This window comes from Podarcis bocagei (assembly GCF_964188305.1).
Source record: "Podarcis bocagei genome assembly, chromosome: 6".
NCBI classification, from domain to species: domain Eukaryota; kingdom Metazoa; phylum Chordata; class Lepidosauria; order Squamata; family Lacertidae; genus Podarcis; species Podarcis bocagei.
The window spans coordinates 81,629,574-81,856,224 of record NC_138130.1 but is presented as its reverse complement, the minus strand read 5'-3'; the positions used below and the strand labels follow the sequence as shown (position 1 = coordinate 81,856,224).

Below are 226,651 nucleotides of genomic sequence, written 5' to 3'. Positions count from 1 at the left end.
CTGAGAATGCTCAGTTCTCATTCCACTTGCCTTAAGGAAACATTTTTATTTTTCTGAAAATTTTCGGGTTTCCCCAAACCTGCTACTAACTCTCTCTTGTGTGTAGAGATGGTATCATTTCGGCTAGATGAGGACTATTGCTTGGAGAAGTGAGATAGTTATTAGTGCATATCAGGGATGTGATTGAACAGCACCTGAAAACAGTGGCAGTCTGGAAGTTCTCCCCTGCCAAGTACAGATTTGGATTGGATCCCCAATGCCTGATAGTCACCTAGCTGGTCCTAAGTCACAGCCTATCCTAGAGCACTTCAAGACTGTCACTAATTCTGAGTGGGATTCAACCACACCCTGGCAAATTCAGGCTCCATAATTAAAGCTGATCTGTAGCTCTTGCAGAACAAACATGATTTCCCAAAAGATCAGACTTCTGTGATAAGGAACGTGATGGGAAAAAGAACTTGAAACTGTGGGATAGCACTTGTGTGACATGACAGCTACAGCCACAGTGCAAGCCTTCCTGAGAAACCTGGGAACTACATTTGGTTAAGGGTGAGGGGAATCGTAGCTCTGTGAGAGGTAAACTATAGTTTGCAGGATTCTTGGGGGGGGGGAAGAAATGTGCTTTAAAGGCCTGGTGTGGATGTGATCTGATTCTAACCTATCTGCAAATTGGGATGAATGCTCATTACATAGCCACCATCTAATCTCTGCAAACAATTCAGGCTGAACACCCAAGAAACCCTAGTTGTTTACTCCAAAGCCATTTCCGACTATGGGAGGAGAGGGGGTTGCGGTCTAGCCCCTCCTCCCCAAGCGCGGGGGCTAACCTTTGCCCCCGCGAGAGTTGGGGGAATCCCTGGGCGTGCTCGCGACCCCGCCCGCCTATCGGCGGGCCGGGGGGGCGTGGCTTAAGGTATTTTAAGCCGGGCACGCCCAGGGGTCGCCCTCTTCACTCCTGGCCAGCTGAGAGGTTTTCCCATCCCACCCACCCTTAGACGTTTAGGTAGCCGTAGGTAGTCATGACCTTGCTATGGACTTCGGTTGGTCGCCGCAAGGGGCCTGGTAGGAATTTTTCCAAGTTGGCGATCTTCCGCCATTTGGTTTTTTCGCCTACCTCGTAGCAAACCGTCACAACTTTCTCTGTATTGGCGGTTAGGCATTGGCTGGGGTTCAATTGTTATGCAAATGGATGGGGGGGAAGGAACGCCATCACCTTCCCCCAGAGAATGGGGTAGTCCGGTACAGGACTCCGAGGGGCGTTGTCTTGTCCGAAACCTACCTAGGTAAGGGCCCCCGGCACGCCCCAAGCGGTGACACCCGTGGGACCCTAGTTGGCGTACTCCAACGGGGGCCTCCCACGGTTAGTGTTAACCCTTCCCGGACATCATGCCGGGTAGCGGATAGGAGCCAATGCCTAGGGCCAATACCTTCAATTCTCTAATCAATAAAGTTGTGGCCATTTCATGCCCATTAAACTTAAACATCGTGTCCTGTGTCTTTCTTTCTGGGGGAGGGGTTTTGACACGCAACTATCCTTATCAACATTTTTGCAGGCACCTTTTCCTTTTCTGTGTGTTTGTATTGCCAAATAACCCCAGGGGATGAAACTGTAAAGCTCAAAAGGGCCAAGCAACCAACAAGAAATCTCAATGGCAATTTAAGCAGGGATGTGAAGAGTATAATGGTTTCAACTCAGCTACAGAGCACGTGGGAATCCAGGATCCTCACCCCACTGAAAGGAAAGCAGGAGATGAAGCAATTTAGGGAGGCACAGCTGTTAAGAGCCATAACAAGGGCTTAATAAGCTCAACAAGCCATTAAACCAGGCCAGAGGACTATCAGGTGCACAAACTACAGTCTAGTTGAAAGGGTGGTGTGGTGACAAAAAAAAAAGAACCATTTGTGTGATGTCGTACCCAAGTTGCTAAAATGCCAAATAATATCCCCACCACTTAACAGATGCCAGAACCCGTGAAAAGATGAGAGGACAACAGATGGAGCGAAGTAACTTGGAATTACAATAGTTAGGAATAGTTTCATCAGCTATTTGTAATATTCTTATAATCAAGTAATTGATTTAGGCAACTGGCTTGATTGCTGCTTTGCTTATATTTTGATGAACTTATTGAATGGACAATTCATTCCCTTATTATTATGAATGTGTTTATTGTATTGAGATACTGTGGGTTGTTATATTTTTATCAGTTCTGCGGAAAAAGGCCCTGAGCATAATATATACATACCTTGTATTTTTAGGTGTGCACCCAGTATGTTTTAAAGCTTGTAGAATATATTACTGATATATTATACAGGTACACTATACAGGAAGCAGCTCCAGGTTTTAAATCCTGGCTATGCCCATGTGGGGATGGAAAGGCACTTAACCTTCTGTAAGTGGTTTTCTTACTCCAAATCAGCACATGCACCAAGTTTGCTAAGTGTATTTCTGTTTTTGCAAAAAGCAACAGTGAAGGTGCTTAATGAGAAATCCTATCTAGCAGCACATTTTACATTAGCAGCAAATAAACAGGTTAAACATTTTTGTTTTTACCTACAAAGCTGTAAACAACGGAGTCACTATATCTATAGGAAAGGTGTTGTGTTCATTTTGTATTGCTTTTGAACCTACCTACCTTGTTTTTGTACTGCTTTAAAAACCCATTTGTGTCTTTGTCTTGAGACATTTTATATGAAAGGCAACTCATAAATTAACAAAAATATGTCCGCTCACCAAGCTAATTGAATAAGGCCCTCCCCTCCAGTTACTTATGCTGTAACCTGCAGAGATTTATTTAGAACCTTTTCATCAACGGCACTTCCAAAATTCACTCTTCCATGAATTGTGCAATGCAATTCTCCAGCCAACAAATGTGCTAAAAACATGTATATTCTTGGGCTAAGTGCATGGGCGTAGTCAAGGGGGGAGCAAGGAGGCAGCTGCGGCCCCCCCCCATCAAGTAAAACAATAGAAATACAGTACTCTACTGACCAATTACGTTGTTTCTGCCCCACCCCACCTAACAAAAATCCTGACTACACCCATGATAAATTGTGCATCAAAACGCATTTATTACTAAAAATGAAATCTAAGCGCATTGCAATAGGGGAAAGTGCTTTGCAAAAGTGTTATGTGTTAGGGGAAATTACAATACAACTCCATTAGGATAAATTCGCATTAAAATGCCAATTAATTGTGATAACTTTTAACTGCATGTATACACACATACACCACAAACTGATGTGGAGAACAAAGACTGGAAAAATAAGAAAATGAGAGCAACCAAAGTCGACGCATTTGCCAAGCGCTAACAGTGGCTGCTGCAAAACTGGGGGCCCCACGTGCTCACAGATTAAAGCCGGGGTGAGGAACGTGGGGACTCCTAGCTCCCACCACCACCAGCCGCAGCCAGCACGCCCAACAGTTAGGGAGAAGGAGACCTGCAGCCCGACAACAGCTGGGAGGCCGCCACTTCCCTCCCCTCGGACTAAAGCCCAGCTCAACACGAAGAGCTTGTCCCGAGGCGGCCGAGTGTCTGGCTATCCTGGGCGAAAGAAACGGCAGAGGAGAGCTTCTGAGGACCCTAACGGGAGCACTGCCCGTGAGAAATCTTAAAAAGCGGGCTTCGAAGGCCGTGAAATGGGAGCAGCGCCGCTTGTGACGGTAGAAACCTCCTCTGCCTCTCTCTCTCCCCCGCCTCCTCCCTCGCAAGGGCTGGGCCTCCACACGCGCCTCCGCCTGCTCCAGGCCCGGATTACCCAGCGGGCCCTTGTGCGGCGCAGGCGCACCGAGGAGGCAGCTCAGGAAGAGGAAAATGGAATAAACAACCCCGCCGCCGCCGGACCATCAATCAGCCTGGCCGAGGGCCCAGCTTCCCGCGTCCGCCGCGGGCCCATCCCTCGCCTCGGACTCCTCGGCGGGCTCGCCCGACCCACTTGAGAGAAGCGCCCGCGGCCCTCTCTGCGCGCCCTTGCCCGCCTGCGACGCTCCCCCGCCGACGCCGGAACTCGGGGCTGTGACAGCGGCGACCGGACCCGGGCTGCCGCCGCCGCCCGCCCGCCCGCCTCTCCCCCGATGGTGCTGCGGCCGGCAGCGGCGGTGCCACCGGAGGCGGCCTCGGCCCTGCCCGCGCTGCTGTAGCGGCCGCCATGAACAGTGGCGGGATCCCTTGCTCCTCCCCGGTGGTGGCGGCTGCCGCGGCGGCGGTGGCGGCTGCGGCGGTGGGGCCGCCCCCCGGGCCGGCGGCGGCGGCGGCTCCCGTCGGGGTGAAGCTGAAGTTCTGCCGCTACTACGCGAAGGACAAGACCTGCTTCTACGGCGAGGAGTGCCAGTTCCTGCACGAGGAGCCCGGCGGAGCTTCGGCCGCCTGCCCTGGGCCTCCGCCCCCTGTGGCCCTCGGCGGGCTCCCGCTCGGGCTCCCTCCGGGCCCCGCTGCCCCGGCCGTGGCCGCCTCGCCCGGGCACGTCGGCGGCTACTCCGGGCATGGGGCAGCGGCGCCCGTGGCGGGGCCTAAGAAACCCCCCGAGCTCTTGGGAGGAGGCGCAGGATGCGGCCACGGCGGAGCGGGGCTGGACGGGCCCCGGCTGGCCAGTGAGTGCGGGGCGACGGGGAGCATCTAGGTGGGGAGTGAGGGAGGGACCGGGAAAGGCTCCAGGTGAGTCTCTGGCCCCAGGCCCAGGCCCCACGGCCTTCCCACCGAGGAGCCAGGGCTGTGTCAGTCGAGATGCTCGGGAAGAGGTGGGCGTTAGGAGGGTGGCTCACCGAGGCCGTTTCCCTGCTTCCCCTGAGGGATTGCAAACCTTCGACGTGTGAGGTAAAATGTGTTGAAAACGGGAGAGGGCGAAGCTCTTTAATGCTGCTCCTTCGCCCGCATGGCAGGTAGAGTAAGGGAGGGTCGTGTGAATCCTGATAACAAATAATGTGCACAAACATACACACACACAGATTCTTGGGAAAAAGTAGCAAAAAGAGGTGTGGTGAGATATATATAATGGTAAGGAGATTGGAACTAAGTATGTTGGTGGGGTGTATGATAGAGAGAACGACTTAAAAATAAAACCAATTGCTAAGGAGGATTGTGGGAGACACAATTTCTTGCCCGTTCACAAAATCCAGACAGGATTGATAGTTTAGTGCAGCATCCATATGCTCGGAATCCACCAAGTGTATCCTGGGTTTGGGTTAGTAATCCTGGTCTGTCAGTTTTCCCCGGCTTCTATAATGTGCTTTTCTTTGTGCTGCAATGGAGTGGAGTACTGATTGAGAATATAAGTTGTGAGAACTTGACCTGGCTCCCCCGCCACACTCAAAAGCACCGCTAGCTCCTTCTGCAAGTGTTCCAGATGTGATGCAACAAACATTGTCGTAACACCTCAAGTTATTTGATGGGAAGATGCTGCTAATCAGTCAGCACTATGTAAAAATGAATCAACAAAGCTTGTTGGGAGATATTTTGAAGTGTGGCTTGACGACTTGTCATGCTCTTCCTGTCAACAAAGCTGTAGGTTTCTGTGCTCGCTTCGTGTCAACTTGTGCTTACAGCTCTAGATTTGATCAAATGTTTTAATGTGAACTCTCAATCACCTGCAGACTGTTAGAAGAAATGAATAAAAGGTAAATAAAAATGTTCTGGTTCAAATTTTCAGAGGAATAAATAAAAACAAGAGTTCTTTAGTACCCATTTTCTCATGCACACATTAAACAAAAAGCAGCTGGTACAAATTTCCCTTTTTGGTAAAATGTTCAAGATGAAACATTCCTAAGGAAAGAATCTCTGCAAATATTTGACTGTCACTAGCAGTGTACCTGTCTAATTCAAGCAGGGTAGACTGCAGGTATGACCTGCAGTTACTTACAATTGCTAGAATGGTTGCTTATTTTTAAAATGGGTAGTTTTACATGGATGTTTTCCCCACCGAAAAGTGGCTTTGTGTATTCATCTTGCAGTGGAAGCCCACAGAGAACCTAGGTTTGTGAATCAGTCCAGTGCTTGTATGATCTAGAGCAGGCTTCCTCAACCTCAGCCCTCCAGATGTTTTTGGCCTACAACTCCCATGATCCCTAGCTAGCAGGACCAGTGGTCAGGGATGATTGGAATTGTAGTCTCAAAATATCTGGAGGGCCGAGGTTGAGGAAGCTTGATCTAGAGAGCTGGTGTAGAGACTGAGCTATGAAGTTCATGGTTTGAGTGTTGCCTTTGCCATTGAACTCACCAGGTGGCCTTAAGCAAGCCACTCTGCCTCAGTTGTCTCACCAGCAATATGTATGGTAATACTGATCTACCTTACAAAGTTGTAGTAAGGATAACAACTAAGATAATGCAAGTGACTAATTCTGAACATTTTAAAAATGATGATTTTTCTTGGGTTGCTGGAAATGGGATAGTAGTATGGCTGCTAAACTGACTTTGAACTCCTTTTTTAGGGTTTGAATACTGATTGATTGCTGCCTTGAGGGGATTGCAGAATGGGATTGTGTTGTGGAAAATGTAGTCATGTGAATTGCACCATTCATGCATTCTAGTCTGCTGCCCCATTTTATCCCATAGTTACATATTAGATTCTGCTGACTTGTTTGTGTTACTTCATCTAAATAATAAAGTTTTTAGTTTGCACTCATCAGGTGTCTTCATGGTGATATTCTGCAAATTGGATACAAAAGTGTTTATCTTAATTGGACATAAGCCACACAGTAAGAGAGTTACAATTTAAGAAAAATTAGTTGCATTTTATTGTATTGGTTTTTAGTAAGCTAAAGCCAGAGGTTTCCAATAATCTACAGATCTGCTGTCCTAGAGGAAGTTTGGATGGGGCAGAGGTATCTTTGGTGACCTCCTCCAGCAATTAGTACTCTGTTGCACCCACCCAAATGGAGGTAGTCAGTAGAAACCTGTGAAATCTGGTATTTGGGGGGATAGGCAGGGCTAAGCCACCACAGGATCTACTGGATCCTGTGCCAGGCCTGTTGCTGTCATCTGATGGCAATGGGCTTGATCCAAGCTGCTTCACTGTAGCAGCCTGGAAGCTGCACAACAAAGAGGCATTTCCATTTGCACCATTAAGCCATGCTAATGTCAGCCAGGGTTCTGGATTACAGCCTTAGGTAGGCCACAAGAGCCTAGAAACAAGAACGCTTGCCATCTTTTTGCCGGGCATAGATAACACACATGACAGCAATTGACCATGTGTTGTGCTGTTGCAAACAAGTCTCTGACCACTAAAGAGAAGCTATTGCTTTCTATATGTTATAGCCTATGCCATGTGATTCAAATGCTCTGTGCAGATTACATTTCACATCCGTAATTGTGTGCTGAATTCCTACAAAATTTGCAGCAGCAGTTGTTACTGCATTACACTGTCTTTTCAGAGATGCTGAGATGTCTTGTGCTCAAAAGAGGTCTTGTCATGATAGCTGCATCATAGCCTCTCAGCTATAAAGAGACATATTTTACAGGACTACTTTCAAGGTGTCAGCAACCCAAAAGAACATCTTTGAAATGTGCCAATCAGTTTTTTAGAACAAAAAAAAAGCAGTGCTTGAACTTTGGAGCTGAATTAAGAAAATATTAATATTAAACAGTGCTCTGATGCACCTAAAAATAATAGTACAATACCTGGATCTGGAATGAAATTAATTCTAGCTTTTTATGTTTATATTATTCAGTACAATTATTCAAATTAAATGGATGATTTCAGAAGACGCATCTGTGTATTTATAGACCACCTATTAAAATAGTTGCCAAGGGAGAGAAAACCTGATTATTATTTTTTGCACGCCACCTAAAAAGCAGCTGTTCTGTATCATACCAGTTTGTTTATGATTTAGTGTCTTTAAGGTTAGTTTTAATGTATATAACATTTTTTAAAAATCAACATGGTTAATGCTGAAAGAATAAAAGTTTCTGTTGCTCAAGTGCAGACTGGACATTAATATCTGTTTAATGAGGTTCACTGAGACCTAATCTTATGTACTGTAGATTCCAGTATATAAGACGACTTTTTAATCCCGGAAAAGAGGTTAAAAAGTCGGGGGTCATCTTATACGCTGGGTATGGGCGGCGGGCTCCACTCCGGGAGAAAGCTTTTTCCCAGAGCGGAGCCCACCGCCCGCTGCTGCTGCCCAGCGTATAAGACTGGGCTTATAAGACGAACCCCCAAATTGCAGCTGCCAATTTGGGGGGTCGTCTAATACGCCCAGTCACCTAATACGCCGGAATCTATGGTAGCATGTTTGAAGTAATTTTTTGGAAGGTGTAACATTTGATACTGATTGCTTTTAATTACTGAATCTAATATAATGCTTATATATTAGACTAGATTTGTACAAAGGAAAAACAAGGAAGCAGGACACATTCATTAAAAGTAATTTAAAAATAGACTAATTTTTGTTGCTTTATGAAAACATGTTTTATCACAGCTGCAAGGTATTCAATAATTTTGATTACTCTGGTGCAGTTTGAGAATGTATATTATATGTTCAAGATTGCAACCGTATGTGCAGTTACACTGGAGTAAGTCACATTGAAAGTTTGGGTCTTCTGTATAAACGCACATATGATTGTACAGTTTTTGTACTTCTGATAGAGGTACCATACCAAGTATGTGTGACTGTTCAAGTGTGATTACTTTAGTGATTGATGTATAGTTTCTGTATAAGTACAGTATGCTACATATTTGGTCACTTGGCCTAAATACAAGAAAATATTGAATAGTAAGTTGTGAACCGCTCTTGATCTTCAGATGAATGGCAGTATACAAATTTAATAAATAATAATAAATAATACAATGATGAATGAAAAATATGATAATTTAAATTACTCTAAATGCTGTATGATTTATTTAATGGATAGCAATGCTAGTGACTATAGATTGTAGGTACCCCTGAGTTTTCAGAGTGGGAGGTCTTATAATTTGAATGTATATGAAGATTTGCATTAAGAGAAAATCAGTATTAATGTAGGGAAATAAATAGAAACTGCCTGGTTTTGTTGGGGAAATGGGGAGGAGCAGAAGAAGGGATGATAGAATTAAAACTGGTAGGCAGATGGTAGTGTTTTCAGCTGTATTAACTACTAGAGTAGATGAGTAGACTTCCTCTGTGAAGACAATAATAATACTTTAGACAGGTTAGTTCAAATTTTTCATGGGGCTGACTAAGATATCTGATTGCAAAAGATAATTGAAGACTTAAGGTTTCTGGGAACAGGAGATAATTTAAACTGGCTAGAGAGGTAAATATTGTGTTTTTACTTCAGTACCAGTAAGAGAGAGAGAGCACACCTGTTAAAATACTAGGGCATTGACTGGATAAAGCACTGCAAGAAGTAGAGTACTTATTACTCATCCTGCATGGATGAGTATTTGGGTCAGTCCAGCTTATGTGTTTCACTTTCTACTAAAATTGGTAAGGAGTTAACAGCCACATCATTTGTACTCATTTATATGCAGTTAATTTAAAGCATCCTATACCTCTCTTTGTACAGATGTGAGAATAATACAGTAAATTGATCTAACTGCTTTTATGTTTCTGGCATTTTCCAGCTGGAATTCTTGAGAACTACTGTGACCTAGTTGCTGCTAAGTGGGTCTCTCCCCTACCCCCCAACGAACTGAACAGAAGCATATAGATATGGAACATATCTCCAGTGTATGGTGCAGAATGACTGCTGCAGCACCGTATCATTTAGTTTACCTATCCATAAAAAAATCAATTCGTAACATATTTATGTGTTATATAGAATCAAATTTATCTGTACAGTAGAACCTCGACTTACCACCGCCCCTACTCGCAAACAATTTGACTCGCGACCGTGGCAAACCCGGAAGTAAATACCGGGTTTGCTGTGATTCGTGCATGTGCAGAAGCGGCTTCTGCCATCTGCACATGCACAGAACGGCGCTGCCGCCAAATGCGCACACGCAGAACGGTGCTTCTACCAGCGACCCGAATCGACTCACAAACGGACCTCTGGAATGGATTCCGTACGTGAGTAGAGGTTCCACTGTATTATATTTGAATCCTCACTGTTAGCTCCCTACAGCAGTGGTTCACAAACCCCCAACGCCCCAACCACTTAAACATTGTCAAGGGTGGTCTTGTACTGCTTTTTCTGCTTGTTATTTAGCAATTGTAATGTGCTGTGCTAGACACTGAAGTTGCTGCCTTGGACCACCTGAATGAAGCTTACTGACTGTTCATCTGTGTGCCACAGTTTAGAAACCCCTACCCTACAGTTACTAAGTAATGCTGAAATAAAAAAATTCCTTCCAGTAGCACCTTAAAGACCAACTAAGTTAGTTCTTGGTATGAGCTTTCGTGTGCATGCACACTTCTTCAGATACACGAAAGCTCATACCAAGAACTAACTTAGTTGGTCTTTAAGGTGCTACTGGAAGGAATTTTTTTATTTTGACTATGGCAGACCAACACGGCTACCTACCTGTAAGTAATGCTGGTTTTGGGAGAGGCTCACGCTGCAGTTGTGTAATACTTCCGAGTACATGTGCATTGGACTGAACACTTTACACCTTTAGATGAATTCCTTGCACTGCCTTGTCTATGTTTTACTGGCAAGTAGGCCTTCCATGGGACTTTCAGATATAAGCGGGCCAATAATTGCTGTTACAGGTATTTAGCCCTGATGCATATATACAGGCAACACTCCCCCACTTAAGTGGGGGTTACGTTCCAGGCCCCAACGCGCAAAAGGGAAAATCACGTAAATGGGGAGCACCCTCTGAAAAGACTATAAGCACCAGTTTTTCCCTACTGTACAGCTCTCTCCAATCCAATCCTCTGGGGGAAGGCTGGAGGACGTGCAAAAAGGTGGCTGTGGATGTTGTTGCGCTACCCATGCATCAGCTGTTAGGCAGGGAGGCTAAGCAGCCAAAATAAAGCCCCACTGTGCCTCTGATCTCTTCGGGGCTGCCTCCAACCTCACTGACGCCCTCTTTGGACGTCCTCATGAGCCAAGAGGGCTCTCCAGCTCTTTCCTGGTACTACTCTATTTATTTCCCAATGCCGTGCGTATAAGCAGTTGCATGCGAGTGATCCTGCATACGTGTGGGGATGCCTGGATTTCAACTCATGACACTTTTTGAGAAAGTGGCTTATTTGTATCCCTTAGTGTTCTTTGCCTTCAGTATAATTTTATTTAGTGTGAAACCTTCCCAGTAGCCAGGAATGATTTAATTTTGACTTTCAAAGCACTTCTTAGAGTGTTAAAGGAGAAAAATGAAAGATTTCTTCTGTACAGTTGGTGGGTTACTGTGACACAGAACCTGGTTATGGAGTGAGTAAAAATTGGTGATGTAATGGAAGAGCATGCAGCTCTGGTACTCTTCTCAGAACAGGAATAATGATGTCATCTGCTGGAGTGCCAGGGTCATTAAGGGGCGTTTCTTACTTTGGCAAGTGAAGGAGATTGTAATGGGTCTAGGAATTTTGTGACATTTGTCTGGAGGTAGTTCGAGAATGAGGGAAATAATCATAGGCTGCTTACTACTTTCTTTTTCTTTGATAGGATTCATGCTTCACACCAGTAATTTAAATGACAATGCTTCTTTGCAAAATAGTCTTCATTTCTAATTAAAAATTAAAGGTTGCATTTCAGCTAGTGGAATATTTTATGTTAAAGTTAAATGGTTTAACATGTTGACTCTATGCAGTTAGAAAGAAGCATTGCTGAGTTACCTAGTTTACTTTGGTTCCCAGGAAATTAGGTGCGTAATATAATAATGTAGTGGTCAGTGAGCTTTATTCAGATTATCTGGGGTGTGTAACATTACAGTTAAAAATTCAAGCATCTAGCACGGTGAATTACAGTTGCTAAAATAGGCAGAAAACCTTTAAGTGGTCCTCCAAGACCACCACCAATTTTCAAGAAGCCTATGTGGGAGTGGAATTTGGGAACCAGTTTAATAACGGCACAACACAGCTTCCTGTGCTCTTTGGACTCTCCTTGGGAGTGCGACTGGGGGGCTAGCCATAATGAGGTCCTGAACTTCAAAATTTACCCCCACTCTGCTGTCTGAGATAGATGTTCTAGTGGTGAATGCATAGTTGTCTGAGAGACAGAGGAGGATATGAAAAGAAGCAGAAAAGAAGGTATGTGCATGTACATGTACATACATTATTGTAAAAAAAAAAAAATAGAAATGAATTCCAACTTACATTTGTCCCAAGACTGAAATAGCTCAAGACCGCTGGCTTAAGGCCAGTTGGTGTGGGCTTTTGACTACCAAAATATGAGAATTCTCAGCATTTGGAGGTTTACTAGCTTTCTTTTAGATAAATTCATTTTCCAGGTTACTGGTAGTATAGATTGATCTTGTTTCATATATAGCACTTACCACTCTTGCTCATTTAACATTCCCATATGTTACCCATGTTTGAATGGTAAGGACACATAGAGGACTTGCTCAGTGGCTGCCCACAATGATGGAACTGTTTCCCCAGCATTTCACCAAAGCCAATGTCTGCAGATTTTTTTAAAACTGCAGAATACCGTATTTTTCGCCCTATAGGACACACTTTTCCCCCTCCAAAAATGAAGGGGAAATGTGTGTGCGTCCTATGGGGCAAATACAGGCTTCAGGAAGCTCTGCGCTCCCGGGCTCGGCGCAGCTCCGCGCAACCCTCCAAAGGTTGCGCAGAGCTGCTTGCGCTCCCGGGCGCGCAGCCAGAGCGATGCCGAAGCTGCGCGCAGCTTCGGCATCGCTCTGGGACCTGTTCTGGGGGCTGGGGTTGGGGGAAGCTCGGGCTTCCCCCACCCCCAGCCCCGCAAGCTCCCAGAGCAATGCCGAAGCTGCACGCACCTTCGGCATTGCTCTGGCATCCGCGCCTGTGGGGGGGGGGAATAAATTTTTCCCGCTTTATTCCCCCCCCCCCCCAATCTAGGTGTGTCCTATGGGCCGGAGCGTCCAATAGGGCGAAAAATACGGTATATTTTCTAGGGGGCTGGAGCTAAGCCAATAGGAAGCTACTTAAAATTACTGCCTATTTTGTTTTATATATTCAGTTGCCTATCCGTATAAGCATATTAGTTGTCTTGTGCTTTTAGGATTGGGTGACATACACAATCGTTTAGCATTTAGGAGAAAATGCTTCCCCATTGTTTGTCTTTTTTCAAAAGGCTATAACTGATATATGCCTTATGCTGTTGAAGTGATTTTAATTTAAGGCATCTAAAAGCAATAATTGTCAACTGTCCTCTAACACAGGCTCTGGTTATTTGTAAAATAAGATATATTGAAGAGCTTTGTTTTCACAGTCATATTGGTGGGGCAAAGAACATAAGATGCAGCATTCTTGCTCAATGTAGTGAGTTAGTACAGTGCTGAGGAACACAAATAATGCTCTTGATACAAACATATGGTTGAGGTTTCTAGCAGAAATAGGTCAGCCGTAAGCTCCACATAACCAACACTGTCCCTGCTAAACTAAAAACAATTTCCTCTAGTTATATATGCTCTCCTATTTATTAATGCAGATTTTGAGCGCAGATTGCAAGTAACAAGATTTTGTTAATTTTTTTTCATGCTCTACTCAGCTTGAAAACTGATGTGCTGAAAATATTAAGTTGCTGTTAAAAAAAACCCTGAAAATTGTGTCTGGTGCACTTTCACTAGATTTCACAGCTCTACCGGTTCAGTTTTTTTTAAAAAAAGTGTGATGTAACCTTTCTACAGAACTGAACATTAATTTTTTTCAATCTAGACGGTTACAGACTTCACTTATACTAAAAGTGATGGAGCCAACAATTTCATTAACTAAAGATTCAAGTAGGGCTTCTTAATAAGAACATAACATCTGTTGTTTAATCCCTCTTTGGGCCTGTTAGGTTGTTCTGCCATCTTTGTCATGAGATTAAGAGAAGGTTATGGGTTCAAATGGTCCTCACCATAACTCCTCCCCCACATCCAGAAACTGGTATCTCAATTGGCAGAGCCTATGGGTATTTTAACACATGATCTCCTTACCCAGGATAATGAATCTTGGTGATGAGTGAGACTGGGATAACACCTGAACAGGCTCTTTGTTTCCTTCTCCTGCTGTTGCCTTTTGCTGTACTACTCCAAAACAAGCTCCATTGTCTCATCTGTCTCCCTTTCTTTCTTTAAAACCTACTTCTTCAACAGCACTTCAGCAGGTACCTTCAGTAGCAGGTATTTCCTGAACATTATCTCTTCTGTACATCCTGCCGTTAGCTCTTTCTCACTTTCATTTGCTGTGCTTAGTAGTTAAAATTAACATTTCTACTTTTTCAATACGTGGTAAAAAGTGCATTTCTACTTGAGCCCCTTAAACACATTTCTCACCCTTTACTTAAATTTATATGCACCACCAGTTACATGGTGCATGGTTTTCCAGCCCTTGTTTTGCTTATTCATTTCTACTTGTCCCTGCTGCCGTAGGGACAAGTAGCCCTGGACTACACATAGGGCTGAGATATGGAGGCGGCAGGTTTGCACATGTGTTCCCTTCCTTCACCTGGTTAAAGCAATATTGGTGCTGAGGTGTGTGTGTGTGTGTGTGTGTGTGTGTGTGTGTGTGTGTGTGAAAGAGGCATATGTTCAGGCTGAACATTTTGCTAAACAAAACCCAGCACAGTGTTACCTGTGCATATAACTATTGTTGTGGTAGGGCATTTTGTCATTCGTATCTTGCCCAGCACGGCTGCTTTTCACTCTCAAGTTGGTGAGAAATTGCAAAGTAGTCATCCTTATTTAGTGACCTACCACAGCAGCGTCTTCCTGTTTCACAGAAGTGTGTGTGTGTGTGTGTGTGTGTGTGTGTGTGTATTTAGGCAGGCAGAAGTAAAAACATTACATTACACATATAAAAGATCACATAGAGATCATTACAAAAAAAAAAAAAGCTTCACAGCACCATTAGGGTCACTTTTTAAAGGAAAGGGCTGATTCTGAGAAGCAAAACCTTTTTGCGTCTTACGTTCCTGGGGTCAGGGAAGCAAAGCTGATAGTTTTAAATGATTATTCTTTTTCTTAGTTGCAGGCATGGATGGAGGTGCCCTGGCTGAAGCTAGTCTTACAGACTCCTACTTCAGCACCAGCTTCATCGGAGTTAATGGGTTTGGAAGTCCTGCTGAAGCAAAGTATCCTATGATGCAGGTAATATTTCATTTGGTAAGCAGCTAGGTTAAAATGTACCAAGGATTAAAAATATTTCTGCAGCAAATAAGTTTACTTCTAGCAGTTTTCTGCTAATTTTAGATTTCTCTGGATTGCTGTATTTTATTACTTCACATGGAGCAGCAGTAAATCAACTCTTCCAACCAATCTAGGAATCAACACAGTGTTTCTAGGAGCCCAATGCAGATGTTGAGTTTGCAGAATATCTCCCCTCCTATCCCTAACTGCATGTAAGAGGAAGTGCATGTAAGAGGAAGTGGCTCCAGTAGGAGATCCTATGTGAGTTCCATCATGGAATCTCCTTCATTTAGGAGATGGGAGAAGTACAGTGCCCAATGAGGGAATTCTCAAGCCAGATATTGGTTTCTGATCACTCTGTATGCAGAGGGTTGGGAAAGGAGACATAGTAATTGAAAAAGGCCTTGTAGGTTGCTTAGTTTTGGGGCCGTTTTATTTGTTTCCCAGAGTGCAAATGATGATGCACCACTTGTATACACACACTTTCCATCTGGTTCAGTCTGGGCTTTTTTTTCCTGCCCTTGAGCAGATCTGCAAAAGTGCTAGTTCTCTAACTTAGGAGTACATCCCTCCCAAAAAGAAATTGTCTTGTTGTCTGGTGGTACATAGGGATAATAAGTGCTGGACGTTTGACAGTCTGCTGTTTAGTGGTTAGAGATAAGTTTCTGTAAGAATTTTTTGTGTAATCATGTAGGCACCATCTGGTTTGAGTCTTTACAGCTTTGGATAGTTTTGTTTTTTGAAGGGAGTTGGCACTTATCTTGGCTCACACTGCTTCTAGCTATACCCATCCATTCTAAGATATTGCAAACATTGGAGAGGCAGCAAGAGATGGAGTGCAAGGGTTTATCCAGATCAACAGTTTTAAATATCAATTTGCTACTTATTTGTGGTAGGGGAAGGCACAGTTCATGTTGCATCTCAGAATCTATCAGTATTCACATTACTTTTATATATGTGTGAGCATGTGCATAATCTTGTAAGGAATTAAACAGTGGGGGGCTTGGGTGTGTTTGGTCTGGACTAAAGCCTTTGTCGTCTCATTTTCTGTAAATTTTCCTTTTCCTGCATATAACACACACACCCCCACACACATTCCAACTAAGCATTTATGGCATTGCACCCATCCTTCAAGCAGCTTGTTAAACTTACCTATTTTTTAATAAAAACTATTAAACCTGGCTTTTAGTTCTCCCTGCTCCTATCATAGAATTGTGAAGGGACCCTGAGGGTCATCTAGTCCAACCCCCTGCAATGCAGGCATCTCAACTAAAGCATCCAGGACAGATGGCCATCCAACCTCTGCTTAAAAACCTCCAAGGAAGGAGAGTCTACAACCTCCCAAGGGGAGTCCCTTCCACTGTTGAACAGCTCTTACTGTTTGAAAGTTCTTCCTGGTGTTTAGTTGGAATCTCCTTTCTTGTAACTTGAATCCATTGGTTCAGACCCTACCCTCCAGTGCAGGAGAAAAGAAGCTTGCTCCATCAGGCGTATGACAACACTTTATATTTGAAGATAACTATCATATCTCTTCTCAGGCTAAACATACCCAGCTCCCTCAAACATTCTTCATAAGGCTTGGTTTCGAGACCCTTGATCATCTTGATTGCCCTCCTCTGCACCCGTTCCTGCTTGTCAATATTCTTCTTAAATTGAGGTGCCCAGAATTGGACACAGTATTCCAGGTGTGGTCTGATCAAGGCAGAATAGAGTGGTACTGTTACTTCCCTTGACATGGACAGTATACTTCTGTTGATGATGCAGCCTAGAATAGCATTAGTTTTCCATCCACGCAAATAAGATCATGTGGGTTTGAAGGTGCACTCGTGCAGTTGTGCATTTCCAGTGTTTATCCCTGAAAACTTGTAAAACACACACACACACACACACACACACACACACACACACGCAAAAGCCTTCATTTCCAGGGGCTGGGTGTACATGTGTACAGGAAATGCGGAAAGACTTGTGAAAGGACAGTGACAGATAAAAATGAAATGAGAAATGATGACTGCCAGTGCGGACATACCCTAAAGAAGAGGACATGAAATCCTCTGAAAGGAGAGGTAAATACAGTTGCATTGAGGATTTAGAATAGGGAGCCAGTTCATAAAAAGTACACAGAAGGATATACTGCATCAAGTAAAAACACAATTTTTGGAGTTTGATGTTACAAAACTGGTACCACACTACATCCTGAGGCTGGCTAAATCATCTTAGATCATCCATTTAACTAAAGCCATTTCTTCCTCCCATCACATCACTGCTTCCCTCTGCTAATATAAGGAGAAAAGTAGGTTGTTACGTTGCTGACACAAAGATTCCCAATATGACTTTGGTTTATTCAGATAGCTTTTTGCCTTGTTATTCAGACAGATTTGTCCTTTAGCAGCAGAGACTCGCAGCTTTTTAACAGACCTGTGATAAAGTCTCTAGGGTGTACTATGTCACTAGCTCTGACGTTGGTTCATAGATCTACCCAGTAACATCAGTGAGGTTGCAGATTCACCATTGGTCTGATTTCTGAGACAAATGTATGCTGATTGGCTAATTACTTCATGCTTTCTTGCTTGTTGCTACTTGGTGGATCTGCTTTGCATTAAGGTTGCATCAGGGCAAATGTATTGTGTTTTGTGTAATTTTGTTCTTAATTTCATGTTTCTGTGCAGACTGAATTTTCAGAATTTTGTTCTCTAAAATATTTGTTCACTCTCTACCTAGATTGTTTGCCCTGTATGGTTAAATACAGCGAGGGCTAGAAATCTGATATCACAGCTTACTGTGTTTGAATAGAAAGATAATATAAAGTAGGTGATTGTCAATTCAGTACTAATGTCAGTAATTTCGTTAGTTGAATTGGCATAAGCAGTCTGTAGTGTGTAGCAGTAATTTTAGATGATCTCAGTTGGAATGCAGGTTTTATATTGGATTTATGTGCCCATAACACTGACCATTTGGTGACTTATTTGGGAGTGTAAGGCCACTTAATTGATAGGTAATACTGTTTTGTAGCTGAAAAGGGACTGGTGTGAGTTTTCTGTCATAGATTACAGGATGGTGGGTAGGGGAAGAAAGACAGCAGCAGAGCCATGACCCATAGTGAGAGTGGGTTCTACTTATGTGGTAGTGGCAGGCAATGTTCCCAGGTGAGACCTTACTGTTTCTGAGAATGAGTGGCAAAGTAAGAATTCACCTCTCGGACTAAGGGATACAAGGCTAAGAACGCAGGGGAAAGAGAGGCCACTGTTTCCGGAGAAGCAAAATATTGGGTGTGCTATGAAAGAGTCTGCAGGTAGGATATGCTTGGGTGTGAAATTGAGGTGTGAAATTGAAAGATACTGGGAGGGTTGGTCTTGTGTGGGTTTTGCAAGTTTTTTTGGGCTTTGTAGAGTCTAAAATGAGACATACTGTACGCCACGTTGAGACTTCTGGATAATGCATCCCAAAGTCAGTTGACGTTTTTACAAGTGCCTACTGTACTCCCAAGATTTAAGCATTTTAGAAGTCTTAATTTTAAGTAGTCTTTGCAATAATTTTATTTAGATTTGACTGCTTAATAATACTGAATAGGAGAAATTATGACTTTTTCCTCTACCGAAGAGTGAACCCCAGAAAGATTTGCATCCTTGAAATAATTTGCTCTTTCATATGACATATCTCATTTTCACATGACATATCTCATGTCTCTAATATGGCTTGTTCCGTAACATGCCTTTTTCTATGGTCACCTAATGACTGCTGATAGTGTCTGCATTTCAAATAATAATCTGATGTTATGGAATAGCAGCCTGGCCCTATTGCATAAGAAGGCACTTTCAGACCCTGAGTCTGCATGCAAGGTGGGGTGAGCAGGATAAGGAAGTATCGTACAGTAGTACAGTGGTGCCCCGCAAGACGAATGCCTCGCAAGACGGAAAACTCGCTAGACGAAAGAGTTTTCCGTTTTGGAGGTGCTTCGCAAAACGAATCTCCTATGGGCTTGCTTCGCAAGACGAAAATATCTTGCGAGTTCCTGCGGGGTTTTTTTCCTCCTCCCCCCCTTTTTCTAAGACGCTTATCCGCTAAGCCGCTAATAGCGCTAATCCGCTAATCCGTCAATGGGCTTGCTTTGCAAGACGAAAAAACCGCTAGACGAAGAGACTCTCAGAACGGATTATTTTCGTCTTGCGAGGCACCACTGTAGTAGTTGAAACATCCTCATCATCATTACTCACCCTGTACCCTAAGGTACCAAGGCAGATGTCAAAAAAATGTTTGATATTTTGGAATGTGTGTGTAAACTTCTGCAAGAAAAGTAGTTGGTAAAACATATATTTGCTGAAACCACCCTTATTCTTTTTCACAAGGGTTGTTCTTCTCTATGAGAAATAATTCTACTTTAATGCTTTCTATCAATTTACCTAGAATCTAAGCTAACTGTCCTGAAATGTGTTGACTTCTCCTGTCTCAGTTTTTTTAGCTGCTTTATGATGGCCATTTCCCAGTTTTCCAGTAAGAAGGTTGATTTTCCTGCCTCATTGTGAACTTTTGTTAGGATATCAGCAATGTTCACATAGATGAGTCCTTGAGCTGTAGGGTGTATGAACATTAGAAAAGTGAGCTGGATCAGACCCAGCAGCCCATCTAGTCCAGCATCCTGTTATCACAGGGGCCAAGTGGATGCCTGTGGAAAGTCTGAAAGCTGGACCTGAGGAGAACAACTCTCTCCACACTTGTGATTCTCAGCAACTGACATTATGCCTCCAACAGTGGAGATCGAACCTACAGTAGTCATCGGCTAGTAACTGTTGATATCCTTATGCTTCATGAAAGCTGTCTGGTGATGCATTTAGTATTTGTCAGTTAGCTGTAGAACTTCACCTCTGTTTGATTCAATTCTTCAGATGTTAGCCCTGAAAAGATAGGTTCAGGCATGGGTATCAGTCAAGCATTTTCAGCAGTGAAGGCTGATGCAAAGATATAAGCTTCTCTGTAATCACCCTGTTCTCCCTTAGCTTCTGTTTTGTCATCTAACAATCCAACTAGCTCCCTGGCTGTCTTAAATGTTACAGCAAGCCTTCCAAAGTTGAGGAAGAATCGTTTGGGTCTTCCTTTATTTACATTGTCTGCAAGGATAATCTATATTGTAAACTATAAACTCTGTGAATTAACTAATTTTCACATACTGGTTATTTTGAATATTTTTAGATAATTGGGGAGTGGGAAACACATTATACCAGTCATTTTCTACATATTATCAAGCCTTTTTGAGCCAAAGAAACAATAACTTGCTTTTTCTTTAAAAAAAACTGCATTGCTTTATCAGCATAGAATTGCAGAATAAACATAGCTCTGTTCAAGGACCAATGATTTGAGAAATTGCTAATTAGTACTTTTCTGGCTCTGTGTTGATTGGATAAAACTGTTAAACTTAATGAGAGCTATATGTGTAGAAAGTTGTTTTAAAGAAAATAAGACCCCTTAAATGTTGGATCTTATATTTTGCCTGTAGCATCTGAATGATGGGCATTTTTTGAGGTTTTATTGTTTTTAGCCTGAAATCTAAATAGGCCATTATGACCTATTTGGATCCATAGCAACAGTGTGTTGCATCCTGAATCATACAAATTCAGAAGGATCAACATGGAAGTGAGCGGTGTCTGTATGGAAGTTAAGAAAAGGGTTTGTGGTTTAGTTTTTTGATGCAGATTTTTTTTTTACAGTATATGCTGACTAGTGGTGAACACTCTTGTCTTTTACTCTGATAGTCCCAAAGAGTTCTAACTCTCTTAAAGTCCAGATCTACTTTCATTAGGATTCTAGGCCCCATTTTTCAACTCTGTTTTGATAAGGGAGTGTCCTTGGCTCAATAGAAAGTAACACATACCCCCAACACAATTTCAGGAGTCTCACTTGGCCTTCTGTTGAACCTGTCTTCTTTTTATCTGGGTACAAGCAACCCCTGATTTGTGTGGGGGATGCGTTCCGATTCATCACGCACAACGGCATAGCCTGCATAAGCCTGCTTGGCCTCTTCCGCCCCCACCTCCACTTCACCCCCTTTTCCAGCCACTTCCAGGTTACTGTGATGCTTGCATGTGAGGTTGCGCACATATTGAACACCTGTACAGTGGTACCTCGAGTTAAGAACTTAATTCGTTCCGGAGGTCCGTTCTTAACCTGAAACTGTTCTTAACCTGAGGTACCACTTTAGCTAATGGGGCCTCCCACTGCTGCCGCGCCACCACCATGCGATTTCTGTTCTCATCCTGAGGTACAATGGTGCCCCGCAAGACGAATGCCTCGCAAGACGGAAAATCCGCTAGACGAAAGGGTTTTCCGTTTTTGAGCTGCTTCGCAAGACGAATTTCCCTATGGGCTTGCTTCGCAAGATGAAAACGTCTTGCGAGTGTTCCGATTTTTTTTCCGCTTTCCCCCCCCTTTTTCTAAGCCGCTAATAGCCTTTTAGCCGCTAAGCCTTTAATAGCCACTAAACCGCTAATAGCGCTAATCCGCTAGGGTTGCTTCGCAAGACGAAAAAACCGCTAGATGAAGAGACTCGCGGAACGGATTATTTTCGTCTTGCGAGGCACCACTGTAAAGTTCTTAACCTGAGGTACTATTTCTGGGTTAGCAGAGTCTGTAGCCTAAAGCGTCTGTAACCTGGGGTACCACTGTATATCGGTTGTTGCCTGTACTTGTAATGGATTCAGGGAAGTTTAGGATACATATCTGTCTACTGATACATGGGATTTGTTTAGGCAATTTTCACTTATTCCTCCTCCTCCCTGTGACCCCTGAAAAACCTCTTCAGTAAATTAGGGGATCCTCCAGAATTGGAAGCAAGAATTAGCAAAACTTTCCCCTCCTCCAGCACGAGCTTTTCTTAGTTTAGAGTCACATCTGTGGAACGGAAACTCTGGATCCAACTCGATGTTTACACAATGTTCTTGGCTAAATGAAAATCAGTGTTTACTTGGTATGACTTTATATTAAATGTTTTAATTAGTAACTAAATGCTTCCTATAGCTTTTTATTTGGACACACCAATTTGTGGAGTCACAGAAAGCTAACACTTTGATTAGCATTATATTTAACCATATATTTATTCATCAATTTTCAGTGTATGGGCTAAAACTGCACATGATCCCTATTGTTGTATTCACCATGCAATTTTTCTTTTTCTTTTTCTGCAGAGAATGACAAATAGCAGCAGTTCCCCTAGCCTTCTTAATGACAGTGCCAAGCCCTATGCAGGCCACGGTAAAAAGTTGACTTTCTTAACATTATTTTTTTTTAATATTTAACAATATGTTTATGTTAATATTTAGCAATATTTGTTAAGCTATTTTTATGGGGGCAAAGCTTTCGATCTTTAATGTGGTTGCAATATCTTTAGATTCTTATCTTGATTTTATTTAAAGTGTTTGTATCCTGCCTCTTTCAACAAGTGAGCTCAGTTTTAATTATCATTAATGCTTATAATCACCATTTTGTTTTGCTTGCTTTCCATATGTTACTGTGCAACATGTGATATTTAAAAAAAAGGCAGATAAAATATTTGAACAAAATTCTTGGGAGCAGTCTTTGGCCAGTATTCAAAGAGTTACTTGAGATAAACCTGAGGGCTTGGGCATGCACTGAGAAGTTGCTGTAGTTAAGAGCATAGGCCCTACCTTCATATATTACATTTTAGAGCCACATAGTAAATCTGCTTTCAAGCAAGACATATTTCCTAAACAGTCATCCATTTTGGTTGAAAATGGAAAGCTATTTTGGTTCTTGTGACCATCTTTTCTAGATTCATCTCCGTTGGGGTTTAGGCCCAGCTGTATATGATGTATGGAGGATGGCAGCACAAGAGAGAGCCTTTTCTGTGGTGTCTCCCCATTTGTGGAATGCTCTCCCTTGGGAGGCTTACCTGGTGCCTACATTTCATATATTACATATATTCTCTGCAACCAGTGCTTTGGCTGATTACCATTCTATGGCCTTTTAAATGTAATTGTGGGAGGGGGTTTATTAGTTTGTTTCTGTTTTATTATGTACTTTGTGTTATCATTTTGTATTTTTACGTTGTGAACCACCCTGTGATCTTTGGATGAATCAATCAGTCAGTCTATCTATCTATCTATCTATCAATCAATCAATCAATCAATCAATCCAATATTCCTTTCCCCCTGGGCATTTCATTAAAATAATTTAGGAGGCAGACTATTGTAGTCATGGGCATCCCTTATAATCTGTTTGTATTTTAATGAAATATAATAATCACCTATGCAAGTGTTTATGTTATAGGTGTAGCCAGTTCTGGCTGTAATCCTTTAAGCACCTGTCCATGGGAAACATGTGCCATCAAGTAGCTATATGAATTTACATGCTAACTTTTCTAACAATTCCTACCATCAGTGCTAGGAACCTTCAGCTGTGCTTTTCCATATGGGAGTCACTTATAAGTAAAGAAGGAAGATTTTAAGGGATATGTACATTAATTTTGAGAGCTTAAGATTGCAGAGGACATAATGCAGAATTATCTGGTAGTTGAGAAACTTCAACTTAAAGCACACACAATTGTGAATTAATTAACATATGCCAATGCTAAGTTAACTTCTGATTTCAATAGGACTTAAATGCTGATATTGATAAAACATAGCCTCTATACAAGTAATCTCCTAAACTAGCCCTTGTATTCCAAAATCCAAAGAAACTGATAAGCACCACAGTTTTACAGGGCATAGTGATTGTTAACAGAGGGGGAAAGTTAATTCTACTGAACAGGCACAGTTCCTTAGGCACATGCCAAATTATTTTCTGGCTCTACTTTGCAGATTTCAAACACTAACAATGTTATTATATTATATTTAAAATATATTATTATTTTATATCTGTATGTGTTTTGTAACCTTTTTTTCCAGATTCTCTTACTTCACCTGGTTCATCCTTGTTCAACGACTTTGCTGCCCTCAGCTTATCTCAAAGGAGAAAAGTAGGTACTGCCAGAGTTTCTAGATAACAAAAGAGCCACTTGCTTTATTACATACAGCAACTGAGAGCTTACAGAGTAGCATTAATTAGATATATGGCCATATGTAATGCACATTTCTGGGCATGCATTTCAGTTCATTTACACAATTTCTTGTAATTGTCCAGATCAGTGCACTCTAACTTGATCCTTCCCCTCACAATACAAGCAATGCCTTTCCACAATGTTCTATTCAGTGCAGTTTTTTTTAGAAAAAGAGGTGTCGGAACTCACCATGAATGCCTCCCTTGTTCTCTTATAATGGCAATGGCACTCACCTGAGAGGTGCCGGAACTGAGTTCCGGCTGAATAAAAGCCCTGGTTCTATTGCAATTTGTGGTAAAGACAACATCTTCAAATAGGTGTCTATCAACCTTTATTCCAAACAACTCTTGATAAATCCACTGTTTAAGGAGAAAACTTCCTGCAGTAGTCACATTACATAGAGCCATGAAAAATCTGTAAACCATAGACTGAGTAGCTTTTACTCTACCCCTGCAGAGAATTTAAAAATTGTGATCATTAAATGTCCCCCAACTTATCAAAGCAGTCACTTTCCCTTTATTGAACTTCTGGAGGTTTCTGTTGTAAAATTTTCAAGGTTAGTTAGCTTTTCTTTGCTTGTGAAAATTGCAATAAGAAACCAACATTTACAATTTAATATTATGCCATGTCCTTTTTATTGCTTTCCCAAGAAACAATCTTTTATGTGCCACTTCATTAAATGAATGCTGTTCTTTGTTGATATTGAAGACTTCTGATCTCAAGACTTCACATTACAAAAAAAAATATGAGTTAAGACTTTTTTGTCTTCCCTAGGCAAGGTTTGACAAAGTCTGGGACATTGGCCAAAACTGATTGGTCCCCAAGCACCTTTTCCCTTACTCTTTTCGGCTGTAATATATTAAAGTACAGTGTAAAAAAAATGGTTCATTCTCAAGGGAACCAACGTTTAACAGTACAATTAGCAGAAGATTTTTATTGGCTGAATAGAGAATAACAAATAATTTGACTGCTGTCACAAACCGAAGTGACTTTTGGGCTTCTTGTTCTTTGGGTTGATACAGGCAGTAGTTTGTTTTAATGCCCCACTGTCCTATCTGTGTATATATAATTTTGCAGGTTTTTGGAGCATTACAAAAACAAGTTTGATTTTTAGCAAAGACATATGGAGGGGAAAGGCAAGTGTGTCTGTGCAGATGGTGATTGCTTTATTATAACTTAAGGGAACACACAAGGCCACTAACAGGGTTTTCATCCCATCTAAAAGTATGTGAAGGCATAGTTTGCATAAATAAATCCTTCCAAGGGAGAAATACACATGTGCTCATATAAAAGTCACTGTGATGTGCAAGTCATGATGACTGTGTGTACATCCCTAGGTAGGGGTGCTGACTCATACAAATGAGGTTTTGACTCCTGGCCTTATTGCAAGCCCATCAACAGCCTCACACACTCAAGGAGGTGGTTGGATAATTGCCACTGAATGTACAAAGCCAGTTTGGGGACCCTGAACAATACACTCCAACACAAGCATTGCACCATTTACTTCATATGCAAAATAGCTTCTGGGTAATACATTTCAAGATTAGGGCGTTAGGTTGTCAGCGATTTAAATAACAGGGATTTATGAACAGTTAACTGTCAGAATGCTATACTAAGATCTGCTGCCACTGAAACAACGGGGATAATTAGCAGGGGTGGACTTTGGTAATATGGCACCATAAGTGAGGACATAATTTGGCGCCCTCCCCCATCTTGGTTTCCGTTCTGCACATCCTCTAAAGTGCAGTATGCCATAGTTTTGCGTCCTCCTGGCTCGGCTTTCCTGTGTAGGAGAGCTGCACGTACCATCCTAAATCTTGCGCTGTAATTAGCTGCCTGTTAATGTTGTGCACTTACATTTAAGCCAGTAGAATATAGGAAGTTTTGATTGTTAAGCCCCTCTGTGGTGCATATAGAAGACTCAAGTGTTAAGTGCATTGCAGTTTTTGTTCTGTTACACTTGTTTTAATTTTGTAGGAGAAATTTGCTGTTCCGAGCAATTAGGGTGCACTGTTGTGGTTCGGAAGGCCTGAATTTTTTTTAAGATCTGAGGAGCTTTTCTGTAAAAAGCGTCTTCTTTCCTTGTGGAAACATTTTGGATGGATTTTGCTTGAATCTCTTGTGTCCTAAAAGCTGGGCAAATAAAGCCTACAGTGATGGAATTAGCATTCTTTATAGTAGTAGTGGTGGGTCTTGGTGCTATAAAAGAGGCAAAAAGACATTTTCATTTTTATTTTAAAAGGGCTATTTGAGATTTAAAACATCACTGCAATAACATTCTGCTTTTCCGGTTATCTTTTAGTTTGAGACTAGCATGTATATTGAAGTTACTTTAAGTTGTCTTTCTGGTCTGCGGTTTCACAGCAGCCAAAGTTTTTGTGGAAGGATGGCATTCAAGTTTCTTAGTTAATGGCTTCAGCTGCCTGTGCGCCTTTACTCATGATTGAGGGATTGGGTCACAGGATTGTGCTACTTGTCTTCTAGTCCCTTCTGTCTCACTCATGTACAGCCAGATTAGTGGTAAGAATGCTCAGTTTTGGTACAAAAGTAGCTACAAATTGTGCTTAAGTGTGTGACATGCGGGATACACACACAAGAAAAAAGGACATTATATTGTAGCCATTCCCATCCTTTTAATTATTGCTAATGACTGGTATGCATTATAGCTTCATTGAGTTTTCTAGGTGCAGCATAACAAAAGCCAGGATTTTGGTTGTTCAACCTGTTACATCTTCAGTTACGTTGCAGATGGAGGAAATACTGGTCACTAAGGATGTGTTGTGAAATTGAATTTGCAATTTGTGTCTCAACATTTTAAAAATGTGGTCTTTTAAAGAATGTTGAGAGAGGCAACTTTAATCTATCGTTCCATCAGTTAAAATGAAATATGTGGCATAGCCTAAGAGTTAAAATTTAACTCTATACTTAAAAATCCACCAGAATTTAACTCTTTTCTCTGACTTCTAATATTTATCTTCACATTTTCAATTATTCTCAAACATTGGGGCCATAGCTGTATAAGATATAAGACAGTGATAGCTAAAACCGTTCCAGGTTTTGCAACTCTTGAGTGAATCGCCCCCACTCCAGTGTCTCATATTGCCAAATGCTGAGCAGCATAACACCATAGCATGGATTAGTAACTAATCAAGAGTTGATCAGGATGTTTCCCCTTTTTCACGTTGGTGTTTTACTGCTTCCTCTTTTCAATTGTATATATGCCGATTTTATGAGAAGGCTCTATCATGTACCCCAGAATATTGGTAATACAAGCATATTAGAGTTCTGTCTCCCCTTGACATACATGTAGGACTGTTTTTGGAAACAGTCATGTCAACCCCAAAACCAGGCACATTTTACCCCATCACCTATTTCTTGTGAGAACAAGGTCACAATATTAGCACTACTTATCCAGTGCTGTTGTTGGTTGTTTAGTTATTAACCATGAAGGTTGCTAAATTGGGCCATGTTAGCACTTTATCCAGTTTAAGCTGAGTATTGGTTTTTCTACAGTTTTTGGGCTTCCAGCTTAATCATAGCCAATGAGGTTAATCCAAGATAATTATTGCTAGTTGAAAATTTCCCCATCTTGCATTGATACATACTTGTTACTGAATAAATATGGACTACGCTGAAATTGCCAGACCCAAGGCAAATCCACTTTCTCATTTTATCTGTTTCTAAAACCATTAGTCACTGTTTGGACAAAACCAAGAAACAGGTGACCGTAATGTGAAAGGATCCATGCAACTGGACACTCAGTTCCCAGTCTCAATCTTGCCAAATCTACATTTAATCAGGTTAGGCTATTGTTCTTGGTTGAGTAATAAATGCATCCAGATATTGCAAGGGGGAGGTATGAGCTACCACATCCACTCATTTTCCTGTTTTTCAGATCAAAATTGCCCTCTCATGGTGTATTTCCCTTTTCAGATGGATATGCAGCTCTGGATGCAGTGATTTTGAGCTGAAAAATAAGTAGCAGGGAAAGAGTTAGGCAGTTCTTCTCCAGCTACTACTGACTAAAAATTGATTGAGCCTTGGAAGAGACATATATAATTGAGTCCTTGCTTTGAAGAGAGTTGGCTTTATGGAAAAAAATCTTCAGGAGATCTGAATTGCTGCTTAAGTGCTTGCATAGCTGGTAACCTAAACTCTTATCAAGATCTGCATAAAACTAGTTGGACACATACATTAGGTATTGTTAAAGGCATGGTTTCTTGTCCAATTTAGTCATGTTCTTTAAGTTTAGCTTGACATATGTAGATACGATTTCTTTTGGCGTTCACTTGTTTTATTTGCACGAAAGTGTGTATATATATTTAAAAATCTACTGTTTTTTGAAAATGAACTGTTGCAGTCAACATGCTTCATATGCACACGTTTGTCATATAAGCAATGGTGATTTCAATGTTTTGGGGAAAACCCCATTTAGAGCAGGTTGGATGAAATTTCATTATTAGTTTAATATTTCTGTGGATGTTGTCTTCTGACCTTATTTAAATATTCAGAAAACAATTTCATATCTTTTTGCTCTGGGTAATGTTCTTACCTCTTTATGGTTTTTTAATTATCTTTGTAGATATTGAACTTTGTGCAGCACACTTCTGAGATTTTACAATGGGTTGTTCATGCAGAGATTGGATGGCCATCTACCATGGATGCTTTAGTTGAGTTTGCTGCATTACAGGGCGTTGGACTAGATGACCCTTGGCGTCCTTTCCAACTCTACAATTCTATGATTCTCTGTGTGGGGAGAGGTGAACTAAACAAGTAGATATTGGATTCAAGCATCCATGAGATCTCTGTTTTGGAATTAATATGTCTTCAATGAGGAGCGTAAGCTAAGGTCTGCTTCCAATCGGTTCCTGTAAAAAAATAATGAGAAGTAATTTTATCATGGGTCCATCCTAGGATAACTACATTGCAAGTATTTTGTATGGGTAGTTGTACGCCAGCTTCATTGGAGCATGTGGGGAAGACACCCCTGGTTTAGAATAATTGTAAGACAAGAATTTTCCATGCGTATTTTGAATGGAATATATACTGGAGGAGCAAGCAGTACATCTGTATCCAGCTAATTTTCTTGATGAACCACTTAACTGAGCAATGGACAGTAAACCAGCTGTTCAGCTTCAATTTCTTAAAGGTTATCTGCTAGAAAACTTTATTGCTGCATTTAGTAGTAGGCACCTTAGGGCCAGCTTTAACCCAATGTCTGACTTCTGCTGTAGCTTACTGAATACTTATTTTGATGAGCAGGAAGCTTCTTTAGTGACATGAGTTTATGGGTCATTAAGTAAGTGCTTGCTTATTATATACAGCTCAGAGTTCATAATTTTATACTGTCTGAAAACTCCGCAGGGCTTTCTTAACTGTCAGCAAGGATACAGCTTGTAAATAAGGACAGTTGCATTTCATAGTAAACCTTTGAGAGCGTATTGTGTGTGTTTTTCTGAATTGTTGAGTAATTACTGTTCTTGGAATTACTTTTATTACTTCATATTTACTTTGATAGGCAAGATGATACCTTACTTTTATAAACACATCTGGGATTTGAATGTACACCTTCAAAGCTTAAATATACAAGTATTTCATTATCACCTGTGTGCACCAGTAAAAACAGTTGTAATAAGAGATTATATGCCTTTCTTTGTAAGCAACTCTTTGCGACTAAATATGTTAACTTGACCTGGACAACATTTCAAGGAAAAATTATCTATCTCCTTTTGAGACATTTATGCCAGAACTTCCAAGGTTTCTCTTTTGAACAGTTGGATTGTATTTAATGAAATCTTACTCAGAGTAGACCCACTGAACTTACTGGGCTTAAGTTAGTCAAGTCTACTGATTTCACTGGGCTTACTCTGCCTATATTTGTTCGTTTACAACCCATTATTTCCAAGCCCAGTCTTTTCTGTCCTCTGGAATCTGTTCATAAATTCAGGTGTCAGAATATAGTATCCTGGTTGGAGGTATGTAGCAGGCAAAGCTTTTAGTTTGACCTGGCACTACATATTTCAAACAAGTCTTAGTTTATTTGAAGTGATATAGATGTGACTTTTCTAATGAAATGTTAGAAATATTAGGACCAGCTTGTTCTGCAATCCTATTGGATTTTCCTGGGAGTGAGTCATATTAAATTCCGTGGGACTTACGGTATTTCTGAGTAAATATGCACAGGATTGCACTGCGAGTCAAGGTGGAATCTAATTGGTGTCCCCAATTGGGAAGTGGAGGGAGAGTGATACTGTCTTCCTACTGCTCCCCATGCCGCCCTGTTCTGGAGTGTCCCCCATCTCTCTGGCACTGATGTTTTATGGGTGCTGCGGGGGGGGGGAATGCTTCCCTTTCTTTTACATTAGTAGGGGTGTCTATCTGCAGGATCAAAAGTTCCTCAGTTAAGTGCAAGGGCACCAACTGGAACCCACTCCAAACTATTTTTGCTTGTTTGACTCCTCTCAACTTCCTTTTCCAAGCCACGGCAAGTCAAATGACCAGAGTCAGAAATTTTACTTGCAAATTGTTTCCTATTCCACCAATCAAACCAAATATATGTTGTCATCTAGTTCTAGTTTGAGTTTCAGACTAAGGGATGTTGGGAGTGCCCTGGTTTTTTTCCTTCTTTTCCATAGCCAAGGAAGTATCGACTGGGGATGCTGGAGGAGAGAATAGTTCCGGTGGGATCAAAGGCAAGAAAATCAAAGAACACTATTGGCTGCTTGGCTGACAGGTGTAAAACAGGAGTACCCATCAATATGGTTTGGTGGAACAGAGTCACAGAAAACAATTTACAGGTAAAATTACTTTTTTCTAGTCACTTTAAATAATTTTGGCTACTATTTTTATTTTTTCAAAAATGCTGAAGTTAGATACATATGATGGGCCGAAATTTGGCCGAAATCTTCACAGGCCAAATGTACAAATGACAACAAAAGTGACTATCTAATAAACTACACACTTCTCAACTAATGTTCTGCATCATCTAGTTTGGGTGGCAAGAGTAATATATTTAAGGAAAACACCTTAGAAGTTGAAACTTATTTTCTTTGAAATAGCTGAAATAATTTGAACAGTATTTAGACCCTCCAGATGTTGCTAGACTGCAGCTCCTGTTATCGCTAAACATAGGCTGTGCTGGCTGGGCTGTAAAAGTTGAGAGTCCATCAACATCTGGAGAACCGCAGATGTTTCAGAGAGCAATCGTAGTGCAAAACTATGTTATCTTATTTGTACTCCTTAGCCTAGCCCACAGAAGAAACTCACTCAGCATCTAGTGACTTTAATTGCCTTTGGTTATCTTTGACGTTACTATGAGTAGGAATAGATCTCTGGCACTTTCTGCCCTGTGATTAGCACCCTAGGGACTTTCAATGGGCATTATTGCTATATGTTGTGTTGAGGCTCTAGATGGGTAAGTGTTCCAGTGGAATAGAGAGGCACACTCAACCTCTAAGTTAAAAACAGACTGAGACAGGAGTAGTTCACAGAATTAGCATGAGACTGGGAAGAATGGTCACCCAGTGAATCCCCTCCCCCCCATGTCTTACTATTCTTGTTTGCTTCCGCTGTACATGGGAACAATAGCATTTTTACTGTTCTTTGTATAAATCATACTAATAGTTTTCTTGTGTAGTGCCAGGTAGTTAATGTGGCTTGTAGGCTATATTGTTGCACAAGTCAGAGGCTTTACAGAGGGTGTTTTCCCCTTTAGGACTTGACTTACTCAGTGTTTGCTTTGGCTGATCTTAGGGTTAGAATGACCTGATTTCAGTAAACTGTGATTTGAAGTTAAGTGTGTCTTTGGTTTCACATCGGAAAAGTCATACAAAGAGAGAAAGAGAAGGAACTCAAGCTGATTAATTTAGTGTTGCTGTTGTGGCGGTGGTGTTTGTCAGTAGTTGAATTTGGGTATCCAAGAAGGAAGAATGGTTTGCAGCATTCCATATTGTACATTATATAGAGAAGTCACAATGCATGTGCTAAGTAGGTTGCCGAACTGAAAGGTTTTGTAGAAAAATGTGGCCTGTTCAAGTTTGCATCCCCCCCCCGTCTAGCAACTTGTGTTTCTCACTGCGTATGCGCACACACACACACCTATATACACACACAGATTGCAACCTTGGTTATTTTAATATATGAACACCACATTCTCTGCTGCTTTTATGTAAACCATGGAAATTTTCCTTCTCTATTCCACTGAAGAGCTCAACGTTGTGTGCTCCCCGCGCCCCCCAAAAAGAGTAAGTTTGCCTGAGAGAATGTCACAACTGTTTTTAGTTGCTAGGTTTATGAATATTGAAAAGAGCCAGATTGATGTATGTAAACTAAGCACATTTGCCTTGTTTGTATGAATGTTGTACTTCAGTTCTTGCACATCATGTATGATTTAATGGAATCTACAGCATTAAATCGCTGCGTTGTGGTATAATACGCCACATGCAGCAACATCTGCAGTAATTGTTGATTTGGCCTGTACATTCTGCAAACCTCTGTTTATACAAGTTGGTCCCTTAACATGCTTCCATTGCAGCTTGTGAAACAAAGATGTAGGGTCTCATTGTTAGAACCCAGAGCCATTGCCAAAGGACCAGGCTTCAGCATAGCAGCAGTGCTGTTTCAGTATAGAAGTGGGGATAAAAGGCCCCCCAATGCAAGAATGATTTGACTTAGGAGAATCTCAAGCTGATATGGCTCTTACAGCCATTTAGACTACACTAGGTGGCCTAGCTTGCCCGTCCTCTTCCTCATGTTCACCTCCATGCTCCTTATCTGCAGCACAAATGAGCCAGGAAAGGGTGTGTGCACATTGTGTGGATTGCAAGATCTGCAGCCAGTGGATGAGAATCCAGCCCACTGTCTCATGCTACTGAGCTCTTTTAATTGTCATACTTCTAATTAATTTCACTATATTGTAGAGGTGGTTGATTTGTGGCCAGTCTGTAAACCTCCCGAGGATTCTGATACTGAAAGTAGCCTCATACTGGGATTCTGAGAATCTTAGTGATGTGGCAAAGCTGATGTTTATGATGTTTGTTATAATACATTTTGGCCTTATTCTGTAAATGAGACATAAAAGTCATGATCTGAGGCATAACGGGGTCACATTGTGACCATTGTGTTTTGAGTTTTTTATCTATCCATGGTGATCTCTTCTCAATATAAACTATTCTAGAAAGGACCATAATTTGGTGTTTCCTAAGGGCAGTTAAAAAGTTCATGCATGTGCCATTAACTAGGTTTTGATCAAGCAGAGTTTGTAATAAGACACATGGTTTCTTGCTGCTCTGTAAATTTAAATAATTTGTTAGCATAAACCTGACATGTACTAAAGTTAAAAAGGACCAAGCAAATTCCAGAAGTGTAGTTGTGTTAGTCTGTTATGACGCCACAATCTCTTGGCCTTCAAGGCACCGTAACATTCTTTGTTGAATCTTGAGAAATTCAGAAAAACACTTCCAGGATATTTCAGTTTTTTCCTGTATTTTAGAGTCTCATTTCAATTAAGCATTCAGATGTGTACATGATGACAGATTTGGCCCTTGTTTGGGAAATTGTTTACTCTTCCATCTAAAGAAGTATGTTGTGACCCTTAGTTGGAATTTGTGGATGTACTAGTTTGCTCCTGAACAGTTACAGCTTTGAGTTTTTCCCTTTTGTTGCTTCCTTAAACTATAATGCAATTCTAGAAAAGCAATTTGAATTTATCCTTCTAGACCATGAATGAAGAACCCAAGGTCTGTGGACAGTAAAAGACTCTTCCACATCGTTTCTGTGTAACCACTTGCAACCAGCTACAACATGTTATCTGTTAATTTGGTGTATCTCCCTCCTCCCTGGTCCAGCTGCAGCCCATCTTCAGTGAGGATGAGAATGTTGTACCTTAAGAAGATACGGAAGGTGCTTGCCTTAAGGCTATGTGTTGTGGGATGAGCATGTTAGTAATAGACCTGACAATAGAAGCAGAGCCTGAGGATCATAGTGCTTGTTTGAGGAAACCTACATTGTGCGAAAAGGTTTTGTACCTGAGTTCTGGCAGAAAGGGGAGAAACAATGTCTGTCTGCTTTGAAGAAAATGTGTACATGTCTGTTTTAAGGAAGAGGGAGAATGTTTATTGCTGTGATAGGTGCATACATTGATTTATGTAGAATATATTCAGGTATTTGTTGAGATTCCTTCAGGGTCCCTTCCAACTCTGCAATTTTATGATTCAATGTGGAAAAAGGAAATGGGAGTAGTGTAATTATTAACGTGTGTGAAGACAGTTGGCTAATCAGCATTTTTATACTATGTGAACAACTTAGCGTTATATTTTTCATTAAGTTGCATATGTTGTTGTTTAGTCGTGTCCGACTCTTCGTGACCCCATGGACCAGAGCACGCCAGGCACTCCTGTCTTCCACTGCATATATATTTTGCTAAATAAGTAAAAATAAAATTGGGAATTTGGACTTTAAATGCTTGTGTTATCTGTTCTATTTATATCCTGTACTTGAAGATTTTATTAATGGTATAAAGATGTAAAATGAGGACCTATGTATTCATTTGAATCAAAGAGATAGTGAACAAAATTTGTTCTTGATTGAATCAACAGCCAACTTGGCGATTTTTTAATTTATTAAAAAACAACAGAGAAGATATTCACTAATTAATTAACCAGATCAAACTAAAATGAAATCTTGTTTATGAACGAAACCCTTGTTTATGAATACTGGTTTTGTCTCAGAAGCAAAGTCTCCTACCTAGAACTCTTTTTTTCTCCTTTGGAAAATTGCCTTGGAAGTGAAGGCTGACCTTAACATTAGCTGTAATACAACCACCTTGAATTTCCTCCCACCACTTTCATGTGTATCTTTGGCAGACTATCTGGTATCCCAGCAGGGTTATCTCTCCCCCTTTATTTAAGAATTATCACACCAATCTAAAAACCATATATAAAAAAATCAAAAAGAAAAATTGTGATAGTGCTCATTTAACACGAATGGAAAGAGTAAATACTAAATGACATAAGTACATTGGGAAGGTAAGACAGATCTATGAGCACAATCACCAGATTTAAAATACACTCAAGCACAAGTAGGGGTGAAGTGAATTTTAAACTTTATTATTCTGCTGATGAATAAAAATGCTCAATTTAGCTATATCTTGGTCACTTTACTGTTTCCCCTCCCTAACTCTAATTATGATAAGCTTTTGTTAGCTAACTAATGGCTAACCATACTATGATTAATAGATCTATTATAATTTCTCGTGGCATCTGGTAGTATTGTATCTTTTACATAGCCCAGTAGAACAACCAGTGGCCCATCAAACTTTTTTGACAGTTTAATGTTGGAAGTGTGGTGCTTAGTTGGTTGATAGGGTCAAAGGATACCCTAGATTTCTCAAGCAGCAGGTTTTTTAAAGTAGTCGTTCTCAGTACATGAATGTACAAAAGCTGTGGTCTGCAGGTGCCATCTTCACTGGAAGCCATGAAGGTCTTCTCAGTAGTGGCGAGTCACTGGTGACCAGTGAAGGACCTGAATATTCCAAACAATCTTCAAAGACAGCCCCATGTATGTACAATGCATTGCACAGTTAATCCTAGATATTACCATCGCATACATAACTGTCCAGGCCATCTTAGGCGCTGACGGAAGGCACTCTTTACCACAGACAAAGCTGAACCCAGGAGTACACACAGACCAGGAACATAGTCCTTTAGGGGGAGTGCAGCCCATCCAGAACAGGTCTCTTGGCTCAGGTGAACCACCTAAACCTAGAACTTCTGTTTATTGGCCCGCATCTGTCATGTGATTCTTTCTTTTGCTTTACTAATTCCAGGCACTGGATAGAAGAGGCACTGCCGCTTTCTGCTTTCACAGGAGGAAGTGCCTGTTCTGAAATGATGCTTGCTATGAAATGTGTATGCATCATTTAAAAATTGTGTGATTTCTTCAGAATTACTTTATGACAATGAAAATATATGCAGATTTTATATCTACCTGCCTTAAGGGAACTGTTTCTCCCTGTGGCTTAAACAAGTTTGTCCTGTTGTGATGGATTTATTGTGGTTTTTCTCTTGTGTAAGCAGACCTGTTTGTCACATTTAACAGAAAGGCAGCATCTGCGTGTTCTGAATACTGAATTGATTTAATAGGTGTATGATCAACCAAGATGTCTTTAATTGGATGATAGCACTAATTAATATCAATGCAGAGTTTATCTCTCAACTCCCGAAAAAATGAGGGCAAAGTCAAAAATGTAAGTGAAGAATTTGCCACTTATTTGCTATATGCTAATATAGGAGAAGGGAATTGGTTCTGGCCAGTGGGCTGGATCCAGAATTCCCCCACTCTTTGTGGGCTACTTTGACAGATGGGTAGGGCTGCCTACCTGTCAGTCACCTGGTGTCTTCAGGTGATTCAACTTAAAAGGAAGAATCAGAGGTGTGTTCTAAATGCCTTTCTGATACTTCCTTTCTTCCTTTGAAGCCATTCCTTGAATTGAAGCTGCAGAAGCAAAGGAAGCATCAGGAGCACCATCTAAGTGTGCTCTGGATTCTTCCTTTCTGGTTGTAATTTGATGTTTTTTGAATATGATGTCAGGTGATGGACAGGTGAATGTGGGCCAAATTGAGAGGCCTGGCAGGTACACTTAGGGGGCTTAAGGTTCCCCACCGTTGTGATAATGCTCTACATTTAGTTTGCTTGTTATATTTGTATTCTGCCTTTGGTCCAAGTTGCCCAGAACAGTGTTTAACTTCTCAACAACCTTGCAAGGATTGTTCTACAGTGCTGCCCCGCAAGACGAATGCCTCGCAAGACAAAAAACTCGCTAGACGAAAGGGTTTTCCGTTTTTGCGTTGCTTTGCTAGACGAATTTCCCTATGGGCTTGCTTCGCAAGATGAAAACGTCTTGCGCTTTTTTTTTTAAGCCGCTTGAAGAGGCGCAGCTGCGACGGACCATGCTTCGCAAGACGAAAAACATCGCAAGACGAAAAGACTTGCGGAATGAATTCTTTTCGTCTTGCAAGGCACCACTGTACTGAGAAATTGTCATTTGTCCCAGTTACCTTTCTGACAGCACCAGGTTTTGAATTAAAATTTCCCAAACACAACTTCAGCTTGTTTAAAAATATGTAATGTAGAAAATCCTTAAAACTAAGGGGAAATGAACATCTTTAAAAACAAACACGTGGAACAGAGATTAAAATGACTTCACCAATAAAGTAGTTTTTGTAACTTAAAATAGGAAGCTTTCCTGAGAGCTGCTTACAATCTAGTTCTCTTAAGCATAATTGATTGCTCTAAGAGCTGGCCATTATTAGCATAATTGATACTTCTAATTCCACTTATAAACTCATAGTATTCCCAGTTTCCTTGCCTCAAAATATAGTTGAGCAGTGTGTAATGCAAACTTGTAGATTATGAAAGAAGTTGTATGGAAACAGAATTTCAAGTAGGTTTCCTATGACCAAGATTCAAGGAACTGCACATCTTCAGTCAAGGGAGCTGTACCTAGCTCATAGAATGTAAGACTCTTTTCTTTGGGCCACAGAAAGCCGTGTCTTATTACAAACTCTGTGTGGTTTTGAAAGGTTTGCCATTCAGTATGCTGAGAATTGTCGGGCGGGGTGGGGTGGGGCAACAGTTCTAAAAACCCTGTTCAACTTTTGGAATTACCGGTAGTTGTAGTTCTTTGGAGCCTGGCCTATGTCTGTTAGTTTTTAATAACCTACTAAAAATGTTTGCGTTCTTAACTTTAAACCCACTAATTTATTCAGTAAACAAATCTATTTTCACACTTAACACATACTCTGTTTTAATTTTTTTTTAAACAGACACCAAATCCCGCGGCAAGCGAGTTTATTCCTAAAGGAGGATCAACCTCCCGACTCAGTAATATGTCACAGTCAAATATATCTGCCTTCTCTCAAGCCTTGTTCTCTCATCCTTCCATGGGAGGTCCTGCAAACGCTGGGCTAGCTCCAGGTAAGCGTAGAGTAATTTATTTACACTAGCTTATGAATCACAGTAGCACTAGGGAAGCTTATTCCATCTAGGAACCGACTCTTCCTAAGCTCTATTTATTTAAAGTCTTGCATAGCAGCCGTATCATCTTCAGGTGTTTGTTCTCAGTTTTGTACCTGCACTTTGCACATTTCAGCACCTTAAGTGTAATTCTTGCAGCCGTCAAGGTTTCCTGCAGCATCTTAGCATTACCAAGTCTTAGAAAGAGCTTGTAAGCTTTGTTTGCAACCGTCATTTAAGGGGTCTCTCTTAACTAAATTCATTTTCAGAATATTTAGAACTATCATTAACATTTTATCTGAAAAACGGAAGTACAAGATTATCTTGGAGGTATGAAAACAACAACCTACCAGGCAAAGGACAACTCCCCACCTCACCTCCAAAGCCTATGAATAGTTCCCAGCAAAGATAATATATGAACATGTTTAAAGCCTATAAACCAGAAAGACTAGATCAGGGGTAGTCAACGTTTTTATACCAACCGCCCACTAATGCATCTTCCTTGATGGTAAAATTTCCTTACGGCCCACCAGTGCTCGATGGAAGGAGGATTCAGCTTGTGCCGTAGAACCCCCTACCGCCCACCTAGAATCCTGAAACACCCACTAGTGGGCATTAGGGACCAGATTGACAACCCCTGGACTAGATTATATGCATTCAGGGCTGTTGGAAGGAAGGAAGGAACTTCTAAGTAAAAACGATGGAGAAGAGCAGTGAACCGAGTGTGCGGGAAGCAGGACGCTGCCCTCTATAAAAGATTGACAAGTGAAACATTGCACATTGTTAAAGCAATAATGTGAAGAGACTAGTAAGTGAGCAAGAAGAATCTAAGGTTATAGGACCACCTGTTAACATGGAATAACCTGGCTTTGGGGGCAGAGTTGCTTTCAAAGTAGTACTAGGTACATTATTTTTCTAATTGTCAGTTTCATCTGCTATATCTTGTTGGATAATATCGTTGGGCAGGAGTCGCTTAACAAGCCCTGTAAGTGGAAGACCTCCACAATCACTTGCGCTTGCACAACAGGACTTTCCCAACTCGTTCCTTGCTCCCCCTCCCCCCCCCCACAAAATGGCGCGTGGGGGGGACGGTTGGAAAAACTCTGAGGGGAGGGGAGATTGTTTCCATCGGACAAGCTGAGATGCTTGCACAGGTGTTAATGCTGGCCATATCTCAACTTTGAATTCCACCCTTTGTTATCTTGTGAACCACCCTCAGAGCTTTTGACGAAGGGCGGTATGTAAATCTAATAAATAAAATAATTTGTTTCCATATTGTCATGGCTATAGGTCACATACATGATTGCAGAAACTTTAGCTGCCTCAGAGTTTTCAGTACCCAGGTTTGGGGAAGTGGGTGGAGGTGGCTAAACAGGTTTATATTTGCAATGTGCAGTATGCAAACAAGTTCTCTAGATAGCATAGCTCTTAACTCCATGTAGCATGGAAATAGCATCTCCGTTTTTCATGCTGCAAAGCAGCTGCCTTATTCTCTAGTGCAGACAAAAACTAGTTTCACTTTCAAGTTTGGGGCAACCAGCGACGTTTATTTTAAAGAGAGGTCTATTGTCAGACCCATCTTAGGGAAGCAACCTTAGCCTGTCTTGCATGATGGGAAATAATTGAGGGTTGAGGAGGAAAATTAAGCCTCATAGTTTTATTGTAAGTAATTACCTTGAAAATATGAATCTGCCTTAAATGAATGCCATTTATTTGCCTAGTCCAGTGCTGTCACCTCTGGCAGTTTCTCTCCAGGATGATGCCTAGGACTTTTCCAAAGCCTTTCTGCCCAGAAATGTCATGGATCTTAAACCTGGATCTTGTTCATACCAAGGTTTTTCTTTAGCAGTGAGCTATGGCTTTTCCTGTGTGCCCCCTCCTTTCTGGGGCAGCCCCTCATGCCTCATACTGCATTAAGGAGGGGGCTGAGAAGCTTCTATTAATAGCACACATGGTGCTTTGAATCCTGATCTTTATGATAAAACCACAACTACAGTTTGTTTTTATTTAAGTTTGGAAAAAACACTTAACATCCATAATCATAGTCACAGGAAACATTGTAGTTTTATAGTATGTATATATGTATGTATGTATATATAAATAAACAATAGGTTGCACATCATATTTTGTTTCAGTGCTGAGTAAGTAGTACCTAGTTAATAAATTTGTCTTGACACTGAGTATAGTTTGGTTAGTTTGTGTAATTGTTGCAACCTGGTGATGGTTGTTTTTTTTAAATCTTCTGTGTAGGTGTCTATAAAAATCGTTGCAAATTATATGGCACAGACCTCAGTATTTTCCTTTCATATAATTCTAGTTTGGTTTAAATAAGGCGTGGGGAATGTTTTTAGCTCCATGGGCCAGATTCTTATAAGGATCTGCCTTGCAGGGCAAATTTGACAGGTGTCAGTCAACTGATACCAGGGAGTTTGGTTCTTTGAAGTCCCAGGATTTCAAAGCTGGCAACAAGGCTGTGAAAGTGAAGGCTTCTTCCTTCCTTTTGCAGGAAAAGCCTTTCCTTTAGCAGCGCCTTGCTGTCTGCTACATGCACAGTCAAAATGAGTAGGTTAGGGTGCATGATAGTTGCTTGCAGGTAAACCTCATGCACCCAGACCAAGCAGCACCCCCCCTCAATACATCAGCCAATGCCCCATTGGGTGGAGGGGATCATGCTTAGCAAAGGGGGGCATTGAATAAGAGAGCTCCCTGCAGGTTGCTCTCTTGCATGCCTGGACCAAGCAGAATTGCCCTCCTTTCACATCAGGGTGGTTTAAGCAAGGGGGCAGGTGGTTGCAGTGGAGAAGTAGAGCAGACTCTTCTCCCTTACCCTTCTGCCGCTGGTTCTTCTTAAAGACAAAGTGCAAGTTACTCCAGATAGTGCTTTTACAAAGGGCTTTTATCACTGCTCATCAGTGATGAGCAGGGATTAAATCCTGCTGCTTTGGCTGCATGATCCTGTTCCCTGCTTGGGAATAGGCCATACAGCTAATGTAGGAAGAATAAACCATGTCCTCCCATCCATCAGCTGTCCAGTGGGTGGACGTGGTTTGGAGTAATTGGCCTGACAAGCCAATCTTGGCCCACCAATCTGAAGTTCCCCATCCTTGGTTTAAAGAGAACTGTGGCAGTACCTGACGCTTTTTGTCTGCCATAGCAAAGTGGCACAGATGGAGCCAATGGAGTTGTATTTGAATAGCTTGAAAATGTTGCAAATGTTTGCTGTTGCTTTTCTCACCCTTTGGGCAAAAGTTGGTATCTTTGTGGCTAACCATTTCATTTGAATCTTACATGTAAACTGGAAGTTTTAAAACACCTTGTCCAGCTGCCCCAAGTCTGTTTTTATCTGCAAGGAAATATACCCCACCCCACCCTACCCCAAGCCTTGGAGTCTGTTATGGCTGCAAATGCCTTTTCACTGCAAGTCTTTTTTCCTTTTATTTTCATAAGGAATGTCATTGTCAGCAGGATCTTCTCCCCTTCATTCCCCTAAAATTACTCCTCACACGTCTCCTGCTCCTAGACGAAGAAGTCATACACCAAACCCAGCAAATTACATGGTGCCTACTAGTGCCTCTACGCCAGTTACTAATGCCGTCTCCCAGCCGCCAGCTGCTGGCCAGGTGATTCAGAAAGAAACTGTGGGTGGCACAACCTATTTCTATACTGACACAACTCCAGCACCTGTAACTGGAATGGTGAGAATTCCGTTTTATTTATGAAGGTATTTGTTATAATCCATAAATTAATGCTGGTATTCCATATAGTAATTACCACATTTCCAAGCTTGATTTGCATCTTGGCTGTTACTGACTGCCACTGTAGCTTCCTTGTCTGTCTTGCAAAGCTTTCCTATTTGCACACAGTTGGAGAAATAATTTACGTATATACTGCCCTTTATCTCAGAATATTATATTATTTATTAACAAATAAATAATAAAACCACAGGGCAGTTTGCAGTATAAACACACAGAAACACATAACATACCAACAAACTAAACAACCTGCACCCAATAGTTCATGAGGCCATAGACCATTTAATTAGCCAAAGGCCTGTCAAGCAAAGGAATATTTTGGCCTGGCACCTAAATATTTGTAATGAAGGTTTTGGATTAGCCCCCCTGGAGAGAGCATGCCACAAAGAAGGGCTCGGAGGATGATCTCATGGTCCAGGGCGGTTCATATGGGGAGAGGTGGTCAGAATAAACCATGGTTTATCATGATGGGAATGAGCCTAGATGAGCCTTGGACTTAAGTCCTTTCCTTTCCTCCACAAGTATGGCTGCAAGTAAGAGTGGAAGCTTCCTATTTCAATTAACTTTCATTTAGCATTCTATCCAAACCCTAAACTTTATGGTTTGAAATAATTATGATTTGAAATTGGCTTTTTTCATACAAAGCTTAGTTTGAATGATATGAAAAACTCCAGAAACAGAAATGAAAGCTTCCAAACTCTTTCATCTGTGTAGTGGAGGAGTACATGAGCCTGAGGCTTGTTGAGTCTCCTTCCTTTCATGATAAACTGATTAAAGAGCAGCATGGGGAGAGCCATAGGTCTGCTGTTGATCACATGCTTTTGCATACGCAATGTTCTAGGTTCTGTTCCTTACATCTTCATTTAAACTCTTTCTGGTAGCCAGGGAAAGATCTCTGGCTGAGAAGGAGGGCCTGCCAGAGTAGGCACTACTAGACCAGAAAGACCAATGATCAGATTCTGAGGAAGGCAGTTCCATGCTCTCAGAAGAATTACACAGGCAGCTGATGTATGAGGAAGCCCTTTATTCATGGGATGATTGGCATAGAAATCTAGGAGCCTAGACTAGGTGGCATCAGAGATTCCCTCTGTGTGAGATTGTATGTGCAGCTTTGTTGGCTTTTTATTTTAAGGCCATTGCCGCCTAAGAAAACTAGACATGCTCTCTGACATGGCAGAATCTGTTGTATCTTGAGCCCTTAGGGCAGGTAACAGCAGCGTTTGGCAAACCTTGTGCATGACTTGGGTAGTTTGCCACCATGATGCTTTCATTGGAATGTTATATACTTTCTTAAGTATAAGATAAATACAACCTATTCTGCCACCCACTCTGTTAGTCTTTATGGTCTGTCTATCTATCTATGTTACCCCACTGTTCAGCTCTGAGAATCTAGGCTAGTGACACTTAAAAGAATTAATGAACAATAACAGCATCAGCTTAAAAAAATTAATTTCAAAAAATACAACACAAAAAGTTGAGTAAGTATCAGTTTAAACTAAAATTCAATGAAGGATTAAAGCCTGGGCTTGGTACCAATAAGTTTCAGCACCATACCTCCTCCATGAATGGGGTGGTGCTACCTCTGAAAAGACTCCCAAGCTGCCCCCTGCCTTGTCTCCCTAAGCCAGGGGAACTCTGAGAAAAAGGCTTTTGAGGATGGTTATAGGATATGTTCAGGCTTGGGGTGTGCATTTTATGCAGCCCTTATTACCTACCAGATTCATATTCCTTCTGCTGACCCTGCACACTTTCCATACAAACTTATTTTTCTCCCAGAATTTCAAGTTTGGATTTTGAAAGTAATTAATTCAAATGCTGATGACTTTGCAGCCGCAACCATACGTATGCACTCATTAGTATGCTCATCCTTTTTTTGATATGGCTTCTGTGGAACCACTTCAGAGGGCTTTTAAAAGATCTCATAACTTTTCAAATCCTAAAAACTGTCTGTTCCAAATTGTATCTTCAATAGGTGTTCCCAAATTACCACATTTATCCTCCAACTGCGCCTCATGTTGCTTACATGCAGCCAAAAGCAAATGCACCTTCTTTCTTCATGGCAGATGAACTCAGACAGGTAAGTTCTTTCTAGTAATATTCTAACAGATTTCCTCCCACCACAAAATTTCTCTGCCACCTTCCGCTTGCCCAAAGTTATCTACAATGCTGTATCATAAAAAAAGAACTTTGTTTCTGGGAAAATTAATGATATTTAAGTAAGCAGGTAAAATAGGTATATAAAAACAGTATTGATGGTGTTTGGGATATGTGTCCTCTTTGGCTGCAATCTTATGCACACTTGCTTGGGAGTAAAAATACCTTTTACATCTTACCTTTGCCAACCACACCATGGCAGAAGTCTGTGCGAAAGCTATTCTTGTTAGCCACAGGCCTAACTTCTTAAATATTTCCTACACACACAGTATTGGCAGAACAGATGGTGAATCAGTTTGAAACAGGGCTGGGTTACTGTTTCCTCTCAGATATTGTTGGAATATAACCCCTATCATCCCAGTCTGTTGATCATGCTGGCTGGGGCTGATGGTATCTTTGCTACAAGGTGACTTTTTCAAAGCCATCCATGCCATGGAAAATGCCTTATTAAAGAAACTTAACCCACTGCCTCTTCACCTTTTCTATATCTGCTTTTTGGAGTGGGCTGCCAAGTATGTCTGTTCTTGCTGTGATAGTTTGAAACCTTAGGGCTCTTCCTGCAGCATTGCAATTTGTCTTCCCTACCTCACTGCAAATGTAAAGCACTTTCTGTCATATCAGACTCCGTCTGGCGAAACTGAGTTAGAACTCAAAATCATCTCAGTAAATTGGAAACATTTTCAGCAAAAAGTAGAAACTTAATAAGGACAAATGCAAGTCCCTTCTTTACTAGAAACAGATTGCTGCCAAAGAAATGTGGGTCAGTCAAGTAACAATACGGAAAAGGGCCTTAACCTTAGTTTAAAACAAAGTTTGCCTAAGCATCACTACATGGCCTTGCAAAATAATCACGAGGGACATAAAAGGCGACTTCTGTACTCTGTGCTGTATTCTGATTTGTTGAGGCCTTTGGATGACCATGTTCAGTACATAGTTTACTCGCCTCATTAGAAGTCTGATGGAGGACAGGTCAGCCTGGGCTCCTTTGGGAGGAAGGTCAGAACAGAAATTTCATAAACGGAGTTCTGTCCTTCCCCCAGCAGCACACTCACTTTCCTGGATGCAATTCTTCATCATTTATCATGAATTCAAAGCCACTCCTAATTGCAGTTTGATAGAAGATAGGAGTTGTTAATGTCTGCCATTGAGCAAATAAGATTGAGAGTAGCTTCATTAATGGTGGTTGCCCTGAGAAGGATAGAGACTGGCAATGTATATATGGGGGACAAGAAATAAAACTTGAACTGCAGTCTTGGCTAGGCTTTAGAAATACCATTCTACAATGAAAGAATAGCAGAACCTTGGTTCAGATTCCCCAGGATGCAGAGGTCTGTGGTGGAGTTACCTGAAGATCAGGTTTGACAAACAGTTTGATGGGGCTGGTTCAGGGGGGTTCAGTAGATGAACTGACTGACTATAGGGTCTCTTAAAGGTTGCTTCCAGCCATGTCCTTAGACAAGGGTAGCTTTAGTTAGGGATTCTGCTTCTATAAGGGGGTTCTGATAGTCCAAGTCCTTTTTCAGGTCTGTTTCTATGGTTTTGTGATTAACCGAAGCAGCATATAAGAAACAGCAAACTAGAATTTCATGTCCTTATTGGTAAGACTGCCAAAATGTATTCCTATAGGAGCTGATCAACAGACACTTAATTACAATGGCTCAGATAGATCAAGCAGATATGCCTGGTAAGTAACTAAAGATCCTGAATTTAAATTGCATTTTTAAGCCGGTCTTTTGCTTGCTGTGTTTGCTACCACAGTTAAATATATGAATAATCAATTTGCATATTAAAGCAAAGCCATTCTGAATGCAGGATTGGCTATAATCCAGTGGAATCTCTGTATTAGGTTCTTTCAAGCTCCTTTTCAATGTATTTATTATATGTATTTATTAGTAGTGCACAATCCAAACTTTCTTTCTTTCTTTAAATAATTCGTATAATGCAACCCTCAGGAAATGTTTGTTTGGAGATTTCTGAATTTTCCAAAGCAAACTTGCGTGTTGTGGTAAAAGTTGTATAGGATTTGCATCAAAGTTTGTTGTCAGAGCTTTGTTACAGTCTTCTAAACCTGTGTGTGTGTGTGTGTGTGTGTGTGTGTGTGTGTGTGTGTGTGTGTGTGTTGTCTTGTCATTGAATTGCTTTGTCTGTAATAACTCTTTTCTTCATAATTTTAAGTAGTGTCTAATGTATTTCCGTAAACTGGTTTAGCTGTCCCAACAGAAGTTGACAGCTACCACAGCCTTTTCCCTCTGGAGCCACTGCCACCACCCAATCGGATACAGAAAACAAGCAACTTTGGGTATATAACATCATGCTACAAAGCTGTAAATAGCAAAGATGATCTGCCATATTGCCTTCGGAGGATACATGGTGAGGGAAATTACAAGTTCTCATATTTTAAAAATTCAGTTCTACCAGTACTTAAGCCTTAAAACATTTGTGTTTCTTTGTCAATAAACCTCAAATTGGATTTAAAATCAAATTGTTCCTTTTAAATAATGGAATGGAATTGGGTATGGCTAATAAGCCATAAAGCAGGCTATGATCAGATGTGTGTTTTTTGGGTTGTGTCTTTTGCTAGCACTCTAGTACTTTAGAATAAATGTGAAAGCAACATTAAAATAGCCAAAATTCTTTGTAATGTGAAAGATTTTCTTTCTCAGGTTTTCGTCTTGTTAACACAAAGTGCATGGTGCTGGTTGACATGTGGAAAAAAATCCAACACTCAAACATTGTCACATTGCGAGAAGTATTCACCACTAAAGCATTTGGAGAACATTGTAAGTTTCTTATTTTTAAGATGTTAGCCAATCGTATTGGAAGACTTGCATCAATTGCATAGCTAATTCTCACCTCGGACTTTTTTTGAAAAGCTCTTGTGTTTGCCTATGACTTCCACGCTGGAGGAGAGACTATGATGAGCAGACACTTCAATGATCCTAGTGCTGATGCCTATTTCACAAAAAGGAAGTGGGGTAAGGCCAGCAAATGAGATCTATGTTTTTGTTTTTCCAGTGGACAAAAATTAGGGAACTACAGTTGAAGTATTGTAACTTTGCATTGTACGTAGCTTTGCTGCAATTTAGGCTTCTTGAAGTGTTCAGAACATAATGTATACATGGCAATTGTGCTGGTTATTGCAAACTGGTTTTGATGCTGCATTCACATTGGGCTTTCACTGTAATACTCTATTACTATAGGTAATGTAGTTTGGTGGATCAAGCTGGAGGACATTACTCTCTTAGGGTAAGGCACCACCACCCCTCTAGTGATGACAAGCAGGGTTCTAGAAAGTCTTTTGCCTCCAAATGGGAGTCACCTCTTTTCCTTTACAGCAAAAAAACTAAAGGAAAGGGGAGAGAAAACAAAGAACCCAAAGGGGAAAGCCCGCACTAACAAAAAGGCAGGGGGAGGGGGGTATCTTGCACTAAAACCCCCACATTGCTAGGGGGCAAGAGGAACAAAGGGGAATGAGAGGCAGTTAAGACATGCTAAAAGAAGATTCTCAGATTTAAGGCAAAAAGAAGGCCAGCAAACAAGCCAGGAAGAGGAAGAGGAAGAAGAAGAAGAAGAAGAGGAGGAGGAGGAGGAGGAGGAGTTTGGACTTGATACCCCACTTTATCACTATCCTAAGGAGTCTCAAAGCGGACAACATTCTCCTTTCCCTTCCTCCCCCACAACAAACACTCTGTGAGGTGAGTGGGGCTGAGAGACTGCAAAGAAGTGTGACTAGCCCAAGGTCACCCAGTAGCTGCATGTGGAGGAGCAGAGACACGAACCCGGTTCACCAGATTACGAGTCCACTGCTCTTAACCACTACACCGCACTGGCAAGCCTCCGAGGAGAGCAAGCCAGACCCAGTCATTCCCAACCACAGACTGGGTTGGCCTGATGAGTGGGGTGACCCTCCCACCAGATAGGAAGCAGAAGACTTTCTAGGACCCCACCTGTCATCACCAGAGGGAGCTGTCATTCCCTATCAGAGGAACGTCCTCCATCCCAATCCACAAACTGGAATTCACAGTAAGAATTCCCATGAAGACTAAGGTATTCAATGCATTCGTTTTTTCACCCTGAGGACTTTTGACTGTACAGTGAAAGTTCTCTTCGCTCTTCTTTCTCCATTCACCCCATAAATCTGATCTGAGTTTCTCTCAACCCTTTGGAGCTTGGTGGGTTGAGTTCAGTTGCTTGCAGTGTGGCTTGGTGTGTTTTTTTTTTTTGGGGGGGGGGGTTCCTAGGTTGTTGGGTCAGGTTAGCCATTTGTAATGGTGGTGTGGTTTTTTAAAAAGAGGCATTTGTACAAAGGGCAAAACTTATGGAACGTAAGTGTGTGTGTGTGTGTGTGTGTGTGTGTGTGTAGAAACAGGGTTTTGTTGTAATTTTCTCATTTCCCTTAATTTGCATTTGGCAGCACAAGGCTTCATATTAAGATAGGGTCTCTTAGTACATTGTGCTTTAAACAGCTTCATCACTTGTTAGTAAAACTGGTATTTGACAGTTAAAGGAAGAGAATTGTGGTTACATGGTGGTTTTTCCACATTGTATTCTGCTGTCACCATGTGGTTAGCCTTTTTTTGCCTTGTCATTTGTTAACACCATCCAGAATTTTATTGTCTAGGATGTGGTATAATAAAGTTTTCTGACGAATGAAGGCATAACAGGTTCGGTTTATTTCTGCACTGAACACCTGTGAACCAGGGGCTAGTGGTGCCCCGGTTAACATCCCTTGAATGTGGCAGCTCCTGTTGGTTTGAGCAGGAAGTTGCTTATCTTCAAACCGGAACAAAAACCCAAACCGCTAGAGTGGAGGCAGGGGGGAGATGCAGAATTGAAAGCAAACATTTAATGTGATCAGGCTTACTGAAAGAAACAAAATCCATTTTTAAACCAGTCTCTAGATGTATTATTGATTTCACACAACGGACTAAACCAGTTTTCCACAAATCCACAGCAGATTGAAGGCAGCAGTGTGTGTTTCCTAAATTGCTGTGTTTTGTAGTTTCTAAAAGTATTTCCTCATTCAGTATTGCTTGTGTAAAGATCTTCACTTTTGTCAGGCTAAAAGTAGAAAGCTTATTCCAGAAATGCTGTATTTCTGAATGCACTTGAGAGGCATTTGTATGCACATCTGTGTGACCCATCAAGGTCGGTTAGATTATAATTGTTTGAAGACCCTCGCGCAAGTATGGCAAACTAAAGGGGGGGGGATACTCCCTGTAGTTAAAAATGCACTTCAAGGGGGTTGTTGCAGGAGAAAGGTCATGGCAAATAGTATGTTTGCACTGCAAAGTAGCTAAACTGCTCTGGTTCCAAACACCAAAGCTGCTCTTCAAACCTGGGGTACTAAAGAGCTATTTGTGGGAAGTCATCCTTGAGTGGAATTCCTCTTGAGGGCTGTGTTCATGATACATGCCTTTGAATCACAACTCAGATCTACATTGTATTTGGGCTTCATTATTCACAGTTCTAGGGACGTGGGTGGCGCTGTGGGTTAAACCACAGAGCCTAGGACTTGCTGACCAGAAGGTCGGCGGTTTGAATCCCCACAACGGGGTGAGCTCCCGTTGCTCGGTCCCTGCTCCTGCCAACCTACCAGTTCGAAAGCACGTCAAAGTGCAAGTAGATAAATAGGTACCGCTCCAGCGGGAAGGTAAATGGCGTTTCCATGTGCTGCTCTGGTTCGCCAGAAGTGGCTTAGTCATGCTGGCCACATGACCCGGAAGCTGTCTGCGGACAAACGCCGGCTCCCTCGGCCAAGAAAGCGAGATGAGCTCTGCAACCCCAGAGTCTGTCACGACTGGACCTAATGGTCAGGGGTCCCTTTACCTTATTCACAGTTCTGGCGTTAACAAACACACCCAAACACCATTCCTTTTCTTCAGAACTCAGGTGGTATTAACCTGCTTGGCTATCTTTGAAAAACATGGGGAGTTTTTGAAAGATAATAGCTGTAGTATATTGCCAGAAGTACATATTTCCTCAGCAAAGTGCTTGATTCATTGAAAGGCTCTTAAAGGGTTACTGTCAAACAACAGTCATGAAACAAAACCCTAGGACGAAAAACGTGAAGCGTTCCAAATCTAATGAGTCATAGTATTTGTTGCTTGTGTATTTGAGCATATGTTTTAAACATGCGATGGGATTTGGGTTCATTAACTTGGATACCTTTTTTGTTTTTATATGGAAATACAGAAACAACATTGCTTCTGATGTAGTATGAATAAGGGCTTTGGCAGTGTATGTTTGCTTCTTTTGCTGCTTGCTTGGTACATTTGAAGAGCCCTGCTTGCTGTCAGGCCAGTAGCCCATCTAATCCAGTCTGACATAATATATAACTAGAAATGCTTGTGATAAGGTCACAAGCAGGGCATGGTGCCAGTAATGCTGCCCCTTTGCTGCCATCCAGCAACTGGTGCTCAGTGGCACACGGCCTTAAACATTAATATTCTGCTAAGCCATCTTTGCTAATAGCAATTTATGGGTAAACAAATGTATAATCCACCTTTAAAGCTGCTTAAGCTGGTGGACGGTGCAACATCTTGTGGCAGCCAGTACCAAAAATTAATTATGATACACTAAGGGATTGTAGCTGCTCAATAAAATTCCAGCTTTATACATTGTGTCTTACTTTTAGTACAATTTAAAGTAAAACAAAACAGCAGCTGTAATTGGGTTGGGTGTTCTTACAATTGCCAGTTGCTTTGAAATAAAGCAGATCATGATTTTAATTAACTGGCATTTTGAAAGAACTTTTGTATTCATTATCCAAACACTTACACAGCTGAAAGTTGTAGATTTCATTCATTTTCTCCCATTCTTCTGATAGGTCAGCATGATGGACCTTTGCCCCGGCAACATGCAGGGTTGTTGCCAGAATCCCTGATTTGGGCCTACATTGTGCAGCTTAGCTCTGCATTGCGGACCATTCATACAGCAGGATTGGCCTGTCGGGTGATGGACCCCACCAAGATTCTGGTAACTGGAAAAACAAGGTAACATGAAACACGTTTTACCATTGCATTGTTGGTAATCCAAGGTGGTGAAGCCAGCTAAATTTCAGGAACATAGATGCAGAGCTTCTCCCCAAGGGCAAGCTTGTTTTGGAGCAAAAAATTAGAAATGGCGCTAGTCTCCTAGTTTGTGAAAACTGTAGTCATGAAACATGCCAAAGTTCAATTGAACAAAGCCAGAGGCTATCGTGCTAGGTGATTTTACATTCATTTTAAAATACTGGATAAGTCTTGTCTGGTTGTAGCTGGTTTTTTCTCGCTGTCCTTGCCCCTTCCTGAAAGTATGTTCTGTGAAATTAAAAAAAAAAAGGAGAGAGCTATGATTTTTGTTTGTTAGGAAAAAATTTTTTTGGAAAGAAGGCCACCCAGATAGTCCAACTCTGCCACTTGCACGTTTATTCTCACAGTCAAAACATCCCTCCCCCTTATCACTCTGATTGGAGGGCACCCAGAAAATAAATCACTGTGATTCAAAGTTACACCTGTTCATCAGAACGAAAGATCCCCCACAGACACACTCAGAAATTTAGGGAGTCTCTTATCCGACTCAAGACACCTTGAGAACCTTTCCTGCATCATCCCAACTTTCCACATAGTTTGGGTGTGCACAGAGTCAGTGCACCCTCCTTCTACCCTCGCAGATTGATAAACCGTTGGCATTAATACCAGTTTGTTAGCAAAACTTTGCTAATGTAACTAAAGAAGTCGCAGAGCAAGTCTAACAAGCAGACTAAGGAGTTTTATAATTCTCTTCTTTATATAACCCTTCTCCCATCAAGGTTGCGAGTGAACTGCGTTGGAGTCTTTGATGTGTTAACATTTGATAACAGCCAAAACAATCCCCTGGCCCTCATGGCCCAGTATCAGGTAAGATCACAATATTGTCCCCTTTACTTCATGTTATTTGGTTAGTGAATATTCATCAATGATTGCATTATTTTTATATTGCTTTTTCCCTTCCTTAAGAACATTTGGTGTTGACATGCTTTTCTTTACTCTGTACATTTGCTTTCTTTGAGAAGTGCAACTGGATGAACTTTATTAAAGCAGCCTCCTCTACTGGTAGCATTAAAACATAAAAGATTTGCCTTTGCATATAGGCAACGACTGCTGTTCATTAGTTGCCATTACAATTTATGCAGCACTAGCAGTGCTTTGCAAAGTTTTGGAAGCAAAATGCAGGCAAGTCCCTGCCTCTGTAACGAAATTACAGTTTAAGATAGAGAGTGCATGGAAAACAGATTAGAGCAAAGGATAGTGAGGGATACATTTGAATCAGTGATATCAAACTTGGGTATATTGTGCATAAATTAAAAGAAATGTCTCATCCTTTCTAAAACCCTCTTCAACAACAACCAATAATGGGAGATGGGAGGAAGACTAGCCGATTCTCAGAACTAAAGAAACACCTTAGCTTTGTCAACAACAATCATACTAACTTCTTCCTGATGGAATGGAGAGCATTCAAGTTTGCCATAAAACCAAGTTGTTTTTTCTTCTTTATTCTTAACTTTCCACTAAATGAAAAACACCTCAGTCCAGCCGGTAAAGCACAATATATATTGTTAAGTTTACAACTGTTTTACGTGTTCACTCTTTGTTTGGAAAGGATTCTCTTCACCTGTTGGCAGAAAAGTGAGAGGGCTGTGTAGGTAGGCATACGTACTTTTGACATCAACTTTAGGAAAATGGGGCCAATTGTTCCTGTGAAGTACTGCATTCAAGAAGCCAATTAATTGTTTTAAGACTTGAAACTTGAAGTGCCGCTATGTGCTTTTGCAATGCATAAATTTGTAAATTTAATTTTAAAAAAATCTGAAAAGAATATTTAGCTTTCCAAGATATGTATAGTTGCTTGAAGTGTAAGTTAAGGGAGAGGGTGGGAGAAAGGAAACTGGATGTTGAGATTGATGGAGAATAGTGAATTGACCTGTTCACAGCCCTAGTAGCTTATAGTAAGTGTTCTAAAAGGGGAATAACGTTTGTGGGAAGGGACGCATGTCCTGAGGTTAATGTGCTCCCCGCCTTGCACTGTACACTTTTGGGTGGAAAGAAAGAGAAAACGCCATGGTTCTCACTCTCCAAAGGCCTCCTGTCCTTAAACAACTATTTAAATGCGCAGATTCAGGGCTGGCTGTCGGCACCAAACAAAGCCCTCTAGCTTTGCATAGCACAGCAAAGCAAAGAAAAAAGTATCAGAACAGAAAAAATGAATTTTCTTCTTTTCTCCCCTCCCCCTCCATAGTGATGCAAATTGGGTAAAGGAGAGAGTTTTAAGTGGAACTGAACTTGACTATATGGCATCATATTTCTTAAAAGAAACATATGTGATGAAGTGGTTTGTGATAATTTTTTCAGTTTTGAGCATTATGTTAAATTGGTCCCATCTAAGGTATTCTTATCTTTTTTTTTCAATGCTAGGAAAGCTAATGATATTCTACTGACCCTAGTTAGTCTTATTTGTTCACTTTTCTTTAGCAAGCAGACTTGATCTCCCTTGGGAAGGTGGTGTTGTCTTTGGCTTGCAATTCTCTGGCAGGAATTCAGAGGGAGAATTTGCAGAAAGCAATGGAACTGGTGACAATCAACTATTCCTCTGATTTGAAGAATCTTATTTTGTAAGTTACTTTGAAATCAACTTCTTTTTAAACTAGGTTAAAACGTGCCAGTGACAATTTGCTTACGGTTTGTTCATGCACATTGTTAAATTGGGAGTGGCGGTTCATGGGATGTTTCTACATCGAATGTGTGTGCACAAGATCTTCTCTAGCATGATTAGTTTGACCTTAGTACAGCACCTATGTGGAAGGATTTCTGTATGACTGTTCAGATATAGAGGGATGGCGGTGAGTGGCGAAGGTGTAGGAACAAAATTAATTTACCCTCCTAATTAGGAATGTTGTGTAGCTGAATCTCTTGAGTTACTGTTGACTTGTGCTGAAATTAGCATGAACTTAAAAAAACCCTCTTGTCCTTAACCTCGAACTTAAGCATTTTTCAGATTCTAATATATTTGTTGTTAGCTCCTTATGCATTATACTAGTATAGTAAAAGTTGCATTATATTGGAGTTCAAATTCCCATTCGGCCATGAGGCAGTCACAGCCTAATCTGCCTTACAATATTGTTGTGAGGATAAAACATGGGAACCAGGTGTGCTGCCTGAAGTTCTTGGAAGAAGAGCAGGATAAATGGAAAAATGGAAAACAACTTTGCAGTACATCATCAGCCAGTCACATAAATATAGCCTCGAATGTCACCTCCTAATGGTGCTACTGTCTCTCACAAGGCTGCAGTGGTGTTAAATGTTCTGTATATGAAGTAAAGCTTTGTGCCATATTTTCACTTTTATAGATTAATAAAATTAGCTTCCACAGATGGAACCTCTTTTAAAAGAAACTTATTTCTTTAGCCCTGTTTTTAAAGTAACTTTTAAAAACTGCCTTGTTAGGTATTTGCTGACTGACCAAAACAGGCTTCGAAGTGTAAATGATATCATGCCTATGATTGGTGCAAGATTCTATACTCAGTTGGATGCTGCCCAAATGAGAAATGATGTAATAGAAGAAGACCTTGCAAAGGTAAATGCAAAGATAGTGCACATTCATCTCTATTTTCTTAGGGAAGGTGATATTGCCAACAGGTTCCCAAAGTCTGTAAATGTAGTACGATCGAGACCTGCCCATCTTGCCATAGGGTGATGTACCCATCTCCCCCCCCCCCCCATTGCTGTTTAAATGATAAGGCATTTGGGAAGATACTGTGTTACAGATCAGTGGTTTTCCAGCCTCAGAGTCTCCACAAATTTCACTTTGATCCATACATATTCACATACCTCATTGGCTAATAATCCTATTTAGTGGAATGGTAAAGCTATTAACTTCTGCCCATTTTAGAAAGGCAATGGTGAGATGCGAGGTATCTCAGCTAAGATGCTAACTGGCTGGCAGTGTTTTAAACTCCCATTTTTCTAGACAGATTTTGAGATGGAGAATTTCATTAGCATGAGCAGTTTCTGAGCTTTGGATACAGTACTGTGCCTTCCAGCTACTCGCTGAAGACTAGAGAAGAGACCCTCTTAAGAATATTAGGGGGGTGGGCAGGGGAAGGACTAGACCATGTGAAAAGTGAACATAATATTTTAGCTGCAGTTCATTCATTTTCAACTTCGTATTGTTGTTATGAAAAAGTGTGCCTAGACATTCCGTTGCTGTGCCCATAACCTAGGTTTAAGGTGCCATTTAGCTCCTAGCTTTCATATCTCAGTTTCTAACACTGCCTGCTAAAGGGCACCTTGCCCTGCAGCGGTCTTCAAATAACAGCACTGATTGGAGCTCAAAATGGATCTTGGAGGCATGATGGAAATCGCTGCCCAGTGCTGTGATACAGCCTTCTGAAAAATGAAGGCAAACCTACTACTTAGATCATAAAGATGTGGAAGTATATGAAAGTATACTAGTCCTCTTCTGTTCTCCTGTGATTATCAAGCAAGGTGTGATTTCCTGAATAGTCTTTTTTAAGATTAAAAATAGTTAAGGAGGTCTCTCTCCATTTTGTATGGAGTGTAAAAACTAGTTGAACTAAGTTCTCATTAAAATCAACACGACAGACATTATTTAAGTCCCATTGCTTTCAGTGAAATGTAAGTTTTATTCCTCCCCTCCCCCCGATCTAACTATATGGTTATTTGATTATAATTTATACTTTTAATAGAAGAGCAAAATATAAATAGTGGTTGTCAAGCTTTTATTTTTCTCTTGTCATTTAGGAAGTTCAGAATGGAAGATTATTTCGGCTTCTTGCAAAATTGGGAACAATCAATGAGAGGCCAGAGTAAGGAATTCAGCATTTTCTGCATCAGTGTGTTATAAAGAGGCACCACAAAGAGTCTTGAATGTTCACGCATGATGATGGACTTGCAAAGTATAGAAGCCTCTGAAAGATGGGCTAGGTTACTTTGGTCAATTTGGTAGCACACTGTCCAGAACTTCTTTGTATGTGAATATGTGTTTACCACTCACTTTTCAGTTGGATAATAGATCCTGGTTTGAGGCTTGTCTGAAGATAGAGAATTATTAGTGCAAGGTGATGTTTCATAAGTTGCAAGATTTCAAACGATTTTAAAACTCCAAACTATTGGTGCATTCTTGGGAAGGTATTTCAGTTTTTTCTCCCAACAGCAGCAAATACTCTCCAAGTGCATACAGTTGCTACAGTGCCAACTCTGGAGACTGGGAACAGTAATTGATAATTGTAGAGATTGCATTCTCCTGGACACTGTAAGTCTGACCTCAATGACTAATGATGCCAAATGTAACCTTAAGCAATAGATTGTTTCATCCAGAGCATTAGGAACTGGTAGGGATCCCCCCCTACTTAAAAACCTTATTAACCTGGTTTTCAAAATCAGCTAAATTATGATATCAGGAAAGAGATGTGCAGCATAGTTGCTTAAGATGCTTTTAGCCCCATGAAAAGTTTGTTTTTAATTTTAAACTCTGGACTGAAGGGTGTATCACACATTCCTCCTCCTTAAATTGTGGTGGGGAATAACTTGCTACAAAGCAGAAACTTCTTCAGAAAACACTTAGTCTGAGATGTTTATGAACTTGTACTAAGAAACACAAAACGCTCTGTTTTACAATAGATTTCAGAAGGACCCAACATGGTCAGAAACTGGAGACAGATACCTCCTGAAGCTGTTTAGGGATCATCTTTTTCATCAGGTGACAGAAACGGGCACTCCTTGGATAGACCTCAGTCACATTATCTCTTGTCTTAACAAGGTAAATGAGTGACTGTATTTTACATTTATTGCAGATAAACTATGTAACTAGTCTGTCTTTCCTCCTCCTGTTATTTTTAATTGGGCTGCAAGCAAGTTGTCTTAAAGCAGATATGGTTCTCAAATTGGTCTTCAGCTGTGTGTGCAGGTGAGTTCACACGGTGTGCATGGTGGCGCTGTTAAAATGCCCTAGGTGTCAGTGGTGCAGATGAGTGCTTCATTGGCTGCATCAGAAGCAATGTTTGCATGTGAGACACGCTGGCCTGGCTCAGATAGGACCCTAAACCCTAGCTTTGTGGTACAGTGATGCATTGCAGGGAGTCTTGGACTTGCCTGCTCCCCTCTTCATCTGTGTTTTAAAACTAACTGGCTCTACATCTGTCAAGGACAAATTGTTTGTAGTTTAAACTGTGGTTTATTGAAATATGCCAGGATCAAACCATAGTTTCTGACCATTAATTGTTTCCATAAAAACCGTAGTTTAAACCTACCAGTTTGTTTTTGTCAGATGTGACAAACTGCTCAGCTTAAAAAGCAAATTCTTCCAGTTTGGTGGCTTCACTGGAGGAGGAGAAAGGAGGAAGGGGAGCATCAGCTCAAAGGTAAACCAGGCTTTCCCCCGTTGTGCTGCTAAACCAGGCACCCCCAAACTCGGCCTTCCAGATGTTTTGGGACTACAACTCCCATCATCCCTGACTACTGGTCCTGTTAGCTAGGGATGATGGGAGTTGTAGTCCCCAAACATCTGGAGTTTGGCCAAGTTTTGGGGTGCCTGTGCTAAATTGTGGTTTAGCTTTACATCTGAACCCTGGCCTCTCTTGTACATATTCAGTGAAAATTCTATTGTTGTGTCTAGTTCAAAACGGTTGACCTCTTACCATTAAATTTAGAAGCTGATAGGGATCTCTTCGTTCAATTTAGACTTTAAGGAACAAAATGCCTAATGCACTTAGACTAGACCAATCCCTATCTTTTCCCAGTCCTCTTGCCCTAAAGCTATTTGTTGTGTTGTGCTGTGTGGTTTATGAATGATTGCCTGTTTGACTATTCCCACTTGTCGTGTAATCCTGCATATGGAAAGCTACTACATGCTGAACGATTTTGAGGGCCCTTTCAGCGAATCCTATAGTTTTAACTGTGCACTGTGTGACAAAGTACTTTCTTTTGTCCTGAATCTTTCATTGGATGGCCCTGGGATCTAGTATTATGACGGGGAGAAAAACATCTCCATCCATTCCCCCCTCACACACAGAATTCTATACAGCTCTATCATAACCCCTCCTTACTTACTCCCCCCCCCACCAATAAAAAGCTCCAAATAGTGCAACCTTACCTCATAGGGGAGTTGCTCCAGCCCCTTGATGGTTTTGGTTGCCCTTCTTCACCTTTCCCAGGTCCACAGTATACTTTCTGAGGTATGGTGACCATTATTACGCGTCATTGAAATTGCAGGTATGCCATAGATCTGGATAATGACATTATGACATGGGCAGCTTTATTTTCAATCCCTTCCCTAGCAAGCCCTAATTTACCCTTTTCGCAGCTGTCACATCCTGGGCCGATATTTTTATTGAGCTGCCCACCCCTCCCACCCCCCCACATTTCCTTCTCGTGCTGCCTCAGAGGGGTTCCCAGCCTCCTGGAGCAGATTTTTAGCGGGCACCCGAGGCTGCAAGGAGACGTTGATCAGGATGCTTCCACCACATGAGCACACCCAAGATCCCAGCCAAAACCATTAGCTTTGTGAATATGGTATCAAGTCCTACTAACTGAAGTTTTCTGCCCTTTGATTTCAGCTAGATGCTGGTGTGCCAGAAAAAATAAGCCTCATTTCCAGAGATGAGAAGAGTGTACTTGTGGTGACGTATAGTGACCTAAAACGCTGCTTTGAAAATACTTTTCAAGAACTGATTGCAGCCGCGAACGGCCAGTTGTAGTACTTGCTGAAAGCATGCAGGACGTTGCTGAAGAACATAACTAATAGCAAATTGCACTACAGCTGATTGTCGTCATCTCATTTCACATTTTGGGAAACAAAAGAGCAGGAGATGTTGCACTTCAGTCAGGTACACTGTTACTTGAAGGGAAGAATGTTTTTGCTTACCCTTGAGCTCTGGCTGCCATTGGAGGCTTTATCTGTGAAGAATTTATTTTAAAATAAGGAACGCATCAGGAGTATGATGTTCCTGCTTTTATTTTTTCCACTCGTATATGCACTAATTTTAATTTTTTAAAGACTTTTCTGATCTCTGATGTTTTGCCACATTGGATACTTACTAAGGGAATCTCTTTGCAAGGACATTTCTGGGATTTTTATTTTATTTTTTGCCACTGAATATACTGCGGAATTTATTTGTTTTGATATTATTTGCACCCCAGAATACTATAAAGGACCAGGTGAATAATTTCATAGAAATTGTGTTCTGTAAATTTACAGTGTAGCTTGTAACCTCTGTAAAACCGTGTCTTATGCCACCCACTGTTAGGTTCACCAATCAAAACCAGAAGATGCATATTTTTTTAAAAAGGAAGAAAAAAATCAAGTTGGGTATTATAGAAATCTCACATGTAAAATCCCCTTTTATTTGGCTGAAGCTTTGTCTAAGCAAAGCAGCACCATTTTGAGATCTGTAACTTTGAGAGCATATCCCAGTTGCTCAAAACACAACCAGCGCCTTTTAAATAAAATACCTGTTTGTATATTTTACTGCTAGTCAGATGCATTCACATTTATGCAATTTTTAATAGAATTTTTAAAAGGAATTGTGTTACAGACCTGAGGATTCAGGAGTTTATTCATTTAATTTACTTATGGTATCCTTTTTTTGTATAAAGTTTTGTTCTTTGAACCACAGCTTTATTATGGTACTTTACACTGGATACAGATACAAAGACACTGTTTGGAAGATTAACTACACACAGCAGTTGTCTGGCATCAAGAGCTTTTGAAGTTTTATAGCCTGATTCTGGAAGAATGGTGGTCTGCTGTGCCTTTGCAGTCACTGCTTAGCCCAAAGTAATATTACTTTTGATAATACTCAACACATGAATATTCAGTCTTCAAGCCTGGGATTTCTTTCCCCACAATTAACTTTCTGATATTGGACCTGCATTTGTCCGCAAGCTTGGGTATTCAAGGGAATTTGTAGTGGAACACCTACACTTTGATACTGAAGACTGCCAAATACGTATAATTTCCCCCCTTTCTTAAAGCAGTAGTGAAGACTGTATATCTGCGTCCTTTTCCCAGCACTGAATGTTTTAATAGCACTGGGTGCTCACCATGAAGACAATGTGGAAACTCTCTCCCAAAGGTGTCAGGACAGACTCAAAGCACTTGCAACTGATGTTACTGGCACCCATTTTATTAATTCTCAATATTTGTAATTTCAGGTGAATTTTTAATAATTCTGTCCAGTTTTATAAGCTTTAATGATGACACTCCTTTAGATTTGCCTCAAGGAAAGCAGTGCTCTTCAGAAGGAAGGCTGTGGAAGACTAGGGACACCTGTTGCGCCTCTAAATGAGAAATTGCAGAGCCTGCGGTTTGGTAGCATAAATAAAATCAGTTGTTTTATCTGGAAAAAAAATTAAACGGAGCATAATGTTTAATATTGAGAAGAGAACAGTTGCCACACTGTTGTTCTTTTTTTTAATGTCCAAAGGAACAGGGACTTTGAGATACGAACCTGGCAACCAGTCTTTTATCATTCGCTCATGTATATGAGGAAGAGCAGCTGTCTTTTTATATGTTTTTGAAAAATCATATTGTAATTCTTTTGTACAAAAAGTAGTACTTGTATTCTAGGAGAAATATTGAATGCTTAATTTATATGCGGGCTGAGGCTTTTTCTTTTCTTTTCCCCACTGTTGTTTTCTTTGAAAATGAAAGGGATCATCTCTTCAGTTGCGGGAACTGGGAACCTTTGACAGATTATTTTGTGGACCAATATTTTGGGAAAAGCAAAAGCAAGGGGGGGGGCGGTTTGTAATGCAAGGCCTTCAGTCTCATCCTTGCTGTACCAACAAGCCCACCTCTGAAACAGCACGTTGCATTTTGCTTATTTGTCTCATTCTGTAAGTGTACATTGCTTTAGCCCCAGTAATCTCAGGACTTGGTTTAAGGTTTAAAAAATAATAATTTTGAAAAAGAGAGCAGAGAGCCAATAAGTTTCCATAAGTAAACGCCATCCAAGAAATTTCTGCTGTTGGGTAATGCATAGAACAATGTGGAGTATTGTTTGTTTTTATTTGGTCTGTGTTTTGGAATTTTCTGCTTTGGTGTTTTTTTGGGGAGAGCCCTTCTACTCCAATATAATTCCATTTAGAAGGCTGTCCAGAAACTAGCATGTTCCATTCATTGGAAGAGTTATGTATGTAATCCCTAAAACAGCGCACCAATGTTTTTCTTAAACAAGGCATACTTTTTTCATGCGGGGAAATGATTCTGACCTTCCTATCTTTACAGCTGAAAGCACAGAAAGGACAACCTTTTGAAATCATGTGATGTTAGTCCATTTAAATTTTCTTACCTGTTCTTAGGTTGCTTGTTTGGGTTTTTGTTTTTGCTACACTGTAAATACTTTATTCGGGGTACATAATGTCTTTCTTTTCCTTCTAATTTTCCCTTGTTCCAGTAAAGTTTTAGACGTGAACAGCTTCCCCTAAAAAGCACCAGTGTTACATTCTGATGTCATGATCCCACTCTGTGTTACCTTTTAATCTTGTTTTTCATTCTTTTCATGTGTACAGCAGTATTTTTAATAAAGAATACCAGAAATAACACAGCCTTCTTTTGAGCATGCAAAGGTGTGGGTATTGTGTGCCACTTCTTGTGTAGTTGACTTAAACTATTTTATGGAGTTGTTTTCTTCATATTTTACTCCACCCCACTCTACTGCAGGGTTTGTGGAACAGTGTTTGGCTTGCAAGCATTGTTTATCTGTTGTTCAGATATAGTATACAGTCTGGAGAGAACAGTGATGTGCATTTCTTGCTGATAGGCATATGGTAGAACTGGCCTGTTCGTTATCAAACTGACTCCAGATGCTGAAGTAGTCCGAACCCTCTGAAAAATGCTTTTTAAATAACTTCCACTTTTGTTTGAGCTCCCATAACAGATTAAGATACATTTGGCAATTTACTTATTGGAAAATTGCTCACGGGTTTTATGTAGTTTTCCATTTTTTATTGATTTGAACTGTTAACTGAAAAAATATATGTTAAGGCATGGTCAAGGCCTTTGTACCCTCAAACCTCCCTGTGATATGTTTTATATAAAGTGTAAAAAGTCATAGAACTTTATACAATTTCATAAAATTGCCAGTATGTCTTTTTCTTTGCATGAATTAATCTGGACCACCTGTTGCTTGAAATGAATTTTGCTTAGAAAGTTCATTCTGCAAGTAGGCTAAAATGAAAGTTGCTGCAAGTTTTGCTTCGTACACTTATCTCTGGCAGTCAGAGGGCAGAAAAACTTTAGGATCCTGCCAGATATTTTTTTGAACCTGCAAAAAGTCTGCAAGACCAGTTTTCATCTTTACACCTTCTAAAAGTGCATGCATGGCCTTGCTGTTCATTGTCCCTGGGTTTTCTTTCTCAAGCTGGAGTATGCTTAACAGGAGAAGCTCCAAGGGCTCCACCTTGTGTAGTATTTTGTGAGCATGTGGGTTGCAAAAGCATGCTTGCACATCATATTGGCCCATGTGCCAGAGGATAAGGCTTGTCTTCCAACTCCTTTCTACAGCTACACACGATAGCAAGCACATCTTTCCTGCTGATAGCTTTGAATTCAAACGATGCCTTGGGCAAGTACAGAATTCTGTGCATGCAACTGCATATCGACCATGGAGAAAAAACTCACCTTTAGAAGGACCCAATGATCCACAGAATGAAGAAACATCTCTTTATCACACTACCAGTCACTTAGCTTGAATTCATCCCCTTGAAATAAGGTCAATCTTCTGACAGGCCTTGACAAATACTTTGGCTACTTGAAATTGCTGCTTCAAGCCAAAACCGACCAATTCAGTGAAACACTTCTGCAACATTATGGAATTATTATGAACACAAGCAAACCAATAATCTCTCAAATGGAGCTTGGAAATAAATTTTATTGTGAAACTTTAGGAAGCATATGTAAAAATAGACGGTAAAAGTTAAGGCACAAGTAGGAGATATTTACATCCAGTTAAAGAATGCTTTTTAAATTCCAGTTTTTTTTAAAAAAAGGTTCATTAAAAGCATTAGATTTGAATATAAAAAATATTTGTTTTTACAACTACTAATGCCCTACATGAAAATAAACCCAGGAGTTTCACTCCTCAGCTCTTTATAGATCCATTGGCTTTAATAATAGAGTCATGGCTAAATAGTTGGCTGATGTTCCATCTGATGAAAGAGCACAAAGGTTACAGACTTACGGCTTTAGAAACTGAGTGTTCTAAAATTCTCCAGCACCCAAACACTCTTCACTCTATTGGCCTTGATCTAGCTCAGGTTAATTGTGACAAATTGTCATTGAAACCAATGAATCAAGTTTAGGCATAACCAACTTGGAACAGCAGGACCGACATCAGCTGCTTTTATAGACCAGCCATGGTGGTAGCTTACTGGTCAGCCAAGGCAATGGTTCACTACCATAACTACCTGCCCCTTGGCAAACTGAACCTAGCAGCACACTCTTAGCACTAAATAAATTCAATAGTTGCAATAGCAGCAGCACAAGATTCAACAGGTATTTCAGACAGTGCAAAGCTGCAGCTGGATGCGGGTTTTATTGCTGATTAGCTACAGCAGGTTGGCCTGATGCTATGTGCCTCTGCTGTCACTTGCAGCTGGGAGTATAAAAGCAGGCTATAGTATAATAGATACATAGAGAACTGTGTGTTCTCTCATGGAAAATACTAAGATGCTGCGCCAGTGAGTCCCCAGTATTGCCTCAAGAAAACCTGAATTCTACCTGTGTTTATTGTGCATATTTACTTTGTGCAGTGTACATGTTGCTTCAGCAAGCTACAAGGTAAAGAGCTATGCAGGGAGCTGAGGCCCCAACACCCTCTGTATGGTTTTGAAATGTTTAATAAGATATTGCAGAGCTACCCTTGCCCCTGATGCATTTGTTGTGTCCCCATTACATCTGCTTGAACTGTTTCTACTGAACACACTCCTTCAAAAGCTGAAACAATTCCACAGCAGCACGACAGCAAAATGGGTATGTATCTACAAAACTCTGTGGGTAAAATAAAAGTGCAATCTCCCTTAAGCATATAAGTAAGTAGACCAGAAGCAGCTTCTAGCCTGGTCTGTTTCATCATCATCCCATAGCATTGCCTGAGACCAGTGTAGGGATCTGTATTTAGGAAGTGAGAGAAATACAGTGCACATGGTTCTCTTCCTGCTGTCCCCCTCACATTTGAATAGTTACTGGGTTCTTGTTGTTGGGTGGAAGCTAGTGCTACAGCCCAGAAATAGCCTGTACTCTACAGGGGTGCAGTTGGGTCATTGAGTAGCAGGAAGGAGCGTTCAATATTTTAATGGTGATAGTGAAGAGATGCAGCTCAGTGGAGGAGCAGCTGCTTTGAGTAGTTCAAAGTCCGTCCTTTCTACACTGGAGGAGTGGAATAGCGAACCACCGAGTTATAGCTGGGAGGAGAGAAGCCCTGCATCTGTTTCCCTTCCCAGCCTGTGCTGCCGCGGGTAAATGGCAGAGTCACATCGCTGATGTGGCCGCAGCTGGAACTGTAAACCTTTGGCTTGGCGGTGTCACAAAGGACAGACTCCTTGCTTCGGCTGCCAGAGAGGAGGCTACAAGCAAAAGCAGACGTGTGTTAGATTAAAATTATGTATCATTAATATGTTTCCACTATCCTCACCAATGCTATAGAGCATGAACTTGTTTGGGAACTGCATTTAGGATTTCTCATGCCCCAAACAAGACGCAGTCTTTTCTTTTTTTCCTTTTAAGCAAGTCTGACCAAATTCCTTATTGTCCATTCACTGCTTAGAATAATTCCTGTTAATACAGCCTTTTCATGGGCAAGCCCTTATTCCCTAGACAGGAGCTAGGCAGAGGAAGGCGGCTAACACAACATGGCAGAGGGCAGGAACAAAAATGACGCTCTTGCATCCCTCCATTGTCATGTTGCCATTTTAGTATCCTGATTATACCACGCTGAGTCATGAAAGGGAAGGGGCACTAAGAACAAAAGCCATACCCTTCCCCCAGCTCTATAATGTGGTCGTTTTTGTATATTGCTAACTCAAACACAAGGCAGGGACCAAATTGACCAGTGCTGTGGGAGGAGGTGTAAATCTTCCCCCTTTTGCAATCTTCCACCTGCCCATAAAAGCCACCCCATAGAACAAGATATAGCCATATGATACCTGAGACCGATTGGGCAAACAGCAGATGAATGGAGAGTGGTCTTTCTCAGGAAAATGGCTCACAGGAATAGGGTTAACACCCCCTTTAAGTGACAGATTCAATTAGATTCCTAGCAAATGTCCCCACTTTGTGTCTCGTTGCATCCTGAATAGTCATGGAAATCACATACCCAAAGAAAGTTTGCTTTTGTTTGCTGCCTGTCCATGTAAAACGCTTCCGTTCTTCTGAAGACAGCACCATCCCACTGTCGGCCTGGTAATCCTGAAAAAGAACACACCTTCGGTAATGCAACTTTGTTCCTTGTGTGTTCAAGTTTACTCCAGTTACACACTGACTCTGAATAACCCATCATCTACATGGCCCTAAATTGACTTTTTGGTAAAAGTGCAACCATGTAGGGTGTTCAACAACGGTGCAAAATGTGTACCTGTGTATGCAAAGAGTTTGTACACCAATATTCACGTGTAACATTCAATGACCATAAAGTCTGTACACAACAGCTTAGCTGTACAAATCAACAAGGGTACACCCACAAATACTCGTATATGTTTAGAGACAGCTTGTATTTGGGATAATATGTGAATAAGCCTTATGTTAGCTGCAAGAAAAGTGGTGTATGAGCAGTGGTAAAAAAAGTATTTCTGTTCCCCAAAAAGTGATAAATTATCAAATTGATAACTACTACTTAGTTGACACTCTTCGTCCACTGAGACTAAGTAGGACTGCATTTTTTGGTGTTATGGTTTAGCATATCTTTACATATCAGAGATATTCTTGGAGTTCTCTGAGCGTAGACTCAGTTACAAGCTTCAGGGACACAAAAAGGAGACCTGGCTCACAGAAGCAAGTTTTACATATTCCCAATTCTTCTCTGGCTCAGATTAAAATTCCTAGTTTACCTAACCAACCACCTTCTCCATCAGCGCTCTTCCTTCCATAAATTAGACTTGGAGCCCCTTCAAATCAGTGGTGTTTTTTGCAGGTGTATTCTGCAATGTGTTGGGCTCGTAGCTTCTTGCTGAAATGCTGTAACTTTTCATCCCACAAACGTTTATTTTTAAAAAATAAATGAATTTTATTTTCAGTTTTTCTTAAAAATATTTTACATCCATAGAATTCCAATATTACAATACACAAAAATATTCTGTTTCCCCTCACCCCTTTTGTGGTTTCTTATTTTAATTCATAACACTGCATTTTCTTCGTCATTCTAATTATTAATTACTCCTTCAAATTTTCTTTGAACTGTTTGGTTTAAATTAATCCTCCTAATGATTTTATGTGTGTACAATGACATTTCAAACAATCTACAAATCTTCCCCAGTCACTGATAAAGTTTTTCATCCCACAAACATTCTCTCTCTCTCTCTCTCTGTGTGTGTGTGTGTGTGTGTGTGTGTGTGTGTGTGTGTGTACATGTCCCCTTTTGGTGTTGCAGAATATACCTGCCAAAAAGCACCAGTTTGGAAGGGTCCTGCCATTGACACAATAATAGCGCATTAGTGGTGGATTTACACTACACTGCCCCCTCCGCTGCATTGGTTATTATGTGCTGCTTTTGCCACGTTGTTGCATTATTGCCATCTGGAGGGGGCACTCTTGCACAACTAAATTGGGCAATAGGGTGGGGAAACAACCCAGAACTTACGTGGGACAAAAAGTTATAGGATTTCAGCAGGAAGCTATGGGAAATGGCACTGGTTGGGAATGAAGTGGTATGTCCAAACCTAAACCTTTTGCAGGCACAGAGAGCACTGATTGTGTATATCGCTTTTGTAAAGAACTATGCAGAAATTATGGTTTTAGTATGTTGGCTGTTTGGCCGTAATAATAAACATTCATTTATTTAACACCACCAGGAGCACAAATCACTGTGTACACACAATAAAAATGACATCAGGAGGCGCTCATTCCATGTTGTGATGGGAGCAGATGGGGTAGTATGCCAGCTACAATAAAAAAATTTGTTCACTGCTAATACAGCAGTAGAGAAGGCCACCATAGCTCCTGGGAGTTATAGTTTTTCCAAGGGCTACTGCAAGCTCCATAGTCCTACCTCCTCTAATCTGCTGCTCCTATTGAAAGAGGTTTGGGGAGGTAGGTGAGTGAGTGATTTCAAAAAGTAAGAATAGCTAAGTAAATTTTTTTAAAGTGATATATTCCCAACTTTTTCCCAAGTCAGTTTGTGATTTGGGGAGCTTGCCCATCAACTGCCCTGAGGTTCAGGTGAAAGGATTGGATAGAAATGAATGAGTAATTAGACTAGTTCCACTGTCACACTCTACTGTGGTGAATGGAGAAAAGGCCAGCCATGGTGGGGAGTGTGCACTGCATCCCTCCTAGAGGTCCCTGCAACATACAAACACTCTCTCCACACAGGTATATCACACCCAGCACATTATTTATCATTTGGCTAATTAACAGTCTGGAAAAAAAAATGCTACTTTTAAACATGTTACTCTCGCCGTGTACATCAGCAGGACAATACCAACTTGCACAGCAAAATGAGTCACTCTTCCCACAACATCAGCCCATCCTGGAGGAAGATGACCACAAAGGATCTGTTGTATTCCTCTTTAGCTCAGCAACACAAGGCTGAATCTAAAATGGCACACACCACACATTTTAGTAGGTAGATCGTGACTTACATCACATCCAAGTTTGTTTTTGGGTGAAAGTTCCTCAAAGGTCTTGACTTTCATTCTGAAGGCATTAACATATCTCCTTGAAAAGCAAGCAGAAGAAAAAGATTGTTAGATGATCTCAAAACATACCCTATACAGCGGTACCTCGGGTTAAGTACTTAATTCGTTCCAGAGGTCCGTACTTAACCTGAAACTGTTCTTAACCTGAAGCACCACTTTAGCTAATGGGGCCTCCTGCTGCTGCTGCGCCGCTGGAACACGATTTCTGTTCTCATTCTGAGTTCTTAACCTGAAGCACTATTTCTGGGTTAGTGGAGTCTGTAACCTGAAGCATATGTAACCTGAAGCGTATGTAACCCGAGGTACCACTGTATGTATATTGAGCTGCTCTGTTTTATATTCTTTCTACCTGTGAACATCTGAACAAGGGTGAGACACTCTAACTTTATGGGCAGGATTTAACTAAGTTGCATGAGCAGAATGAGATCCAGTTGTGCAACAGGACTTTGCCCCGTCTTTCCCCTCACATTCCCTAAATCTGTTCTGGATGGCTGGGGAAACTTTAGCGGGCATGCACGAAATCCATGCTGCTAGTCATTCCTTTGCTATATAGGTAAAATATCTTGGTATTCCATCATACCCAGTGTTTTCAATGCTTGTGTAGTTCAAGGCTGGTACTGTATGATTTCCTCTCTCATGAGGATGAGGGGAAGTTGGAGAGGAATGGTCAAATTCAGGATCCACTGATAATATAGTATTCAGAGGGATATAGTCTTTGCCATCCTACATAAACAGAAGTATAAAAATTATCAAACAGATAGGAATAGTGTGAAAACAATGCCAAGCATTGGAGTCCACAAGCTCCCTAGGGAGTTCATTCCACTGTCAAACAACCATGACCTCCCTGAAACACCATAAAGATGATGTACACTGCATTTTGCTGCTTGCCTGCTTTACGTTTGCTTGAAGTAGATCTCCCAATCTCTCCACCAGCTCTGAGAATCTTGGCCTTTCCTTTGGATCCCCTTGCCAGCAATCCAGCATGATCTGATATCTGCCAAAAGCAAAAGACAGTGTATCATGAGCACTACTTCTATGACTCACACTTGAACAGCAGACTTCAGATCTGCGAGCCACCCTTAACACAAACTTGCAACATGGGATCCATTTTTAAATCATTTTCTATACACGTCCACCTCCCCCTCTCTCTTTTCTCTCCTACTTTCTAACTTAAACTCTCTCTAATTTTATGTGCTCCAAACAAAATACAGAAATGGTGAAAGTGCTACCAATACCCCCAGAGTTCAGAGCATTTGTGTGCCTTGAATAACCATCAGTGCCGTGCAGTAGAGAACACATCAAACCTCTTGTAGTATTTCAGGCATTTCTACAGAGTTAAGCTACAGAGTTAACTGTTGCAGTTTTAATTATTTTTCATAGGATTTAGGTTCTGAGGAAAGTGAGGAAGAAGTCAGTACAGTTATGATGAAACGCCTGCTTTTTCATTCTTCCTCTTTCCACATGTGAACAATGAACAAATACTTAAACTCCTCACAAGGCTCCATAGCTTGGTTGCTCGCTTGCCAGACTAATCTCAGGGCTAGAAAAATCTCTGTTGCATTGAAATCTTAAAGCTTCTCTACTGCAGTGTAAGCCCATTATCTCTTGCCCTCCAAGAGCCAGTTACGCCATTGCTCACATCAGCCTTTCATGTGTTTGAAAGGCTATCAAGCTGATGCATCGACCTTCTCTGGCATAAGCCAAACATCAGGAGCCTTCAGGAGCCTGCATCACAAATCTCTGCCTCCAATCTCTGATAACCTCTGCTGCTCTTCAGTGATTCCTCTCTCAGTTGTTATCCACACACCCACCCCAAAAAGCACACAGGCTTCACAATAGCCAAACCAGAAAGTTTCATTCTGTAGTTTTGCCACCATAGGACTATTAGTAAATGTGGTGGCTGAACAGAGTGACCGTGGAGCATCAAAGGGGAAACGGGATGTCACACATCTCATGTGGTATCTCTTGAGAATCCTTGCTTTTATTTACCAACCTCCCCATCCCACTTAAGATAGGATTAATAGTGTGTGGTCAATGTCTGGTAGATTCTCAGATGCAGGGCTTAGGGATTTGTATGTGTAACAAAGGAGGGTTCAGTTGGCTTCAGACAGGAATTTTAACCCTCACGCAACTTTTGGTTTCAGAGATGAGGGCTATTGTTGTTGCAGTTATGACATTTATGAAGTTACATCTGACCCGGGGTGTGTGTACAAAAATGCAGAAAAAGAAATAAGAGGGAGGGAGGGCCCATACTTTAAGAGGTAGCAGTCATGCATGTGCTACGCATTTGAGATGCTGGGGAAGTTCTTCAAGCTCAGACTAGAAACCTAACTTGGGAGGCCTGTAAAAATCCCTTGCAAAAGAAGAGGTGAGTTTTACAAGCCCCAAATGTCTTCTCCTACATAGATGAAAACCCCAGCAGGAGAAGACACCCCAGCTCCACCCAACTTCACACAGGTATGTTTCTGTCATTTGCCTCACCTGTCCCTGCTGCATTCCCCATACCCAAAGGTCGCTCCCATTTTTCCTACCACACACACGTATTCCCCTGTCCTACCAGTAGGGAGCAGCAACAGTAGGAAAACATGGTAGGTCTTTCCCCCCATCCTCTAACAGTATGGCAGGCAAGGAGGATTATTAGAGTTGTGGTTCTTCCAAGGGCTCCTGCAAATGCACCTGGATTTAATCTGGAGCCTTTATTCACTGGGATTCCTAATACCACTGATCCTAACAGGCTGAAGAGCCTCTTTTGGTGCCATCATATTGCATTGCCATCCATTTGGATTTTTCTGGGAATACCCTGCATACAGGAGTCTGGTTTCATCAGCAGTTGGGAACCTCTAGTCCATGGGCTTCAAGATCAGCCCAGCAAGTCGTTTTTGGGGCACCACACCCATCTTTCTTAGCCTGACATCATATATGACATCAAGCATGGGAAAGTTCAAGAGGCAGCTGCTGCAAGGGAAGGCAAAATGTGGCACTTCTCGAATTTGTCACTTTTTTCTTTTGCTCTGAACAGAGAAATGAAAAAAGCACAGAATTTTGCCTGCAAAAGAAGAAGGGGCAGTGCATTCTGAGTGCACTCCCAATTCTTCCTTTAAAGCCACTGCTTGAATTCAAGCTGATGATGCAAAGGAACAAACCATCCTTTGCAGCCATGGCTTGAATTCAATCCAGTTGCAAAGGAAGAATTGGGAATGCAACTGCAGATTGAAGCCACAATCAGGTGAATGGGAGGCTGTGTGGCCTCACCTGTCAAAGTAGTGGGGCTGGCCACTTCTGGACCTGGCCCTCTGGCTGAATCCAATTTCCCAGCCCCACTACTTTACAGGATCACCCCCCCCCAAATCGTTTTGATGTCCCTTTCTGATATTATGTTCTCCGTGAATGTGTCTCCATAGGAATTACACAAAATCATTCTGATTGTGAGATGTGCATAGGAACTAGTATACATCCTAAATTGTGTGTGTGTGGCCCTCCATCCTGTCTGGAGCTTGGGGGAGCTGAAGTCCAAAACATACGGAAGACCACAGCTTAGGCACCCCTGCCTTAAATCCCAAAACCCAGAGAGCAGATCTTAAGGATAAGTTCCTTTAAGGAAAAAGCTAGCTGAAGGCCTAACTAAAGCCAAAGCCAAATTATGTTTTTAAGGAAAGCAGAAAAAAAATGATTCAGGAAGGGGTGACTTAAGAGTAGAGAATGTGGTGCTTAACCTTTTCACCACCTATAATTTCTCTGTTCCAGTTTCTCCCCCTTAAAATTAGGTTAACTATCTGCCTACAGCAGGGGTGGTTAAGCAGTGGCTCTCTAGATATTGTTGGACTACAACTCCCATCATCCCTGACCATTGGCCATGCTGGCTGGGGATGACGGAGGTGGAATTCAACATCTGGATGGCCACAGATTAGCCACCCCAAATGAGTATTTGTGAGGGTATGAAGACATTTGAAACCCTATGGCACGAAAAGCAACGGGGGGAAGGGTGATATCAAGCATAGAAGTAACAGGCTGGGAAGGTTTATGCACCTCTTCCCCAAATCCTATTATATTGTTCTAAATTCCCAAAGCACTTTTATCCTAATGAAGGTTGGTGGCATTTTGTTACATGTGCACACTTTTTGGTTTGTCCCAAAGTAATGCATGCCAAAAATGATACTGTTCAAAGCACTCGTACATCTCTGGGGTTGCAAAATCTGGGGCTTTCATTCTTATGCCTTCTTTTAACTTGTTGAAAAAGTCTTCATCTATCTGAACACCTGGATAAGGAGATGCACCTAAAAGAGAAGAATTTAAAAAAAAAAAAACACTCTGAAATTGGAACGGAGAGAATAGCAAAGGAAACCACAAACACTTCTGACATGTGAACCTTTACAACATTTGCATCCTGTTAGAGACCGAGCGTTTTCTAAATTGAGTTGCTAACCTGTCCGGCCTTCCAGAAGTTTTGAATTTCAACTCGCATCAGCCCCAGTCAGCATGGGACCTGGTAGCCCATCAACATCAAGAGGCCACAGGCCAGCCACCTTCCTGCTCTAAAGTAAGCCTGAGATCTAGTTTGCTTCCCACCACTCTTCTGTTCTGTTTCGGTGATGGGCAATGAGTTCTGATGTAATGTAGGGGCATATTATTTTCTATATTCTTTTCTTTTAGCTTAGCTTTTCAATTGTTCATCCTTTCTCAGGGTAGTAAGAGTTAACTATGAGGCAAGAGCAATCCCAGCAACAAGTACTAAACAACCAAAAGACTGTTTGTCTAAGGAACTGCATGCATGGACCAATTTCCTCTGCTGTTGTGTCTGTCTCTTCTACCATTCTTCTTTGATGAATGAAATTGCTGCTTCCTTTGCAGGACAGATTTTGTATCCTGCATTTTTAAAAAAGATTATTATTATTATTATTATTATTGTCTTGCTCAGCATTTCCATCCTAGATGGCATGCTCACCCAAAGATGATAATTTCAGTGTTTGTTTGCCTGTGAGCCCCATGGATTCGTATGAGGAGGAAGCAGCTGTGAATGGCAATGGCCTGGCACTGTAAGATCCAAGAGCTGATTGTGGTTGTGCTGCTGAAAGTTGCTTGTTTGTTTATTATTAAATTTGTATCTCACCCTTCCTCCCAAAGGAGCCCTGGGTGGCAAACAACAAGTGATAAAACAATAAGAACATCTTAGAACGTTTTGAAAAAACAATTCCAGTACAGATGCAGACTGGGAAAGATCTCACAGACTTTATTGCTATTATGGCCCGCAGAGAAAAGTGCAGGAATGGGTAAGGTCTATCTAAAGAAATATTACCCAGATAGATAGATTATCTGACAACAATTTTTAAACCTCTCCTTTCATGTGTCCTACTCTGTTCCCGTCATTGTAGAGACACATGGTTCATAGTTTATTTGCTATTTACAAATAATTGCCATATTTTGTGTAGCATAATAAATACTGATTAACAGACTAATCCAGTACCACGGTTCTGATGTGAACAACAGGGAAGTCACTAGATCCTGAAAAGCACAAGGACCTCCTCCTGCCCACCCACGCATTGAACAAAGTGGTTTTTTTCTCCCCTTTTCCAGTCAACACCCCAGTACTGCATCATAGCCAGCCTTAGAATCTTCCATGCTGAAAGAGCAGTGTGGCAGGGGAGGAGGCAAGCTGCCTCTCAGAAGCCACACGGATAACAAGGGTTTACTGCATCATTGCCATTCTAAGGCCTCCTAGCCACTGCGTTTTTGCCTTTCTGGGTTCTGTAAAATGGGGTTAAGGATGTAGCAGGTGATTTTAGATTGCACAGTATAGAAAAGTAGGGACTGGGAGAGAAAGTAGGACAATTTTTGATGGGCCCCTTTACTGCCTGCTAGTTGCTGCCATTCAGGTAAAGAAAATATTCTGAGGTCTTGAGCTCTTGCTTTCTACAGTGGTACCTCTGGTTCTGAGCCCTCGGGTTATGAACGTTTTTAACCTGGAAGTGAGTGTTCCGAGTTCTCAGAGGCCTCGCCGCTGCCTGGAGCCAAGCCCAGACATCCGCGGGGCCTGCGGAGGCTCTGCAACTGGGCTCCAGCAGCGGGAGCACTTGGAGGCCTCCGCGAATGCCCAGAGCCAGGCCCCAACATCCGCGGGGCCTACGGAGGCTCCGTGATCGGCTTCTGAGGCCTTTACAACTGCCCAGAGCCAGGCCCCGGCATCCTCAGGATGCCCAGCAGGTCGCATCCCAGCCCCAAAGTTAGGTAAGGAACACTTACCTAACAAAGACCAAGAGCAGTGAAGCTGTTAAGAAAACAAAGATGAGCGTGGGCCGAAAAGCCCTTTACCAACCCTTGCCCCACCCCCAGCTGTAGCAAGATGGGTGGCACCTCACCAGGTAAGCCCACCTACCCTGTGGGGGGGGGAGTGGAAGATTTTGGGATTCTGCAAAGGATTTTGGGATTTGTTTATGTGAGTCTGCCCTGTGCCTTTGTCTCTGCTTTGCTCCTTCGTTTGGGGGACTTCTGGGGGACTCTGCCTTCTGTCATTGTTTTGGGGATCGTGTGGAGCCCAGTTCAGCTACTGGTTTATTGGGTGACTGCAGAAATGGATAAAAGCCCCCCATCCAAACAATGACTATCATCAGTGCATGTAAGAAAAAAATTAATGTTAGTTTTTTCATCTACAATACTGTCTTATTTATTTTATAGTACAGTACATTGATTATTGCCTTGATTTTATGGATCAATGGTCTCGTTAGACAGTAAAATTCATGTTAAATTGCTGTTTTAGGGGGTGTTTTTCATCGTCTGGAACAGATCAATCCACTTTTCCATTACTTTCAATGGGAATGTGCGCTTCAGGTTAGGAACGGACTTCTGGAACCAATTAAGTACTTAACCTGAGGTACCACTGTATATTCAAAACACATTGGTTTAACTTCTACTAAAATGTAAGCAGATCATAACAAGCCCATTTCTGATGTATAATATTTAAGCTGCAATCCTTAACACACTGAGGTAGGAGTAAGTCACACTGAACTTGTTGAAGATTACTTCTGAGTAGCATGTACAGGATTGCACTGTTAACGATGAATTGGGTACTGTATCCAATTGATTTTGTTTTCAGAGATCTTAGGATAGAATCAATTCACTTTTTCTTTAAAGAACAACTTACCTAGAGAAAATATTTCCCACAACAGTACTCCATATGACCAAACATCACTTTTGGTACTATAGATTTTATCAAATATAGATTCTGGTGCCATCCATTTGAGGGGGAGACGTGCCTGTAACAAAATCAAAGGGCATTACTTTTCAAGCAAAATGAAATTAGCTGTAGATAGCTAGGTAAGTGTTTTACAGAGCTAGAATTATTGTTTTAGGCTGCACGTGGAAGTTGTCTTCTGCTCACAGAAGGGCCAGAGTGTTGTTGTGCTAGAAAAATGAGATTAAATCCAGAGATGCAGTTTGTCTTGCACATACAGTACTCCACTTTGCCTTTAGAGATCTAGCCAGTTTCAAGCCAGCCATCACAAATATAAGACTAGAAACTTGGTTTTCAAAAGCTGAGAGTCTCAGGAAGCTCGGTTGGGTGCCTAGTACCATTTATATTCTTTTTTCCTGCACTTCTACAAAAGCTAAATACAGACAGCCCTGGATAAATAGGTATGCTGTGATTTCCCCGGTATTAATGAAATGTGCTTTGCATGTGCCTAAAGTTCCTTAATGCTGCTCACATACAGCATTAAGGTTCCCATCATCTCTGACCACTGGTCCTGTTAGCTAGGATGATGGGAGTTGTAGTCCCAAAACAGCTGGAGGGCCAAATTTGGCCATGCCTGGTTAAACAATTAGGAAAAAGAAGAGGAGGGAAGAGAGGAGTGGAGTGGGATGGTTATGCCTCTGTTATTCTACTTAGTGTGTGTGAGGGGTTGTGCCAGCGTTACTTGTATGGGTTCTCTTATTATTCAGTTGTTGTATTTCCTTGGTGGTAAGAGAGGTTGGAGGGTGGCTTAGGGTGTGGTTGGTTGTCTTTGGTTGGCTGCAGTGAGAATTGTTTTTGTGTGTGAGCAGGGTATGAGTGTGTATTTTTGAATCAAGTTAGCCAAATTGATTCGTATGATGTCGAGGGATTCTTGTCATTGTCTTGTTGGGCTGTGTATGTGATAAAGGGGAACCAAAGTGGGGTGAAGTCATCTTCTTCTATTTGTCCCCGTGTCAGTTTCAGTTTATTGGTTAGTTTTTCTAATAAGGATGTTTCCCATGCTATTTGGGAAGAAAAGTTATTTCACACATTCCAGGGCTGAGTCCTAACAGTGCCAACAAATTCTTGAGCAAAACCTAACGATTCTGGGGGTAAATTATGATGAGCCATAGCTCAAATTAAGCCCCGCTGCACCCCCAGTGAAGAAACGCAAACTTCTATTTCTTTTGCAAATAAAGTTTAAGCCTTTTTACTGGCGGGCCTAGCAAGGTTTGCCAAGAAACAAATATCAACATGTAAACTATTCAAAAAACAGAGCTGGCGGACATTTCCGAGCATTGTTGTGGAGGATGCAAACTGTCACAGTGCATACAACTCATCTGGACCGCTCATCTTCACATAAAAAATGTACAATCACTTTCAGGGGCCTTTTAGAGTGCAGAGAATGTAAACATTTAGAAAACTTCTCCGTGAGCTGCTCAAAATGATAAACAATGGGGCACATAAGAAGCATGCTGACTTACATCGCCTTTTCTCACATAATCAGGATTCTTATAAATATCTCTTGCAAGGCCAAAATCACAGATCTTCACAACATTGTTTTCAGACAAAAGGACATTTCTGGCTGCTAAGTCACGATGGATGCACTACAAGAAAACATTAAACAATCTCATTGCTGATCCAGATATGATTCCAAAACACAAAGCTGAATCTTTTCCACGTCCTTTTAAAAAGCATTAATATACATGCTCATGTTTTTAATAGCTCAGTTTACATTTTCTTCTGGAAGTTGCTTAAAGTTTACATAGAACTACCATAATGAAATGCAAAGGTGCTTTCCAAAGAAACACTTCAGAATCTAAACATGTGTACCTTTAATGTGTTGAGTTCTACCAAGGGATAAGTCAGACTGCTTTAGGCTTTGTAGGTAATGCATTTGGAAATACAAAATAAAATCCAAAATCAATTAGGACTTTGTATATATTTAGATAAGCAGCTATTTTTCCTACCATATGAGAATTTGTAGTGGAGACCACCTTAACCAGGCCTGTTTTCAGAGAGCCAAACTGAACTGAACAGAAATCTGGACCAAATCTTTAATTTTCCCCAAACCAGAAACTTGTATTTCTAGAAACACATTTATTTTCAAAAGGAGAGCTGAGATTTGAAGATGCTGTGAACATTAAATCATGTTTCTAGAGATGAAGTACTATGACTGCTGGGTTGGGGTATTGTTTAGGGGGTTTTGTTGGTGGTGGTGGGGTTGCTGTTAATTAAATGAATTGTTTGTATCTTTATTTTTAGAACTTTTTATGATTTATGTCAAAATGGTTCAGTTTGGTCGTGTACTTTTTGATGTGTTTTAGTTAGTTATGACTACTTTTATTATGTTTGTGATTATGCAAATATTTTTGTTGTAAGCCGCCTTGAGCACGGTTTTTACTATGGAAAGGCGGCATACATATAAAATGCTGCTGGTGACATGCAACAGTCACTGGAAAATGTCCCACGCAGTGACCCTAACCATGTGGAAAGGTGGTCGTCTGTAGCATTACACCATTACTTCTAGCAGTGACATCGATGGAAATCCAAAGGAGTGGCCGTGTGCCCTCCTTTACAGAAAACAGTTGTCTAGCTGAAGGGTTACCCAGTTCACATCCCATTTAAAGATGAAGAACTGTAAGCAGCCAGTGCCTGGACAGCAAACTAAGAAGGGGCATGCACACCTGTCTGGCAAGAGGAACTACACTTCTATTTAAATTATAGTAATTCTTTGCAACTGGACGCCTTTATCTGCCCCAGCTGCAACAAAACATGTCTCTCCCATATTGGCCTCTACAACCACAGCAAGCACTGCAACCTTCCAATAGTTTGACTTCACTCTCAAAGGCACACTCCTCCATTGTCTCCCGAGGCAGGCGGATGCCAACAACAGTTTCCATCTATACTGATAAACTGGCATTTGTGCATTTCTCACGAAGGCATATCCTCTTTTCTCTCCCTCTCTTTATTTGGTAATGTGGTAAGTGGCCACGCTAGCGGTGACAAGGCATACTTAAGCATGTTGTCAGAGGCTGCAGATGACCATATTCCTGCGTGTTTATTAGTGGTTATTTATGTGGTTCCTGATCACCTGGGTCTAACCCCAGGCAGAGGAATAACTGCAATGGAAGAACAAGCCTTTTGTTTCTAGTCTGCTGTGTACGCTATGAAGACATGAATAAACATGCATTTATTTATAGAGAGAGCCTCAAAAAGAAAACTGTCCTTCCTTCCTTCCTTTAGGAGTTCTGGGGAACAAAATTGCCACTGAATCACAGAAACCAGTTTGTCTTCACCATGATGCAATTTCCCTGATGCAGTTAGTTGCAAGGAAGATGAGGAGCCGCTGGTTACTTCAGCAGCCTTGCCCTATGCTTCCTTTGTGCAGCGAGTTTCCCAGGGTGCAGGGAAAACCCCTCTTTCTCAATAAAGTTTCAGGGAGTAACACAAACATTTTGTATTTAACAAAACAGAAACATGATTCTTAGAGGCGTTGTTACACCACAAACTTAAACTGGTATAAGAACTACCTTTGGTAGTGCTGTGAAAGGGGTTTGGAATCTATGTATTCATTTAGGCCAGGTGGCTAGGGTATGCTAGGTGGCTAACAACCAGCAGTTAAAATTGTGTAAAACACTTAATTTTAAAAATATATATATATAAGTGGTGAACATATGCTTCTAATGTATATATGCCTTTAGGGTCACTGGCTCTCCACACCCCCAATAAGGACTCTGTCTTAACAAACAGGCAACAATTTAAAAGACACATTTTACAAAGGTGACAGAAAAGCTGCACTTGTTGAATTTCTTTCTGTCATGCAGCTATTAAGGGCATAACTCCTCTGCCAGGAAAAAAGACTAGAGGGCAATATGGGGATAACATTCCCAGCCTATTATACAGTAGGCTGTTGGAAGCATAATGCATGCAAAACATTACCCCATTATTATTATTAATCTCCCGGAGGGGAAATGCACAGGAGGTAAACTAACCTTTTGAGATGATAAGAACTCCATGCCTCTGGCCACCTGAAAACTGTAAGAAATTAGATCTTCCATGGTGAGGGGCCACTTGTAAAATTCATCAGAATCTGAAATCAATTCAGCGCATACGAGGTTAACATGACTTTGTGCTGCCCGCAGTACAATGGAGTGCCTGAAACTTAGTTTACTAGTGAGAACAAAAAACAATTATTGGGAGGTGCTGAGCACTTCCCCAAGGTTAAGGAAGAGACCATAGAAACAGTCACACATCTTCCTGTCCGATTGAGTAACGTTGTAAATAAGCTTATTTTAAACCATCTTTTCTTGGATCCGAGTATCTCCCAAGGATGTTTATGAGGGTGATAAACGGGGAAAGAAAATGTCAAAGATGCAGATCACGCGGTAAAAATATCCACAGGCTGCAAAGAAAGAGGAAGGAATTAATACATACCCTCCTCTTCCTCTTCCACATCACTTAAACTTTTATCTTCCTGAAATCCAGAGCTTGCTAAGCTCTCTCGACTTGGGACGCTCTCCAGCCTTTTTTTCTTACCACCAATGGGCTCCACATCCTTCTCCTCTGTCACCAGCTCTCCTTGAATGGAGGCATCCTTTAGACAAAAAGAGGGGGGTGGGAGAGGGAAAAATTGGCACAAGATGGAACAGAAGATATTCCAGCCAAAGTTAAGCACTTTTGAGCCCAACTGATTTCATCAGGAAAGTTAAGCATGTGCTTTTAGCTCTCCTGTTAAAGAAATGTACGGTCATACCTCGGGTTGAATATGGTTCACGTTGAGCGCGTTCGAGTTGCGCTCCGTGGCAACCCGGAAGTAACAGAGCATGTTACTTCTGAGTTTTGCCACTCGCGCAGACGCTCAAAATGACATCACACGCATGCGCAGAAGCGGCGAAAAGCGACGCGCGTATGCACAGACATGCCGTCGCTAGTTACGTTTGCTTCTGGATGTGAACAGGGCTCCGGAACAGATCCCATTCGCATCCCGAGGTACCACTGTAATCTAAAAGTGCTTAACTTCAGCTAGATTGTACCCCATGGATTTTGAGGTCTTTTCATTCAATTACTTTTTAAATGTGCTGGTGAGGTCCTGGGACACCACCACTGAAAAACACTGTCCCTTAGAAAATGATTAAAGCAAGGGAGTGGAACCACACATCATGTAGCCAGTTTCTCCTGCTAGAAATATACTTTGCAATAGGCTATTTTTTGCACACACCTTGCTGTCCCTCATCTAGGCAAACCAAAGGCGCTATCAGAGTTCAAGGACACATTCCAGCCAGGCAGAAACAAGGGGAGTGTGAAGTGGGGGGGGGGCTTGGGGGAAAGGAGAGTCCTATCTATCTATCTCACATTTTTCACTTTGATTTAAATTTAGTGGAGCCAGGAGCAGATGGATAGAATTGCTTTGGCGGCCAGATCTGGCCCACGGGCAAAGGGCTGGTGTGCATCTGGAGTTGTATTCCTGCTCCACATTTTTGAGTTAATGGTCTTGTCCTATGGCTTCAGCACTGCGCCTGTGCAAAGATGGGAAGTCCCAGGGTCATGATGCATATAATTGCACTTAGGCTGACCCAGAGATTACATATCCTTCCTTACATATCCAAAATACATCACTGCTGAACCCTCCAATGAAGTCTTGCACTGGGGAAGGTACAACCTTGTAAAATTCTTGAGTTACTGCATTGCTGCAACAACCTGGTTACTTTTCTATATCTGTACATTAAAGCAACTCATATTTGCACTGGTCAAAGGGCATTTGCACACCTGTTTCTATTTGTACTGTGCAGCAAAATAAAATTAATGTGATTATTTCAGTGGACGGTGAACTGAAGAAATAAAATACGGCATTTGGGACATTACCTTGTTGGAAGAAAAGAAATTCCTTTTGCTCTTAAGGTAGCTTGATAAATTTCCGTATTTGCAATATTCAACTATAACCATTAGTGGCCCTGTGAACAAGATGATAAACGTTTTGGTGGGGGGAAATGACAATTTATAACCTCTGTGCCTTTTGTGTCATTGTTCAACTGCCTGTTTCAGCAATACAGCCTAATTACTTAAATCAGAATGCATTTGAAAGAAATCCATATTTCCCCTGAAGTCCCTACTCTCATCTTTGTTTCACACTGATTTCTAGGAAAGTTTTATCTGTGTGTGATTTAATTCAGGCCTGCATCTCAAAAGTGTATTTTCACACAGTTGTATCAACTGGTTTAACTCTTGAAGTTAAAACAAGGACAAAGCCCAGCAGATCTTAGCATTAAGAACCATCTTTCCAGCCTGTGATAAATACAAAAAGTAAAGCTATATTTTAAATAAAAATAGCAAACCAGAACACCATGTTTTTGTTATAGTTGTCCATACCTCCATTTTTTGTGCAAGCGCCCAGCAGATTCACAACATTCAGATGATGACCAATATGTGTCAAGATCTTCAGCTCAGTCATCAGTGCTTTATACTCGCTGGCGGTGGCTCCTTCTGCAAGGCCAAGCAAAATGGTTTACTTATTACTTAGGGCACTTCTTACCTGGAGATTTCTTGCCCTGGCTCCTGTCACTACTTGTTGATCACCAGCTGCATTCTGTTGGTTGTGAGGACACTTTCAGCAAACCTGAACCCTAGGCAGGAACAGCACTATAAGTCCAGAAGCCTGTAACTGCACTGTTTGGGCTGTGGGCTGCCTACATGAACCTTCTGCAAACTGGTATCCTGCAGGTGTTCTGAGCAACAACCCGTTTCCCCTGACCGCTGATTGTGCTAGCTGGAGCTGACGGGGGCTGTATTCCAAAATGTGGAGGGCACCAGTTTGAGGAAGGCCAGTCAAGACCAACTGGCAGCATCTTTCTTGGCTTTCAGGCAGCAGCCTTGCTCCACTCTGGCTGGAGGATCTAGGAACTGAACCTGTGAGCTTCCGCCTGCAAAGATGGCTCTCTACCATTGGACTATGGTCCCTAGCTCAAATGGCAACAGGATTTCAGCTTTACTGGAGATGCAGGACAGCTGAAAATGGGTGCCCACACAGTCTGGACACTACAAAGTGAAAGCGGAATTGTTCTACACCATACGTACCTTTCAGCATTTTTACAGCAACTACTTTGTACGTGGGTGATTTTTTAATTCCAAAAGCAGCTGCTTGTACTACTTTCCCATAAGCACCTCGCCCAAGGGTCTTTCCTGCATCAAAAACAAATCACAGTTGCTGCTTAGAGAGACATCATCAGATAAAATCATAGTATTAAACTTTTCATTATGTTTAAAGTTCTGACATGGAGAGCTCCTGAATTTATATGCAACAAATTATACCACTTTCACAGACCTATGCTCAAAGCAATTCACAATATAAATGAAACAATATAAATGAAACCCTAAGTAGTCAAACAAATGATGGAAGTGTGAGCACATCTGCAAAAGGGGGAGACTATCACACCTGGCTGCTTCTGATCCAGAGCCTTTCAATAGTAATTATTGTGTTTTGGGCTGTGTACATATCATATATTTAAAGTATATTTCCCCCTCCCAAAGAATCCTGGGAACTGTTGTCGTTTAGGATTCTGGGAAGTGTAGCTCTGTGAGATGTTACCCACAATTCCCAGGATTCTTTGGCATGGAGAACGTGCTTTAAATATATGGCGTGTCTACATTCTTAGGAATAACAGAAACTGAGCCATGTCAGCTAAGATATATTAACTTGTTAGAACTGGTCTGTAAAATCCAGGGGAGTAACTTGCAACAGTTGGGATACAAGACAACAAATATTTATCACATTTAGGCTTATGCTTCAAACTTAGCCCACTATCAAGCCCTAAGAATGACATTGTAGCAATGGCTATACTGCCTCAAGGCAGCGGCTGTATTAACAATCAAAATGTTGCAAAACTGCTGCAAAGTACTGGCATGCAGCACTCTGCTGCTGCTGAAAAATGCCACAAGGCACAACAGTAACCACCAGTGCCAGCTGTTGTTTCATTCATTCATTTTTTCTGCAAGGTTTGGAATGGCCTTCAGTACTTGTCTGGCACTCTGTTATGTCATCCGTCTCTTGGTCAGAGATGGCCTAAGATATTTTGCTGGATAGGACAAGAAATTAAATGGTTGTAAAAGTACATTGCTAAGCCAAATAATGGAATGTTTGCTGCCTTTTAAGCATGCCTCCTATAATCTACTATTCCCATTGATATTTGCAAGTATTGGGATGGGGGACAAATTCCAGCTGGGATCTCGGCAAGAGCAAAGGATTAAAGCTACGTCCCTCCATTCCATGATTCCAATTCCCCCCAGCTACTTATTTTTAAAAAGACATCAGCTACATAAGGGCAAACTAGATGGCAACATCATACTTAGTTTGGGCATTAGACCATTTCTTCCCACCTAAGGGTTGCGCCAATCAGATCCCAGCTGGTCCTTTCACTTTTCTGTTCTGCCACCTCCCTGCTTCATTAATTTCCCTTCTTTCCCCTGATTGGACAGGGTTGCTCGGGTTTTACCACATATCAGGTGAAGATGTGTGGTAAAATGTGCGTTCATCTGATCATCTGTCCACCTGGATTCACAGAATCACGAGGACATCAGTAAAGTGAAGGAGATAGAGGGCACTGAAACCTGTTGCTTGTGTTGCAGGAGCCTGATTCTGTCATGGAGCCCTTAGGACCCCATTGCAGACCAGGCATCCATCTGTTGTTAAACCTAACTCCTGGAAGCTCATTGTTTTCTGAGAATTTGGCATTTGTTTTGATCAATAATAGTCCATTTACTTAGGACATTGGAATAAGCAACTTGTAAACTCTCTCTGTACTCAGTAAAACACCACAGGGGTATTGTTGTATTCGGACACTGGCATGTTTTCCAGATATCTTTTCCATCTGAACAATCTCTGTTTCATGGAAAACTAATAAAACTCTCACCACCCCCCGCTTTAAAAATCCTCCGATATTCTGGTTTCAGTTACATTATGTTTTAGTGCCAAACAATGGCTCCTAAGAACTTGTAGAGAGTATTTGGATATTTGAATTCTTGGACCAAATTCTCCTCACTTTACAAGCCACAGAAAATCCAACCAGCAGCTTCAGAAGATACAGCATACAGAGAAGCGTTATTAGGAATGTAAGGTGCAATTTAGGTCCCACTGAAATCTATTTCCCCCATCGCCCCCTTTTCACCTGGCACAGCAGTATTGAAAGCGGGATCATCTGTATATCTGCCCCAGTACCAGCATGAATACAAATCGTCACAAATACACAATAAAGAGGGCATCTGGAAGGGCAATTGAAAAGCAGAGCAAGGGAAAATCAAAGGAATAAGGTCTCGCCTTAGCCTGTAATAGATAATCCTAATATTTAACTCAATCTCTTAGGGGTTATGTTACTACTACACAGGCTGGTTTTTCCCCACCCCACACCTCCAGGTTCACTTAGGGTAACTGAGATCATGAAAAGCCACTCTGAGTCAGGGGAAATTTTGTGTGAGCAGACTTTTGGACTCCAACAACTACACTCTTGGAGGGAGCCACACAAACAAACATAGAATTGCTCTTTTTTTCTTAAAACAAGCTGTCGTTCTTTCAATGCAGACAGTGCGTGTTATGCCACAATTAAAGATCCAATAAAAATAAAAATCCTAGGTGGGGTAGTACACTAAGTGATTCCACCCTGGCTACAGGGCTGTGCAAATTCAGGGAGTCTGTTTTCTGCATGACACAAAGCTGCTTCCTGATTGAATAACTGAATGGTTAGAGCACACTGACATTTTAAAAAAGGCCTAAGTGGGGGCGTGATCTGCCATACTGTTTGCAGCTTAATGGGTATCATATGGTATGCTTACAGCCACCATAAACAAAGGTAGCATAGAACCCTTTGCATGTGTTTCTTCATACAGAAACTGTAACAATAGTCATTTGTTTTCTAAACATTTGCAATTTGATATCTGTTGCAGAGAGCCAAATTCTGATACAGTATATACTCACACTAGGCTAATGGCCAGCTCACATCCTGAAGCTCCTCACACCTTGTGTAGAGACCAGCATATGTAAGCCTAGGCAAAGGTAAAGGGACCCCTGACCATTAGGTCCAGTCGTGACCGACTCTGGGGTTGCGTCGCTCATCTCGTTTTATTGGCCGAGGGAGCCGGCATCCAGCTTCCGGGTCATGTGGCCAGCATGACTAAGCCGCTTCTGGCGAACCAGAGCAGTGCACGGAAATGCTGTTTACCTTCCTGCCGGAGCGGTACCTATTTATCTATTTGCACTTTGACATGCTTTCAAACTGCTAGGTTGGCAGGAGCTGGGACCGAGCAACAGGAGCTCACTCCGTCACAGGGATTTGAACCGCTGACCTTCTGTTCGCCAAACCCTAGGCTCTGTGGTTTAACCCACAGCGCCACCCACGTCTAGCTACCATTAAAATCTACTTTACATCTGAATGGATGCCATCAAGATAATGAGGGGAAACTTTGAGACAGGCTGACAAGGATGGCCAGTTTTCGTCATTGCCCACTAGGATTGTATTCCTTCAACTTTTATTAAGCAAATAAGCAAAGTGGGAAATAGGCAGGAAACTCTGAAATAAATCCAACAGAACAATAAAACCATTGGAATTATAGGAATTGCTCATCTCAAAGCCCCCCTCCCTTCTCCATTAGATGACATTGGATTAAAAGCCTTAGATTCTCAATGTTTAGTCAGCTCTCCTAGCTCCAACAAAAATTTTACTCAGAACTCTCAAAGCTCCAATTAAAATTCTACTCAGTGCCCTCCAGGAATCCAAAAACCATTCTGCCTGAAGGACAGATATACCTTTCTTTCCCTTTCTCCATTTCTTAACTTGCTTTCACTGTGGTTTCTATGGCAAAATTGCCACACTTACTTTCCTGTAGGCTTATGGGGATAGTTAGATTTTTCACTCTTTAGATCAAGGTGTGTATGCATTGTAGGATTTGCTACCTGCTTTATTTTTGCTGTCTGAAGCAGCCTTTGTATATATTTTGTCACTTTTATTTCATATAATAAACCAAGCTTTATTTATTCCTTTTGTGTAATAACTTCTTGTGGGCATAAGGTTACTAGATACTTCACAAATGATAAAAAATGAAAAATAATAAAAAAATGAAAATGTATGAGATTTTACAGAGCTAATAGGCAAGTTGGAGAAAGAATGACTGGTTAAAATTTATCACTAATCACCTAGCAAAAGGAAGGTGGCCAGCCCTGTTAACACTTACTCCCAGGTAGAGACAAGCAGTATTGCCATCAATCAAGTCCTTATGACTTTCCTTGCAATCTGAGACAGTTTCCAGATGGGAGAACTTCTCCTATATAATAAAACTGCAGATGGCCAACATTATGCTAGTGCTAGTTATGTATATTTCTCATCCAATGAAAATGATTGGCTGATGATTCAGGACAGACAAAAAGAAGTTACTTCTTCACACAACACCTAATTAGTTTATGAAATTCACCACCACAGGATGTGGGGATGGGATGGCCAGTAGCTTTAAACAGGGATTCAACAAATTCACAGTCTGTAAGTAACAATGGACACTTAAAAAGCCAAGGCTGCTATGTTGATCCTATGTTGATCCTTAAGCAGGGGTGGTGGTGAAGAAGAGTCAACACTCACAATTGGCCAATACCGTTATCAGGACCAATTGAAATGTCACTAAACCATAAGCAAACTTTCAAATGCTCCAAAATGCTTCACTAGGCTAGGTGCTACTAAGAGATGGGAGTGGGGTGGGGTGACAGGGAAAATAGTAATGGGGGAGGGAGTACAAAAAATAGGTTAGATGTCCTAGCAATGAGGTCTGCATTTAGACTCGTTTCCAAGATGGAGACTGGAGGTTGAATTAGACTTTTCTAGGTGGTGGAGGTGGAGAAAGAAATTCAATTCAGTTCACATTTAAAGGTGACCCAACCAATTTGCATTTTCCAAAACAATATGCAAGCCAAACACAGCCATCCTTCAAAATTTGCATTTCTCCAAATTTAGCAGTTCAGTTCTCCAGCCAAGCAATGTGTACAAAAAAGCATACCTGAGGGTAAAGTGTGCACAAAAAGAATACATTCATGGCAACAATGCATTGCAAAATGCATTGCAAAAATATGTATACTTGGCAAACTTGCGTATTAGGAGAAATTTGTACTCAAATGTTGATGAATTTTCACAGAACCTTTTTTTTTAATTGTAAACTGGAAATGTGGAGAACTTAATTTAAGATTGGAAAGATGAGAAATGAGAGAAACTAAAATTGAAGAAGAAGAAGAAGAAGAGTTTGGATTTGATATCTTGCCTTTCACTCCCCTTCAGGAGTCTCAAAGCGGCTAACAATCTCCTTTCCCTTCCTCCCCCACAACAAACACTCTGTGAGGTGAGTGAGGCTGAGAGACTTCAAAGAAGTGTGACTGGCCCAAGGTCACCCAGCAGCTGCAGGTGGAGGAGCGGAGACGCGAACCCGGTTCCCCAGATTACGAGACTACCGCTCTTAACCACTACACCACACTGGCTCTCACACCACACTGGCTCTCATTGACATATTCACACCCATCCCTAGGAATTCCGACATGTTTTCCTGCAGGTATCAGGTTACATAACTAACTTTTTTAGGATAAAGGAACAATAGCTGATCCCAATTTTTGAAAACATATAGCCTGGCTGTTACCCAGATCCATCTCATGCCTTAAGCAAAACACACACACACTCCTCATTAGACAAAAGGCAGAAATAAGAAGAAACAAAGCAATCTTTAGATTAGCAAATATATACGAGGAAAATTCAGATTAAGATTTAGAGGCAGTATGCCATTAAATAGCAGTTGCTAGAGAGAGCTGTTGCCTTCAGTTCTGCTTCTTGGTTTCTGAGAAGCATCTGGTTGGCCCCTGTGAGAAACAGCATACTGGAATAGTTGAAACATTAATCCAATCCAGCAGGACTGTCCTTGTGTTCTTGTCCCCATCTCCACTTGATAGGAAGAGGCCAGGCCAGCCTTGCAACCAGCAAGTAGCTTTTCCAGCTATGGGAGATTGTTGAAGAGACATGAATTCAAGTTTGAGCTTTGGTATCTGAAGAACAAAGGAATGGTTAACAGTGTGTCAATGCCTATGCATCCCAAGTAGAACAAGTGGGAAGGGGATGTGATTAATTGAGAAGCTTTTGGTGAACTGAATGTATTAGAGAAGGCCCTTGCTTTGACTACTCTAGGCTCAAATCTTTAGGACTTTGAAGGTTAAAGCTGCCACCACTAGAGTGCTTGCTGGGGCCACATTGTCTGGCTGGTTCTGTTGTGGCACTGCAGAGCTTCCCTTGCCATAACCAGGAAGAAACTGCCAAGGAAGAAGATGGGAGCTGTAGCAAGGAGGAAACTGCATGGAAGACAGCTACTGACAGAAAAAAGAGTAGAATTTTGAAGCACTGGAACTAAGAAATCACTTTTATTATCTGTCCAATGAGAGTGATTCTCAGGATATACCAGACGGGAAAGGAAGACTCTCAAACCCTTCAAGGACAGAGATGATTCAGCCACTGACTGCAGGAAGGAGGAGGACAAGGGTGGTGGTGCTTGGGGACTTCCTACTGAGAGGTACAGAGGCAGCTGTGTGCCAACCGGACCTTTTTGTTCATGAAGCACGCTGTCTGCCTGGCACACAGATCCAGGATATGAAGGACAGGTCACTAAGACTTTTCAGGCAAACTCATTATTATCCCTTCTTACTAATCCACAAGGAGACAAATGGCGCCACAGGACACAACTATGAACATATCACATCTGACTCTGAAGCTCTGGGGAGGAAGGTGAAGTACCTTGGGGCTCAGGTGGTGTTCTTGCCAAGTATTGCTGTAAAAGACAGAGGACTAAAAAGAAAGAGACTAGTATTTCATCTGTGCAGATAGTGTCGACAGGAGAGGGTTGGTTTCTGAGAACACAGTACAAACTTCCTTAACAAAGTACTACAGGCAGGAAATGGGCTGCAGCTCATGAGGACTGGAGAAAAATGTGTTTGGCAGGGGCAGGACAAACTTGATCAAGAGGGCTTTAAACTAAATCCGTGGGGAATGGAGACAATAGCCCAAAGGTAAATTCAAAGATAAGCACTAAAGATAGAGACTTGGGAGGTACAGGAGAGGCTGGGGAAGTTGTGGCTGGTGCCAGGCAAACTCCACAGGAGAGACATTGAAATAAAATATCCATGGGTTTCAGTGTGCAGAGGATGGGAAATAAACAAAATGAACTTGAACTCCTAGTACAGGAAGGTGAATACAGCTTGATAGATAAAACTGAGCCTTGGTGGGGTAACTCCCAAAACTGGAATGAAGCAACTGAAGGCTCTGAAACAGAAAGGGAACATGAACAAAGTGCACCCCTGCACATAAAAACAGTGATCATGGTAGCACTGCGAATAGGACATGGATAAAAAGAAATGAAGAAATTAAAATAATGTTGTGATAGGGGTCTATGATATAATGTTGAACCAAGGGGAGGCTGTGGATGACCCTTTCCTGAAACAAACTGTAGAAGTTTCCAACCAGTGGCCAATGTCCACTTGTGACAGAGAGGGTGGTAGCCTCTCAGCAGCATTCAGTACCATCGGCCATGGTATACTACAGCAGTGACTCTGTGGAATGATAGTTGGAGGCACAGTAATAGTTATTCCACCCTTATTTCTACTTCTGTAACGAGTTGGATGCCGGAGAACAAACGGAGAGTGAATCCCTACCCAACCAAGGCACTGTGGATTGGTGGGTCATGAGTCCAGGAATTGGGGAAACTGCCTGCTCTAGAAGGGGGTTGCCCTCCCATTGAAGGAGTTGATTCATAACTTTGGGTCCAAACTTGTCACTGGAGACCCTGTTGTTTTTGGCCAACTTCAGTTGCCTCACGAGCCATGTTCATCCCTGGCTACAGATAACCTGGCCATGTTAATGCATGCTCTCGTAACATGCCATATCTGAAGATCTCCTTGAAGATAACTTTGAAACTGCAGCTGCTAAACTCTTAAGTGGAGCACTGAACTGCAGCCATAGGACACTGGTTCTTAAGGAACCGCACAGGCTTCCAGTAAGTTTCTGAACTGCATTCAAGATGTTGGTGATGACCTATAAAGCCCTAAATGAAGAAGCACTTCTTTTAGTATCCTGTCTGATCACAAAGATCTTCTGGAGAGGTCCTCCTCAGTATCCCATCTTTGGATGTTCCACACTATGGGGTATGTAAGAGGGCCCTTCTCTGTAATGTTGTACCACTTGGGGAATGCCCTCCACTCTCAGATGCAAATCTTGTTTTAATTTCAGTGCCATAATAATAATAATAATAATAATAATAATAATAATAATAATAATTTATTATTTATACCCCCCCCCCCATCTGGCTGGGTTTCCCCAGCCACTCTGGGCGGCTTCCAAAAGAATATTAAAATACTGTGATACATCAAACATTAAAAGCTTCCCTAAACAGGGCTGCCTTCAGATGTCTTCTAAAAGTCTAGTAGTTGTTGTTCTCTTTGACATCTGGTGGGAGGGCGTTCCACAGGTTAATATCTGATCATTTTTAATCAAGCTTTGAGTATTAATTAATCCCACTACTTAAGTTGTAGTGACTGTCACTTCTCTTTTAAGATTATTTATTGTTTTATTGTTTATCCACTCCTGATCTCCTATTCACAGACTGCCATAGTTTTAGAAGTATAAGAAACTGTTCCAGGGTATTCGTTCCAGGGTATTTATAGAGTGTAGTTCTGTGAATAATTCTTATTCTTATTTATTGAATTTATACCTCACTCTTCCTCCAAAGGAGGGTTAGGAATCTCTATTAAATAATTTTCAGTATCCTTGCCAAATTATAATTCCTCATGTTCTTTGAGAGAAGCTATGACCATTAAAAGGGTATAAAATCCAACCTTTCATTCAAGGCATTCACATACCTCACTTAATCATTAGCATTTCTACAACCATCATTATAAGAAGTTGTAAATATAGGCCCTAAGGACATTTCATCAGTCATGTGAATCAATGGATGAGAGGCGCACAAGATGATTTAGACAGAAGCTAACTCTATGCAGACTTTTAGGATCCATGGTTAATGAACATTGGGAGAAGGAAGGAGATCTTGCTCACTGACCCTGCTCCCAACTTCCATGTGTTCACCTCTGGAGGTCTGAATAGAATCTATGCTCATACGTAGACTCTATTGAGAACTTCACATCAATGCATCGAGGGTGGGAATGGGGACAGTGGGCACAATCCACTGGCTACTTCACATGTTATTTCACAAAGCTCAGTTGGTAGACTCTTAATCTCGAAGTTGTGAGTTTGAGCCCCATGTTGGGCAAAAGATTCCTGCATTGCAGGGGGTTGAACTAGATGACCCTCGTGGTCCCTTCTAACTCTACAATTCTGAATCCATGATTCTGTGATTCATCATCTGGGAATGAATGTCTGGAAGTCAGGCTCACCCCGCTCACCCTCAGCCCCAGGCACTTACTGAACTAAGACTAGGCTGCAATCCTAAATACGCATTCCTGGGAGTATGTCCCAGTGAGCTCATCAGTGGAACTTATTTGAGTAAGGTGCTGTTAGCAACGTTACAAATTAATACACTTGTCTGGTTCACAATTTATAGCTATGCATTACAATTAATAGGCCTGATAAAGAAAAGGTGGAAAGTGTAGAAAGAAAATATGTGTGAGACTAAAAAAAAAACTTCCAACAACTAAACAAGAACACGTCGTATTTACAAGATAATAGCGATAGGAGCTGCCAAGGTCAATGAGAGGTTGGACTGACTTCCACGTAACTGGGACTTGTGCGGGAGATGATTTAGCAAACAGGCTGCACCCAGCCAACTTTTCAGAATCTGGTTTTCATTCATGATCACAGCATTCTTTCCTTGTTTATGCCATTCCCCCACCCCCCTCCACACACACATCTACACTGCTCCCATTCCAGATTTGTGCCTCAGCTCTTACATACAAGATAGAACTTAAGGAACTGAATTAACTAGTTCCTGCCAGGGAGAGAAATTCCATATTGCATGCTCCAAGTACCTGGTTTGCCAACAAGTGTAGGTTGGACAGGGAGCTATAGGCAAGGAGGGGTCCCTGGCAAGTACATCTCTCTGGTACACAGGCATGTGTTAGAAAACACGTTTGCTCTCTTCACACTTTGCATGGCTGAGATGTACCCTTTAAAAACATGTTGGGCTACAGTCAAACAGGAACATGCTTACGAGCAAGACAAAGAGGTCTGCCTCCACGGTCAGAGGCAGTATGCTTTTGAATATCAGTTGCTGCTGTAAACAGAAGGAGGAGAAAGTGCTCTTGCACTCAAGTCCTGCTTGCAGGCTTCCTATAGGCATCGGGTTGGTCACTGTAAGAACAGGTTGCTGGATTTGATGGGCCTGGATGTTCTTATGTTAAGACCCATCAAATTGAATGGAACTTACTTATAAAAAGGTAAAGGTAAAGGGACCCCTGACCATTAGGTCCAGTTGTGGCCTACTCTGGGGTTGCGGCGCTCAACTCGCTTTATTGGCCGAGGGAGCCGGCGTCCAGCTTCCGGGTCATGTGGCCAGCATGACTAAGCCGCTTCTGGCGAACCAGAGCAGCGCACGGAAACGCTGTTTACCTTCCCGCCGGAGTGCTACCTATTTATCTACTTGCACTTTGACATGCTTTCGAACTGCTAGGTGGGCAGGAGCAGGGACCGAGCAACAGGAGCTCACCCCATTGCGGGGATTCGAACTGCCGACCTGGGGCACCAAATATGACAGGTGGGCAGGGCCACCCACCTGCCAGTCACTTGATGTCATAGTGACATCACTGTCTGGACTGATTCCCTTTTACATTTGGAGGCCAGGGCACAGGTTTGTCTAACTGCTTCCAGGATTTTTAGTCCATGGGTGTCTGATACCCAGGAGGAAACAGATAGTAATTCCTGTTACACAACAATTCTTCAACACTTGTGAATACATCCCTTGGAGGAAAATAGTTAACCTACAAATCAGTTATGAAACAGTGACGCTCAGTTTAGTTCTGCCCCCTCAAAGTGCTCTGATCCCTACATCTGGATTCTAAATACTTCTGCAAAGGCCAGATAGCAACAATTGCACTGAGAGTTATTTTTAAAGCAATTCCATTTCAGAAGCAGAGGACAACAGTAACAATTAAGGGGCATAATCTTGTTTTCCGAAATAAAAACAGTACCCATTAACAGGGGGGGAAAATAGTTGATAAATAAAAGCTGATTTGCAGCATTAATCTGCAGTGTTAACCTGCTGCTTAAATCCATCTTCCCCACCCTGGTGCCCTACAGCATGAGCAGTGGTCAGGATTGATGGGAGTTAATGCAAGGATATAAGAAGAGCTTGCTAGATCATGCCAATGGCCCATCTACTCCAACATCCTGTTCTCAGAGTTGCCCAGCAGATGCTATGGAAAGCCCACAAGCAGGACTTGAGTGCAACAGAACTCTGCACACCTGCAGTTCTCAGCAACCGGTGAGCAAAGACGTATTGCCTCTGGCAGTGGAGAGAAAACATCAGGGTTAGTAGCCACAAATAGCCTTATCCTCCATGAGCTGCAGTCAAACAACATCTGGAGGGCACTAGGTTGGGGAAGGCTGCTTGAACCCCACATTTTGTTATTACCAACCCAGAATCGCATGCAATAGTAGAGAAAGAAGCACATGATTACCCAGTTTGAGCCTTTCCCGGGCGAACTCCCATTTGCTGGCCTCGTAAGGAAGTCGTTCACATTGTTCATCTAAGGGGACTTCTTCAGGATCCATTATGATCGATAAATAATCTGTCTTTATTTCAGAAGAATAAGGCTGGAAAATAATGTTAAAGATCCCCAAGTCACTACAAAATGCACAGCCATCCTTAGTAAGTTCTCCTGGCTTTGGTCAGGAAGGTGATTGGTTAATTGGATATGACTGCTGCACCTCTTGCCATATGGATACACATTTCATGCTCCAATGTACAATCTGTTAAAGATGCTTCATTTTAACATTGCCATGTATTTTTTTCATTCTGGTGATATTTCCACCACCTTCTCTCATATATATACTGTATTGCATGCTTGATTTCGTCAATTAAATCCATATGAAGACCTCCTCAAATAATTGCCATGTGACAGAGATTCCAGTCTGTACTTTCAGTTGAGTGTATTTTCAGAAAAATGACTAACTACAGCCTCTAAAAATAGCTTTGGCAGACCACTGTACAAAAGAAAATAATGGCATATGCAACAGATGAGTTCAGCTGTCAATGCTTGTTGCTTAAAAAAAGTCGCCAAATGTGGTTTGAAAGTTGTGCAAGACTGAGATGTAATCTGCAAAGTATTCACCAGTAACATTTTGTGTACACATTTTTCAAATGTTCAAGAATTCATATTTCCCTGTAGGCTCTTGCCTACGCAATATTATTTCCCCATAGTGATGCCTAGCAAGTAATTTAGACTCATTAGGCTGTTAGAAGGATTAAGGCTGCAATCCGATGCATACATACATGGGAACAAGCCTTCTCAAACTTGGAGAGATTTACTTCTGAGTACATGTGCACAGGGTCAGGCTGCCTATCTATGATTCAGGGACAAAGGGAACAGTTTCTTTCCTGTGTTAATGGGACGTCTTAAATTGCCTTTCAAAGCAGCTAAAATTAGTGCATATAAGCTGTTACCTAGCTAAGAATCTCCCTCAAGCCAACACAAATCAGCATTGAAGATTTATCTTACTTTCAGTATAAATGAAGCACAATTTGAAATAACATATTTATAACGTGGATAGTTTTGAAATTATTTCACCCCCATAAGCCAGGCTTTGGATAAAGGGACACTGTCAGGTCCATCCACTGTCAGGTGGCTGTTTCCAGTGGAATGCCATGTCAGTCTGGATTTCTACCTGTGGTGAAGTATGAATTCAGCAGGCAAGCCTGGTGTGTATTGACAGGAATATGTATGCTGTCTTCACGAGACAGGGTGGTTACCTAATATCAGGCTGTCTCCTGACCTCTTCTGTGATCACTGCTCTGCAGTGGTGGACATTTAGTGACAACCTCACTGCTTCACTCCTTGCCAGTGTGAACTGGCTGCCGCAATGGATATAGTGTGGATATGCCATTCACCTACTATGACAACTGGCAGAAATCCACGTCTTTCAAAAACAGAAAGGAGAGCAGTTGTGTGGCCACAGAAACAGTTAAGGGTATTGTTGCACCTTAAGACAGGGGTTGGCAAGCTTTTGGGAGCAGCAGGTACATTTAGAATTTTGAGAGAGTGCTGGTGGTGCCAGTCCCAAAATAGCTGTTATTGGGGGGGCGGACATAACACAAAAAGGCATATCCCATTTGGAAAACCAGAAGAGGCTTCAGTGCCAGTGCCTTTGGCCTCACCTTTTTTAGCTTACGGATGAAGAGCGTTAATAGAAGCCAGAAGAGTGTTGCTGCCACACAAGTGCATGTCAGTGTTATCAGCTCCAGGTTTGAGCTCTCTGAAATTCCTGAGAAAAATAAAATCACAATTAAAATGTAACTCTCTGATATACCACAGTTGTTACTAACGCCTATCATGACATTTCTCTGAAACAGAGAAACAGCACAGTGGATTTTGCTGCACTAGTAACTGGTGTTGCATTTGGGAGAGCGATAGTCTGGGAAGACTTCTTGAACCATACACACAACCAATTTCCATTGGGTATTATAACAACATGGGGCCTTTGAAATGTGACCTGAGCCATGTGAAGGCCTCTATTCTGTGAGCAAATCCTGTGTCGCTGGGATAACATTTAAAAGATCCAACCACAGGAGCTGATCACATAGTTTTTTCACTTGGCTTTCTCTTAACATTGCCTGTATATACACTATAACTATAAAGCACATTCAAAGCACCCCCAAAGAACCCTGGGAACTGTAGCTTACCCCATCAGAACTACCATTCTCAGCACCCATAACAAACTACTGTTCCCAAGATTTTGGGTGAGTGGGTGTGTGTGTGTTGTTAGGGTGTGTTTTAAAGATATAGCATACACAGCCAGCTTGTTTGTTTTACAAATTTATTGGAAAATTTTAAAAACAGTTACCAAACATAAAGTTTTGTTTGTCTTCTAAGACAACTACATGCACAGATACTAAGTCTTTTGTGCAGTCATTCACATGGCATCAAAACAAACTTGAAAACTCTTTTACATTGTAGATCATCCACAGGGTATACCTTGGATATACCAAAGGAATAGTTGAGGGATTGTAGATGCCCAGGGGGGGGAAACTCCCTGGACTGGTTCCCAGACTCTGACAATTCTTTTCTTTTCCAAACCATTCTCTCCCTTTTGCAAGGTTCAGAGCAAACACAGAAAAGTAGGTGCCTGTCACCTGTTTTAGCTATGCATCTCATTGTTATTAAAACAATGAATATTAATCATCAAATGAAGATGTAATCACAGACCCCTGTGCTAGCCAGTCATTTACAAGTATGTGCCTCTCACCTGTTTCGATATATCTAATCAGCAATTGATTACATTATATCTTACTATCACTCAAGATCCATTCTGATGACCACATCCACTCCCAACCAATGTTCAAGGTCCATTTGCAAGACCATTTCACTGCACTTCCTGGGGCAAGGGTGGCTTAAGCTGGCCAGATTTCTAAGGCTGGACAGCATAACCATACCAGTTTCCATTTTTGAAAAGGAAAAATGTTCCCCTTTTCTTTTTGCTGCAAGGCTTACGGTGCAGACTCCAATATGGAATCAGTGACTGTCATTACACCACAACAGAAGCCTCCTTACTTCCCTCCCACTTCCTCCCCAGATGTAGCTGCTTGACAGCCTGAGTGGCCCGTAAACACTTGAAAGGAATTTCCTAATTCCTGTCAGGCTGCCCCATAGGGTGTGAAGCATCACTATATCTGTCCTCAGACTAATTAATCGTTCAACACTTGAGAGAGCTTAGTCCAAAATTTTCCTTCCTTTGCATGAGGCTTAGAGAGGTCAGATTTTCTGATTGGCTGCTATAAAGCCTGGCATTGTCTAGCATGTTAGATACGGATCAGCCCAATGCTCAGTAGGGTTTGGCCATCCTTTCTTCCTACCAGACTGCTTTGCTCTGTTAAAGGCAGGACCCCGGAAATTCAAGCGAGCTCCCACTCCCATTTAGAACTGGCTGACCATGTTTCCTGTTTTCTTCCTGCTTCTTTGTTCTTGGACTAATGTGCTTAGGAGCAATGGATTTCAGCCATCTTCCACTCCCGTCTGAGCCCACCATTTAAATCCTTTGAAGTAACTTAAAAGAGAAAGACTCTTTGAATAACATGACATTCCTACCAGGTATCTTATTATCAGTCAAGCAGAGTAGAAATACATTTGAGTGTCATGGAGCCAGCCAGCAATAAATCACACAAAGTAAGTGAAGTTAACAATTTATCAGAAGAAACAAGGTCTGCTCAGGAGTGCCAGGCCTAACGAGCACAGCAACTCTTCTTGGTAGGTCTCCCCCCTCCAAGGCACTTGTGGAGACTGAGGGTCCCCGTCTTCCCATAGTTGTCTAAGTCTCCTCCTCTCCTGGGTCCTCCCCAAGCAATCAGAGGCTACAGCAGCGTGTCTGTCTTTGCTTCTCCCACTTCATACCTCTCCTGGTCCTGGGAGACTGGGGGCAGAGGAGCTTGTCACAGCAGGATGGGAAGACATCCTGGCTTCTTCACCAGTCTGACTCATCTCTGCCTCTTAGCCTCCCTTCTCTCCTGCCACCACTTCTGATTCTTATTCTGGGCTTCTCTCTGCCACAGACTCTTCATGCTCACTCTTCAGTTTCCAACACTTCCTCCTCTGAGTATTCTCCATCTTCTCCTTCTGACCACTCATCATTTTCCCACCACCAATCTTTGGGCTCTGAGTCTTCTTCCATCAGGGTTCCCCCTCTGGTGCCTCCCACCATTCCTCTGTGTCTAGCCAGTTCATTACATCAATAAATCTTAACTTTTTGTTTTTATGTTTTTCAGACAGATTTTTAACTACCTTCTTTTCTCTGAATTTCTTTAAAATACCGTATTTTTCGCCCCATAGGACGCACCGGCCCATAGGACGCATCAAGTTTTTTGGGGGGGAAATAAAGGGGGAAAAAATTATTTTCCCCCCAGGCGCTTGTGGGGCAGGCAGCGGGGAGAAGCGCTCTTCTCCCCGTCGCCCGCCTTGAGATCAGGTCCGGGGACAGCGGGAAGACGTGCTGCGTCTCCCAGCTGTCCCTGGAGCTTGTGGGGCAGGCAGCGGGAGAAGCGCTCTTCTCCCTGCTGCCCACCTTAAGATCAGGTCCGGGGACAGCGGGAAGACGCGCTGCGTCTCCCTGCTGTCCCCGGAGCTTGTGGGGCAGGCAGCGGGGAGAAGCGCTCTTCTCCCCGCCGCCCGCCGTGAGATCAGGTCCGGGGACAGCGGGGAAACGCGCTGCATCTCCCAGCTGTCCCCGGAGCTTGTGGGGCAGGCAGCGGGGAGAAGCGCTCTTCTCCCTGCCGCCCACCTTCAGATTAGGTCCGGGGACAGCGGGGAGACGCGCTGCGCCTCCCCGCTGTCCCCGGAGCTTGCGGGGCTGGCGGCGGGGTCTCCCCGCCGTCAGCATCCAAACCACTTCGGGAGACAGCGGGATGGCGGCGTTCCGCCTCCCTCTGTCCCCCGACCTTGTGGGGCTGGCGCTGGGGCTCTCCTGAAGCCTGGAGAGTGAGAGGGGTCGGTGCGCACCGACCCCTCTCACTCTCCAGGCTTCAGTGAAAGCCTGCATTCGCCCCATAGGACGCACACACATTTCCCCTTCATTTTTGGAGGGGAAAAAGTGCGTCCTATAGGGCGAAAAATACGGTAGTTCATTTTTCTCTCAATCTGCACTGCTATGTCTTTTGGTTTGACCTTGAAATATTATCAATTTGCTGTACTTGCATGACTGACACTCAAATGATTTGAGGGTTTTGGTAAGATAATGGAATCATCCCTGGTGGCTTGGGGGCAGAAAACCGCTCGGACCCATCCTTTCTAGGCACAGGAAAAGCGGAAGTGTGGGTGAGATCTGCCCATCTCAAAAACAACAGCAGCCCTTTCCTAAGAGGTTCTGCGTGGTTAAAGCCTGAAAACATCTCAGGAAAACATACGGATCAATATATGAAGGAAATACGGTGAAGGGGAATGGATCAGCTCAAACAACCAAAGGAGCCTAAATCTGGAAAATATTAGAAGCCAATGAACACGCTGCACCGGAATATTAGCATCAAAATATTCCCTCCATGCATTTCCTGCAATCACCATAAATATTTCTGAAACAAAATACAGCTTCAGTTCTTACAAGCAAAACACAAGTTTCAGCTTGTGTCCTAAAAATACTTCTGTAAAAACTCCTTCCATGCCTCTTACTCCAAGTTTCTCTTCAAATGTCATTCCACTTTAGGACTTAATAAGAGCATGCAGCAAGGAAGAAATGGCTGGCAGAACTAGTTTGGAACATGATTTCCCAGGTTCTCTTCTTGCTGCTCAGGCATCCCAGCTCAGAATCAGTCTTGGCAGAGGAAAGAGGGATGATTAATGTCTTCCTTGTGGGGTCCTTGGCTAGCCTGAAGGCCTGTGATGCTTGTTTTTAAGCGAGTCTTCAAACCACTGCTCACATTCTGGATATCTTTCAGCTTTTAGTAGCTACATCTCCAAGGCAGGATCTCGGCAAAGTAATAACTTGAGCCTTATTTGTTGCCAGATATTTAAATTAAATCCCATTTTCCTCTCATAAAGAGCAGGAAAATAATAATTCCTGAGTGTTTATTAAGGGAGGTAGCAGCCGACATTAATTCCCAGCCATGTAAACAAATAGCCTTTTTCTGAGCCAGCCTATTGTTCCATATAAATCACAAGCATCTAATAGGGAGGCTGCTAACACATCACAAAAAAGCATCACCAAGGGAAAGAGATACAGATTTACATAACATTCTGTAAGTCTATGTAAATGTAGAAACAATATACTATAATTTAAATAGAAATACAATACTCCTCACTATAGATGACCTGTGTGCCTGTTCGGTCTGCTATCCAGGTGCAAAGCCTTGATGGGCAACTTCCAGGGCCCTTGCTCTCTCTCCCTTCTTATCATTCTTTACCTTTAAACCAGATTTGGACTAGACTTGGGATGTAATCTGATAGTAACATGACTGTTCATTCAGCTTTCTTGAGATCAAGATTGCAGCTGGGAGGTACTACTTGATCTGGCCCTGACTCTTGATGTCTTCTACGCTTATGGTAAAAAAAAAATTGTCTGCTACTTATGCTGTTTTTAATGTGCATTTTATATTGGACTTCCTTTAATAATGTTTTCTTTTGAAATGTTTAAGTTTTTTAAAAAACTTTGCTGTGTTAAATGTGCATTCTGTAGTTGACCTTTTGTAATGTTTTATTTTGAAATCTTTAACATAATATTTTAGTTTCCTGTAAATTATGTGTGTTATTCTGAATTGTTTTATTTGACGCTTTAATGTAGGTTGTAAGCCACTTTGAGATTTTTTTTCTTAAAAAGGTAAAGCGTTATAGAAAGGAAATGAAGATGAGGAATCATATTGAACACCTACCAGTTTGCTACAGTTTCCATTTCATAATGTTGTTCTTTCAGTTTCCTGAGCTTCCTCTGCAGTGAGTTTCACAATCCATTTTGAAATGTTCAAGTCAATTTGCATAACAAGGTGCCAATTTATGAAATCAATTGGGTTGCCTAAGGTTACTTGGGTTGCATGGATGAGACTCTTACCTTTCTACAGTGAGCTACATTCCACCCACATAAAAGTCAGAGGCTTCTACACATGTACACATATATCTCCAACCTAGGCAAGTAAGAATCATAGAATTGTAGAGTCGGAAGGGATTCCAAGGGTGATCTAGTCCAAGACCCTGGAATTCAAGAATCACAACTAAAGCATACATGACAGATGGCCATCCAACCTCTGCTTAAAAATCTCCAAGGAAGGAGATAGACTCATGGGAGTCTGTTCCACTCTCTAGCACCTCTTACCATCAGAAAGTTCTTCCTAAGGTTTAGTTGGAATCTCCTTTCTTGTAATTTGAACCCATTGGTTCAGGCCCTATCCTGTGGAGCAGAAGAAAACAAGCTTATTCCATCTTCCATTTGACAACCCTTGAGATAGTGGAAGATGGCTTTCATATCTCCTCTCAGTCTCCTCTTTTCCAGGCTAAACATACCCAATTCCCACAACCGCTCCTCATAAGGCTTAGTTTCCAGGCCTGTTATCATCCTGATCGCCCTCTTCTGCACATGTTCCAGCTTGTCAATATCCTTCCTAAGCTGTGGTGTCCAGAGCTGGACACAGTACTCCAGGTGGAATCTGACCAAGGAAGAATAGTGTGGTACTATTACTTCATTTGATTGGGACACTATACTCCTGTTGATACAGTCAAGAATAAGGTAAAGGTAAAGGTACCCCTGCCCATACGGGCCAGTCATGTCCGACTCTAGGGTTGCGTGCTCATCTCGCTCTAGAGGCCGTGAGCCGGCGCCATCTGAAGACACTTCCGGGTCACGTGGCCAGCGTGACGAAGCTGCAGCTGGCAAGCCAGCACCAGCGCAGCACATGGAAACGCCGTTTACCTTCCCGCTATAAAGCGGTCCCTATTTATCTACTTGCACTTAAGAGCGCTTTCAAACTGCTAGGTGGGCAGGAGCTGGGACTGAACGACGGGAGCTCACCCCGCCGTGGGGATTCGAACCACCGACCATACGATCAGCAAGTCCTAGGCACTGAGGTTTTACCCACAGCGGAGAATAGTATTAGCTTTTTGTTGCTGCATCACACTGTTGACTCATGTTAAACTTGTGGTCTACAAAGAGCCTTAGATCCTTTTCACATGTACTACTGGTAACCTGAGTGTCCTCCATCTTACATTTGTGCAGCTAGTTCTTTCTGCCCAAGTGTAGAACCAGTTACCTCATTCAGCCCACATTTTACCAGCTTCCTTGCGAGAATATAATTGGGGACTTTGTCAAAAGCCTTGCTGAAATCAAGATACACTATGTCCACAGCATTTCCCTGATCCACCAAGTTTGTAATTCCATCAAAAAAAAGAAATCAGATTGGTCTGGCATGACTTACTTTTGAGAAAGTTTATAAAGGTGTTGAACAACAGTGAGCCCAGGACAGAACCCTGAGGCACCCCATTTGTAACATTTTTCCAGGATGACAAATGGAATTCCCTATCTCTGAAGATCCATTGAGCAATGTCTTGCTTCCTTTACACTTCTGGATGAAAATATTGCTACGCACAAGACCTTTGTGTGGTTGCTAAATGAACCATTTTGCTACTGTTCAGTTGTATAATTGTAATATTTTTGTGATTTTATTGTGTATGTTTTTAAAATCTCGTTTAAATTTATTTGAAAACTTACTTTAATGGGAAAATGGTTAATAACTTTACAAAATATATTAACATGTGTAACAGCAATTATACCGCCTCCTAAGATAATTGCTAGACAAGGGTGTTCACAGTGCAATCTTCTACTCAAATGTAAGTCCCATTGAATTCAACAAGGCCTATTTCCAGGTAAGTGAGGTTATAAAAAGTTCAACTGAGTCCTACTCTTCATTCATCTCTTCTTGATACAAAAATAGCACCTAGTTCTATCAGCAGAGAGACTAAATAATTTGTAAAGGAAATAAGGAGGGCAGACAGTTTCCTTCCTGCTTGAATCACAAACTGTTTTTCAAATCTGTCAAACATAGGGACAACCCACTGATGTAATTTCCCTGAAACTACTGGGATTACTCCTGTGTGAATTGTGCAGGCACTGGTCTCACAGTCAAATACATTGTACTTTGTTGTACACTACTCTGCCATCTTCCAGTGAAGTGTGGACTCGAAATGTTGATGATTACCAATAATAATAAATAATAAACTGAACACTCCTGGAAGAAGTAAAACCTATGAACACTGACCTACATGGGCGTAGCCAGGATTTTTGTTGGGGGGCAGGTCTTTTGCTCAGGGAAGCAGGCCTTTTGTTAGGAGGAGAGAACCTCAGTTTGCTATGTATCTTTATTGATTTAGGGGGACGGCTGCTCCTCCCTGCCCCCCCTTGGCCATGCCCATGCCGACCCATCCCCTCCACCCTCTTCCAGTCTTTTTTTGTTCTTTAGTTTGACTTTTTGTTGATAGGGTTGTGCTGATATAACCTGATAACATTCAATTAAAAATATTAATAGAAAAGAAATTGGGGTGTTCCCAGGGCAGAGCTCTTATCAGGGGCTCAAACTGATGCCAAATTGAGTTGAGGAGCCTTTGCCCATCACTTTACAGGGCTGCCACCAACTCCTCCCCTTTTCACCTGCTGTAACACATAGTAAAACGTACCCTGTGTCCTCCTGACACCACCACCTTTGCATTTCTCTATTCCTACACCATGGGTTGCTGTTGGCAGGGACATGAAAATAGAAAATTGGATGTGGTCAGGAAATAAGGTAAGTTTTATTATGTGTTTTAGAATGGTAAAATTATACATAGAATGGTCGTTTTCAGGAATGGCCTCATGCTTCCTAAAATGTGTAATGTACCTTCCATAGAATCCTAGAATATTGTAGAGTTGGAAGGGTCCCCAACTCAACAATTCTATGATTCTATGAAAGGCACATTACACATTTGTTTTGTTTTATTAATTTTTTCCGGTTATGAATTGTTTCCCATAAAATAGCATGGTTAATACTGTAGATCTTTAATTTTGTTGGAAGTACCTTCTGGACAGGGAACACCTACCTTTCATCAATGAGTAGCATGTAAACTGCATCCTTAAAACAGGGATGAGAAGCCTGTTTTGTCCACTCACTCCAATATTGTTAGTGTGCAACTCCCATAATCCCTGATAAGGCCATCCTGCCTGGGACTGATAAGATTGATAAACCTCTGAGGGGAAGCAACACCGGTTCCCTATGCCTGAGTTAGAACCTTGGTGGAAATCCGAGGGACTATCTGGGTTCTTTAGCCACTGTTGCTCAATAGTGTAGCCCAAATATTTAGAGGAAGAGAGAGATCTCACTGTAACTGGAGCACACAGTTAGACTGTAAGATTTACTGGTACAATATGTTATTGAAGATGAAAACTCAGCAGGATTTTTTAAAAAAAGAGTTAAATACCATTAAGACAAGAGCAAAATAACTCTTAAATGTACCATCAATTGGGCAAACCTTAAGCTGGATCAGACAGCTCAGTCTACGCTGAAATCAAAGACACAAAAATGACAAATATATCTCATCCTGGCCTCTAGCAGACTGGAACAGGAAATGAAACAGATCGACGTCTTGAAGGAGGCTAAATATACTCACCCTCCTTCTACCCTGACCCTACATTTGTTGGGTTGCAGCAAAGCTTATTTTCAGGTCAGTATAAACACATTCTGATCTAGCATTTCCCTTTGGCTTCCTTTGTGACCTAGTGCATTTCCTTTAGTTAAGGCTTTGTTTGAAAAATAGTGCAGACAGTCAACAAGCCACTTTACCTGTTCCTCCAGGAAGAGCAAGTTCTCCTCCATGAAAATCAATGGGGACTTCTGAGCAGATCAAAGAGGAAAAACAAATCAAATAAGACACATGCAATGCTTTACCTTGTATGGTGATGTAAGCTGAACTCTCCACTGTTCCTTTTAGGTTGGTAGCAACACATTGGTAGTGTCCAGCATCATCCTCTTGCACTCTTTCAATCAGTAGACTCTGGCTTCCTGGCCCTAACATTATACCTGTGGAGTGAGGAGTATTTGAAATGAATTATAATAGTGCACAAAGAGGGAGGGTTGTCTGTGTAACAGAATCATCTTCTGTAGGAAGCAACCCAAAAAGAAAGCATATTCCAAGCATTCTCTTGTGATATTACCTGCTTTCTAGCCTTTTTCTATAGTTAGAAATGAAAGAGGTTTATTTCATGGGCAGTAATAACTTGGAAGTTAATGGCTTGAAAGCTTCTGGTGGGTGGTGACTGGTGATACACTCACCTGCTTTGAGGTGGGGGGAGGCTGAAGAAAAATGGAAGGTAGTTAAGAAAGGAGACAGAAGTCTGAGGATGCTTCCAGTCTGCACCAGGTTAGTGAGGACCACTTGCTTTGTAATATTCTCCCATATATACAGAACTCCCTGTGCACCTTTTGGACTGTATCTGTAGGTTTCCCCCTCTGTGTCAGATAACTGGGGTAAAATAAATGTTGTTTACTTTCTATAATACATGGAAGATGGATCTTCCTCAGGAGGTTGTGGACTCTCCTTCCTTAGAGTTTTCTCAGCAGAGGTTGGATAGCCATCTGTCACGGATGCTTTAGCTGAGTTACCTACGTTGCAGGGGGTTGGACTAGAAAGATGACCTTTCTACCAGTAAGACAGTGGGGCCACAGGAAGGAAGCAAGGTCAGAAGGGGGCCACGGTCAAAAAAATGTTGAGAAACATTGGTCTAGATTGCACCCTGTGCCTTGTGGAGCTGGGTTGACGCTGCCTGATGCTGCCAAGGGGCTCTGAGCCGCTCTGCAGCACCAAACGGCCCCGCTCCACTAGGCGCTGGGATGGATTGCACCCTGCGCTTTGCAGAGTCAGGCCCAGGCTGGGCCCAGCATTGGCAGCAGCACTGGCAGCAGCAACAAGCAGCTCCAGCTCTCACAGCCCTACCCATTGTCACCCTGCCACTGCACTTACCTAAGCTGGGGGTTCTGGATCGCGGGCTATACTGGTCAAAACAGGAGCCTCAGCGATCGCCCTCTCCTGCCAGAAACAAACCAGGACTGCTCCAAGAAAACACACGTGGAGCACTAGGCTCTGGTCGGCCAGCCCTTAACCCTCTTTTGATTGGCCAAGCCGATAGCCAGCCAATCAGGATTTTTAAATTCACTTTTCACTTCCCTCTGTGGTGCCCTAGTCTTGTGCCGTGGCCCTCCATTTACACAATTTTCACCTGTGGCCCCCTTTGAACATCATGGGGGCCCCCAAGGGGCCATATGCCCCCCCCAGTTGGGAAACGTTGGTCTAGAAGAGCCCTGAGATTTTGCAACTGGAATCTCAGCCTACGTTGTTTCCTTTGAGCAAGCAGCAGCTACTTTGCGATCAGCACACTCTCTGTATGGGTGCGTCTGAGGCTGTTCCTTTCCTGCCCAACGAATTTAGTAAATAAATAGATTTTACACACATGGCGCAAGACACTGAACTCTTTCCCCCACCAGGAAACTGACCTTGTAGTGGCTCCCCCCGGAGCTTCTCACTGCCTGGGAAAATGGGGTGGGAGAATGGTACAATTGTAAATGTTCTTGTATGGGGAGACTGACCTTAAGGAGTTGCTTACGCTATTAAATAGCTAAAAATAGGTGTGGGGGTGTGTGGCACTGGTCATCATGGAGGAAATATGCTATGAGAATACTCTTCCAGATGTTGCTGCTTTCTCCTCTTTCCTCAACGTAGGCCATAATCATAATGTAATTGCAAGACAGACATGGCTGTCATTTATAGTATGAGGATGTTTTACAAAGCAGTAGCAAACACACTCTCCATAATACATGTTGCTCTTACTGTTTGTTTCCATAAATAAACCAATATAAAGCCAAATGCACATTGCTGATAGTCTACAAATAATAATGATATATTGTCGACATAATAGTTTGAAATGCTGCTGATAAAGTATTCTAAGCTTGAGAAGTGAATATAGTATCATAGAGCTGGAACCTCAATGGTTATCTAATCCAACCCTCTGCCAGTGCAGGAAATCTGTGTCCCTGGTAGTAGTTCATCTGTTTAAAAACCTCTATCCCCCTTCTTTATGGTTGCTGTCTTACTGTATTTGAACTATAAAAATAATAATTCTTATATTTATTGGATGACAGGCAGTCTAGAAATATTTTAAATAAAATAAATGACAGGGATGCAGTCTTTGGTCATGCCCAGAAATTTTTGGACTGTACACTTCAGTGTTAAGTGGGGATTTCCCCCCCTCAGTAAAAAAATCAACAAAACAAAAACAAAACCCTGTTCATAGAAAACTTGCATCTGAGGGAAAATACAGGCTATAATGCTTGTCACTGAGATACTAGTTCTCCATGAGGAGGGATTTTCTGGCTGGGGAGGGTGAGCCTTCAGTCTAGCAATACTCCACATTTTTCAATGTCAAATTATACTTTCTAGTGAGTAGATCGGTCTCCAAACTCTGGCACAGTGTTATAGGCAGGGGGAGGCAATGTGGTGCCCCTCAAGCAGTATGCTTGAGGATAACTGTCAGACTTACGGAGGCAGTCGAGTTTCTTTTATATGCTGGCGGTCAGGTTTCTTTTATTGGGAGGGTCTTTGGACACTTGCCTGCCAAGAACACATTAGATCTAAGCATTCTTGAAGTACATTTAAGGCACTTCCAGATGGCAGGTCTTCCAGTGATTGCAGGGTGCCAACACAGGAAGTGCATGAGGAAGTTGCTCATAACTTGTTCTCTGCAAGCCACCCTGGAAAATGTTCTTTGAAGGGTGGGATTTTAAAAAAAATCTGCCATATAAAAACAAACAAGATGTATAGCATGGCATTTGGAACAGCGATGGCTGGCTTGGTGCTATTGTCACTGCGCTGATCAAAGCTGGATCTGCCAGGAGGAAGAGGGAAGCAGATGATTCAGATGGCTTATTTTGGATGCAGTCAAGGAGCATCAAATGGTCTGTACTCAGTCCATTGTACTTTTAGCTTGGGCCTGTATAAGAGTGCAATTTGGATATTCTGCATAAGCACCAAAATATTTTGGCTGACTCCGTTGTTGAAATGAACTACCAGTGGTCCAAACAGGAATAAATGCAGCATCTGTCTAACCAGTGGTTATCACTCGCAAAGCCACTCAGGTTGCTGTGAGGAGCAACGGCCATCTAGTTCTAAGAGTGGATAAGCCTAGAGATGTGAATTGCAAAGCAGGCCCCATGTTACTGTGTCATCTAGGAATAAATTATGGCGAGTACTGCACTCACCTGGCTCTTGCTGTAGCTGTGCGTTGTTTTTGAACCAGGATATCTGAGGTTCTGGCACACCATGAACAAGGCACTCCAGACTAACAGAGTGACTGCTGTTGACAACCTGATCAGTGAGGTTCCTCAGCAGGTACGGTGCTTCCTGAGCTACAAAACACATTGACACATCAGTTAGCATGTTTCTAGAGCTGTGACCTCCTCCTTTAAAAAAACTAAAAAAAATAAATGCTTGCCGTATACAAGCTATAGCCTTTTTAGCTGTTTGATACTTATTTCTGTTATATATATATATATATATATATATATATATATATATATATATATATGCATGCACAGTATACATCTAAGCAGCTGCTGCAGTAGCTCAAGAGAATGAGAGTTTCAAAATAGATCAAATGGTGCCTGTTGAATTTGTCCATGTTGTTTCTCTGGGTACATGGAAAATAATATCCTGAATAGACCTTGGTTCTGTAGACAGTATCACTCCCTAATCAATCACTACTAACAAGAGGCAGCACAATACAAATCAGCCAAGCTGGTTGGTGCTTTTATTCAAAATTTGAGGCGACTTCTCTACAAAGAAGAATGCAGGCTTTTCTTTCCAGTTTAAAATGTGTTACAATTTTGGAAGTATTTGCTAGCATCATCAACCCAAAGGGTTGCTCTACTAGAAGCACAATAGAGTACTGTCTGTCTGTATTGTGAATGTGGTTTGGATTATTATTATTTAGACTGCATACACACCATACATTTAAAGCATGTTTAAAGCACATTACTTCTTCCATAGAACCCTGACAACTGTAGTTTACACTCTCAGAGTTATAATTCCAAGTACCCTTAACAAAACTACAGTTCCCAGGAGTCTTGTGGAGGGAAACATTTAAATAAATTGCATAAGCTATAATGTAATGTAATATAATATAATATAATATAATATAATATAATATAATATAATATAATAATGACAGCCATACTTGAAAACTAAACAGTACAAGCAGGCCTGGGGTGAGAGGCCTTTGGTTAGTTCAATATCAAATAGCCAACAAAAAAACAACATTATAACATTATAACATGGCAACAGGTCAATCTGAAGCCTTCAGTGGACTGGAGAGGTTGTTTATTGAGCTTTGTAAATTCTGCAGCTTGTGCACCTCTCAGAGTAGCTTTACCATTTTTCATCCCTTTTAGTAACATCTGGTTACTAAATGTGTTTTAATAATAGGCTGCCCAGTACATTTAGGCATATAATTCAAGTGCCTTAATTCCACACATGAACCAAGTATAGAATCAAATTGTTTTCAGTGTTATCTCTGCATAATATGGTTTTGTTCTCCACATGCAAATTACCCAGTCAGTCACCATGTGAGATGTTTTAAGGCAGCAACCTCATAAAATATAAATATGAAAAAGAGACTAATCTAATTAATTAGCTTTCTATCTTCCAGCCAATCCTCTCATCCTTTGTGGTTTTCTTTCTTCCTAAGCAGTTTTGAACAGCCATCTAGCAAAGATATTTCTCTATGATTGATATTTCTTGTGCCAATTGTGACACAACCCATTTCCACTCAAATGTCCTGTTCCTGTTAATTGATTTAACCAGAGATCTTCACTGCACATGTGAACCTGAAAAATCCTATAGGATCTTGGAGTTCTCTCTCCTCTAAGTTCCTTTAGTTCATTTTTCAGGTGCCCCTACCAGAAATTTTTTGGACAATGTTCACTGTGATAATAAAGAATGCTTATTGGTAGAATAAGATGTTGGTAAGATTCTTTTCATTTTGGCAATAATATGCTCCTGTGTGATGTGATCAAGGTCAGAACTGCGCTCACTTGGCTACACAATGGCTTTTCCTCTCTTTGTAGGAAAGCTGGACTCCTACAAAGATCTGATGAGGCTTTCTATCATTAATTATGACAGACCAATTATTTGAAAGAATAACCATTTTTGTAAGCTTCCTTCTGTCCTTTTATATACAGGCTGTTAAAAACATAACATAAAAAATCGTTTCTAAAAATAATCCCAGTAACTGAACATAATTTCTGCCAAATATTGTAGTACTGATCCTGTGTCCAGCTAGATTATAAACTGCTTGGTGCAGCATAACCAGGAAACTAGTATGAAGTGTAGTTACAGAGCACTTCTTCACAAATGATCAAGACACCCTCCCACGTTTTCTCATTATTTTCTTTTTTTGCAATGGATTGTGGAAGTTTATATTCTGTTGCCCATTTATTTAATTTTTGTTTCTGCCAAAGTGCTATCTATAAAGGCATGATAGTTGAAAATGTGTTTGCCAAGAGAAAAAGATGAATGAATCTAACTACATATGGTATGTAAGTTTTGTGTTCCATGGGTTTCTACAGAAAACAGCAGAACCAAGACACTTGAGACAGTGAAACCATAAAAAACAGATGTCACAAAGTCTGTATGTTATTTCTGATTAATTTTAATTTGTTTATAGCCATACACATGTTTTCAATATTGAAAAATGCTTTCTTGCTTAAAGATAAGGTTGCATCACTTTTCACATACTTTCTATTAGGCTATTGCCATAATTAGCTGATTTGGAAATGCTTGATTAAGGCAAGAAATCATTCTTTTCCTTACTCCTACTTCTGTGTTTCATGAATGTAACAGACTGGGATTTTCACAAGCACTTCTAACTAGCTTAGCTTCTTTTCATTTGACCTTAGGGTAGAAACCTCTTTCTGATTTGACTTGCAACCATTTAGCCAATTTTGCATACAATTAACAGGGAACTTCAGTATAAATTTCAGTACAGGAGAAGTTCATGGTGGACTTTATCCTTTAACTACAGAAACATAAATGGAATTGCAGAGGCAGTATAAATTCCTCTGCTACCTCAGATTGGTGGACCTAGGCCTTCAGTAGCAAGAAGAAAATTAACCCTGAGACAGAAAAAAACCCCTCACATAAATATGATCAACAAAGAAAACATTAAACATATCTTGGCTCCTTTTTGCACAGCTCATTTCATTTAACAATTGAATCTCTTTATGAGGCAACTTATATTATCAGTTGAATGACCGATAAGTCAGAAAATACACATCTGAACTTTTAATATGCACTTAAAGAAATACAAATGTAATTTAAAATTATTCTCCACATCATATATGGGAATTATCCAACAAAGAACAAAATCCATCCCTTTCCAGTGCAACTGCAGTAATCAATATTAGCAGTGGTATCTATGCATCAGTTACAATGCAAAAAGGGACTCCTCTAAGCCCCTTTTCTTACACATGATTATTTAGGTTCTTTCATACATTCCAACATGGGTGGTGATGCAGTAACAATCATTCAAACTATTGCAGCACATGGTTGTTGAAGCTTTGGCCAACTCCAAGGTATGGAATTGCCAGGATACCTTCCTTTCCTTAGGATTTACTATAAACCTTTATTTCCACAGGTGAGTATTGTGCTCTAACCTTTCCATTAGACTGTAAATCAGGCTTATATGCTTGCTATTCCAATTCATCCTGTGGAGCTGGCCCACAATCAGTGCTTGGTGGATTGAATCCAACGGTCAGCAGCTTCTTTCGCTTCTTCAAACTCCTAAACTATAGTTTTCAGGCTACTGCAAATTCATAAAGTCCTGTCATTGCAGCCTACTTCTTGCCATAAAATATTTTCTGACATATAACTTCTATAGAGATGAGGCTCTCTCTTCCTGTTTTCCTCCAAGAGTGCACAGTAAAATACACTTGCTGTCACTGGAATGCAGTTACCAATAATCGGATTGGCTTTGTAACCGTATTAAAAACAGCAGCAGAAAGTTGCTTTGCCAGAATGCATATTGTTTCTGGAAGCTATCATGGTAATATTGAAAAAAGATCTACTGTATACAAAAAGGCTATAGGTGAAATTTCAAGATAGGAACAATAATTCTTTTCTTTACCCTGACAACTTCCAGGTAGCTAATTGTTTTCAAATCATTTTAGGCTCCACATAACTGGCATGATGGGGAAATGCTATTGTTTACCAGTTCACACTTGACAAAAGCAATTCCCACGTGAACGACAAGCTTGGCTGGGGGACACGGTCCTGCTACCTTGAAGGAGGAAATGGGTGGGTGAGTTCTCAGGCACCAGAAATTGTCATGTTGTCACCCTCTGTTTTAATAGCAAAGCCACTTTTGTTCCCATTTTTGCTGTCGCTATTGTGATCCCCACATGCTTGGCTAAAAGAATTCTATATAATAATTAATCATAAATGAACGACCCTCCAAATATAATAGATATGCATTGTAAAAAAATAAAATTATCAGATCTATTAAAAATAGTAACTTCTTTCTTATACAGATTTTATAATACACAGAAACACATTGAAATAAAATCACAAAATAGAAAGACAAGGAATGCTTAAAAGTAACAAAAATTACTTTTAATTCTTCATCAGTAGTTTAGTCATTTTTAAATCCCCATGTTAAATCCTATTATCATTTGCATATGAAAAGCAATGGTGTGTGCATGTGTATAAATAATATATATCTCCTAAAAGCCTTAATTTTAAATTTAGATTTGGACAAATACATTAAACATTTTTCTGTGATGACTGGAATCTCATCAATAGGGGTAAATGTGGTGATTCTCCTTTATAAAGATAGCTACAACAACTATACCATAATGAATCAGGAAAGAGTTTTCCCACTGATGTCAACACACCTTTAACAGTAGCACTGTGATTTATTTGAAAGGGAACCAAAGGGAGGGCACTGGGAAAGCTACCACAGTTTATTTGTTCAAAGAAAGAGGGTCCAATTCTAGTGGGTTTAAATATTCTAATTCATGCAAACAATACAAGAGGGCTGTGCCTTATTTCAACATTTTTATTTCTTATTCTGCATCCTCAGAGCCTTCCCTGAGAATTGTTGGTTTTCTTTTTTAAAAAAGATTAATATATTTAGTGTAGAAAAATGATTTCAAATAAATAAGCATAAGAACTTGCTCAGCAGGCAATATTTATAAATCCACAAAGAGCAGATTAAAGTAAAAAATACTGTAGTCCAGTCAATCTCTCGAACTGAGCCGTGCTTATTCTGCACTTTAAAGTTAAGTTATAAAATGTCCAATGTTGACCCAAGCCAGCAGTTTTTCTATTTTTAAAAAAAAGTGTTTTCAGTTTATGCAGCTTTGACACTTAGGAGGAGGTCGAATATCAAAGCCGAGGAGAAGGTAGTCCAAAGTTTTTCATTAGCACTTGGTGGGAGACTGCAAAGAACAATACAACATAACACACAAAATTCAGTGCAGGGGATGGGGAAGTCTTCCAAATCCCAACTTCCATATCTTTGTCAAAGCAGAACATATCTTCCTGAGCCAAATGCAAGCCCAGGTTTGGGGGTTTGTTGTTTATTTTCTCTCTCTTTTTGGTTCATTTTTGCATGGCTACTCCTCCTATGTCCAAACCTCCCATTTTTTGGAAGTGTACAGCAGTAATCAATCAAGATTATATGAGAGAACTTTCACTTTTTAGTGAGTCCTTTAATGGTTTATGTTGTGTTGTGTTGTACAATCATTCCTTGCGCTCTTAAATTTGCGGATCCGTGAGAAAACAGCCTTTTTGTTACAGTGCTCACCTCTGACTGTAACGTCTTTCTCTTGAAGCACTTCTTCTCCAGTGTATATGTTCCTTGCTCGGCAGGTGTACGTGCCTGAATGTTCAAGCGAAACATTCTTGATGCTGAGAGTGAGACCAATGGAATACTCCTTAGTGGCTGCCTTTTTTATTCTTGTTTGGTTGTTAACTGTCCTTGGTAATAACCAGGCAATGTCTTTGTACAGAAATTTGTTGGCTAAACAGGACAACACCAAGGTTTCTCCTTCAATCGGTGCTTTCTTTAAGTTAATATGGAATCCATTTGGCACATCTGTCAAAAAACAAAACATACTTTTTATTCATAGGGCACAGTCCACCTTCTCCCACACAAACTCATCTGAAGCTAACTCTTGCTCTTCCTACCAAGGAAACAATGAAAGAGGACCATGTTTTTGAGCTTCTCAAAGGAGTGAGGGCCTCGTGACTGTGAGGATTTATAGAGAATTCAAACTCATTTTCAGATTTCTCTTTTATAATAAAAACTGGCGTCTAATCATATACGCATAAAATTTCCTTTATAGCCTCTGTATAACTTCAGATTACCCGTTTCAGTTGCCTGATCAATATTTATGCCTGCATTTGATTAGGTGAGCATTTGAAATGGATTCCAGTTTACATTTGCTATGTTTAAATTATTATAAGGATCTTAGTATAAGTAGCAATTGCACTGAGCTAAATTCTGAGCTACATAATATATAGCCTAATGTGAAAGCTACATCTTCCTGCACAGGGATGGGGAACCTCTGGGCCTCCAGATATGCTGGACTACAACTCCCATCATCCCTGGCCATTAGCCATGCTGGTTGAGGCTGATGGGAACTGGAGTCCAACAACATTTGCTGGGTTACAGGTTCCCTTTCCCATATATATAATGTTACTTAGCTAATGAACAAACCAAGTTATTGCGCACAAAGATCAAGCAAAAGCTAAGTGACATATCTATGTCTAATCCTGACACAATGCGCACTTTATTTATTATAATTATTTATTACATTTGTATCACCCTTCATCCAGAGATCACAGGGCAGTTGATAAAGTAACTATCATAATGTTAAAAATACTGTCCAGTTTAAAGAGATAATTTTGTATACAGGCTATTTTGAGACAAAAGAAACAAACTGATTTTAGAAGAAGACATTACACTAAGTTCTTCTTTAAAAGACTCCTGATTTATAACCACCTCATAGAATTTGTTAAAGCCTGAGAAAAGCGGGATAGCGAGTGGCTGGAATGATGTAAAAGAGTTTTATTTACTGTAGTGATTTGAAACTTCCTGTGGAAATAGCTCCCAGGTTTCCTGATGGAAGATTTTGTTTATCTTTGCCAAGCACCATCAGGAATCTCAAAATAAAATGCCTTTAGTGACACTGGTCAGCCAGGAGATAAGGCTTTGCTGTTCCTGTCTCACCCTCAGTAATTGCAAACACACCCATGGCCCTGCTGTGTGCCAGCAAAACAACCACAAAAAATAGGGGAAGGATCAGGCTTATATTGAATCTAGTGCTTCTACCCTGTGGTCAGAATGTACACATGTCCCAGGACATATTCATTTGGTCCACTCTACAGGCCCTAGAAGGCTTTTTTTTTTTTGCCCCAGATATGTTCCTGTCCCCTTCCTGCCATTCTCTGATGAAGCCAGTCTTCAAATGAGAACAAACTTGAAAGCTGTTGAAAAGCTAACAACTTCTAGCAATCAGTCTAGCCCTGAAGTATCTATTTTGAATATACTGAAAGGAAATCCTTTTTAGCATCCTGGCCTTTTGTTCACAGCCATCAGCATTTTGTACTGGCATTAGTTTAAAGGTGGTGTTTTTTGTGGATTTTTTTCTCCCTCAGCAAGAGCAGTTGACTGTAAGGAGAAAAGGGTAAGCTTGTTATAACAACTTGTTAGAATGGATTCACCCAAGTGCTTTTCTCATGCTACAAAGTAATTTCTTAGTTCAGCCCATAATAGATCCACACCAGTATGTTCATGGATAGAGTCCAGCATGCATTTGGTTTCTTGCAGGGCATGTGAGACCAATGCTCACTTCGGAGGCCCACACCTTGCTGTGAACATACATGACGGAGCTACAAGAGAACCAGCCATGTTGAAGGTATTTTGTAATAATACCTTAAGGGGAAGAAGAAAATAGCTCACAAGTCACAGGTGGCGGCTGGTAACGAAGAGAAAATTCCCAGCCAGTAATAATTCCAGAATAAGGATTAGTCTATTAGCATCCTATAATTTTTGTTATTTTCATTCACTATAGTTATCCCCTCCAAACAGAAATGGGTCAAAATGTAGTCGATCAATAGCTGTATGATTTAATATCACATTAATTGTATCTCACCTGTTACAAAATAACTAATATTTCTTTCGTCACTTCCCACTTTATTGGAAGCTATGCAACTGTAGATTCCGGATGACCTGGATTCAGCCACAATCAACATGCTAGCAGTCTGTTGGGGGAAAGAATAGTTTTAGTTCTTATCCGTTTTTAATAATTATTTTTCAGTGATTTTCCTGACTACTGACACTGACACAATTCAGTTGTTCCATTAATTCAGTGAAAAGCAGTGCAGCAACTAGGAGGTGCCACCATCATATAAAGCCAAGGAAATAATGGAATCATAACAGGAAGGCAGCTTACCCAGGAGACCTTTATATTTCCAGAATCATTATATTCTGAACATTTAGGATTTAACATGGATTTATCTCATTCTCATGATGTACTGATGACAGGTTACAATAAATTAGGTGTGGCACTGTGAGCTGTACCCCACAGGATGCACAGAGGTCACTCAGCCAGCCAAGGGAGTTGGCAAGAAAAATACTGGAAAATGTAGATACATGTGTGCAACAGAGTAGAAGTTAATTCTTAACTTTTTAAAAAAATATTACTATTTTGTATCCTGGCTTTAACATGTTAGATGCAATCATGGTCAGCAGCAAAAATCAGCCAATTCAGGCACTGGCCAAGGGCCAAGGAGCTCAGAAGACTCATAGACATAGGTCTGATCCTGATGAAGTGTACATTTGGTTCCATTCACCAGCCACCCTCCTCCCCACTGTTAGCCTGGGACCAACATGTTGGACACGAAGGCATCACTCATGCAGACTATAATCATTTGTGTGGAGTCCTAAGATGCTGTTGCCCCCACCTCTCTGTTTCCTACAGCAGCAGAGTTTGGAAGCAGCTTATTGCACCTGAGGCTCCACACTTTAGCTTGTCTCACTGCAGTGGGTATTAAGAATCACACTCCCGCGCTACACAGTTATATAGGTAATTCAGGTGGCGTTTTGCTTTGTGTTTTTTAAAAAAACAAAATGGCATGCCAAGTATATATCAAATTTTCTATAACAGGGATGGGGAACCTGTGACCCTCCTGATGGTGCTGGCTTGCAACTTCCATCATGTCAGACATGGCCATGCTGGCTGAGGCTGATAGGAATCAGAGTCCAACAACATTACAAATTAGCCACCGCTGTTCTATAACACTACTTAGAGGGTAGTGTAAGAAGGAGATTCTGAGGACAAATCTCATTTTGTCTGAAAACAGGAAGGGCATGGGAATGAGAACAGACACCCATTCTTAAATGAAGCTCTTGTATAATCTTGCTAACACTCAAATACTAAGATGTGGCATACTTCAAACTGGTATTCTGGCTATTTCCTCAAGGATAGATCTCATTCTTGCTCTGAAGGTTTGCTTACAAAGCAAATGTTTCCCTTGTTTGTGATTAGCCACAGATAAGAAGAGCAAGTAGCTAACAATGGGAGCAATTATTTTGTAACATAAAACTCTCAACATCACACCTAAGAGAATCAATCTTTCATGTACATGTATCTGGGCAAGTTTTTTAAATGACAGTTGGTTGACATTTTAAAATACATTCTGCAATTCTGAATGCAGATTTCATTATTAGCCGTGCTGATATTTCCACTGGTCTGGGAATTCAGCCGTTCCCCTCTTGCCATCTCAGAAAACAGCAGTACTTTTTGTGTAAAAAGAAACAGTTGTGGCTATAAGCAGTAGAACAGTGGAGGGCATACACATGGGAGAGGACAGCTCCAGGGTTTTTTTCCAGAGAGGTAGCAATGAAGGCATGTCCTGGGGTGCCAAGATAATTGGAAGAAGCTCCATGTTTTGGCAAAATGAATGAGGTGACAATGAGACTTTCCAATGTTATTTGTTAAAGATTAGCATGTAGGAAGTCAGAGAATGAGGAAAATAATTGAGCTACTTTACACTAGAAGTTCAAATGGCAACACTTATTTGCAAGATTGTTAGCATTTCTAATTGAAGCTAAATGAATAATTTGACTACAGTTGCCCATGCATTAGCAGCCTCAAGGCTGGATTACTGTAATGCTCTTTATGTGGGGCTACCCTGGAGGTTGCTACAGAGGCTGCAGCTAATACAGAACATGGCAATAAGGATGGTTGTAAGAATAAACTATTACCAGCATATAACACCTTATCTGGGGGATCTACACTGGCTGATCTGCTACTAGTCCATATAAGACTTGATGCAGCTCAGGGCCAGGTTACTTGAGAGACTGCCTTACCCCTTACCAGTTAGTCACTGTGTCTGTAGGAAGGTTACCCACCTAAGTCCCTAAAATATCAGAACCCTGATCCACAGTAACTTGGAGAAGGGTTTCCAGTGTGGCTATACCCATTTTGTGGAACAGCATCCCTCTTAAGGCACAACAGGTTTTCACCATTCTGGAAACAATATACATTTTTCTTTCAATAGGTTTTCCAGCTGGGTGAAATGATCTACACATTATGAGTTCATACTGCATTGTTTTAAATCAAGTGTCTTTTTTGCACTGTTTTTAAAGCTATTTTTAATTGTTTTCACGTATATAGTCTTGAGACTCATTTAGAAGTTGTTTCAAAAAATTGATAAAATAAATGAATAATAAATACATTTCAGCTGGCTGAAGAACTTCTGTTAAAGGTCATCATGTTTTTCCCATTGAACCTACACAGTCAGAAGTAAGCACCACTGAGGACTGCAGTCATGGTGACCCTGATAAACTGAGTATTATTTCCATAAAATGGATCGGCACAGGTGCCTGTATTTTTGGATTCTCCTTTGGGCATGGCTTTGGAGACTGTCACAATGATCTCCTGCATGTCAAAATTTACAATTACACCATTGGCTATAAGCCTGATAGTTCAGTATATCCCATCCCAATGGGATTTCACTTCCAGCATTTAGGCTGCATACACACAACACTGAAAGCACATTATTTTCCCCACAAGAATTCTAGGAACTATAGTTTGATAAGTGTGCTGAGCATTATGGCTCTGTGATGAGAAATTACAGATTATTTGGGGGAAATAATGTGCTTTCAATGTATGGTGTGCACACACAGCCATAAAGGAGAAGCCATGTTAATTTATAGCACAAAAAGACAAAACATACCCTAGCATGCTGGAATCATTCTGCACTGCTGTGATATAAACAAAGATATACACAAGTCTCATTCCAATATGATAAGACACATACTGAAAAGCCAAGCACCTGAGCAGTCATAGACATTTATTCAGGTTTTCTTGTCACCTTCTGACTTGTTTCTTGCATAGACTCACAGAGAAATTTGACCCGTGTTTTTACATGTTAGGATTAAATTGGATTTTGCTTAACTCCGTCTGCAACACTAAAGTCTAACAAACTTTGGTTAGAAGGTGAATTTGATATCTCTTCTATCCCACATTAACAATAGTCAAACTTGGCACAAATAGTCTCAAAGGTGAACCAAACTTGCCAAATCACTTCTGTTCAAAGAGAAATTTCCATAGTAACACTCAGGCTGGTAAGCCACCCACCATTACCCTTGCCAAAACATTTTAAATGTCAGAGCGAGTTCAAAACTATTGTCAGGGAACTGCCATCGGAGGAACAGGTGGTGGAGGGGCTCAGGGAGGTAGACAGAGACTCAACAGCTGAAGCAGGAACCAGCAGGGGGAGGAGTGGATCTCTGAGGGAATGCGAGCAGGTGGGAGGGCTCAGAGACACTTCCAGCGAGAACAGTGGGGAGGTATCTGAAGCTCCCATAGGGAGACCCACGCCTCGCCGGAAACTGTCACGCCGTGAGTCCAGAAGGCGGGTTTCCGTTAAGGAGCTCTTATGCTGGAAACGATTCCGAAAACAACCACTGTCGGAATCTACGAGTGACTAGGGCAGACATGTTTGAGGAGCTCTGTCACACACAGAGGTTTGTGGAGTTGCACAAACTCTGAGGGACCACGATTTTACGCACAAGCAGCTAATCATCCCATCACAACTATGAAAGCTTTTTCTTTTGTTTCAATAGAATCACTCATGTCAGAAAAAAGCAGTTAGTCACTGCCATCTTTGTATCATCCCTCCTCCAATCTTCAGATGTGCCAGTTGAATGAATCTCTACTGCTCTACATAAAAGTATGTTAACTTTATCAGAAATATGTTCAAATATAGTTTTAAGAACTAATGAACCTGAAACAAAAGTAGAAAATCCCACTAGGGTTGGCAACAAATGTATGATTTGGCACCCGATTTGGGGGAAGTCTGTTCTGTCATTTCTGCTTAATGTAGAATTAGGTTCCCTGATATCTGTAGTTTCTTCTCAGGGGTGGATGACTTGGGAGAGGACTTCTGCCTCCCCCTTTCCTTCCATGAATCCATCTGTTTCAGCTCTCTCTTCCACTCTCCACTTTCTACACTCTTTCTTCTGCTCTAGGCTTCTCTACCAACATGGAATTAGGCCACATGAAGAAAAGCAGAAGTCCACATGCAGATCTTTGGCAATAGATCCCTGGCCCTGCTTTAGACTATTGATTTATTGTTTCACCTGATGTGTAACTATTCTTCCCCCAAACACTATCATTTGCTCAAAAAAGCACTTGAGTCAGCTAAGTCAAGATAAGTTTGAACATGCTTCTCCTCTTTTTAATTGTCCTCTAGACACATAGAACAATATAATACACTACCAGGAAGCACCAAAAGAGGAAGCACAAGTGAATACAAAATGGACCATATGCAAATCACTGCCATGGATATTTCTGGAGCATGTGTCTTCTGCTGGCTGTCACTGTGCTTCTGTGTGAAAATACTCTGTAGTATTTTCCAGAATTGCCTCACCCTGGATAAAATTTCAGATTGTGTTGAAACCATCCCCAACTGTCTCTTTTGTAAAATAATATTCTCAAATCTTCAGATATCCTCATGACTCTTATCTGAACCCTTTCCAAGTTTTTGTGACTACCAAAGTAGCATCGCAACTATTAGCAAATTAACTTAAAAACCAGATACGTGGGAAGTGGTGCAGAATGGTGTGCCTTGGAATTCAAAGTTGTTTGGTAAGGTTTGCAGTACGGGTGGGATTTGATATCATGTAATAGTTTGTTCAATTTGAGACATAATGTTTGTCCTATCCAGTCCCAGACAGCATCAAAATGAGAATTTAAACATCAAAAGAGGCTTCTGCTGCTAACTATTAACAGCCCCTTACTGAGTCACCAAAGGCACACTACCTTATGGGACCAATCTGCTATTTGCATGGATAGCATGGCCAATATCCACAAGAACTGTGAACAGAATATGTACTTCTGTAATGTGACTACGACACTGCAACAGAAATAAGCTGGGATTTGATTTCTGAAACCTCTTCTCAGCTGTGAAGAGACTTCCAGCAACTAATCATCCAGCATTTAAAAACAGTTCATAGTACGAATACCCAAGGTTGAAGTACTTTATCTTTAAAATTACCATACCTTATTCTTTCCCTCTATTATTGCTGTTTTCTGTGTGATGGTTTCGATTCTGTTTCCTATAGTGCTCCCAGGTTTCAAGATGAAAGGTCTCTCTGGATTGGAGCAAAATTCATACCTATGATGAGAGCAATGAGAGTTTAGTAAGAGTGAAGTAGGACATCAAATTGGTAAGTCATTACAGACAATGGGTTGCAGTTGGGGCCCATTGCACAGGCTTAATTATGAGACACCCACAGCTAAACTTCTTAAAACATTGGTTAGTTATACACTGTAGTATAGATTTAAGTTCAAGATTTGAATTTTATGGTTTATGCTATAATCTGAATTTTATCCCTCACACAAATCTGAGGTAGAGTGTAATATGTGCATTATGTGCTTTATGTAGCCTAAAGACATGTGCAGTATGCACACACACACACACACACACACACACTACACAGTGAGCATGCCACTTACACAAGGGTTCAGTTCCGAGGGTCTGTGCGTCAAGGCAAAATTGTACAAAATCAGGAACCCCCAGAACCAACTCCCCTTGATGTGGAGGGCTGTTTACCGGGTTCTGGGAAGGTTGCAGGAGGGCCCTGAGAGCTTTGCAGGCCCCTCTTGTGACCTTCCCAGAGCTCTCACATCTCCTTCCCAAAGGCTGGTAAGGAAGGCACCACCATGATTACTGGGCTTTGAAAAGGTGGCACAAGGGCTTGGGGATGCTGTCAGAGCCCTCTCACTCCTTTCCCAAAGCCCAGTCAGCAAAAAAACCCCACTGGGGTTGCGGGTGGGGGGAAAATGAATAAACCCCCACCCCACGCATAAGGTTGTGAGAGTGTAAGTAAGTTGCGGACTTAATGTATGGTATTTAAATGATTTTTACTTGATTAGTATAACTATACATTGTATAAATAAAAAAATTCCTTCCAGTAGCACCTTAAAGACCAACTAAGTTAGTTCTTGGTATGAGCTTTCGTGTGCATGCACACTTCTTCATTGTATAACTTTGCATAACTCTGGGCTGCTCTCTGCCACAGACTCTTCCTACTCACAAAACCCTGTTACTTCTTCAGCTTCTGACACCTCCTCCTCCTCCTAGTCTTCTCCCTCTGACCACTCATTAAGTTTTCCAGGTACAAGTCATTAACATGTGAAACATATGGACAAGAGTTGGGTTTCATTTACCAGAGAAGGGTTTTGAAGCTCAAGTAAGAAATGTTTAAAATATGAAGTCTCTAGTTTCTTTATCTGATTTACAGTTGCAATCAAAATTATTCAACTCCCATCAGGTTTATTATCAAAATTTACCAACTTTCAGCTGTTTGCAATTGAAATAGCAACACAATGGATGCTTAAAAATGCAGCTGAAATTGCAACTTATACTGGATTCTCCAGTTTCACTATTTTTCAACCCCTTCATTGCAAGCATCTTTATTACTTAGTAGAGAAGCCTTTTGCTGCTATGACCTGCTGCAAACAAGATGCATAGTTAGACAGCAGCTTCCGGCAGCATTCCTGAGGAATATTAGCCCATTCCTCATGAGCAACGTCTCCAGTTCAAGAATATTGGGTCTGCGTGCTGCAACCGCCTTCTTCAAATCCCACCAGAGATTTCCTATGGGGTTCAAGTGAGGTGACTGATGGCCACTGTAGAACTTTCCAGGACTTCTGCAACCAAGCCTTAGGGGAATTTAAGGTATGCTTGGGATCATTGTCATGTTGGAAGGTCCAATGAAGCCCAAGCGTCAGCTTCTTCACAGACAACATGATGTTTCCTCCTAGGATTTCCTGATACTTCAATGAATCCATCCTGCCTTTCATACACTTCAAGTTTCCAGTGCCAGAGGATGCAAAGCAGCCCCACAGCATCACCAAGCCACCACCATGCTTCACTGTAGGCAGAGTGTTCTTTTCAGCATATGCTTCATTCTTTCTCCTCCAGATGTAACACTGATCCATGGGGCTGAAAAGTTCCAATTTTGTTTCATCGCTCCACAAAACAGAACCCCAAAACTTCTGTGGCTTATTTATATGATTTTGAGCATATTGGAGCCAACTTTTCTTGTGCTTTTGGGTCAGTAGTGGTGTAGAGTTCTGGCATGGAAATCTGTGTTTAGTACGGCCTTAATGTGCTCACTGAAACCTCAGTGCCTGCTACCCCAAAGTCTTGCTGCAGCTTTTTTGCAGTCATTTGAGGATTTTCCCCAGCCTGCCTTCTCAGAAATCTTTTTTTTGCCCAGTCCAGGTAGTGTAACCAGTGTTACTTTAACTTTGAACTTGTGAACTGTGTTTCCAGTGGTGTCTCTAGCAGTGGCGTAGCGTGGGGGTGCAGGGGGGGGCTGGCTGCACCGGGCGCAACATCTGGGGGTTCGGGTTAGGGGGAGCAAATCCACGGGTTAGGGGGCGCAAATTACTTGCCTTGCCCCGGGTGCTGACATCCCACGCTACGCCACTGGTCTCTAGGAACAAAGATAGTGCCTTCACTATCTTTTTGTATCCTGCTCCTTGTTTGTGAAGGGTGATGATATCTTCTCTTACCTTTTAGAACCATTCTCTTGACTTAGCCATATTTCTAACATGCAGCCAAATTTAACACTCAGCAAACCCAGCTCAGGTATTTCATGTGTTCCAGCTCAAGCACACCTGGTGCAACTAATGAAGCCCTTGATTAGTTGCATCAGGTGTGCTTGAGACAACACCTGTTGTATTTGTGCAGTTGTGAGGTGTTGAATAATTTTGATTGCAACTGTATATCCCATTCTATTGCATAGGCTCAGAGTGGCATACAGCAGCTTTTCTAAATGTTAATAGTTTGTCTCCAAGGGGGCTTACAATCTAAGGATCTATCCAAAACCTTATTTAAACTCTGTCATGTTACAGATGGCCTGTTTGATTTCTGGTCAAGTGTGAGAGTAGAATCCAAATTGGCAGGACTGTATTGGGACCTGGACAAATGTGTAGAGTTAACAACCAGATCTTTCAGTATAACTGTCTATGTCTCATAAAAACATCTGTTAGTATTAAGACAGATTCTCCCTTCCAATGCAGACTCTTTTCTTAACATGAAAAACTTGCTTACATTACTATTTCTTTTGTTCCTTGGTTTCAAAAACTAAATAACAACATGAGAATAGCCCTGTTCAGGCATTCATCATAGTCAGTTTTAAGTAAAGGAGATGGTTAGACAGTGTTCTTGAAGCTACAAACATAAAGGAGATGGTTGGACAGTGTTTTCAAAGCTACAAACATGAGTTTGACCAAGCTGTGGGAGGTAGTGGAAGACAGGAGTGCCTGGCATTCTCTGGTCCATGGGGTCACTAAGAGTTGGACACGACTAAACAACAACAACAATAACAACAAAAAGGTAAAGGACCCCTGGACGGTTAAGTCCAGTCAAAGGCGACTACAGTGGTACCTTGGGTTAAGTACTTAATTTGTTCCTGAGGTCCGTTCTTAACCTGAAACTGTTCTTAACCTGAAGCACCACTTTAGCTAATGGGATCTCCCGCTGCTGCTGCACCGCCGGAGCATGATTTCTGTTCTCACCCTGAAGCAAAGTTCTTAACCCGAGGTACTATTTCTGGAATAGTGGAGTCTGTAACCTGAAGCGTATGTAAACCAAGGTACCACTGTATAGGGTGCGGTGCTCATTCAGGCCGAGGGAGCCAGCATTTGTCCACAGACAGCTTTCTGGGTCATGTGGCCAGCATGACTAAACCACTTCTGGCACAATGGAACACCATGACAGAAATCAGAGTACATGGAAATGCCGTTTACCTTCCCTCCACAGTGATACCTATTTATCTAGTCACACTGGCATGCTTTCAAACTGCTAGGTTGGCAGAAGCTGGGACAGAGCAACAGGAGCTCACCCCATCGAGTGGATTCGAGCCGCCAAACTTCTGATCGGCGAGCCCAAGAGGCTCAGTGGTTTAGATCACAGTACCACCTGCATCCCCAGTCTTAAGTAAACATATGAGGGGGCCTGTGGGAATAAGCACATGAGCTATGTCTGTCATCATTCTTGTCTGCTAAACACTGGATGCAAGCATCTGAAGATGGCCAAAGTCTTCTATTTTTTATACATACTAAGTTTGGAATAAAGCCTCACAAATTGTGAAAATATGGAAATTTATGTCAAAACATTTTAAATGTCTTCAATCTTGTAGAGCGGAAGGAGAATGCCACAATGTATTGTTGATTATGAAATTTCAAGAGTGGGCGGGAATGCTGGTTATGTTACATAATGTCCTGGCTCTTAATCACCCTTTATGGAACTAATTTATTGTCTTAAACCTAATTTGATGCATATGGTAATGAGTCTATTGGAATGCTTGTTACATTGCGTTCATCTCTTTACATTCTTTTGGAGAGAGACTCTTGTTTTGTTTAAAGCTAGGTGTTCACAGTTCCGCTTTGAATGGAACAGCTTTGACTTTGGATCAAATGTTTTACTTCTCAAGACCTGGGTGCAAGCTTCTTCAAAACAAATGAATCAAATTCCTGCATTAGTAAGTTACTTTCATATGTAAATCATTGCCTTCAGAAAAGTAGGATTTAAAACCACAAGTTTGTGATCAAATAGCTAGCATTGATCAAAGAAGTACCAATCCTTTCCTAAGGCATTAACTTCCTCAGTCCTTTATGTCACTGAACGAAAACAACACCTGATCGTTTCATGTAACATGTATCATAACCATTATATGCAACATCCATTTGGGTAGCAGGGAACTTGACATAGAACCCAGCAAAACAAGTGAACAAGGTTACTACAGTAGCACTACTTGACCGAATGTGCTCTTGAACTGCTGAACTCTTAGCAAAACCTCCTAAATAACTTTAAAAAATGACATTCTACCTTTTCCCCCTAAAGAAATTTGTTTAATTATTTAAAAACCCTAATTCTTCAACTGCCCCCATGTTTAATCAGGGTTTAAAACCCTGATTAAACATCTGGTTGGGGGGGGTCAGGTGAGGGGGGGAAAAGGCCTTCTGCTTCTCTCTCCTCACTGCCAGACCATCCAATTTCGGCAGGCCAGATAGCTCCAGGTGGACTTGATCTGACCCAGGGTGAACTGAGGCTGCTTCAACTCAATTCAAATCACAAGTCAACCCAAATAGGCCCGATTTGGTTCAGGATCTGGAATTTGGCCAGATCCAGTGCACAGCCCTAATTTCAGTTACTATTATATAAAATAGTCATTTTGATGCCTTTTTTTTTATGCTGTTATTTTAATGCTGTTTTAGTTCACTGTATATTACAGTTACATGCTTTTATTTTGTAAATCATCTTGAGAAGGCTATTACCTCTAAAGCGAATATAAAAGGATTGTACAGGCAATCCTTTGTTTTGCACAGGGGTTACGTTCCATATCCCTGTGCATGTTGGCATGGCCCACATAAAGTATTCCACCTTGCCCCACTCCCGTTTTGCCCGCCCCCATTCCATCCTGATGTTTTAGTGATGTTTTAGGGTCACTTCTGGGTTTGGCACTGCGTGCACATGCACGATCGCACATCAATTGGGTGCAAGCAAATCAATTGTTGCCTGTATTTTAATTTTTTTTAATGGCATTTCTTTTCCCACTTCTCCAAGATTCTATGAAAATGGTACAATTTCCCTTATTTCTTTATTTCAGTGTTTTCCACTAAAACAAAGATGAGGAACTTGTGGCTCTCCAGATGTTGCTAACCAACAACTTCCATGATTCCTGACATCTTGACTGGAGCTAATGAGACTTGGAGTTCAACAACAGTTGGGGGGGCACAAGTTCCCCATCACTGCACTAAAACTACCGAAAGCATGACCAGTTTGAAATAATGTCCACCCGCATCTGGTAACTATCTCATTATTACAGTCATTCATTGCATTTATAAGCCACAAGATAATCTACAGATTTCCCTGCGTTAGACTGATCCAGGGTTAGTTTGTGATACATAAAAGAGCACAAATTGTTTTTAAAAGCTTGTTTCACAAAGAATTACATCAGTTCAGTTACTGAAAACTGTGGCTTGAACTAATTAATTCACAATGATCACTAAACAGAGGAAGAGCACACACTTTGCAAACATTAGATCTCCATGTCAATTGCAGTAATTATCTATCTGAGGAAAGTATACCCAGGAAACTGTACTAACTTAAATGGGCCAAAGGTCTGACTCAGATATAAGACACCTTCATATGTTCAAATTAGCTAAAATGCCTCAAAGAACATCTTTAATGCATTAGAAAATTCAGAGTATGTTGCTATCAAAGAAGAGGTGCTGATGTAACTGGGGAAAGCTCCCAGAACAGTTGCGCATGAATGGATGTACTTTCTAAATAGTATCCACTCAATGCGGAACTTCACCATTGATTACAATACACTTCTGATAAAAACACATCCAATCAATTAAAAACAAACAGTGAAAAGCTTAAGTGCAATGGTTTGAACCAAGCAGAAGGCAAATAGATAATGCGCCTTTAATTTCATCAGGAGAGAGTTGAACACGTTACTATCGCTGTACAAATCTATAATAATTCTACACACTGAGTGCATAGTTTACAAATTATGGGTTGTTTTTTAAAAATTGCCCATTTATTCCTTATCCACAAGAAATCCCATAAAATCCCATAAAACAAATCTAATCATCTACAGTATATCAAAATACTAATTAAAAATACTAAAAATAGAAGCTAGATCCAAACAGCTACTTTCAGTTACCCAGAGGGTTTGATCTGCCCAAGGCTGACCTTTCTGCCCCTTTTAAAATTCTGGTTGCGGGGAGTAGAACTGGATAACATACAATGAATGGTAACAAAAATAGGTGACAACGACAACAAGGAGGCTGCTTACTGTAATGCATAACATAAGAAGACAACGAAATCTCAATAATATTAATATACCTTACACTTAAGAACAAAATAAAGATTTGACATAATAGGAATTTTGTTTTTTAATAAATATTTTTTTTTTTTGCAAGGTGGGCAAGTTTTCCTTTCCCATCACATTGCTGGGTTCAAAAAAGGTCAAGACATGCTTTAATGACAATCTGTGGTCCTTGATATATTAGAAATGGAACTGAAAGCTGTTGGAAGTTGTGATTAACCAGGAGATAATAGCCAAGTGGGAGAGCATGGCAGGGACAGAAACACCTCATCTTCAAGGGAGCTCAAGTGTGTAGGAGATGTGATCTAGGGTGGCCATTTATAAATTACAAAGAATGTGGAAATGCATCACACCCAAAATGGTCAAAAGAGGACACTAATTTGATACAAGGTTGTATGTACAGTTGCAATCATAGAAGTAATTATTGTAATTTAAATAAAAATGCAATCCATCTCACCATAGTGAGGAAAACTGTGCCAAGGTAATCTGTGTATCTGTTCAGTCTGTTGTCCAGGTACTAATAACTAATAGGCAGCTTCAAGGCCCCGCTCTCCCTTCTTATAGTTCTTTATCTTTAAACTGCACTTTGACTGGCAGGTCTTAAAACAGTAAGATATATGATGACAGTGTGGACAGAGAACATGGATCTTATAGGTCTACAGTCAGTTATTCATACACTAGCCAGGCTCTGTCCAAGTAGGATCCGCCCCAGAACGTTCTGCTGGCACACAGAGAAAGAGTTAGGGTCAGAAAAGAACACTGGGAGCTTCCTCACATCCCAATCCTCTCACAGCTGAGAGTCAAGCTAAAGTTGTCACATCATAAGGCAAACAAGGTCTGCACTCCCTGTCAAATCATTGCAAAAAGGGTGTGGGTGTGTGAATTCCCTAAGCCTATTTATGGAGATCATAGACATTTTGGCACTTCAGGCAAACCACAAAATGGTGTCACCCTGTGACCAAGAAAAAAGAGGAGAATGACGATCTGCATCAGGAACAAAGGGGGAGATAAAAATCTACATCGGGGACAAATGGGTGAGTGAAGCTCTAACCTGGGAATGAGTGGGGGTGGGGGAATCAAATCAATCACACCCACGGGTGAAACAAGGCTTTATTTCCCCCGGGTTGAAGACCCAGTTTAGTAACCCCCCCCCACACACATTTGTGTACATACACGCAGAGGCTGGGACCTTAATGGCACCCCTCTAGAGGCTTTACCCCAGGGCAAAAAACAGGGCAATCCCCATACCATAGTTGAAGCACAATTGAAGTGGGAATCAAAGGGTATGCGGGGGTGGGTGGGTTTGCCCTGAATCACACCCTAGTACCACACAAGTACAGACCCTAGGAGACCCTAGATGGCAGCCCCTACCATTTCCTCCCTAGGGGTGGGAGGAGGCAAACAGCGCCTCCTATTTGCCAAGAGGCCGCTCTTGAGGTGGCATTGGCAGGGTGGCTAAAGCCAAGGAAGTAGCAGATCTAGCTTCCAAGGAGTATGCGGCAGTGGTGGCATCAGCGGGTGAGGCATTCCTTGGAGGACGGATCTGCTGCCCCGGTGGATCCTGCTACCCGAGGCAGTCACCTCACCTTGCTTCATGGGTGAGCCGGCTCCGATTACAGCTAAGGAAATATTTGAACCAATGTCTTTCTTGTTCATAGCTCAGTAGCCTTGCCACTGCACTGCACCAGCTTTCATATTCACGTCTTCAAATTTTAATATTGTTATTTCCAATTCAGGCTTCTGAGGTTGTTGTTCTGACCTTGCAGAACTGGTTGGAGGTGCAAAGTCCCTTGATTTTTAATATGTGGTGATTTGTGGCAGAAAGCAAGTATTTGTGTCAAGCACACTTATGTGGGAGATGATAGATTTCTGTGAATGTATAAAATCCATCATGACTTGTTCTGGTTTCACTATGAATCACGTGGAAATATTGCAAAAATGCATTCATTGTACATTGTGATACTTAACATTGTCAATCATGGCAATTAATTATCCATGTATGATAAATGGGTCATCCTGTTTGCTAATCAGAAGCACTTATTAGCTCACAGGGATGACTTGTAGCTGGAAAGTATCCAATAAAAAAAGAGCCGTGCAACAAATGGTGAATATTCAAAAACATTTGAGGATTTTTAAAAAATCCATGTCAATAGCAATAATTGGTCATATTATTACCCTACACAACCTGGAAATTGTGTACTGTGGACACAGTGGACACAACATATGCATATTAGTTCACAGAGTTTAGTTAAAAATGTGAATCACAAATCTCGCTCTTACTTTGCTATGCACGCAAACTTGCACCTTTTGTGCACATGCTTAGGGATCTGATGGCCAAAATTAGAGAAAAAAGCTATCACTTTGGGAAACCATTAGTCATTAATCCCAATTTAGATTTCCACAGATATTTCAAGAAAGGGGAAGGAACGGTCAGAGCTGTTAATCTGACACTCTGATCCCCCCCCCCAAGGCACTTGCTGTGTAGTAGTTTTGGACATTTCCAAAGAAGGATCCAATATATGATGTACACATTTACTGTGTGTTGGTGTTACATATCTGTATATGTATTCCATATGTTACTGAACCTTAAAAGTGCTTAGGACATAGATGAGCTATTGAGAAGAACTGGAGGACAGAGGGAGGATGGGGGGAGAAAGACGGCAAGACTCTAAAGGATACATCATACTCTTAAGGAAGTAGATTGTGCCATGTTTGAAGATGCAAAGATAATCACTGTGCTGGGAACCGTCTTATATTCAGGAGGAAGCCAAACAACAAGAGGAAAGCAGTGTATGCTCCTAATTTCGCACAGGAAGCTCCCAGCACCTCCTGCTTAAGTTAGATAAGAAAACTCCCATGGCCTATTCTGGACAAGGCCACTGTTATCACCCTTAGCTTCACACTGTCCTCTCCCTACTCCACAGTTTGCTCCCTTAATGAGATCTTACCTCCATTTACTTGCAGCTTGCCAAGCACAATAGCATGATATATTTATAACTATGGAGAGGGAAGTTTTCCAAGCTAAGAGTTTACTACATGTCACCTTGTCAATTCAAAATAAAAAACAGCTGCTTGATTGAAATGAGTAGCTTTATTACCACTAAGTCATAGATTCAAATTACTGAATGGGTTTGGATCACAGGGAAATGTATAACTGCTGCCTCCAATCTAGTCTCATTATATACCTCTTACTTTATCAGAACAAAATTTCAAAAAAAGGAACACAATGCTAAGCCAAGGTATGTGCTTTGTAGAAACTATACCTCAAGGACTTGGACCCTATACCTACCTGGACCCTGAGATCATCCTCTGAGGCCCTTCTTTGTGCACCTCCTCCATGAGAGGTCTGGATGGTGGCAACACAAGAATGGACCTTTCCTGCAGTGGCTCCCCATTTGTGGAGGTTTGGCTGGGCCTTCATTATACACCTTTAGGCACCAGGCAAAAATGTTCCTCTTCTCCCAGGCCCTAAGCTAATTGAAATCCAATGCCTTTTAATACATTTTTGTTCTTATTTTTCTTATCTGTTTTGTGGCTTTTATATTGTGATTTTATGTTTTGAACTGCTCTAAGATATACGGGTATAGGGCAATATACAGATTTAATTAATTACCTTAATAATATCAGACTGTGGGAGGTTAGACGACCTAAAATATGAAAATAAATATAAGATGTTCCCCACAATGAAGGGCACTTGATACGTTTAGTAAAAAGCATATATATCAAACATGGAAAGAAAGCTAGAAGAGTTCCTTACCACAGTATTTTAGTCTGCCCCGCTTGCAGACCTATTGCTTTATTTTTTTCATAACTTTTAATTTCAATTCAATTTGAATCATTCTACAAAAATTACAAGGACATAGTTGGCACTCCTGCCAGTGAGTGACCTTGGAATGGCCCAAGTTGTCAGTTCACATGTGCCATGTCAGAGGACCTATTTTGCCAGAACTCTACAGTGAGTATTTCTGAGAGCAGACTGCTTTGGAAAACCACTTTTCACCAAAGTATCAGTGCAATTTTTCAGTACTCCTTCTGAAATTACACAGTTTATGTGAGCAGAACTGCATATACAGTTGTTCACACATAGTAGCCACCTGCACCAGCTTTAATACATTGCGGCACTGGCAGTCAAACCAAGTCACCTTGGCAGCGTTCCAGTAAAGGTCTGCTCCTTCTTTAACCCTACGCAAGACATTACAACCTCTCAGGGCTCATTGTAGCTGTTATGCTCCTTTGCTTCCTGAATCAATGAGCTAATGTTTCTAAATGCAATGAGATTACATGTCCTACTGATTACTCAGCACCCTGATGTCTGGTGCTTCAATGGACACCATGCAGCTAAATACAGTCTCCTGCAGTTTCCCAGAAACTGCTAGGTCGTTTATACACTTTTGTTCATGGATGATCATTATATGCAACCAGCTAAATGCTAAAGTTTAATTGGTGGAGGAGGAATGAAGAATTCTAGTCCTTTCTTCAATCACACTCACCTATGATTGCATTATATTGCACCCTTCTGCAAATGAGCTCACAGTGCCTTGCATGGTTCCCCATCCCCCTTTTTACGCTCCCCTTTTAATGCTCACAACAACCCTGTGAGGTAGTTCAGGCTGGAAGATGCTCACAGGCCCAAAGTCATTCAGTGGCTGAATGGGGATTTGAGCATGAGTCTTCCTAGTCCAGTGCCCTCTGACACTCTAACCAAACTATGATGCACTTCAAGATATATACCAAAAATGTGTATAAAAATGTGTATTTTCTAACATGCATACAAAAATGTGTATTTTTTAAAAAAAGTTTAAAATAACATGCATTTTCATGTGGCTAAAAAAAACCCCCAAACCCTAGAAGTTACAGAAATTGGATGCAATACATATGAATGAACACAGGCAAAACTGATAGGAACCAGAAATAGACTGATCTATTCATCCCTAAGTCAAACATATCAGAACATATATCAAAAGGAGAGAAGTTAAAAGGGGGGAGATTCTGGCCCAGAAGCAAACTGCCTGCTGTCACGTGATGAGGAACAGCCTACACCATTGACCCCGGCATCCCATGAAGTAAATGATGTAATGTCTCTGCAAATGGTGATCACCCTTTTTCTGTAGTAAAATACTGTACTGGGTTACTTTAGCTGCCAAAATTTAACCAGTATTTGTATGCAGTACAGACCCTCAGTCTACTCTCTCCACAGCAAGAAACACTCTTTATATGAAATGCTTACTATACAAAAATGGGTTTGGCGCTCAGCTTCCCCATGCAAATCCATAAAGATGGACTCATTGGGTAAGACTTGCTTTGAGAGAATTCCATCCCCCTTTTGCTTTGTCTCTAATCTTGTAGTTAAGATATGCATTCCTTCTGAATACAATAGTTACATTTAACTATAGTGGTTGTTATGAACTAGTATATTATCACCCATGGAACTAAGCCACTTAAGATAACGACTATACGAGTAATAGCATCTTGTGGCAATGAATCCCATACACTAATTTCCATACACTAATCTTACACTACACTATCTCCTTTGTGTGTTTTGAACCTTCTACCAATCAATTTCATTGAACAATTCCATTATCTTGTATTCTAAGAGGACAATGGCTCTATTTCCTCTTACTACATGATCCGTAAATCATTTTTCTGATGCCCAACCTTCTTAACATTTTCTTTAACCTGTAAGAAACTAGGAAGTTGAAATACAAACACAAAAAAGAATGATATTGAAACATAAAATTGAAAACAAGAGGTTAAAAGAAGCAAGCAGACATTTTACAGTTGAAGTGCTAGTTTTCCTTATCAGGTGAAAAGCTGCATCCCTTGGAAAAATGTACAAGTGCTATTCAATTATGTGCTAGGAGAGGCTAGTATATTCTCCATTCATAGGGTTCAGCCAAAATAACAGCCAAAACAACGCACTTAGAACCCAAGGCAAAACTTTGACATGCCATTCATCCATGCCATTTCCATGTTTTTTTAATTTTTGAAAAGTCCACAGAAGAGAGAAATTACTCTGCCTTGAAAATGCTTTAAATATGTGTCCCATTCCAGGAAAAACGAAGAGTGAGTATGGTTTTTAATATTAAGCACACAAATAATTTCAAGGTCCAGGGAGGGAAACTGAATTTTCCTTACAATTAACACATCTGCTGTGAAAACACCAGTGACCATTTGATGCTGCCCCAAGTTCTGCTTTTCTACAGAAAGCTCCCATATTCTTCAGAGAGATTTTGCCAATAAAAATAATTATGAAAGTTTGGGTCCTAATCAAGCTGCAAAACTGCTTGCAAGGTGATTTGTGGGCTCCCTCTGAAACTGTTTCCAGTTTTAAAAGGTAATTTGAGCCACCCAGAGAACCATCTATTGTACACAACTCCTGGAGCTATGGTGATAATGAAGTATTTTAATGTACAATCTCCCAGAGAGTGGCAGCATGACATCAAGTCCTATCCATGTCATGGAGAATTACAGCATTTACATTGTGCATGGCAGCAGAACAAGGACCCCACACAGTAATCCACTCCTTTAGGTCACATGAATTACCCTTTAAAAACTGTAAAAAGACTCAGAAGCAGGACTGCAGATTTCAAAGTGGACACTGGATCTGATCTGGTCATTGCCCTAAGTGGTGCAGATCAGAACCAGAGTTCACTGGATTCCATTTCTATTTCCACCCCTATCCCTAACCTGTGCTTTTGCAGAGAATCTAAGCAGACCATTCAAACAATTTCTCCACAGCATTTAGCTATCTTTGCTACATTTTCCCCATCCAGATTGAATCAACGCATCAGTGACTCTAGAAAAAACAACAGCAAGAGAATTTATCCTTCTATGCCTTTATGTTTTATGCTTCATCATCATTTATTAGACTTGGGAAAGGATGATGATTTAAAGCACATAGTGATAGAACTTGGTTAATAAAGACCTTGGTTCAATGGAGACACATAAAGAAGCCTTTGACAAAAGTTTCAAGCGTATTAGTTGGAAATAATTGGCCGCTGTATTAACTGTGACAAGAACAAGCAATGCAAATTATCATCACTATGTACAGAGAGGTCAATGCTAGTTCCAGTTCTCCAGGGTTATTATTAACAAGAGGCAAATTGCAATGTTTGGAAAGGGCCACGGTCTCCTTGCTTCCTGTTTCATAGAATGAAAGTTGCTGTTCATTAGAAGCTACCAAAATCTGATTCAGAATAAAAGGCCAGGGCATATAATTACTTGCTTTATCTTACCATTTGTTTAGTCTGAATAAATGCAAAGAATATATTAGCTGATTTGTTTTACCTTTTCCTATTTGTCTGAATGGAGAGGGCAGAAATCTCCTTTTTTTTCCTTTCCACAAACTTTTTTATTTTTTGCATACCCTATACTTTGTCCCATCTCTATAAAACACACGTTTCTTTTAAAGCTATATGTCAACTGTAGGACTTGGTTCTACCTTACATGATGGTTCATTCACTGCACACTAAAGAAGTTTAAATCTGAATTACATGAATACCCAACTAAAAGGCTCCTTTACACTACAAAAGTGGCATAAAGACCCTTGCACCTTGATCTACAGTGCATTCACTTGGAAGTAAATCCCATTTATTTCAAAATAACTTATTGTCTTGGGGTAGGAATGGCAGGATCCTTCAGGGGAAGATGAGGACAGTGGAATAGGAAGCGGGGAGAGTTCAGGCAGTGATGGGAAGGAGGGTTCTACCCTGCTGTTGAAAGATGTACATGAGGAAAGAGAAGCTGGTGGAGTCAGTCCCAACCCATCGCTAGAGAACTGCCTCCAGAGAGTGAGCTCCACAAAGTAGCTGAAGAGGTGGTTGAAAGATCAGCAGAGCTGGCTGAGGTGGAGAATCAGAGGCTGGACTCCATTACCAAAGATAAGAAGTCATCTGCATGAACAGACCCAGTATCCTCTTCCCCACCCCCAGAATCACTAACCTGCAAACTCAAGTCTTCTGTCTTATGATGGTAACCACACAGATGATCTTATAACTGCCTATGGATTTTTGAACTGTGTATCTTGTATTGTGAACTGATGCTGAGACCCTGTGCTAACTTCTTAAAGAAAGCTTTCCAGTTTTTTTGAGCTGAGGGTTTGAGTACTGTGTCCAAGAGTGGGAGCCAATACACTAATGTCCTAGTAGCCTTGTGGGCAAATTGCATAAAGCAAAAGCCACTGAAAGTCACTGATGTGGTGTCCCATCATCCCAGACAACACTTTTCATTATCCTTTAGTATTGACCATGAGGGCTGGGATGGATGAGAGCTGCAATGTAGCACCCAGAGGGCACCATGTAGAACAGGGTTCAGCACACTTTTTCAGCAGGGGGCCAGTCCACTGTCCCTCAGACCTTGTGGGGGGGGTCAGACTATTTTTTTTGGGGGGGGGAATGAACAAATGCAAATGAACCTATGCCCCACAAATAACCCAGAGATGCATTTTAAATAAAAGCACAAATTCTACTCATGTAAAAACACCAGGCAGGCCCCACAAATAACCCAGAGATGCATTTCAAATGAAAGGATACATTCTATTCATGTAAAAACATGCTTATTCCCAGACCATCTGAGGGCCCAATTTAGAAGGCGATTGGGCCGGATCAGGCCCCTGGGCCTTAGTTTGCCTACCCATGATGTAGAATATCCCTGTTATTCATGTTGGTAGGGCCATTGACTACATATAATAAAATCATAGAACTGTAGTTGAAAGGGACCCTGAGGATCACATAGTTCAACACCCTGAAGTGCAGGAATCTCAACTAAAGCATCTATGATAGATGGCCATCCAACCTCTACTTAAAAACCTCAAATGAATGAGAGCACACCACCTTCTAAGGGAGTCTGTTCCACTATCAAACAACCCTTACTGTCAAATTTTTTCTTGACGTTTAGTTGGAATCTCCTTTTTGGCCTTCCAATGGAACCCTCCCTAAGGAACACCCGTCCATCAGACATCAAACAGATAAACAACTATTTGACTTTTAGAAGACATCTGTATAGGGAAGTTTTTAATATTTGATGCTTTATTGTGTTTTTATATTTTGCTGGAAACCAACCAGTGGCTGGGGCAACCCAGTAAGATAAGCAGCATAAAGATAACAAAATTATTATTATTATTATTATTATTATTATTATTATTATTATTATTATTATTATTCCTTTGGTTTGGGTCCACAGCAGGAGAAAACAAGCTTGTTCCATCTTCCATGTGACAGCCCTTTATATATTTGAAGATGGTTATATATCTCTGCTCGGTCTCCACTTATCTAGGCTAAACATACCCAATCCCTCAACCTTCCTCATATAGCTTGTGACTAGGGAAAGGATGCCAGAGGTGTGTCCAGTGAGTGTGCTGGATTTCCAGGCACCAATAGGACCAGACTATTACCATTATTTCAAATAAACAGCTACATTATTAGTGCACCAGATTTACATATGCTCTTACCTTTAACTAAACCAAGATTTGGAACCATCACCCTACAGGGCTGGCATGGTGAAAGCAGAAACACACACACACACACACTAATGATCTTCCATGTTTGCAGACACCCACAATTAAATTTGGGCAGGTCAGTCATTTCTAAACACACACAATTAACACTTGTTCTTGTAATTTTGCATGCTTCATTAGTATTCTAAACTACATTGCCTCTCAACAACTACCCAAGCACATACTAATGATTCTGCCATTCAGTCTTTTCTTTAATGCCACTTTAAAATAAGTAGTAAAGATTTGTAATTAGACTGGCAGACTATGTTCATATTGAAGGTGTTAGGAATTTGACCATTTAGTCATAGCAAAGTAGTAATGCTGCTAAAACTTCAGCTGTATCTACATTTCTAATACTTTATTAAATCAAATCCAAATGAAATAAATGGAGTTCCACAAGTACATTTACTGGACAGAGCTGTTGTTCATTTTGTTTGTGCATATGCAGGACATCTTTCTCACTGATTTTGCTGAAAGGGTAATCAAAGTAGTCTCTGGACCAAACTAGATGATCACAAAATATATAGCATGCAGCTACAAATTACATTTTTCTCATGTAATTAAAAGTGGGAGAGGGGGGAAAGGTCCTACTTGAACTAATGGGAATTTTCCCCTAAGGCTCCTAGCTACACAGAAGAAGGGGTTATTATTTTGATTGCGCTGTGGAGGGAAGAGATAAGCCTGTCCACCCCATGTGCTTCCTTCCTGATAACAGTTAGCCTCCCTGTTCAAGTAGTCAAGTAAAGAAAAAAAGGCAAATGTGTGGCTGCATGCTATGCATTTAGTGAACATTTAGTTTGGCCCTCTGTGGGAAAGTAGATGGAGGGACTGAAAGTTCTTTACTGATTTTGAACCCAGTTGGTATCTATATAAGATTTGAACTGATTTCATATCTGTTTTGTTCCTGTTTTAAATTTGGTTTGTTTGTGTGTGTAGTTTTTCAAATTGTTTTTATAAAAGCAAATGTTTTCACTGTTTTTATTTCTGCAATTGTTCTCTATATGATTTTATTGTACTGTAAACTGCTTCAGGATGCCTCACGGGAAGCAATTCATAAATTAAATAAATAACTCTGTTACAGAAAAAGGATGTTGTGGATGAAAAGCGGTTCCACATGACTGATATAACATCTGCACAGGATTCTCCACATAGATTGATGCTTGCTTGAAGATATCACCAATCAATCTGGTGATAATATTGTAACTGCAAATCAACTTAATGAACCCTTTGCATATCTATTAACTTTTTCATTAGGAAGCAATTGTTATAACAGATAGAAAAAAGTTGTTCTAGCATGAATCCCCCTGCTAATCTATTTGCTTTTTGTAGGACATGCTTCCTAAGAAGAACATTTGGAAATGGAGTTGATGCAAAGCATTTTTTTCTAGATCTTATGCAAGATAAACAGGTCAGTGTTCAGCTCACTGATAATCTCACATAGGCTGATTTTATTAGTTTTCCTGAGAATCCAAGTCTAGCTGGGCTCTGGCTGATGTCATTCAGGGCAAGAGTGACTTTGGGAAACAGAAAGCTCTTTCCAATACTTCTGCAGAAGTGAAGACCACACCTTTATTATCTCAGGACAAACATGTGAGGAAAGTTCATCTGTTGTGAAAACATGAAACTACAGCAAGTGCCTTTGAGAACATGGCCTTCTGACGAAAAAAAATAAACTACAAGAAAATGTCACAGGCGGGATAATAAGGACAGGCAAAAAGGTGGAAATGTTTCATCCTTTTGATCTTCATCCCACACCAGGGCTTTCAGCCTCAATTGATTTGTCTCTGAGAACAGCCACCCCCACCCCCACCCCTCACCCTGTCTGGGTTGCTAAGAACCCAATTTGAATAGACACTGAAGTGACAGCTGTCCAATCCCTATAAAAGTTGTAAAATCCTAATGGTGTATGCAAGTGTTCCCACCTATTGATCCTGAAGCCTCTACAGGAATAATATGTGGCTTGGGAAGATTCTTGCCAAGACCTGTTCCTTTCCTGGGTTCAATCTGGTGAAGAGTTCACCCCTCTATGATAGTATCATAGAGAAACCCAGTCAGATGAGTGGGGTATAATAATAATAATAATAATAATAATAATAATTATTATTATTATTATTATTATTATTATTATTATTATTATTATTATTATTGTCAGGTCCAGAAGGAGTGTCAGAGGTCATGTTTATTTCCCTTTTAGCCTCTGAAGCAATCTCAGGAATGAAAGAGATCCTCCCACATGGTTCCTGAAACTGTGAAGGGGTAGTCCCCTTCTCAATTCAAAGGATCATATGGGTTTGGCTCCTTCCTTGCCTTGCTCAACACTGATCTGCCCCAGCCAGTATGGTAAATGGTCTGGGATGATTAGAGCTGGTTGGCCACAGGTTAGCCACCCATGCTCTAAATGGAGGTGGTAAGCCATATTTAGTCCTCTGCCTCTCCAGAGAGCTCAGAGTATAGAGTAGAAATGTGTTGGTTCCTTCACATCCCAGGAGTGTGTCCACTTATGCATCATCAAAAAGAAGGAATTTCTATACAATGTACTATAATTAAAATAAAAATACAATGCTTCCAATCATAGTGGAAAAAGCTGGAACCCATGTGTTTGCTCAGTCTGCTGACCAGGTTCTAACTGCTGATAGGCAACTTCAAGAACCCGTACTTTAAACCAGACTTTGACTGGGCAGCCCTTCGAATAGAGGACACCTTCAAACAGGACTGTCCTCTGTAAAGTATGAGACATTGCCACCCTCCATCCCCAAAACAGCTTTACACAGGGCTGCTTAAGGGATAAATCTAACCTATCTATCATCAAACTATCAGAGTACTAGGTTGTTGAAGCCAGCTTCCTCCAGCAAGCCTCCAAACTACCCAGTGCAGTTGGGCTATACGAGGGACTTCCCTTCTCTTCTGTCAGGGAACATCCTACATATGCAAACTATAAATGCCAATGACATTAATTCAAAGTATGATTTGTAGCTTTATAACCACAAATTGCATAACATGAGTTATAAATATTGAAGGAGACTTCAGACAACAACATAGAAGGCTAATGGCAGGGTATTGCAAACAAGAAACTAAAATGATCTACCTTGCTGAGGAATTTGTCTGTTGACAAGGTTGCCAGGTCCACTTTATTGTAGGTTGAGGATTACCATAAACTATGCAAGTTAGGATTTGCTTACTTCCCACTTGATGAAGATTAGAACCAGGAATTGAAGACACTTCTTCATAGATCTGAGGTTTCACTGTAAAAAAAAAACCAGCAACACCAAAAAAAATCAAATTGCTGAAACAACATGTACTTTATTATATTTAAAGGTAAACAAGAAAGACCCTCAGCTCTTAGGAACTAATGCTGTTGCCAGGCTGAAGTTATTCCAATTAAGACTACAATCCTTATTATTGAGTTATTGGGTTGCCTTTGTTTTTGTTTTTATTATGTATTTTCTCTTTTTTTTATATTGTTATTTTATGTTGTGAACCACCCTGAGATCTACAGGTATAGGGTAGTATGCAAATTTAATAAATAATAAAATAATAATAAATAAGTCATTAATATAAACTGTGTTGTTAACTTACCATTTATTCTCAGAGTGACTGTCAAGTTTTTATGCAAGTTCCATTGCTGAGTACTCAGCAATATAGTGTACTTTCCTGCATCTTCTTCAGCAACATGTTTTATGATTAGTGAATAACCTTTAATTATATACCGGGCACACATTTCAGCAGCAGGTAACCCATCCTTCAACCTATCAAAAGACAACCAGAATTCATAATTCTGCAACTATTTATGTATATTCCAAAGGAAGCATCAGTCAAATATAATCTGTGCTCAAGAAGCAAATTGGGTCCCAAAGCTTATAAATGTTTTAAAACAGTAACATGGGGGGGGGGGGTGTTAATTACATCTTACAAGGAAAGGGTGGCTGTTGATAATTAACATTCTTCCCACACACCTCCTTAGTAACATTTGGAAAAATATATGTGTAATGCAAAGTTGTTGCGTGCTGTATTTCTCCAGTCTCTAAAGGATGGCTAATCAATTAAGAGCAGTGGCAGGGAAACAATCAAGGGAGGTGTTTGAAGAGAATGAGAAACATGGGTTAGCTAACAGAATACTGTTGTTATCTTCTTCTTTTCAGGGCTCCAAAGCTAAGGTTTGCAATGAACACCAAAGCTGAATACATAATCAACCAACCAACCAACCCCGCTTTAGTAACAGTGCTTTCAGAACATTTGAAATATCTGCATTGATCTCAAAGGTGTTTTTTTAAATAAAAAAACCTCCCCCCCCCAAAAAATACACCTGTTGGTTTAATTCTCTGGTACAACAGGATATCAAGATATGACTCCAGAAAGGCTGTAAACATCCCTTCAAAGAAATCCAATCCTCAGAATGGTTTCACATGTTACTACCACTGGGTGCAGAGGAAACAAAGATCTGAGAAAGGCTATTATCTACGTGTCCTGCTGTAGGCTTCACAGAAGCACTTGGCTAGCAAATTGGAAATTAGATGCTTGTAGATGGGTGCTTATTGTGGAAGTGGTGCTCTGCATTTATGCAAGGTTTTTGCAGAGTCCACAGAACATCATTAGCATTAATGTGCCAGTCTGCATTTTTCTACCCATTTAATCCAGATTTACTCTTTCTGGGGGAAATCTTGTAAGACAAAAAGAAAATGTGTTGTCAGCTACTCATTTGCAATATCTTAGTGATCTGTCTGTAATCTTATTTATCAAGACTATTCTTAAATTCTTGCAGTTTGAGTGGGTTCATTGTGTTTCCTTGTAGTGTGACTCATAACACATGAAGAGGGTATGACTAGGTATGCTTGATGAATTTGTTCTTTGTGAATTCTAACATAAAATGAACTGATCCACACCTCCAGACTAATGTGCAGATTGGAATGTAGTTTTCTTTTAGATTTTGCACTTCTCCAAATTTTGTATTGTAGTTCTTGTCTCAAAAATATACCAAAATGCATGTAAAATGGGTATTTTGGGCTAAAATACATTTAGAAATGCATTGTTTTTAAAGAAATATGTTTAAAACTGGAAGAAAATACATTCTAAAAAAAATATGAATCTTTGTGTCATTTTTTAAATAGAATAATGCAGAAATTAAATGAACCTGTAAATGGACTCCTATAAAACTGACATGGCCCAGACATAGACTGATTCATCCTAGAGATAACCCATAGCATGCAAATAAATATACATTATTTTAATCACATTTTTCCCTAGTGGGGAGCTGAGGCCACTAATTGCTCTTAAACTGTGAAAGAAGTCCATCTATACACTTCACATATTCCAGAGAACACAACAAAACATACAGTGTAGATGAAATGCAAGTGTTGAAATATATGTGCAGCTATGCTAAAAAAAACCTCCAAAAATAAGTATTGTGAACTAGCACTCTACATGCATGTAAGGAATTGTCCTATTCAGCTTCTAACACAGCATTTAAGAGTAATGAATTCAACCACAGCCGCTGACATTTACAATTATTTAAACAAAACAAAGACGAAAATGAGATCAAAACTGATAACATTGTTTTCTATTAAAATTAGACCAAAGCACTCCTTGAAAGACTTCTTAAGATAGTGTACAGAAGTTATATAAAACAAGTTTAGAAAGAATGGGTCACCAAAAATAATTATGTCATCTCTTAAGGCCAAACTAAATGTGACATTAAATGTGTTGCCAACTGCCTGTCCCTTGCCTCCTCCACAGTGAAATATCAGCCATTGTGGGGAGTGGGTTCCTGTGGTGGGATTGTGACAACTTTTATTATGAAGACAAATGACCTTGCAATCATAGGCGCCGACTCCATGGGGCTTGAGGGGGCTCGAGCCCCCTCAAAAAATTTTTTGGGGGGGCTCAGCCCCCCCAATAATCTCGGGCGGGCGCCCTTCCAGCAGAGCGCCGCCGCCGTCCCCCGCCTCCTCCCCACCTGCTCCTTCGCCAGCCAGCCAGCCGCGCGCCCTAATCGGAGAGCCCCGGCCCGAAATCCCGCGAGAACAGGGGAATCCCGACTGGCCATACCTCCCAGCCAGCCAATCGGCTGGCTGGGGGGGCGTGGCTTGCCCTATTTAGGGCCGGAGCCACTTTATTTGCATATTCATGAGCTTATTTATTATTCATGAGCTTTCCCGGGCCCCCCCAATATTTTTTCTAAGTCCGCGTCCCTGCTTGCAATTAAAATGCTAATGGCAGGTGAAGGCCTCCAAGGTTGCTTTTCAGGTTAAGATGGGTGAATCCAACACAGGGTCTGCCAGAGATTCATTTGAATCCAAGCTTGAACCTTAAACTTTGCACTTGTTTGACGCATGCGCGACTGCGTAAACATGCAGCACCAGGAAATAATGAAATAAATTGATTGAAATTGCAAAAGGGGCAAAAATGACCCCCAAAGAGTGGGGAAACTGCAAAAAAGGCGCAAAAAGAGTGGGAAACGGCCAGCAAGCCAAGGAACCTTTGCAACTACAATCCCATGAGCCTTTACACCAAATTTTGAGGTCTGTGGATGGTTGGAGTTTGTGGTTTCCACATCATCCTCCAGCAATGAGAAAGACCGAGAGCCCTCACTGCCACCATTCATGCCAGTCTGGTAAATGCTGCTGGCTTTTTAAAGGGTTTTTTAATGGTTTCCAAAGGTTTAGAAGGTGTTTGCAGGCTTTTGAGATTGTGTTCTCCACTATATGCAATTTCACACTTATGTGCGGTACCTGAGAACATAACCCCCACCTAAGTGGGGAGGTGCCTGCATATTATACTGAATGCCACAGGATTTACTTTTGAATAAGCACATTTCATACAGTAACTGCAGTAACTCCCTGCCTTTGCCCCAAGACAAATACGCACTGAGGTTGCCGTATTTCAAAAAGCTTAAATATGTTGAGCTTTTTGGGGGGCCAAAGTTGTTGACATTCAGCGATTTCTATCCAGACACTATTTCCGATGGCCGGCTGTGTCCGGGAAATATGGCAACCCTAAGTGAAATAAACATGGCTATTTTGTAAGCTTTGAAAATATGCATATTAACAGTAACAAATAATTTATTCCAAGTTCATTTCAGGACATGTTTATTCATCTTTTTATTTGGAGGTGCAATGTATAATCCTGAGCAAGCATGTTATATTTCCAAATAAGTAGCTTCTTTCTGTATGCAGAAAAAAAGTGTAATCCTACCATACAACCTCTGGTGCAGGAAACGCTTTCACTTTCATAGAAAGTCGATAGGACTTCTTGCCAGATATAACGTCCAGTACATTTTTTCTTCTATATTTCAAACTGATGAATGGTTTATCTTAAAAAAATAAATCAAATAAAATTATGTGTTTAAGATAGTGGCCTGGACAAGTATAACTGAAGCCACTTGATCACACAGATATAACACAAACTGGGACAGCAACCCTGGTCTTTTACACAAAAGTCACCCATCACTAAGTATTCCATTCATTGCCCTGGAATATGAATATCATACATTCTGCACAAACATAATGTTTCTTACCATAAATATGAACAGTTGTTTTAACTGATCTCACAGATAGGCCACTTGTCACATTGCAGGTATACTCTCCTTTATCAATATCACGGACTTTATCAACAGCAATAATACTGTAGAATAGATTGGGTTCATCGTTCCTTGGTATAATGCTTTTAGTTATGGTCCCTCTTTTGCTTGCCTAGACAGGAGAAAAATGTTTACATGGAAAAAAGGTATTAACACACAACTTCTACCTCACAGGGTTGTTGTGAGGGTAACATGGTGAAGAAGAGAGTCATCTATGCCACCTTGTGCTGCTTGGAGGAAAGGTGGGATATAAATATAATGATAAATAAATATAAAATAAAATAAGCTGCTGTTTGTGGTTTAATCAAGTAATGCAAATTTAACACTTTACAAAGCCCCATTGTGTTGTGTGTTTCACAATTTCAAACAGAGTCTACTTTGCTGCAGTTCAGAAGACCACACAACTACCGTATTTTTCTGTGTATGAGACTAGGTTTTTTTCCTTAAAAATAATGTAAAAAATTAGGGGGCATCTTATACACAGATACATCTCCCCCCATTTTCTTAAATCTGAGTCCCCCAAAATAGGGAGTGTCCTATGCATAGGGGCATCTTATATACAGAAAAATATGGTACTTCATATAGAAAATTAATTTCTGAAAGGGGCCCACATATCTATAAAAGAGAAAGATACTATATAGTATTTGTTATTGATGTCTAACTATTAATTACACTAGTATTAACCTCATCTGATACACTAGCAACCAATTCCAATATTTGTAAATTTTAATAGCTGCTTCTCTCCGGGAATAACAGGAAACTGCAATGCTCACAAACAGCACAAAGAAGATGGGCTCGTAATCAGAGCATGGTGGTAAAGGATATAACAAAGGGTAGCAATCAGGGTGAGAGTTATTGGGAGTCAGCAGCCAGTATATTGGGTTTGACTGTGGCTATTCAGATCTTTGTGCAGCCATGAAGCCCAATAAGTAAAGCTTGGATATTCTCTCTCAATCTAAAAAGAGAGGATGGATAGAGGAACATAAAATGAGATTGTGATATTCTTGAAACATATGAATTGGCACCACACACAGAGGATCATATTCTCGTACTGTGGGCATCAGGTGCTTTTGGCATTAGAGGCTAGTAACAACTTCCATCTAATTAAGTGACAATTTGACACTCTTTTCTTATGCTAAATCAATACTGTGGTAGGGAAGGTCCTGTTGGAAGTTAACTATGAACTGCTACCTTCCTCTAGCATAGGGGTAGCCAATGTGGTGTCCTCCAGATGTTGCTGGATTCACAGTTCCGATCAGCCCTAGCCAACATGACCAATGGTTAGGGGAGATAGGAGTTGTGCTCCAACAATATCTGTAGATTCAGTGGCTACTAAAATAACTATCATGACTTTAATATTCTTGCACAGAAATCGGATGGGTGAGCAGTTCCCATGTGTTTTTCACCAATGGCAAAGCTTAGCAAGGTTTACTTTGGATTCCTGACAAATACTTTTTTTAAGTGGCAGCTGTTTGTGTGCATGCTCCTGAAATGGTGAGGTGTTTAAGCTCACAACTGCTGTTTAAAAATAATTGTTCACATAAAAAGTGAGATCTTGGACATATGAATTGTAGTATTTTCTCTAAGGTTGAGTTGAAAAACTCTCTGTTACTTCAAGAAAGATGGCAAAAATGTTTTCTTTAAAAAGAATACTCTTAGTTGGTAATAAGTACCAACATCATGAAATCTAATAAGTTTAATTCATTCATTCATCGGTTGTTATGAAATCAACACAAATGCATTGTGTAAAGCTTGCTTGGTCATTCGAGCAGGAAACTTTCTAGAAATAGAGGTGCCAGAACTCCTCATGAACACCTCCTTCATTCTCTTAGAATGGCAATGGCACCCATCTAAGAGGTGCTGGAACATAGTTCCAGTGAGTTCCAGCTGAAAAAAGCCCTGATCACCCCAAGGGAATGTAAAATATGGGAAGTTCCTCTTTTTGTGGAATTATATTTTTAGAAAAGAGCAAGAGTACCCACCTCACCAGGATAACTCCATGTGATCTGCACTCTTGTGTTCCAGGCGGTAGTGATTGTACAGTTGAGGACAAGCTTGTCTCCTTTTAATAACTTGACTGGTCTTGAGGCATTTAACCGGACACTATGGATTTCATTGTCTACACAATACATCAAGAAAGAAAAGTGAATCCGATGATTAATTAATTAAATAACTGAAATTACTGACTGAGGAAACCAAAAGATACTTACTCATCCTGAATGTCAGGTATTTTGTGCTGTATTCATGGCCATTAATACTTGTTTCACAGCTGAGAAGGCCTATGAATTTATATGTTGCATTTGGTATTATAAAGCCCTTTGTACTATCCCAGATTATTGTCTTCCCATCAGGAATGATGTTAACTCCTGGCATCTAAAAATGAAATGAATTCATTACTTCTTTTTATTGTTAGGTGCTTCCCCCCTGAAACTAATGAATGATTAATTTATAAAAGGAATTTTAAAAGTTCCTGAACATAACTAAACACCTATATGAATATATTTACTCAAAGGGCTTCCAATAGCACTTTTGTCTCATAACATTAAAAAATGGTGTAGAATGTGACTATTTCATGTTCCCCCCCAAAAAAATTTCATTATTCATAATTTTGCAATAGCAAATGGGATTGCTCAGGCTTTATTGCTATGCCACTGACTTCCTGTTGACCAATATGGTTCTGTCGGAAAATGTTCTTCATTTGCAGATGCATGATCATCACATACCAGAACACTATTTTTGCCTCTAAATTGGCAGTTAGGGGATTTTCTAATGTTGACAGCAGGCCATTCCAGACAAGAAACAAACCTTGTAGTGTGGGAATTTGCAAACACACACACAAAAAGAGAGGGGGGGAGTGTGTGTGTGTGTGTGTTTTGATATGAAAACATTTAAAGAAGGAAATCCAGCCTATTATAATATATAGTGGCATGTATATTTGTCAGGCATGTCTGTGACATCACAGCACAACTTAGAAGTCACAAATGAGCACGCGTGGCTTAGCATGCCCTAATGTTCCAAATTACAGGGGCTTCTCTATGTAGAGCTAACTACAGAGGTCGGTAGCCAACATTGTATCCAACATTGTGCCCTCCAGATATTGTGGACTACAACTCCCATCATCCTTAATGGTTGGTCAGCTGGGGCTGATGAAAGCTGTAGGCTGTAACACCTAGAGGGCAACACATTAGCTATCCCTGCTGTAGACTGTTATCATCTCATGGCTTTGACTGAGCCAGAAATGAAAGCATCATAGAATCACAGAGTTGGAAGGGTCCCCGAGGGAATCCAAATCAGGAATCTCAATGCATGGTTCCCTATCTAATTTGAAACCATACCAGACCCCGCTTGGCTTTGCAAATGTGCTAGCAGTTTTATTGCTGCACTACTGAGCATGCTTATACAAGATCTTAACTTATCCACGCATGGCAGAGCTCAAGACTGTACCTAAGCACAGGAGACCAAAGTGAGGAAGCAAAAAGACACCATCAATTGTGCAGGAAGAGTATGCCAGCTTTCCACAAAACAAGTGAGGTGCTAGAGTGGGAGGGCATTGAGGTTGAGTGCCTTCTAGCTGCCTCTCTGCCCAAGTGAGCACCTGCTGTGTGCATACCAGCTATGTATTGAGTCATGCCACCCACATGAGGAAGCAAGGCAGCAGCAGGAAAGGCTGTATGCCGGGCAAGCCACCTCTTGTGTAGTTTGTGCTGTAGAACCAAGGCAGCAGCAGAGGCTGCACACCAAGGCACCCACGGAGGTGAGTCACTTCTGGATCTCCAGGGCTCGCACCATAAGAAATTTTATGCTCATAATGTTAATGAGGGGGGAAACTATGTTATTATTTTCAGCAACAGGAGCAGAAAGTGAGTTCAATATGCTTATATCCAGAGTGCATGGGGCAAGGGGGCTAAATATCTTCTTTACACTCCTACCTCCCCTTTCACCATAAATTTAAGAAATCTCTCCTCATGTATGGAAACTAAAGATTGATTGCTGCTATACACAGTACAAGGGAACCTGTGACCCCCTTTTTAAAAGTCTAAAATCCATACACTACTGAAGCATAACAAAGATTTAAACATCAGATAGTATTCAGATACCTTACAGGTCATCAGTTTAGAAGGCACTGAAGTGATGGAACCTGTCTTTACACTGGCTCCTTTGACTATTGCTGTTTTAAAAGGCAGTAAAACATTATTTGTTTTGTTTTGTTTGTTTTGTTTGTTTTATTTATTTCATAAAATTTATATACCACTTGACCATTACAAAACCCTCAAAGTGCTTCACAAAAAGAATAAAACCATAACATTATCAGGAAATACCATAAAAGCAACTATTTGCTGTAAGTCATTCAAAACATAAAGCCAACAATAAACTAACAACAAATTAAAACATATAACCCCCATTCTACACATCTGGGTAGGCTTGTCTAAACAAGAACATTCATGTCAATAGCCAGGGCGTTCCAGAATATAGGTGCTACCACACTAAAAGAACCCAATTATCTCGGGAGTGGAGGAGCAATTGGGCTATAATGAAGGGCAGTATACAAATTTAATTAATATTAATTATAATAGTGCAGCATCCAGCACTTAATCTGGTTGGGCAGCACCAGTTGTGGGTCAACTATGCTCCATGGTATGAAAAGAGGAGGATCTTAGCACCCATTGCTAGGGTAAAAATATATACACATAGGGATGCTGGGACTGGTCACTGAGCTTGGAGCTTTTGATTTAGACACTTCTGAATCAAAACCTAGAAATCTGCACTGATTGTGACAGTGAAGACTGCTAAGTATACTATTTCTTCTTTAATAAATTCAGTGATCATGGATCACAAAGCTCAGAGCTGCAAAGCAAGTCACCTCCCTTCATTTTATGTTATTTCCCCAGACAGAAAAAAAAGTTTTAATCGAATGAACAACAATCACAACTTAGACTAAAGTGACACAGTGGAATATACTTCCTTATCTTTACAGCATCTCTGCTAAGAAGCCATAATCACAATTTAAATGATGGGAGGAGTGTGTCCTGTACATACAAATACTTTCTGCCACATTATAGCCTGCTGACTGACTTTCTAAAGTGTCTTGAATTCTAGAGAGCCTATTGTGGTTACTGTTGCCAGATATAAACATTTCCCTTTTGATCCTTCAACTGATTCATCATTGCATATACAGACAATGACAATAAGAGGCATGCACAGCCCACTGTTTCAGGATATTCTGTCGAAGATAAAGTTTCCACCAAAGTCATGAATGTCTGCAGGAGGATTGGGTGGGAGGCATTCATTTTATAGCGCAATTGTTAATGCTGACTTAGCACTGGTGGTAGATGCATTGGGAGGAAACGTTCCCTTTGATTTAATATGTACATCTTTAGGAACACTGGATCCATGAAGCTCAACATTATCTACCCTGACTAGCAGCAGCTTTCCAGAGTTTCAGGCAGGGGAGATTCCAAGCCCTATCTAGGCCCTTCTGCACACAAGGCCTTTCTGAGCCTAGATCCTTCTCTATACAAGGCAGATTCTCTGCCACTGAGATACAGCACTTTCCCTTTTTTTATTTATTTATCTAGCTGGGCTGGAGAACCTGTGGCGCTCCAGAGTTTGTTATAATCCAAACACCCACAATCTCTGACCACTGGCAAGGCTGGCTGGGACCGATGGAAATTGAACTGGGATGCAAACAGGATTTTAAGGATCCAGTACCATTGTATGTGGTTTGGTCCTTCTCTCTGCCTGCAAAGGAGGATACCAGTTTGCATAAAGTTTGTATGTGCTTTGTGCCACATGCAAATTTATGCAAATCTGCATTTTGAGGGGGCAGAAGTCACACACAAGTGATAAGATGCTTGAAAGATAGAAGGTAAACAGATGAAATATCACCATAACTGCATTTCCATATTAGGAAAGGTTTAGCCTATTCAATTTCTGTCTGCCACATAACTGTTAAGACACAAGAACCATATTTCTCCTCCAATGTCAGTCCCAAATCGTGCAAAGTTCTCAGGTTTCATGAGCTGCAAACCAGCAGGTCTTTCCACCACCAATGCAAGAATAGGAATGATAATTTCAGATTGGGGGGTGGGCAGAGAGATTTACAGCAACCAAGATTCAGAAGAGATGCCCGTGCTTGGTTAAATTCAAGATTACATTGTTATATAGCACACAGCACATTCCTATTATAAGAGCATTTGTTGTGGTTATTTATTTATACTTCATAACTATAGCAATGTTATCAGCATTGGACAGTCTCCTTTTTCTTTTGTTTTCCTGAGCAAAAAGGGTTTGAGTCTTTCACACAAATATACCTACTTAAATGTTTATCTCAGCAGCAACAATCTACCGGTACATCCCAAGTTGCTACTACAATCAACTTAACAGCAGTTACAGCTGTATTTCTCTAAAAAAGAACCAACACAAACTGGCTCACAACAATGGATTGCATTGCAGTTTAAATAATCCACACTCTCTCTACCACAGTGTTTACTTGCAACACAGATGGACTAATGAAGGACTTTATTTGATTTTTTTAAAAAATTAATGTTTACATTCTCAGAAAAAATATTTTGAGTTGTAGCCAATGCTCACTAGTAGCCAGACAGAAATTAACAGGCAAGGCTAACTTAGATACAACAGTTACAGATAGGTAGGTGTGTATCTGAAGAAGTGTGCATGCACACGAAAGCTCATACCAAGAACTAACTTAGTTGGTCTTTAAGGTGCTACTGGAAAGAATTTTTTTATTTAGATACAACAATTTCAGTGGGTTTACTTGGAGTTTGTATGTACTTTGTTGGATACAACCCAACATTTTTTGCATGAAATGACTTATCTGCTAAGCAAAGGATTGTTGCTCAGACAACTAAGAGGAATTCATGCTCTTGGTAGCTGAAGTTTAGAGCTATCTTTGCTGCAACTTTTTGCTTTGTGTGGACATCACAGTTACATTAAAATCCTGCATTTCTCAATTGTTTTCTCTGGAAAACAATCACTTCCTTACCAGAGCAAAGCAAAGAATGGCATCAAAATAAACCAGGAAGTCCTTTTTCCATTGTCTAAATTGATAGAAAAAGTAGCCACATATGCACCAGAGAAATCCATGACTTCAGAATGGAAATTGTCTTAAGAAGGGACTTCCAGGTTTAGTATGAAACCATTTTTTGGCCTTCCACAGTGCATTTGTCAGCCTGGTTTTGCCAAAGCATTCCATCAATCACAACTGTGATTTCACACATTGGCTAAAAATACTGCAAGGTGGGAATAGGGTCATTTGTCATGAAGCAATCATTGTATGTGTGCACATTTTGCTTCATAATTATTGTTATATATTAGAGAATTAACTTTAAAAATAAATAAAGTTCATTATCTAAGAAAGTGGTTCCCAATTAGGGGTCCAGGGACCCCTGAGGGTCTGCAGAATGCACCCAGGAAGTCCACGGCCCCATCCCTTGCCTTCCCCAACTATATTCTTTTCATTTTTGCATGGTAATATCACAAATTTTATGGTCTGTTTTGAAATGGCAATGCGATAACAATTTTGACGTGGCAATACACAGGAATATATTGCTCCTCACGTGAGGGAGAGCATTGTGATTTATGTTCAACATTGTGATTTATGTTGAAAACCAGATATCACTCAACGCTAATCTGTTTTTTAGTATACCTAAAATCCTTTGCTTATTAGGGGCTACCTCACATTTTGTTCAAAAAATTGCTTTGTGGAGGTAACTACCATAGAGTTATCAAAATTTTCAAAAGTAGGGGGTCCATGGCTTGGCTTTTGAAAAACAGGGTCCTCAGTAATTAGCTAATTGGAAACCACTGATCTAAGACCCACTCCCACTGAATCTGGATCCAGTACAGCAGTACCATCTGTATAAACACACCCTTTTTGTTGGGGGTTGAGTCCCAAAACATCTCAAGGGCTACAACTTCGAAAGGATGCATGCAGGCCAGCTGAAATCACTGGGTAAGCACTTCAGCACACTTAACATAATTTTAATAACTGAACCACCTATCTGTAAACTAAACCTCAATATATTTCATTGGCTTTTTGCTTGGTTTACTGAGTTGAAAAGCATTTAAACTTACTGTGCTTAATTTTTCTTAATTACCATACAGCTATGGAAACCCCCCATATAGATATTTCTGTGTGGTAAGGTGGGCAGTGCAATTTTTTTGTGACAAAGTGAGAAGAAAATTTTTGAGGAGGCAGGGAGGGTTTAATGTGGGGATGTAAAATCAACAAAAAGAAAGTTATTGGTTGAAAATTGTTAGCTAATGTGTCATGAGGTAAATACGAAGCTGCAGTTGACCCAAAAGTGGTCAGAATAAAAAGAGCAAGCTTATCCTGTTATTCAAAACAAGTACACAAAGCTTTTAAAAAAATATTTTGTCAAATAGCTTAAGAAACTCCCATGCTCTGCTCTGTGCTTTCACAGTTTCACTTGCTGGACCACAAACAACTTGCTAGACTACAAAGAACACTATGAGAAGTATGTAATTTCTTAGGCATGTCTTCAGAAACTGTCTAGAACACGGCAAATATAAAAATAGCTCTCAGATGTTGGGACTTGTGGTTGTGGGTAGTAGGTGAGATTGTATGTTATTCAACAGTGGATGTGTTTGGAGGAAAAATAAAATACACTTTTAAAAACTTTGTTATATATCCAGATCGCTGGCTCCATCAGAAGTGAGGGACTGAAGTACAGACAGTGGGAAGATGGAGAAGTCATGGGTGCTAGAGAGCGTTCAGTCATAGAATGAAGTGGAAGCAGATGGAGCTGTGTCATGCAGATACTTCAGCTGAAGGCTGACAGGAAGATGAATGTTAAGCCCAGATGACAAGATAACTTGCATTTGTTTAGTGTAATAAGAGTTCAAATTGATTCCAGTGCGTTTGCATTTGACTATTTTCCCCCAGGTCTTCTGCTAGAACTATATTCTGTAAACTGTTGCAGTTGGATTATTGTGAAACAAATTGACTCCCCCTCTGGCTGAATGGCTGTTGTTCATTTATTTCCTCCTCTAGAGGGGTGTGGCAATCGAAAACACCCCATGAAATATCACCACAGAAATTGGTTCTTGCTCGCCTCTTTTTGATGCCTTAATACAACTTTCTGCTGTCCTCCTTGAGTCTGTCTACATTCTGCACAGCCAATTATTTTGCTTCAATTTGACACTAGTTCTTTCAATGGAGGTAGAAACATTCACTATACTTCTATAAATAAAAACATTACTAAGCTGCATAAATTAGCCTTCCCCAGTCTGGTCCTCTCCTTATGTTTTGGCACTCAACACATGGGGATCAATGGAAGTTGTAGTCCAAAACATGTGGAGGGCACCAGGTTGGAGAAAGTTAGCATAAACACTGTATAACAGATGTAGGAAGCAATCCAGATTTACTTAGCAAAATCCAAATACCATTTTTAATGTAACAGGAATATCTGGTACTGTAACTCTGCACGGGATGATAAGTTCTTCTCCATAAAAAACGCGTATCATATCTGGCAGATCTCTGTTGAGCTTTACAAACGGACTGTGTGTGTCTGCAAAAAGAATAACAGAAAAATTAAGTCACAACAAATGACTTCAGTACACAAATGCAAACAAGACCATTATCCAATAGAGAGTCATGGACACTTACACCCATTGAATTGTGGTTCATGTTGTTAAATCAGTATGGGACATATCTGCCAGCCAGAAAAATGGGCTGGCTTGAGGAATTTAGGTCAGTGTGTTAAACTGTGTAGCTGAAGGACTTCCAGGTTAGCGCGATCAGCTAATGGCGGATTCCCTCCGAGCTCTGGAGGGAATCGGCTCTGCTGGAGACGGGTCTTGCCGCGACGGCGACGCGGAGACCCTCAGAAACCGCAGGCGCTGAAGCCTGCGGACTTGGTGACTCGGTGGGCACCTTAAGCGCCCCCCGGCCCACGAAGAGCCCTTTTAAAGGCTTCGGAGAGGGTACGGAGTGTGGCGTGGTGCTGGGAGTAGACCGCTACTTCAGTGGAGCAAAGCCGCGAGCCATGGCCGGAGAGCGCTGACTTTTTTCCTTAAATTTGGACCTGAAAAGAAACAACCCATGAGTAGAACGGAATTTGGACTTTAAAATGCTTACTTTTGAATTCGGTACGACCGGGGGATGTGTTAAAGGGAAGTCCGCACCCCCCCTCCTACAAATGATCTAAAGCAAGAACAGGAGAACTAAGGTGGAGAGCCCACCCTTCTCGGTGCGAGATAAAAAGATATTAACTTCCACGATTTGATAAAAGAAGTTTTGTGCTGGAGTGTGAGAGTGGAACTTTAGAAGTTTTTTTGTGTGTGTGCAACCCCCCCCCCTACCGGACCCGGGAGCGTCCTGTGTTTGAGTCTGTTGAAGAGGAATAAGGAGTTTGACAGCTGTCAAAGCTGTCAAACGGGCAGTTTAAAGTTAAAAAACTTGTTACTTAAGATCTCTCTGGACTAAATGCGTTATAATTGAATTAAAGTTGTTGGAAACAAAGAAACAAACAACGAGGTAAAGGACTGTTGGAAAAAGACTATTAAGTAACCAGAATCCCTCTAGGGGGAATTCTGAGACATTACAATGGCTGCAGATGGAAAATTACTAGCAGAGATAGAAAGAATGTTTCTCCTCGTGGGAATTTTACAAGAGCAGAGTCTGGCTATGAACAAACAACTTACGGCCTTGACTTCTGGAACAAGTAGCTCTGCTGAATGCACTAAGGACTTGATTGAGGAAAAATCTGCAGCTGAATTAGAAGAGATATCTCAAGAACTGAAGGAGAGCAAGCAAGGAATGGAGAAAGTACAGATGGAAAGTACCAACCAGAAGCCTACACTAGTGGATTATAAGGAAGAAGACCCTTGGACTACATGGATTACAAATCTGCGAAAGATGCGAAAGATGAAGGAGGAGGCCCCTGGAGTACTTGGAATACAGGAACTTAAAAGAAAGAAGAAATATGATTGGGGCCTCCACTTTGAATATGAAGGATTGGTGGAACTTTTGCAGCAGCTGTCATCAAGTATTCTTGTGGGAAGAAAACCTGGATTGATTGGGATAGAATTCCTTCGAGATTCGACGACCAACACAAAGGACTACCAACAAAACCGGCAGAGAGGGACTGAAAGAGACTTGAAGGCCTCGGACATGAGGAATCCAGGCTAAGAACTGTTATTGTGGACACGTATTAGGGAGGGACGGAAACCGGGGATGGGAGGGAGGGGAAAACAGAATCTTAAAAATGTTTATGACTTTTGGGCTTAGCTAGTACGATCCATATTTAATATAAGAATGGGAAATCGATGGAAGGGAACTTGGGTCCACCTTAGGAAAGAACTTAATTTTCATAAGAGATGTAATATTAATATGGTAAGGAGGAGAAATAACAACTTGCTGACTTAATTATGGGAATTGGGATGTATGGGGGGGTGGGGAGAAGTCAAGGAACAAGGTTAAGAAAGTAAGGTTTTGAAATTATACATGTTTATGTCTTTGTCTTTTTTGTGTGTGGGATGTCTTTATAAAATGTGAAAATCTAATAAATTTTTTTTATAAAAAAACAAAAAAACAACAACTGTGTAGCTGAAGCTATGCATAGACCTGAACAAGCCACATACTCAGTGGGAAGTGTTTAATGGTTGCAAACTCTTCACCACACAAGGTCACAATAATTTATTTTGCACATTCCCTCCCCCACCCCCACATCTGAGCAACAATGTTCATAACTAGGACTCATTTCAATATATTGAAGCCAGAGCCCTTACAGCCAAAGGTTTTGAAATCCACCATATGCATCTCCACTTAATTTCTTTCATTGAGTTTATCTGGGAACTATATTTGCAAAACTATTTTTTTCTGAAAATCTGTTCTGTGCTTTGATATCCTATTCATCTATCTTCTGCCATATAAGGTATCTCACAATGCAATACTATACATGGGAAGCCTACCCAGTCATGCAATTTTATTATGTCTTTGAGGTTTAAAGCTAATGATTTTATTTCTATTTCTATGTCCATTTGTTTCTAAAGTTTTACTTTATCAGTATTGTTAATGAATATTTTCTATTGTTTTATGTAAACCACTTAGAAGTTTTGCTGACTTCAGTGGGGCTTACTCCCAGGTTAGTGGGTATAGGATTGCAGCCTTAGGTTGCTAATTGCTCTGCAGCTATTGTGACTGCCAAGGACTTCTTTGTTTGTTTGTTTTAAGAAGAAGGAGGACAAAAAAATTGCCTAAGTATCAAAACAGACTAACAACATTTCCTTTGCAATATGATCCAAGGAAAGATGAAAAGTTATCCTGCTTCTACAGTTGTAAAAGAAACACTTTTTTTCTGTGCAGGGGCTACAGTTATAAAGGGGGGGTCACCAGCTCTTCATATTGCCAGTGAAATGCTACTTGTTACTACTCCCTTGAGACTCATTCATCCTTGTCACAAAATTAAAAGCTATTCTCCAAAACCAGCAAACTTTGCAGAGCAGTTTCCTGTATGTATAACCTGCAGGCCATTTTAAGTATGAGGAAGAGCTGCCCTAAAGATTGACCGTAGTGTCTGCAGACACAGTGTCACCACTGGCTGATGCCAATAATGTACTAGTGGGGGGAGGGGAGTCATCTTGAGCCTTGCATCCCTTTTAAAGAGTGACAGGAAACCAGTACAATAGGTAAAGAACATTCTAACTTTAACGGATACGTTCATGTCACCAGTTCCACACTTGAGGTGACAGTCATGGGCCACTGAATGGCATTGTCTTTCTCCGACAATACTAATAACTGTATATATTCAAAAGTAATTTTTCCTTCCGCTTACAAGTCACAGCTACACATTTAAACACAAACAACCTTCCAGATAATCCCATGTTAATATATCTGTAGCTTTCTTTATTACCAAATAAAATTAAAAATAACAGAGTACTGTACTCAAAAACTTTGAGGGGAAGAAGAGCAGAGGCAATGTTGAAGGGATGCAACACATTTTTCTTTTCTTTTTTCTTCTGGATTTTTTTTAAAATTCCAGTGGGAGTGAAATAAATTACACCAGCTCCAGATCTGACAAACTTTGCCACCAGTGCTGGAGTCAGATCATGGGAAGGGCATGCTTTGAATCCTGTAGACCTCCAGCCTTTGCCTACATACCTCCACCATGCATTGATTTTGCCCTCTCCAGAGCTCTGACACTGGGCAGGCATGGGCTGTGGACCTTTCTATACTCTCACAGAAGAGGCATACAAGGTCAGAACTCCCTCTCCAAGGGCAGGCCCCTCTCTCCACCCTTGGACAGGCAGACCCAAAGAATCCTATGGCCCTTGAGACAACCTCCAAAGAACCATAAGTTTGCAGACTGTTTATTAATTTTGTGTGCTTTTTAGTACAAATAAATCATGTTTCCTCTGTTGCTCACAGGTTACTGACCCTCCCACTTCCCAGGTGAGTAAATTAGTATATGTTGTTCACTAAATCAGAGTGGTAGGAGAAGGAGCAAAGAGGCAAGAAACTGAACTGTAAGAAACTGGAGATAAAAAGAAAGTAAGAGAGGGAGCATTTTGATGGATAATAGATCTTCCAATTAAGTCACTATTAGATTTTCAGGCTCTAGGCAGAGGATTGTCATAGTCCCTATCATAAACTTTCAGGTATATCAGCCAATTCAGCACTCTTCTTGACATCATCAGGGAGTTCCACTCTTGTTGTGAGCCCAGGGCCCTGTTTGCAGCCTAAAGCCTTCCAAATGTTTTCCTACCTTTGATTAAAAGGAATATGCATCACATTTTCTAGGACAGCATCTTTTTAATTATTTGTCTGAAGGCTTTTCATAACCTTTATTTAATTTCACTTTCCTTTCCTTCTTAAAACATGGCTATAAGGGATATAAAATATTAACCCCAGGGGTAAATTATTTCATTTAGAAGGAGATAGAACTCACTTGTATAGAAAAGAAAGGAAATTCTCGATGTGCAAACTTGGATGTTACAATTAAGAACTCTGCCTCCTATATAATATTAACTCAAGAGTTTTATTTAATATGTATTAAGGTAAACAGTTATTGTACTGTATGCAAGAGGGAGGGATGTGGTTGAGTGAATCTATGTCATTAATTAAGCTAAGTCTGTGATATTTTGAAAGGGAAGTGTGGTAAGTTGAACAAGTACAGATGAGTTTAGATAAGTATCCTTTGGCACTTTGAGGGTGATTGGCTTTCCTGAGCCTTGCCATTCAGGACTTGTTGAACTTGTGTGCAGGATACAGTGCACCTTTGAGGCTAACCTGCCTTACCTTACCAGAGTTGTGGGACACGAGGAAGAGGGGGCTCAGGAAGGCCGACCTATTCACCTGAATGGGTGCGATTCAAGGAAAAGGGTAATGCCCCTCCCACTGAGGAAAGGTGGCTCACCCAATTCAAGTAATCCTATAAGTGAGTTAAGAGTTAGTATCCTAAACCTAGCCTTTAAAAGTTAGTTTCGAGCCACCATAATGAAATGAATGAAATGAAATGTGGCCCTAGTTGAAACCCATTTAGCTGGAGTCTCGTCTCATTATTTCCAATTGTAAAACTGCTTGTAAAATACAGCTGTGTCCTCAGGCCATGCAAACTTTTGTAACAAAGATTTCAAAGTAGATTTGGTTCACATGAAAGGTGCAAAATTAATATTCCGTTTAAAAGTCTTTATTAATCAGATGGGCATGCTGTAGGCAGTCAAAAATCTTTATTTTATGTTACTCATTAATCAAATATTAATATTCATTTTTATTAAGATGCTGGGGGAGAGGACACCCCCAGAATATGTATGAGAGAAATATGCAAGTTAATCTATGAAATGTAGCCAACACCCATGATTCTGAAATGATACACTATCATCCATGGAAAGAGATATACATGAATACCCTCTTATGCACCCTGTGAAAGATCACATATTTCTCTTTCCCACTGGTGACAGTAGGAAAACCGAGCAATCACAATAATCAGGATTGTGGCCAAGCACTATAACAGGTTAATGGATGTCACTCAAGCACTAACCTGATATTAAAAAATTAATTTCCTAAAAGTCAATTACATTGTTCTTTGACATTCCAGTGCTTTTTCTGGCAATGGGGTGGCATTTCACACCTTTTGCCTAAAAACGCACACACCTAGCAACAATAAGGATATTACTCAATATATATATTTGATAATGTAAGATATGGTTCATGCCATATTCTAATCATTTAATAGACACATTTCTGGTCCGCTTCCTTTCAGATAAAGCATGCAAAATTCCACATGCCCCAAGTCTTTCCTGTTCTTTGTTTTTTCTTAGGCTGGTAGATAAAATGTTAACTCTATTTTCCATTTTGAATTGCATTCCCATGGTAGCCAAACTACATTTGACATAGGAGATCTGTGACTGAATCTCCCAATGCCTTTTTCAAATCTGAAAACCTCTGAAGGGGATCCAACTTGGTCTGGGGGCAGTGGCACTGTGGAAGATGATATAGAACCCTTCCACCCACACATACACATTCATTTCAAGTCTGTTCTAGAACAGGGGTGGCTAACCTTTTGCAGGCCAAGCACTGCACTGATCCATGGCTAACCCTCCAACAGTCACATGTCAAAGTGGGTATAAACAAAATGTATAAGTGGGTGTGGTGAAGGTGTAAAGTAGGCATGGCAAATTTTATTTTGAAAAGGAGAAATAGGGGTGGGCAGAGGGGAATAAAAATCACAGCATATCATAGGATCACACCACAGGGCCCGCAGGAGTGCCCAATTCCCACCCCCCTTTATTTGAAATTGGAAAAAAATTGTGTAGTACACAAAAGGCTGAGGCATCAAGGCATGACAGTGGAGGACCCATTGGAGCAGTGAATATACATAGAAATAGAAAGAGAGTCTTTGTGGGTCACAAAAAAACTTTTTGTCCGGCAGCCCACAGGTCAACCACCCGTTCAAAAAGCAAATACAACCAGAAAAGGCTGGAAATCCAATTACAAATCTCCTGGTTCATGTCTGTTTTGGCCCCACAACTTCAAACACACTGCAACACAACAACCCCAAGTGGTTTCGATGTACCCAGATGTTCCATTGGTGATAAAATGCTCATTTAGATGTAGATCCCTTTGCTTAAGTAATAATGCAAATTTAGCATTTCAGATAAGTATCTTTTTAATAAGAAGGAAAAGATAATTGGGATCTTACCATTAATAAATACATATATTGTTGATACTGTCTTCTTCTTCACAGCACTTGAAGATGTATACTTGCAGCTATAATATCCTGTATCACTTGCTTGAGCTTTGTTCAAAGTCAGGCTACTACAGAACTGTTTGCTGTTCTTTCCACAACTATATGGAATTATATTCAGTCGTTCGCTGTCCTTGCTTAGACTTTCAGGCAGAGACCATGAATGAGCCACTTCCCCACTGCAAATGCAGATAAGAAAGCAAAAGCATAAACAAACAAAACAATTATGTTTGGCTACCACTATATGGCACCAATTCCCAAGCCTTAATCATATGGCATCTAGTAACTTCTTGTGCTCCCCTTAATATTGTTTTCTAAAAGCGACATCATAAATAAAAACAAAAGAAAATTAAGACCTATTAAATAGCTGCTTTCCATGCAGAAGACGCCAGGTTCAATCCCCAGCATCTCCAGCTAAGGCTGGGAGAGGCCTCTGTTGGAAATCTTGGAATCATAGAATTGTACAGTTGGAAAAGTCTCTGAGGGTCATTTAGTCCAACTCCCTGCAATACAGGAATCTCAACACTCAGTCCCCCATTCAATTTGAAAAGAACCACTGAAAATCAGTGCAGAGCCAGGCATAGGCAAACTTGGCCCTCCAGATGTTCTGGGACTACAATTCCCATCATCTCTGTCCACTGGTCCTGTTAGCTAGGGATCATGGGAGTTGTAGTCCCAAAACATCTGGAGGGCTGAGTTTGCCTATGCCTGGTGCAGACAATACTGAGCTAAATAGACCAATGAGTCTGACTCAGTATAAGGAAGCTTTCTATATTTCTTCCAACAATAATTCCTTCTTGCAACCAACTAGAAAAACAAACTAGAAAGAAAACCTATTAACCACAGACCAAATTCATAAAAAGTGCACCCTGGATGATTACCTGCACATGATGCTTAAAGTATCTCCTTCTTGTATGACATGCTGTGTTCCTGTTATATTTAGCTTTGGACCTTTCCAACTGGACCCCAAACTAGAGCCTAGAAAACAAGGAAAATCCAGATTATTAAAACTGGTGGAAAAACTGATGGGCTTTGTATCTATTCAAATTAATATGTTTTTATCTAAAAGGGCTTCAGTGTTTTCACACAGAGCCAAATTAGCTGGGATGCCATACATGCAATTGCTTGAATGGCTTTGTAAAAGTAAACCGCAGGCACAGTGGATCTGGACCTGCAAATTAGTAGCAATCAGCCACCTGATTAGCTATATTGTATATTCACCTGGTATTCTATTGTTCTGATCAGTTGAAAGGATGTGACAAAATCTGCCTCATTATGTGGTCGAATGTTACAGATTACTGTTAACTGTAATCTATATTTCAGTAAATTTACAATTTTTTGGCATGGTAATGACCATCTCTGTTTACCCAGAATTTATTTATTTCTTCATTACAAAAATATACCACCTTTATCTTCCAAGGGTCTAAGGTGGTGTACATGGTTCAAGAGATAATACTATGCAGATTAATGTCAAAACATAAACATTCATTCAGGCACAACACCTCAAGCAGCCACAGGTGAGAACTAGGACCTACAGGTGAGAACTAAATGCAAGGCGGGGACAGGGGGACAAAGTACCCTCGAAGGAACATGTGTCCTGCACCAGAGGCTCTACCCTCCTCTAACACCCCATACACTATGTATCTATATCTATATTCACTCTGGTAAATACAATGCCATTATTGACAATACTTTTAAGTGTTCTCTTAAGCAACTTTCTTTTTAAAAGGGCTTGTGGAGCAAACCTGTCAGTCATACTAACTCAACATTCATTATTTCATTATATTCTACATTCAGATTTTTAAATCCACATGATAATCAAACTAATTTATTATGTATAGTAACTTGCAAAGTTACTCATTCAGTATGCAACAGATATACATTTTTATTTTATGAGACATGAAAAAAATAACGTCATGAAACTCTCAGATGTTAAGACAGCTTTGAAGAATATGTCAGACTGAAATGCACATGGGACAAAATTCTTAAGTTATTCAGTGTAGGGCTTGATTTTTTAAAGTCCACTACAATCAATACAGTGTTTAGATTCATTTTACACAGCTTATAATCAGGCTGCTTATGGTTTAACCTGAATGTTTGTGTCAATAATGACTGCAGGAATTCACCCAAGAACAGCCTATCACTCTCAAACAATAGGTAATGGGGTTAATTTCCTATGAAGGCAGAATCAGTGAGGTATCAAGAGAAGCAGCAGAAGGGTTGGAACGGAGCAGGGTAGGGATGGGACATGGATGAGAAAAGAGAGAAAAGAGAAAAGCAATAAGATAACATGTTGAAAACAAAAGATGTTTCCCCTTCTGCTCACTAATCATTCTTATACCTGGTTGGCAAGGAAAGCTAAACCATAACTTAGCTATGTTCAAGCTTCAGGATCAAGCTTTTCCTCTCTTCTCTCCTTCTTCAGCAAGACCACAAGAGAATAGAAATATAATGCCATTGTTGACAAATAACTCTTAAGCACTTAAGCACTTCTCTAAAGCACTGCAATCCCATTTAATTTATTCCTTAGCCACGTGTTCCAGGAAGGTAAAGGGTGGATTGCAAGTTCCTCCACCCACCCCTCTGGCTTCTAAAGCAAGCAACTGGATGATATGCAATACAGTCCACAAGAGGGAGAGCATCTAGCTGGCCAGTATCAGGCTGGCAGCACCGGGTTTGAGACTACAGTATTACAAAGCTCCTCTGGAGAAACCCCTTCTCGGTTTCACAACAGCAACTAAGTCATAAGGCAAAGTCCTAAGGCAAAATCAGAAGACTGAATCTGTGCCTTCTGCAAGTGATTCTCCCCCTTGCAGGCTGAGCTCAAGTTGCAGTACGGTAGGAGCACAACTATATCCAGTTAAGCTGATTGAGCACAGCCGCTATGGTTTGCAATGCAGATGTACCAGCATTAGGACAGAGGAAGATTTAGGGGAACATGACCTGTTCGGTTGCACTGGGTGCAAAGCCTTGGGGAGACACAGGAGCTGACACAACTATGATGTAGAACGGAAGCCAAGAGGTGGGGAGGGGGTGCCAAATTTTGAGATCCCAAGGTCTGCCACTGATAAGGAAGGAGATTGTGTGTAAAAGTGTGTGAGAGGAGAAGGGCTTAGGGTACAGTATTTAGAAGCAGGCAAAAGCGATATGAAGTTGGGTGTGTAAGCAGGAGGAAGGGGGAGGTGTATGCTTGACAGTGAAAAGGACCTGAGAATGATAGGGAAGTGCCAGAGAGATGGGGCTGGAAAAAGAGCACAGAGTGTGGGTGGAATATAGCAAATGAACAAGGCAAATGCTCATTTGAATATTTTTATTTATTTAATTTATTCCATTTATAAATCACTTCCTATAAAACTTCTGTAAACAATTAACAATATTACAATATCCTGACATGTGTTTAAAGCTGTCCAGCATAACTTTGCCACAGTGTTGACAAAAGTGTTCACTTTTAAATTTAATTTAATTTAATGTTGTTGTTGTTGTGATTAAAAGAAAATATGACAGGAAAGAAGGACCAATGGAACTGTGTGTGCTTTAGATAAATAGCAGATTTGGATTCCTGTGTAATGAAGGCAAAGCAGCTTCTAAAAGGGGAGGTGCCTTTCTGTAAAGTGTGTTTGTGAGCCACAGCACAATCTTCCCAGGCATCTGAATGTGAGTTAATTATTCAGCCAAGGCTAAATAGTTTCTCCTTGGCAGATCTCTTTTGCATGGAGTAGCACTCACCAATGGCTAAGTGCCATTGATTTTCCCCATCCAATGGGTCAAGGCATTTTAAAGTTACTTTTACATCTTTGACTAACTAGAGCAAGATCCTTTGAAATTTGACATACAAATTACTACCACCATGGTCACTTCCAGATAACTTCTTTATTGATCATTCATTCTGATTTGTTTGCCCAAGTTTGCAGGGAGGTTAAACAAGGCCAATTGTTTACTGAGCATTCACTTGGATTTGTTGGGAGGAAAATTATACAATGTTGCAATTGTTATCCCACACATTCAAAGGTATTTCCCCATCACTTTCCTTATCACAAAAGGTCTGAGAAGCAAGTTTGTTGCACAAGAAAATCAAATCAACTTTAACTGCACATCCTGAATCAGCATGACTGAATCCCATCCCCAAAAACTGAAAGTCTGGAGGTCCCCATGTCCTTTAAAAACAGAGTCAAACACCTGTATACACAGACACAGAAAGATATAGCCACACATATTTTAATTATTTACACCTGAATCCTGTGCATATTTATTGAACTACGTTAAAATAAAACCTAATAAAATATTAAGTAGCTGCTTCCTTTTAGTTACTGTTCAGTAACAGTAGCTAAAAGGTAAATTTGGAAATGAATACACCTGCTGGCTGATTGTGATGAATTTTGCTACAATATATCAATTCAAGAAAGCCCTTAAAATGGGCTTTGATTCATTCTTAATTAATACAGAATTGACTTTAAAACATATACAAGCGTTCTCAACACATTAGAGGTTGAATTCAGCCTGAAACACTTCAGAGAGCTGTAGCTGCTTCCCCACCCCCTACACAGAGTCAACACTCAAATATACTCTATTTTATATCTGCATTAATTTGTGATCATGAGCTTTCACTGAAGCTATCCACTCATTATCATTGGGAAACTAGGGGAAGGGGCTTTGTAGCATTGATTTATTCTATCACAATTCACTGACATAGACAATAGGTGGGAAGGGACTAACAAGTACAGTATGCTCAGAACTTAGTACCAACTAGGAGAAAAGGCTGTACTGTAGACTGTAGTCTCCAACCATGTAGTAAACAAAGCATTGCAAACAAAGCACTACCATCCCATTTCCCCAGGTTGGTAGACGGTTTCCAGAGAATGAATAACTCCCAGTTTCAGTGGTGCCATCAGAACAAAACTTGGGGGCAGAGGTCTAGGACCCTACTCAGGAGGGCCCCCAAATGCCACAAGGCTGGTATACCACCTTCGGAAGTAAGTAAAGTTATACACATTACCATATAAATAGGCTTCCTAAATGACATACAAAGTTTAAAATGACACAACTGCACCACTGCTTAGCTTGCCTCATGGATGGACCTACAAAAAGACCAGTGTCTTGTGGCAGCTAAAAGTTTCTTGGTGCGCTTAGAATTCACACCGCAACCACACAACAAACAGCAACTCATTTCTACCTAGGAGGATTACCATATTTTGCTTATTGCTTAGTAATCTGAAAAGATGGGTACATAACTATATTGAAGCCACAGACTTTTGGCTCTTCACTTAATTGTTGCACCATGTTACTGCCTCAGGCAAGTATTCATCTCTCCATAGGGAAGCCCTGGTCAATTTTTAAAAACCATTTGGAACAGACACCCCATTAATACACTGAGTAACCTTTACTGAAGTCATTAATGAGAATAATGTATTTATCTTTTCAAACAGCAGTAGACACAGAGCTTAAAACCTAATGAATCTAACTTTTCTTCAGTGGGCAATGAAGATCTCTATTACAAATCACTTCCACGAAGTTTTTAAGGCTCATTAAACATGCCTTACATAATTTTTTTTACGATTACCTGCTAGCCAAAGTGGGCAATTCAATCAAACCAGCGCTACTGGTGTATATATTGTATACATTAAGAAATGCTTCTTACACAGGTAGGAGGGTGATCAAAATCTCTTAATAGGAATCTCTAATTTCCACCATTCTAAGTTTTTTTTCTCGCAAAAAGGCTCATTTATTTTAAATATCAGGATGAGAACTGGTATACAGAAGTCAGTGGGAGTATACAGGAATGCTCAAAAGGTAATAAACATCCCACTGAATGGCTTAATATTGTGCAGGTAGTTGCATTCTTAGCTGATATGATTTGCTCTTGCTGAATGGTAAGCTCACCCACTGAAGCTTGGAGAGAGAGGGGAGAGGTGGATGGCAGGACTGCAACCTGGTTAAATAAAATGCAATCGATTAATCATATGAGGTTCTGTGGATGACTTGAAAAAATCTGTTGTTTAAATCAGAGCCAGCCCAAAACATTTTGGCACCCTAGATGAGCCACAAAATGTCTCCCCTTTCCTCACTAGGGAAGAGTGAAGATTGACAACAGGAACAAAGGGGCAATAAAAATCTGCACTGGGATCTGCTGCTCCTGTGGATCCTGTCACCTGAGGCAGTCACCTCATGAGTGGGCCAGCCCTGGATTAAATACAGTGGTGCCCCGCAAGACGAAATTAATTCGTTCCGCAAGTTTTGTCGTCTAGCGAATTTTTCGTCTTGCGAATCACGAAATCCCATAGGAATGCATTGAAAATCAATTAATGCGTTCCTATGGTCAAAAAAAGTCCAAACAAAGCCAAATTTGGTACAACAACAGTTTATTAACTGCTCTTTAAAGTCACACATACTGTAAAGAGCAGTTCAAAAATTGAAGGGAAAATAAACAAAACATGTCTTTGTTTTTAGACAAAGGAAACAAAGTCGCGAGACGTTTTCGTCTTGCGAAACAAGCCCATAGGGAAATTCGTCTTGCGAGGCAAATCGAAAACGGAAAAACCTTTCGTCTAGCGAGTTTTTTGTCTTGCGAGGCATTCGTCTTGCGAGGTACCACTGTATAAAGCCTGCATTTCAAGTGAGATTAGAATGCTGGGGAACTGTGTTTGTGGTGATGGTATGAATGCAGCTCATAAACACATATCCAAAGTGATGGGCAAGTATTTTGTCATTTTGCTATTTTATGCTTTTATTGTTTATTTATTATTAACATGCCAACAGGCTGCATATAAATAATAATAGAAATGATGAACGTCTATAATCTGGCACAGTGCTTCCTTTTAGGGAGAAATCCAAAATTCAAAATCAGTTGGAGGTTTGGAATAAGCAAATCTCCTGCTGAAGTCTTTCGTCCTGGCTCAGCCACAGATACACTGTGTAAGTCTTCCATCACAACTCAGCTGAGGCAGGGTAAGTCCCATAAAAGGTGCTATGTACTGAGTTGAATAGGATCCAAAAGGATTGGTCCTAGAACAATAGGGTCCAGAATGCAGCAGTCTGACTGGTCCACAGGAGCCACCCAATCCAGCTCCAGGTGGAAGTGAATCCGCAACCTGATTGGCCTACAGGTGAATCCCGGAAGTAGCCAAGCACGTGGGGCCCATTCTGTAATTAATGTATATAAAGCAAACATTCTGGGGGAACTTCCATTCCTCCTCACCACTATGAGCTGAATAAAGAGCATGAAATCCTCTCTCGACTCCAAGTATATTTCACTGGCGACAAGGATGGGATCCCACTGAGCTGACCGCCACACACAGCACCGCCACCTGCCGCACCGCTGCCTCGCACTGTGTATCCAGGCTTCAGCTCTGGGCCCCAAGGAGCTCAGAATGGCAACCGACAGCAGCTTCTCACTTGACTCCGAGTATATTTCAAAGGGGATGTTCTGGGGTGTGTGGTGGGGATGTGATAGGGCAGGAGGAGATATACCCAATTCCAAACTCCTTTCAGCTCAGTCATGTGATCTAGCAACCCAGCAAAAGTTACATTGGCAAAATGGGAGTTTGGAATAGGGGTAAATTGCACTGGCAGTACTTACCCTGACGTAAATTATGCTGGCTTCCTATTCTATGGATTGTTCTGTTAAGCTCATCTGAGTGCAGTTCAAGCAACAGCTGATAAATGGCTCCATGAAGACATAGGGCATAATTACACTATAACTCTGTCAAATTTATATCACTTCAATTGGCATGGCTTCACTTCCCCCAAAGAATCCTAGGAATTATTAAAAATATAGGAAGCTTAAGGAGGCTGCTTTATTGGTACAAATAGCTCAGTACTGTCAGTGGTTCCCAAACTTTTTCTCTCTCCCATGGATCACTTGAACGTTTCTGATTTTTTGCCCTGATGTAGCAATTGTAAGGCACTGTACTAGATCATGAATGATTTTAAATTGTATTTTTACAGACATGATGCAGACCGCTTGAATGAAGTTCGTGGTCCACTGGTAGTCCACAGTCTATGGCTTGGGAGTCCCTGATATACACTGACTGGCAGAAGTTTTCTAGATTTCCGAGAGCAGGCATTCCCACTTCTGTGTGGAGATGCTGGGAATCGGACATGGAACCTTCCGCATGGAAAGCAAATGCTCTACCACTAAGCTGAAGCACTTGATTGACAAAGTAATGCGAATTCTCAAGTGACACAGAGATCCCTAGACACATGCACCCTCAAAGAAAGAAGGAGGAAGAGGAAATGACAGTCAACCCCATTGAATTCTGTGGGGCAAATACACTCACCATTGTCTGACTTTCTCTAGAGGAAGTGACAAAACCTCCACAATTCTTAAAAATATTATTTGTAGGAATATTTCTGGTCGTCTCTATATTTCATTAGTTTAAAGAAACAAACCATTTCATTGTACTCTGAGGATAAGGTCTGTTAACCGAAGCCTTAGTTGTGCTTTTATACCCTCCTTCAATCTCACTTACTTCCTTTACTACCATAGTCTGTCCATAAATACATTAATCAATATGAGCAAGGTCACTGATACTATACCAGTACCTAAGGTGTGAACACAGCATAGTTATCCACTACTGCCTCATCAACAGCAGCTGCTGGTCTTTATAGCATGCAGTGCCACAGGAAGCTATTTGCTGTTGAGTATTTGCTGTCATTCAAGAAAGTGTACAAATACAAACCCCAGATCTTGCCACTAATTAAAATTCTAAAGTAAACTGAACACTTATGAGTACCAGTTTTATTTCCTTTGGCCTGCTTATTGCATTTCCTAGCTACTGCAATTACAGAAAAGTCTTCAAAGTGTAGGAGTACCATGGAAAGGATATTTGAGTGTTACACTGACTCCTATGCACACTTCCAGATCCAGTATAAACTGGTCTTATTTCCCCCAATATTTTGTTCTCATACAATGGTGCTTACATGGTCTGTGTACTGTGTACTTGCCTCTCAAGTAGTAAACTTCTACATGTAGTAAACCAGCCTGCTCATTTTGCTAAGAGGGCCCAGGACTTCTGCCCCAAAGTCCTGCCCTGATGATATTACTGCTCTTATATCTTTGTGATTTTTGCTTCTCTAGATCCACCACCCTCTTCTGTTCCTCCAAATTAATCTGACTTTATTACTACATAAATGAGGATGCTACTTAAATAGTAAATATTCATTTTAAGGGACAGTAGAGCAACCCCAAGCAATCTACCCTTCCATTGTGTTAGGCAGATTTACTCTTCTATTTAGCAGCAAATGACAAAATCTCCATCTCTGATCTGCTTGCCTAGCACAGGAATCCACATTGGATGCTGAACACAAACTTCCACTTGAGATGCCCTGACTGAGTACTCAGACACTATGGAGAGGAGCTGCAACATAAATAAGAGTACTCAGACACTTGAAATACATAGGAAAAAACAAGCCTGGTACTTGAAAAAAGAAGTTTTTCAAATAACACTTGATGACACTAAGGACAAGATTGGGAAATCTGAAAAAGTGTATCAGTGCCAACCCTATATAATATTGTTGGAAATACAGTGGTACCTCAGGTTAAGAACTTAATTCGTTCTGGAGGTCCGTTCTTAACCCAAAACTGTTCTTAACCTGAGGTACCACTTTAGTTAATGGGGCCTCCTGCTGCTGCTGCGCGATTTCTGTTCTCATCCTGAAGCAAAGTTCTTAACCCGAGGTACTATTTCTGGGTTAGCAGAGGCTGTAACCTGAAGCGTCTGAAGCGTCTGTTACCTGAAGCGTCTGTAACCCGAGGTACCACTGTAAGTCCACTGGAACTTGTTCTAAGGAAATGTACGGATAATTGCAGCCTAAATCCTGTTTAACCCAAATCGTCTTCCTGAACTGGTTTAAAATGTTGGTTTAACTCTTTGAAACACGCAGTACATTGTCCTGAATGTAAGTTCTATCACTTTATTTCGATTGTTCTTAGAATTGTGCAACCCACAGAAAACCTTCTGAACTTCCATAAATCTGCTCCAATGTCTCTATGCAGTTTGGATCCAAGAAAGGAAACTCAATACAAGTTCTTATGGACAACTTAGTGTGATGCTCACAAATATGCTCACCATTAGCAACTGTGCATGTTGTTATACATTGCCTCTAAACACAATGCCTGGCAACAAGTCTAGATTGGCCACTAAATATATATTCAGTTCACAACCAATTGCATCTTCTTGATAAAACTGAATATCCATATTTCTAATGGCCACTAGTCACAATGGTTATGTTCTGCTTCCTCTGTCGGAGGCAGTATGCCTTTGAATGCTAGGAATCCCAAGTGGGGTGAGTCCTATTGCCTATGGAAAGTCTGAAAGCAAGATCTGAGTGCAACTGTTTGCCCACTGTGTGAATGGGGTGCAGGACTAGACAGGTCATTGGCCTGATCCAGTAGGTTCATGTGTTCTTAAACACTTATTTATCACATATTAAGATTTTGCTTGCTAATAATAATCTCAACAATGCAGGACACTACAGACTTAAGTGTGGTGCCTGTTTTATGTTCTGTTCACTCTTTGCTTCTATAACACTGAATCATTTTAGCGCATATATATATATATATATATATATATATGGATTTCAGCAACTTTTGTCAATCAGACATAGAATAGCACTGTGTATGATCATCCACCCATTAACCGTCACAAGCATATTAAGGAGCCACAAGCTGCTTATTGGATAAAAATCAAGCAGAAGAAATGTTCACTAGATATGAGATTAAGGACAGTTTTCGTAAGTGATGCTTATTTGTGTTTCCAACATCTCTAACTCATACATAGATCCTACATCCTGTTTAAAATGATCTGATTCCTTTCCCACATTAATAGCCTTCACCAGCAACATGTTCCAAACTACAGCCATTTTCGTATAGAACATTAAGTAGCATCTTTGAACTTTTCTTACACTATTTATGTCAATGTGAATTTTGCCCATGCCAGATACAAATCAGAAGTGAGTTTTTTCAATTCAATGTACATCCTAGTCAATGTAAGTTTTATTGAAGCAAAAGAACTGAAGACACAATTTAACTGTGTGTGCGCGTGCAAACACACACAAATATGTCACTTGTGAAAACACACTTATTATTGCACTGGCTCTCAGATAAGGGTGCACATGACTGTAGACTTTATCCCAGTTTCTTGGAAGCAGGCTCCATTTCAACCAGTGAAATACTTCTGTTGAACTGGGTTGCATATCTGAATACTGAAAAATACCACATAAATGCTACCACTCTCTTAATCACTTTATTTGTAAGAAAACCGCTCTGATGTCAGTGCTCCCTGCTCCCAACAAAGCAGCCTTATTTCCTAGTTTAAACTTAAAAGGAAAGCGGTGCTGTCAGCAGCATATTTCTAATCCAAACCGAATCAGTGATGATGAGATCCCGCAGGTCAGTTTCTCAGCCATATTGCCAATCTCCACATAACTGCAAAATGCAATTGTTAAGTACTTTAAAATGAAGATAGCTTTAATGTATAGGTTAACCGGGAGTGAGTCCTTTAGAGCACCCAGGACAGTTCCTCCCTTCAAGACACTAGGCTTAGAATTAAGGAAACACTTCGCTGGGTTGGCACAGAAGAGGAAAAAAGTCATCACCCTTTTAATTCAGCATCAAGTCCCACAACAATCACATACATGCAGAAACTCCTGCGTGCATAAAATTCCAGCCCTGGTGCTCCTTTTTATAGACAACAGCCCATGCCTGGATCGCACCGACCCTTAGCTTCCAGCATCCCAGCCCATGTCAGGAAAGAAAACGAATGTCACTTTCTACGGGAAGAGCTTTGGATTCTCCGGTCTCCCAGCCCGTTCTGCTTTGTTTTGTTCACCTGGCATTTTCCTACCAATAAGAAGCTCTCGGACTTGGTGCCACACCAGGCATTTTAGCTCCGCGTCTTTGAAAGGCGGATGGTCAGAATGCGAATTCTTTTCCCAGCCGCAGTGCAAGGCTGGGACCATCAGAGAGGAAGTTATAAGCTGCTCCTACTATATCCACACTAGGAGGGAGAGAAGGGAGGGGTGGGAATACTGGAGAGGGCTATTAATTTCTTTAAGAAGGGAGCACCCTTCGAAAAATCCACGTGGAAAGCCCAAGCAGCTGGTTGCGGAGAGGGGTATATGGAAGGGCCGCTCGCCCACTGGGAGGGGGTGGAACGCGCATCCCCATACAAATGATGCGGTTGGGGAAAGCCCATAGGAAGCTTACTGGAGAAGCCTCAGTGCGAAGAGGGTGACCAGATCCCAGAGGGCTGGAGCGTTCATTCCGACCCCATTCCGCGTGGCCAATTTTGGAGGCGATTACTTTTTCCAGATTACACCTAGGCGGCGGCGGCAAATGCGGAGAAGCCTCGCCTGACAATCAAAATCCAAGAAGCTGGTTCTGGGGGAAAGCCCTTGTTCAGATGAAGGAGGATGCCCTTCCTGACAGGTTTCCAACGCCCCGCTCTTGTTTCTGCGATGGCAATGAAGACCCGTCGCTTAAAAACCGAGCGCATTTTAGAGAAGCGAGCGCAAGGTGCCGCAAGGTAAGCGCGCCCGTGCGCTGCGCTACGCCAGCCTTGGAGGGAGCCGGAACAGGGACACGCTGGCTGGATCCTGGCAGACCCCGAGGGCCCCTTTCTCTTGTGCGTTGTCTTAAAGCCTGACTCCTTTCAGATCCCCGTCCGCAGGATCCAGAAAGGCGTAAAGGATGGAGCGGCGCCCGTGCGCCCCGGGAAGAGAAGGGACTTGTCGGTCCGCCTCCAGCAGCACTTACCTGCCAGAAGGAGCCAGCAGTTCAGCAGCCCGCCCAGCACGGCTCCAGAAAGCCCCCAACCAAACATGCCGCCCATCCGAAGCACGCCGATCACTGCAAGGAGGAAATTGCTGCTCCGAAGTGAGTCCTGCTCCCTCTCTCGCCCAAGGTCCGGCAAGCCCCGGCGCCGCGGAATAGGAACTTTCCCTCCTCTCGCTCTCCCCTTTCCTCCTCCGCAGACGGAGCGGATCGAAAGCAAAAGGTAGTATCCGAAGGGCGCTCAGCTTGCCGGGCTCGGCCCTTTTATAACCTCCCCAGCCCACATCCTTCTTCCCAATCACGCCTCCACCCCCCACGTCACTTGCCCCCCCCCCGTCCGTCTCTGCCCCCCCCCCCCCATTTCCAGCAATACCTTCGGCCGACCCCGCTTCCTGCCTAGGATGAGATAGTTAAGATTGGCCGGCAGATTTCTGAAGGGGAACGAAGAGCACGACTTCTCGTCTCTGGCACGCTCCACTCCAGATCGGATTCCATTGCGCGGGGAGGGGGAGGGGAGGTGTTAGGCTCCCCGGTTGTACTTGCTGTGCCAAACTGATCCCGCCGTGCGGGTGGGTCGATAGAAAATCGCAGGGATTTATTAGCAGTTCCGTCCAAGAACGGCGCCACTCTTAAGCAGCGGACTTCGCAGAAAGTGGATATGGCTTTTTGTACAATGCTTCTGGAACTCGTCTTTAAAGACTGTACTTTTTCATAGTCTTCCCTGGATTTCCACAAAACTGGAAGTGTTCAGGTTTTGTACTGAACGTAGGAATAATTGCGAAACGCACAACGCAGTGGAAGCCGGGGGGGGGGTGAGCCAGGTGAAAAAGCCCGTTTAAATTTGTTTGGGGAACTAGTTAAAAGCGTAAGAAAAGCCCTCTTGGAACTGACCAAAAGTCAATCGACCCGAAGAGCTTGCTCCTCACAGCGGCCATTCAGATGTCTCCAGGATACCCCATCAGCAGGTCCTCCCTAACGACTACTGTGTCTTGCTTTGAAAAGAGGAGGTTCTATGTAAGCAGCGTGGTAGATCTTTTGCAGTTCTAGAGGGGAGGAAAACGGAAAGCACGCAAACGACATAAAACTGGAAGGTATCTGTCCTTATCTTATCAACCGTTCCTCTTGAGCTGCTAAGAGGCTAACCATTCTCTACATGGATTGCCCAATCTGCGACCCAACTGAATCCGAGACCAAAACTTCTTTTTATCTATCTCAAAAGACCGAGGTTCCTCAACCCCCTAAGTGATGCAACTACATCAGCATTTGAGGAAACTTCCTCCTCCAGGATGTTTCATCCCGGAGATCAATATCACTCTCTGTGACTTCGTACCTAGGCGTGTGGTTCCCAATCGCTTCTGAGGCTAGGACAAGATCATCACGATCCTCTGTAGGCGGAGTCTGGGGTCCCCTCTTGCAAGCAGCAATCGCAGCCTTAGGTTTCTAAGAACTCGTTCACGAACTCATGCTACATGAGACGGTTCAGAAGCGTCCCCGGGAGCAGCTAACACGACTAACAGCAACGCTTAGATTTAACTAGATAAATGTCGATCGTAGACGATGGGCAGCTTGCAATCACAGTTACTACCTCTGCCCTGCCTAATTATAGCTATAATCTGTTATAGGTTTATGGACCAGCACAGTAAATGCTATTCTAAGAAGTCGGCTATCTCTAAACTTAAATTACAAAATTTGTTTGGTGTACCAAAATACTCTTTCCTCCATATACCCCCCTCTTCATTATTTTATTGCAATGTGGAAAAGATAAAGGATAAATACAAAAGCAATTGGAGGAAAAATCTCTTCTATAAGGGGTGTTCAAAGTTTTCTTATTTTTTTGCTCATCTTTGAGCATGGATATTTTTTTTATGTGCTATGCTATAGTAACAGATGCTTATAATGATCTATGAACATGTACCACTTTGAGGGTGCTTCCAGGCTATTACTGTTTTTGCATTGCATTCAAATTTAGGTCATGCAGTTATAGTTGATTTGGAGTGCTTGCACAACAAATGTGCTTCCCCAAATGTGCTTGCAGTATAAGAAGTGATGGGAAAATGCACTGGAAAGCATGAGAACACTTGCTTCTATATGACATCATCTAACCTCCCTACAAACTAAAAAGATAAATAAATAGCCAACTCTGTCTAGTCTCCTTGCAAAGAAATCAGAATGAATGCTCTATAAACAGGTGGCCTGGAAGCACCCTGAGTAGTGGGAAGCAGCTAGATGTATTTGCAAAGCTACCTAAACAAAACAGCACATGTAATTGGCATTTTTATACTATTGGCATTAGATGATCGGATGTGACCTCTCAGTAGCTAATACTTTATTTGTTCCAATCACATGTCATCATGTCAAGTGTAAGCTACGCTCAGTTTCCAACAACGTAAAAACACACTCAGAACAAAATGATCCATTCTAGAAGCACTTCCTGTGCTTTTGTATAGCTCTTGCTCATTTTAGTAGGGTTTGCTCAGCAGAATTTCCTGATGTCTTGTACCTTTGATACTATGGATGATATTGAACTAAGGTCTCATCCACACTTTGCTTGTCTCATGCCTAGAAAAAAAAGGTTATATGCAAAAAGTATTGGAAGAATCCTACCCTGAATTCTGTTTTCTCAAGCTTGAGCAGCAGATTTTCACAGAAATTCCTCTGATTATTCTAATTTTAGATTATTGCATTTGCATGCTATTTCTTCAATATTAAGTTATTTATCTCAAATACCAGCACTGAATGCTTTATTACAGGCATATTTGCCATGATCATGTTGAATTATGTATTTTGTAATCTTGAGGTGGCATATATGGCTAATTGTTCTAGTGATATAAGGATTGCTAAACTTGTTATTGTTGCAACAATAATGTGATGTGGCCGTGAAAGAGTGGTACAGGTATTTTACAAAATTGCAAATATATTGAAAAAAATATAATTCTCTGCCCTGAAGAACACATGTACATAAATAACAATACATGAGCAGGATGTCTTTATGCAGATTTCTCAGTATATATTATTAAATATTAGTTAATGTATTCCCACACAACACACCTGCTAGGTAAGCAAACATCATTATCCTAATTTACAGAGAAGGAAATGAAAGCACACGGAAATTAAGCAATTGGGCTAACATCACAGGAAGTTAGTGACGAAGCCAAAAACAGCCCAGATCTCTTGAGTCCCACAAAACCATATTGAATCAGGATTTTTTTTTTTTTTAAAATGATTCAGCTTTCCAGTTTTAAAAGCATTGGTTGGAGTGTTTCCTGAAGACGTGAAAAACTCTTATTAAAATGTAAAAAAACAAACAAACCATTTCTCATCATTGTAGGACTGGCTGATGGTCCTACATCTTAGATTCATATCCTGTCCTTGATACTGGCCAATAACAAATATCTCAGAGGAAAAGAACAAGAAGCCACAGGGTTCATTTTTATTGATGTGAATGTTATATAAGGATCCTATTCTCTATTTTCAAAATTCCCAAACATTATTATTATTATGGAACAGCTGGGAAAATGTGATTTCTATAAAGCCTTGATCTTACTTCTTTCCCATCACATAAGCAAATCCAAATGCTTTTCCTTGTTTTACTAATGAGAGATAAGGCCCTGTCTCCCAAAAGGAATTAAAAATGGGAAGGAACAGCAGTAGAGGATAAGCCCTAATCTGATCTTTAGATGAATTTCCCAACCCAAAACTCTACTTCACCAACCCTACTTCCTTTCAAGTTCCATGACTTCCCATGTGATAAAGATCCAGGAGTTGCTACAACTTTCGCAGTTCACTGCAGAGGACCCAAGCCTACTGAAATTTCAGTTGAAACATCATCCACCACAAGAAACAGGTCCATGCTGAACAAGGAACAAGAAAAGGCTCATATTCAGAAACTGAAAAAGTTAGGAGAGCATAGAACAAGTCACATCCTTACCCATCTTTTCATGACAGGTCGAATGAACCAGGAGGTAGTAGATCAGTTTCCCTCTAGGCAAACATATACCAGCTGTATCACAAATTCAGGTTTGTTACCAGCACCTGTTGATGTAGGACAAGCACATGATGAGGACCAAACTACTCCACCCATTTATTTTTCAAATAAAAAGCAGTTGTGGCCCACCTGATATATATTGCACTCCTGATTGAAGACTCACACCAGTTTCCTGCTAAAAATAGTGCCCTTCCCTGCTGTTTACAGTGAAGGGCATGCACCTTCAGGAACAAATAGCAAGAGGGGCAACAGGATATGTTCAGCAGCAGACTGGCATAGGGCCTGATGAATCTTAGTTGGCAATGCATTCCACAAGATGGTTACTACAACAGAAAACTCCCTGGTAGCCAGCCACTGGGCACCACGGGGTTGGATGAGCTGGAGTAGTAGGTCAGATGATGACCAGAACAAAAAGGGAGATATACAGAAGATTGTACTCAAGTCCCATGCCATTTAGGGTTTTAAATGTTAGCCCCAGTACAGTCATAAATATACTTCAGGTTGAGCGCTTTCGGGTTGCACTATGCGGTGACCCAGAAGTAATGGAGCGTGTTACTTCTGGGTTTCGCCGCTTGCGCATGCGCAGATGGTCAAAATGACGTCACACACATGCGCGGAAGCAGTGAAATGCGACCCGCGCAGATGCGCTGTCGCGTCTTACATTCTGTTCAGGATGCGAACGGGGCTCTGGAACAGATCCCGTTCGCATCCCGAGGTACCACATCGCATCGAGAGCCAGTGTGGTGTAGTGGTTAAGAGTGGTAGTCTCGTAATCTGGGGAACCGGGTTCGCATCTCCGCTCCTCCACATGCAACTGCTGGATGACCTTGGGCCAGTCACACGTCTTTGAAGTCTCTCAGCCCCACTCACCTCACAGAGTGTTTGTTGTGGGGGAGGAAGGGAAAGGAGAATGTTAGCCGCTTTGAGACTCCTTAAAGGGAGTGAAAGGCGGGATATCAAATCCAAACTCTTCTTCTTCTTCTACCACTGTATCTTGATTTGAGTTCATGCAGAGAAAAAACAAAATTGATGTAAAATATTGTGCAGCAACCTGCACAAATAAAATAAAATAGGTGTAATATAGTTTAAATTCTTATAGTTAAAATACAGCCAAAATCCTGACCCGGCTGGAACATTTTGTACCATTTTGCTGTGGCATAAATGCTTTTCAATGGCAGCCTCACATGAAGCATCCTGCAGTAATTTAAACCGGAATTGACTTATGGATAACCACAGCAATTCAAATGTGTTAGGAATGGTCATAGCTGGTAAATAAGCTGAAGCTAGAAAAAGGTCCCTCACTACTCAGTTCACTTCCACATTGAGCAACAGTGCCAGATCACCAAGCAGAACCAATGAGGCTACATTTTTATCTTTCTCACAGTGCAAGTCACCCACTATGGCAATCAAGGCAATTTCAATATCACCACTCCAAACTAGGCCAAAAGCCAGACTGGATGGGATCTACATAATCAGTTTCATCCACAATCTCACCACCACACATTCACATACCTTGCCCAGATATGAAACGGAGCGATAATATAGCCAGAAGGGCCTGATTAAGATGTTTTCAATAAAGTCTGTACCACTGCCACTTACAGGTAAATACCCCTCTCTAAAAGAGGTATCTACTTTTCAGTATACTATTCAGGTATACTGGATCCAGTACACTGGAAGTACTGATTCAACTAGCAAAGATGGACAAGGTCACAGGTGGTCAACAAGGTGCATAGGCGCCGACTCCATGGGGCCTGAGGGGGCCCGAACCCCCTCAAAAATTCGTTTGGGGGGCTCCGCCCCCCCAATAATCTCGGGCGCCCCTCCAGCAGAGCGCCACCGCCGCCCCTCCCCCAGCCCAAAATGCACAGGGTCGGGCTGCATGCCTCCTGCCCTCCCTCCCGAGCAAAAGCTCCACCCAATTTCCTTCGGAGCTGATTAATAGGCGCAGCACGCTCTCCCCTATTCGCTCACGAGGAGGCGGCGCCACTTTATCTGCATATTCATTAGCTTATTTATTATTCATGAGCTTTCGCGGGCTCCCCCAATATTTTTTATAAGTCGGCGCCCCTGACAAGGTGATTCCTTCTGCATCATGAAAATAAATAAAAACAGTATAAAACAAAACAAGGTGATCCAATAAAACAGTCTAACTGGAGCCTCCCTAGATTCATAGGATTGTAGAGCTGGAAGGGACTCCAATGGTCATCTAGTCCAAACCCCTGGTTCAGCCCATATTTGAAATCTAACATCTGCATCTTCTCTCCAATACTCCAAATATTATCTAAATCCAATCATGTATTAGTTTCTAACATTAACTAACTAGCAGTTATGGGTGCCCTCGCACCCCCAAACTCTGTTATCCTAGATCTAGATCTATAACAACAGACATGACCACCCACATGACCCAGGTCTCAATTATGCATTTCAGGTTAACGGGTTGATCTGACACTTAAGTTTTGAATAACAGCTGATTTCCATTTCATTGATCTGGCATAAAGCAGCAAGGTGTTGAGAACCAATGGGAAATATGTAGGGCAAGCCCCTTGCCAGGGAACCACAAATAGATGAAAGACCAAATTAAGTACAGTATTAGCTGTTATAGATAGATAGTTATCTATAATTGTAGCTATTTGAAAACCTAAGTAAAGCTTCCAATCGCTTTCCTATGGCTGCACTGGAGTGGGGAGACACACACGAGTGTAAGACTCATACACTGAATGCTAAGCCATAGTTGACATTCAAACCAGGTCAGTGTGTGTTTACCCTTTGCCAAAAGATTGAAATATGCCCATTTGCAATGGGGATTGCAAGTATTTCCTCTGTATGATGAATTTCCAGTATATGTGGCTCATTAACTACTTAGTAGAAGAAGTGACATTCAGCCACTCAGACTGAAAAATAGTAATATTTGTATCTGATTTGTTATATTATTAGTTATTAGTTTTAGTTCTGTGTTGTTCCATTTAAAATTACAATAAAATTGTAAAATAAAGAAATAAGCCCATGTGTTCACGCAGAAAACAACAAAGCATTTTTTCACCCAAATACTGTTATGTTCATAAAGTGAGGAGTGGGGAGTTAACTACAGACAATCCTTGTTTTGCACGGGGGTTATGTTCCAGGCCTCTGCACATGTTGGCAGAGCACATGTAAGCCCACCCCACCCCTTTTTGTGACATCTTTATGATGTTTTGGGGCTACTTCCGGGTTTGGCATCATGCATGCGTGCACGATCACACATCATTTGGACATGCCTAAATCAGCCTTGCCTGTATTACAAAAGTAATACTGGCTCATTATAGAAATCTCTGGTTTTTGAAAATAGTTGCTTAGAATCTGCTATTAAGTTAGTTATCCACATATTAATATGATTTTATACTGGAAACTGAAATATCTATTTTAAGCTTGCTGTTCCTTTCCCAATGTTTAACTTCCTTTGAAAATATAAAGCAGAATCTTATGATGACGGGAAGAGTTTAACTTCTTATTGTGCATTCAGTTCAAAGTGGGAAGTAGAACTGTACTTTAATAAAGCAATCACGTTGTTTCCACCAACTGAGTCAGAAAGTCCCTTGTGTTTTCCAAGCCCAGGAAAGCAAGATCCAGCAGATCATTATCCAAGACAGAAATGAGAGGGGTGTCTACTGACTTTTTCAGTTTTAGTCTGGTTTTTCTCCAAGCTTACATGACCTTTTATGGAGGAACAAAACTCTGCTCAGAGGGATAAAGATAAAATCAATCGCAATGACATCACAATGAATAGTGGGGGGAAATATTTCTCCTATGGTGGCCATGTGTCCCACATTAACAGAGGACATTCCTCCATTTGAATAGTTTTCAGAGGACAGTTGTTTATTTGAAGGTGTCCTTTGTTCGTTTGTTTGTTTGACTGGCTGTCTGCTCCAAGTCCAGTTTAACAATAAAGTACCCTTAGAAGCCAGAGCAAGGGCCTGAAGTTGCCCACCAGTTGTTAGAACCTAGATAGCAAGATTAAGTAGGAAATTGTAATGGCTGAAGGAGTCCTTCAACACAGTTATATAGTGATAAATAAGCAAAGTCCTTCCTCCATGTACATTCATATAGGATTAGGTTGTTAGATATACTTTCTTCAAGTCACTGCCCTCAATGGTAAAAGAGTAAAGCATTTTCAGAAAAAATAGGATATAAAATGAATGCTGATGCTGCTTCCCGTTCCTTTTCCAGAATCAGAAAGCCAGGTTTCCCGGGGTGTGTCCTGATTAGCAATAAAAAGGGAAAAGCATGATCCAAGTTAATTTTCCAGCCCTAAAAGGAAATGGTGTTTCCTGTATTATACAAAACTGGTGCCAATAAGACTGACACAAGAATCTATTGTCTATTTAACAAAGCTATGGTAAGAAATGATGCCTGTGAAAATAGGCCACTGCAGGCAACAAGGAACTTTTTAGAGTGTGAGAGATTGAGTGAGTGTGCGTGCACATGCACACAAGTTCCAAGGATCAAAAGTGGAGAATACACCTTAATCCTGAGTAGCCAATGTGGTGTCTTTCAGATATTGTTGGGATCACAACTCCTATCATCCTTGACCACTGGCTATGCCAGTTGGGGCTGATGAGAGTTGTAGACCACCATTATCTGGAGAGGATAATCTGCCCTAGTCTAAAGCTGAAGCAGCCACTAATATAGTCATACAGTGGACGCTTGGGTTGCAAACGTGATCCATGCGGGAGGCACATTTGTAACCCGCAGCATTTGCAACCTGCAGCACCATGTCTGCGCACACGCGAGTTGCGATTCGATGCTTCTGTGCATGCGCCGAAACCCAGAAGTAACCTGTTCTGGTACTTCCGGGTTTGGCGTGGTACACAACCCGAAAACGCGCAAACTGAAGCATCTGTAACCTGAGGTATGACTGTACTCCCAATGCTCTAAAATAAACATTAACAGTACAATCTCATACATACCTGCTCAGAAATACATAAACCTATAAAGTTCTGAAACATACTCCCAGGTAAGTGTATACAGGCACCTCCCCACTTGTGCAGGATCAGCATGCATACACCCACTGATACACACACTCTTTTCAACGCTTGAAAGGGTGTGGGGCAGGAGCAGAGCAGAGCAGGGCAGGGTGGAATGGGACAGAGTAGTGGTGGAATGGGACAGAACGGGACTGCAACCCAATTTCACCTTTGGGGTTTGACTTCACTGTCTAAGAACCATTTCCCACATTGTAAGTGAAAAAATAACAGTTGGTTCTCTGATAAATGTACCTACATGTTTCCAAACACCTGTAAAATTCACACTTTAGGTGAACATAATAGGCCAGATTCAAGGAATGGGTATCATCAGCAGAAGCCTACACAAAGACCTCTGCTAGCGCAACAGTGATCCCCACAATGCTCCTCCCACATGCCCCCTCCCCGCTGGTTTAGGGGGGTCAGAACAACCTACAGAAGAGTGTGCAGTGAAGGAGAGGGAGGATTGAAATGCTTGCACTAAAAGACCCAGCGTGTGCCAGCTGTGAAAAAGGCAAATTCCATGCTAGGGATCATTAGGAGGAAAGGAATTGACAATGAACTATTGATATCGTCATGCCACTATACAAATCTACGGTGCAAACACATTTGGAAACCAGTGTACAGTACTGGTCACCTTGCCTCAAAAAGGATATTGTAGAAGTGGGGGGAAAGTTCAGAAAAGGGCAACCAAAATGATCAAGAGGATGGAGTGACTCCCCTGTGCAGAAAGGCTGCAGTGTTTGGGACTTCATAGTTTAGACTAGAAAAGGTAAGAGGCAACATGATATAAGTTTACAAAATTATGCACGGCATGAAGTGGATAGAGAAAGCTCTTCTCTATCTCATTTAACTTTATAACTCATGGATATCCAAGAAGCAGAAAGTTGGAAAATTCAGGACAGATAAAAGAAAGCACTTCTTCACTCACTGCAAAGTTAAAGTATGGAACTTGCTCCCATAGGAGGCAGTGATGGCCAGTAACTTAGATGGCTTTTAAAAATGACTGTATAAATTCATGGCAAAGACTATCATTGGCTACTAGCCACTATGGGTACTCTCTGTCTCCACAGCTGGAGGCAGGAATGCTTCCAAATAACAGTTGCTGGAGACCATGAAGGGGAGAGAGCTCTTGCACTCAGATCCTGCTTGAGGGTTTCGCACAGGCATCTGAGGTTTTTTCCCCCTGCTGCTGCTGCTGCTGCATCACACTGCTGACTCATGTCTAAGACCCATTGATCCTTTTCACATGTACTACTGGCAAGCCAGGTGTCTCCCATCTTATACTGGCGCAGCTGGTTCTTCCTGTCTAAGTGCAGAACCTTACATTTGTCCCCACTGCAATTCATTTTGTTAGATTGTGCTATCTGCATATTTGATTAGCATTCCCTCAACTCCTTAATCCAAGTCGTTTATAAAGACACTGAAAAACAACAGATCCAGGACATAATTCTGTTGCACTCCACATTTCACTTTTTTCCAAGATAGCAAGGAGCCATTAGTGAATTACTTAATAATACTAATGGATTGTTTTAAACATGTGCCAAAAACAGAGATGTAGCCCTGAGCTGCTCAAACATGGCATTAAGGCTGCTGATATATTATTATTATTATTATTATTATTATTATTATTATTATTATTTCTATGCTGCTTTATATTTTAAAGAAAAAATATCCTAGCAGTTTATAACAGATTAAAACATCATATAAAACAATCCAAAATAAGACAAATTCAGGCTTCAAGGAAAATATTCCAGATCCTTTTCTAAGTGACATTTTGCTTTCCCCATATTTATTTGCCTACTTAATTTAAATAGCTACCCCATATCAGAATAACTCTAGGAAGCTAGGACCAGGACCTGGGAGATCAGGGCCCAAATCCCCACTCAACCACAAAGGCCACCGGGCTACCCTGGGCCAGTCACAGGCTCTTAACCTACCTCACAGGGTTGCCACAGGCACCAATGGAGGGGGTGAACCATGTACTCCTTGGAGGAAAAGATGGGATATAAATGCATTGAATAAGCTCTTCTGCTCACCAGCTTAAGAAAGATGGAGACACTCTTAAAGAAAATCTCCTATCTATATTCATAGATCTAGATCATTCCCTGAAACAGAACTCCATAGAAAAAGAAATCAAAACTGACTATGATAACAACCCATACAAAAAAAGGTGAAATGGCAAATAAGTAAGTAAGTAACAACACCTTTGGGTACAATTCACCATTTGGTGCATGGAACATACCATTTTGAACACAACAACAATCACTCATTGTGGGTAACTGGTATATTCTAAGTTTGGTGCAGAGGGAATCTTGGTGTCTAGTACAATGTTTTAAGGCTAATAATCTAATAAATAAGTTTACAATATCTTAGTAAAAAAATATGCATGTTTCTAAGCTCCACATCCATGTAATTTAAAAAATGCAATATATTACCTAATCATTTTTTTGTTATATATGAGTTTACTGTCGGAATATGCTAATTAAGGCAATTTAACTGCTTGATTCATTGTGCACACCCTTATTTACTGTGTTATTCTAATTTGCAAGCCATTGTTATATTAACAATAGTTTTAGAAGTTTAATGTTGTTTGTTGTATCTTGTGTTTGCTGGCCAATCTACAAGTAAACTATTATTTTCGTCTCTTATTTCCAAAATGCAATGCAACATGACCCTGGCAGATCATGTGGGGAGAAGAATTGCAGTTCCTCGGAATTGACAAGAAGAACCTTGTGTTAACAAAATAGATTATTTGCTGGAAATGATAAAAAATAAAAACTACTACAGTTTAGAATGGAGAAAAATGTTGAATGCAGCAGAAATTAGGAATTTCATTCCTACAAAAAATACCACTGGGCCACTGAGATTGCACCATGCTAGTGAAGAGGTGTGGGATGATGAGTGGGTGCGTTAAGTCCCTCTTCATGAGACAGACACGTTTTTTAAAAATGAAGCGAAACTTCAGCCTCTGTTATAGTGAGTCATGAAGCATGTGGCATTTTTGTGGGCATGATGCAAAGAAAAACTGAGAAAAAGACATGCAGTTTCTCCCTCTCTAACGCAACCCCATCTGTGTTTTCTTTTTAAATGGTGCAATATAAGATTTACTTTAAAGCTTATGATCAGTACAGTTGGTGGAGGAGGAAAGCGTAGGAGGCAGAGGAAAGATTTGTCAAGATGCTGTAGCCATGAGGCAAATGTCTATGCCAATAATGCAATTATATATGTATTTATTTACTGTATGTATTTATTTACCATCCTTCGTCCCAGGATCACAGGGCGGTTTACAATATAAAAACACAAAAATACACAACATAGTAACCAAAACAATAACATTCCCTGGCGCCTAAAGATATGCCTGCAAGCTGACCTTATGGTAGCAATATCTAGCTGAATCGTTCTGGAAATCGCCCTCATTTCACCACAACATATGCAACTTCTTGCCTGATAAAGAGTTCTAGAGAACTTGGAAGCTTGTCATATCTTGGGGACTTTTTGGTTGCTCCTAATAATGAATTACCCAACAGCAGAATCTAGAAGAAACAGATGTTGTAGAGTTAGCCAGGCTGTACAGACATAGATCTGAATGGCATCTGGATATATAAGTCACTTTAAGCGTTCTAAAAGAAGATATATGTGGCAACCAGATCATTCTTTGCTTTCATTTATTCTGCCCATAAGCAATGGAACTAAACTTTATGAAGGCATTTTGCAGTACAGTGGTACCTCAGGTTACATACGCTTCAGGTTACAGACTCCGCTAACCCAGAAATAGTACCTCGGGTTAAGAACTTTGCTTCAGGATGAGAACAGAAATTGTGCTCCGGCGGCACAGCAGCAGCAGGAGGCCCCATTAGCTAAAGTGGTGCTTCAGGTTAAGAACAGTTTCAGGTTAAGCACGGTTAAGTACGGACCTCTGGAACGAATTAAATATTTAACCCAAAGTACCACTGTATGTAAAAAAGGTTTACTTTAAAGTATTCTGCTTTCTGCATTAGTAGAAAAATTTAAAAATACAGTAGGTGCAGTACTGGTAATGAATGTGATGTCATGGATACAACAGTGAAATCAAGAAGTGGAACCACATAAATTAAAACAAAGAACAGTAGAGTGGTACCTCTGGATGCGAACGGGATCCGTTCTGGAGCCCTGTTCGCACCCTAAAGCGAACGCAACCCGCATCCGCAGGTCGCGATTCGCCGCTTCCACACATGCATGTGACGTCATTTTGAGCGTTTGCGCATGCGCGCTCCATTACTTCCGAGTCGCCGCAGAGCGCAACCCAAAAATATTCATCCCGAAGCTACTTCATCCCGAGGTATGTATTTAGACTTGTGACTTCTATTTTAAGGCAGGAGTGCTACATTGGTTTCCTGATGCTGAGAAAAATATCTTCCCCCCACTGGTGGAGGAAGAGGAGTGCGGGGGGAGCGCTCCGCCCCCAGCAGTGCATCCCAGTGGGGTTCCATCGCGGCTGCTCCCCTGCCCGCATTGGGCGCCACGCCCCTGCAGGCAGCACGTCCCACTCCCAGGACGCATGCTAGCCCCGCCCCTGCCTGCACTCCACCCCCCCCCCGGTGCCGGAGCATGAAGTTCCGCCACTGCTTCACCCTTCAGAACCTTCCACTTCACTATGTTCTACACCTGAGTTCTACCTCATCTCACTGTCATTGTAAATTCATGGGAATATGTCAAACATTTTATTGGTACATCATAAATAGTTAGGACTGTGAAGTCACAATGCACGGCAATATAACAAAGATACTGCACTGTATGCATGTTGCAGCAGCGGATCATTATTAATTTGGGTCTTTATGGGTCTTGAGAATTTTGATATACTGTTTCAAATATGTTTCAAAGCTTTCAGAACCATGTAATAATAGATTATATCCTTTCTGAGAATACCGGTACTTGTTTAAATAGTTCTATTGGACAACAGTTCTCAAATCATAGAGTTCTCTTCTCATTGCTGAAGTAGAGAACCACCAAAAACATTGCCTAGTTTGGGCTTGTAGAAAGGATTGGCCATTTTACCTAGATTATTCTGATTAATTCTCTGACAAAACCCTATGCTCTCTTCATAGTCCAACATGTCTAGAAGAAATCTAACCCTAACTCACATACCCTTTTAAGGAGATGCTAAAGATGGAAGTCTGTAAAATATGAGTAACATTAGACTGGAAGATTAAGCTTGCAGTCCTATACCTATTGACCTAACATAAAGTTCCACTAAACTCAGTAGGACTCTTCTAACATGGTGGGAACATTGCTGCCTTCCCAGCTGCCCACACTATTGGCAGGTACAGCTGTCGTCTCAGCAGTGACAGAGCCCACTGCACAACCTGGAGGAGACACCTTTGCCTGTTATACTAGGCAATCACTGTTTCTTTAAAAGTATTATCTGGGTATTGGTGAAGATGTGTCAGTGAATATTGATGTGAATGGTTAGAACACCCCTCAGCATGTCTACATTTTCCTTCTTTCACATGCAAATACCCTTAAACAAAGATTAGATCATTTAAAGTATTCTCTCACATTGGTTTTCTTTAAAAAAAAAATCATCAGAAAGAGTCAAAACAAAAACACTGACCATATGTGTTTCAGGATGTGAGCTGAGAAATGAGAATAAAGAAATGTGCAGTCTTGCACAACTTAACAGTGGTTTGCCTCAGCATGCTCTTTAAAAACAGTGGGATATCTAGTCTCAGCTTTTATCCAATAACATTTAGAAGATACCCCAAACACCCTTCCAGTAGACCTCAAAGAATCCGCAGGAGATTAATAGCTGGCTCTATATTTTCCAAAAAACCAGCACTATCTTATTAAAGAAGAAAGGATGATAGCATTATGTAGTTTACTTTGGCTTTTTAGTGTAGCTTTTTAGTATGGGAAAGAACAAAATAGAAGTGACCCATGCACGTTGATGTACAGAGTATTATTTAAACATATTGTTTTAAAATGAGGACACATTTACTGCCCTGTCTTGTTCTCTGTAATATAAGCAGAGATTTGCACCCTAAAAGCTCAAGATGCCCAGTCCTTTATCACTTACCTAATTTCCCACATCCACCTTAATATACATCATCTGCTACACGTGTCCATGTTAGAAGAACAAGGCTCCACAGATATACTCTTCTGTAACTACTGCATGCCAAATACAGTGGTACCTTGGTTTATGAACTTAATCCGTTCCGGAAGTCTGTTCTTAAACCAAAGCGTTCTTAAACCAAGGTGTCCTTTCCCATAACAGCAGGGGACTCAATTTACAAATGGAACACACTCAACAGGAAGCAAAACATGTTCTTATTCCAAGGCAAAGTTCACAAACCAAAACACCTACTTCTGGGTGTGCAGAGTTCTTAATCCAAATTGTTCATAAACTAAGCTGTTCTTAAACCAAGGTAATAATGTCTGAAAAGCAATAAATCTTCTACCTAGGTAGAAACTGTAAAATATTTTTCATTTGTAAAAAACTGATGGCATTTGTCATGAAGGTTTTATCTTCTATTTATCACATTCATGTCACTTCTGCTCACTCTTCTTCAGGTTCTGTCAATTCTTATCTGTCCTCAATAGGACTTGTAACTTGTTTGCTTCATTATCCCTTCTTTTGGCTAAATCACTCTACTTAAATGCACCAGAATGAACACCATCTTTACTCATGAATGCTGCATAACCTCTATATTCAACAGCATCTATCTATCAGAGAAATAATATATGTTTTCTTAGACCAGGTTGTAAGCTGCACTGTGTTCAATAAGGCTTAAACTAATACACTTGTTTAGGATCCATGCCTAAACCCTTTTTCTTAAAGTAAGAGGCACACCTGTAGGCTCCGTGTCCCACATTTTGATCAAAAGACGAAACCACATTTTTTTCTAGTAATTATGGCAAAGTGTCTGGAACTCTGTGTACTACATTTCATATTTTTATCTCTTATAGAAGTATCCCAGTTTTAACATCCCCTCCAATAAATGAGTCAGTAAGAATCAAGTGTCTGTATAACTATGATTATTTCTAAACTGAAATTCACTTAGTTTAGTTATTAGAATACTTCAAAATATACAATAGTTTTGAACTTTAAAAGTTTTAAATATTTGAATCTGTGTTTCTTTCACGGCTGTTAAAGCCTTTGGCTCAGGTACATTAAGGTATCTGGAATCATTTTGGAAATCAGGAATAAAACCTACAAAAATTATAAGCGGCCACATTATTAGTTAATGTCTCTTAAATTGCTGTTATTGAATTATTAAATGTTACTTGTTAGTGAAAGTTACTAGTCAAAATTATTTTAAAAACATTTTCACAATGAAAATAAGTATCTGAATAATTAAAAACTGATTGTGTGAATTTGAAGCAAATGGGCATTTACTAAGGGTATACATTGGCTTTGGGTGTACCACAAATTATGAGGCAAATTAAGGTGATTTGAGGGAAATTACCATGTTCCCAAATCAGATTGCAAAGTGTCTTGAGGCAGATGAAGGACTCCTTAAGCTTCTGAGTAGTTCTGTGACTTATGCTTCTAAAGAAAAAACCCATGTCTGTTTTTTCCTCATGAGAAATGAAATCAAGCTGATTTGGGAAACACCCTGAGAAAATGAGTAATCTTTTGTTTCGACAGACAGATCCAGCTGTTAAATCACAATACAGTGGTACCTCGGGTTACAGACACTTCAGGTTACAGACTCAGCTAACCCAGAAATAGAACCTCGGGTTAAGAACTTTGCTTCAGGATGAGAACAGAAATCGTGCACCAGCGGCGTGGCAGGTCCCATTAGCTAAAGTGGTGCCTCAGATTAAGAACAGTTTCAGGTTAAGAACGGACCTCCAGAATGAATTAAGTTCTTAACCTGAGGTACCACTGTAATTATTTTCCCAGGGCACTCATAGTGATCTGAGGGAGGAATGAAAAACTTACCTGGCTACATGTCTGTTTCTATGCAAGTTCAGGAAGAAGTCTCCATTGTATCTCCAAAAATCTATGGAGAGGAGGAACAGAAGCCCACCCCATAGCAACAAGCCTTGGTGGTAAAAGAGTCATTGCCAAGGAGTGACATTTCCTCTACCCCATGTATCTAGAGGATATGATTCTTATTGTACCCACCCCAAAATGATAAAGTCTGCCCTTTGGGGAGAACAATTGAAGCTATCGGTCTGAAATTTGGCAAGCTTCATTTCCTCAGAAGAGGTGGCCATGCCTGAACATTGTACCCAATTCTGGCAGAAAAATCAAATTGTTGCAGACTTTCCCTTCATTGTACACTGCTTCAAATATATTTGTTGGGAAATAGTTTATAAATTGTTTAATAAATAAATAATCAAACTTTATAAATTGCCCTGCATGAAAGCCCCTTCATATATCTGCCTATAATCTGGCCAACTTAATCTACCCTTGAGGGATTTCTGAGCCTGGAAAATGCATGTGCTTCATCCAAAATGGGGGAAGTTATAACCAGTTTTAGATTTGCCAGTATTATGCTCCAGAAGCACAGACTGGAGAAAGCAGACAGTACTCAGAAACAGATTGGGATTCTTAAAAATGCACATATACAGGTTGAACATGAATATTGGGAGCATTTACTATATTTTATATAAAAAAATTGAAAACACCAACAATTTTATTAATTGACAGAAAATAGTGAGACAAAATGTAAGTCAACTGTCTAAGGAGAATAAGAGATTACCACATTAGTCTTACATTTTTAGCACAGTATGAGCCTGACTTAGCTTAAGAAAAAAATGAGCTGCTGGTTTCCATGTAATTAAGAATGAATATTGAAAATAAACAATGAATGTGTATCTTGAAAACCTTTGCAGTTGCCAGATGCTTTGAAGGTGATCCAGGGTAGAAAGCCAGCATTGACTGTGTGGGACTGGATGAGGATGCACTGGTAGAGATGAATGGAAAAGTAGGAAAAGATCCACTGCTAATGTGAATTTCAAGTTTTCTTTTCAGCCTAACACCAGATGTAAAGAATTTAAAGTACATTACGACAAAAAAATGCAACAACATTGCCAGACAGGTAGTGGATTCAGTATCCACGAATTATGTTGTCTTAATAGTCCCTGAGCATCAGGCTGCATAACAGAGCCCATGTGTGTATTTCTGACCTTTATTGGCAATAAATATATTACTGCATTTTATTTTATTTTCTACAATATGAAAAAATGTAACAGTTCAATGAAATTAATTTCATTAAGGCCCCAAAAGGTCTTCATACTTTGTGTTATCAGGGTCCTCATTTGAGGAAGAGTCATGGTTCAGGCTTAAGTAAGGCACAACACCCACATATTGTTACTATTTTGCATATCATCTTGTTTAATGCATTGTTCCCCAGGACCTCAGTTATATATATATTCCTTCATGGTCAAACTAAACAGGACACATCTTTTTCTTTTGCTGAAAGAGAATCAGAAAGATGACATTTGAATCAGGGCTGTGGCCCTGGAGGGAGATCTAATTCTTTCTGCCCACCTTTTCTGCAACCCTGACTGAAGCTGTTACGAGGAAAACATAATATGAGTGCTTTATGTTTCCCACCATAAGGAGAACAGCAGCTTTACAAGGGCAATTAAGATTAGGCCATGGTGCAGGTTGGGAGAGAAGGATTAGACCTCTTTCCCCAGCACCAGAGTCCCACAGAGATGCTTTTAGCAACAAAACAAACACCAGGGACACAATGCCTCTCCCATGTCATATTTAGTTTGGCCCTAAAATACTGTATTTCATGTACTTTTCTATCTACACATATTCTAGATCTAAATGTTTCTGATCTACAACATTTTTACATTCATAGAATACAATTAAAAGACCTGTATAATCTAACGTGGTGCTGAAACAGCAGCAGCATTCTCAGCAGGCACAGTTAGCATTGTCAAAGGTCAAGCACACTTAGCCACTGAGCACCCTCTGGTGATCATTTGCAAATATTACACTCCCAGTATTTTGGTTTCAAGGCAGGTGTCTTGGTGGAGTGAACTTCATTTGTTCCTGGTTCCTCTCTGATGCACAGAATCTGCTTTGTGCAAATATGCTGTCTGTGCGGTGTGGCAATAACACGGGTTCCCCGGACGTTTCACTGTCTATTCATCCCTATGCCACCACTTTATTTCTCACTGCCACCACCCAGGCCCTACCTGGTAAAATACGGAGTCCAGTCAGGGTTAAATTGGAACATAAACTTCTGTTTATTTATTGCAGTTTAACAAGCGTGTGGTTTCATAAATGGTCTCAGTCAATTACAAGCATGGGCTGCCTATCCAGACCTATAACTTCCGCTACCTGCTCTCACTCACTAAACTACCCCTCAGATATTTACTTGTCTTCCTAGCTCCTAACTGTTCCTGACTCAGCTTATTTCGCTACACAAACTCAACCTACCCCCAGACTCTATCCCAATTCACTCCCACTCCACCCAACCACCCATCTCCCAACGAACTCCCCCCTTCGCCCCTCCCAGAGCTGGTTTTATAGTCCCTCTGACTCCACCTCCCTGGGTTCTGACTGGGTACCTATTTAACTGTTTTAACTATTTCACCTCTAGCACTCTCATATGTTAACGTCACATGCGGAACCTTGTCTTAAATGAAATAATTAACTTACAATCATTTACATACGATGTATTAGTCAGACTATGAACACAGGAGAGCAGGATTCAAATCCTCACTCAGCCACTAGCTACAACTCACCTTAGCCCAGTTGCTTTCTCTCTATCTAACCTACGTCAGCTTATTGTGAGGATACAATGAGGAGGAGATATATACCACTTCTTGAAGGAAGCTTCTTGAAAGGAGGGGTATAAGAAATAAATAAAACTTTTGATTGAAGAAAAAAATGAATCCAGACTTAATCATGCTTAGAGTAGACTCACTGAAATCAATGGAATTGTTCCACTAATTTCAATGAATCTACCTGAAGCATAAATATGACTAAGGCTGCAACCCTACCTCTACTCTGCAACTGTATTTGAAATACCATTTCCAGTTCTAGCTGCCTCACCTCAAAAAGGATGTTGTAGAATTGAAAAAGGTTTAAAAATGGAAACTAATGATAAAGCGGCTGGATAAACTCCCCTATGAACAAAGGATGAAGTGTTTGGAACATCTTAAGTTTCAAGAAAAGGTGAGAAAGAGGTAACATGATAGAAGTTTTAAAAAATATGCATGGCACAATGAAAGTGGATTAGTTTTTTTCTTTCTCTTTCATAACACTATAACTTGTGGACATCCAATGAAGCTGAATGTGGACAATTCAGAACAGACAAAAGGAAGTACTTATTTACGCAATGCATAGTTAAACTATAGAATTTGCCCTCACATGAGGCAGTGACGGCAACTTGGATGGCTTTTAAACAGGATTACACAAACTCATGAACACTAAGCTACCAATGGCTATTAACCACAATGACTATTGTTCTACTACCATTATGCTTCTGAATACAGTTGCTGTAAACTGCAGGAAAGGAGAGTGGTTGGCCACTGTTAGAACAGGAAGCTGGACTAAATGAGCCACTGGCCTGATCCAGCAGGGCTATTATATTCAGCATTCTTATCTGGGAATATACCACAATGAATTCAGTAAAGCTTGCATCTGAGTAGAAATGGTTAGGATTGCATTGCAAATCTGGATCGAATCCAATATGGCAGTAAATGAAGAATAAAGCTACAAGTTGTTGAATGAGGTAAAAACACCAGAACTGAATAAGATGTTACAGGTAGCATCAATGAATAGTGATTGAATAGATTCAAATTACAAGAAAAGAGATTCCGACTAACCATTAGGAATACCTTTCTGACAGTAAGAGCAGTTTGACAGAGGAATGGACTACCTCAAAAGGTGGTGGAATCTCATTCACTGAAGATTTATAAACAGAGCATGGATAACTATCTGTCGGGATTCTTTACTTGTGATTCCTGCATTGTAGGGGGTTGGATAGTATGAAACTTGGGGTCCCTTCCAACTCTACAATTCTATGAAAATGTATTTTTTTAAAAAAGAAAAGACTGTATGACGTATAATTAAAATATGTTATCACAGACTATGTCGTGGAAACTTACTTTTCTCATTATACTGTGAGGTATTCTGACATCATTAACGTTTTATTTAACATTATTATTGGTAACACTAGAATTATCAATATATTGAAAGATGAAAAACCTGGTAACAGTAACTAAATGAAACAATCTGGTTTGGCAATATTTTAGCAGTAGCCTTTTTTCACTCCAGTGTTTTTAAAAATACTTTCACCAGTTTCAGGAAAGGGTGGGTTTGAGTAGGGGTTTCCTGAGGCTTTCAGAACACGATTTTAACGTAGCAGTGTGTTAACAGGGGTCCCCAGAGAGTCTTGTTTTGGAACACACTGACGCCTACACATTATTATCTTTGCTACGTTCTGCAGTGTTGGGTGAAATGTATTTTTAATCGCTAGCAAAACATGCCTGTGTTTATCTAAAATTCAGAAAAGGCTAAATAATTTAAAACAAAATCACTTTTCAAATAATTACATGTACAATGAGCACTGAAACATAAAAGTCTAGTGCAAGTTAACAATAAAGGGTTGGTTAAGGATCAAAGAAAATATGTTTATTTTATTTCATGAATGCAAATAAAAAGTACTTTCGCTTTAACAAGTTCATGAATGGCTGTTGACAAATTCTTGGTATAAGAAATCTTTCCTCAACAGGATAAAGCTTTTTCCCGTAGAGGTTTATATACTGTATGTGGAACAGGGTGTTCACTGACATTATAAAGGTATAACTATAATCACAATACACTTTTATTACTATTGTTATGTGACAACAACACCGTGAAGATAATCTCTTTTTATTAGGTTATGTATATTCATAGGTGAAGAACTTAAAATAACTTGATTATAAGCAGACCTATGGAAATGAATTAACCATTTCTAGATGAATAGCTGTGTTAATCTGTTACAGCAAAAACAAAGCAAAGGGTTTATGACACCAGTTTTATTGAAAATCATGCCCTACATACTTAACAGTTTACTTAAGGTTGTGGTCCTATGTAAATAAGCTTCATTGAACACAGTGGACTTTTATCTTCTGAGTATGCTTTCATAGGACTGAGTGACAAGCAATTTGAAACACTGAATAACAACAATGAATAATAGCAGTATATCCAGAGGGAACCCTAGTCCTCAGCACTGCCCATGACCACTGAATCTCCTTTCATATTGAGCTACTATCAAAACCAGATAATTCTCCCTGCCCAGTGGCCATTATTTTTGCTGAGATCATATTGTTATTATAAAGATATAGAAAGTAAAGGTAAAGGGACCCCTGACCATTAGGTCCAGTCGTGACCGACTCTGGGGTTGTGGCACTCATCTTGCTTTTTTGGCCGAGGGAGCCAGCATCCAGCTTCTGGGTCATGTGGCCAGCATGACTAAGCCGCTTCTGGCGAACCAGCGCACAGAAACACAGTTTACCTTCCTGCCAGAGCGGTACCTATTTATCTACTTGCACTTTGACGTGCTTTCAAACTGCTAGATGGGCAGGAGCTGGGACCGAACAACGGGAGCTCACCCCGTCGCGGGGATTTGAACTGCCGACCGTCTGATCGGCAAGTCCTAGACTCTGTGGTTTAACCCACAGCGCCACCCGCATCCCTGTATTAGTTTCTAACATTAACTAACTAGCAGTTATGGGTGCCCTTGCACACCCAAACTCCGTTATCCTAGATCTGTAACAATAGACATGACCACTCACATGACCCAGGTCTCAATTATGCGTTCCAGGTTAATGGGTTGATCTGACACTTAAGTTTTGAATAACAGCTGATTTGCCTTTCACTGATCTGGCATAAAGCAGCAAGGTGTTGAGAACCAATGGGAAATATGTAGGGCAAGCCCCTTGCCAGGGAACCACAAATAGATGAAAGACCAAATTAAGTACAGTATTAGCTGTTATAGATAGATAAAAAAGGGACCCCTGACCATTAGGTCCAGTCGTGACCGACTCTGGGGTTGCGGCGTTCATCTCGCTTTATTGGCCGAGGGAGCCGGCGTACAGCTTCCGGGTCATGTGGCCAGCATGACTAAGCCGCTTCTGGCGAACCAGAGCAGTGCACAGAAACGCCGTTTACCTTCCCACCGGAGCGGTACCTATTTATCTACTTGCACTTTGACGTGCTTTCAAACTATATATATAGATAGTTATCTATAATTGTAGCTATTTGAAAACACAAGTAAAGCTTCCCTCTGTTATGCTCAAGAAGTCTAAGTTGGCAGTAGCCCCACTCCCAAATGGAGTTTCAAATAGGTGAGTTACAATGGCATAATTTACCTTGGTGTAAATTATATTGGCTTTTGATAGTTTGGATTGATCTGCCCATTGGACTACATTCAATGATGCTTTCTCCCAGACATGTATGCCTACCCTTTTACATAAGAGTAAACCCCACTGAACACGGTGGGGCTTACTCCTGAGTAAACACGAATAGGATTGTTTTCTTAATATATTGTTCTATGCTCTTTAAAGGAAGGATAAGAAATAAATTGTAAATTTCACAGATTGGTTGAAACAAAGGAGCAAACATCTTATTCTATTTATGTCTAGAAGTTTATCCTAGTGTGGAAGTCTGCCTTTAAAGGAAAACCAAATCTTTACTACAAGGCTACATTCCTTTCTGTTATGCAGCCTAAACATGAAGATGATGTCAGTAGTGTACGTGTAGTGATGGTGTCCAGTCTATATCCTACAAAAAACTTTGAAATGTAAATGTTTCATCTCTATAGTCATTTCCTCATTAACAAAACCAAAAGACTCAATAAATAAATATATTTAGAAGTTTTTTCTAGAAGTTTCACTAAACAGGAACATGCAGTTGTTTCTTTTTGTTCATCCTACATCACATCGGTTGGAAGAAAACCCACTTACCTATATCAAATTATAAGAACCTTTGTAGTTACTATTATCTTGAAAAATACAAACTAAAACATATAGACAAAAATGTTAAATTACTTCCTGCTTTATAGTTGTTTTTCTGAATCCTTCAGACAAATAAAATTGAATGAAGTGTCAAATATTATTAGCACATATTTTTTGATAATATACCATACTGGAGCTGGAGAAAATGTGCCTAGTAGCTATATGGGAAGAAGCACAGCAGCCACAGAAGGGGCAGTGATAGTGGGTGACCCATAATGGCAAAAACACTGGTGTAGCATTGCCTTTCCCAAATCTGTCCTTTGAATACTGACTAGGAGAATGGTGCTAATGGCATCACTTTAAAATTCCCTTTGCAGTAGAGACAGGCCTCATTTTTTCCTTTGCTGCTTTAGCTTCCCACACATTCAGCTCTAGGGCTACTGCCACAATAGCCATATATTCAATTCTGGCTCTTCCTGCAGCAAAGTTGCGTACCCTCACTAGCTAATGTCCCTTGTCCTTCCTGGCATACTTATTGAACCAATTTTGTTGTGTAAGCTCTTGTTGGAAAGGACAACCTTTGAAACACATCCTTAAGTTGGTAATGAAATTCTGTTTTTGTCATTTTTAAGACTTTTTTTTAAAAAAAGGTTGTAAACATTTTTGGGATGTATTGTAATTAGGTGCGTGTAATAAATTATTTTCATTTATTAAGAGTTTCATTTACTTCTTTACTCCTCCATTGTAATTACATTTATTTACTCATACAACCACTTTTGTAAAAGCCCACCCTGGACACACTTGTTTGTGACAACAACCCTGAGGTCGTAAATAATCCCTTTTTGGTAGGGTTGCAACACAGCAGTTGCAGGAATTCTTGCATGAAGTCAATTATCTTGACCCATTTCAAACAGGTACCAGTATCTGAAGAAGTGTGCATGCACACGAAAGCTTAAACTGTACCCAGAACAAACTTAGTTGGTCTCTAAGGTGCTACTGGCCTATATATATATATATATATATGCTTTCGTAGATTTTCACGGGTACAGGAATGCAGGTTTTGGTGTCTTCGGGTGTCTTCCCGTGTAAGAGTTGGGGTGTCTAGGCGACGTTTCGACGAGGTCTCACTCGTCATCTTCAGGCTGGTGCTTTCGGCTTCTTGTTACTAGAACAGAGCAGGATCTCAGTGTTTGAGTTCCTATAAATACTGTTGAGGGGGTGTGGTGTATAGCCTCCAACGTTCTGGGCAGAGAGGGAGTTCCCAGGTTAGTGTGCCTTTTCTTCTTTTGTTCCTTAATTACTTGAGGGATATCTTGAGTGATTTCTTGAGTGATATTCTGAGTACCACTTAGGAGGGTCATTAGGTGTGGATTAGTTGCTAAAGCTTTCGTGTCTTGACCTCTTGAGCTTGTGAAAAGTTTTTCTGAGAAGATGGCTGTACTGCACTTAGTTGTGCACACTAACCTGGGAACTCCCTCTCTGCCCAGAACGTTGGAGGCTATACACCACACCCCCTCAACAGTATTTATAGGAACTCAAACACTGAGATCCTGCTCTGTTCTAGTAACAAGAAGCCGAAAGCACCAGCCTGAAGATGACGAGTGAGACCTCGTCGAAACGTCGCCTAGACACCCCAACTCTTACACGGGAAGACACCCGAAGACACCAAAACCTGCATATATATATATATATATATATATATATATATATATATATATAGGCATGTGGGCCTTCCTATTCCTCATGTTCACAATTGAAGGCAATTTAGGTGGTGTAGCAAGTATTAGTGCACATTGATTTAATGAGTAAATGAATTTAATCTTTTCAATTTTTTAGTGAATAAGCATAGGCATAGCCAGAATTTTTGTTAGTGGAGGGCAGGCTTTTGTTGGGTGGGCAGAACCTCAGATTTGTATTGGTTTTGATTGATTTAGGGGGCAGCTGCCCACTGCCCCCCCCCTTAGCTACACCCATGTGAATAAATTTTTTTCTTTCTTTTTAAAAAATCTGTCATTAAATAAACTGTTATTAACCAAAAAGAATGAAAACATGCATAAAACAGAAACATACATTCCCCTGATCCACTCAAACTTGTTTGAAAAGGAGCTATACTTACAAGCTGAATGAGCATAGCTGAAAGTCAAGCAGATGCCATGAGATCATGGGGAAGAGGTTATTCAATAACTGTTTGAGAATGTGTTCCATTTCCAACTGTGTCCCCTACAAATTTGGAGTATAGAATATTATCAGTCAAACAATCACAAAAGGTTCTGCCACTGGATTCATTTCTCAATTATACAAGAAAGAATGTAAAGGAGATGAAAGGTGAAGAGAGTCAGATTTCTGAACATATTCTAGGAACTATAATCAATAGACACGTCTGGACTTTGAGAGTATTGAATTTAGCTACCCTGTGGACACTGGCAGATTTATAGGTATATGCCATATGTACAAAATTGGAGCCTTGTGGGAGGAAAGGGCAAATGCTTGCGCTGTTGGAGCAATCTGTTTTATCACTATGTTGATTCCCTCCCTCTATTTTAAACCAGTAGTGGAACCATCTTATTAAACAGAGGTTCTTCTTTGTGGAGGCAGATGCACTGTGTGCACAGTAATGCCATTTATTTCTGAGGCTCATAATTCTGAATCATATTTCCACCTGCTCAGGCTGGGTCATGCCAAATTTGATTAGGCAGAATAATATCTGCCCCCTTAAAAGCGTCAAAAATTATTTACATTCGTCTGTCTCTCAAGTGTAACTTTTTCCCCCAGGGGGAACTCACAGGAACTCCGTTCCGGCACCTCTCAGGTGAGCACCATTGCCATTCTCTGAGAACAAAGGAGTTGTTCATGGCGAGTTCTAGCACCTCTTTTTCTAGAAAAATAGCATTGAGCCAAAGCATGACCTTTAATATAGCAAAAGAAGTGGCTTTATGCCACAGGATACCTGGGTGGGCCCTTTCCTCTCACCTGGCTAGTGGTGAGAGCGATAATAGAGTGGTGTGAGTAGAAGCAAGAGGGAGAACCATGCTTGTTTTCTGCTCTCATCCAACCAAGCCCATGGGACTATGGGACAAGCAAGGCGTTGTGGGGTGTCAATGCTAAGCGCCCCTGCATGATAGGCTCAGGTTATGTGTGTAAAATGAAACATATATCATAAAAACGCCAGAGTCTCCACTGAACAGAGACTGAGGTGGCATGCAACTGTGTTGTTTTTTGGCAGCCCAGGTTTGAATACGTTACTGAAGTAGGACGCTTAAGAGTGGCCAGTAGAAAGAATATCCGCTTTATTGTTTTTACAGTTTTACAGTGTATTGGCATTATACAAAGCTTGTTATTCGCTTTTCATTGTGAAATTACCTCCAGGAAGGATGCAATACCAAGATGGTAACACAGCAAAATCAAACAAAGCAAGCAAGCCAGACCGCGTTAAGCAGCCACTTACAAAGCGCAGCTGAACCCTTTCTAAGGTGTTCCAAGGTTGCGCTGAGGTGTTTTTTGTCCGAGTTTGGACTGGCGCCAACACGTTATTTTCAAGTATAGGGCTACAATGCTTTCTTGGTTGCTTAGGCGTTTTTAAAGGGCTGTTACTCGTCTCTGAACCGCTGCTTTTGTTTCTCAGCTTAAAAAATAATAATAATTCAGCTTTTTTTAACAAAAAAAAAAAGCTTCACACGTCGCCTTTATTGTGTTTTACTGGAGTTCTGCTGTCCCGGGGCCCTTCAGACGGTTTTAATGTTATTATCAGCCAGGGGCGTATTGAACCTTTGACGCTGAGGGAAAAGCTGCGGGCGAAAGAGGGGAAACACCGCGCGCCGCTGCCCTCACGTTCCCTCGAAACGCCGAGAGGAGGGAGCCGTTACCTCGGCGGCCCTCGCTCGTTCCCGCCCGAGCTTTAACACTTCTCGCGAGAGCCATCCCGTGCGCACGCGCGCGCGACGTCACTGCCCTCGCTCGTAGCTGGCGGAAGGAAGAGGGAGCGGGTGACGGTGCAAAGATGGTAAGCGGCATTCAGTCAAAGAACGTGGTCTTGGGGCCGGGTCACCCTGGGGGCGTCAGGCGAACTGGCGTCACGATTGCCGGGGGAGGGAGTCCGGGGGGGGGGTCCTCGCTCTATCTCTTTCCGCCTCACGAACATAGGAAGCTGCCTTAATGCCGAGTCAGAGCCGTTGGTCCATCCAGCTCGGTATTGTCCGCACTGACTGGCAGCGGCTCCCCGGGATTTCAGGTCCACCTGGAAGTGCCGGGGACTGAACTCGGAGCTTTCTGCGTGCGAAGGGGGTGACCCTTCCTCTCGAGTCGCGGCCGGGCTGAGTGGATCCTAATGAGAGATGCCCCCCCATACTTCGCATTGAAGCCCCCTCTCTTTCCCTCACGACATGCGTTGTCTGAAAGGGGTTCCCGCCTGCCGAATTCCCCGGGATTCCAGACGTGCCCATGTCTTCACCGTGAAGAGGGAGCTGGGAATTCATGGCCTGGACGCTGCTATAAGTGGATGCGCCAGTGCCGGATTTACTTGTAAACTAAACAAACTATAGCTTAGGGCCCCACTCTCTTGGGGCCCCCAAAAAATTAAAAGGAAAACAACAACTGGATGTACATTTCCAAAATATAAGATGAAAAATAAAATAAAACCTACATACAGCAATAGTGTTTTGTGTTGTGTAGGCTCCTATGATGTAAGCAGTGGGCCCCGCATATATTCAACACAAAAAACCGGCAATTTGTTGTTGACAAAGGACAGCTGGACATATAAAGGGCCCCATTACCTTCAGTAGCTTAGGGCCTCATCAAACCTAAATCCAGCCCTGGGTGTGCCCTTTGAGATTTATTTATTTTTTAAAAATTTGTTCTAGTTTCTGTTTTGCTTCTCTTTGTCCAGATTTCCCTTTTTATCACACTTACTCAGCAACCTCACTATTTGTATTTACTGGAGTATTGCTCTTGAGTAGGATTGTAGCCTTTTTCTTTATGTGTGGGCCTATGGGGGGGGGGGTTAATACATAAATGTAGCTGGTGAAATTCTTCCTACCAAGTCACTCTGTGCCAAAAAAGCATCACTTGCTAAATTTCTGTATGGTTTTTCCTGAGATGGAGATAAGAGGTGTAAATTTTTTCTTCGCTAGTCATATTTCTGCGTGGTAGGCTTTTGTCAAAAGCACAGAGAAAGAAAAAAGATCAGCTGGTGTCTGATACATCTGGCATCCTCCTTTGTATTCACCATGAACTACAGGTGGCGAATTCTATACAATAGAGTACAGATATTGACTCTTCCAGCACCAGGCTGTCAGTGAGGTGTAGTGAAGAATATAACAAACATCCATATAATGTAAATTTATAGCAAGAAGAAATGGTAAACAGAACAGCCACATGTAGAAACATTCCAATTAAAGATAAAAAGGAATTGCATTGTGGGGTAACTGTTATCATACACAAGTTGTTGCTTGGGTTCACCATTGGTGTAATGGGTAGAAAGAGTTGTCACAATTGATGTAGAAAGTACAGGGCTGAAATGCACTATCGACACCTGGCTTCATCATAACTTAAGGGATGGTGTAATATTTTTAAGGGGGAAAAATTAACCCACTCCAGAGCAACAAAATACATTTCCTCTGTTATGGGCCTACTCTTCATTTGCCAGTGTTGCTGGGTCACTGTCTACTGGCCATTCCCAAAGATTTTGCAGGCTTACTTTGCAAACATCTCACTTCCACAGGGAAGCAATAGAACAGTTGTGTCAGTGTCGCTGTCGGAGGGATTTCCTGCAGTTCAGTCCTTTTATTTACTTAATCTATCCAATTTCAGACCCTGTGCTGTAATAATTCAGCTTGCTTTTAATTTATGCACTCCAAATATTTGCAAAATTGAGGTGTATGTTTGTGTAAAGGAAACGCCTGGAGATTCCAGCCAGGATTGTGTGTGGTGCATAAAACTATACAGACTGATTGCAAGAGACACAAACAATGTACAACTAAAATAAACAAGAAAAGCTGATGGTGGGAAAGGAAACAGAAATGCTGCTTATACTTGCTGGAATCCTGACTTCTAGTCCAGTCTCCTGTCCGGTAGCCCATATTGCGTCAGTTTGTATGTCTGTTCATAAATCAGTCTGTTATGTATCCCCTCACCTTTTTTGTGGACCTTTTTCCTGGTTTTTGTCTACTGCGGTGTGTTATTAATAGTAAATAACTGCTCACAACTGCATGTAAAGTTCCAAAAATGTGTTAGAGTCTGATCATAGAGAAGAAATTGATATGCTGGACAGAACAATGGAGAATAATAGTGTTCTCTCTGTGTTACAAATATTAACTAAGCTGATTTTAGACCCACTATTTCTGTTGCTTTATTTTTCTTATCTCTGCAGAATTAACATATGTTTATTTCTTAAGCATGTTCATGAAATCAAGAGGCAAGCAGAGTACCCAATATAAAAGGCCTGACAGTGCTCACTTTTCTCTTCCCACCTGCTTTGTACAATTGATGGAAGAATGCCTTTTTCTAAACCAGGTCGGCAGATTGGCACCTGGGGATTAGTAGGAAAGTGCTTACATTTTCATTAGCAACTGTCTGGTTGACCAAGGCTTGCCATTATTAGAATTGCTTTTGGAGAGTTTGGTCAGAAGACCACTTCAAGAGCATCAGAGTGGGATTTAGAACATGAAGAACAAAGCAGTGTTCAGCAAATTAGAATACTTACATGCAAGACACCTGAGAGATTGTATTTGGATTTAAACTCTTTTACATACTATGAGCAGCAAGTAAGTGTTATTGGGGACCACCATGATGAAGCCATTTATAGACAGTTTGAGAATAAATCACAGTGGATTATAGTAATAATTTTATTATTTATGCCCCACCCATCTGGCTGGGTATATTCCCCAAACTGAAATTTGTGTCCATATTTGGTAGATGAAGTAACTTTGGGAGTCAACACGCATGTATTTCTTTATTTTCTACAGGTCTTGTCTGCCTTCTAAAGTAGCCTAAATTTTGATTGGTGTGATCTCTAGTTAACAAAGTTACTAAATTAGACGCCATGGGTGGGATTCATCAAAGAAGCCCCGTGTGAGGTCTTCTGCTTGCACAGAGGGATTTTGCCTTTCTCTCCATGCCCCCTAACATTGGCGCTGGGAGAGTTGGGAGCACCCCCAGAACAGTGCAGTTGGGAATCATTCTGTCCAGCAAGCTGAAACGCTTGCACAGATGGAACATTTATAGTAGCACAAAATTGAATTCTACCCCTTGAAAACAAATGTACGTAGCAGCAGTCATTTTGAAAGCATTCTTGAGTTGTACATTCCTAATAGTAACTTATCTCTGTTTCAGAATACCAGAGCATTTGGATCTCAGCTGAAGGACTGTGTTCCAGTTTCTGATTTTTCAGCTGCTGGCGCATTTGAAAGCTGTGATGTGATAAATAGAGGGTAAGCACTAGAAAGCCATTGAAATACTTTGGTGAATTCCTTGTGTGCCTTGATGACAGAGATCCAAAGTGTGTTTGAAATGGTTTTTCTCTGCCTCCTGAATGAATTGTGTCCTTGGTCTGCTGTTCTTCAGTTGGGTTGTGTAGAGGTGGCTTGGTCAAGACTGTTGAGAGGAGAGAGGAAAAAGAAGCTCTCACTTCCCCACTCGCAAATGAATCCCATCAATTTGCAGCAGTGCTTACCTGGGAAGGTGGTGAGCCCCAAATAGGCCATCTCCACCTCTTCTATCCATCTTGGATAAAGGACTGCAGTAAGAGGAGAAGTCCCCACCCTGCACCTCTGACTTCAAAAGGAAAGGGAAGCTCATCTCTCCCACGTGGGCTGGGCAGTTCCTTAGATACAAAACATTTGTTTACTAAATATTTGCGTGAGGTGATCTTCCAAAGTTACACCCGGTTATTTGTCTTCATAAATTTATTGACAGTGAGAGCCTTAAATATAGATTCTTTCCACAGAATTGTGGAACTAAAACTGGATCCATCCAAGATTTTGTGTCCGTCTCCAGAGTGCTTCCTGCTTGCCTGAAGTGGAGGAGCCAGTTCAGCCTCTTGAACTGGGTGGAAAGCTCTTTGTCTTCCTTCCTCCAGAAGCAGACAGAACTGCAGTTTCCCAGCAGCCTGCCTCATGGAATGAAGGGACCACGTGAATGTCAGAGCTCCTACATAGCGGGAACAGGGTGAACTTGGTTTGGCCTAGTTTGAAGGTGGAATTTAGAAACTGATCCCATTCCCCTGAGACTCTGAGCAGAATCATTTTCATAGGTTGGGCTTGACAAGAAGAGAACTCTCTTCTGTCAAAACAGACCAGTGGCAGCATTAATCCGTAAACAGACCCCTGTGTTGCAGTATAGACAAGCTGAACAAAATAACACAACACGATGGCCAAGAACAATGGCACTAAACACTATTTATAGACTAATACAAATGATCAGAAATTGCAACCAAAGTCTCTAAATCTTCTTAACCAGTTGCGGTAGAATAATTCAAAAGTTCGATATATACATAATCTGTCACCAATTATCGCCAGAACAGAGTTTCAGGGTAGCCAATCTGTTTTGTTCAATGCTTCATCAGCCATTCTTGATCAATTCATCAGCCAGACTTGTAAGAATTAATATGAGAAGTCACAGTATCACATGAGCACTGATCCAGCGCATATTTTCTGCGGCGTTTATATTTACTTACATGTAAGATTGGCTTGTTAAGAAATTGAACTGCATCCTTCTCATATTAATTCTTACAAGTCTGGCTGATGAAGAATTGATCAAGATTGAATTATTCTTCCACAACTGGTTAAGAAGATTTAGAGACTTTGGTTGCAGTTTCTGATCATTTGTATTTAGTCTATAAATAGTGTTTAGTGCCATTGTTATTGACCATCGTGTCGTGTTATTTTGTTCAGTGGCAGCATTAGGCATGCAGTGCTTCTGCATATATGTGGGCAATCATTCGACTAAATACGTAGGCAAGGCATTAGGACTAGTTAAAATAAACCATAGCTCTTTCTTTGAAATGTCTCATGAAATGACAGCCAACATGTTGAGCTATATATTTGCTATCAAATATAATTGATAGGATGGACAATAATGTCCTAATTAATCTTTTTTTTACATTGTCCCTGTGATTTCCTCACATGTGGCATCAAACAAATCTGAATTTATATATTTAAACCTGCAATATACCCTTACAGTTTTGGCAATTTAAAATGTATACCCTGCACAATTTCTCCAAGCTATTATCTCATTTATGTAATGGATATTTTGCAACCACAGAAAGAATACAGGCGGAGGAAGACAGTCATTTATACTATCTGCATCCAGGGAGCTCCTTCCTGATTATCAGTTAAATAAATTTTGCTCTGCTCCCCTGTATGTTGTAGATATTTTAAGATCCTTCTCTGGGGACATGGCTTGTTTATACTGGACTTTTGTCAGGCTTGTTGGACATCACCAAAACACCATGCGAGCAGCATGCATGCTTCTGTGGCGACACTGCAGAGTAAACACTACAGTGGTGATCAAGTTTTATTTCAGAAAAATTGTCCGCCATTGTTTATTACTTTTAATGAAAATATGCCGTGCCTTTCTAACTCAAGGGACCTTCCAGAATTGTCATAAAGATACACAGACAAATAAGATCACCTGAAAAACAGATAAACAAAAAAGCATTGGAAGCATTAAAATAGGAGACAGGAAAAAATACAAAAGCGGATGATCTTCTCGTGGATAAGCTTCAAGGTCCTTGCACAATGCTGCAACAGTTTCTTGTTGAACTATTCAATTTCCCCTGTAATGTCATCTCTGGATATTTCTGAGCAAAAGATCCATTATGTAATTTTTCCTTAAGATGCCAAAGCGGACTTCGAATGCATGATGAATTCTGAGTCCTTGGATGGGTATATTAAATGTAAATCTGAACATAAAAGGGCTGCTTACCCCTGTAAATTTTCTATTTTTCCTTTGAGATGTAAATTTCAATTTGCAATTATACTTACACAATATCTGACCAGTAACTTATTCAGTAGGGCAATAAACAACTATCTTTGTAATGCATATTGTATCTGAGCATTTTAGGTTGTTTTTCTCTTGTTTTTACACTTGTTTTTAAGTCACTTTGACTTCATCGTTCTGGAAAAAAATAACCAAATAATATATGAATAAGGCCAGATCGAAGATGAATTGGGCTCAATCAAAGCATAGTATATCCTGTATTGCCCTATATACAATTAACTTAGAGAAAGGTTCTTATTCATTACAGAATTTTCTAGGTGCTCAGTCAGAAGATTTTAAAATCAGATGGTTGCTAGCTATTATGGACAGGTTTGTTCCATATTAAATAGCTTCAAATGGACTCGTTTTTTACTCAGAACAGTGTCAACTACCAGAGGTTTTTTAAAAAAACAACTAAGTGAACTGTACAGTTTTAAGCTTCAATAATTTGCATCGCTGAAAATGTAAATGTTCATCTTACTCTGGGTTTGTTCTATTGGTTGTTTTTTTTGTAATTTATATTGTTCTGGCGCAGATCCCTGAAAAAGAATGCAAAAATCATTGCTAAGGCTGACACGTAGTTGTACTCAGGTTGAGTGTGGTGACTGTTCATTTTGTTTTGCCTATAAAATAAGAAATGTAAAAAGTTTTATTATACATTAAACTAAAGCCAAAGTTGACAACTCATTCCTCTGCACGCGAACTGACCCAGAGCCTATGATCATCATCTGAGGCCCTTCTTCATGTGCCCCCTACATGAGAGGTTCAGAGGGAGGCAAAGTGAAAACAGGCCTTTTTGGTGGTGGCTCGCCATTTGTTGAAAGCTCTCCCTGAAGAGGCTCGCCTGGCACCTTCATTGCATATATTTAGGTGCCAGGCAAAAACCTTTCTGGCCTTTTAAATGTGCTTTTTGGATGTGGGGTGCTACTGGTTTGTTTTTGTTTTTATTATTATGTATTTTATGATTAATTTTGTATTTTTATTTTTTGAACTGCCCAGCAAGCCTTGAATGAAGGGTGGTATACAAATTAAATAAATAAAAAATAGTAGCCCCACTGTAGATGGGGAGATTCACTTCCAAGAGAATATGCAAACAGGCATTAGACTTTACAGTATTTGTTTCCTGCACACACATAGCTGGTATCATTACTTCCACCCTACTAAAGAAGAGAGAATACCGTATTTTTCGCACTATAGGACGCACTTTTTCCCCTCCAAAAATGAAGGGGAAATGTGTGTGCGTCCTATGGTGCGAATGCAGGCTTTCGCTGAAGCCTGGAGAGCGAGAGGGGTCGGTGCGCACCGACCCCTCTCGCTCTCCAGGCTTCAGGAGAGCCCCACCGCCAGCCCCACAAGCTCGGGGGACAGCGGGAGAGGCGCAGTGCGCCCTTCCCGCTGTCCCCCGACTTGGTTAGAAGGCTGGCGGGGGGGGGAGCCTGCTCCTCCCCCTCGCCAGCCCCGCAAACTCGGGAGACAGCGGGAGAGGCGCAGCGCGCCATTCCCGCTGTCCCCCGACTTGGCTAGAAGGCTGGCGGGGGGAGAAGCCTGCTCCTCCCCGTCGCCAGCCCCGCAAACTCGGGAGACAGCGGCAGGGGCGCAGCGCGCCTTTGCCGCTGTCCCCCGACTTGTCTAGAAGGCTGGCGGGGGGAGAAGCCTGCTCCTCCCCGTCGCCAGCCCCGCAAACTCGGGGGACAGCGGCAGGGGCGCAGCGCGCCTTTGCCGCTGTCCCCCGACTTGGCTAGAAGGCTGGCGGGGGGAGAAGCCTGCTCCTCCCCATCGCCAGCCCCGCAAACTCGGGGGACAGCGGCAGGGGCACAGCGCGCCTTTGCCGCTGTCCCCCGACTTGGCTAGAAGGCTGGCGGGGGGAGAAGCCTGCTCTTCCCCGTCGCCAGCCCCGCAAACTCGGGGGACAGCGGCAGGGGCGCAGCGCGCCTTTGCCCCTGTCCCCCGACTTGGCTAGAAGGCTGGCGGGGGGAGAAGCCTGCTCCTCCCCGTCGCCAGCCCCGCAAACTCGGGGGACAGCGGCAGGGGCGCAGCGCGCCTTTGCCGCTGTCCCCCGACTTGGTTAGAAGGCTGGGGGGGGGGAGCCTGGTTTTGCGGGAGGCGGGGGAATCCCCCGCCTCCCAGGAAAGCCAGGAGAAGCCGTGCAGCCCTTTTAAAAGGCGCGTGGCTTCTGCCGGTTTTGCGGGAGGCGGGGGAATCCCCCCGCCTCCCAGGAAAGCCAGGAGAAGCCGTGCAGCCCTTTTAAAAGGCGCGTGGCTTCTGCCGGTTTTGCGGGAGGTGGGGGAATCCCCCCGCCTCCCAGGAAAGCCAGGAGAAGCCGTGCAGCCCTTTTAAAAGGCGCGCGGCTTCTGCCGGTTTTGCGGGAGGTGGGGGAATCCCCCGCCTCCCAGGAAAGCCAGGAGAAGCCGTGATCTCTTTAAAGGGTTTGCACGGCTTCTGCGGGCTTTGGGGAGAGGTGAGGGAATCCCCCCACCTCCCAGTAAAGCCAGGAAAGCCCTGTGCAGCCCCTCCGCCAAGGAGAGGCTGCACGGGGCTAAAGGGGAAGCCAAAACAGCGAGCGGGATCCATCCCGCTCGCTGCCTTGGCTTGATCCATAGCTGCACGCAACCCCTCCGGCAGGGAGAGGTTGTGTGCAGCCTGTACGCTGCTCTTTGGGGCTGCGGGGGGGAAAAAGATTTTTTTCCTTGAATTCCCCCCCTAAAAACTGGGTGCGCCCTATGGTCCGGTGCGCCCTATGGTGCGAAAAATACGGTAGTTCTTTTATGTATTCTATGCAATTAATTCCAGACTTTAGAGCCACAAAACTTCTACCTGAAATTGCTATCCAAAATATTTTGTGAATGATACTTTGAGATAAAAGTTGCAGTACTAATACTGTACATTGTTTTTATAGCTTTACAAATGTGAAGAGTGAACTTTTCCCTGTTCATCCTTTGGAACTATCAGAGAAAAATGTAAGTACACTTCATCTTTTTAGACCGTGGACTGTAAACAGCGCAGGTTGCCCCATATCTCACGTCAGAGGTACTGTGCATGTGTGAAAACCATGTGCAGCCACTGTGTTGCCATTGGATTTGCCCCACAGCTAGCCGTTGAGGGTAAGGTAGCTGGTGAGGAGAAGAGAAAGAGAGAACTCCTGTCAATCCTAGAGCCAGAGCACTAAGTGGGCCTTGCCTGGGAAACAAGGACAAGAGCTTAAAATCTCTTTTTGTGCTAAATCTGCTTGGAGTTACTTGGAGGAAAAACAGCCAAGTGTTAGGGATGCTCTCAGGGGACAGTCCAACTGCCTGTGAGATTTCACAAGAACATCCCTGTATTGCCCATGTATAGTTAAAATCATGCAAGTTAAATATGTGTGTGACGTAGCCATACTATACACTTTTTCAGTTAACAGTGGATAGAAAACTGTTAATTTTACAGGACAGATACTTTTCTAACACTTGGCACCTGCTGTGTTTTGGGGGCAGAACTGAAACCTAAAGGCTGTGCTCCCAAAGCTACTTTCATAGGAGTAAGCCCAGTTGGGATTGGTGGGACTTCTGATCAATGTATGGGATTGCATTTTCAGTTGGAGGTCTTCCCTATCGGAAAGCTTTCAACCCATCTCGAAAGGGCAGATCCAAGCTGGTTGAACAGTGCATGATGAGCAGTACAGAAGGGTGGCATAGGAGATGGCACAGAAATCATGTGGTTATTGTAGTTCATAAATTGATGTATATTAACAGAGGGTCTTGAAAAGAGATTTGAAGGGGGAAAATAAATGCATGTTTGCAGCACGAGGAGCAAAATGTTAGCAGCCACAATGATGAATGTGGGAGAGAGAGACGGTGGGGTTGATAAGTGACTCAGTAAGGAAAGGAAGAAAGGAAAGTTGAAACAGGGAGATGTCATGAGGCAGAAGCATAGAGGCTATCTGCCTTTATCCTTGAATCTCTACAAAGACTCAAACGTGCATGAATATTATCTTCTTGTTTACATACTCTGTTCAACAGTGGAGCCTGGAAGAAGCAAAAGAATCTTTTGAAATGCTTTTACTTACCACCCTTTTTGTCAGTGTAACTTATGGTGGGTTGTTAGGTCACATGACTGAGCTGAATGGAGCTCAGAATATGGGTCAGTCTCCTCCTTCCCCATCCTGCCATTTCCCAGGAACAGCCCCTTTTCAGGACTTACTTCAGCCTCATACGGAATAGAGAATTTAGGCCAGCATATCTCCAGCTGAGCCAGGATGAGTCAGACCTGCTCATTCCAAACTCCTCTCATTTCATTGGATCTTGGGTTTGGAATGCTCCCACAATGGGCTTGGATGGATGGATCACTTAAGCATCTATAAGATGGCAAATAAACACACCTCTTCCTCTCACACACACCCTTCTCTAATTAGTCAGATGTTAGCATTCCTTCAGTACTGAAAGTAATTCATTTAACATTAACATGAATGGGATTGGGGTTATTTGGCAGTATTTTACTTTCACCATGAGGTGGAGTCAGATGTACTCTGTTTGCCAGAAACAGCATGTTGTGGTGGATTGATAAGGGTGCATATAAATTCTAGCTTTTCTGTGAGTGGAAGTATTTAAAGTAAGCTAGGAAAATACGTTTATGTGAAGCATTATAAACATTTTTTAACAAGGGAAGTCACATTTCCCCAATTGTTCTAGAGCACAAGTATATTCTTAACACTTTGTTTTGTAGTTTTCATTGAATCAAGATAAGATGAATTTTTCTACTCTGAGAAATATTCAAGGGCTGCATGCACCGCTGAAGCTGCAAATGGAATTCAAAGCAGTGAAGCAGGTATGCTTTTTCATTTGTTTTCAGTAATTTGTTTTCCCCAGCATAATGTTTTAAAAGCACCTGATAAAATAGCATTAGCTTCTTACTGGTTTTAATGATTAAGACTTAAAACCACTGTAACATCAGTGATTCATTTGAACTGAGAAAGCCCAGGAGTTAACCCTTTTGAACCTGGGGGTAGTGGAGATAAAGGGGAAGATCTGAGTCATTTTCCTCATACAGTGGTGCCTCGCAAGACGAAATTAATCCGTTCCGCAAGTCTCTTCGTCTAGCGGTTTTTCGTCTTGCGAAGCAACCCTATTAGCGGATTAGTGCTATTAGCAGTTTAGCGGCTATTAAAGGCTTAGCGGCTATTAAAGGATTAGCGGATTAGCAGCTAAAAGGCTATTAGCGGCTTAGAAAAAGGGGGCGGAAAGCGAAAAAAAATCGGAACACTTGCAAGACGTTTTCGTCTTGCAAAGCAAGCCCATAGGGGAAATCGTCTTGCGAAGCAGCTCAAAAACGGAAAACCCTTTCGTCTAGCGGGTTTTCCGTCTTGCGAGGCATTCGTCTTGCGGGGCACCACTGTAATCATCTTGTCACGTAGGACTGTCACCTGATTAATCTTTTATCACAATCCTGTGTATTTGGATGTAAGCCCCACAGTATTCAAAGAGACTTATTTGCAGGTAATAACACATAGGATTGCACCACTAGTTAATTAACCACTATCAGTTTAGTCAGTTAAGTTGACATAAATAGGTATATTATAAACTAGCACCATTGAACTCAACAGGTCTTTCTTCTCTGTAGACACATAGAAGATTGTACTTATGATCAAGCAAGGCTTCATGTTGCAACTATACCAGACCTGGATAGCTCAGCTGGTTAGAGCGTGGTGCTGATAATAGCAGTGTTGTGGGTTTGATCCCCCTATGGGACAACTGCATATTCCTGCATTGCAGGGGGTTGGAATAGATGATCTTCAAGGTCCCTCATTTGGGTAGTAATTACGCATGCACAGTTTATTTGTTGAACGAAATCTCCCTGACCAACTCTTATACTTTATAGGCCCAGCGTCTTCCTTTCCTTAATAGTTCTAACCTGTCCTTGGATATCTTGAAAGGCAACTATGACTGCATTGGTTTCGAAGATATTCTGAACGGTAAGGAAAATTCCAAAAAATTGGGAAAATTCTGGTTTTTTAAAGCTACAGGGAAGAAAATGGATTGTAAAGATCACAAGACATCTCTAAACCTCAGGCCCTGTTCAAAGGTTGCTGCACCAATATGAAAACCACTTTTCACATGCTGGGCTCCCACTGTGTAGCCATGTGCTACACATGACTGTTGCAACTGGGAAACAACTGTATTTTTTGTGCATTTATATCCCACCATACTTTTTTCATGGAATTCCAAGAATACATATATGTGGCTTCCAATCTAAGCATTAAGCAGACCCAGACCTACTTAGCTTCAGCAAGATGGTGGCCTGGTGTGCCTTCACACCGTAACCTGGGATCCTCATGACCTGCCTGTAGCCTTCCCATAGGTAGCAGTGCCTGGTTGGCTGCTGTGAGGAAACAGGAGACACTCAATAGGCCTTTCATCTGATACAGAAGGGCTTTTCTTACATGGGTGAGCCCAAGCAAGTGCCTATGCAGAATTTAAAGAGCGGAAACAACTTGTCTTCAGGAGTACAATCCAGGGCTCGCATGAGATCTCCACTGCTGATAAAAGGTTTAGTTAGAATTTATCACCTGTTGCCAAGGGAGAAAACACTGGCCTCTGTCCAGGCCCTCATTCCCAACCCTCCTACGTGAACAGTTAATTAGAGGTGTGCTGATCTGTTTTCAGTTCATGTGGAGTGCAGGGGGTTGTGTGGAGCAAATAGCAAGCCTTCTGCTGCACTTAGTTAAAAGTTGTATCTTGCATGCTGATACTTGTTCTTTCAAAGTTGTGGATTACTAAAATATTAAACCTGTTTTCCAGATCCGGCACAGAGTGAAGTAATGGGAGATCCTCATCTGTTGGTTGAACACAAACTTGGTTTATTATAATGCACACATACTCCATCCTTCTGTTCATGAAAATGTTTCTTACCTGTGTCCCTGTAGGTTCAAGTAAACCATATTAAACGATAGCCGTACAGCGCTTGTTTTGATACACACAATCTCTCACCTACCTTGATAAAAAAGGCACATTAAATGCTTAAATATATTACTTTTGTTCTGTGTTTACTGTCAGTACAAATGTCTTGTAATTGGGTATTTTTTTAAATTGGGAAATACATCTCTATTCAGGGCAATTGCTGTTTCATGTCTGCAACTGTGGAACTGTAGACATTAAAAAGTCTATAGAAAAAGGACATTTTAGATTGAATGTTCTTGTAAAAGAACCTTTTGCCATATATAACCCAGGTATTTTCTGTTTAATCTTTCTTTCCTTGTGCTTGATGACTTGACATGCCATCTTTTAAAAACAATGAATAAAATTTTCTATAAATGCTGTGACTTTTCAAAATATTTAGTCATATCTACAAAGTTCCTCACCTCAAGCAGCACCTGCTTCCATTACTGAGCCATTCCCTTTCACCTTAGCCTAGATCTGTTTACTCTCTTCACAACCAAAATTTACACTGGCATAACTAGCTGGGATCCTCTACTTCCAACACCACTGCCCTGCCAGCTGAAATGCCACCCACCCTTCACAGATGGCACCCTTCCTCACTCATGTACAGAACACACCAGTCAACATACAGTGTTGACATCCATGTTGAGGTGCTGTCCTTTAGTCCTTATGCACACAATAGGCAAGCAAGCTGCCAGGCAAACCAATCAGACCAGTCTCTGTGTGCTCCATTACAGAAGAGCTATAGCTTAGCGGTAGAACTTTTGCTTTGCGTGCCGAAGGCGCCTGGTTCAGTCCCTGCCATCTCAGTGCAGAGATGGGAGAGAACCACTGACAGACATTGTAGGCAGCTTTCTTCCTCTCCCTTAAATCAGTGCCAACAAAGTGGTGTTACTGGTTATACTTCTAAAGCAAGGACCTTTGTTGTTTCCACTGCATCTTGCTTATAACTCACCCATTTATCTACTCAAGTCTTCCCCATTTTTCCTAGGAGTCTGATTCATATGTGGTGTGCCTAGAGTGTTGGATTAGAATTGTGAAGCCAGGTTTGATCCCCGTTCAACCACCACATTCACCTTGAGTCAGTCATTCTGCTCTCAGCCTAACCTCCCTTCAATAGAAAAGGTGGGTACTGTACTGGGTGTTCCAACTTTGGCTTTTTGGAGGAAATGTAGTAATATACTAGCTAACAGTCCTATTCCCAGTCAGTGGTTGCCCTAGAGCAGAGCTTTCCAAACTCTTGTTTTGTGACACGTTAGTGTGTTGGCTGCAGTGTCCGGATGCGTCATGCAAATGCTCCCCACGCTCCTCCTGGGACTGGAAAAGGGTTAGTTTAACTTCTGGTTTGCTAGTAAAACTGAATTCCTGTGTCATGAAATGATACATGTCTAACAAGTTTGGAACGCTCTGCCCCTAGAGCATGCTGCTCTGTAATAACCACATTCCCTCTTCCTAAAGCCGTAATAATCAAGGGTTCTTGTAAGGAAAAGCAGCAAATGACACGTCTCTTGAAAGCCAAGGGGAACCTTGGGACCATATCAAAATGGGTGGACACCAGTGTACAGTAGGCTATGCAAGTTAGGTTTCCCCACAAACATCCACCCTCCATTTGGTTAAGCAAGAGGCAGTATCCCAATTCAAGGATTCCCTCCTGCGAAAAAAAAGCACTTGAGGCTGGTGTGGAGTCTCACTGAGTAGAGAAGCCTGGAGGGGTGTGTGGCTGTATTCGTCCCTCAGGCCTGAGGATTGCCACTCACGATTTATGTGGTGATGCTGTTTCATGACTACCTTCTGTCCTTTTTGCTTAACGCAGCTTCAAAGTTTGGTTCTACAGGAATAAATGTTCCTCATGGAGACAACTTTGCCTCAGTGAAGGAGATGAATTCTTATCTTGGTTGGAAGCAATCGGTATGCATTCCTAAATACTTGTGATGCTTTTGGACTTACCGAGTTTTAGCGTTTGAGCTGCCAGATACTTGACGATCCTCTTGCCTCATGAAAGTGCAACACGTTTTGTGGGGTAGCCCGCAGGAAAGATAAAAGATGGGAAAGCTGTAGGATCTCATGTTCTTGAATTGCTTATTCATGACATGGAAATTTGAGCTAGTAAATTCCCAATACTTTTTTTGCCCTCCTTTTTTTTAAAGAAAATCTCACTGCAATGAGGGAAATTCTCTTGAATAAAATATTTCATTGTACGCTGGGAAGTATGAATTTTTTTGCCACATGTTAGCTTCATCTTAGGAAAAGTTGTATACTGGAACTTGGCTGCTGTTTAAATAAGTAAGAAGCTTTTGCAACACCCTTGCATTATGTCCTGTGGGCTAGTGATTGCCAAAGCAAGAACATTTTTAAATGATAGCAGGGCTGTTGAGTCCATGAAAATGCACCTCCCATGCAAACGGTGTAACATGTAAAGGGTACTGATTAAGTCTTAACTGAAGAAATAACCTTGTGGAAACCACAAGGCTTTTAGAGGTCTTGCTTTGGCAAAGTACATTTGCTTCTTACAATTAGTCAGGTGTTTCCAGTTGAAAATTGAGTTGCATAATTTTTTTGCAATATACATTTTTAGAGTTTGCAAATTGATCCAGTTTTGATAAATTGGCTCCTGTGTTTTCCTGCTCATACAAGCAGTTTTTTCATTGCTTTTTACTGGAGAATCTCAAAGAGAAAGTAAAAATACATTCAATAAATAATTTTTAAAATAAACTTGTAATACCAAGAGTGTTCATAGCAATCAACCAACAACGAAAATATCCTTCCACATGCAACTGAAAGTTGGAACACTAAAAGCAAAGGCCAGAAAATCCAACCATGAAGGTCCAAATTCCTGAGTTTTGGTAGCACGGGCACCAGGCAAACCTCTGGTAAATGAAGAATTACCAGTCCCAGAACTCTCTAGCTCCTCTTTCTTACTCACCAGTAAGGTTCTTGGGAATGCTTTTCCGACTCTTGCTCTGGTTGGAAGATTAAAACCTCCTGAGCTTCGAATCATGTTACCTAATTATTATAGACTTTGTGCAGTCAGGTGGCATGCTTATGAATATCAGTTGCTGAAATCTACAAGAGAGGAGTGTACTATTGCACTCAGAACCTGCCTGTGCATATCTCATAGGCATCTGGTTGGCCACTGTGATGCTGTGCTAGATAGGCCACCAGTCTAATCCAGCAGGCTGTTTGTTACTATGTTATGGTTCAGCTTCATGGCACTAAAAGATTTTAGTAAAAACAACCAGCTTACGAGTTGAGGTTCGGTTGTAATCACAAGCACCTGCATGTGATAACGCCACACTGGTCTGTGATATTGTAAAGTGATCTTTGACCCTAAACAAGTTGCTCTTTGCTTGTCCATTTCAAAACCAGACAACTAAATGTCATTCTTTCTTGACTTCTGAGACGTAAATTCTAAAAATGGATTTACTGGCATGTAAATTAATGTATAATATAATCGTTTCCCCTCTTAATCTACACTAATTTTGCTTAAACTGACTCATTTTTTAGATAAACTTGTTCTATCATAAACAGCTTGAATTGCCATGTTTCTTTCTAGTGACTTGATTGGATGTGAAATAACTGTTTTAAGAAGCACTGATACAGATGTTCAAAAAATGTTTTATTTATCTCAATATTTTCATTCATTATACATTATACACACAAATAAAAGTCAGTCAAGGAAAGTAGTGCAAATATTGTCATGATTATTGCAAAACACACACTCCCAAGGCAGCTCAGTCTTAGAGCCAGAATCAGTGCAAAGATTAACTTGGGCAACCATTGTATAAAAACTTCCAGTTCCATACCGTTTTGAGTGTCTGCGCACTACAGACACAGATTGGTTTAAGGCTGCATTCTTATGCACCTATACCTGTGAATAAGTCTCACTGAAGTCAATGTGCCTTACTTCTGAGTAGACAAATATTCATGGGATTGCTAAATCATTTGGTTTCCTTAGGAAATCCTGAGGGCTAGTTTCATGAAGGACAATACAGATCTGAATATGCTCAGCATATTTTAATTCCCAAGATTCTTTGCAGTAAGCTACTACAATTACACTAGTCTAAAAGCAAACGCTTGTTCTTACGCTCTTTTTATAAATCCCCCCCCCATAAGCACACATTTTCTGATCTTTAGCCAAAATGATCAGTTCCTTCTCTAGATGCATTAGCAATAGCCTCCTGCCAACCTAGTGCTTTCTAGATGTTTCAAGCGACAACTCCCATCAGCCTCAGCCAGCATGGCTAGTGGTCAGGGATGATGGGAGCTGGAATACAAAGCACCTGGGGGCACCAGCTTGGAGAAGGCCATTTCAGATAAAATACTTTCTTGTTCACTCTTGTGTGCTATCAGATCAAGATAACAGAACTTCTCGTGAACTTTCACTTTGAGTTAATGTGAAGCCAACTCCAGGCCCAGACTCCTTGGGTGGAGGGCGGCTTTTGCTATAAGACAATAAGACAACCTCTCACAAAAGGAGGAAAGTGAAAGTTCTCTGGTCAGTGAATTGCTATTACCATTTCCACCCAAGCAGCTATTAACTTTGACAAAGCAACTTTGTCCTGAGTAATTAGTGCCAGAAGTTATTACAGAGCCTGTCTTCAGCCACAACAGTCAGCTTCAGTGCAGTATCTCTCCAGCAAGCTTGCAGTCTTGCTGCTGCTGCTGGTGGTTCGAAGAAAATACAGTCCTTTCTTTTGTTCCATAGCTGTCTGTGGCAGCTTTCGCCAACCTGCTCTCCACATGTGCTGGAGCTGAGGATGAAGAGTTGTAGTCTAAAACATCTACAGGACACCCAAGTGGGCAAAGTAAAAGGGCAATCTAAAGGTTACCCTAAAGCAAGGTGGTCCAACAACTCAGACCAAGTTACAGGTAGGTAGCTGTGTTGGTCTGCCATAGTCGAAACAAATAAACAAAAATCCTTCCAGTAGCACCTTAGAGACCAACTAAGTTTGTTATTGGTATGAGCTTTCGTGTGCATCTGAAGAAGTGTGCATGCACACCAAAGCTCATCCCAATAACAAACTTAGTTGGTCTCTAAGGTGCTACTGGAAGGATTTTGTTTGTTTGTTTCAACTCAGACCAAGTGGGCCACAAGAGCACTTCATCACAGAACCTGGGGGCCATGCACTGTATTAAATTTCCATATCGTCAATCAAAGTGGTGCCCATAAAATGAATTACTGCTAGATGAGACCCTCCCTCCCCCGCCACAGGTTCTCCACACAACTAGGGGGACTCAAAAGCCAGGAGCAGCATTTTGCTTCATGCTGTGTGGAAGAATCAGAGCCTGGCCCTCCCCCCGATATCTCTGGCACATGTACTTGGAAAAGAGAGATCAGCCACTTGGTTCATGCCAAGCTTTGGAAACACTCAGATGCAAGAGGAAGTAAGATTCTCACTGCTTCTGACCATCTCCATAGTCCAGTAGGAAGCGAGGCCACAGCTTGCCTCCCCTGACACTTTGGTAGACAGGTCCGGTTAGTGGAAATAATGGTCGACTACCAAAGCAGCTACATTTGGAAAGCTTCCTCCTTGCTGCCCCACCTTCCAAACTCCTGTTTATTATAGCTACTGTGCAAATCCTACCCTCATCCAACAAATGTACTATGGCGGCCACATACACAAATTAAGAAATACAGAGATGTGGAAGAGGGGGCAATTGGGTACATTGGGCTGAGGAAAGTGTGCCCAGTCCGCTGCTCATTTCCCATGCTTCCAAAGCCCAAAAATGCTATTTACAGTGTAGTCAATTATGACCCCAAACAATCTGCAACCTTCACGATCAGGGTGGGGTGGGGTGTGGCAGACATTACATAGGAGATAACATCAATCAGTCTCTGACTTAAAAAATGGAATTTGCTAGGAAAGGCTGCAGTCAGAGTGAAGGGAGAGCGTAGGAAAAGATGCTATTATTACTAATTGGATTTATAGCCAAGCTTTCAACCCAACAGTTCCCCAAATTAATGAATGTTAGTACATTAAAATAAAGTACAGCAATATCATGGACACAACCCCCCCCCCCAAAGAACATAAAACATCATTCCAAGAGCACACATTGTATAAACCACCTGAATGGATGAGTCCCCAGATATTTTTCCCTCACAGGGAGATAAGCAACTGGGGGAAATAAATTCTGAGTGGGCAAACTGCAGGAAAGAGAAGTGCTGCCCCCCACCCCCACCCCACCCCACCCCCCGCTGTTTCCTCACTCCTGACGGCAGTCAGGGTTCATTAAAAACCCTTTCAGAGACATATCACAATCTTCCCATGGACATCTAATTTGATCTATGGGGGAGAGGGGTGTGTGGATCACAGAGACTGAGAGGGAGCATTAGAAGTCACTAAGGAACTCTCATAAAACCATCAGCATGAAAGCACCTCAGCGCTTCATGATACCGCAAAGCAATATATGGCAAGAGGGGAAATAACATCCTAAATGTTAGCGATATGAAAAACTCGCCAGGTGTTGCTAACAACATATTTTATGTTGGGGGGGGGGGGAGAGATGCCATTGAATGGCATTCTCTATACATACTTGTCAGGGGTTTAGGTGCAGAGGCACGGGCAAGGGAGGAAACAGAGAGCGAAGGGGAGGAGACAGAGGAAAGGATGAGTGATGACGACGACCCGAGATCTCCCAGTCTTTCCAGTGAATCAGAGGATTCACAGAAAGGAGCACCAGTGGCCAGGGCAAGGGGGGAGTCTAGGGAGGCACCCCAGGAAGATAGAGCCAGAGGAGACTCAGGGGGAAGCAGCTGGAAATCGGGACCAGCGTCACCGCCAGGAAGCAGGGAAGAGGAAAGGAGCCAGGAGGGAAGCGCTGGCAGCTCACCACAGGAGGGAGGGCAGGAGTCAGGAGTGGCCACACCTCCATCGGGGAGCGAAGAAACGGTTAAGAGGAAAGTGGAAGGTTGGGCGCGCGCGCCAAGTTCAAATACAGAGGAAGGCGGCGCAGTGAGCAGCCCCGAAAGGGAACCGGGTCCTAAAGCCCGGCGCAAGGAGGCAGAAGGGTCCGGGTCAGCGTCAGAAGAATCCCGGAAGGAAGAAGCCCCGGGGGGTAGAGGGACCCAGAGGAGGACAGTCAGGAGGAAAAGGTGGAGCAAGGCTAGGATATTAAGTTGGTGCGCACGGGGCGGAGACTCAGACGGAGCCTCGCCGATCTAGCTAGTAGACGTAGAGTTGCAGACAGCAGCGTGAGAATGGAAACTGTAATTCAATAAAGACTTTTACTTAATGACCGCTGGCTAGCGTGATCCTCTGTGAGCTAGGATCTTGAAGCAGCTCTGACAGTAGGCTCCGTCTCCTGACATTGTGGGCATCTGCAGCCTCGAGGAGGGGAGAGAAACAGGCGCCCACTAGCGAGCTCACGAACGGCAGGAGACATGACGGCTGAGCAGCAGATAGAGGACCTCAGAAAAGCAGTGGCACAACTGAACGCCGAGGTTCTCGCATCCAGGAAGAGAGAGGACGAGGCAGCTGCCGCCTGCAGAGATCTCCAGGTCAGGTTAGACGTACTGGCAAAGCAACCACCCCGGCAGGAGGGAATTGGGTTGGCGAGACGGACAGGCGGGCTGCTCTCTCACTTCGATGGGAACCTGCAACAGTATCCCAACTTTAGAGCCGACGTACTGTGCGCACTGCAACTGTTGCATAAAGACTTTAGAGATGAACAGGAGAGAGTGGGGTTCATCATGTCCCATCTGCATGGGGAGGCGAAAGCATGGTTGCGCAATTTATGGAGAGATAACGATCCGGCGCTCCAGAATGCGGATGCCTTTATTAAAGCGATGGATGGGTGTTTCTTATCAAGTATTGACATTGATCTTGCACGGAAGGAGGTGCATGGGCTGAGACAAGGGAGGGCCAGCGTCAGACAGTATCATGCACGCTTTTTCGCCTTGGTCAGCGCCCTGGAATGGGACAGAGATTCGGCTCCTGTAAGAGACCTCTTTTGGGAGGGACTGCACAACTCGATTAAAGATGAGATAGCGAGGGGGGAGAGACCCCGAACCACCCAGGAGGTCGTTCAGAGGGCACTGGCAGTGGGGGTGAGGCTGGAAGGACGTCCGTGGAGCAAGGACGAAGGACGTGGAGGGCGCGAACCAGCCGGGGGCCCCTCCTTCTTTCACAGAGAAGCAGCGCGAGCGCAATCCACGCCTCCGCCAGGAGGAGGAGCCGAACCTATGGAGGTTGGAGGTGCAAGGGCTCAGTCAGCAACCAGAGCCATAGCACCGGCAGCAGTGAAGGCGAAGCCTCCTAGAGGGACCAGGAAGTGTTACGTCTGTGAGCAGCCAGGGCATATGGCGAAAGAGTGTCCCCAGAGGCCCCACAAGCTTACTGCAGCCTCAGCAATGGTGACTGCAGCAACGCAGCAGGGAGGACCACAGCAGGGAAACGACGATGTCTGGCTGGAGGAAGAGGCGCTGGGGCCCAGCCAGACGTGTTAGTGACGCAGTCCCCAGAAATTTTACAGCCAGTGAACCCCCTCCCGCCCAAACCAGTAGTGAGGCTCACAGCATCTCTCCAGCTGCCCAATGGAATCACCATGGACGTGCCAATCACCATCGACTCCGGCAGCAACGCGGACTTTATAGGGCAGGAATTTGTCGACAGGCACGCTGTGCAGTTGCTGCCGGCCACACTGCCCCTGCAGGTCGTCACGGTGGATGGCAGGGAGCTGCTAGGGGGGCAAGTGGTGAAGCAGACGCCACCAATGGTGATGCGACTTGGGAATCACAGGGAAGTCATCAGCTTCAACGTCACTCAACTGTCTGACACGCCCATTGTATTGGGTATGAGTTGGCTGGACAAGCACAGCCCAACGATGGCTTGGTTCCAGAGGCAGCTGGTCTTCGGCTCTTCCTTTTGTGCTGAACACTGCATCGTACCCAGGCAGGAAGGAGAGGAAGAGGAGTCACAGCTGCTGCTAGGCACGCTGCAAGCGATTCCCCACAAGTACGCAGAATTTCTGGAAGTTTTCTGCGAGAAGGAGGCGGACAGGCTACCCCCTCACAGACCATATGACTGCAAAATTGACCTGCTGCCGGGGGCGGCGCTGCCTAAAGGGAAGCTGTATTCCATGTCTGAGGACGAACTGCAGGAACTCAAAGACTTCATCGATCATAATTTGGAGCGCGGTTTCATCCGGGAGTCTAAGGCAGTGGGGGGCAGTCCTGTATTCTTTGTTAAGAAGCGAGACACGCCCCAAAAAAGACTCGTAGTGGATTACAGGATTTTGAACAGTGTGACCAAGCCGTCGGACTTCCCCATGCCCCGCATCGACGACCTCCTGGCGAAGGTACGGAAGGGAAAGGTGTTCACCAAGTTGGACCTGCGGGGGGCGTACAACCTCATTCGCATGCGGGAAGGTGATGAGTGGAAGACAGCCATGTTCACGCCACTGGGTACCTACGAATACAGAGTTATGCCTTTTGGACTGCAAAATGGCGCTCACGTTTTTCAAGCATTTATGCATCACGTGTTGGCGGGACTTCTCTACAAGACGTGCGTCTGTTTCTTGGATGACATCCTGATCTTTTCGGAGTCGCAGCAAGAACATGTCAAGCACGTCAAGGAAGTGCTGGGCAGGCTAAAGCAACACAGGCTCTACGCCAAGCTGGAGAAGTGCCAATTTGACGTGCCGGAGGTGGATTTTCTGGGCTACAAGCTGTCTGCCAAGGGGCTCGCCATGGACAGCGCCAAGGTTCGAGCGGTGTTGGATTGGAAGAGCCCACGCAACCGGAAGGAGGTCCAACGGTTTGTCGGCTTTGCGAACTTCTATCGCAAGTTTATCAAGGGCTTCGCGATGCAGACGGCGGCCATCACTGACACCCTTAGCTCCAAGAAGAAGAAGTTCATCTGGACAGAGCAGGCGGAGCAGTCCTTTCAGGCCCTCAAGCGTCTCTTCGCGTCGGAAGAGCAGCTGCTTCATGTCAACCCCAGCATGCCGATGAGGGTGGAGACAGACGCTTCGGACAGAGCAGTGGGGGCGGTCCTGCTGCAGAAGGACCCGCAGGGAGTGTGGCGGCCGGGAGCGTTTTACTCCAGGAAGCTCAGCAAGTCCGAGCAGAACTACACCATATGGGACAGGGAGTTGCTGGCCATTAATGCAGCGTTCAAGGCGTGGAGGCACTTTCTGATCGGCGCCAAGCACACGGTGCAGGTTTGCACGGACCACAAGAATCTGGAACACTGGCGCACGGCACAGTTCCTGAACCAGAGGCAGATACGTTGGGCTGAGTTCTTTGCGGACTTCGACTTCCGAATAGAGTATGTCCCGGGGGACACCAACATCATGGCAGACGCTCTCTCCCGCAAGCCACAGTATCTGGAGGACGCAACACCAGCGGCCGCCATGCACATCTTTGCACCGACAGTGTGGGCGTGCGCCGCGGCGACCGTGGACCTAGAGGCGGTGCGGCGAGCGTTGCAGGGGGACTCCTTCGCACAAACGAAGATGGCAGAGGTGCGAGGGGGCAAGGCAGCGGCCGACGGTTTCCAGCTACGAGATGGCTTGCTCATCCGTAAAGGGGCCATCTACGTGCCGGGTGACGAACTTCGAGCCAAGGTGCTACAGCAGCTGCACGACGCACCCACGGCCGGGCACTTTGGCAAGGAGAAGACGGTGGAATTAGTAGCCAGGGATTTCTGGCGGCCTGGAATGAGAGGGGAGGTCGCAGACTACGTAGCGAGGTGTGACACCTGCCAGAGGGCAAAGCCGGTGCACAAACCGCCGGCTGGACTGTTGGAGCCGCTGCAAACTCCGGTCGAACCTTGGGAAAGGGTGGCTCTGGACTTTGTCACGGATCTGCCCAGCTCAAGGGGCAAGACGGCAGTGTTGGTGGTGGTGGACCTGTTCTCCAAGATGGCGCATTTCATTCCGTGTGCTAAGGTGGCCACGGCGGAGCAAACCGCCAAACTGTTCATAGACCACGTGTTCAAGGTTCACGGTCTGCCACGGTCTATTCTGTCCGACCGCGGGCGGCAGTTCATCTCGAACTTCTGGCAGAAACTGATGGGCTTCCTAAACGTCAAGATCAATCTGGCGTCGGCGAGACACCCGCAGACCAACGGGCAAGCGGAGCGAGCCAATGCCATCATGCAGCAGTACCTGAGATGTTATGCAAACCAACAGCCTGCGACGTGGGTGGATTACCTGCCGCTTGCAGAGTTTGCCTACAACAACACGAAGCACGTATCCACGGGCGTCACGCCGTTCTTCGCCAACAACGGGCGGCACCCTAGAACCTTTCCGGGACTGGAATGCAGGGGAGAAGGGGAGCCGCAGTCAGCAGATGCGTTCGCGTCGGAGCTGCAGGAAGTCCACGATCAGCTGCGGCGCCACCTGGAGCTGGCTAAACACGCATACAAGGTACAAGCGGACAAACACAGAAGGGTTGGCGAAGAGCTCCACGTGGGAG

At 41.6% G+C, this 226,651-nt stretch overlaps 3 protein-coding genes and 2 long non-coding RNA genes across 13 annotated transcripts; 4 read left to right on the top strand and 1 right to left on the bottom strand.

Moving 5' to 3' along the window:
* Positions 1-4,131: 4,131 nt before the first annotated feature.
* On the top strand, positions 4,132-61,713 carry PAN3 (poly(A) specific ribonuclease subunit PAN3). Of its 2 annotated transcripts, XM_081197908.1 has the most exons (19): positions 4,132-4,588; positions 15,008-15,129; positions 22,344-22,410; positions 24,063-24,133; positions 30,850-31,011; positions 38,038-38,188; positions 41,675-41,922; positions 43,952-44,056; positions 45,760-45,817; positions 46,342-46,503; positions 46,797-46,913; positions 47,007-47,108; positions 50,963-51,128; positions 51,926-52,013; positions 53,625-53,764; positions 54,597-54,726; positions 55,914-55,978; positions 56,793-56,931; positions 58,727-61,713. In XM_081197908.1, exons 1-19 carry the CDS (start codon positions 4,147-4,149, stop codon positions 58,865-58,867), a joined length of 2,676 nt encoding a protein of 891 aa, XP_081054034.1. In that variant the 5' UTR covers positions 4,132-4,146; the 3' UTR covers positions 58,868-61,713. The 2 variants fall into 2 exon arrangements, with proteins under 2 accessions (XP_081054034.1, XP_081054035.1); XM_081197909.1 differs by lacking the exon at positions 30,850-31,011.
* LOC308589177 lies at positions 31,018-34,673 on the top strand. Its single transcript, XR_014009131.1, has 2 exons — positions 31,018-33,951; positions 34,060-34,673. It is a non-coding gene; the product is annotated as an uncharacterized lncRNA (long non-coding RNA).
* Positions 38,196-40,985, top strand: LOC308589170. The gene is made up of 2 exons (XR_014009124.1): positions 38,196-40,712; positions 40,794-40,985. It is a non-coding gene; the product is annotated as an uncharacterized lncRNA (long non-coding RNA).
* Positions 61,714-63,023: 1,310 nt separating the features above from the next.
* FLT1 (fms related receptor tyrosine kinase 1) lies at positions 63,024-202,281 on the bottom strand. 8 transcript variants are annotated; one of them, XM_081197868.1, is made up of 32 exons: positions 202,216-202,281; positions 200,469-200,572; positions 186,831-186,993; positions 162,588-162,684; positions 161,662-161,885; positions 154,904-155,028; positions 147,688-147,850; positions 147,460-147,596; positions 145,415-145,589; positions 145,093-145,210; positions 141,481-141,650; positions 140,990-141,146; positions 121,558-121,672; positions 116,140-116,248; positions 113,787-114,077; positions 108,187-108,333; positions 104,824-104,955; positions 95,602-95,708; positions 93,905-94,040; positions 82,300-82,404; positions 81,595-81,708; positions 81,091-81,179; positions 79,663-79,822; positions 79,221-79,318; positions 76,710-76,832; positions 75,157-75,268; positions 72,196-72,295; positions 68,910-69,015; positions 68,602-68,744; positions 67,965-68,040; positions 65,486-65,577; positions 63,024-64,736 (listed from the first exon to the last, which is right to left on the bottom strand). In XM_081197868.1, the coding sequence occupies exons 4-32, from the start codon at positions 162,593-162,595 to the stop codon at positions 64,535-64,537; spliced, it is 3,834 nt and encodes a 1,277-aa protein (XP_081053994.1). In that variant the 5' UTR covers positions 162,596-162,684; positions 186,831-186,993; positions 200,469-200,572; positions 202,216-202,281; the 3' UTR covers positions 63,024-64,534. The 8 variants fall into 8 exon arrangements, 7 of the variants coding, with proteins under 7 accessions (XP_081053994.1, XP_081053993.1, XP_081053991.1 ...); XM_081197867.1 differs by lacking the exon at positions 202,216-202,281 and adding an exon at positions 202,118-202,208; XM_081197865.1 differs by lacking the exon at positions 202,216-202,281 and adding an exon at positions 201,798-201,997.
* POMP (proteasome maturation protein) lies at positions 202,270-215,610 on the top strand. The gene is made up of 6 exons (XM_081198056.1): positions 202,270-202,352; positions 205,679-205,776; positions 211,221-211,281; positions 213,023-213,124; positions 214,175-214,268; positions 215,095-215,610. The coding sequence occupies exons 1-6, from the start codon at positions 202,350-202,352 to the stop codon at positions 215,160-215,162; spliced, it is 426 nt and encodes a 141-aa protein (XP_081054182.1). The 5' UTR covers positions 202,270-202,349; the 3' UTR covers positions 215,163-215,610.
* The last annotated feature ends 11,041 nt before the right edge of the window (positions 215,611-226,651 follow it).

Coding starts and splice junctions, on each gene's coding strand:
- PAN3 (XM_081197908.1), top strand. CDS start 4,147: ATGAACAGTGGCGGGATCCCTTGCTCCTCCCCGGTGGTGGCGGCTGCC. Junction 54,727..55,913: donor TAGAAGAAGACCTTGCAAAG/GTAAATGCAAAG, acceptor CTTGTCATTTAG/GAAGTTCAGAATGGAAGATT. Junction 55,979..56,792: donor ACAATCAATGAGAGGCCAGA/GTAAGGAATTCA, acceptor GTTTTACAATAG/ATTTCAGAAGGACCCAACAT.
- FLT1 (XM_081197864.1), bottom strand. CDS start 174,533: ATGGGCGGCATGTTTGGTTGGGGGCTTTCTGGAGCCGTGCTGGGCGGG. Junction 95,709..104,823: donor AGCTTACATCACCATACAAG/GTAAAGCATTGC, acceptor TATTTTTCTCAG/GAATTTCAGAGAGCTCAAAC. Junction 81,180..81,594: donor CGCTTGCACAAAAAATGGAG/GTATGGACAACT, acceptor TCTTGTTCACAG/GGCCACTAATGGTTATAGTT.
- POMP (XM_081198056.1), top strand. Junction 205,777..211,220: donor TGTGATGTGATAAATAGAGG/GTAAGCACTAGA, acceptor TTGTTTTTATAG/CTTTACAAATGTGAAGAGTG. Junction 211,282..213,022: donor TGGAACTATCAGAGAAAAAT/GTAAGTACACTT, acceptor TTTGTTTTGTAG/TTTTCATTGAATCAAGATAA.